Source organism: Salmo salar, chromosome 24 (genome assembly GCF_965601325.2).
Source record: "Salmo salar chromosome 24, fSalSal1, whole genome shotgun sequence".
In the NCBI taxonomy this organism is placed as follows: domain Eukaryota; kingdom Metazoa; phylum Chordata; class Actinopteri; order Salmoniformes; family Salmonidae; genus Salmo; species Salmo salar.
In genome coordinates this window covers 26,596,174-26,853,382 of record NC_138314.1, presented here as the reverse complement: position 1 = coordinate 26,853,382, position 257,209 = coordinate 26,596,174, and the positions used below count along the sequence as shown (strand labels likewise).

Genomic DNA, 257,209 nt, shown 5'->3' with positions numbered 1-257,209 from the left:
CCCCCCTACCTCCATAGGGGTAGGGGCGGGGGGTGCACGGGGGTGGAACGGGCAGGACCCTCTCCGAACGCCCGCGGGCAGCCAGCAAATTGTCCAGACGTATGGACATGTCTATCAGCTCGTCCAGGGACAGAGCTGTGTCCCGACAGGCCAGCTCCCTGCGGACGTCCGCCCGGAGACTGCAGCGGTAGTGGTCTATGAGGGCCCTGTTGTTCCACCCCACCCCAGCAGCCAAGGTCCTGAACTCCAGCGCGAAGTCCTGAGCACTCCTCGTCTCCTGCCTGAGGTGGAACAGCCGTTCACCCGCCGCTCTTCCTTCCGGAGGGTGGTCGAACACGGCCCGAAAGCGGCGGGTGAACTCTGGGTAGTGGTCCCTCGCCGAGTCTGGGCTGTTCCAGACCGCATTAGCCCACTCCAGAGCTCGGCCCGTCAGGCAGGAAACGAGGGCACTCACGCTCTCCTCTCCTGTGGGAGCTGGTCTGACGGTGGCCAGGTACAGCTCAAGTTGGAGCAAAAACCCCTGGCACCCAGCCGCCGCCCCATCGTACTCCCTCGGGAGCGCCAAACGAAGCGTGCCAGAGCCAGACGTAGTAGGAGGCGAAGGTGGCTGTATCGGAGGAGGTGGAGGTGGAGAGAGGATTCCACTTCTCTCCCATCGGTCCATCCTCTCCATCATCTGGTCCATCGCCGATCCGATGCGGTGTAGGACCGTAGTGTGGTGAAGCACACGTTCCTCCATCGAGGGAGGAGGAGTGCCCGCTGCTCCCGCTGATTCCATGCCTTTTCTTGTGGTGCGGGATTCTGTAATGGCTTCGGTAGTCGTGTAGGAGGAATGAGGTGCAGGAAGCAGCGAACACAGGGTAGCGGTGTTTTTAATAACACTGGAGATAAACAAAAGTTCCCAAACATAGGGAATAATTACAAATAATTACAAAATTAATCCCGCACAAACAACGGACGGGCCAGCTAAACTAAATACCCCCTCTAATAGCTAATTGGCCACAGGTGCCCAAAACCAAAAAAAGTGAAAAACAAAAAGGGGATCGGTGGCAGCTAATAGGCCGGTGACGACGACCACCGAGCGCCACCTGAGCAGGAGGGGGCGCCACCGTCGGTGGGAATCGTGACAATGGTGAAGTTATTAATTACACTTTGGATGGTGTATGAATACACCCAATCTCTACAAAGATAGACGTCCATCCTAACTCAGTTGCCGGAGAGGAAGGAAACCGCTCATGGATTTCGCCATGAGACCAATGGTGACTTTAAAATAGTTACAGCGTTTAATGGCTGTGACAGGAGAAAACTGAGGATGGATCAACAACATTGTATTTACTCCACATTACTAACCTAATTGACAGAGGGAAAAGAAGGAAGCCTGTACAGAATACAAAATATTCCAAAACATGCATCCTGTTTGGAACAAGGCACTAAAGTAATACTGCAAAAAAAATTGCAAAGAACTTCACTTTTTGTCCTGAATACAAAGTGTTATGTTTGATGCAAATCCAATACAACACATAACTGAGTACCACTCTATGTACTGAATACGAGGGGAGACAGAGAGCTGGTTTCAAGCCCAGGGCGCAGCAGGTGTTTATTGCAAAGGACCACAGGAGGAGGCAGGTAGCTGGGTCCAGAGGCAGGCAGAAGGTCATACACAGGGGGTCCAAAGGGGCAACAGTACAGGCAGGGAAAAGGCTAGTAATGTAGTCCGGGAGATCAGGCAATAGGTAGAGAACAGGAAATCCGATAGGCTAAAGAACAGGCAGGGAATAGACAAAAGGCGTCATTAGTGAGGCAGGCAAAAACTATCATACACAGGAGGAGTAAATCACGGGAAAAACAGAGCTCCGAAAGCCGTGTGTCACAAAACAAACAATACCTCACAGTGATGGGAGCAAAGAACTGAACTAAATAGTGTGTGATAATGACATACAGGTGTGTGATCAGGTGATTAGAATTCAGGTGATTGGGATCTGGAGAGTGAGCTGCTTTCAGGGGATCTACGTGTTTGAGGGTGTGAGTTGGAAGCAGACATTATACTCTCCACATTTTGAAGTATAGTGGTGGCTGCATCATGTTATGGGTATGCTTGTAATCGTTAAGGACTGGGGAGTTTTTCAGGATAAAAAATAAATGGAATGGAGCTAAGCACATGCAAAATTCTAGAGGAAAACCTGTTTCAGTCTGCTTTCCACCAGACACTGGGTGTAAGGCGTGTATATGGGAGGCGAAGTCAAGTGCAGGAGTGCGGAGTATAATAAACAGGCGCACTTTAATACCGGATAACAAATGACAGCACATAACACATACTAGTGCCAAAACACAGTCTAAAACAAAAGTGCAGCGCCTGACAAATATCCACATAACAATAAACAATCACTCACAAATACAACATGGGGAACAGAGGGTTAAATAATAAACAAGTAATTGGTTGAGTGAAGCCAGGTGTGATAAGACAAAGACAGAACAAATGGAAAATGAAAAGTGGATCGGCGGTGGCTAAAAAGCCGGTGACGTCGACCGTCGAATGCCGCCCGAACAAGGAGAGGGACCGACTTCGGCGGAAGTCGTGAAGAGTACCCCCCCTTGATGCGCGGCTCCAGCAGCGCGCCGACACCAACCTCGGGGACGACCCGGAGGACGAGGCGCAGGGCGATCCGGATGGAGACGGTGGAAATCCCGCAGCAACGAAGGGTCCAGGACGTCCTCCACCGGCACCCAGCATCTCTCCTCCGGACCGTACCCCTCCCACTCCACGAGGTACTGAAGGCCCCTCGCGCCGATGGCTCGAAGAACATACGCCGGGGCCCCCTCAATGTCCAGAGGGGGCGGAGGAACCTCCCTCACCTCAGCTTCCTGGAGTGGACCAGCCACCACCGGCCTGAGGAGAGACACATGGAACGAGGGATTAATGCAATAATCTGGGGGAAGCTGTAACCTGTAGCATACCTCATTCAGTCTCAAGGGCGGCGTCCCAGGTCTCCTCCAAGCGCTTGAACCATTCGTCCACCGCAGGAGCTTTGATCTGGCTCTGATGCCACAGTGCCAGAACCGGCCGGTCCTGGTAATATGACCGCAGAAACCTACCCATATCCTGATTTACTCTCTCCACCTGCTCGTTACTCTCGGGGTGAAAACCTGAGGTAAGGCTGACTGAGTGCCCCAGACGCTCCATGAACGCTCTCCAGACCCTGGACGTGAACTGGGGACCCCGATCAGAGACTATGTCCTCAGGCACCCCGTAGTGCCGGAAGACGTGAGTGAACAGGGCCTCCGTAGTCTGTAGGGCCATAGGGAGACCGGGCAAAGGGAGGAGACAGCAGGACTTAGAAAACCGAAAACCCATCCACGACGACCAGGATCGTGGTGTTGCCCTGTGAGTGAGGAAGATCCGTCAGGAAGTCCACCGACAGGTGCGACCACAGCCGTTGTGGAACAGGTAGGGGGTTGTAATTTCCCTCTGGGCAGGTGCCTGGGAGCCTTGCACTGGGCGCACACCGAGCAGGAAGAAACATAAACCCTCATGTCCTTGGCCAAGGTGGGTCACCATTACTTCCCACTAAGGCAACGCACCATCTGACCGATGCCAGGATGACCAGAGGAGGGAGACGTATGGGCCCAATAGATCAAACGGTCGCGGACAGCAGACGTAACGTACATTCGCCCAGCTGGACACTGGGGGGGAGTGGGCTCTGTGCGTAACGCCCGCTCGATGTCCGCGTCCAGCTCCCACACCACCGGTGCCACCAGGCAAGAGGCCGGATGTATGGGAGTGTGATCCATGGACCGCTCCTCTGTGTCATACATCCGGGACAGTGCGTCTGCCTTAGCGTTCTGGGAACCTGGTCTGTAGGATAGAGTGAAATCAAAACGGGTAAAGAACATAGCCCACCTTGCCTGGCGAGGGTTCAGTCTCCTCGCCGCCCGGATACACTCCAGATTGCGGGGGTCAGTCCAGATGAGAAAAGGGTGTTTAGCCCCTTCAAGCCAATGTCTCCACGCCTTCAGAACCTTGACAACAGCCAACAGCTCCCGGTCCCCCACATCATAGTTTCGCTCCGCCGGGCTGAGCTTCTTCGAAAAGAAAGCACAGGGGCGGAGCTTTGGTGGCGTGCCCGAGTGCTGAGAGAGCACGGCTCCTATCCCAGCCTCGGACACGTCCACCTCCACTATGAACGCCAAAGAGGGATCCGGATGAGCCAGCACGGGAGCCGAGGTAAACAGAGCCTTCAGTTGACCAAAAGCCCTGTCCGCCTCAGCCGACCACTGCAGCCGCACCGGTCCCCCCTTCAGCAGTGAGGTAATGGGAGCTGCTACCTGACCAAAACCTCGGATAAACCTCCGGTAGTAGTTGGCAAACCCAAGAAACTGCTGCACTTCCTTTACCGTGGTGGGAGTCGGCCAATTACGCACGGCGCTCGGGCACGCCACCAAAGCGAAACTATGATGCCTTAGCGGAGTATATCAGAATGTCATCAATATACACCACTACACCCTGCCCATGCAGGTCCCGGAAAATCTCGTCAACAAAGGCCTGGAAGAATGATGGAGCATTCATCAACCCGTACGGCATGACAAGGTACTCATAGTGCCCTGAGGAGGTACTAAATGCCGTCTTCCACTCGTCCCCCTCCCGGATACGCACCAGGTTGTAAGCGCCACTGAGATCCAATTTTGTGAAGAAGCGCGCCCCGTGCATTGACTTGATCGCACTGGCGATGAGAGGCAGCGGGTAGCTGTAACTCACAGTGATCTGATTGATCCCTTGATAGTCAATACATGGGCGCAGACCCCCATCCTTCTTCTTCACAAAAAGAAACTTGAAGAGGCAGGTGAAGTGGAGGGCCGAATGTATCCCTGCCCCAGGGATTCGGAGACATATGTTTCCATAGCTACCATCTCCTCCTGCAACAGAGGATACACGTGACTCCTGGGAAGTGCTGCCAGGAGATTTATCGCACAATCCCCCCATCGATGAGGTGGTAATTTAGTCGCCCTCTTCTTACAGAAGGCGAGAGCCAAATCGGCATATTCTGAGGGGATACGCACGGTGGAGACCTGGTCTAGACTTTCCAACGTAGTCGCACTGATGGAAACCCCCACACACCTCCCTGAGCACTCTCGTGACCATCACTTGAGAGCCCTCTGTTGCCACGAAATAGTGGGGTCATGACAGGGCAACCAGGGTAAGCCCAGCACCATGGGAAACGCAGGAGAATCAATAAGGAAGAGACTGATTCTTTCATGTCAAGTGGAGCGGTGGCCTCCCTAATCAGCCCTGACCCTAATGGTCAACTATCTAGTGCGTGCACAGGGAAGGGCATATCCACAGGAACAAGGGGAATCCCTAAACTATGAGCAAATGAACGGTCAATAAAATTCCCAGCTGCGCCTGAATCTACTAGCGCCATATGCTGGGAATGCAGGGAAAACTCAGGAAATGAAATAAACACATACATAAACACATACACATACAGCCTGGTGCCGACTCACCTGGAGTGACACGATAGTGCCCTGCCTGCTGCCTTGACTCCCTGAGGAACCCCCCCAGCACCGACCAGCAGTGTGCCCTCTGCGGCCACAGATGGTGCAGGGAATGGCCCCTGCTCCAGTCGCCCTAAGTGCAGCACCTCCCAGCTCCATGGGCGTCGGAGCGGAGGTGTTGGGGGATGGAAGTGACAGGTCCCGATCCGGACGTCCGCGGGCAGTCAGCAGGTTGTCCAGCCGGATGGACAGTGTGAGGTCCAATGTGAGGGTGGTGTCTCGGCAGGCCAACTCCCGACGGACGTCCTCGCGCAGATTGCACCTGTAGTGATCGATCAGGGCCCTGTCATTCCATCCCGCGCTGGCAGCCAGGGTCCGGAAATCCAAGGCGAAATCCTGCGAGCTCCTCGTCCCCTGCCTCAGGTGGAACAGACGTTCACCCGCCGCTCGACCCTCAGGCAGGTGGTCGAACACTGCCCGAAAGCGGCGGATGAACTCTGCGTAATGCTCCAACGCCCCGTTTCTCTCACTGCATACGGCGTTGGCCCACTCCAGGGCTGAGGAGACGTCTCCTGAGAGGCAGGAGACGAGGGCGGACACACTCTCACGCCCCGAAGGAGCCGGGTGGACGGTCGCCAGGTAGAGCTCCAGCTGTAGTAGAAACCCCTGGCATCCGGCAGCCGTCCCATCATACTCCCTCGGGAGCGAGAGTCAAATCCCGCTTGGACCAGGTGAAAGAGGGGTGGACAGTGGGACCTGTTGTAGTGGGGCTGGTGGAGGCGCTGAAAAACCTCCTCCTCTCTCCCAACGATCCATCGTCTGCAGCACGCGATCCATGATTCTGTAAGGCGTGTATATGGGAGGCGAAGTCAAGTGCAGGAGAGCGGAGTATAATAAACAGGCGCACTTTAATACCGGTCAACAACGACAACACATAAAACATACTAGTGCCAAAACACAGTCTAAAACAAAAGTACAGCGCCTGACAAATATCCACGTAACAATAAACAATCACTCACAAATACAACATGGGGAACAGAGGGTTAAATAATAAACAAGTAATTGGTTGAGTGAAGCCAGGTGTGATAAGACAAAGACAGAACAAAAAGTGGATCGGCGGTGGCTAGAAAGCCAATGACGTCGACCGCCGAACGCCGCCCGAACAAGGAGAGGGACCGACTTCGGCGGAAGTCTGCACACTGGGAGATCAATTTACTTTTCAGCAGGACATACCTATAACACAAGGCCTAAAACACAAGGCCAAATATACACTGGTGTTGCTTACCAAGAAGACATTGAATGTTCCTGACTGGATGAGTTACAGTTTTGACTTAAATCAGCTTGAAAATCTATGTCAAGACATGAAGATGGTTTTTCTAGCACTGATCAACAACCAATTTGACAGCGCTTGAAGAATTTTGAAAATAATAATGGGAAAATATTGTGCAGTCCAGGTGTGCAAAGCTCTTAGAGACTTACCCAGAAAGATTCACAGCTTTGATCACTGCTAAAGGTAATTCTAACATGTATTGACTCAGGGGTGTGAATACTTATGGAAATTAGATATTTCTGTATTTAAAAAAAATATTTGCGCTAAAATGTTTATAAACATGTTTTCACTTTGTCATTATGGGGTATTGTGTGTAGATGGGTGAGAAATGTAATCAATTTTTTATTTCAGGCTGTAACACAACAAAATGTGGAATAAGTCAAGGGGTATGAAAACTTTCTGAAGGAACTGTATGTGTAATTCTTGTATGGGTTTATTTTTTACATTGACACAGTTTAATGGTAAGAACAATATTCACTGCTCAAAAAATAAAGGGAACACATAAACAACACAATGTAACTCCAAGTCAATCACACTTCTGTGAAATCAAACTGTCCACTTAGGAAGCAACACTGATTGACAATAAATTTCTCATGCTGTTGTGCAAATGGAATAGACAACAGGTGGAAATTATAGGCAATTAGCAAGACACCCCCAATAAAGGAGTGGTTCTGCAGGTGGTGACCACAGACCACTTCTCAGTTCCTATGCTTCCTGGCTGATGTTTTGGTCACTTTTGAATGCTGGCGGTGCTTTCACTCTAGTGGTAGCATGAGACAGAGTCTACAACCCACACAAGTGGCTCAGGTAGTGCAGCTCATCCAGGATGGCACATCAATGCGAGCTGTGGCAAGAAGGTTTGCTGTGTCTGTCAGCGTAGTGTCCAGAGCATGGAGGCGCTAACAGGAGACAGGCCAGTACATCAGGAGACGTGGAGGAGGCCGTAGGAGGGCAACAACCCAGCAGCAGGACCGCTACCTCCGCCTTTGTGCAAGGAGGAGCGGGAGGAGCACTGCCAGAGCCCTGCAAAATGACCTCCAGCAGGCCACAAATGTGCATGTGTCTGCTCAAATGGTCAGAAACAGACTCCATGAGGGTGGTATGAGGGCCCGACGTCCACAGGTGGGGGTTGTGCTTACAGCCCAACACCGTGCAGGACGTTTGGCATTTGCCAGAGAACACCAAGATTGGCAAATTCGCCACTGGCGCCCTGTGCTCTTCACAGATGAAAGCAGGTTCACACTGAGCACATGTGACAGACGTGACAGAGTCTGGAGACGCCATGGAGAACGTTCTGCTGCCTCAACATCCTCCAGCATGACCGGTTTGGCGGTGGGTCAGTCATGGTGTGGGGTGGCATTTCTTTGGGGGGGCCGCACAGCCCTCCATGTGCTCGCCAGAGGTAGCCTGACTGCCATTAGGTACTGAGATGAGATCCTCAGACCCCTTGTGAGACCATATGATGGTGCGGTTGGCCCTGGGTTCCTCCTAATGCAAGACAATGCTAGACCTCATGTGGCTGGAGTGTGTCAGCAGTTCCTGCAAGAGGAAGGCATTGATGCTATGGACTGGCCCGCCCGTTCCCCAGACCTGAATCCAATTGAGCACATCTGGGACATCATGTCTCGCTCCATCCACCAACGCCACTTTGCACCACAGACTGTCCAGGAGTTGGCGGATGCTTTAGTCCAGGTCTGGGAGGAGATCCCTCAGGAGACCATCCGCCACCTCATCAGGAGCATGCCCAGGCGTTGTAGGGAGGTCATACAGGCACGTGGAGGCCACACACACTACTGAGCCTCATTTTGACTTGTTTTAAGGACATTACATCAAAGTTGGATCAGTCTGTAGTGTGTTTTTCCACTTTAATTTTGAGTGTGACTCCAAATCCAGACCTCCATGGGTTGATAAATTGGATTTCCATTAATGATTTTTGTGTGATTTTGTTGTCAGTACATTCAACTATGTAAAGAAAAAAGCATTTAATAAGATTATTTCATTCATTCAGATCTAGGATGTGTTATTTTAGTGTTCCCTTTATTTTTTGGAGCAGTGTATAATCTTTCTAAGGGAATTGAGGGAAGGGAATTGAGGGAATAGAGGGAATTGTCAGTTCAACAGCCAATGTATTAACATGGTTCACACACATCAACACAGTCGTCAAGAAGGCACGACAACGCCTCATCGCTCTCAGGAACCTGAAAAGACTTGGCATGGGCCCGCAAGGCGCTACAGAGGGTAGTGCGTACGGCCCAGTACATCACTGGGGCCTAGCTCCCTGACATCCAGGACCTCTATACCAAGAGGTGTTAGAGGAAGGCCGTAACAATTGTCAAAGACTCCAACCACTCAAGTCATAGACTGTTCCCTCTGGTACCGCATGGCAAGCAGTAGCGACACAAGTCTGGAACCTATAGGACCCTGAACAGCTTCTACCCCCAAGCTATAAGACTGCTAAATAATTAGTTAAATAGTTAACCAAATAGCGAACCTGACTATCTGCATGGACCCCCTTTTGCACTAACTCTTTTGACTCATCACATCACATGCTGCTACTGCTTATTATCTATACTGTTGCCTAGTCAATTTACCCCTACCTATATGTACATATCTACCCCAATTACCTTGTACCGCTGCACATCGACTCGGTACTGGTACCCTGTGTATATAGCGGAGTTATCGTTACTCATTGTGTAGTTATTCCTGGTGTTATTATTTTTCTATTTTTTTAAAAGCATATGACAAATAAAATGTGATTTGAATTGATTTGACAAAACTGTGCATGTAGAGTGGAAGTGACAAAAACATCTGAAACTTGGGCAATAGGGCTTTGTCAGGTGTTCTGAGACATTGCTGAACAAAAATGACAATATTCACATGCCGTCATCAGGGACACGCATGTACTCTCCAAGGCCGTTGAGCCCATTTATTAATTTGCTAAATATTACAGGAGTCTACTGCATTCCAAGTGGAGGTGAAAGAGTTTAAATGGACTGCCAGTTAACCAAAACCATTGCTAGACTAGGCCCTTGTCTCTGGGGGCTGAGAGCAGAGGCGTCATGCCCATAGCGGGCACAGGGGAACGTGACCCCTAAGATTTGTACTGTTTCAAATAATAATAATTTCACTTTATTTTTTGTTGTTGTTGTTTCTCTGTAATACCACTAGCCATCTAGGAATTTTATGAAGTAGGCTTTAGCGAGCCCAGATAGGTTCCCAATCTCCCAACCTCATAACTAACTACCAAGAAGCCATTTCAGGCTATCAAGTTAGAGTAGTTAGCTTGTCTAACTATCTTAGCTGGCATACCTGCTGGCAAGGTTGGTAGACTTGAGAAAAGCATGCAATAACTAAATGTACTGAATAAGACTCACATTCCTTTCAATCTTCTACCCAGATTTTAGCATTGATGCAGAAAAGCATATTTAGTTTCTTTAAAAAAATACAGACAGCTCAAGAGGTATGCTTAGCTATGCAGAACAATATACATATAAATATAAAATATAGAATTAAGCATAGCACTTATGGCTCTAGATTGTAGGAAAAAGCTGTTTCGGATTTGTATAAAATGCAAAAGGCCATCCTCATGTACTTTGTGACCCCTCAAATTTTTGGGGTGCGTGATGTCCCTGGGTAAGAGAGTCTCTGGACTTTATGCCTTCCTCCCAAATCTGTCTTAAAGGCCCATTATGTTAGTAAACAAAAAAACTTGACCTACTTATAACATGATCAATACCGTGGTGAAATTGATAACGCTAGCTACCAACTGCACTACTGGTTCAGCTGTACCACTGGTCATCAACTTTGGTAAAAAAAAAAAAAATGTAAATTGCACCTAGTGAATGCCCAAAAATGCGTTCATGAAATGATCCAGACTCGCAAACAATAACTGTCTGAGACATTGCTCATTATATGACATTATAATAAAACAGTCTATATGCAAATAATAACTGAATCATAGCATGGTCGATTGCACGGAGTCCCCTTATGGCTCAGTTATTCTGTCTGGATAATTTTATAAACATTTACAAAATGTTGCCAACGCCTGACCCCGACAATCAGAAGCAGACACTACATTGAACTGTCGGAACCTCTTATAATCATTTGACTATATGGGAGGGGCTCCATACCAACATAAAGGATAGCGGGTGCTGGGAAGAGATTCGGCACATAACATCTCTTCTACATCTGTGAAAATGCCGTTGGAATTGTATCTTGATCTGCACTCTCAGCCATGTCGCTCTGTGTTCATTTTTGCAAAGAAAACAAACATTCCGTTTGATTTCAAGTTTGTCGATCTGGCTACAGGTAGGCTACTGCGAGATATTTGGAATGTGATTTATAACGTTTATATTGAATATATAGTATGTATGTTGACGACTTCTACACAACAGAGTTTTGGTGTGTATAAAATATGTTCAAATATAGTGAAATTCTATTCGAGGTAAATCAAAAAATAGATTATTTTGAAGCAAGCATTTTAGTAAATATGGGCCTACTGCAAATACAGTTAGGAAATAGCCTAGCCTATTATGAAAATGAAAGTTAGATTTTATATGTAGGCCATAAACTTCTAGGTGAAAACAATCAATTGCAAACTTTGAACATGTTACATAATGACCTTGTTTGTTTATTCAGAAGGTAATATCTAACTGGACCCAATAACTAGATAGAAGTCATGAAACATGAAAGACATACTGTATATGGAAACGTTTTTTCACCATAGATAATCATCATGCTATATGTGTAAATTTATTATAACAACAAAAGAACTATATTTTCTTAAAAGTAATATTGGATAAATCAGTATCACAATTGTTTTGCTCCTCAGGCCAGCAGTATGGGGAAGACTTTGGTAAGATCAGTGTGGTGAGAAAGGTTCCAGTCATGAGAGATGGAGACTTCATTCTTACAGAGAGGTAAAGTAGCCTACAGTAATCTACACAGAGAGACTTCCCACTGGGCACACACTGGTTGAATAAACATTTCAATGAAATTACTTTGAACCAACGTGGAATAGACGTTGAATTGATGTCTGCCTACTGGGTTACATGTCGACTCTACTTAGGTTTCTAGGGAGTTCCTTAAATGAATTGTATATCTCTCCTTATTTTTAGTGTTGCCATCCTGAAGTATCTGGCTGAAAAATTTGGCACCTCAGATTCAGACCACTGGTACCCAGCAGACCTGCAAAAGCGAGCCCGGGTCAACGAGTACCTGTCCTGGCAACACGCAGCCATGCGAGCCCATGGCTCAAAGGTGTTCTGGTTCAGGGTAAGATATAAACATCCAATATGTCCTGTAAGTGGAACTGCACTAAAAGCCTAAAAGCCTAAAAGGGTTCTTAGGCTGTCCCCATAGGAGGACCCTTTGAAGAACCCTTTTTGGTTCCAGGTAGAACCCTTTTGGTTTCAGGTTTGGTTCCGTTCCACAGAGGGTTCTACCTAGAACCAAAAAGGGTTCTCCTATGAGGACAGCCCAAGAACCCTTTCGGAAGCTTTTTTTCTAAGTGTGGACCTTGGCTGGTTATTGAACCATTTGTACACAAATCATTTCTTGTGTAATAACTTAGTTAATGATTGAAGGAAATCATTAGCGTTGATCATTTAAGTCTATGGCATTGGTGAATAGACATTTTATCACTGGATTATTTTATTTAAATGTAGACTCAGCGACATGACTCAGGTGCATAAAGTAAACAGCATAGTGGGTCAATTTCCGGAATAGCTAAGAGCATTGAAGCGCGAGGCTCAACTTCTTCGTTGTTTTGGTGCCCTGGCTACCACACTGTGAACAGTGTTGCAACTTGCTAATTTCAATATCTCCGGTGCTGCTCGTGGCAACTTCATTTTGCTCAGTCTACCTTTAAACCATATTGAATAAGTATGGGTATAGACACAAGTGAAATGTAAAAAATATTTACATATTTTCAGGCAATAGTTCCCATCATAACTGGTTCAGACGTCCCTAAGGAGAAAATGGACTCCGCTATGGAGGACCTGACACTGTCTCTGAAGGTGTTTGAGGAGAAGTTCCTGGACAACAGACCCTTCATCATTGGGGAAAAGATCTCACTAGCAGACCTGGTGGCAATAGTAGAGATCATGCAGGTAACATTAAATTTGTAAAAAGTGAAAGGGTAGGGAAGAGTGAGTTGTGCATGATTTTGAAGCTATTGTGTGAGGGATTCTCTCACTAACTGTTGTAAATGTCCCTCCCAATGTCTTTGGTTGCAGATTTGCGCTGTACTTTCCCTGAAATGATATGGGTTTTCCTGTGTGTGCATGTTTTTCAGCCAGTTGGCACTGGTCTGGATTTGTTTGAGAACAGGCCCACTCTCAGTGCCTGGAAAGACAGGGTAAAAAAGGAGCTTGGCGAGGCTCTCTTTGACGAAGCTCACAAGACCATCATGGATGTGGCCAGCCTGCCTCAAACCTTTGAGAACAATGGAATGCTGGAATTTCTCAAGCCAAAGATACAGAAGATGTTCAACTAACTCATGATGAGAACATTTTGACCACCAAATATTGTGTGACAATGCTTTTAATTTTTGTCTTAATTTTTGTATATCTTTGCACCTTTTATTAGCAACCTGAACTCAAGTTTAGACATAACATACTAAACGCACATCTGATACTCCAATTAGTATGATATGTTATATTTCGTATTGTATGTATTAATTTGTGGAACTCCATCAACCATTTTGTGTGATATGTTACAAGTTACAATCCGTATGATATGTTACGGATTGCAATTCATACAATATGTTACAAACTTGCAAATCGTATGATATGTTACGAATTCCAATTTGTTGTGGCTAACGTTAGCTAGGTGGTTAACGTTAACTAGGCTAGGGGTTAGGGGTTAAGGTTAGTGTTAAGGGAAGGGTTAGCTAACATGCTAAGTAGTTGCAAAGTAGCTAAAAAGTAGTAAGTTGTTGCAAAGTTGCTAATTATCTAAAATGCTAAAGTTGTACATGATGAGATTCAGAACACACAACCTTTGGGTTGCTAGACGTTACCGTTATACGCCCATCCAGCCACCCTGACTAACCACCCTACTTTTTGCCTTAAGTAACCATCTGTCTTATGTTACCATACCAAATATAACATATCATACTAATTTGAGAGTCTCGGATTTACATTTACTATGTTACGTCTAGTCTATGAGACCAAGTTGTTATTAGAATAAACACTTAATTTCTTGATAATAAATAAAATAAAATCTAAATGTGTCTTTTTCCAATTTTTTCGAATGATTTTTAATTCTTAAAAGATATTAAACAATAGAATGTAAAGTACTATTTGGTGAGAGATGCAAAGGTTCTGCAGTCCAAAACCTGAAAGAAAATTCTTTAAACTCTTCCCATTTTTCCAAAAAGGTTTAGTTCTAAAAAGAAAATGCCCAATTAACAATAGAATGTAAAGTACTATTTTATGAGATATGCAAAAGTCCAAAACCTGAAAGAACATTCTTCAAACTCTTCCCATTTCATTTACAGTGCCTAGTGAAAGTCTACACATCCCTTGCACAGTTTTCACCTTTTGCTGCCTTAATAAAATGATGTAGATCTAAAAAAGGGGAAAAAAATGATTTTAGTGGATTTTTTCCCTGCTTATCTACCCAACTTGCTTCACATTAACAAAGTGACATTTATAGAAAATGTTCTTAGTTAATAAAAATATTAAAGAAAGATGTCTTGCATAAGATTGCATATGTCTTCACACTCCAGAGTTAATATCTGGTGCAAGCGCCTTTGGCAGAAATTACAGCTGTGAATCATTTTGAATAAGATTCTACCAAATCTGCACAACTCTGCACAATTCTATCCATTGTTTTTGTTAAAATTGCTCCAGCTCAGTAAATTTGGTTGGGAATCATTGATGGACAGCCATAATCAAACTTTGCCTCTGATTGTCAAGCAGATTCAAGTCAGGACTGCTACTGGTCAACTCAGGAACACTCAGCACCATGCTGGTGTGTCTTTGGCATTAACATTTGTGTAATTGTCCCTCTGAAAAATAAAACTGACATTGAAATAGTGTAGACTTTCACTTGGCAATGTACATAAAGCCACACTCCTTCATTTGTGCAAATCATCATTAAGAAAATACATAAAAAATATAACAAGACAAATAAAGCCAATACATGCACTGCTACTTAAAAGTAAAATACTATGAAACCCAGTACACCTAAGCATAAAAAGCCAACAACAGCAGTAGCAAAAAGGGATTTTACAACAAAATAATTAGCACTTGCTTGTAATATCTGGCAATGACAAACATTAAGTATATTGTGACATAATACACTGTCCTGAAGAACTGAAAAGGAGACAATGTATTAAAAGCATATCAAGCTGCCCCAGTTTCTCCACTCAGGCTTTTGCTTGATGGGTTTGATGCCTTGGTACTGCAGAAAAGAGCCAAGAGTTTCTCCCTCAGGTTCTTATTGGAGATAGTCAAGAGAACGCCTGATGCTATGCAATAGAAGGAGTAACCCAGCAGGAGTGAGTTAATGCTAATGTCAGAGCCATATAGTTTAGAGAGATAGAACAGGGAGATGGTGGTCAGAGTGGTTATGTAGACGCCCACCAGGGCCACAGTAAGCTTGCACACCAGCAGGTAGGAGTCAGCACTCTGAACATCGGTCTTGTTCTTTCTCATCTCCAGCGTGTGTTTGCAGAGATGGACCACCAGTCTGATGGAGGAGGGAACCATCACCATCACAGGTAACGGAGCCAGGTAGCAGATGAAGACTAGTACATAAAGGTTCATGTTGATCCAAGTGGGGAATAGAGGTGTCTTAATCACGCAGGTGGTGTTCTTTGTCACAGGTGTTATGTATGACTCGTTACGGTAATTAAGGGAGAAGAAGGGGGAAAACATCACACATGAGTTCAGGAAGGTCACTGCAAGAGCCACGTTGATGATCGGTGAGATGTTTGTCTTGATCTTAGCGAACAGCTCAGAGGTGAAGTTGACCACCTTCACACAATAGAGGACACTCAGCCAGGCGATGGACCAGAAGCTCAAACAGCTGCTGCTCAGCCACACATACAACATGGCACAGAAGAACATGGGTAGATCATCCCAACACAACACCCCACGCCATGTAGTGACTACGATGCCAAAGGTGGAGAGGTGCAGGAAAACATTGCCCAGGGAGATAGTGGAGATGATCAGTCCCACAGTCTGGACACCACCAGCCTTCCACTGCTGGAACATGGTTGTTATCAAGTTGAAGGTGTTCCATAGCACTCCAATAATGACCAGGACAGCTATACCATACAGCTGGACTTCATGTTGTCCAAAACCCATAGTTATAACCAGAGGAGAACGAATTCCTCTTTGTTATGAAGCAGAGTATTATCCACATAACATTTTATAGAGAAAATGAGTATTCCTATGCAAATCTGTTTCTGTGAGTAATGACTCTCTGAGATAATGTAAATGAGGGACAATGCTGATTGATGGTAGGGCATGGCCATTCCACAGCAGAATTTGAAAACACAAATTAGCCATGAGGAAGACAAGTCACGTTATTCATGACCATTTTGCTTTTATGAAAAGCATGCATGAAGTATACATTGACTAGAATGTAGACTATTACTGGATTTGCAATGCTATAACCAGACACAGATTAAATTGAAGATGGAGGGAGGGAGTAGCGATGCAAGATAGTGAATACATGTATCATCTCAACCACTCTCATTGTCCCTACTGAGGATAAACATGACATTTTACTTACTGTCTGCCTTGCCACTGTCCATCAAGCCATGGTTTTTGTTTACAGACCAGACAGTCATTTACTTACAAGCGTCTTCTGGGGCTGGTTTTACATTTTTAAACCATGGAAATTATATGTATTTTATTTTCCTTTGCCTGATGACGCTGGACGTATTTCCTTATTCAAATCCATTATGTATTTCATTTGTACAAATTAGCTTATTCAAAATGAAGTTTTGTGCTTTTCATCCTGTTTCAATGTCATGTAATTCACAATGCAAATGTTTTTGAGCCCATAGTCTCTTTTCTCCAGATTTTATATTTTTCTGAGGCATAATTGCACAAGCAATTTTAATGTCACACATTAACAAAAACGAAATATATTGAACTACAGTGAAACTAAAGCTAGTATGTGACACAATTATATAGTCCTCCTTTTCAAGCTCCTGTGGTGGCCAAATACATCCAATTCCTTTCCATACTAATTATTTACTGCACCAAATCAGGAAACTTGTTTGGCACAACTTTCCCCCAAAGAAACTGTCACTCATACTGCATAAAAAAACATCACGCCTACTGTAACCTATATCATATCTGGAGTAGGATGCAGTGCACATCTTCACAATCAAGTTAAGTGGTCAGGATACAGCCATGCCCAGATACAATGACTTCCTTCATAGGGATATGTGACCCTTTGATTTGCAAATACTGATAGTGACAGAAATCTTCATTTAATCTAATTTATCGGTATACCCCATGGCAGGCCAACTTCATATGTTAGTCTTTAATTCATATGAATGCATTCCTGTAATTTTCATGTAATACATTTCAAAGTAGCAAATAACATAAAACAATAGACAAACGCTACTTTGTTCCAGCTTTGGCTGCACAACAGGGATACATGCATAATGCCATACAACAACGATGACTGGACCAGTCTTGAATTTCACAGACGTAGAATATTGTTTGGTCAATGGAACTGAAACAGCTCCAAGCAGATGTACATGTGATCACTGACCCACACAGGAAGGAGAAGAACCAGTATGAGTCAGAAGAAAGAGATTCACTCTCTCAGACAATATCCAAAATGCCTTGTAAACTGCTAAATATATGTGAGTATGAAACACATAAACTGGTCCGAATACAAAGTGTAAGGCTGGGATCGCTGAAATGGGCATTTAACGGAGTCATACTGATGTTCATCTGGTGAGTATTCTGCAGAATGATTCAGTTTGCGGTAATAACGGTAGCAGACAAGGAACGCCCACGCATCTTGATCAAGAATGTGTGCATGAAAATAAAGTATGAATGTTACTATAGATAACGAATACATTCTGAAATAATGATTTATTACTTTTATCAATTGTATTAACAATTTATTTTTATGTGTTTACCATCCATCTTCTAGCCATACCAATAATATTTCAAAATTAATGTTATTATAGATAATGAATACATTCTAAAATAATGATGTATTACTTTTATCAATTGTATTTACTATTTAGATTTTTTTATTTACCATCCAACTTTTGTAGCCATACCAATAGTATTTAAAATCTATCAGGGACACATAAAAGTAATTTACTCCAATTTGCAACATTCTATAATAAAATACTGTTTTACATTGTAGCATTGTAATGTTCTGGAACAAGGAGTACCAAGAACACGACTATGTGGTCAGCTCTGTTACTGCTAAGGTCAAGGGAGTGGCCATGACCAGCTTGCCAGATGTTGGTGATATAGTATGGGATGTTGTAGATTACAGTGGGCCATCACAGGTGTGTGTGTGCGTTCATACGTGTGTGTTTTACGAATATTCTTGTTCTATTGTCGTATATTATACACATATTATATTTGTATTATACATGCATATATTTGTACATTGGTTCTGACTTTCTATACATTTGTTGGACTTTCTGTTTAAGGGAAAGAATTCATTTTTCGTGGTGACCAATGTCATTGTTACAAAAAATCAAAGGCAAGGAAAATGCCCTGAGGTAGAGTGCCAGTAGGACGTCCCTACCCAATTCCTGTAAATTATAATGTCTTATATCACTTCTATTAACCACACTATTTGATGACTAGAACCAACTCATCTCCCAGGAGTCTTTGTATTACAGGTCCCTCCTTACGGAAAAGTGTGTTGGACAGACAAGGACTGCGTGAAGGGGTTCTGGGATCAGAACAGCCACGGTACAACTACAGCTGTCTACAACTTTTCTCCTGATCATTCTCCTCTGTTTGTGTCATCTCTATCTGGTTAGACCATTAGTTCTTGCAAGGAGGGGAGGAATTTGTCCCTGATGTGTAGAGGTTTCAGATGGTCAGCTCTGTTCTCTATGTCTTTACTGTAGGCAGATACATTCTGGTTATGTAAGGGTTACACAGTAGTAGTAAACATGTAGACACATGATAATAGAAAATCTAAGACAATTTTTGTTATTATTTGTCATGTGAACCATATAATAGTTCAAATTGAACTCATTCTAAATTCCACATTTTGCTTTCCTTTCAGGGGTTCAGACAGGTGCATGTGTGAAGTTTGATGTAACACAGAAAACATGTGAGGTGTCTACATGGTGCCCCATAGAGACCAAGAAAAAGCCCCCCAAGTAAATAAGCTCACTATTATTTGTATTCTCATTATCAGTATGTGTGCCTGCCTTCCCCCTCTCATCATGTTCAGTGTGATTTGACTTGCAGTCTCTGCAGAGTTTAGTTACTCAGTAAATCAAGTCATCTTCACTTCTACATAGACCACTGCCTGACAGCTATATTTATACTTTAGTTCCTCTAATGTGGAGGAAGCTCACCACATTACTGCTGCATGAGTGTATAGTCAAATATGATGAGGAACATTGTTTCAAAGTAGTTTCACAACAACTTTGGAATGAAAATGAAGGGCTCTATTCAATTGTGGAAGTTCAGCTTTGCAGCGTGATTGAAATTTAAATGCAATGTTCCCGTTTTAGCAGAGACTGCGTTCACGGTAAACGCTGCATGTCGGCTCAACCTGAAATTACCTTTACATTTCTATCACGGAATCTGTAACACTTCAGCTTTAAAGACTGAATAGAGCCCTAAACCATCAGCTGTAAAAACATATTTTTTTCACAACTATGCTTCAATAGTGCAATTGATGACTGCTCTGACATCTAGGCCTGCTCTCTTGGCATCAGCTGAGAACTTCACAGTCCTCATCAAGAACAACATCAGATTCCCAAACTTTAACTTCATTAGGTGAGACTGCCCAATTGAATGTGAATAGATTTTTATTTTTAGCTTGCACACCACAGTTAAGTATATTATATATATTATATTCAGAGTAACCTTCACCACCCCACCTTTACATACTCAAAGGGTCACAAAAAACAGAATTACATGAATTCAGAAACAGATGGAAAACAAGCACCGTCTTTACATTCAGCTGATCTTACTAATGTGTGCTTGTCTCACAGAAGGAACATCCTCCCTGAGATGACGGACAGCTACCTGAAGCACTGCCAATTTAACAGGCGTACAGACCCCTGGTGCCCCATCTTCCGCCTCGGGGACATTGTGTTGGAGGCCAGAGAGAACTTCTCAGAGATGGCAGTTGAGGTGGGCTGCTCTGTTAGAGGGAATTTCTCAAATAACCACAAACTTACCCTATGACTCTCAATTATGTATGTATGTAACTGATGTCTGCATCTATTTGGCATTGCACATACTAGCAGTTCATAACGTTGGACATATTTGATTACTTAATGAATTACAGAATGAAATCCCCTTAATTACTTCAGATGTGAGAGGGTTTACATGATTGTCAGGTAAGGTTGATCTTAAACAAGTTGAGTAGATCATCTTCACCATGCTCTCTCACCAAAGGGTGGCGTCATTGGGATTCAAATTAACTGGGATTGTAATCTGGACGGGTTCTTGCGGAACTGTCTGCCCAAATACTCCTTCCGCCGGCTGGATGAGAAGGAGAGCAACAGAACTCTGTACCCTGGTCTCAACTTCAGGTAATTGTGACTGGTCTTGTTCTTTAGGCCGAATGTCATAGACCATACATGGCCAGTTGACCCATTTCAAATGAGATTATGGAAAGCTGTCAATCTATGCTGGAATAGGCATTTGTAATTGTAGATATCGGTGCATCCAGATATTACAGTGTAACATAGTTTTTTTTACAGTTTTATAACTACATGTGTTGGCAGGTTTGCCAGATATCAGACAGAGAAAGGTGTTGGGGAGAGAACCCTGTTTAAAGCGTTTGGGATCAGGTTTGATGTCATGGTGTTTGGAAAGGTTTGTATGACTCATTAAGTCTTATCATTCAAACCTGCAATAATGATGATGGTAATCTTATGAATGAGCATATATTATTCTAATGAAGCATGAATCAGAATAATACAAATGGTCATTTATCATGTGTGTTCTTTTAAAGGCAGGAAAATTCAGCATAATCCAACTGATCATCTATATTGGATCAACTCTATCCTATTATGCACTGGTGAGCTTTATTCAGATGTTTTTATTCAACTTTTTTTGAAATTCAACATTTAAACAGGCAAAGATGCCTACATTGACTGTGACTTTCCCCAGACCACTTTATTCATTGACTGGCTCATTGGGACCAGCTGCTTCTCTAAAGAAGCCAGACAGAACTACTCAGAGAAAAAGGTTGAATCTGTTCAGGACAGACAACAGGTAGGAGTGGGATGGCATTCCCCACTGGGGATTATACATGCCCTCAAATCCACAGCAACATTTGCATTCCCATTGACTGAATGTTGGATGTAAATGTGTGGTGAGACGCTGAACAATGGCACTATTCTTCTTCTGTGTTCCAGTGCATTCTCTGTGTCTCGTTTGTGGACGATAACCATATAAGAGTGGTGAAAAGATCACATAGAAAAAGTTTACAACAAGTGAAGCCCATGTCCGTTCACCCATTCAAGGTTAGCATAATTGTGTTTTCCCAAATGTAGTGCCATTCTCACCCCCAGATACAGTAGATACTCCCTTTTACAGTGAGGGAAAAAAGTATTTGATCCCCTGCTGATTTTGTACGTTTGCCCACTGACAAAGAAATGATCAGTCTATAATTTTAATGGTAGCTTTATTTGAACAGTGAGAGACAGAATAACAACAACAAAAAATCCAGAAAAAACGCATGTCAAAAATGTTATAAATTGATTTGCATTTTAATGAGGGAAATAAGTATTTGACCCCTCTGCAAAACATAACTTAGTGGCAAAGGGTGGCAAAACCCTTGTTGGCAATCAGAGGTCAGACGTTTCTTGTAGTTGACCACCAGGTTTGCAGATCTTCTCCAAGTCATTAAGGTTTCGAGGCTGACGTTTGGCAACTCGAACCTTTAGCTCCCTCCACAGATTTTCTATGGGATTAAGGTGTGGAGACTGGCTAGGCAACTCCAGGACCTTAATGTGCTTCTTCTTGAGCCACTCCTTTGTTGCCTTGGCCATGTGTTTTGGGTCATTGTCATGCTGGAATACCCATCCACGACCCATTTTCAATGCCCTGGCTGAGGGAAGGAGGTTCTCACCCAAGATTTGACGGTACATGGCCCCGTCCATCATCCCTTTGATGCGGTGAAGTTGTCCTGTCCCCTTAGCAGAAAAACACCCCCAAAGCATAATGTTTCCACCTCCATGTTTGACGGTGGGGATGGTGTTCTTGGGGTCATAGGCAGCATTCCTCCTCCTCCAAACACGGCGAGTTGAGTTGATGCCAAAGAGCTCCATTTTGGTCTCATCTGACCACAACACTTTCACCCAGTTGTCCTCTGAATCATTCAGATGTTCATTGGCAAACTTCAGACGGGCATGTATATGTGCTTTCTTGAGCAGGGAGACCTTGCGGGCGCTGCAGGATTTCTGTCCTTCACGGCGTAGTGTATTACCAATTGTTTTCTTGGTGACTATGGTCCCAGCTGCCTTGAGATCATTGACAAGATCCTCCCGTATAGTTCTGGGCTGATTCCTCACTGTTCTCATGATCATTGCAACTCCACGAGGTGAGATCTTGCATGGAGCCCCAGGCAGAGGGAGATTGACAGTTCTTTTGTGTTTCTTCCATTTGCGAATAATCGCACCAACTGTTGTCACCTTCTCACCAAGCTGCTTGGCGATGGTCTTGTAGCCCATTCCAGCCTTGTGTAGGTCTACAATCTTGTCCCTGACATCCTTGGAGAGCTCTTTAGTCTTGGCCATGGTGGAGAGTTTGGAATCTGATTGATTGATTGCTTCTGTGGACAGGTGTCTTTTATACAGGTAACAAGCTGAGATTAGGAGCACTCCCTTTAAGAGTGTGCTCCTAATCTCAGCTCGTTACCTGTGTAAAAGACACCTGGGAGCCAGAAATCTTTCTGATTGAGAGGGGGGTCAAATACTTATTTCCCTCATTAAAATGCAAATCAATTTATAACATTTTTGACATGCGTTTTTCAAGATTTTGTTGTTGTTATTCTGTCTCTCACTGTTCAAATAAACCTACCATTAAAATTTTAGACTGACCATTTCTGGGCAAACGTACAAAATCAGCAGGGGATCAAATACTTTTTTCCCTCACTGTAAGCTCACTTTATGTTACCCTTCTCTTGTCTTTTACACAGTTACTAAGCAAGGTAAACTATTGTATATAAGTACATATGACTACTGTAATATGTATGTATTGCACTCTTGTTGTCAGGACGACATAAGGCACCTGAGTGCCATGGCTGGTGTATTGCAGAAAGGGCACATCGTAGACAAGCAGCCCCAGGCTCTCTCTCGGCCCAGCCGTCCAGCCTGGTGTATGTGTGGCTGCTGCCTCCCCTCCACCCCTCCCCAGGAGCAGCTGTGCTGCAGGATGAGCAGAGGTCGCTGCATCACCACCTCTTCCCTGTTTGAACAGCTGGTGCTGAGTCGGCCCTTGCTGGAGGCAGTGTTGCTGTACAGAGAACCCCTTTGTGAGCTGACCGAGGGGGAGCAGTGGACCACCGCCCTGCGTCACTGCGCCTACATTCAGTATATCACCTGGAGAATTGGGGCCCCACCCAGAGAAAGCCTCCCTGTCATACCCAGTTGTAGTGTGTGGAGAATCAGAGAGGAATACTCCAGCCAAGATGGAGAGTACACTGGCATGAGACCCAGCAGAACTACTTCTCCCCAGTCCAGCCCTAACACAAAGCTTTAGGGAAGAGGGAGAGTCAGTGTTCTAGAAAGCAGTGTTCTACATAGAAGCTCCATCAGAGACTGGTCCTCATCATGTAGCAGCTGTATCATGCATTTGTACTGGTGTATTTATCTAATCTTCCATTCTGCATTAAGGTTAACATTTTCAACTTGATCATTATCCTCGCCTGTAGATATTGTGTTTATCCATCCCACTGTCTAGAGACCCTGAATGATGAAGAGGGCTCCCAAGTGGCGCAGCGGTCTAAGGCACTGCATCTCAGTGCTAGAGGCGTCACTACAGACCCTGGTTTTAATCCAGGCTGTATCACAATCGGCCGTGATTGGGAGTCCCATAGGGCGGCGCACAATTGGTCCAGCGTCTTCGGGTTTGGCCGGGGTAGGCCGTCATTGTGAATAATTTGTTCTTAACTGACTTGCCTAGTTAAATTAAAGGTACAATACATTTAAAAAAATGTATTTAAAATAAAAAATATTGCGGAAGATCCATTATCTTAGATGACAATGAACTGGAGCTAACTGGAGAAGGGAATTGTGTTATCATTTTGTTGACTGTCTGCAGACATGTAACCTATTTCAATTATTTTTTATATTGAACAGATCTTTTTTACCATGTGCAATAAATGTAATTTGGAAAATATTGTTGACTTGATGATAATGTAATTTCACATCTTCTCCAGTTCTTGTGTGCATAAAATAGTACATACGGTTTCTATGGATCCATTGTAGTCGATGTACAGTAGTTTTATTATGCCTCTAATCAGATGAGTTAGATTTGTGAAATGAGCCAGGGTCAGTTTCAGTAGAGATTTTAGCATGTAAATCTAGGTGTCACAAGCGTCAGAATGAGTAGACCAAGGTGCAGCGTGGAATATGTTCATCTTGTAGTTTAATGCGAAAGAATGAAGACTTTACAAATTAAACAAAAATGACAGCAGACAGTTCCGTCAGGTACTTACAACTAAACGGAAAAACAACTACCCACAAAAAACAAAGGAAAAACAGGCTGCCTAAGTATGGCTTCCAATCAGAGACAACGATAGACACGTGCCTCTGATTGGAAACCATACCCGGCCAAAACATAGAACACCAGACATAGAATGCCCACCCACCTATCACACCCTGGCCTAGCTAAACAGAGAAAACACAGCTCTCCTAGGTCAGAGCGTGACACTAGGTGGGGCAACAACCAAAAAATTATGTGGGATGCATGCCAGCAAAGCCACTACAAAACACTAAACAATACATTAATTGCACTATAACGGTGACAAACGGTGCCCACAAACTGGCCTACATACAGTGCCTTGCGAAAGTATTCGGCCCCCTTGAACTTTTCGACCTTTTGCCACATTTCAGGCTTCAAACATAAAGATATAAAACTGTATTTTTTTGTGAAGAATCAACAACAAGTGGGACACAATTATGAAGTGGAACGAAATTTATTGGATATTTCAAACTTTTTTAACAAATAAAAAACTGAAATATTGGCCGTGCAAAATTATTCAGCCCCTTTACTTTCAGTGCAGCAAACTCTCTCCAGAAGTTCAGTGAGGATCTCTGAATGATCCAATGTTGACCTAAATGACTAATGATGATAAATAGAATCCACCTGTGTGTAATCAAGTCTCCGTATAAATGCACCTGCTCTGTGATAGTCTCAGAGGTCCGTTTAAAGCGCAGAGAGCATCATGAAGAACAAGGAACACACCAGGCAGGTCCGAGATACTGTTGTGGAGAAGTTTAAAGCCGGATTTGGATACAAAAAGATTTCCCAAGCTTTAAACATCCCAAGGAGCACTGTGCAAACGATAATATTAAAATGGAAGGAGTATCAGACCACTGCAAATCTACAAAGACCTGGCCGTCCCTCTAAACTTTCAGCTCATACAAGGAGAAGACTGATCAGAGATGCAGCCAAGAGGCCCATGATCACTCTGGATGAACTGCAGAGATCTACAGCTGAGGTGGGAGACTCTGTCCATAGGACAACAATCAGTTGTATACTGCACAAATCTGGCCTTTATGGAAGAGTGGCAAGAAGAAAGCCATTTCTTAAAGATATCCATAAAAAGTGTCGTTTAAAGTTTGCCACTAGCCACCTGGGAGACACACCAAACATGTGGAAGAAGGTGCTCTGGTCAGATGAAACCAAAATCAAACTTTTTGGCAACAATGCAAAACGTTATGTTTGGCGTAAAAGCAACACAGCTCATCACCCTGAACACACCATCCCCACTGTCAAACATGGTGGTGGCAGCATCATGGTTTGGGCCTGCTTTTCTTCAGCAGGGGCAGGGAAGATGGTTAAAATTGATGGGAAGATGGATGGAGCCAAATACAGGACCATTCTGGAAGAAAACCTGATGGAGTCTGCAAAAGACCTGAGACTGGGACGGAGATTTGTCTTCCAACAAGACAATGATCCAAAACATAAAGCAAAATCTACAATGGAATGGTTCACAAATAAACATATCCAGGTGTTAGAATGGCCAAGTCAAAGTCCAGACCTGAATCCAATCGAGAATCTGTGGAAAGAACTGAAAACTGCTGTTCACAAACGCTCTCCATCCAACCTCACTGAGCTCGAGCTGTTTTGCAAGGAGGAATGGGCAAAAATGTCAGTCTCTCGATGTGCAAAACTGATAGAGACATACCCCAAGCGACTTACAGCTGTAATCGCAGCAAAAGGTGGCGCTACAAAGTATTAACTTAAGGGGGCTGAATAATTTTGCACGGCCAATTTTACAGTTTTTTATTTGTTAAAAAAGTTTGAAATATCCAATAAATTTCGTTCCACTTCATAATTGTGTCCCACTTGTTGTTGATTCTTCACAAAAAATTACAGTTTTATATCTTTATGTTTGAAGCCTGAAATGTGGCAAAAGGTCGAAAAGTTCAAGGGGGCCGAATACTTTCGCAAGGCACTGTAGAGCTGTCTCAACAGCAGAGTCCCAACAGCAGTCCCAACACCTTACCACTGCTACACCTGGCTATCAGGGGAGCCTAGTCCGGCAATGAAACAGTTCATTCAGCTTCATTTACTGCCTTTTTAAAAAACATAGCTGATATGGCTGACTTACTTAAACAAATGTGGTTTCTACTGACAATTGAGATGTACAAACTATGGCATAAGGGGACGACAATCGGATAAGAGGCAATCCGTAATTTCAATAAAGACATTGAGCGAGCTAGGACGGACGTTGTCAATATAATTATTTGCTCAGCACTTTTGAAAGGTACAGCGACAGAATTCAGAACATGGGCCGTTCTTACAGTATTTTCCCTGTACACCAAGTCAGAACCATAAGATAAATAACGGGGCATATAAGCTGACAATGAAAGCTCTTACAATATTTGATGATTACATTTCTCTAAAAACAGGCTATAGGCTAATTAAGAGGGGAAAAGGGAGCAAATTATTAGCGTGAGGCACATGGGCTACTAACAACTTACTAAACAACATATGCTTAGTAACGTTATTACTTTCTTAGCTACAGTATACATATCTCCCTGGCATATTACATCATTTATGCAGCAGAATACAATACATTTTTGGACTTCAAAACCACTCGTTGATATTTGCGATTTCTAACTTGTTGTGTAATGTTTATGTCCAATGGCCGATGAGCACCGATAAGTTTTATCTATAATTTCTCTTCATTATTTATCTTTATCTTTCAAGGATTAAAAAGGATTTGCCAGTAGATTGTCAACTTGACTCATGATGATGACTGCTAGCTAAGATTTTGAAAGTATGATGTTGACATGATCAGTCCAATCAAAGCTACTGCACAAATAATGCGATTTGACGTCATTTTATCTGTGGCCAATGACCTTGAGTCTTCTTGGATGGGCACTTCTAATGTCAGCAGCCAAAGGGCTAGAATGTTTGAGGACTCCCCTTACACTTCACGGTGACGTAGTTTCCCCACAAGTGACAGAACACTGAGCCAATCCCGGCGCAACACTCCGTATTTTCTGCTGGCTTGCCCCACCACCACAGAAAGCACTGAGCTAGGCTGAAACACCTACATTTTGGAGCTGCCTTACTCAAGAAAACAAAAAGAGACCATGTTTGTATGCAGCTTTCTTAACTCAATGATAAACTCAGCAAAACAAGAAATGTCCTCTCACTGTCAACTGCGTTTATCTTCAGCAAACTTAACATGTGTAAATATTTGTATGAACATAACAAGATTCAACAACTGAGACATAAACTGAATAAGTTCCACAGACATGTGACTAACAGAAATGGAATAATGTGTCCCTGAACAAAGGGGGAGGTCAAAATCAAAAGTAACAGTCAATATTTGGTGTGGCCACCAGCTGCATTAAATACTGCAGTGCATCTCCTCCTCATGGACTGCAACAGATTTGCCAGTTCTTGTTGTGAGATGTTACCCCACTCTTCCACCAAGGCACCTGCAAGTTCCCAGACATTTCTAGGGGGAATGGCCCAAGCCCTCACCCTCCGATCCAACAGGTCCCAGACGTGCTCAATGGGATTGAGATCCGGGCTCTTCGCTGGCCTTGGCAGAACACTGACATTCCTGTCTTGCAGGAAATCACGCACAGAATGAGCAGTATGGCTGGTAGTATTGTCATGCTGGAGAGTCATGTCAGGATGAGCCTGCAGGAAGGGTACCACATGAGGGAGGAGGATGTCTTCCCTGTAACGCTCAGCGTTGAGATTGCCTGCAATGACAACAAGCTCAGTCCGATGATGCTGTGACACACCGCCCCAGACCATGACGGACCCTCCACCTCCAAATCGATCCCGCTCCAGAGTACAGGCCTCGGTGTAACGCTCATTCCTTCAAAGATAAATGCGAATCCGACCATCACCCCTGGTGAGACAAAACCGCGACTCGTCAATGAAGAGCACTTTTTGCCAGTCCTGTCTGGTCTAGCGACGATGGGTTTGTGCCCATAGGCGACGTTGTTGCCGGTGATGTCTGGTGAGCACATGCCTTACAACAGGCCTACAAGCCCTCAGTCCAGCCTCTCTCAGCCTATTGCGGACAGTCTGAGCACCGATGGAGGGATTGTGCGTTCCTGGTGTAACTCGGGCAGTTGTTGTTGCCATCCTGTACCTGTCCCGCAGGTGTGATGTTCAGATGTACTGATCCTGCACAGGTGTTGTTACACGTGGTCTACCACTGCGAGGACGATCAGCTTTCCGTCCTGTCTCCCTGTAGCGCTGTCTTAGGCGTCTCACAGTACGGAAATTGCAATTTATTGCCCTGGCCACATCTGCAGTCCTCATGCCTCCTTGCAGCATGCCTAAGGCACATTCATGCAGATGAGCAGGGACCCTGGGCAACCTTCTTTTGGTGTTTTTCAGAGTCAGTAGAAAGGCCTCTTTAGTGTCCTAAGTTTTCATAACTGTGACCTTAATTGCCTACCACCTGTAAGCTGTTAGTGTCTTAACGACCGTTCCACAGGTACATCATTGTTTATGCTTTATTGAACAAGAATGGGAAACAGTGTTTAAACCCTTTACAATGAAGATCTGTGAAGTTATTTGGATTTTTATGAATTATCTTTGAAAGACAGGGTCATGAAAAAGGGACATTTTATTTTGCTGAGTTTATAGTATATATATATTTTTTACATTGTTTGCAAACTGGTGTATGAGACGTATTAATGCCAAAATAACTTGCAAAACAGTTAAGCCCCCAAAAGAAATGTATGACCACTGGTCAGTTGTAGTTTTCATACTAGCCATGAAGATGATTTTACTATTATCTCAGCAGGCTGTGAGTGTGAGGCCTGTTTACCTCTTGTATCACTCCCATTGCTAGTTTGCTACAGTATATCCATAACTCAGAAGACGGGCTGCTGTAGCTGTCAGAGCTGCTTGTCAGAGCTGCCTCTGCTGTTTGTTTGATTATGAAACATTAGGAATTATTGTGGCTAAGAGCAAAGTGGTGGGAGCTGTCTTTAGATTAATCCAGTTTCTGGTCATCTTTTATGTGTTCGGGTAAATTGGGGCTTCAATAATTCAGTTTCTATTACAAAGCCATCTATATTAAGTCATAGTGGATGATGTGTGATTGTATCACTCTACACTTGTTTCTTCTTGTGTCGTGTCTAACCTGTTATACTGCAGGTATGTCTGTACGGTGCAAAAGTCTTACCAGGAGACAGACTCAGTGATCAGCTCTGTCACCACCTAGGTGAAGGGCACTGCCTTCCCCAACATCGCTGATCTGGGTGCCCGTGTGTGGGATTTGTGTGATTACATCCCCGCTCAGGTAGCATCATATACTCAATACACCTCATCTACAGTGTATCACCTTTTGGTCAGTTTCAGTTCAAATTGTATTTAACTGTTTTTATATTTGCGTATAAGGGGATTTGTTTGAGGAAAATGTGATCTTTGTCTGGCAGACTAACATGATCGTCACCCCCAATCAAACTCAACTGAGCTGTTCAAAGGTACGTTTCTGATTTCTTGTAACGCCCTGGCCATAGAGAGGGGTTTTTTGTTCTTTATTTTGGTTAGGCCAGGGTGTTACATTGGGTGGGCGTTCTATGTTCATTTTTCTATGTTGGCTGGTTTCTTTGCTTTGGCTGTGTGTGGCTCCCAATCAGGCACAGCTGTAGTTCGTTGTTGCTGATTGGGAGTCACACATAAGTAGCCTGTTTTTCCTTTGGGTTTTGTGGGTGATTGTATTCTGTTAGTGTGTTTTCCTGACAGGACTGTTTTGCTGTCGTCTTTGGTTTATTTTTGTAAAGTGTTCTCTTTTTCAATTAAATTGCTAAGATGAACATATCCTCCGCTGCACCTTGGTCTAATTCTGACCACGGCCGTTACATTTCTTCTTTAAAATATACTGAAAAGTATAATAGGCTATATTGTGAAACGTTATGTTATTGTTTGAATTGAACACTACTAAAAATATATTGTAAAATGTATAATGAGACTGTAGTTACACATTAATACATTTACTTATACAACCTTTTTTTCAATTGTAGTCAAAAAGGTATTTGAATGTTAGTGAAATGTGATCCTGTATCTTCTTAAGCTCCCAAACCAATACACCATTTGCATGTCAGACAGTGACTGCACAGATGGATCCAGTGATGTCCGTGGCAACGGTAAACCTCCATGTCTTGCTGATGAATCCTTGTAGAATTGTTAACAAGGGCAGCAACCAGCAAAGAGATGGCTGAAATATTCATTCAGAGTGTCATAAGTAAATACATATCTACTGCTCCAGAGAAATGTGTCCTAAAATTCATTAACATTTTCTGAATCATCCTGCAATATATTTGAATAACTATATAGCAATGTCTCTAATCATATTACTCTCTTCAAAGGTATGCAGACAGGGCTATGCGTAAACTACTCAGACACTGTCAATACCTGTGAGATGCTATCTTGGGGTCCTCTTGAAATAGACACTAAACTACCTGAGTAAATAAGAATACATTACAGTGCATTCGGAAAGTATTCAGACCCATTGACTTTTTCCACATTTTGTTACGTTACAGCCTTATTCTAAAATGGATAAAATAGGTTTTTTTCCGTCATCAATCTACACACAATACCTCAAAATGACAATGAAAAACAACAGAGATATCACACTTTACTCAATTAGTTGATGCACGTTTGGCAGTGATTACAGCTTCTAGTCTTGGGTGACGCTATAAGCTTGGCACAACTGTATTTGGGGAGTTTCTCCCATTCTTCTCTAAAGATCCTCTCAAGCTCTGTCAGGTTGGATGGGGAGCGTTGCTGCACAGCTATTTTCAGGTCTCTCCAGAGATGTTCAATCAGGTTCAAGTCCGGGCTCTGGCTGGGCCACTCAAGGACATTCAGAGACTTGTCCCGAAGCCACTCCTGTGTTGTCTTGGCTGTGTGCTTAGGGTCGTTGTCCTGTTGGAAGGTGAACCTTCACCCCAGTCTGAGGTCCTGAACGCTCTGGCTCATGTTTTCATCAAGGATCTCTCTATACTTTGCTCTGTTCATCTTTCCCTTGATCCTGACTAGTCTCCCAGTCCCTGTCGCTGAAAAACATCCCCACAGCATGATGCTGCCACCACCATGCTTCACCGTAGTGATGGTGCCAGGTTTCCTCCAGACGTGATGCTTGACATTCAGGCCAAAGAGTTCAATCTTGTTCCTCAAGGTCTGACAGTCCTTTAGGTGCCTTTTGGAAAACTCCAAGCAGGCTGTCATGAGCCTTTTACTAAGGAGCGGCTTCCGTCTGGCCAGTCTACCATAAAGGCCTGATGGGTGGAGTGCTGCAGAGATGGTTGTCCTTCTGTAAGGTTCTCCCATCTCCACAGAGGAACTCTGGAGCTCTGTTAGAGTGACCATCGGGTTCTTGCTCACCTCCCTGACCAAGGCCCTTCTCCCCTGATTGCTCAGTTTGGCGGCTAGCTCTAGAGTCTTGGTGCTTCCAAACTTCTTCCATTTAAGAATGATGGAGGCCACTGTGTTCTTGGGGACCATCAGTGCTGCAGAAATGTTTTGGTACCTTTCCCCAGATCTGTACCTAGACACAATTCTGTCTCGGAGCTCTACGGAAAATTATTTCGACCTCGTGGCTTGGTTTTTGCTCTGACATGCACTGTCAACTGTGGGATTTTATATAGACAGGTGTGTGCCTTTCCAAATAATGTTCAATTGAATTTACCACAGGTGGACTCCAATCAAGTTGTAGAAACATCTCAAGGATGGCCAATGGAAACAGGATGCACTGGAGCTCAATTTCGAGGGTCTGAATACTTCTGTAAATAAGGTATTTCTGTTTTAATTCTAAAAACCTGTTTTTGCTTTGTCATTATGGGTTAGTGTGTGTAGATTGCTGAGAATTGTATTTATTTAATCCATTTTAGAATAAGGACGTAACGTAACAAAATGTGGAAAAAGTCAAGGGGTCTGAATACTTTCCAAAGGCACTGTATGTTTGTGTTGCACTCAAGTGAAACATGTAGGAATAAAGGCAGGGCACCTGCTTAAGAGTTCTATTTTATTCTGCAGAATACCCCATATTTTCTCCATTAGTCTCTTGCAGAATAAACATTTTGGCTGATGTTAACCCTTCATATCTGAAGCAATGTGATTTCAATCGCACATCAGACCCCAACTGTCCCATCTTCTGCTTCAAAGACATGGTCACTGAAACTGAGGAGGACATTCAGACCATGGCTATCAGGGTATAACATGTAGCCACTCACTTTCTTTTCTCAGGTCCCATTTAGATTTGACTCTGCATAAGCCCATACTAGATATTCCTGAAGTTATTCTCAGCAGTTATGACGTGTTTGGTTTGTGTCACAATTTAATAAGGGCTTCATCCATGCCCATCAGGCTATAGGCTATTTGGGCAATAGTGTAACTCTGTGGTGTATATACACTAAGTATCCCAAACATTAGGGACACCTTCCTAACATTGAGTTGCACCCCCACAACAGTCTCAATTCATCGGGGTATGGACTATCCAAAGTGTCAAAAGTGTTCCTCAGGGATGTAGGCCTATATTGACTCCAATGCTTCGTACAGTTGTGTCAAGTTGGCTGGATGTCCTTTGGGTGGTGGACCATCCTTCATACACACAAGAAACTGTTGCGCATGAAAAACCCAGCATTATTGCAGTTCTTCACACAAACCGATGCGCCTGGCCTGGCACCTACTACCATATCCCATTCAAAGGCACTTAAATATTTTGTCTTGCCTATTCACCCTCTGAATGACACACATACACAATCCTTCTTTAACCTGTCTCCTCCCATTCATCTATACTGATTGAAGTGGATTTAACAAGTGACATCAATAAGGGATCATAGCTTTCACCTGGTCAGTCTTTCATAGAAAGAGGTGTTCTTAATGTCTTGTATATTCTGTGTAAAATTCGCTAAATAGCTGAATTTTGAAATTAGACTATATCATGGTTATGTTGTTAAGGGTGGCATTCTTGGGATTGTGATTGACTGGAGCTGGGACCTGTGGCCCTAAGTACTCTTTCCGCAGGCTGGACATAAAAATTCTGAGAACAATGTACATTTGAAGTCAGAAGTTTACATACACCTTAGCCAAATACATTTAAACTCAGTTTTTCACAATTCCTGACATTTAATCCTAGTAAACATTCCCTGTCTTAGGTCAGTTAGAATCACCACATTATTTTAAGAATGTGAAATGTCAGAATAATAGTAGAGAGAATGATTTATTTCAGCTTTTATTTCTTTCATCACATTCCCAGTGGGTCAGAAGTTTCCATACACTCAATTAGTATTTGTAAGCATTGCCTTTAAATCGTTTAACTTAAGTCAAACGTTTCGGGTAGCCTTCCACAAGCTTCCCACAATAAGTTGGGTGAATTTTGGTCCATTCCTCCTGACACAGTTTGTGAAACTAAGTCAGGTTTGTAGGCCTCCTTGGTCGGACACGCTTTTTCAGTTCTGCACACAAATCTTCTATAGGATTGAGGTCAGGGCTTTGTGATGGCCACTCCAATACCATGACTTTGTTGTCCTTAAGCCATTTTGTCACAACTTTTGAAGTATGCTTGGGGTCATTGTCCATTTGGAAGACCCATTTGCGACCAAGCTTTAACTTCCTGACTGATGTCTTGAGATGTTGCTTCAATATATCCACATCATTTTCTTACCTCATGATGCGATCTATTTTGTGAAGTGCACCAGTCCCTCCTGCAGCAAAGTACCCCCACAACATGATGCTGCCACCCCTGTGCTTCACGATTGGGATGGTGTTCTTCGGCTTGCAAGCATCCCCCTTTTTCCTCCAAACATAACGATGGTCATTATGGCCAAACAGTTCTATTTTTGATTCATCAGACCAGAGGACATTTCTCCAAAAAGTACAATCATTGTCTCCATGTGTAGTTGCAAACCGTAGTCTGGCTTTTTAATGGCGGTTTTATAGCAGTGGCTTCTTCCTTGCTGAGTGGCTTTTCAGATCATGTCGATATAGGACTAGTTTTACTGTGGATATAGATACTTTTGTACCCGTTTCCTCCAGCATCTTCAAAAAATCCTTTGTTGTTGTTCTGGGATTGATTTGCAATCAAAGTACGTTCCAAAGTACGTTCATCTCTAGGAGGCAAAACACGTCTCCTTCCTGAGCAGTATGATGGCTGCGTGGTCCAATGGTGTTTATACTTGCATACAATTGTTTGTATAGATGAACGTGGTGCCTTCAGGCGTTTGGAAATTGCTCCCAAGGATGAACCAGACATGTGGAAGTCCACAATTTTTTTTCTGAGGTCTTGGCTGATTTATTTTGATTTTCCCATGATGTCAAGCAAAGAGGCACTGAGTTTGAAGGTAGGCCTTGAAATACATCCACAGGTACACCTCCAATTGACTCAAATTATGTCAATTAGCCTATTAGAAGCTTCTAAAGCCAAGACATCATTTTCTGGAATTTTCCAAGCTGTTTAAAGGTACAGTCAACTTAGTGTATGTAAACTTCTGACCCACTGGAATTGTGATACAGTGAATTGTAAGTGAAATAATCTTTCTGTAAATAATTGTTGGAAAAATTACTTGTGTCATGCACAAAGTAGATGTCCTAACCGACTTGCCAAAACTATAGTTTGTTAAGAAATTTGTGGAGTGGTTGAAAAACAAGTTAATGACTCCAACCTAAGTGTATGTAACTTCTGACTTCAACTGTAGCTCCTGAATACAACTTTAGGTGAGATCAATGAACATGTGGACACAATACTCTAAAGAGAATAAATGTAGCTTTTCAATAAGACTATGTTATTTCCACAGGTTTGCAAAGTACTACAGAACCGCTTATAATGTGTAAACAAGAACCTTGAAGCCATGCTCTTTTTGTCCAGACCTTTACCCACCTCCAATATCCAGCCCCTGCCACTAAACATCATGCATACACTCATATTTCCTTAACTTTTCAACTAAGCCTCTTCAGTGTACGACCTATCAAACTGCTCTGAAGTTTAGCCAGAATGCTTGCTTATATGTGCACTGCGGTCGACAGGCTTCCTGTTTAGATTAAGACATGAGATATGGCTCAGAAGACAAACCATAATCCAGGAATGAGAAATGCGTTGTACTCCGAATTGTCCCTTTACCTCAACTGTTATACCGATAAGATTGAACGACTGCTAGTTACAGAAAACTGCCCTTTTCGTCCTAATTCTAGGTAGCAGAAGCAAGAGCAGACATTTTGGAATGGTAGTGTCAGCCAATCAGCTCCTTTGTTGTTCAACGGAACATTCCATAACAACGCCAATGGCTACTGCTAGCTAGCATGAGAACAAAAACAGCAGTTTACTTAAACTAGCAGTCGTTCAATCTCCTCAATGTTACAGTTGGGATAATGGGACAATTCGGCGTACAACTAATTTCTCATCCCTACATTGAGGTATATTTCCCGAGCCATATCTTGCACCGGCTCCACTGTGTTTTAATCTAAACAGGAAACCTGTTCGACCCCAGTGCAGCTGTAAGCAAGCGTAGGGTCGGAATCTATTATGGCTACTCTAAAGTTATTTGCTACCTGATAACAAGGAACAGATAAATATTAAGAAAATCATTTTAATATGGAAATGGTATTTCGCATCATTTATCAACAAAATAACAACAAACAAGCGGTATTATAGAAAGTAGAAAATCATTTTTAAAATTATCGTCTTTTCGGGAACATATTTCCTCTTCCCATCCCTCCACGTCCTCGACCCCTAGCAGCCACTGGGAGAGGAGACAAAGCAAATTGTTCATCAATCAACATACATTATTACAATAATCTGCTTCCATAATTTATGTAGCAAATCCAATAGGATACTAGCCTGGGCCTAGATCTCTTTGTGCTCCTGCTAACGCCAACTCCATTGCTGTTATAGTCAAGCCAAACACGTTTGGCATCACAATGACTGACAAAGAGTTGGCATGATGGCGCACGCAGGCCAGTTGGATTCAAAGAAGATCTGATTAGGGCCAGAATGTAATCAAATCTATACCTTGTGCTTTGAGAATGGCAGCTTTGCCTCTCCCAGCTCCAGCTCCCTGGTTCTTGTTCTTCATACTCTTTAGCATTGGTGCGTTCTTCAGCATGTCTGGTAGAATAAGGAATCGGATCTTGCTGCCTCGGATGTACACCTGCTCCAGCTGGGCTACACGGCCATCTCTGTGAGTCACTGTGATGTTGGCCATCTGGAGGGGACAGAATGTTGAATAAGAAATACATCAAATTAGATTAGAAAGGGAGAGGTTGGCGGGTAGGTTGTGGAGGACTACTCTTTATGAGGGCTTCAGGGAAAAGAGATGCTGATTTGTACATTTTAGTCATTTAGCAGATGCTCTTATCCAGAGCGACTTACAGTAGTGAATGACATCCGACTGGTCCCCCGTGGGAATCGAACCCACAACCCTGGTATTGCAAACACCATGCTCTACCAACTGAGCCACACGGGACCATCATAATATTAAAATATAGACTAGTAAGGAACTTAGAACTTAAGAGAACTTGATGCAACATGTTCAGAATGATACATTATATAAAATTGTAATTCATGTTAGGCATGAAATCCACTTTAAAGTTTGAGACGCATGTTATTACCTGGCAGTTCATGTTGTCCTCAGCTTCAATGAGTTTCCCCCGGTACACCTCCCCGGTGTTGGTCTCGCAGGTAACGATGTGGCCCTCAGCTTCATGAAGGACTTTGATTGGCACTCCAATGGACATCTTTCTGAGCACCACCACAAATACAGTAATGGTTTTAGGGAAATATAAAACAGTTAGCTTCTGGTTGATGTTATTTGTCACTAAAATCAGTAGTTAAACGTTAGTAGCTAAAACAGGATGAATGGAATTGGCTAGCTGGATGTTAGCTAGCTATGCTTGGTAGCTAACGTTGGCTAACGATAACTATCTAACGTTAGCGCCGAATGATACGTACTGTAGCTAGCTCATTTCCGTGTGCACTGCTATAATGCTAATAGCTAGATAGATTATGATAACCGTAATGTCTTACCGTTTAAATCCTTGCTAACAAGTTCGTGGAAATTATTCAACTAGATTGCTAATATTTTTATTTAGGTCTAGTCTAGCTATGGGTGAATGGCAAAGATGTCCTGCTTGTTTGAAAGCTAGCCTCTCCAGACCCGTGTATTTCCTGTTTGTTTCACTCATAGACATGGCAAAGACGTTTTATAACTAATAGCTCATTGTTCTATCTGTGGCGATGCAGGGTGAAAACTAGAGCGAGAACTGTGTGTGCTGCCACCTACTGACGTCCTGCCAACGGTGCAGTTTAGTTCACTACTAAAGCTTTTTTCTTTTACAGACAACGCTCAATTCAATTTAATACGTTTTTTTTATATTCCATCTATAGTATGAACAACAATTAAGCGACTCTAATAATTTGGGATACACTCTGTGATAGATGTTGTTCTTGTTTGCGACCAGGGTTATTTTGGTGGCAGTGTAGTTTCTGGATCCACTTTTAAGTGTGTGCGTGTGTGTGTGTGCGCGCGCTATAAACAACATTTGGGTGTGCGGGCGCCACTAGCTACCGGAAGTGAGTTTGACTCGCAATCCTCGTTCGTATCAATTATTTGAAGAAACCCAGCTAGCTATCCGAACAGAACTAGCTTAGCTATCAGTACAAGAAAACATTAAACAATTCACATGAATCCACTTTCAATGATCTAACAGTTAGTGGGCGAATTGACTATTAAGTCGACCAACCAGATGTAAATAATGATATGTTCTAGAGTACACTAATTCGGTTGCTAGCGCCAGGCAGTGCTAGCCAACACCCTCATGAGGCAATCCAACTCCGAAGGATTAACTAGCTACCGACCGTAAGCAAGTCTAACTAGTTTGTGATTTGCATCTAGCAGCAAAGAACACACCAACAGAATGTCAGGTACGTGTGTTCTAGTTATCTAGAGAGTGTTTTGTGAATGGTAGTAGACCCCACCTAACTTAGCTAGCTAACCACCAATTTAATGTGAAGCAAAAGCATTTTTTTAATTTAACCTTTATTTAACTAGGCAAGGCAATTAAGAACAACTCATTATTTACAATGACGGCCTACCCCGGCCAAACCCCCAACTAACCCGGACGACGCTGAACCAATTGTGCGCCGCCCTAAGGGACTCCCGATCACGGCCGGTTGTGTTACAGCCCGGGATCGAACCAGGGCATCCCATCCATCTCATGACATTGTCACATGTAAATAACACTTGCTGTGTTTATCAGTGATGCTAAAGGAATGTCCAACCCATTAGAAAAACATTAGTTAGCTAGCTACAGTAGTTATTTACTTTTGTAAACATGATTTTAATTAATTTGGAGAAGCTTGCCACAACAGTAGGAAACTGACATATTATAGGCCAGGTGAGACCGGTAGCTAAAATTGTGTAATTCTTTCCATCAGCCTCATCACATCTTGTTTTTGACAGATGATGCTGTCCTGCTGAATGTACCTGTCATTCGGCAGCTGTACCATTGGGACTGTGGATTAGCCTGCTCCAGAATGGTTTTGAAGTAAGAGGACCTTTCATCATATACTGCATACAGACATGGGTCTGCATTTTAACTACAGTGCATTGTGTAGCTGAAGACTTCATCATATAAAATAATTTGGCAGGTACCTCCACCCTGTGAGTGATGAGGAGTTTCAGGGTGCTTGCTGGGAGTTGAAGCTGACGCAGAGCGTCTGGACAATTGACTTGGCTTACCTCATGTGCCAGCTGAGGGTCCGGCACCGCTTCTGCACTCAGACACTGGGTGTTGACAAGGGCTTCAGGAATCAGGTAATGAGTCAACACTTTGTAGGCCATCACAAGTACAATAGTTATAATGTAAGGTTAAGTACATTTAATTATCATGTAGCCCACCATAACAAATGTCCTTAACTAATACGTACCTGAGAGACTTACCATGTTTATGTTTCTTTCATCTGTTTCCAGTCCTTCTACAAGAAGCATTTTGACACTGAGGAAGACCGAGTCAACGAACTCTTCCTAAAGGCTGAAAGCAAGGGTGTGGTGGTGAATAAATGGTTAGTTAACTTTGTGAAAAACTTGCACGGATATAGAAAAAAGACAAATTGTTCCAAATCTACCAGCTTGTCTGGTTAGTAATAGTTTTTTTACAGACCTAGACAGAAAACAACTAAGAGATGCTAACTTTCTGCCTTTTTGAATGTCACCTGTAGCTCTGTGACAATTCAGGAAATCCAGGAACATATTGACCAGGGCCATGTGGCCATAGTGCTGGTCAACGCTGTGGTTCTGGTGTGTGAACTCTGCTCTTCGCCTGTCAAGTACTGCTGTTTCCTGCCTGTGGGCCAGAAGTGCTTCTGCAGGAAGCCAGAATACCAGGGTCATTTTGTGGTGGTGTGCGGCTTCAACCGGAGCACTGGCTGCATCTTCTACAACAACCCTGCCTACTCAGACCGTTAGTCCTCCCTCTACACATTTCCAACAGTAGACAGGGCCACTGACTTACTAGACCCATATATTCATTAAGTATAAGTGTGGAATAAATCACATTGTATTTTTTGGCATTCCAAGTTCTAAATCTAAGTGCTTCTTAATAAATTTCACAATAACATAACACCTGCACCTGACTCTGTGCCCTGCATGGTGCTTTGCATGAACATGTAACCAGAGGGTGAAAAGTTGACCATGTTCTTGTCAATAAGCACAGAGAGATTGAGTAAGAGTGAAAATATCACATTGACCGAAAGCCTTTGTGTGTTTTGCTTACAGGTGTGTGTTGCACCAGCATTAGTAACTTTGAAGAGGCTCGAATGAGCTACGGGACAGATGAGGATATTCTTTTCATCTTCAAGGAGAGCTGATGGCTTAGGGACAATGAAGATGCAGATGGTCTCCACATTGCTATGGCGCCCCATCCTCACTATGATGACACACCAGTGGGTCTACAGGTCCCTGAACTGGGACTGCTGGTTCCAGCTCTAGCCCAGTGTTGTAGATGGTCCCGGGCTGTCCTCTCCAGGGCTAACTGACTGCTCACCGAACACACAACACCACTCCAACGTCACCACACCCGCCTCACTTCACATAGCCCATGCTAGTTGTCAGTGTGTAAAGGAATAATCACTGAAGACATAAATAAAGTGTGGTTTGTAAGTTGGTTGGGGGACAAGCAGATAGATGATATAGAATAAATGAATTTTTCCTGTGTCCCATTTTGTTTAGTTTTACTTCAGTTAGTTGATTCTACCAATTGATGTGTGAAATGGTGAGCAGTGCAAGACTTGAAATCCTTTTCCTAATGTTGGGTGGAAAAAATAACATGACACTCAAGTTGATTCTAGACTTGGAGAGGACAAAACAATGCACATACAAGGGCTTATGGCAACATGATGCTTTCTTTGGTTTTACCTGGTGTCATGCAAGTCTGATGGGCCATGTATTGCTGCTTTCATCCCCTTAGACTAGCCTCGTCTTATTTTATTAATAGTTATTTTGATACTGTTTGTTAAACTTCATGTATTATTTAGTATTTTCTAATAACATGGAATAGAGGGAGAAATTGTTTTTAAAAGACTCAGGTAATTAATGTCCATAGAGTCTAATGTGTTGTACTACAATAACAAACCCATGTTACAAATGTATTTTCTTTAATGCAATACACCTTGACCCATAGCCTGTTTATGGAACCAAATCTGCCTGGCAGGCCACGGTGTCAGTCATCAGGACATCATGTTCAACCTCAGCCTGCTGCTTTGTACAGACTTTGCTTTTGTTGTGTGAACCAATGATTACAGTCCATGTCAGTGTCGTTCACATCAAGGAGATTATTACAGAGAATCAGTTATAGTTTCATCTGGAGGCAGTGGAGGCTGGTGAGAGGAGCTATAGGAGGACGGGCCCATTGTAATGGCTGGCATGGAATTAATGAAACTGTATCAAACATGGAAACCACATGTTCGAATCCGTCCCATTAATTCCATTCCAGCCATTACAATCAGCCTGATCCTCCTATAGCTCATCCCACCAGCCTCCACTGTCTGACGTTTTGTCCGTGTTGCACTACATGCCTCGATCTCCATGCTCTTTGAGTTTGGAAAAGGGAGAATGGAGACAGTGGAAAGTGTGAAATAGTCGGTACCCGGTAGATGGATGCCTTGCAGGTTTTGCTTCAGTATATGACATATTTAACACTACCTTCCAAGTTTTAAAGGAATTATTAGATCATAAGATATTTTCTGTTGAAAATAACAATCAAGTGGAGGCAACACACAGAATGACTTCTTTATTCTCTTTCAACATTTATTTTTATATTTTGGTATCATGGATGATGTTATTGCACTTTGGTTTTTGTACCAGCCATAATTATGTATTATTTAATTTTCATTTTACCATGATAACATATTTTCCCAATCTAAATGGGATGACAATGATTTATTCCTGCTTGTGTATTTTTGTTATGAACAAATGGAATGTGTTAAAATGGCTTTATTTTTATGAAATATACAATTCCATGTATGTACTGTACTCAATAAAATAATTTGAACACATTCTTTGCTTTAGCTTATGGTTGGCTTGTTTGGTCTGTTAATAATCTTGATAGCACTAATCATGTCTTCCTCAACATTGACCTCATGTCCTCTCATTGAGATAGCCTACTGTCTACAGTGCAGCACGTCTCTTTGTTTAGGGGTATCTTCAGGTCATATCGATCTTCTACTCCTTGATAATGTTCGGCTTGAAGTCATGCTTGGTTGCCCTGGTGAGCTCCTCTGAATACTCCCCACACCTCCCAGTCATCTGCAGATATAGTAGTGCAAACTACTTATGCAAATGTAATATACCAGGTTTATGTTATTGTGTAACTGAACATGATACAGGTTAGACCAGACAGTGATGTCTGTTAGAGTTTCACAGGTAGACAACCTGCAACATTATGCATGGGTCATGAGGTCTATGGATATGAATGTGCTGTGAGGCTAACGTTCAGCAACATGACACTTGTTAACATGGCACCTGGCCCCAGGCCTGTTCTGGATGCAGAATGTAAATGGCAGACAGACACACTGCACTGGGGTGTGGCTCATATATCAAACATGGGTCTATGCCATTGAGGCTCACTGTCAATGACGCTGGTATAGACCTGACCCATTTCTGGATATCCCTTTTGTATGCTTTACTTATTCAGAATTATCTCTATTCATGCAGACATCCATGTCAAATTCTTGACAGAAAGATGCAGTGTTAATTGAGTACTTAGTTGAAAAACAGATATGCAGTAATATGCATGATACTACACTGTCCTAAAAAAACAGTGAAAGATTCATACCTTTTTTTTCCATTCCCAGAGGTGAACTCATTCTTAAAGTGCTCCTACATAAAACAAGAGAGATGTCCTCTTCAGGAAACTGCATTATGATGGTTCATACATAATGTAGTTGTGTTCACCAGCTGTGAAGTCTTGCAGTGGCATACTATATGAGGCTACACACAAAAGAGAGGATACCAGTATATCATGGATAATTGGACTATCGAGGCAGTAGAGGGCAGAACGGAATAGATGTTTCAATGCCCCTAGGACTTGGCTCAGTAATAAGAGGTTGTAAAAGAGATAATGTGGAACAACATAAACCAGTCTTTGGTGGTATTTACTGTCCCAACAAGGTTGATTCCACAGGTGAAGCAGTGGTTTGCTATAGCTGCATTCCTAGCCTCAATTGACCACATGGGCTCACTGAGTTGAAGAGGATTTCTGCTTATATATCTGAGTCTAGAGGAAAGTCTTTGTCCTTCGGCCTGGAGGGAAGCCAAAGTCATTCCGCTACCCAAGAGCCTTTAGTGGTTCTAACAGCAGACATATCAGCTTGCTGCCAGCTATTAGCAATCTGTTTGAAAAAATGGTGTTTGACCAAATACAATGCTATTTCTCTGTAAACAAATTAACAACAGACTTTCAGCATGCTTATAGAGAAGGGCACTCACCATGTACTGCACTGACACAAATGTCTGATGATTGGTTGAAATAAATCAATAGGAAGAAGATTGTGGGAGCTGTACTGTTAGATTTCAGTGCAGCCTTCGACATTATTGACCATAACTTGTAGTTGAGAAAACATAAGTGTTATGGGTTTTCAACCTTTGCCATAATATTATTATGGATTCAGAGCTATCTATCTTATAGAACTCACAAGGTTTTCTTTAATGCAAGCTTCGCTAATGTCAAACATGTAATCATGGCCTCCAAACCCTCAAGCTGCATACTGGACCCTATTCCAACTAAACTACTGAAAGAGCTGCTTCCTGTGCTTGGCCCTCCTATGTTGAACATAATAAACGGCTCTCTATCCACCGGATGTGTACCAAGCTCACTAAAAGTGGCAGTAATAAAGCCTCTCTTGAAAAAGCCGAATCTTGACCCAGAAATTATAAAAAACTATCGGCCTATATCGAATCTTCCATTCCTCTCAAAAATTTTAGAAAAAGCTGTTGCACAGCAACTCACTGCCTTCCTGAAGACAAACAATGTATACGAAACGCTTCAGTCTGGTTTTAGACCCCATCATAGCACTGAGACTGCACTTGTGAAGGTGGTAAATGACCTTTTAATGACGTCAGACCGAGGCTCTGCATCTGTCCTCGTGCTCCTAGATCTTAGTGCTGCTTTTGATACCATCGATCACCACATTCTTTTGGAGAGATTGGAAACCCAAATTGGTCTACATGGACAAGTTCTGGCCTGGTTTAGATCTTATCTGTCGGAAAGATATCAGTTTGTCTCTGTGAATGGTTTGTCCTCTGACAAATCAATTGTAAATTTCGGTGTTCCTCAAGGTTCCATTTTAGGACCACTATTGTCTTCACTATATATTTTACCTCTTGGGGATGTCATTCGAAAATGTTAAATTTCACTGCTATGCGGACGACACACAGCTGTACATTTCAATGAAACATGGTGAAGCCCCAAAATTGCCCTCGCTAGAAGCCTGTGTTTCAGACATAAAGAAGTGGATGGCTGCAAACTTTCTACTTTTAAACTCGGACAAAACAGAGATGCTTGTTCTAGGTCCCAAGAAACAAAGAGATCTTCTGTTGAATCTGACAATTAATCTGGATGGTTGTACAGTCGTCTCAAATAAAACTGTGAAGGACCTCGGCGTTACTCTGGACCCTGATCTCTCTTTTGAAGAACATATCAAGACTGTTTCAAGGACAGATTTTTTTCCATCTACGTAACATTGCAAAAATCAGAAACTTTCTGTCCAAAAATGACGCAGAAAAATTAATCCATGCTTTTGTTACTTCTAGGCTGGACTACTGCAATGCTCTACTTTCCGGCTACCCGGATAAAGCACTAAACAAACTTCAGTTAGTGCTAAATACGGCTGCTAGAATCCTGACTAGAACCAAAAAATTTGATCATATTACTCCAGTGCTAGCCTCCCTACACTGGCTTCCTGTTAAGGCAAGTGCGGATTTCAAGGTTTTACTGCTAACCTACAAAGCATTACATGGGCTTGCTCCTACCTATCTTTCCGATTTGGTCCTGCCGTACATACCTACACGTACGCTACGGTCACAAGACGCAGGCCTCCTAATTGACCCTAGAATTTCTAAGCAAACGGCTGGAGGTAGGGCTTTCTCCTATAGAGCTCAATTTTTATGGAATGGTCTGCCTACCAATGTGAGAGACGCAGACTCAGTCTCAACCTTTAAGTCTTTACTGAAGACTTATCTCTTCAGTAGGTCCTATGATTAAGTATAGTCTGGCCCAGGAGTGTGAAGGTGAACGGAAAGGCTGGAGCAACGAACCGCCCTTGCTGTCTCTGCCTTGCCGGTTCCCCTCTTTCCACTGGGATTCTCTGCCTCTAACCCTATTACAGGGGCTGAGTCACTGGCTTACTGGTGTTCTTCCATGCCGTCCATGGGAGGGGTGCGTCACTTGAGTGGGTTGAGTCACTGACGTGGCCTTCCTGTCTGGGTTGGCGCCCCCCCCCCTTGGGTTGTGCCATGGCGGAGATCTTTGTGGGCTATACTCGGCCTTGTCTTAGGACGGTAAGTTGGTGGTTGGAGACATCCCTCTAGTGGTGTGGGGGCTGTGCTTTGGCAAAGTGGGTGGGGTTATATCCTGCCTGTTTGGCCCTGTCTGGGGGTATCATCGGATGGGGCCACAGTGTCTTCTGATCCCTCCTGTCTCAGCCTCCAGTATTTATGCTGCAGTAGTTTATGTGTCGGGGGGCTAGGGTCAGTCTGTTACATCTGGAGTATTTCTCTTGTCTTATCCGGTGTCCTGTGTGAATTTAAATATGCTCTCTCTAATTCTCTCTTTCTCTCTTTCTGTCTTTCTCTCGGAGGACCTGAGCCCTAGGACCATGCCTCAGGACTACCTGGCATGATGACTCCTTGCTGTCCCCAGTCCACCTGGCCGTGCTGCTGCTCCAGTTTCAACTGTTCTGCCTGTGGCTATGGAACCCTGACCTGTTCACCGGACGTGCTTGTTGCACCCTCGACAACTACTATGATTATTATTATTTGACCATGCTGGTCATTTATGAACATTTTAACATCTTGACCATGTTCTGTTATAATATCCACTCTGCACAGCCAGAAGAGGACTGGCCACCCCTCATAGCCTGGTTCCTCTCTAGGTTTCTTCCTAGGTTTTTGGTCTTTCTAGGGAGTTTTTCCTAGGGAGTTTTTCCTAGCCACCGTGCTTCTTTCACATGCATCGCTTGCTGTTTGGGGTTTTAGGCTGGGTTTCTGTACAGCACTTTGAGATATCAGCTGATATACGAAGGGCTATATAAATACATTTGATTTGATTTGATTTGGTGTACCGCACGAAGGTGAACACGGGCAGCTTCCCATGTCTCCTCTGCGCCTGGACCAGTCGTCCACCGCAGGAGCCTTGGTCTGACTCTGATGCCAAGGCGCCAGAACCGGCTGGTACCCCAGTACGCACTGGAAAGGAGAGAGGTTAGTGGAGAAGTGGCGAAGCGAGTTCTGTGCCATCTCGGCCCAGGGCACGAACGCCGCCCACTCCCCCGGCCGGTCCTGGCAATAAGACCGCAGAAACCTGCCCACATCCTGGTTACTCAATCCACCTGCCCATTACTCTCAGGGTGAAACCCCGAAGTAAGGCTGATCGAGACCCCCAGACGTTCTATGAACGCCTTCCAGACCTTAGACGTGAACTGGGGACCTCGATCAGACACTATATCCTCAGGCACACCGTAGAGCCGGATGACGTGCGTAAACAAGGCCTCCGCAGTCTGTAGGGCCGTAGGGAGAGACCGGGCAGAAGGAGGAGACGACAGGACTTAGAGAACCGATCCACAACGACCAGGATCGCGGTGTTACCCTGTGAGGGGGGAGATCGGTACAAAAATCCACCGACAGGTGCGACCAAGGCTGTTGTGGAATGGGTAAGGGGTGTAGCTTCCCTCTGGGCAGGTGCCTAGGAGCCTTACACTGGGCACACACCGAGCAGGAGGAAACATAAATCCTCACGTCCTTAGCCCAAAGTAGGCCACCAGTACCTCCCGCTCAAACAGCGCACTGTCCGACCGACCGAAGCCCAGCGGGACACTGGACGGGAGCGGGCTCTGTATGTAACGCCTGCTCAATGTCCGCGTCCAGCTCCCACACTACCGGCGCCACCAGGCAGGAGGCTGGGAGTATGGGAGTGGGATCTATTGGCCGCTCTTCTGTGTCATACAGCTGGGACAATGAGTCTGCCTTCATGTTCTGGGAGCCTGGTCTGTAGGAAAGTGTAAACACAAAAGAGGTGAAAAACATGGTCCACCTTGCCTGGCGAGGGTTCAGTCTCCTCGCTGCCCGGATGTACTCAAGATTGCGGTGGTCAGCCCAGATGAGAAAAGGGTGTTTAGCCCCCTCAAGCCAATATCTCCACGCCTTCAGAGCCTTTACGACAGCCAACAGCTCCCGGTCCCCCACGTCATAGTTTTGCTCCGCTGGGCTGAGCTTCTTCGAGAAGAAGGCACAGGGGCGGAGCTTCGGTGGCGTACCCGAGCGCTGAGAGAGCACAGCTCCTATCCCAGCCTCGGACGCATACACCTCCACTATGAATGCCAAAGAGGGATCCGGATGAGCCAGCACGGGAGCCGAGGTAAACAGAGCCCTCAGGTGACCAAAAGCCCTGTCCGCCTCAGCCGACCACTGCAAACTCACCGGCCCCCCCTTCAGCAGTGACGTAATGGGAGCCGCTACCTGATCAAGACCCCGGATAAACCTCCGGTAGTAATTGGCAAACCCAAGAAACCACTGCACCTCCTTTACCGTGGTGGGAGTCGGCCAATTACGCACGGCTGAAATGCGGTCACTCTCCATCTCCACCCCCGAGGTGGAAATGCGGTACCCTAGGAAGGAGACGGACTGCTGGAAGAACAGGCACTTCTCAGCCTTGACGTACAGGTCATGTTCCAACAATCGTCCAAGCACCCTGTGCACCAGGGACACATGCTCAGCGCGTGTAGCGGAGTATATCAGAATGTCATCAATATGCACCACTACACCCTGCCCGTGCAGGTCCCTGAAAATCTCGTCTACAAAGGCTTGGAAGACTGATGGAGAATTCATCAACCCGTACGGCATGATGAGGTACTCATGATGCCCTGAGGTGGTACTGAATGCCGTCATCCACTCGTCTCCCTTCCGGATACGTACCAGGTTGTAAGCACTCCTAAGATCTAGTTTGGTGAAGAAGCGCTCCCCGTGCATTGACTCAATGGCTGTGGCGATGAGCGGTAGCGGGTAACTGTACCCCACAGTGATCTGATTTAGACCTCCATAGTCAATACACGGGCGCAGACCTCCATCCTTCTTCTTCTTCACAAAAAATAAACTTGAGGAGGCGGGTGATGTGGAGGACTGAATGTACCCCTGACGCAGGGATTCGGAGACATATGTTTCCATAGCCACCGTCTCCGCTTGTGACAGAGGATACACGTGACTCCTGGGAAGTGCGGCGTCTACCAGGAGATTTATCGCACAATCCCCCTGTCGATGGGGTGGTAATTGAGTCGCCTTCTTCTTAGAGAAGGCGAGAGCCAAATTGGCAAATTCAGGGGGAATGCGCACGGTGGAGACCTGGTCTGGACTTTCCACCGTGGTAGCACCAACGGAAACCCCTAAACACCTCCCTGTGCACTCTCGCGACCACCCCGTGAGAGCCCTCCGTTGCCAAGAAACAGTGGGGTCATGACAAGCTAACCAGGGTAGGCCTAGCACCATGGGAAATGCAGGAGAGTCAATGAGGAAGAGACTAATTCTCTCCTTGTGACCCCCCTGCGTCACCATACCCAGAGGAGCAGTGGCCTCCATAATCAACCCTGACCCTAATGGTTGACTATCTAAGCCGTGAACGGGGAAGGGCACAGCCACGGGAACAATGGGGATCCCTAAACTACGGGCGAATGATCTATCTATAAAATTCCCAGACGCGCCTGAATCGACGAGAGCCTTATGCTGTGAATGCGGGGAAAACTCAGGAAAAGTGACATACAAAAACATATATGCAACAGAGGGCTCTGGATGAGAATGGTGCCGGCTCACCTGGGGTGACGCCAGAGCACCCTGCCTGCTGCCTCGATACCCAGAGGAACCAACCCGGCACCGACCGGCAGTGTGACCTCTGCGGCCACAGATGGTGTAAGAGCTGGAACCCCCTCCGGTCTCCCTGCGCACTGCCCCTCCCAGCTCCATGGGTATTGGAGAGGGGGTGCGGGGGATGGAACCAACATACCCTGATCTGAACGTCCGCGGGTAGCCAGCAGGTTATCCAGCCGGATGGACAGGTCCACCAGCTGGTCGAATGTGAGGGTGGTATCTCTGCAGGCCAACTCCCGATGGAGGTCCTCGCGCAGACTGCAGCGATAATGGTCGATCAGGGCCCTGTCGTTCCATCCCACGCCGGCAGCCAGGGTCCGAAACTCCAGGGCGAACTCCTGGGCGCTCCTCGTCCCCTGCCTCAGATGGAAGAGGCGTTCTCCCGCCGCTCTACCCTCGGGTGAACTCCTCAAACTGGTCCAATGCCGCATCTCCCTCTCTCCACACGGCGTTGGCCCACTCCAGGGGTGAGGCACGAGACGAGGGTGGACACCCTCTCACGGCCCGAAGGAGCCGGGTGGACGGTTGCTAGGTATAAGTCTAGCTGCAACAGGAACCCCTGGCAGTTTGCAGCCGTCCCATTGTATTCCTAGGGAAGGGAGAGACGAATCCCACTGGGACCAGGAGAAGGGGGGGTAGTGGAGGTGCGAGTAGTGGAGACCCCGGTTGTGCTAGTGGAGGTGCTGGTAGAACTCCCTGTCTCGCCCAGCGGTCCATTGTCTGGACAACGCGGTCCATGGTGGTGCCAAGATGGTGGAGCATTGCTGCGTGCTCCCGGACGCGCTCCTCCACCCCTATACCCGGGGTACCTGCTCCTGCTGACTCCATATAGCTGGTCCGGAATTCTGTAAGGGGTGCGTACTGGCGGCAGAGAAGTCAGGCGCAGGAGACCAAAAACTGTGTTTACAACGGAGCAGCTTAATAATAAAAACCACCGGAATCAGAACAAAACAATCAATGGGTACAAAACCCGTCGCACACCAGATAAACGTGCACATGCACTTACAAGAAACAATTCCGGACAAGGACATGGGGGGAACAGAGGGTTAAATACACAACATGTAATGATGGAATTGAAACCAGGTGTGTGGGAAGACAAGACAAAACAAATGGAAAATGAAAAGTGGGTCGATGATGGCTAGAAGACCGGCGACGCCGACCGCCGAACGCCGACCGCCGAACGCCGACCGCCGAACGCCGCACAAACAAGGAGAGGAACCAACTTTGGCGGAAGTCGTGACACGTGACCTACTTGTTGTGTGTATGTACTGATATGTATGTGTAACTGATAGATGCAGAAATTACACTACATGTTAATGTTTTTAAATGTTTTGTCTGTCTTTTGTCTGTAATGTATTTTTCGGGTATGTTTCAGACCACAGTAAGACTAGCTGTCGCCATCGCCATCAGCTAATGGGGATCCTAATAAATAAAAAAATCTAATCAAATCTCAATCCATTCATACTGTACATGAACCATTTGAGAGGGTGATGGTGCCCATAGTAGATGTTCACAGCAATCTTTCCAAACTGGGTTTGAAACACTCTGTGGCCAGTGTCGCCCTCCATGTAATATGTGGACTGAGTTAGGGAGGGGAAAAAAGTCAAAGCAAAAGTCTGTGCATATCTGCATCCAGTATAGTATATTTGCCATAAAAAATGTAAGAGGTCAGCTAAACAGGGTTACATGTAAGGAAATATAGAAGAAAAAGACAAAAGAAGAAGGTTCAAATAAATTCTCATAAGCTCTACAAATCTAAGTATTCTTAAGGAAATGGTTGATACTGTAGGTGTCAGTGTAGGACAATGAACATGAGCAATGCACATGTCATGCATGCCTTGTCATCTGCATGAACATGCAGAATCCGTTGACCTGTAATAATAGGTTTAGTGGATGACATGACATGATTATTAACTTCTTGAGAAATGAAACAACAGCCCGTTGTGTTCAGCAAGTAATGAGTATGTCTTCCTACTGTAGACACACCATTGTGGGATGGGAGCTTGAAGAGTATAGTGTGTGTGTGTGTGTGTGTGTGTGTGTGTGTGTGTGTGTGTGTGTGTGTGTGTGTGTGTGTGTGTGTGTGTGTGTGTGTGTGTGTGTGTGTGTGTGTGTGTGTGTGTGTGTGTGTGTGGGGGTGTGTGTGTGTGTGTGTGTGTGTGTGTGTGTGCGTGACAGACACAGAGTACAAAGAATACAGGCAGGCTGGAACAGTCCTCCTGACAGCCCTAATTACAAATGTCTGTTCCTCACTCTGAGTATGGACATGCATCTAATGAGACAAGCACACAGGTAGATAAAAGAGATGGGGTCGTAAGCAGGGAACCTTTGTTGTGTTCAGGCCGTACAATGCAGGGCTGCAGCAAGTGTAGAACATATATAGCAGAGTGAGGTTCTTAATAGGCCTTTTCCATGGATTCAAAGTGCACCCGCTCCAATTAACACTAATTTATTTTTGTCAGGGGCGAGCTACAGGCTCTAAATTCAGCTTCCTGTTGGTTTACAGATCGGAATGCCAGAAATATGAGGAATTATTGTTTGATGAACAAATGGGACACTATTCAATTAATATGTACACAATGATCTGCTCGGGACTTGATGTACACATACACGACGGTTCAAAAGTTTGGGGTCGCTTAGAAATGCCCTTGTTTCTGAAAGAAAAGCAAATTTTTTGTCCATTAAAATAACATCAAATTGATCAGAAATACAATGTAGACATTGTTAATGTTGTAAATGATAATTGTAGCTGGAAAAGGCAGATTATTTATGAAATATCTACATAGGCGTACAGATGCCCATTATCAGCAACCATCACTCCTGTGTTCCAATGGCACGTTGTGTTAGCTAATCCAAGTTTATCTTTTTAAAAGGCTAATTGATCATTAGAAAACCCTTTTGCAATTATGTTAGCGCAGCTGAAAACTGTTGTTCTGATTAAAGAAGCAATAAAACTGTCCTTCTTTAGACTAGTTGAGTATCTGGAGCATCAGCATTTGTGGGTTTGATTACAGGCTCAAAATGCCAGAAACAAAGACATTTCTTCTGAAACTCATCAGTCTATTCTTGTTCTGAGAGATGAAGGCTATTCCATGCGAGAAATTGCCAAGAAACTGAAGATCTCGTACAACGCTGTGTACTACTCCCTTCACAGAACAGTGCAAACTGGCTCTAACCAGAATAGAAAGAGGAGTGGGAGGCCCCGGTGCACAACTGAGCATGAAACTAGACACATAAGAGTGCCTAGTTTGAGAAACAGACGCCTCACAAATCCTCAACCGGCAGCTTCATTAAATAGTACCCACATAACACCAGTCTCAACGTCAACAGTGAAGAGGCGACTCCGAGATGCTGGCCACCCGGGGAATATGATTATTCCTGGTTTTACCCAGGACGCTGCCTGAGTTGGAGACCTCTACTGCTGTGTTCCAAAGTACGTTGTGTACCTTTTCTCGCTCCAAAATGGGCGATATCACTACGATGTTGTATTTATTTTCCAGCTGAAGACAAAACAAGAGTAGAGTTTAAGACATGAGTCATCATACAAAGACAAAAGGCTGGAATTGCCCATCTCCATCAGCACAAACACATGCACACACACACATGCAAACACAGAGATGTATGTGTGCAACAGCGCACAGCTACGTGCTGGAATGCTCATATCAGACTGGAGCTTTTTTTATGTTCTCGACCCCAAGCTGAGCATGAACTCCCACCACAAACATGTATTATTCACTATGCATGAATTAGATGACAGCATGCAAACTACCCCAGAGTACAATCACTCTTTGTTTCTCAACAGCTAGGCCTACATTATGTTGTAGAATGTGCCTTGTAGTTAAACATAATGGAACATTATTTCACATGCACTAAGGAGCAATACCAATCTCTAATCTATACAATGGCATTATTTGACTACAGTTTCATATCTGTTAACCTTTTACTGCAGTGGGCTAAATCAGGGTCACACAGAGTGTTTCTTGGTAGTCAAATAAATCTACTTTGAAACAAAAGTATACACCTCACACACATGGTTATGGGCTTACAAAAAGAAGACACCTGGACCATGTCAGATATAGAGTTGAATGTATAAAATCTTTAGTTTGCAACTCAATATTACACTTTATATACATCATAGAAGACTGAAATATAACACTGTTTGATATAGAAACACAGGATTTTCGCCACAATTGTTTTGTTTTATTAATTTTGAAATTATGAAAAATATTAATAACATTCCACCCATGAGGCCACTAGGTCATTTGACTGCAGGGAATTTGTAAAACTACAGTTAAATGATGCATACTTACTACTACCCATACTATTAAATGGCTACTACTATGACTGTTCTCAGAGTATGAGTCACTAGTAGTATTGCATTGGATGTGGTACATTCCTGTGCCATGGATGACCCTTGAACTCTAACCTCTTGGCAGAAGCGGGTGGTTTATCCACCTTATGCAGACTCTGTCCGCATTTCTTTCTCCCGGGTACGGAAGGCAAAGGGAATACCTGTGATGGGGAACAAAGCAGGATCGTCTCTAAAAACTCAGAGCCGTAAAATTGAGGTACACACTAGAGAGCACTTAAACATAACTGTTCATATAAGTATATCTCTCAGAGGACAGAAAATATGCATACTATGCTCCAAAAATGTATCACGTGATCTGTCTTCACACCATGTGAAGCATTTTGATGAAAACGTCTATGTATACTTATTACTGTTGCACATAGTTGTGGGGATGGGGGTCACCTCCCTGGTGGAGCGTTGGGGGTGAGTTTGGTGTATTTCTGCTATACTAGGACACTCTAAAGGGGCAAGAGGCCATAGGAATCCACTCCTCTTTCATCACATGTTCAACACATCATAATGTTGTTTAGGACCCCAAACAAATAGGATAACAGACTGTGTTTGGTGTGCTGCTGATGTCCCTATGACCAATTAAGGACAAATTAACCCTCTGCCGTATACCCAGGTCCTATCACCCTGGCTGATCCAGTTAAAGTACAGTAAAGTGAACAAGCACAATTTGTATCCTTATTCTCTGTAACAGATTGCACAAAGAAAATGTATGGAAAGCTCCAATAGGCTACCCCAGTAAAACAGATCTGTAATCTCACTCACTCCAGGCCTCCTGAAAGCAGACAATATTGACCCCACACATGGCCGCCACATCGACCATCTCACCAATCCTTTTGTGGAATGCTATTATCCGGGTAGAGGGATGAACACCAGTGGAGGCTGCTGTGGGCAGGACGGCTCATAATAATGGCTGGAATGGAGTGTAATGGCTGGAATGGAGTGAATGGAATGGTGTTTGATACCATTCCATTTACTCCATTCTGGCCTTCATTGATGAACACAGAGATCAGTCACCAAGCCCCATGGATCTTCTCAACACTGCTCATAGCAAGGACTTCAAATTGCAATTGGGTAAATCCATTTAAATTCAATAACTTTTTGACAGCACCCATTTTGATTTGAACAAAACGTTCCATACATATTTTCCAATTGTAGAAGGGCTCAGAAATGGACTTTTTGGACCTGAATGCCAAATCATTCAAGAGAAAAAGGTGCTCAAAGTTGACCCATTTTGCATACCCCACTATACCATGAAACATCCATGTCATCACTGGAAAAGATAAATGGTTGAGATTAATATAATTTAAAAGTTTACAAACAGGGTTGTCAAAAATGTTATAATATACAAATAGAAAATAGGTCATGTTTTAGCTTAGACCCTATTTTACATCATCTGAGGTTTTTGTGTTGTGCCCGCCATCAGTTGAGACACAACATGCGCTTGAATACAGGGTGGGTGTCATGTTTTGGCTGATAAATGTACTAAAATGGGAATATATTGAGATGTCAACTTTCAAATGGTACGACAAAGATGGTTAGAGGTCCACACATCAGAGGATGTTGACTTGAATGGGAATATCTGTTGTTTTAGATTATACTGTCCATCCTCCATAAGAAACATGGCCATTAAGTTGAATATTCAACGATGGTTGGACCCGTGGTCATCTTTGTGGTAGTAATTAGAAGTTAAAATTTCTATTCAATTTTTATGGTGTACCAGCTAAATTGCAATGGTCTGAAGGGATAGGGTCTGTTTTATGAATTCGTTTTCTATGGTTGAAATGACACTGTATTCAAGCAAGTACCCCTGAAGCTCAAAGTCCCTCTCCAATGCAGCCTCCACTGCACATGCTGGGAGGTCAAACTTCCTGCAAGAGATTGTCAAATGTGCTTTAAAGGTCAGCTAAACCTAATTATCCAGACAGAAGTGACTCACATCTGGTTTCACAGACCCTCAGCAACACCTATATGAAATGCTGGTAAACCCTACAAACAAGTGCATCTTTGTGTGATTGTATTAACAGTTGAGTAATTAACAAAATACTACACGATTTTGATTGAACCATCCCTTTGTTTGGCCATTGCTGCCAGGAGGCACCAGCCTGCCAGGCGGCACCAGCCTGCCAGGCAGATAGTGTGTGGATTGCTTAATGTCCATATATACTAAAGACTGAAGATGGCCCCCATGAACGGTTCAATCATAGACATTAAAACCAGGGTTCAATACTGCCCCCATTTACAGGCACTATGACAGGGGTTGGTTGAAAGGACACTGTTTGATCAAAGTCCACTTGATTGTAAATAATTTACTCACTCTGCTGAACATCAGACTCCAAAGGAATGTTTGAAAAGGAAAAATTAAGAGACATCAACATTTTCATATATTTTTCACTTCATAACAGCAGTGTCAAAATGTGGCTAAACCTCATGGATGAGTACATATTGTCCAAATAGTTATAAAATGCAATCTACTGTATTTTCTATGGTTGCATAGCAACCTGGTCTTATAGCATTTCGTATTATTCTGTACATGTATCTGAAAGACTCCATTTAGTATGATATGTTATGTTTCGCGTGGTATATATTTAGTCCCAGGATCCTTAGCTTAGCTCATCACTAAGCTGAGGATCCTGGGACTAAACACCTCCCTCTGCAACTGGATCCTGGATTTCCTGATGGGCCGCCTCCAGGTGGTAAGGGGTAGGTAACAACACATCTGCCACGCTGATCCTCAACACTGAAGCCCCTCAGGGGTGCGTGCTCAGTCCCCTCTTGTAGTCTCTGTTCACCCACGACTGCATGGCCAGGCACGACTCCAAAATGTCATTAAGTTTGCAGACGACACAACAGTGATAGGCCTGATCACTGACAACGACGAGACAACCTATAGGGAGGAAGTAAGAGACCTGGCCGGGTGGTGCCAGAATAACAACCTATCCCTCAACGTAATCAAGACAAAGGAGATGATTGTGGACTACAGGAAAAGGAGGCCCAAGCATGCCCCCATTCTCATCGACGGGGCTGCAGTTGAGCAGGTTGAGATCTTCAAGTTCCTTGGTGTCCACATCACCAACAAACTAACATGGTCCAAGCACACAAAGACAGTCATGAAGAGGGCACGACAAAGCCTATTCCCCCTCAAGAAACGAAAAAGATTTGGCATGGGTCCTCAGATTCTCAAAAGGTTCTACAGCTGCAACATCGAGAGCATCCTGACTGGTTGCATCACTGCCTGGTACGGCAACTGCTCAGCCTCCGACCGCAAGGCACTACAGAGGGCAGTGCGTTCGGCCCAGTACATCACTGGGGCTAAGCTGCCTGCTATCCATGACCTCTATACCAGGCGGTGTCAGAGGAAGGCCCTAAAAATTGTCAAAGACTCCAGTCACCCCAGCCATAGACTGTTCTCTCTGCTACCGCATGGCAAGCGGTACTGGAGCACCAAGACTAGGACCAAAAGGCTTCTTAACACCTTTTACCCCCAAGCCATAAGCTTCCTGAACATCTAATCAAATGGCTACCCGGACTATTCATCAAATGGCTACCCGGACTATTCCCAACCCCTCTTTTATGCTGCTGCTACTCTGTTTATCATTTATCACTTTAACTAATCCTACATGTACATATTTCCTCAAATAGCCCGACTAACCGGTGCAAACACACATTGACTCTGTACCGGTACCACCTGTATATAGCCTCGCTACTGTTATTTATATATATTTTTTCTTTATTTATCTATTGTTTACCTAATACCTATTTTTTACTTAAAAACTGCACTGTTGGTTAAGGGCTTGTAAGTAAGCATTTCACTGTAAGGTTGTATTCGGCGCATGTGACAAATAAACTTTGATTTAATTTGATTTGGATTTGTGATTACAATTCGTATGACATGTTACGAATTGCAAGTCGTACAATATGTTAGGAATTGCAATTTGTAACATATGTCATGAATTTTCAAAATGTACAATATGTTACGAATTTGCAACATGTATGATGTTACTAATTTGCAAAATGTATGATATGTTACAAATTCCAATTTGTTGTTGCTAACGTTAGTTAGGTGGCTAATGCTATAACGTTAGCTAGGGTCAAGATTAGGAGTTAGGTTAAAGGTTAGGGTTAGAGGAAGAGTTGTTAGCTAACATGCTAAGTAGTTGCAAAGTAACTAAAAAGTAGTACTGTAAGTAGTTGCAAATTAGCTAAAATGCTAAAGTTTTCCATGATGGGATTCAAACACACAACCATTGGGTTGTTAGACGTTCACATTATACACCCACCCAGTGCTTAATGGTAAATTGGGAGGTGCTGGAACAAAAAGTGAGCCTGAGAAACCTGGGCCTGAAAAAATATAGATATATCCTTTTGCATACTGGCATAGAGCAGTAGAGTAGAGGTCTTTGCAGAAGTTGCACAAATGAGGGAACACGTTTGTAGCCTTTTATAACCGCATTTCATGCAATTCTACATAATTTTAGATTACTGAAAGAAAAATTGGTTTGGGCTCATTGCGCATGCGCTTTTAGCGCCTTTTGGAGCGCATTCTTCTGTCAAAATTGTTGCGCCTAAGTGAAATTGACTGACAACACTGTCAGCAAATTCGATGTCTAGCCAGTCTCAACTAGTGAAAAGCCACTAAAGCCACCAATGGGAATGCGAGACATTCTCAACTAACGGTATCCAACCACCATCGCCCGTTTGTCGTGTGGGTGCAATCATGTTCGTACTTTGACTTTAGCCTCCGCCCAAACTCGAATTTTCAAAAACAAACGGCGGCCATGACGCTTTCCCCGCGTTGGATCATTGTTTACATCACACAGAGAGAGAGTTACATTGTTTTATAAAATGGCATGAAAACGATTGTAATGTTTTTGCTACATTTGTAAATTTTTAAGAATGGAAAGCGAATTGTAAACATTATTATACAGTGCAATCTCATTGTAAATAAGAATTTGTTCTTAACTGACTTGCCTAGTTAAATAAAGGTTAAATACAAATAAATAAAATACATCTCTGGTGTCATCAACCATCTACCACGTAGCATTTACCGGCATCGGTAAATCATATTTTTACAATCGTAGCTATTTTAATGCATACTTGCGCTTACATTTGTGGTTTTTTTTGTATGGAATAAGACGTCTGTTAAGTTGTGAGAAAGTAGCATGCTACAGTAGTTTATTTTTAGTTCCAGTGTATGGCACAGTTTTATGTAGTAGTATCAGTCATGTATTAGCTAATACATGTATTTTGTTAGCTAGTTTAATGGTGTAAAAATCGTGATATTTCCCTTGCATTTCAATCTACACATGCATATGGGTCTGCAATGTTAGGTAGGCTATTCAATTCCCTTGACATTCTGCAAGCATGAATACTTTACAATAATGGAAGATATGCATTGTGTTAATCTTACTATTGTCCATGTAGATTTTTTTATTAAAAAAATAAAAAATCGAACCTTTATTTAACTAGACAAGTCAGTTAAGAACAAATTCTTAGATCTGACATGTGTTACATTTTACACAACTTTACATGCATGCTTTCCATACATGCAATGTGTGCTTTGCACAGATGAAAACCCTTCCATGATGACACTCTTCCTGTATCTGTCATATAGGCCTATGGATTCTTTGTCCTATCGCTACATAACTAAATCTAGTAGCTGTCACTTACCATCCATGCTGCTGCTTGGGTATAGATTTGCTCTCATGGTGCTGAGAATGCTTAGTACTGTAGCTGTCACTTATGTATTCTCTGTATGTATTATGTATGAACCCTTGGACGTACAGGTACCTCCAGCATGCCCTCCTGCATCACGTTTGGCCCCTGTCCCTCGTGATCTACCTCAGGTCCTCTTGTATCCACCCCATTCTTCTATCTGTGCCTTGGTAGAGCAAAGTCCAGCAGAAGAGGGTGATGTCCTTTCTGCCTCGATGGCATGCCTCAGAAAGTGCTGTTCTATAATAAATTAGCTTAGAAATAGTAATTTAATATTTGCTAATGTTTGGATAACTATTAGTAGTTTAACTCTCTCTCCCTTAAATGCAGCTGGTGATTCCGGAGAGCTGGCAGGCAACTCTCAACAGGAAGCAGCAGCAGTGGATTGACCGGACGCTGTTTACCAATAGCCGCCTACGGAGCTCACAGTTCATCACTCTCCTTGCCCCTGTGGGCAAAAACCATAAGAGGGCGATGTCCTTCTTGCCTTCAAGGCCTGCCTCAGAAAGTTCTGGGATGAGTTTTTCTATAATAAATGAGAAGCTTAGAAATGGTAATTGTATAGTTGCTAATGTTGGGTCGACTATTAGTAGTATAACACCCTCCCTCTCTCTCTCAGCGCTTGCTGGCAACTCTCAACAAGCATCAGCAGCGGTGGATTGGCCGGACGCTGTTTACCAGGAGCAGCATGGGGAGTTCATAATTCATCACTGACTTGCTTGAAAGACACTAGACTAACGTCGGTCCAGTGTGAGCTGGCAGCCAGCAGTGGATTGGCCGGACGCTGTGTACCATCTCCCCGATCCCCTTCTTTGCATGTCCTCTGTTCTGGATGCCCGTTTGTATGTGGGCATTTAAGCTCACATGCCCCCAGCCTGGGTGAGGGCACAATTCATCACAGACTTGCTTGAGACACCAGACTAATGACAGTCCAGTGTTTGCTTGTCTAACTCATGCTGACAAGAGACATTTAAGTGTGACATTTTGTAACTAATCAGCATTTCACTCAAATGTGTGGCATGCATATTCAATGCTTAAAATTGTCTACTACAAAGGGACAGTTATACAGACACTCCTGTTATGTCTATGGCCTCCTCTAACTTCGAAATGTTAATTGTGAACTGAAAATAACTATGTTTTAAGTTCTGCTGAGGGGAAGATTGTAGAACAGTGGCTGGCGGAGATGAGAGACGCTAAGGGGGCGAGGTGCTGAAGGAAACTGAGCCACTCGTAGGGTGGTCGTGAAACAATCCTTTTGTATATACACTGAACAAAAAATATAAATGCAGCATGTAAATTGTTGGTCCCATGTTTCATGAGCTGAAATAAAAAATGTTCCATACACATAAAAACATATTTCTCTCACATTTTGTGCACAAATTTGTTTACATCCATTTTAGTGAGCATTTCTCCTTTGCCAAGATAATCCAGTCACCTGACTGGTGTGGCATATCAAGAAGTGGAGGAGTATTTCTGTCTGTAATAAAAGCCCCTTTGTGGGGTAAAAACTCATTATGATTGGCTGTGCCTGGCTCCCCAGTGGGTGGGTCTTTGCACTCCCAGGCCCACCCAAGGCTGCACCCCTGTCCAGTCATGAAATCTATAGATTAGGGCCTGATGAATTTATTTAATTGACTGATTTCCTGATATGAACTGTAACTCAGTAAAAGCTTTGAAATTGTTGTATGTTGCGTTTAGATTTTTGTTCAGTATAGTTCACAGTTCAACTTGTTCCCCTCTACCAAGACAGTGTAGAGGCTTGTGTGTTTGGAAGACCCTCTGAGCTATATTCTCTATAGCCTATGACTACAGGCAGGAACTCCCATGACAAACTAGTCTGAGGTGAGTCACCAGCCTGACATCAGTTCTTTTTTCAATGTAACAATTATTTATTCCAAAGGAACAGACATTTGGACATTGCTGAAATATGTTTTAAGTTTGACATTTGTTACTAATTTGTAGTTCACTCAAATGTGGGGTGTGAATATAAGCATTGCTTACAATTGCTTCTACAAAGGGACAGTTATACAGACTCTCCTGTCAGTTCTATGGTCCCCTCTTCAAAACTTCAAAATGTTAATGAATTGTTTTAAGTGCAAAATATATGAGCACAAGAGACACGGTAAAGGTTTATTTTACTTTATTATACATTCAAAATGGGAAAGGGATATGTTTAAAGAATATGTAAAAATACCCTCTAAATGAAAATAAATACATAGAAGAATTTGTGTGAGGCAGGGGCAATAGGGAAGGGGTGGGAAAGGGATATATTGACAATGTATGAAATTGAAATATGAACTGTAAAAAAAAGTCATGAGTTGAGTAGAATACAATGACATTTTATTTTTGTCTACTACAAAGGGACGGTTTCACCTTTAACTTGTATGTATTTGTCACGGCTGTCTGAAGAATGGGACCAAAGCGCAGCGTGTGTATCGTTCCACATTTTATTTAAACTGTGAAACTATGCAAGACACACAAATAAACAAAACAACAAACCGTGACGAAGAGGTGCGACATACACTTACTCAAAATAATCTCCCAATAAACCTCCCAATAAACCTAGTGGGAAAACCAACAACTTAAATATGATCCCCAATTAGAGACAACGATGACCAGCTGCCTCTAATTGGAGATCATCCCAAAAAAACAGAACATAGAAATACAGAAACTAGACAAAACCCCCTGTCACGCCCTGACCTACTCTACCATAGAAAATAAAAGCTTTCTATGGTCAGAACCTGACAGTACCCACCCCAAATGTGCGGACTCCGAACGCAGAACCCTAAACAACAACAACAAAAAACAGGGAGGGTTAAGGTGGGTGTCTAATGTCGGTGGCGGCTCTGGTGCAGGACGAAGAACCTTCTCATCCCGCGGATCCTCCTGCATTGGAGGCGGTTCTGGTGCGGGACGAAGAACCCTCTCATCCTGCTTATCCCCCAGCATAGGAGGTGGCTCCGGTTCGGACACTCTGGACAGCGGACCACGCTGGAGAATCCGGACCGGGGGACGTCGCTGAAGACTCCGGACCAGGGGGCCGTCATAGGAGAATCCAGACCGGGGGACGTCGCTGGAGAAACTGGACCGGGGACGTCGCTGGAGAATCCGGACCGGGGGACGTCGCTGGAGAATCCGGACCGGGGGCCATCGCTGAAGACTCCGGACCAGGGGGCCGTCATAGGAGGCTCCGGACCGGGGGCCGTCTCAGGAGGCTCCGGACCGGGGGCCGTCTCAGGAGGCTCCGGACCGGGGGCCGTCTCAGGAGGCTCCGGACCGTGGGCCGTCTCAGGAGGTTCCGGACTGGGAACTGTCGCCGGAAGCTCTGGACTGGGAACTGTCGCCGGAAGCTCTGGACTGGGAACTGTCGCCGGAAGCTCTGGACTGGGAATGCGCACTGGAGGCCTGATGCGTGGGGCTGGCACGGGTGGTGCCAGACGGACCGCCCCGGGCGGTGCGGGGAGCAGGCAGGCCCCCGGCGGGCAGGCGCCTGGGGCCGAGCGGGGGCGGCACGGTGGCCCGCGGCCGCACCCGGGCGAGGCGGGGAGCAGCAGGACACCCCGGACTGGGCAGGCGCACTGGAGGCCTGATGCGTGGGGCTGGCACAGGTGGCGGCAGACTGGTGACACGCACTTCAGGCCGAGTACGAGGAGCAGGCACAGGGTGTACTGGGCTGTGGAGGCGCACTGGAGGTCTGGAGCGTAGGGCTGGCACAATCCGTCCTGGCTGGAGGCTCACTTTAGCCCGGCAAGTGCGGGGCGCTGGCACAGGACGCACTGGGCTGTGAATGCGCACTGGAGACAATGTGCGTATCATCGCAAAACATGGTGCCTGACAGGTCACACGCTCCTTCAAGTGAGTGCGTGGAGGAAACACAGGACGTACCAGACTGGGGAGGCACACTGAAGGCCAGATGCGTGAAACTGGTGCATATGACACCGGACTGGTGTCACACTCCTCAGCATGTCCGCTCTGCAGCGCTCTCAATGCCAACACCTCTCTCCGGAATCTTGCGTCGAGCTCCTCACTCGTCTCCCTGACTGGCTCTGGTTCACCCCTCAGCTCTCCATGGTAAGCACGAGGAGTTGGCTCAGGTCCCAAACCTGACTCCACCAAACTCCCCGTGCCCCCCCCATTTTTCTTTTTGGAGCTGCCTCTCAGGCTTCCGTCGTTGCAGTGCTAGTTCCTTGTATTGTCGCAGTTCCTCTCTCGCTGTCTCCGCCTGCTTGCCTTGATGGTATAACGCCTCGTAATATCGACGTTCTGCTCTCGCTGCTTCAATCTCCTCCTTTGGACGGCGATACTCCCCGGGCCTTGTCCAGGGTCCTGCCCCATCCAGGATTTCCTCCCAGGTCCAGTCCTCCTGACCACGCTGCTTGGTCCATTGGTGGTGGGAGATTCTGTCACGGCTGTCTGAAGAATGGGACCAAAGCGCAGCGTGTGTATCGTTTCACATTTTATTTAAACTGTGAAATTATGCAAGACATACAAATAAACTAATAAACAAAACAACAAACCGTGACAAAGAGGTGGAACATACACTTACTCAAAATAATCTCCCACAAAACCTAGTGGGAAAACCAACAACTTAAATATGATCCCCAATTAGAGACAACGATGACCAGCTGTCTCTAATTGGAGATCATCCCAAAAAACAACAACATAGAAATACAGAAACTAGAACCCCACATAGATATACAGAAACTAGACAAAACCCCAACATAGAAAAAAAGAAAGTAGAACCAACATAGAAATAAATAAACTAGACAAAACACCCTGTCACGCCCTGACCTACTCTACCATAGAAAATAAAAGCTTTCTATGGTCAGAACGTGAGAGTATTGTAATTTAGCCCATCTTCTATCACCTTAACTTGCACAGTAGGTATACAGGGGACATACAGGGGACATACAGACAGTGGAGCAATTGTGCTGTGATGGTTTGGGGCACACGTTATCCTGTAATTTCTTTCACTGTGTTGTTTTCCACATTTTGTACAGGTGTGGCATCTGGTGTGAGCTAATGTTCAATGTCCCCTCCTGTGAAAATATGCAGTATTATTTATCTTTGCAGACTTTAATGAATTGTTTTTTAATGAATTACATTTGTATTCAGTTTTCAATCACACACCAACTGTTACTAATTTAGTCACCTATTGGACACCATAATGCAAAACTATTTAAAACAATATAGCTTCAAGCAGCCATGCACGGGGTTCAACCTGTTGGGGATAGGGGGCAGTATAAAATAAAAAACGTACCCGATTTAATCTGGTTACTACTCCTGCCCAGTAACTAGAATATGCATATAATTAGTAGATTTGGATAGAGAACACTCTAAAGTTTCTAAAACTGTTTGAATGGTGTCTGTGAGTATAACAGAACTCATATAGCAGGCAAAAACCTAAGAAGACTCCATGCAGGAAGTGGAAATCTGATTTGTGGAATCACCTTCAACACTTTGCCTATAAAACACACTGTGAGTTAGGATTCATTTAGCACTTCCTAAGGCTTCCACTAGATGTCAACAGTCTTTACAAAGTGGTTTGAGTCTTCTATGGTAGAAACTGACCGAAAGAGAGGCTTGGAAAGTTGGTCACAGGGGGAGGGCCATTAGTACTATGGGTACTCTCTCATTCCGAAACGTTTAGTAAGACAATGCAATCGTCCGCCTTGAATATTATTGAAGCTCTGGTTGAAAAAGGCCCTAAAGATTTATGTTATACAACGTTTGACATGTTGGAACGAACGTAAATATATATTTTTTGCTCTTTCGTGACAACAAGTCCCGCGCGCTACAGTACATTATGAGTAGCCTTCGGAACGCGCTAACAAGAAGGAGCTATTGGGACATAAATTATCAACTTTTTCAAACAAAACTATATTTGTTGTGGACCTGGGATTCCTGGAAATGCCTTCTGATGAAGATAATCAAAAGGTAAGGGAATATTTACAATAGTATATTTGATTTTAGATGGTTCCAAGATGGCGCTAATCTGTATCGCCTAGCCTATTTTTCTGAGCATACCACCTCGTTTATTGCAAAGTGTGATTTCCCAGTAAAGTTATTTTTAAATCTGGCAATGTGGTTGCATTCACGAGATGTTAATCTATAATTCTTTGAATGACAATATTACATTTTAACAATGTTTTCGAATAGTAATTTTGTAAATTGTAGCGCTGATCCACCGGAAGCATTTGAGGGAAAATATTTTCTGAACGTCACGCGCCGATGTAAAATGCTGTTTTTATATATAAATATGAACTTTATCGAACAAAAAAATGCATGTATTGTGTAACATGATGTCCTAGGAGTGTCATCTGATGAAGATTGTCAAAGGTTAGTGCCGCATTTAGCTGTGTTTTGGGTATTTGTGATGCATGCTAGTTGCTTTGAAAATGGCAGTGTGATTTTTTTGGCTGGGTACTCTCCTGACATAATCTAATGTTTTGCTTTTGCTGTAAAGCCTTTTTGAAATCGGACAACGTGGTTCGATTCAGGAGAGGTGTATCTATAAAATGGTGTAAAATAGTCATATGTTTGAGAAATTGAAGTTATAGCATTTATGAGGTATTTGTATTTCGCGCAACACGATTCCACTGGCTGTTGACTAGGGTGGGGTTCCCAGACAGGTTAATCTACATGTATTTTGTAATTGACAGCTTAATCTACATTTATTTTGTAATTAACAGTTCCTAGGACTGTGTAAGGACAACATAGCACATGGTTACTTAGTTATGCATTGTTCACATTTGGAGGGGTGTGTTTTTGCTTATTGCCCCCTGTCGTGTCTTTGGGGTACCATTAAACTGAAGACATGTTTATCAATTAACTCCCTGTAATTATTATCACGCGATTAAACTGATTAATCGTTTAATTGTAATTAACTAGGAGATCGGGGCACCAAGGAAAATATTCAGATTACAAAGTTATAATTTTCCTAATATAACTTTCCTACATTATAACATTATACATTATATTCTATTATAGTATAGGCCGATTATCTTCTGGTTTAAATGGTGTATTTTACCTCGCGTCCAGTCTCATTCCAAACGTCGTAAATTGTTGTATCTGCACGAACCCAGTCTTTACTAAGAGTCATCCATACATCAATTGTCTTAAAATCATTTATTTACTAAACGAATTAATTCACAGAAAGTATACAAACAGTAATTATCATCACAAAGAATTGGTAGAGTAATGTGCCCTAGTGGTCTAAACAGGCATGGCTGGTGTCTTGTCGAACAATGGGTCATAAAGGGCAGCTGAGAAGACCCTACAGAGTTCATTAATATTAACAATTGATATGCTAATCCTTTGCACATGAACGCTCACTCATTCGAGAACAATTGCAATCAATATATATTTACGCTCAGTGTGTCGTCGGGATCCTTGTTGGAGCGTCGTTCGGTTGGAGAGTTCTCTCTCTCTCGGTTAGAATGGATCTTTCAAAGCGACATTCATTAATGTCGTCATAGAATGGATGTTTCGTTGGTCTTCGCGTTCAATGATATAATTTACTTAGCTGCAGACTAATAATTAATATCAAAGACTTGTTCTTATTCTGTCAGTATCAATAGTCTAAAAGTTAACCACGTGGTATGGTTCACTTTCAGTAGATGGATTGGATGGTCAAACCTATTGGCCAACTTCTCGCAATGGAGTGGAGGCCTGGTCTGGAAAAATGTAAATCAGGGTATAGTTTTATAGTGACATAAAACAGCTTGTCACATGACGCCTGGTCCTGTCTGTGTCCCAGATTATTCTTCTCTTTTCAGCAGGAGCCATTTACTTTCCAATCTGTGTTTTCCGGTGATTGTATTTGAAATATTGGGAAAGGCCTGTTTTAGCTAGGTTCTGTTCACTGAACGATTTTCTGCATGCTCCCAGCTGTAGGCGATTGTGATTGGGCTACACACAATCCACAGCTAGGCAAAAAAATAAAATAAGCTATTGATCCTCTGTGGCTAAATTATAGGCCTACTCCTGGAGTAGTCTTCTGAATTATTTCACTTCTTTTTGAACAGGCAGCAGTAATTCTATAACTTTGGCAAAAGTGTTTAAATGTATCAGGGGTGCTGGTGCCATCCAGCACCCTTCCTGCGGCTATGATTCTATAAGGAAATAAATTATGAACTGTAATGCTGGAGAGATGAGAGTTGCAGGCTCATGTTCATCAGAGCAGAGAGAGGGACAGAGATCATAAAAAGTTCTGTGAGAGATACAGGCGTGCTTCTCTCTCTCACCACAGCAAAGGCCACACGTTGGTCTATAGGCTACATGTTTCGCAAACAATAAACCCGGGCTGGTAGAATATCAGGCACTTTTTTACATTACATTTTTAAGGGGAAGGAGAATTACGGAGGAGGCAACTTGAATGAACTCTGATTGCTTTTATTATAATTCTTACATTGCAAACAGTGACAATTATTTTTTAGGGCAATAGAGATACCAGATCTTGACAAATGGGTTTGCGGAATGAAACAGTCCAAATGGAGAGGTGCAGGATCCTGTTCTGGCAGGATCCGTCTCAAATTATGCACTGCGCTCACCCATCCACCCCGACCAACCACTCTCCTTTCGTTTTTGCCTTAAGTAACCTTCTGTCTCATGTAATCGTACCAAACTTTACATATCATACTAATTTACATGCCCCGGATTTACTTTTACTATGTTACGTCTAGTCTATGAGACCAGGCTCAGCATACAGACAAGGAGACTTCTGCAGCCTGATAGGGCCGAATGCAGAATTCAACAACAACTCACTTGGTTTCTTTTCCAAACAAGATTCGTTTCACTTCTTTCAATTCCTCATCTGGAATATGTGTCTCCAGTGTCTTCTCCAAAGATTCAAACTCAGACCCCGACATTGTGAGGCTCCTTCTGTACAAGTTCCACTGTCCAAGCCGTGTGCTTCTGTAATTGAACCCGATAGCCCAGTAAGCCCACCCCGTCGTCTATTGGGCAAAATTAACATAGTCATATTTTTACTTTTGCTGTGGTTATGCAACCTGTCCAATTCTATCACGTTTCTCTGTCGTATATCATCATGAAGATGACGAGTCACGCTTTACACTGACTACAGTTAGGAAGTCTATGACACTTCAGGTACAGTATAGACAAAGCTTGTATTGTATAGAAAACTATGTGGTATAGGACTAGGCACTGTATATACAAATATATATGCTACCTTTACTAGTTGTTCAACAATTGTTGTATTTTATTTTAACTTGATTAATTGTTGTGAATACATGGATAAGTAGATTTATGCATTTAATAAGTGGTCCATATAGCCTAATTCTTACAAATAGTCCTGTATGAGTACAAAACGTTTCTGGACCTATACCAGGCTCTAGTATGCACAGCAGACATGTAATATTCTTACATTACCAGTTGGGATATGTTGGAATGTTAATTTATCAACCTAAATGTACCTTTGTTAAAAAGAATCGGAGTGAAGAGAACCACAGCACCAACACATTTACTGTATCAGTATGTGGATCACATCGTTTTATTCATGCATGTCCATCACCATCATTTTCACCTTTCCTCCTCTCCTCTCATCATAGTCAAAGTTTTCCAGAATGGCTCTTCTTGTTTCCAGCGGTGGCCTTGCTCCAGGTCTGGTTAACAGAGCCTTTCCTTGACGGACCACCCTTTCTGTCCCGCTCCTTACAGGGGTTGGACAGCTTCTTTAGGACCTCTGAGGTAGAAAAATTGTACAAAAGTAACAAGGGTGCAGACAGTACATAGAAACGTACATATTAGCCACCCCTTTTCATAAAGTCTTAAATCAGAATTGATGTGGGTTTGCTCAAGGCAAGTGCGGCGCACATGTACAGTAACTAGGCAAGAGAGTCATATTACAGGTACAACTCCAGTCTGTACCATTAGGAGGCCGCAAAGAACCACTTCAGATCATGCGCAGCTCCAACTGAATAGACTCATGCAGTGGTTTCAGTGGTGCACATTTACCTGTGCTGTGGATGAACGTGTTTTTTGCATTACCTGCTAACTCAGGATGGCTCTTGTCCAGGTCATTTAAGAGTGGCACATACTTCTGCCCTTCAGTACCATCACCTTCTGGGGGCAAAATATGAAGTGAATTAAAGTTAATCAGTCTCATTACTGTAAAATAGCTTTAGTAATAATAACATTTATTGCAGCCATGTTAATAACCTATCTATAACATATTAGTAGGCATAGTAATAGTGTTGGGCAAGCAATGTGAGAAACCAGTCTTTGATCCCATGGGATTTTTAATATGGACATGTGAAGCCTAGTGCCTTCATCATATTTTGAGAGACTCACTGCAGATGCGTATGAGAACGTAGCTGTGCCTCTTCTTCATCAGACTGCTGGCCTGCTCCATGCTCTCCTCCTTGTCACTCAGGTGCACCAGCTCCCCTGTCCTGTCCATCAGGTCCACACAGTCTGCAGAGTACATCTTCAATGTGATCTTTACACTGGGCTCTCTCGGTCTATTACATATTCACTTATGACATTTACTCAGTCAGGAACCAATCTGGCAGAGTTACCATATAAACTCAGCAAAAAAAGAAAGGTCCTCTCACTGTCAACTGCGTTTTATTTTCAGCAAACTTAACATGTGTAAATATTTGCATGAACATAACAAGATTCAACAACTGAGACATAAACTGAACAAGTTCCACAGACATGTGACTAACAGAAATTTAATAATGTGTCCCTGAACAAAGGGGGGGGGGGGGTCAAAATCAAAAGTAGCAGTCAGTATCTGGTGTAACAGTAAGTACCAGCTGCATTAAGTACTGCAGTGCATCTCCTCCTCATGGGCTGCACCAGATTTGCCAGTTCTTGCTGTGAGATGTTACCCCACTCTTCCACCAAGGCACCTGCAAGTACCCGGACATTTCTGGGGGGAATGGCCCTAGCCCTCACCCTCCGATCCAACAGGTCCCAGACGTGCTCAATGGGATTGAGATCCAGGCTCTTTGCTGGCCATGGCAGAACACTGACATTCCTGTCTTGCAGGAAATCACGCACAGAACGAGCAGTATGGCTGGTACCACATGAGGGAGGAGGATGTCTTCCCTGTAACGCTCAGCGTTGAGATTGCCTGCAATGACAACAAGCTCAGTCCGATGATGCTGTGACACACCGCCCCAGACCATGACCACCTCCAAATCGACCCCGCTCCAGGGTACAGGCCTCGGTGTAATGCTCATTCCTTCGACGATAAACATGAATCCGACCATCACCCCTGTTGAGACAAAACCATGACTCGTCAGTAAAGAGCACTTTTTGCCAGTCCTGTCTGGTCCAGCGACGGTGGGTTTGTGCCCATAGGCAACGTTGTTGCCGGTGATGTCTGGTGAGGACCTGCCTTACAACAGGCCTACAAGCCCTTAGTCCAGCCTCTCTCAGCCTATTGTGGACAGTCTGAACACTGATGGAGGGATTGTGCGTTCCTGGTGTAACTCGGCAGTTGTTGTTGCCATCCTGTACCTGTCCCGCAGGTGTGATGTTCGGATGTACCGATCCTGTGAAGGTGTTGTTACACGTGGTCTCCCACTGCGAGGACGATCAGCTGTCCATTCTGTCTCCCTGTAAGCGCTGTTTTAGGCGTCTCACAGTACGGACATTGCAATTTATTGCCCTGGCCACATCTGCAGTCCTCATGCCTCCTTGAAGCATGCCTAAGGCACGTTCACGCAGATGAGCAGGGACCCTGGGCATCTTTCTTTTGGTGTTCTTCAGAGTCAGTAGAAAGGCCTCTTTAATGTCCTAAGTTTTCATAACTGTGACCTTAATTGCCTACCATCTGTAAGCTGTTAGTGTCTTAATGACCGTTCCACAGGTGCATGTTTGTTAATTGTTTATGGTTCATTGAACAAGCATGGGAAACAGTGTTTAAACCCTTTACAATGAAGATCTGTGAAGTTATTTGGATTTTTACGAATTATGTTTGAAAGACAGGTTCCTGAAAAAGGGACGTTTATTTTTTGGCTGAGTTTACATTAAACCTCACACTGCAATGTACTGTTTAATGTATATCCAGTACTGTTTGTATCACCCTTTCATACTGCAACCACACTATCAGGTTGAATTAGGAATGTGATATTTGATGAAACACACCAGAAGTTCAACTGTAAATTATTCTTCTCTATGGGAGAAGTACAGGACAGTACCTTGAGGATCCAGATCACACCTCTCCTTCAAACTGTGGATGAAGTTTATCATCCTGCAGTTCAGGTTAAACAATTCTGTTTGGGCCTCTTTCAAAGTAATAAAAGAGAAGTATTTTTGTACATATCCTCTATCTATAACCCCTTACTTCATTAAAGTAACCTGATTGTCACATCTAAATCCACACAATGATTTTCTTAAAGGTTTTATTCTCATATGATCCATTTATATCAACAAAGCTCTCCATTACCGTATGTCGTACATTTCATTATAGGTCAGCTGTTGACCTCCACAGAGATGATGGAATTATGCCCAATCAAATTATGATGATGATATAGCGCCATCTTTTACTTACCTCCAAACTGCACTGTGACAAACATTTCACCTTCTCTCTATACAAAATGCTTCAGACCAGACCTCTATAGACCCCTCCTGTAAGGTCGCTACAAGCAGCTGAAGCACTCGCCTCTTCCATAGAGCCAAAAGAAGTAATGAGTTTGGGCTAAGCACACAGTGCCACAATAGGGGGTGTTAAATCAATGTTGTTGACTACAATCACACTTAGTGACAAAGCTTTGGCATTGAGGGAGAGGCCATTGTGAATGGCTTCTGCAGTTGCTCTGAGCAAACCAACAGTTGACAGGGTAAATATTCTGTTTGGAATTTTAACCAGACATGTAAACAGTTTTGAACTGTTGCAGGGACATCACATTCCCCCATGGTCGATAACCCCTCTGACACCCACTCTTCTCTCTTCTCCTTTCAAAAGATGAGAAGACAGGAAGCCTTTTATGTGAAGGGACTGTTTTTGTTTGTATCCATGGAGTCAATACACAGACAAAGCTTTTACTGCTACTTGTTGAACACTGTGGTCTGACAGCTATACTGTGGGAGATGACTTATTGTCAGCCGACCACTAACTGGAATTGAAAGTAAGACTGTGTATGACCTATAGAGACAATGCTACACTACTATCTAGCGAATTACAATGGCAAGCCAGTTGTTACCACAAGCCTCATCACAACAAATCTAAGAGAGCAATAATCTGTCTTTATGCTTAGAGATGTTAGGGGCAGGAATCAGCTTTTCCTCTTACTTCACAAATACCACACAAGTTGTATTGAATACACTTCACACATTCTCTACTTACCACCATAACAATGACCAGTACAGTAGATCATCTGAGGACCTAAGTCCATTCATGGCATGGTCTGCTGACTTGTATATGCTACATCAAGCAGGGCTGGTGAGAGTTAAACCATCAACACTGAACTATGAATAAACTAGCATTTTCCCCTCTATGACCATGAAGAGAATTGCATTGGTACTGCTCAAATCACACTATCAATCAGATGAGCCAAGAATACCAGACCATCGAACACTTGATAGATTGTACAGTGAATGAGGCACTAGAACCACTCAGCGACAGAATTAGATTAGTCTTGTTCAGTGAGCACCATTACTCATGGCCAAATGTACAGTAAACCATGTACAGTATCAGGACCAATGGTCATCACTGAGTCATGACAGGAAGGTAACATAACCCCCCAGGTCACTTAGGACAGTCACAGGTATATCATTTTACATTAGATTTGAGTAATTTAGCCGACGGTCTCATCCAGAGCGATTTACAGTAGAGTGCATACATGTTCTTACGTTTTCTTATATCAACAGTAGAGGTTAGTACAGTAACACTGGAATAAACATACATGTGGGTGAGGATGACACTGTAAAACAGGTAAGTGGTGAGTGGTGAGTGAGAGATGTATTGGTCAGAATGGCCACAGCTAAAAGGGTGAGTTGTTGAAGTCTGATTTAGCAATGTCAGAAATGGGGGGAGAGACAATATGTTGTTGTGCAGAAAAAAACAGTAAACACCAGTGAACTAGTCTGGGAGCATCTTTTAAAAAACATTCAAATGTCATTTCAGGAAGCCCCTGAGAGAATATCAAAAAAGAGAATGCCCTGTAACCCTGTAACCTGGAATCATCAGGGAATTTGGATAAAAGCTGGGAAAGCTGGAGAAATCTGAGGATCTCACAGCTTGTGATAGGGGACATAAATCCCCATAGAGGGCCCGTCTGCTCTAGTCTGCCCCCTCCCCAGACTCACCAGCAAGCCTGCCTCCGAAGCTTCACTTCCCTTTGTCCAAAACTCCTCCCTGCTTGGAGCAAAGCCACAGTGAGCCCTAGAGCTTTCTCTGCACTTATTGATCAATAGTTGGTTAAGCTTATTGATGAATAGTTGGGAAAGCTTATTGATGAATAGTTGGGAAAGCTTATTGATCAATAGTTGGGAAAGCTGTACAGTAATTGTAATGCGTAAACAGTGCAACATGGAAACGCAAACAGATACACTTTAAGATGACAATTACATGCAAATATTTATTTTCAAACAGGAGGTATTGCATCCTGTATTGCATCTGAAAATGTGAAAATGCAGAGAATGCCATAGCTATGTAACACTTGAGAGTATATTCAGTGAAAAATGTAAGCTGTATGTGTCATTGATGAATTATTTGGGCCATTTAATTGTCTGTGTAATCTCAACGATCAGCTCAACAGTTTTGGTTTGTGTTACTGACAGACAAGTTGAGAAAGTGCACAGTAGTTTAGATATTCCTCAAAATAGTTTAAAACCATTATCATTTAAAAACACGCAGATCATTTTTTGAGCATTCATACATTTGCAAGATCATAAACCTGAACATCTAAAAGAGATTGTTCTTATCATGTCCATCTGTATGGTGCACAAACATTCTAAATCAATGCAGTAGTACTGTCCCCTTATCACGTACCTGGAATATCCCTGCCATCCCCAAACGCACAAGATTCATCATAAACGTGATTTATTAAAACCTCACCAGTTATCATACAACAAAAGTTAATTGTGAGGATTCAGATTTAAGCACCAGACACAAGTCACAGACCAAGAGAATAAACATCGTAAACAGAATCACATTTAACTATTCGAGTCACATTAACGTTTCTTCCATAAACTAAAACATTTTTGTTTGCAAATTTAAATAGAATTGTTCATGCCCCCAAAATAAGTTGTTCTCTTCCGCATGGTGAATGTACAGTAGGCTTTGCATGCCTGCCTTTGTGTAGGTCCTCGTTTCGTACTCATTCAGGACCACGGTTACAATCCCTGGCGATAGAATGCCTCCAAGTATGTGGAATTAGGCCATCTGGATAAGATGGGATACAACCAAACTCTGATCCTCAGATTGTGAGCCTGACTGCCCAGTAATCTACCTGAGCTGACTCCAAAAAATGTACACATCCGTAGTAATTTCACACCAAAGGCCAGGTGATAAGGATCCTTTCTGGCTGTCTAATGCCCATTCTGTGTCCATTAGGACACCTCAGTGAGCTCAGCGAAGCAGGTTTTATGTTTATAGAACAGTGTTTTGACCTGGACAGGGGAGAGATCCTGCCTGTCCTTTACCTCTTCCACCTCCGGACCTTTGTGAGACTGCTGCTGCTGGTCCCCATACTGCAGGGGATGACATAAAGGGGGTATATGTGTCTGTCTGAGAGGCTGTGGCACAGGGAGGCTTTCCCTGTGATTGTGGGAGCTAATCACGGTAAGAGGGTGGTTGTAAATGGGCGCTGGCTTCAGAACACCCCCTGCAGGTTTGATATGGCTATGACAGGGGTGGGAGCTCTCACAGCTACTGCTGCTGCTACTGTGCTTGGTAAAGAGGTCGAAGCGGAGGCCATTGGCCTTAACCCTTACTGAGCCGCTGATACTGTTGTGGGTGGAGGTGCGGCTGCTGCCACCACTGTCAAACAGCTCCCGGCAGACCAGGACATGGCGGCGGATGACCCTCTTGAAGGTGTGGCGGAACTCCTGGATGCGGTATGCGTAGATGAAGGGGTTGACCACTGAGTTGCCGTGAGAGAGGATGATGGCAACGTATATGATCCAGAGGGGCGGGCGGGCACACTGAGGGCAGAATAGGGTGAAGCAGTTGATGATGTGCAGCGGCAGCCAACAGATGGCAAACAGGCCCACGATGATGGCCAGCGACTTGGCCGCCTGGACCTCCTTCTGCAGGGTGGAGTGGGACTTCCCCCCGTGGACAGCCTTCAGTTCTATGAGCTTCAGCTGATGCCGAGCTGCCATGAAGATCCGCAGGTAGATGACCAGCATGAGCAGCAGAGGCATCAGCACACAGGCGAAGAAGTTAAAGTAGACCATATAGTCCATGACCACCACATCCTCAAACAGGCACTCCATCAGGCCTGGGGGGCAGGTGCTGTTGGGGCGCTCAGTGGACTTATTCCAGCCCAGCATCGGGGTCAGGCCGATGATAATGGACAGCACCCAGCAGACAGCAATTATCCCTTTGGCACGCTGGCCTGTCACCAGGCTATTGTATCTGTGGGAATAATAAAGCAATGGACTGTCAGTAAGACACACATGATGGGCTCTCTTGGCTGGAGGAGGATAAGTTAGACTCCTCCAGAGGTTAAGGGATAGAGAGTTAAATAATAAACACTATAATAGTATATCATCAGCTAGGTTTCCATCCAATTTGCGACCAATTTTTATGTGAATATTCTAAAATCTTTATTAAACAATATGCGCATTTTCCCACCAGAGATGTTTCCATCAAACAGACTTTTTGCAGATAAAAGGCTGTGCGTGATGACGTGGTGCACATGAAAATAACTTTTTCCCTTAAATTCCCATGTACCGAATGAAAAATACAAGTTAAATGGTTTTCCAGCGCATTTTGAAATCTACTCATGGTTTTGTCACAAAAACTGTTGTGTTATTTAGCAAATGTGCCCACTCCAGTCTTGACACATGCACTCTAGCCAACAGCTCACAGATACAGCAGGTAGGCTACCTACATTATGAGATTATTATGGATAAGAGCAATATTATTTGTATTTGTCAAATGGCAGCCAAGCATCGATTATCATGTCACCAGAATAAGACCCTTGATATTTATTGGAAAGGAGCATCAAGCTCATGACCTTTAACATTCACCACACTGCGAAGTTCATCATCATTTCTTTAATCTGTAGCCTAATAAACTGCATGCTTTCCCGAGTCATAGTGGGAGGACAACACAACATACACTACATGAACAAAAATGTGTGGACACCTGCTCATCTAATATCTCATGCCAAAATCATGGGCATTAATATGGAGTTGGTCCCCCTTTGCTGCTGTAACAGCATCCCCTCATCTGGGAAGGCTTTCCACTAGATGTTGAAACATTTCTGCGGGGACTTGCTTCCAATCAGCCACAATAGCATTAGTGAGGTCGGGCACTGATGTTGGGCAATTAGGCCTGGCTCTCAGTCGGCGTTCCAATTCATCCCAAAGGTGTTCAATGGGGTTGAGGTCAGGGCTCTGTGCAGGCCAGTCAAGTTCTTCCGCACCGATCTCGACAAACCATTTCTGTATGGACCTTGCTTTGTGCACGGGGGCATTGCCATGCTGAAACAGGAAAGGGCCTTCCCCAAACTGTTGCCACAAAGTTGGAAGCACAGAATTGTCTAGTATGTAATTGTATGCTGTAGCATTAAGATTTCCCTTCACTGGAACTAAGGGGCCTAGCCCGAACCATGAAAAACAGCCCTAGACCATTATTTCCCCCCCACCAAACTTTACAGTTGGCACTATGCATTCGGGCAAGTAGTGTTCTCCTGTCATCCGCCAAACCCAGATTCGTCCCTCGGACTGCCAGATGGTTAAGTGTCATTTATCACTCCGGAGTCCAATGGTGGAGAGCGTTACACCACTCCAGGCGACTCTTGGCATTGCGCATGGTGATCTTTGGCTTGTGTGTGGCAAGTCGGCCATGGAAACCCATTTCATGAAGCTCCCGACGAACAGTTCTTGTGCTGACCTTGCTTCCAGAGGCAGTTTGGAACTCTGTAGTGAGTGTTTCAACCGAAGACAGACGATTTTTACGTAATATGTGCTTCTGCACTCGGCGGTCCCAGTCTGTGAGCTTATGTAGCCTATCATTTCCAGCTGAGCCATTGTTGCTCCTAGACGTTTCCACTTCACAATAACAGCACTTACAGTTAACCGGGGCCGCTCTAGCAGGGCAGAAATTTGACGCTGACTTGTTGGAAAGGTGGCATCCTATGACGGTGCCACGTTGACAGTCACTGAGCTCTTCAGAAAGGCCATTCTACTGCCAATGTTTGTCTATGGCGATTGCATGGCTGTGTGCTCGATTTTATTCACCCGTCAGCAACAGGTGTGGCTGAAATAGCCGAATCCACTAATTTGAAGGTCTGTCCACATACTTTTGTATATATAGTGTATCATTGCGTGACTAAGTTTACTTCGACATGATGGTTATTATATCAATATTTGCGCATAAAGGCATTTCCACTGCTTTTTTTGCGTAATTAATTTTACAGACACAAAAAGATCCCACCATGTCGAACTAACAAATTGTCTGTCGGCATTTATAACATTGCCCGTTTGTGACTTGTTTCATGCGTCAGGTAATTCATCTGACGGATGGAAATGTGGTTAGACACACTCTTTTTATGGGAAAACCTCTCGTCTAAGTTATAAAAAGAGACTTAAAAACAAAACGTCAGTATTTAGAAGGGAAGTCTATTTCAAGTGTCTGTCGGTCAGTGTGGGAGAGCAGCTGAGCTTTTGGGCCTGTTTCTGTCACATTCTCTAGAAGTTGAGTTTCAAAGGTTAGCTGTGCGAAAACAGCAACCCCCCCTCCCCCGTGCAGCAACACAGACATGCACAAATGCCCTTAACACATCCCAGGGACACAACAGAACAGCAATCTTGGACGCAATAAAAAGGGAGTGAATGGCATGTTGTTTTTAGGTAATGCACACTATCAAATATGCCAGTAAGAGTGAGGTTGAAAAGAGTGTGTGAGCATCAATCTACACACACTATCCAGAAAGTGTATAAGTAATTACTGATTATTAATATATTTTAGGGAATAATGTAATTTATATTTGTTTATCTAGGAAAATAAATGGTCTGAACAGCATTTTTTTTTTTACATGCTTATAGTTCTGAATGGGGATCATGATCTGTATAAACTATTAGTAAGAGGAGATTACAGTTAACTGGTCTTGGGTGAGATGGCCTCCTGAGAGACTATAGCTGGTTCCACTGAGGAAATCAAAAGCTCATCTAGCCATTTGGTCCAAAAACCTAAAGTTCATTTAAAAATAGCACGGTCCTCTACTGCTCTATTCTGAAAATATCTCACACAGATTTTAAGATTAAGAAAAATGTAGCAATGTGCTACTGGCATAAAGCATGAACTACACAATGTACCTGCAACCTGGGTATGCAAATCAATCAATAACGCTATACAACCTCAGAGGGCAGATTTAAATCTTTGAAAAGCCTAACCCAGGGTTGGGAAACCTTTTGACTCGAGGGCCACATAGGGATTTCGAAATTCGTCCGCTCCAATTTTTTTTGTGGGCCATTTCCCCCCAAAAGTAGTTTGCTCACCCCTGGTCTAACCTCTTTCTCCGTATATGGGAGTGGAAAGCAGCGCGACAGCAGCAATATGTTTAAAATGGTTGGCACACTCTCTGTTATGTTCATACAATTTGGAACTGACCTGAGGGGTATCTTGATAGCGATGTAGCGGTCTATGGCAATGGCCAGCAGGCTGAAGATGGAGCTCTGGGTGAGCACCAGCACAAAGCAAGCAATGAAGAGGCAGCCATAGAAGTTGGAGCAGAAGCCCGTGCTGATGACGATGGCGAAGGGGATACCCAGCACTCCCACAGCAATGTCTGCCACCGCCAGGGACACCACAAAGAAGTTGGTGATGCTCTGCAGGTTGCTGTTGAGACAGACGGCCCAGCAGACCAGCACATTGCCCAACACAGACAGTACAGCTATCAGCAGCTCCAGCACAATGTAGATGACAGACGCAGCATCGTTCAGCATGGTGAGAAGAGCAGCGAGGTCACTGAGGAGGAGGGAGGACCACTCTCCTCAAGGTCCATAGCTGCAGCCTGGCAGCAGTGCGCTTACTCTGTAGGGTGTATCTCACTGCCTGGGACTATGGCTGAGCTCTCCACACAGAGAGCACTTCACCTTAAAGCCTCTTAGAAGTCCCACACAGTTGGTGGTCAGAGAAGCAGTCCAAAGGCTAAGGCATTCTCCTCACTTAACATATAAGGCATGACAGTCTCCTTTCTGTTATGGTATCTGCTGTCCTGTCTGGCCCTCGCCTCTCAAGTCCTTCCCCTCCACTGTTTGAAGATTCAGCCCTGTGAAACTCAGATGGGGCTCAGATTGAGCCAGGAAGTGATCACGAGCGTCATACTGCTGCTGATAAAGGGAAGAAAGAGTAAATAAAGTGGAAATACTGAATGCAGAAATGACTACACAAAATACCAGTGAATAAGAGGACTTTCCATCAAATATTAACCACATTTGAAGTCAAACAATAAATTACAATGTATTGTCTGCCATGATACTCTGGAATTTCCAATGTAGCAAGTCAAATAACAATTGTACTGTTTACTTTACATAGACAATGTACTGCATCCCCATACAACTGCCGGTCACTAACAGTCACGAAACTGTAAACCAGGGCTAGAGTAAATAATGTCATGATGACACGGTGGTGTTATGGAGCCACTATCCCAGTGACAGTTAAATGTCAGCTGTACCAGAGAGAGGAAGAAGTCAGATGCTTCAGGAACTGGAATTTTCTATGTCCCCTGAGATCACCCAACCCCTGCCTGATAAGGAGAAAGTAGTCTTGAGGACATCCAGACAGAATCACTAAATGAGGTTATCAGGACACCAAATGAAGCATTCAAATTTCGTTAGAGAAGGGTGTCGTCATGCTCAAGAATAAAAAGAAGAAAAAAAAGGAACGTAGTACAGTATGTGGTTTGGGATTACAGCAGGTATAATCTACACTTGAAATGACAATTGTTTTAAACAAGGTCTAATTTGTCAATCAACTGTGGTCACTGCGCCACGCTGAATTTCCCTGGAATTAAATATGAGCGTGAAGAGGTTTCCAAACTCCTTTCATACAGAACTCTGATCATGTTTATGGAGAATTCCCACTGTGAAGCCAAGGATGTTTTCTGAGGTTACTCATGGTTTCAGGAGATAACAGCTGTGATGGAACTGAAAGGCCTTTGCTCTCAGAAACATTTCCATTTAGGTGGGACTGAGGTTTCTTCCGACCAATCTCAGTTACTGTTTTAAGTTTATCACACACATACAGCATGAGGCACCGAGGCTGCTGTGGCAAATAGTGTCAGTCTTGGAGCACATGTAACCCAACAGTGACAGATCTGATAGCCATAGCCTAGAATACTGTAGGAAAAACCCTTTGCATTGCAAAAAGCCTATAATGCAGTTGTGAAAGGCGAAATTATGTTCACCATCACACAGACCTAGTCACAAAAAGACCAGGGAAGGTACAAAGTGGTACCTTCAATATAGAGGTTACAACTTGATTAGAAGTGACATCGCAATGTGACTGCATATGTGACCCTGTCTCAGTCACCTTACAACAGCAGTCAAAAACTAGGTAATAACAGGGTATTTCAGTTGTCCCCTTTGACAGCACTTGAGGGGTATGAATAGTCCAAGTATAGTCTATAAATTCATTTTTATTCCATTGTGAAATAGCTGTAGCAAACAAGAGCTCTGACTGTATTCTGCTGAACAGTGGACCCTGGTGGTTGGATTAAAACCAAGGGTAGTGCTTAGATACTGCATCTCAGGTAAAAAGTATTATTTTAAGTAACTGTCTAGTGTTTACAGATTTCTATGAAATATGAAGAGTCATTAATTACGTAAAATTGTTGGAATGGTGTAGACGTACCCCAACAACAGAAGGGTGTGGGTGTAAATGGGTCATAAAAAAATTATGTAAGTAGACCACTGATTGGCCAGCTTATCGATGACATAATCCTCTATGAGGAAATAGCAAGTATTTTTATAAATGGTCTGTTTGTGATATAAGTTTGAGGTTGGGTTAAAATACAAAATGTTATATCAAATTTATGCTTTGGCCACAAATACGAGCATAGGATGAAACAAAAACATTATTTGGGTATGAGTTAACAGAATATGAATTTATAAAAGTTTGATTTTCTCTGGACAGTTACTGTAAGCTTAACACAAAATATGTTCAAGCTTGACACAAAAGGCAAATGAAATCATTCCCATGAAGACAAACCAACTGAACATACTGGGCCTCAATAAGTGCACATAAACAGCTTCATGTAAGACTGTTTGCTGAGGAAACCAGAGAACATAAAGAATCTGACTCCCACTTTAATACACTTACCTGTAAAACCACTGTGGTAAAATGGAAACATAATATACCTGGCACACCCATCAACATTATCCTTACCAGTAAGTGACAGTATTAGTATCCCTAACTATCTACTCACCTCCATCCTGTAGTTCCCTATCAAAGAGGGAGTATTTGTTTATTTGGATCCCCATTAGCTCTTGCAGAAGCAGCAGCTACTCTTCCTGAGGTCCCAAAAAACACAAAACATGACAAGTAACAAAACACTGATACACTGCTAGACAAGGACAGTCACATTCATGTTTAAATACAATGATTTACAAACAATACAACATACAAGGGGATCTGTGTAAACATAATATCTAGAAATACATAGTGATTAAAAAACTTCCCAAAATGTATTGGGCACAATTATCCATAATATACAGTGCCTTCAGAACGTATGCATACCCCTTGACTTATTCCACATTTCTTGTGTTAGTCTGAAATCAAAATCCCCAAAAATACAACAAATCTCACCCATCTACACACAATACCCCATAATGACAAAGTGAAAACATGTTTTTAGAAGTTTTTCAAAATTGGATAGAATTCCAAGGATTTGGACTTCTAGTTCACCCTTCTAACTCCATTTTATTCATCTATTATCTATTAATTCATCCAAGTATGCAAGCGCTTTGCACACCTGGATTGTACAATATTTGCACATTATTCTGTTTAAAATTCTTCAAGCTCTGTCAAGTTGGTTGTTGATCATTGCTAGACAGCCATTTTCAAGTCTTGCCATAGATTGTCAAGACGATTTAATTAAAAACTGTAACTAGGCCACAGGAACATTCAACATCATCTTGGTAAGCAACTCCAGTGTATCCTGTATTTGGCCTTCTGTTTTAGGTTATTGTCCTGCTGAAAGGTGAATTTGTGTCCTAGCGTCTGTTGGAAAGCAGACTGAACCAGGCATACCCATAACATGATGCAGCCACCACAATTCTTGAAAATATGAAGAGTGGTACTCAGTGATGTGTTGTATTTGCCCCAAACATAACGGTTTGTATTCAGGACATAAAGTTAATTTCTTCGCCACATATTTAGCAGGCTTACTTTAGTGCCTTATTGCAAACAGGATGCATGTTTTGGAATATTTTTATTCTGTACGGTCTTCCTTCTTTTCACTCTGCCATTTACGTTAGTATTGGGGAATAACTACAATTCTCAGTTTTCTCCTATCACAGCCATTAAACTCTGTAACTGTTTAAAAGTCCTCTTTGGCCTCATGGTGAAATCCCAGAGCTGTTTCCTTCCTCTCTGGCAACTGAGTTAGGAAGGATGCCTGTATCTTTGTAGTGGCCGGGTTTATTGATACACCATCCAAAGTGTAATTAATAACTTCACCACACTCAAAAGGATATTAAATGTCCGCTTTAATTTTTTTTTACCCATCTACCAATAGGTGCCCTTGTTTGCGAGCCATTGGAAAACCTCCCTGGTCTTTGTGGTTGAATCTGTGTTTGAAATTCACTGCTCGACTGAGGGACCTTACAGATAATTGTATGTTTGGGGTACAGAAATTAGGTAGTCATTCAAAAATCATGTTAAACACTATTATTGCACACAGAGTGAGTCCATGCAACTTATTATGTGACTTTTTAAGCAAATCTTTACTCCTGAATTTATTTAGGCTTGCCATAATAAAGGGGTTGAATACTTATTGACTCAAGACATTTCAGCTTAGCATTTTTAATTAATTTGTAAACAAGTCAAATAGCATAATTCCACTTTGGCATTATGAGATATTGTGTGAAGGCCAGTACAACAAAATGTCAATTTAATCCATTTTAAATTCAGGCTGTAACAACAAAATGTGGAAGAAGTCAACGGGTGTGAATACTTTCTGAAGGCACTGTAAGCCTTGCATAGGCTAAGGTCCCGTGTCTGTATACCTGAACGAAAATCATTTTGATACCTGAACGAAAATCATTTTGATTGCACCAGCACTGTTGTATAAACTTACATTGTTTAACAAAATGTTTAATTAGGCAATTCATTAAAATAGTTAAAATACTCTAAATGCAAACCCTTTGACTTCTATCCAATTCCATGTTCAATAAAAAAACTTACCTTTTTAAATGTTTGCCTCGTCGTATTCGAAATGAATTACAATCTTTTTAGAAATGAGTTTGCACCATATTTATAATCATTACTTAATAAAATAACATAATTCCTCGAAAACCTGTTGTGAAGAATAAGATATGGGAAACTCAATTTGATAGGCTACTTGTGCGCTCCGCTCCCACCGTTTCACTGCCGATTCTCGGTTCAATACCTCAGGCTGACCAGATTTACACCACGTGATCCCATGGTCCGTGTTCGTGCGGATAATTACTTTTCTACACTAAACCGAGTAACACGGAATGAGAAAACGCACAGTTGTTTTGTTTTTAAGACACATTTTAAAACGGATTTCTTATTTTTTTACATTTTTAATCTCATTTTTCCTTATAAACCCAAACACAATTTGATATATTTTGATTTTACACATGTGGGTGGGGTTAAATGTGGAATGCCTGTCATTGGCCAAATAAACAGCCAACACTTCCTGTCCATTCAAAATAGAGGTTCACCCTTCAACTCCATTTTATTAATCTATTAATTAATCCATTAATAGCTTCCCATAACATGCCACAGTGCCAAGGCAATTTCTACTTCAGATTTAAGGTTAGCTATGTAAGCTAGCCACAAGAAAGATAGTGTTTATTGACTTAAATTCCTACTTCAGATTGAAGGTTATTCATGAACTTGTCACACCCTGATCTGTTTCACCTGTCCTTGTGATTGTCTCCACCCCCTCCAGGTGTCACCCATCTTCCCTATTATCCCCTGTGTATTTATACGGGTGTTCTCTGTCTGTCTGTTGCCTGTTCGTCTTGTTTGTCAAGTCAACCAGTGTTTTTGTTCTCAGGGCCTGCTTTTCCCAGTCTCTCGTATTCTCGTCCTCCTGGTTTTGACCCTTGCCTGTCCTGAGTCTGCCTGCCTGGCCACTCTGCCTGCCCCTGAGCCTGCCTGCCTGCATCTTTGCCCCACCTCTGGATTGTTGACCTCTGCCTACCCTGAGCCTGCCATCTGGTACCATTGCCCCACCTCTGGTTTACTGACCCCTGCCTGCTTTGACCTGTCTATTGCCTGCCCCTGTTGGAATATTAAACCATTGTCAAGTTGACGTGTCTGCATCTGGGTCTTAACTTGATTCCTGATAGTATGAACGGGCCATGACTGACCCAGCAGTCCTGGGCCAGCTGCGCAACACCGAGAGAACCCGAGGCCTCCCGACCTGCCCAGAGGGCTGCCGAAGATGACCGAGTCACCTTTTCCTGAGTCTATGCTAGTAGGCAGAGCTGGGCTGTCACCAGCGGAACGGCAATGCAGAATCGACACGAAGAGTTGTCTGTATTGTGGGACTCTTGGTAATTTCTTGTCCTTTAAAAAAAAAAAACAGGCTGGTAGGAGCGAATACTCTGGTGGGCCATATCGAGAACGTTCCTGCTTCCCTTGCTCGAACCCCTTTTCATGCCATTCTGCTGTGGGGAGACCAGTCCAAATCTCTCTGGATTCTCATTGACTCTGGGGCCGACGAGAGCTTTTTGGACGCTACCCTGGCGTCCGAGCTGATCATCCCCACTCAGCCCCTCTCCATTCCCATGGACGTTAGAGCGCTGGACGGGCACACTATAGGCCGAGTCACCCACAACACCACTCCCATCAACCTACGTGTGTCAGGGAACCACAGCGAAGCTATCCATTTCCTGCTCATCAAGTCCCCTCAGATTCCAGTGGTATTGAGATTCTCCTGGCTCCAGCGACACAATCCCCTCATTAACTGGTCTATTGATGCCATCATGGGCTGGAGCCTGTTCTTCCACACCAGTTGCTTGAAGTCAGCACAACCTGCCCTGGGACGTCTTCCTGGGGGCTCAGTAGGTGCCCTGGACCTCTTCGCCATTCCCGCGGAGTACCAGGACCTCTGGGAGGTGTTCAGCAAGGCCCGGGCCGCTTCGTTCCTGCCGCACCGACCTTATGACTGCGGGATTGACCTTCTCCCTAGCACGACTCCGCCCCGAGGACGACTGTACTCTCTGTCGGGACCTACATTGGGATGGAGACCTACATTGGACTCCCTTGCTGCAGGATTCATCCTTCTCCTGCCGGCGCAGGGTTCTTCATTGTGGAGAAGGACAAGACCCTGCGCCCGTGCATCGACTACCTGGGTCTCAACAACATAATGGTGAAGAACCGCTACCACTCATCTCCTCGGCCTTCGAGGCGCTCCAGGAGGCCACCGTGTTTTCCAACCTGGATCTACACAATGCCTATCACCTGGTGCGGATATGGGAAGGAGACGAGTGGAAGACCGCCTTCAACATGGCCAGAGGTCACTACGAGTATCTGGTCATGCCATTTGGCCTTACCAACGCCCCTGCTGTGTTCCAGGCTCTGGTCAATGATGTTCTCCGCGACATGTTGAACCGGTTTGTCTGTCTACCTAGATGACATCCTCATCTTCTCCTATTCCACCCAAAAACATGTGCTCCACGTCCGACAGGTTCTCCAACGCCTCCTGGAGAACCATCTGTTTGTAAAAGCAGAGAAGTGTGTGTGTTCCCTCGTTCCACCATCCCTTTTCTGGGTTTCATCCTCGCCGCAGGGAGTGTGCAAATGGATCCTGGGAATGTGAGAGCAGTGGTGGATTGGACCCAGCCTACTTCCAGGGTGCAGCTGCAACGTTTCCTGGGGTTCGTCAACTTCTATCGCCGCTTTATCCGGGGTTACAGCACCTTGGCTTCCCCCCAGTCCTCACTCAACTCGCCCAAGGTTCCGTTCATGTGGTCTCCAGCTTCTGACCAAGCGTTCCCGGACCTCAAAAAATCGTTTAACCACAGCTCCTATCTTGGTTCATCCGCACCCTTCCCGTCAGTTTGTGGTGGAGGCCGATGCTACTGATGTCGGCGTGGGGGCGGTCCTATCCTAGTGTTCTGCACTGGACCTCAAGCTACATCCTTGCGCCTTCTCCCATTGCCTCAACTCTACGGAAAAAAACTACGATGTGAGGAATCGTGAGCTTCTCGCGGTGACGATGGCGTTGAAGGAATGGAGGCACTGGCTGGAAGAGGCGGAACACCCATTCGTGTGAACCAACCACAAGAACCTGGAGCATCTCCGCACCGCCAAACGCCTCAACTCCAGGCAAGCCAGATTGGCCCTGCTGTTCACACGGTTCAACCGTACCGGTCGGAATCCAAGAATGTCATGCCGGTAATTGGATGTTTGAGTCTGATGCTGTCTGCACTGCGGTACTGGAGTGGGTCCATTCCTCCAGGCTTACCTGCCACCCGGGCTCCCGTCAGACCCTGGCCTTCGTGCAACAACGCTTTCGGTGGCCTACGATGGTTCCGGATGTCGCCGCATTTGTCTCCGCCTGCATGATCTGTGCTGCGAATAAGACTCCTCAGCAAGCTCCGGCTGGTCTGCTGCAACCACTGGCTGTCCGTCACCGCCCCTAGTCCCACATATCCCTGGATTTTGTCACGGGTCTCCCCCCGTCTGACGGCAACACTGCCATCCTGACTGTGGTCGACTGGTTTTCCAAGGCCACTCACTTCATTCCTCTCCCCCAACTACCCTCGGCCAAGGAGATGGCCCAAATCATGGTGTAGCACCTCTTCCGGATCCATGAACTGCCCGTGGACATGGTTTCCGACTGGGGGGGGGGGGTCGCCCATTATCCCCTGTATTTATACCTGTGTTCTCTGTATGTACATTGTCAGTTCGTCATGTTTGACAAGTCAACCAGCATTTTTGTACTCAGCTCCTGCTTTTTCCAGTCTCTTTTTTTCTCGCCTGAGCCTGCCTGCCATCCGGTACCGTTGCCCCACCTCTGGTTTACTGTCCCCTGCCTGCCTTGACCTGTCTATTTCCTGCCCCTGTTGGAATATTAAACGATTGTCAATTTGACATGTCTGGGTGTTACCTTGATTCCTGATAGCTAACCATTTACAATAACAGCAGTTCTAACTGATATATCCTAGCTAGTCATCTCCAAAATGATGGGCAAAAAATACTTTATAAAAATACTGAGCTATATTGTAGGCCTATGCAAAAAAAAAGTATATTTTATACAATTGCTCAAAGATATGTTTAAGTAATTAAAAAAAAGGTGTCAATTATTGCCACTCGTTTTGAATACTTTGTGTACCCTACCCTTGCGAGGATAACAGCATTTAGCCTTTTTCAAGGCCATTCCTCCATACAGAATCTTTCCAGAGACTTGATATCCTTCGGTCTGAGCTTATGGACTGGCCTCTTCAATTCAAACTACAGGTTCTCAATGAGGTTCAAGTCCAGAGACCGAGATGGTCATTGCAAAATGTAGATTTTGTGGTAAATTAACAATTTCTTTATGGATTTTAATGTGTGCTTGGGGGTCATTGTCTAGCTTGACGATCCACTTGAACCCAAGTTTCAGCCCAATGGCTTAGGCAACCAGGTTGGTGGCTAAAATGTCCTGGTACTTGGTAGAGTTTTTGATGCTGTTGACCCTAACAAGAGCCTCAGGTCTAGAGGAAGCAAAACATCCCTATAAAATCAAAGATCCACCACCATATTTTACAGTAGGGAGAAGGTTCTTGTCTGCATATGCATCCTTCTTTCGAAGCCAAAACCACCACTGGTGTGTGTGGACAAAGAGCTCTATTTTCATCTTATCTGACCATAGCGCCCAGTTCCAAACTCCAGGCGTTTACATTTGTTTGCTCTGAATAAAGGCTTTTTTATGGAAACTCTTCCAAATAGCCTATAAATCAAATCTTATTGGTGACATACACATATTTAGCAGATGTTATTGCGGGTGTAGCGAAATGCTTGTGTTCCTAGCTCTAACAGTGCATTAGTATCTAAAAACGATTCACAAGAATACACATCTAAAAGTAAAAGAATGGAATTAAGAAATATAAATATTAGAGCCATGTCGTCGTGGCATTAATTCAAATACAGTATATACATATGAGATCAGTAAAGCAGTTTGTAAACATTATTAAAGTGGCCAGTGATTCCAAGTCTGTCTATAGGGCAACAGCCTATAAGGTGCAGGGTTGCGTAACCGGGTGGAAGCAGGCTAGTGATGGCTATTAAAAAACAGTCAGCTTCTGTCTCTCGGTCCCAGCTTTGATGCACCTGTACTGACCTCACCTTCTGGATGATAGCGGGGTGAACAGGCCGTGGCTCAGGTGGTTGATGTTTTTGATGGTGTTTTTGGCCTTCCTGTGACATCAGGTAATCATTAGAATACGCCGCCTCAATATTTGCAGCCGTAGGCGGTAATATCTCTCTAGGAGCTTATCCGTTGTCAGTATTGTGAGATACTGAAATATTTCAATGGAGAAAGCTGATTCAAGAGCAGCACTCCTTTTCTTTTGATCCTATCAGTATCGACACATGCTCCAATGACGCACTTAACGACATTTATATTTGGGTGGTGTTTTGGGAAACGCATGTTACATCTTCGGACGTTGTAGGAAAGATGCATCATGAAAACAAATCATAAGCCTCAAAAGTTTAATCGCTATCAGGAAACCTGCCCAAGTCAAAACATTGTGTTGCAGTGTGTTAAAGCACTGCGGAGAAGAAAAAAACAACCGGGGTTGAAATCAATTAACGTTACGAAATTTAGTTAGTTTGTAGACTTATTTATTTTTATTTTTAAAAACTAGTCTGCGAAATGTATAGGCCTAGCCTACATTTCACATGAAATGTGGGCTATTAGTGGTGTTTGCATAAGACGCAAGCGGTGTTGATTTCAGCGCCAGGGAACTGGACAGCTCCCCCAACTGGATCATGTAAAAAACCGAACATGCCCCCAACAATGCTCTTAGCTGTGGGTCAGCATATGTGGGAACTCCTTCCAGATTGTTGAAAAAGCATTCCAGGTGAAGCTGCTTGAAAGAATGTCAAGAGAATGCAAAACTGTCATTAAGGAAAAGGGTGGCTGGTTTGAAAAATCTCAAATATATTTTGATTTGTTTAACACTTTGTTGGTTACTACATGATTCCATGTGTTATTTCATAGTGTTGATGTCTTCTATTATTCTACAATGTAGAAAATAGTAAAAATAAAAACCCTGGAATAAGTAGCTGTGTCCAAACTTTTGACTCGTACTGTATGCATGCATGCATGTATAAATAAATTACCAGAACAAGGCTGCTGGCTGTATTCCAAATCCCACTGGCTAGCTGACTGAATTAAACACTATTTCATCAACAATTAACGTCCCAATCTAATTTGATATAATCCCATGATCTAAATCACACACGTAGTTTAATATGCCCTCTTACAGAGAATCAGAGAGAGTATTACTGTTTCCTGTTTCATAAGAGAGGATGAGGAATTATGTTCGTCTTCACAAAACACATACCTGTTGCAGTGATCCTTTAATATTACTTTCTGCAAAATAAAATATAAATACATATATAAAACCTCTCTCTTTTTCCCCTTTTTATAAATGGTTGATTATCATAATACATGAGCATTTGGTCTACTCCCCTACACAACACCATACTCTATCAGTATCAAATCAACAGGACACGTTTTTCTTTCAAGATACACCTTCGGCAATTAAGTGGCAATCATGACTTATTCTGTTTATAAGAAGACGACATGGATCTCTTGGTCTCCTTATTACCAAGTAAAACTCTGGCAAGAATGACATTCATTTGAATGCAAAAAGCACCATGAATAAGAATGAAAAGGCTTAGAAACATTTAAAACCTTTCAAATTAACAAAAGAAATGTATAACATATAGACCCGTAAAACAAAATAAAACATGCTTTATGTTCTTTTCACATTTGTTGTGATGTAATGAAGAAATAAATCAGAAGAACACGCTGAGCAAAATACTAAAAGTCTAAAGAAGCCAAGGAAAATGTGCAACTTACTGAATGAACTCAAGCACTACGTACACAGTTGAAGTCGGAAGTTTACATAGACCTTTGCCCAATACATTTAAACTGTTTTTCACAATTCCTGACATTTAGTCCTAGTAAAAATTCCCTGTCTTAGGATCACCACTTTATTTTAAGAATGTGAAATGTCAGAATAATAGAGAGAATGATTTATTTCAGATTTTATTTCTTTCATCATATTCCCAGTGGGTCAGACGTTTACATACACTCAATTTGTATTTGTTAGTATTGCCTTTAAGTTGTTTAACTTGGGTCAAACGTTTCAGGTAGTCTTCCACAAGCTTCCCACAATAAGTTGGGTGAATTTAAACCCATTTCTCCTGACAGAGCTGGTGTACTTTTCTGCTCTTTTGCACACCAGTATTTCTACTTGCACATCATCTGCACATTACATTTACGTCACTATCACTCCAGTGTTAATTTGCTAAATTGTAATTATTTCGCTACTATGGCTTATTTATTGCCTTACCTTCCTAATCTTACTACATTTGCACACACTGTATATAGACTTCTCTATTGTGTTATTGACTGTACGCTTGTTTATTCCATGTGTAACTCTTGTGTTGTTTGTGTCGCACTGCGTTGCTTTATCTTGGCCAGGTCGCAGTTGTAAATGAGAACTTGTTCTCAACTAGGCTACCTGGTTAAATAAAAGGTGAAATAAATTTTATAAAAAAAACACTGAGTCAGGTTTGTAGGCCTCCTTGCTCGCACGCACCTTTTCAGTTCTGCACACAAATTTTCTATAGGATTGAGGTCAGTGCTTTGTGATGGTCACACCAATACCTTGACTTTGTTGTCCTTAAGCCATTTTGCCACAACTTTGGAAGTATGCTTGGGGTCAATATCCATTTGGAAGACCCATTTGCGACCAAGCTTTAACTTCCCGACTGATGTCTTGAGACGTTGCTTCAATATATCCACATAATTTTCCTGCCTCATGATGCCATCTATTTTGTGAAGTGCACCAGTCCCTCCTGCAGCAAAGCAATCCCACAACATAATGCTTCCACCCCCGTGCTTCACGGTTGGGATGGTGTTCTTCGGCTTGCAAGCCTCCCCCTTTTTCCTCCAAACATAACGATGGTCATTATGGCCAAACAGTTCCATTTTTGTTTCATCAGACCAGAGGACATTTCTCCAAAAAGTACAATCTTTGTCCCCATGTGCAGTTGCAAACCTTAGTCTGGCTTTATTATTGCAGTTTTTGAGCAGTGGCTTCTTCCTTGCTGAGCAGCCTTTCAGGTTATGTTGATATAGGACTCATTTTACTGTGGATATAGATACTTTTGTACCCGTTTCCTCCAGCATCTTCACAAGGTCCTTTTCTGTTGTTCTGAGATTGATTTGCACTTTTCGCACCAAAGTACGTTCATCTCTAGGAGACAGAACGCGTCTCCTTCCTGAGCGGTATGACGCCTGCATGGTCCCATGGTGTTTATACTTGCGTACCATTGTTTGTACAGATGAACGTGGTGCCTTCAGGCGTTTGGAAATTGCGCCCAAGGATGAACCAGACTTGTGGAGGTCTACACTTTTTTTTCTGAGGTCTTGGCTGATTTCTTTTCATTTTCCCATGATGTCAAGCAAACAAGCACTGAGTTTGAAGGTAGGCCTTGAAATACATCCACAGGTACACTTCCAATTGACTCAAATTATGTAAATTTGCCTATCAGAAGTTTCTAAAGCCATGACATAATTTTCTGGAATTTTCCAAGCTGTTTAAAGGCACAGTCAACTTAGTGTATGTAAACATCTGACCCACTGGAATTGTGATAGTGAATTATAAGTGAAATAATCTGTAAACAATTGTTGGAAAAATTACTTGTGTCATGCACAAAGTAAATGTCCTAACCGACTTGCCAAAACTATAGCTTAACAAGAAATCTTTGGAGTGGTTGAAAAACAAGTTTTAAATGACTCCAACCTAACTGTATGTAAACTTCCAACTTCAACTGTACGTTCTTCAGTGGTGATATGTCAAGATGATAGTCTGATATTTTGACATTGTATAATCTACTATACCACCTCCATTCTGTCCACACAGTACAGTTGAGTATGTTAGGGAAAGGTTTCAGTCCTCATAAATTGCAACATATACAGTGGCTTCAGAAAGTATTCACACCCCTTGACTTTCTCCACATTGCTGTTATAGCCTGCATTTAAAATTGATTAAATTGAGATGTGTCACTGGCCTACCAACAACACCGTAATGTCAAAGTGGAATCATGCATTTAGATTCTTTTACATAATAATAAAAAATGAAAAGCTGAAACGGTCAATAAGTAACCCGTTTGTTATGGCAAACCTAAATAAGTTCAGGAGTAAAAATGTGCTTAACAAGTCACATAATAAGCTGCATGGAGTTTATTGGCTGTGATAAGAGAAAACGGAGAATGGTTCAACATTGTAGTTACTACAAAATACTAACCTAATTGACAGAGTGAAAAGAAGGAAGCCTGTACAGAATGCAACATTCAAAAACAGGCACTAAAGTAATATTGCAAAAAAGTAACTTTTTTTCCTTGAAGAAAGTGTTACGTTTGAGGTAAATCCAATACAACAAATTACCGAGTACCACTTCATATTTTCAAGCATAGTAGTGGCTGCAACATGTTATGGGTATGCTTGTAATCGTTAGGGACTGGGGAGTTTTTCAGGGTAACAAAGAAACAGAATGGAGCTAAGCACAGGAAAAATCCTAGAGGAAAACCTGATTTCCACCTGATACTGTGAGATGAATTCACCTTTCAGCAGGACAACAACCTAAAACACAAGGCCAAATATACACTGGAGTTGCTTACCAAGAAGACAGTGAATGTTCCTGAGTGACCGAGTTAGTTGACTTAAATCTACGGCAATACCTGAAAAGGGTTCTCTAGCAATGATCAACAACCAATTTGACAGAGCTTGAAGAATTTAGAAAATAATAAAAATGGGCAAATGTTGCACAATCCAGGTGTGGAAAGCTATTTTTATTTTATTTGTACCTTTATTTAACTAGGCAAGTCAGTTAAGAACACATTTTCAATGACAGCCTAGGAACAGTGGGTTAACTGCCTTGTTCAGGGGCAGAACGACAGATTTTTACCTTGTCAGCTCGGGTATTCGATCTTGCAACCTTTCGGTTACTGGTCTAACGCTCTAACCACTAGTTAAGTCTATTAGAGACTTACCCAGAAAGACTCACAGCTGTAATCGCTAACAAAGGTGCTTCTACAAAGTAATGACTCAGGGGTGTGAATACTTAATGTTAATTAGATATTTCAGTCTTTACATTTTCAATACATTTGCAAAAATCTCTAAAAACTTGCAGTCACATTGTCATTATGGGGTATTGGGTGTAGTAGATGTGATCAAAATAAATGTTAATCCATTTGGAATTCAGGCTGTAACAACAAAATGTGGAATAAGTCAAGGGGTATGAATACTTTCTGATGGCACTGTACCACTTATCAATACCAATGTACATTGGAACATGATCAAGAGACATTCCAAGGGTATCTTAGGGATATGCAAAAAACATTTCAAATTCACATGCGTGAAATAGGACAAATGTAAGCACACCCACCCAATTATTATTACATTGTGTACTTGGCAAGAAGTAGCAGAGGAGCTTCACATAATAGAATCATAGCAAACCAACTGCTGTTTGGATCCAATGCAAATCAGATTTTAGCCACAGGTTTGCAGTATGGCAATGGGAAAGAAATACAGTGGGGGAAAAAGTATTTGATCCCCTGCTGATTTTGTACGTTTGCCCACTGACAAAGAAAGGATCAGTCTATAATTTTAATGGTAGGTTTATTTGAACAGTGAGAGACAGAATAACAACAAAAATATCCAGAAAAACGCATGTCAGAAATGTTATAAATTGATTTGCATTTTAATGAGGGAAATAAGTATTTGACCCCTCTCAATCAGAAGGATTTCTGGCTCCCAGGTGTCTTTTATACAGGTAACGAGCTGAGATTAGGAGCACACTCTTAAAGGGAGTGCTCCTAACCACAGCTTGTTACCTGTAAAAAAAAGACACCTGTCCACAGAAGCAATCAATCAATCAGATTCCAAACTCTCCACCATGGCCAAGACTAAAGAGCTCTCCAAGGATGTCAGGGACAAGATTGTAGACCTACACAAGGCTGGAATGGGCTACAAGACCATCGTCAAGCAGCTTGGTGAGAAGGTGACAACAGTTGGTGCGATTATTCGCAAATGGAAGAAACACAAAAGAACTGTCAATATCCCTCGGCCTGGGGCTCCATGCAAGATCTCAACTCGTGGAGTTGTAATGATCATGAGAACGGTGAGGAATCAGCCCAGAACTACACAGGAGGATCTTGTCAATGGTCTCAAGGCAGCTGGGACCATAGTCACCAAGAAAATAACTGGTAACACACTACGCCGTGAAGGACTGAAATCCTGCAGCGCCCGCAAGGTCCCCCTGCTCAAGAATACATATACATGCCCGTCTGAAGTTTGCCAATGAACATCTGAATGATTCAGAGGACAACTGGTGAAAGTGTTGTGGTCAGATGAGACCAAAATGGAGCCCTTTGACATCAACTCAACTCACCGTGTTTGGAGGAGGAGGAATGCTGCCTATGACCCAAAACACACGGCCAAGGCAACAAAGGAGTGGCTCAAGAAGAAGCACATTAAGGTCCTGGAGTGGCATAGCCAGTCTCCAGACCTTAATCCCATAGAAAATCTGTGGAGGGAGCTGAAGGTTCAAGTTGCCAAACGTCAGCCTCGAAACCTTAATGACTTGGAGAAGATCTGCAAAGAGGAGTGGGACAAAATCCCTCCTGAGATGTGTGCAAACCTTGTGGCCAACTACAAGAAAGGTCTGACCTCTGATTACCAACAAGGGTTTTGCCACCAAGTACTAAGTCATGTTTTGCAGAGGGGTCAATTACTTATTTCCCCTCATTAAAATGCAAATCATTTTATAACATTTTTGAAATGCGTTTTTTCTGGATTGTTTTGTTGTTATTCTGTCTCTCACTGTTCAAATAATCCTACTATTAAAATTATAGACTGATCATTTCTTTGTAAGTGGGCAAATGTACAAAATCAGCAGGGGATCAAATACTTTTTCCCCCCACTGTACATGAGATTTAGAGGTAACATACTATGCAATGTTCCAACAGTAAATACTGTACATGATAACAATCACAGCTCATGCTCTCTCACAAATTAGTGTTCATCCATACAATCCCTTCCTACAACTTTTAACCACAGTCTTACTCTCCAACCACACTGATCGAAAATAAAAATAAAAATAATTCCACTCATGCTCCTAGTTGTGCTTGGTCAGCGAGTGCCTCAATCACCATGCAGTGCTTGGCAAGCAGACAGGAGTCAATGTGCTTTCAAATATATATATTTTTTTAAGTCCCTCAAAAGTTTCATTGCCACATGCAAATGTGTCAGATCGTAGATGTATGGGGGTCTAAACTAAGGTTGTACAGCAACGAGGGAGTATCCACAGCTTCCTGTACCATTCTGAAATTATACAGTAGTGTGGTTGGAAACAAATGAAAGGCAACAAGCCAGCTTATGTTATGAGCTTATGAGAGATATCAGTGCAGCAGTGTGATGAAGTCATAGACTTGTGTCACATACACTACATAACCAAAAAGTATGTGGACACCTGCTTGTCGAACATCTCATTCCAAAATCATGGACAATAATATGGAGTTGGTCCCCCCTTGCTGCTATAACAGCCTCCACTCTTCCAGGAAGGCTTTCCACTAGATGTTGGAACATTGCTGCAGGAGCTTGCTTCCATTTAGCCACAAAAGCATTAGTGAGGTCGGGAACTGATGTTGGGCGATTGGGTCTGGCTCGCAGTCAGCGTTCCAATTCATCCCAAAGGTGTTTTATGAAGTTGAGGTCAGAGCTCTGTGCAAACCATTTCTATATGGACCTCGCTTTGTGCATGGGGGCATCGTCATGCCGAAACAGGAAACATCCTTCCCCAAACTGTTGCCACAAAGTTGGAAGCACAGAATTGTCTAGAATGTCAGTATGCTGTAGTGTTAAGATTTCCCTTCACTGGAAGTAGCCCAAACCATGAAAAACAGCCCCAGATATTTATTCTTCCTCCACCAAATTTACAGTTGCACTATGCATTCGGGCATCCGTCAAACCCACATTCGTCCGTTGGACTGCCAGATGGTGAAGTGTGATTCATCACTCCAGAGAACGCATTTCCACTGATCCAGAGTCCAATGGCGATGAGCTTTACACCACTCCAGCCAACGCTTGACATTGCGCATGATGATCTTAGGCTTGTGTGTGGCTGCTCGGCTTTGGAAACCCATTTCATGAAGCTCCCGATGAACAGTTTTTGTGCTGAAGTTGCTTCCAGAGGCAGATTGGAAGTCGGTAGTGAGTGTTGCAACTGAGGACAGACGATTGCTACTTGATACGAAGCTTCAGCACTCGGCGGTCCCGTTCTGTGAGCTTGTGTGGCCTACCACCTTGAGGCTGAGCTGTTGTTGCTCATAGACGTTTCCACTTCACAATAACAAAACTTAAAGTTGACCGGGGCAGTTATAGCAGGGCAGAAATTTGACGAATTGACTTGTTGGAAAGGTGGCATCCTATGATGGTGCCAGGTTGAAAGTCACTGAGCTCTTTCAGCAAGGCCATTCTCCTGCCAATGTTTGTCTATGGAGATTGCATGGCTGTGTGCTCGAGTCTATACACCTGTCAGCAACGGGAGTGGCCGAAATAGCCGAATCCACTCATTTGAAGGGGTATCCACATACTTTTGTGTGTGTGTGTATGTATGCATGTATGTATGCATGCATGCATGTATATAAAATAGTGTACTTTAACATTTATAATACTTGCCTCGCTATACTGGATGGTGGATTAAACCACACTAATAAATCCACAGAAACTGTAATAAGCAGGGGCACAATAACATGACAGTCATTCTTCATTCCAATATCTTTCTTGCCGACTATGTAAACTACATAGAATTGAGATCCACATTAATGTTAGTAAGGCTTTATATCAATGAAGTAAATTGGGTGAAGATAGCTCAGATATATAATTTACTTATGTGTTACTTAAGCATTTCTTGTAGTTATAATTTGCTGTGCAAATTTCTTTGTAGGCTAGGTAAATGTTACTGGCAAGATGGAATATCAACTTACAAAAAGTTTGTTCACACACACACACACACACACACACACACACACACACACACACACACACACACACACACACGATTAGTTAAAGCCATTGTGAGTTGAGCTCAGAGTATCTAATAACACATCAATCTTATAGTTCAAGAGCAATGGACTGTGAACAATCCTGGGAGTTCAACGTATGGAATGCAAATCAGTCTGCTGTTGGTGGAAGTAACGTGTTAACACTAACAACATGTTAATACAGTTGGTTCCAGCAGCAAAACCGATGCATTTTGTAGTTGAAAAACATTCCCAATCTTGATGACCACAACAAAAGTGACTATGAAGAATGTCCAACCTTGAGACTTGAGATCCAGGCCAAACAGTCCAATCAAATCACCAAGAAGCAGGGCTTTTGGCAAGTCTAACCCTGGATTTCACATAGAGAAAAAGCACATTCCTTTTTTGGTTCAGGATTAAGACAGTTCTATGTGAGAAAGCTGTCACGGAGAAACATTGTGTTGGTCCTGTATAGTTCATTGGTCTCTGTTACCAATACAAAATGCTACTGTAGCAATGTTCACGCTCCTAAAAACAGACCAAAAGCACATCAACATTGTAGCTTGAATCTAACAGGTGATCATGGGAGCACCTGACAGCTTTATCCCTTATGATGTAGCTAGTGTTTCTCATATAACTGCTGAATAACTAGTGTTTCTAAAAAGCTTCACTTCGATTGCTCCAAAGATGCTTTGAAAGCATGGCGCATTGAAACAGTTTCATTTAGAAATTTTTGCTACAACCTTCTTTCTTAGGAAGTCAGTGATGTGATTTAAACAGGCACTTAATCCATGATAAAAGATGAACCTGCGCCTGACAGTGTTCCATTTGTCTCTCTTATTTCCATAGAAAATAAGTGCCATGAACATACTACACACAATGGGTATGGTTTGGCTGAAACATTTTGGATAACCCCTTGGTTAGAAGAGTAAAGGCTGGGTGCAAGGCACAAAAGCTGGGATAGTCTGTAGCATGTTCCCCAACTGGTTTAACCAGACCATTTGGATTAAGGGTCATCTCAGCCGGGTTATTCAGTAATGGATCAGAGTAAAAATAGAATCCCCAACAGAGCAGGCCCTGAACAGGTGTTTGAAGTGCCCTTAAGCTGTGTGTCCATCACACTTAAGGTGTCAGTGAAAAGGGCAAGACTGTTCACAATAGCAATATTATGAATAGCTCGCAGTGAGCTTATTTGTATGTTTCTTATGGCGATTCAAAATTAGCAGGCCTCTAGACCAGAGACAGAGTGGCCGGCATGTGGCACGGCTGGGATGAAGGGTGGTTCAGTGAAGTGAGCTATAACACCGGAGTTGAATGTCGAGGTGAAGTGTTGGAGGTGCAGGGAGGTCAGAGGAGCTTCCGAGCAGGGCTGCAGGTTGTGCTTGCAGTGTTGGGTGGTGAGATCACATCAGGTCTCAAAGTACTTGTAGATGGCTGTGACGTAGGTCATCACACTCTGCCAGTCTGGTCTCTCAGTACTGGCCATCTCATTGAGGTCCTGCAGCACAGAGAATAAGACCACGGGGGTGACAGAAGCTTTGTCATTAAGACACATAATGCCTTGGAAAAAGTCCTTGCCATTTGTTCATCTTTGTATTATCTCTCTCTCTCTCTCTCAAGGTGAAGTTTGTAAAAAAAAATAAAAAATGAAATAACATGCTGTTGTTGTCTAGGTCAGAGTTCCACAATCTGACTAGAAATAACTGTGGAGGTCAGAAGAGTGCTTTTGTGGCATATATTCTGAAAATAAGAGCTTGCATTTTCAATTTATGGAACCAAGTGAACCCATAAAACAAATGTCAGGACAATTCACACAGGGCCTGCTTTATACCTAGCTATGGATAGTGATATACATTCATGTGAGGACTTATTTTGTGAAAAGGACTAAAATAGCTGTCCAGGTGATGCTATGAAACTGCAGTTTCATCTAAAAGATCCTCTGTACAGGAGTCTGCCTATAAGAGCCAGTGAGTACAGTCCACAATCTCAACACCTCACAGAAAACATACCATCCTCAACATGCAATAGAATAGTGACATTGTGGTGATTTTTAAAGGTGAAATGAGCCTGAAAGATTCTCTATTAAAAAATAGAATTTTTTTAAAGCATGTCAGATATACTTTTGAATATATTCAGTTCAGTTAATCTTTCACTTACCAGAGTGGACTTGATCCCCACACTCTCTGCAGCCTGGAAGGCTAGTGTGAAATTTCGCCTCTAAAGATGGAGACAAAAACACACCATAATGATCCCTGATGATAGATTAATGAGACAACTGTAAACAATAGCTAGGTTTTCATCCAATTGGTAACAGATTTATGAGAATATTCCAAAAACGACATAAAAACAATATGCACATTTTCCCGCTAGAGTTTCCATCAAACTGACTTGTTGCAGATAAAAAGTCTGTGCCTGCTGACATAACCACAAGTCATTTTCATGTGCACTATGTTCCCATGTACCGAATAAAAAAACTAAGTTAAAAATGGCCTTCAATCGCAACTTCAACTCTAACGATGATTTTGTCACAAAAATTGTTGCAATAAATAGCAAACTTGCACAACCTGGTTTTATCACACTCTCTCTAGACTTGGCTGAAAGTGGACAGGGGGTTGTATTTGATACAGAAAAGAGCAAGAATTGTATTTGATAATTGGCAGCCAAGCACCGATCATCATGTCATCAGCATTTACATAATATTCTACCTTTGATATTTAGCCTATTGTAAATTTGCATGATTACTGTACACTCAACCACAAATAAACTTTTGATGATTTTCCGCATTATGGTGGTAGGCCCATATTGTCTTGTGACTGAGTTTACTTCCATATGATGGTTATTATATCAATATTTGCGCATAAAGGCATTTCCACTGCATTCCTCAAATAATTAATTTTAGTCACAAAAAGATGTCGAACGAAACAAATTGTCTGTCGACATTTATGAATTTGCACCAACATTTCCTGTTTCCATAAGACCTGTTGTGACTTATTTTAGTCAGGTAATTCTTCCACATGTAATGGTTGGATGGAAATTTGTATATAGTTCTCTGACACATTGTTACTCATCATCACCACCATAGTAGGAGGTAGGCTTGCCTTGTCCTGGCTTGTGAGCTCCTGGTAGGGGATGTGAGCAGGCAGGTAGGTGTGGAGCACAGCACAGAACGCAAGGCCGTCGTTCCAGCTGCTGCTGAAGTTTGTTATGTCGATGTTCTGCCAGAAAAAGGGGCAAAAAGTTATTTTCATTGTAGTGCAAATGTACAGTGTAAAGACATGTGGGATGCAGGAGTTTGGTATTGATAATACAATATATAACTGGGTCAGGTCCCAGACATTGGTCCTAAAAGCACCATGCGGTTTCATCCTACTAGTGGCTATAATGTCTAAAGTAAACAAGCTTGTGTTCCTCATGAACAAACTGTTTTATGAGAATGACCTCGTTTCTCTGAAGGATGAGGTCATATACACTGAGTGTACAAAACATTAAGAACATATTGCAAATATTGAGTTGCACCCCTTTTTGCCCTCAGAACAGTCTCAATACATCAGGTCATGCACTCTACAAGGTGTTGAAAGTGTTCCACAGGGATGCTGGCTCATGTTGACTCCAATGCTTCCCACAGTTGTGTCAAGTTGGCTGGATGTCCTTTGGGTGGTGGACCATTCTTGATACACAAGGGAAACTTTTGAGCGTGAAAAACCCAGCAGCGTTGCAGTTCTTGACACATTACATTTACATAAGTATTCAGACCCTGTACTCAGAACTTTGTTGAAGCACCTTCAGCAGCGATTACAGCCTTGAGTCTTCTTGGGTATGACGTTACAACCTTGGCACACCTGTATTTGGGGAGTTTCTCCCACTCTTCTCTGCAGATCCTCTCAAGCTCTGTCAGGTTGGATGGTGAGCGTTGCTGCACAGCTATTTTCAGGTCCCTCCATAGATGTTCGATTGGGTTCAAGTCCAGGCTCTGGCTGGGCTACTCAAGGACATTCAGAGACTTGTCCGGAAGCTACTCCTGCATTGTCATAGCTGTGTGCTTAGGGTCATTGTCCTGTTGGAAGGTGAACCTTCGCCCCAGTCGGAGGTCCTGAGCGCTCTGGAACATGTTTCATCAAGGATCTCTCTGTACTTTGCTTTGTTCATCTTTCCCTCGATCCTGACTAGTCTCCCAGTCCCTGAAGAACATCCCCACAGCACGATGCTGCAACCTCCTTGCTTCACGGTAGTTTCCTCCAGACGTGATGCTTGGCATTCAGGCCAAAGAGTTCGGTCTTGGTTTCATCAGACCAGAGAATCGTGTTTCTCATGGTCAGTTTCCTTTAGGTGCCTTTTGGCAAACTCCAAGCGGGCTGTCATGTGGCTTTTACTGAGGACTGGCTTCAGTCTGGTGGAGTGCTGCAGAGATGGTTGTCCTTCTGGAAGGTTCTCCCAACTCCACAGAGGAACTCTGGAGCTCTGTCAGAGTGACTGTCGGGTTCTTGGTCACCTCCCTGACCAAGGTCCTTCTCCCCATATTGCTCACTTTGGCCGGGCGGCCAGCTCTAGGAAGTCTTGGTGGCTCCAAACTTCTTCCATTTAAGAATAATGTAGGCTACTGTGTTCTTGGAGACCTTCAATGCTGCAGAAATGTTTTGGTACCCTTCCCCAGATCTGTGTCTTGACACAATCCTGTCTCTGAGCTCAAGGACAATTCCTTCGACCTCATAGCTTGGTTTTTGCTCTGGAAGTGAAATAAACGGACACCTGTTTAGGCGAGGTGCTGGCTAGTGGAGTAGAAGACTTGAAAAAGAAAAGGAGAGCTCCACACTCTAGGAGCTCAGATGAAATAATTCAATAACCAACATTGACAGACAAGCTATCTTCATCATTGGTTTTTGCTCTGACATGCCCTGTCAACTGTGGGACCTTATATAGACAGGTGTGTGCCTTTCCAAATAATGTCCAATCAATTTAAAATTTACCACAGGTGGACTCCAGTCAAGTTGTAGAAACATCTCAAGGATGATCAATGGAAACAGGATGCACCTGAGCTCAATTTCAAGTCTCATAGCAAAGGGTCTGAATACTTATGTTAAGGTATTTCTGTTTTTGAAATGTTCCAAAATGTCTAAAAACCTGTTTTCGCTTTGTCATTATTGGATATTGTGTGTAGATTGAGAATTTTGTATTTATTGATCAACTTTAAAATAAGGCTGTAACATACCCAAATGTGGAAAAAGTCTAGGGGTCTCATTACTTTCCGAATGCACTGTAAATCTTTTGTCTTGCCCATTCACCTTCTGAATGGCACATACTGTACACAATCCATGTCTCAATTGTCTCAAGGCTTAAAAGTCCTTCTTTAACCCATCTCCTACCCTTCATACACTGATTGAAGTGGATTTAACAAGTGACATAAATAAGGGATCATAGCTTTCACCTGGTCAGTCTATGTCATGAAAGAGCTGGTGTTTTAAATATTTTGTATACTTAGCGTATGTTGATTGAGTATGATGTGTCTGCTCAAATTAATCTGACCGGATGATCAAATGCAACTATTAATCAAATGTATTTTATAAAGCCTTTTTACATCAGCAGATGTCACAAAGTGCTTATTTAGACACCCAGCCTAAAATCCCAAATAGCATGCAATGCAGATTTAGAAGCACGGTGGCTAGGAAAAACTCCCTAGAAAAGCAGGAACCTAGGAAGAAACCTAGAGAGGAACCAGGCTCTGAGGGGTGGCTAGTCCTCTTCTGGCTGTGCCGGTGGACATTATAAGCGTACATGACCATTAAGGCCAGATAGTTCTTCAAGATGTTCAAACATTCATAGATGACTAGCAGATAAGATGACTAGCAGATAAGATGACCAGCAGATAAGATGACCAGCAGATAAGATGACCAGCAGATAAGATGACCAGCAGATAAGATGACCAGCAGATAAGATGACCAGCAGATAAGATGACCAGCAGATAAGATGACCAGCAGATAAGATGACTAGCAGGGTCAAATAATAATCAGTGGTTATAGAGGGTGCAACAGGTCAGCACCTCAGGAGTAAATGTCAGTTGGCTTTTCATAGCCGAGCATTTAGTTGGTCGAGACAGCAAGTGCGGTAGAGAGAAAGTGTGATAGAAACTAGATTTCTGTTAGCACATTCTAATCCTGACAGGATTGTTTCCTCAGCTACAGCAACAACAAAATAATCCCCCCCAAAAAAACAAAGATGGTTAGTTTCCATCCCACTAGCGCAATGCATTACATCCCAATGCTCTCCTCCCAGCCAGGCAAACCACAGCTTTTCTGTCAGGCAGTTGAAAGGACATGTGTAATTTGGCGCACTTCCTGAAGAGGACCTCTGTAAAGGGGGAACCATGACGAGCATTCACTCTCTGCACCAGAACCAACAAGACCATTGAAAACAAAGCTGTTTCAATATGATAGAGTGAGTCTTAAAGACATGCCCTAGATAGCAAATTCAACAAATCAATATAGTTGATTTATAGTAGCTAAATGTTTATTCCCTCTCTGGATGACGTTTGAAGCCGTGCCCAGGCACTGTTGGTCCAATCCCATGCCTTAGAGTAGGAGAGGAACCATAAGGACAACACAATAAAACTGACACAAGTCCTCATGACATCTAGAATGGTTTAGGACTTGAAAAGGAGAGCATAAAGGATGCACTGATATAGGTGTCTGAGAGGGGCTTTTAAAACTCAATGAACTAGACCTCTGGACGAATAAAGGACATTCTGACAACGCTATTGAATTAGACTGTCATTAATGAACCTCACACCAGATATTTTAACTTCAAAAAAAAAAACATCCATTGGATCAGTCTCACTGTTGAGATATTTAACTAAATAAATTATTATCAACAGGCGAGGCAGTGACATGAGGTGAAACGACCCGAGATATCATTCTCATCCCAACCCTTCTGTTCTGACTGAACGACACATACCAGTGTGTTCCTGTTCTGACTGAACGACACATACCAGTGTGTTCCTGTTCTGACTGAACGACACATACCTGTGTGTTCCTGTTCTGACTGAACGACACATACCAGTGTGTTCCTGTTCTGACTGAACGACACATACCTGTGTGTCCCTGTTCTGACTGAACGCCACATACCTGGTACCCCTCAGTCTTCTTCTGGCACCACTTGAGCAGTGCGTTCCTCTTGGAGCCCCCATACTCCCGGGCCAGCGCTGAGAGGGGGTCCTTCCGCTCCTCTCTGAACACACATAGGAAAGGGCAGAGAGTCATTTGAATTAAATACATATCCAGATTCCATGTACCTGGCTAGTCCAAAGTCCATTGAAGCCTAAATGCGATAGTCAAAATCAGTGTTGTAGTACTGGAGATCGGTCTCCAGACCACACATTGAGTGTCTCGGTCTCGACTAGGTCTCGGACAATCAGGACTCGTCACCGAGACCATTAATAATTATCAGCTCCCATTCAGTCAGCGCATAAAACCACTTCATCAGGCCTACTATCCACACTTCATTTAGGACACATTATCTTTTCACCTACCTGGGCTTGCTACTTTGTAACATTACTGTCCTTTACTTCTGTAAAAAAAATATCCTCAAGCTTTGTTGCGCTCGTCAGAATTTCCTTGCTTCGCTAGCAGTCTCACTATTAGTAAGGGGAGACTGGGGAAGTTACAGAGTGGCTCCCTATTTGCCCTCAGCTTGCATTCTGAATGTCGAAATATAAACACAGAAACACTGGACATTTTGAACTCTTATTATGATGGCGATTTGACACAATTACAATCATGGTCTTGAATTTGACTTTTTGTGCATTTTTCTGGTCCGGTCTTGACTCGCTCTCATACCCCTTTGCCCCCCTCCCGGTCTTGGGTTTGACTCGATTGAATCAGTCTCGCTTTAACTGGTGTCGAACACAAAACGGATATAATGTTAACCATACAAAGGACTTAGTGGACTCATATGTATCGTATGAAAGGTATGGAGCTGATAAGGCTGTTACCGGAGGCGGCTGCGTGCGGTGGGGGTGACAGAGGCGGTGGGGGAGGAGGAGGACAGGGAGGAAGCAGAGCCCATGGCCATCAGAGAGGACGAGGTGCCACCCTCAGGGGCAGAGATGTCCCTCTTCATCTCCTCACTGCTCCTGCGGGACACTGGCCACCACACAAACAGACAATGATACAGTGTGGCTGACACGTCTTCACAGCAAGTGACAACTCAAAAGTCTGATCTGTGCTGTGTGTGGATGGTAGGAGAAGCATTTCGATAAAATATTTTCAAATGTCATTGATTTCTTTCTCAAAATGCACTTAATTTGACTGGCAACCATTTCGAAGAAAGGCGGATTTATTTCAAGGTCGATTCCTACTTCCATGACTTGTGATACCTGATATGGCCATGGCCTTAGAGGAGTCCATGTTTGAGACCCTCTGGAGAGCAGAGGCAGGGCGGCTGGCAGAGGAACCCCGAAGATGATGCTCTGGTGTGGAGGGAAGGACATCGGCAGGATTAACAACCAGTCAAGAAACAAATATGACTTTCAAGCGAGAGGGATGTGGGGTCAAAAGCAACATTCCAGGCCTGGAACTGTCAAGTACCATGGAAGGAAGTTTATTTTCCATGCAAGAAAACAGCCGGGACATTAAACTAAACATTGGAGACTATGACCACTATAGTACGTTCACATTTACAGGCCTTTGAACATGGAGTTAGCAGGGCTTGATGTTTACCCACCCATGGTGCTTTGTTACACCTCCCTGACCAAATTAAAGTCAACATGAAGCTCTGCTGACTGCACGCTGACCTCCTCAGGGGCTAATTACACCCCCTGCTAACGGCAAAGCACCACCACACTCGCTGAAATATAGCCACATAATATGAAGACTCACTGAGGTCTAATGTCCAAGATGAAATTGTATTATTTTCCTGTGACAGATTAAATGCCTCTCTCAATTTGTTCAAGAGAGACCGAATGATATCCAGACATGGAGCTTTGTTTGTGCTTCCGACTCACCTGGCATGCTGATGTCTGTGTAGCTGGGCCTTTTGTCATTCAGAGAGGAGAGGGGTTTGGCTGCTGAGATGGACCCAGTTATGGAGTGTCTCTGAAATAGACCAACAATCATTTGATTAAAAGTCTCACATACAAAATGTCTTCATCCTCCCAACAGAAGTAGCCTACTGTTTGCCATTTCTGGAAAAAGGCCCAGCTCGAGGAGAGGCCATTTTGACAGCAGCACTAGCAGCCAGCCACTGGCAATAATCTTGTGACTGCAGAGGAGGTAGAAAAAATGAAAACAACAAGACTGAAGACTTATGAAAGTTGTATATGAGGAAACAGAAAAACCCATCTCTCCATCTCCCCCTGAACTCTGACCCTTTTATATGAGAATACCAGATTCTCTACTAGAATAATGCATGTAAAATATCCAAGGCTCAGATTTCCCCCCTCTGTCCACAGTATTACATGGCCTGACTGAATGTGTCCGTCTACTGTATAGCACCGCAAAGTCCATGAAAAAGGTGGTAGTCTTTGAGCCATGAAGCTCATTATGTTCTGAAAAAATGTGAGAGTTTAAAACATGAGAAAAAAAAATGTATGGGGGAATTGAATGCATTGAGAAAGAATCTATGGATGATGTGGATGCACTGATAGTAAGTCACTCTGGATAAGAGAATCCACCAAATTACCAAAATGTAAGTGAAGGGAAAGTGAGGTAATGGAATTAGAGCGATGGGACAATATTCTCAATCAAAATCTCAATATCTGTTCCATCTCACAGTTTGTGTATGAGGCAAGCCCAGCTGTGACAAAGTGCCAGAAGAGGAAGTGCCACCTGTAGAGTATTGGAGGTCTATAAACACTGTGAATATAGGACAACTCTTGACCTGGTGGTCACAGTAACTCTTTAACTACTGCACCGCTCCCCATCCTAAACTGCTCTGGCGGGTTCTAAAAACACTCAATTTGATCTAGACCTTGATAAGTAGTGTGTGTGAATGACTGGTCTAGTGTAAGCCAGGGATTCTGTGTGTTTGACCAGATGCCTACATTTAGAGCTCGCCATGCAAATAAACACACTGAAATGGGTCAGTGGGTCAAATGTTCCAGGTGATATACCTGTATGGGTGTGATGGCGGCTGCAGGAGGGGTCTTCATGGGGCTGGGGCTCAGGGGAGTGCGTGGTAATGTGGCAGCAGGTGCTGTGGGAGCAGCAGGGGCAGCGGTCGGGGGGACTAGGCCTGTTGTGAACAGAAGAAGACACAAATCAGTCACATCAGGTAGAAATCCCACAGTAATAGAACTACACTGTATAAGGAGCAGTGATGCTGGTAGGCTCATTACTAGGAATGTACAGGTCAAATTAGAAGTCAGAAAAGGGGTCCATATCTTACACTCGCAGGTTGGGGTACCTTGTGAGGAGGCATTGTCGAAGCTCTTGATGAGGGTTTTGACGGTGGGAGAGGGCTCTGAGGAGGTAGAGGAGCGACGGCTCAGGCCCATACCCTGCCTCAGTGCAGCCAGATCCCTCTCCACTGCATTCATGTAGTTATACACCCTGCCCCTCTCCTCATCCTGCCTGAGGAGACAAACAAAAACACACTCAATACACACACATACAGACCAAGGCACATCAGGTGTCACATCACCCATTTCATGTGAATGAAAATACAGACCAGTACATCCAGCTTGATCAATGTGACTATTACTGTTAAACCCAAACCTGCACACATACATCTATCTCCCTTAATGATCACAAGACAGCTGGCGCCGGCTGACGAGACACTTGGAATCAAGCACAGTGTGTTCCTCAGTGTCTCTTACTTGCGGTTCTTGACTTCCTCCAGCTCCTTGCCCAGCTTCTCGTTCTTCTCCTGGGCCTCGCGGAGACGGTGACGCATATCCCCAATCTCCTCCTGTGCTTCCGACTTGATGTCATTAGCGATGACCACGGCCGTCTGCAGATCAGCCTGGAACTGACGCCACTCTGCCGACTCTTCCTGAACACACACACACACACACACACACACAAGCGCATCATGAGATACGGCCCTCTGAATGCTGAGGCTGAATGATCAATCCCATCTAATAAGACTTATTTTTGGAACCAAACGTCATTATATTGCTTTCCAGTGAATTCCAGTTGTAATGAACATGGCCCAAACCATAGTGCTGCTGTGTTTGACCATGTCAGTGGTACCCTGGTCCTCAGATGGCCCTGTCCACTCACCCTCAGCCTCCGGTGGAGAATCTTCATCTCCCGCTCCATGTCATGCTTCTGGTCCTGTAGCTTTTTCACAGAGTCTGAGGGAGGAAGCAGATACATGGCTGAGTTCATGTGAACAGGCCACAGGGTATATTCACACGCAGCACAGGAAGAGAATCTGCTTTTAAAAAATTCAAGAGCCGATAGAGGCCTTAGTAGCACCAACTTATGAAACTGGGAGTTAGACTGAATTACACAATAATTAACCCTATGAAGTAAACTGAACCCCATTGATGGCAATAGCAATATAGCTACACATCAAGGAGTCTCAAAGGCAAAACATTATTGACTTGTTAAATAACAACAGTTCATACGTGTGCCTTTTGTTAGTCTGAGTGACTTATAACCACATAAATCAACAAAGGTGCGAGTACAGAAATCTCTTATTCTAACAGAGGACTATTCACACTTTCCTCAGGCTGCAAGAAGCCTGACACAGCCCCCATGTGGCCAAAAGTGGAAAATGCATTGTGGGGCTCCAGTGTTATGATGACGTAGTTCTATGATGCTGTGCCCCCCCCCGGGCCCTAGCCCACTCACTCTCCAGGTCTGTGATGATGAGGTTGTCGTGGAGTTTGACGGCTCGGTGCTGCTCCACCTCATCCTCCAGCTCAAATATGGTCTCCTTCATGTCCCCGATCTCAGTCTCCTTCTCCAGCAGCTCACCGCGCTGTTTCTCCAGCCCACGCTTCTGCTCAGCCATCTGCTTCTGCACCTGCTCCTGGAAGTCCTGGTACTCCCCATCCAGCTGCACACACCACCCAGGACAGAAGAAATCAATCCTCTCATTCATTAACTAATGTCCCAAATGAATACTCATTCTTTTTTTACAGTGGTGAGGGAATACAGTGGTTTGTCCTTTAAAAGTTGCAGCGTACTGCAGCGCAGCTTGTACGGTGCCACAGAATTCTATGTCACGTTATTTAAGTGTGAACCACTGGTACCATTAATGCTTGTTAGTGCTAGTTTAACCACCAGAGGGCATCTTTGAGAAGCATTTGATAGCCTTCAATAGTGGCTGTATTAGAGAATTGAAAACCTTTTTTTGTAAGAACATAGTATATGGGACTGATTAAGAAATGTTGCTTAATTCATTTAATAAAAATGGTGTTTCTATTTCAAGAAAAACCCTCTGAATTTCCATTAGGATGGAACGGAAAATATGGTGCTGTACAATGTGACGGTCGGGAGTAGGCCACAGTACTGGGCTATTTAGCTAAAGAATCCCTCTGTCCTGCGGGCACATGGGAGACCGGGGTTCAATTCCCCAACGGGGAGGAAGGAGTAGGCTGTCCTTGTAAATAAGAATTTGTTCTTAACTGACTTGCCTAGTTAAATAAAGGTTACACTAAGAGCATAACATTTCTACACCCTAATTGAATAATTGTAGTCTAACCAATACCCAAATGGAAATTCAGTCAAAATAACAATCTCATCGATTTATCAAGACCAGTCCCCATGCTTGTCTCAGAGCAGCGCGAAACAGTGCTAAAAGAGTTGTAGGCTATTGCTTCAAATCCTATTGCTTCTAACTTCAATATGCTCTTTAAATAAATAAGACCTACACCACTTTTAACAGCACATTACTCAACACTAGTGAGACTCATGTTGCCTACGGTAAGCCGACAGTATATCGAAAAACATGACGTGACTCTCCGCCATTAATTACAGGAGGATATTTCTGTAATTCACTGATATTTATTCCCATAGTAATTCATTATGGATCCATAACTAAATAAACATTGGCATTTTGAAAGAGTATTTTTATCATTATTTTATTAACGAAAGCATAAAGATGCCATTATTAGTTACATTGTTTTAGTTTGAACGTGCAGACTGGCACTAAGAACAGTGGGAACATTTCCCTAGTCAGTGCCATTATTAGTGCAATGCCCATTAATAAAGTGTTGCTCTGTGCTACCCAGTGTGGCGGGGGCGGGGTAGTGGTCCCCCCCCCCCCCCCCCATGGGCTAGGTCGGTCTTCTGTGCACGGCTCTGCGACCCATCCCGTGCCCCCTGCCCTTGTGCTTTGAACCTTGCACGCTTTCAGTGGATACAACTGGAGAACTGCAAGGCAATCCCATTGGGCGCCACTCGGGAGCTATGAACAATATGACCAATATTTACTGTCCTGCTAATAACAGGGTTAATAATATATCTATGAGAATATCCAAGGGGCTTTTACATAATTCTAAATTAATAGTAAATCACTTTGTTTAAAACAATAATATTTTGGAGATTATTAAATTTTCAAATAATGTAAAATGAGCGAGAAAAAGGCCATTCTTGAACATGGGGTGAGACATCTCCTAATTTGTTATTAAAGAATGATTTATTTCTGTTTTTAGAGAGAGAGAGAAAACAAAATCCTAGTCATCTCATGGGTCTCCCAGTAGAGGGTGTTGAACCAGCATCTGTAGCAACACTGCTATGCAGTGTCTTATTTCGTTGCGCCACTCAGGCGCTGTACAGGACTACAGTAAGAGCAAAATAATCCTAACAAAATAATAAAAACATTAGTGTAACAACAGTTTTAGTAAGTAATACTTAGGTCGTGCACAATTATCAGTTTCATGTCACCCATTCATTGTCACAGTAGGACCCAAAAGCATAATCACTGCTTTAACTCCTCCTTGCGCTGCTCTGGAGCAATGAAGTGGTGACGCAAGGTACCCTACTAAACCACAAATTACCTCTAAGTCCCGCAGCATAACCACAAAACTGTATATACTCAGTTTATTAGGTACACCACCCAGTTCAAGAAAATGGATCGCTCCTACAGACAGTGAGTCACGATGCCGTGGCTTGCTATATAAAGCAGGCAGACAGGCATCCAGTTACTGTTCAATTGAATGTTAGAATGGGCAAAACGAGTGACCTAAGTAACTTTGAGAGTGGTATGATCATCTGTGCCAGGTGCACCGGTTCCAGTATCTCAGAAACAGCCACTCTCCTGGGCTTTTCACACATGACAGTGTCTAGGGTTTACAGAGAATGGTGCAACAAACAAAAACATCCAGTCAGCGGTAGCCCTGTGGGCGAAAACAGCTCGTTGATGAGAGAGGTCAAAGGAGAATGGCAAGAATCAGGCAAACTAACAGGCGGGCCACAAACAGACAAATAACGGCGCAGTACAACAGTCGTGTGCAGAATGGCATTTCGGAACGCACAACTCGTCGATCTTTGTCATGGATGGGCTTCTGCAGCAGATGACCACACCGGGTACCACTCCTATCAGCTAAAAACAAGATATAGTGGCTTCAGTGGGCACACGATCACCAACACTGATTTGAGGAGTGGAAAAACATTGCCTGGTTCCTGTTGAGTCATGCTGATGGCAGAGTCAGGATTTGGCGTAAATAGCATGAATCCAAAGACCAATCCTGCCTGGTGTCAACGGTATAGGTTGGTAGCAGTGGTCTACCGCCATCTGATCTGCAGCAACTATGTGATGCCATCACATCAGCATAGACCAACATTCCTGTGGATCGTTTCTGACTTGTAGAATCCATGCCCCGAATAATTTCTGCTGTTCCGGAGGAAAAGGTGGGTCTGTCCCGGTACTAGATGGGTGTACCTAAAACTGACCGGTGAGTGCATAAAGCAGACAGATGCATTTCTATGAAAGCTTTAAAGTAACTGTCCAGTGAAAATCTCACTTTTAAAAAGTTCATATTCTGTTAACTCATACCCAAATAATGTTGTTGACTCGTCCTATACTCGTATAAGCATAAATGAAAGAAAAGAATACTTCAAAAACCCCACCTCAAAAATGCTTTCTATTTCTTTATAACGTGATGTCACATTGGCCCATTTGCTGAGCTGGCCAATCAGCTGTTTACTTGAATATTCTTAATGACCAGTATACAGCCACACCATTCTGTTGTTGGGGTACAACCCACACCATTCAAACACAGAAAAGCTGCTTTTTAACATACTTAATAAAACAATTGAAGGAAAAATATTTCACTCATAATTCATTAAAAACACTGGACAGTTACTTTAAGGTGGTATAGAGGAAAGTGGACTTTTATGAACTTTTCACAAGTTGGATACAGGAGACAGAAGCAACCATCAAAAGGGTGGGATGAAGGAAAGTGTACTACCTCTGTAGGATAGTGTGTGCGTGGACTCACCTTATTGAGGGTGTCCTGCAGCCTGGTGACATCACTGCAGGCGTGGCCCAGGTCCTCCTGCAGTTTGGCAGCCCTGCCCTCTGCCTCCTCCTTGTCCAGCCGAACACCTTCCAGCAGCTGGCAGATGTCACTCTTGTCTCCAGAGTTGTGGATGGAGTAGAGCTCAGCCACCTTCTGCCTCTCCTGGTCCAGCTGGGCCCTGCAGCGGCTCAGCTCTACCTGGTCACTGCTCACCGCTGCCTTGTACTCCTCCAGTGCTGCCACCATGGCCCCCCGGTCCTGCCTCTCTGACTCCATGATGCGCTCCATGTGGTGGTTTCTCTCCTTCAGAGCGCCGATCACCTCCTGGGCCTCGGCGTTGTCCTGCTCAGCCATCTTCAGTGTGTTGCTGAGATGCTGCTGCACTCCCAGCAGCTGCTCCCTCTCGAAGCGGGCGTTGTCAGCCAGGTCCACGTAGCGCTGCTCCAGCTCCATGTAGCGGCCGCTCTTGATGTCCTCCTCCAGGCCGTAGGACACGTGGTGGTCGTCCAGCAGAGAGCGGAAGTACTCAATCTGCCGGCCGTAGTGCTCCAGCTTGTCGCTCTGCTGGCACAGGGAGTCCATGAGGATGACCTTCTCCTCCCCTAGCCTCTCGTTCTCTCCATTCAGCTCCTGGGTGATCTGCTGCAGGTCAGCCAGCTCCTGTAGTGTGGCCTGCAGCTCCTCGGCCGTGCTGTGCTGGTTCTCCTCCATTTGGTGGATTCGCTCTGTCAGGCAGGCCACAGACACCTCGCTGGCGTTGCCGCTGCTACCCCGGCGCGAGCGCTCTCGGCTGGGCAGGCTCTCAGACTCGGAGGAGGAGGAGGCTCCGGAGGGGGCGTCCAGGGCGTCGTCGCTGGATGTGACACCCTGGTAGACCTCGCTGGACTCACTGTCCAAGTTGTCCAATGAACCACCGTGCTGTTGGGCCGTCAGCAGGTCCTCCAGGGAGCCCGGGGCAGAGCCCTCCACAGAGGAAGTGAGGGTACCAGTGCACCTGCCATCGCTGTGTCCGCTGCTGGCTGCCAGGTCTGGGCTCAGGGAGGTGTAGTTAAAGAGCTTGTCAGAGCCATCCAGCCTCTGCTCCAGGGAGAAGCCAAGTGCATTGAGTCGGTCCTTTAGCATGCGGTTCTCACTCTTCAACAGGTTCAGTTCCTCACGGATGGCATGGTTCTGCTCCTGCAGGAGGAGCAGCGTGGACTCCACATCCGCTGCTGTGATGGCCGACACCTCCCTCTCCAGGGGCTTCTCCTCCCCCCTTCCGCCTTCTCCCTCCTCTGGGGGCACCTCTTCCCGTCCCAGGCCCAGCTGAGCCCTCATGTCTCTCAGCTCGCTGCGCAGGTGCAGGATCTCCACATCTTTGCTCTTGGCCAAACCCAGCAGGTCCTCCACCTTGGCCTCCAGGGCCACCTTGTCACTGATCTGGCTGTCTGATTTAGACTTGTTCATGCGGCCCTCTGACTCTGCTAGCTGCTGACTGCGAGAGCGCTTTCCCTGGGCCACATCTCCCTGCCCTGCCCCTGATGATGACTGCTTCTTACTAGGCGATGTTCTGGATGTCCGCAGACGATCCCTTGATGAGTTGGGCTCCTTGGAGGTCGAGGACGTCACACGTTTGGCTGAGGAACCTTGTAAAAAGAGAGAACAGAGCAAGCATGAAATGCAGAGTAATAATAAATATGATGAAAATAGACTAGGTCATTAGAAGCTAGTCAGCTAATATAAAAGATATAAACAGATAATACCTGTGCTAGTCTTTGGTTTACTGTCTGGGTTACCATTGCTGGTCCCCGTGGAGGCAGTCCTCTTATTCTTGGTCACAGTGCGGTTCGAAGCTGGAGCGCCCCCTGCCATTGCTGCTAGCAGATCATCATTGCTTTTAACCTGAAGAACAATCACATGAGAAAGATTACTTTAATACCCCTCCCACTGATCCAGCCAGCCACCAGAAGAATAACTTAGTAATGTTCGGTACCATGGTAAACATGTACAAATGGGTGTTGGCAAACTAGGCCATTGTATGTTTAAGCAATAAGGCATGATGGGGTGTGGTATATGGCCAAAAAAACACGGCAAAGGGCTGTTCTTAGGCACGACGCAACGTAATTAGAGCAGTAACAAGAAATGTTTTGTCATACCCGTGCTATACGGTCTGATATACCATGGCTAAATCAGCATTCAGAGCTCAAACCATCCAGTTTCTAATACATAATATGGTAGAAGTGTACCTGGCTTAGTTACAAAAAGTGTAGTGGGATAATAGAAGTGTACCTTTGACAGTGGTGCTGTTGTGGTCTTGGCTGCAGCCTTGCCGGTGGTTCCTGTAGCAGTGCCTTCAGTCTTCCCCCTCTCTCCACTCTGAGCCTTAGTCCCCACCGGCCTGCCTGTCTTCTTCATACTGGGCTCTCTGATGCCCATACATTTACACCTCAGTCTGGACACACAAAGGGGGTAAGGACAACACATCAGTGGAAAGATTACAATCAACTACATTTCATTGAAACAATTGCCATAAAAAGGAAAACACCTCATCTCCACAAGTCTGGAAAACAAGGCATTCTCCTTTGGAATTCATCTTGCTCAGTCTCAGATTTCCTGACTGTCATCAACTCCACTAGATGGCAGTCACTGGCTGGTTTGGGTCTACCTGGGGTTGTTCCGCGGTCAGAAGTTCTTACTGTCACAGATCAAGATTTAATACACAATCCATGTGTATTAGCTCACATCTCACCCAGGTGCATGGACAACTGGCCTTGCTGTCATGGTGACCAAGGTAGGGAAAGTATTTGGGGCTTTATCTATGACAGCAGAGCTTATAAAACAGTGTTAAAGGACAAATGAGGCAGTCTTTTTCATCCTGAAAAAACAAAAACCTTTCTTCTGTATGCTCTCCCCTAAGATTCCTACGATCGACCCAACCTGCTGCTTCTGGCTATACTATACCTCACTGCATAGCCTATGTGACCATTAAACCAAAACAGGCTTTCTGGGTGTCTTTGTGCCTGCTCTCAAGATGGGTGCAGATGGAAGTTCCAACTCCCTGCCTGGAAAGTCTCTCATTGTTTAATCAATTAAGACGACAAAAAAAGGTAGAGTAAATATTATACTTGCTTCATTTTAAAATAGAAATTATATAGGGAGCATTTCTGGTTAAAGACAATTATCTGTGCCTGTGACAAAGTTAACTTTTCCTAAACTCTTTTGTTTGGTGTATTAAGAAATTCCAAATTGAAGCCAAAACTCTTTCAATTCTCTTTCTTCTTTAGACTAACTGACATAATCCATCAAAGAGTTGCAAATAAAGGGAACACGCCGTCTGGTCCTTGTGCTGGAGTTATGAGATCTTTCCAGAGCTTTTCTAACAGCTCCCCGTTGTCCTCTCTCACCTCATTTATGGCAGAGCAGCAGAGGGCTTGTGCTCATGAGGAGTGGGCCTAAACTCTGCCTAATGTCTCTCAGCTGTGCGCAAGTGTGTGTGTGTGTTGCAACCCTGTGGTGGGGAGGTGCTTGTTTATTCAGACCCCCCCATTGAAATATATCTAGTGTACACATTCCTGAACAGCCAGAGGGCAAGAGACAGGCCAGACCGTGAATGTTGAAATATCTAAAGGGAAATACATTACAGTAACATAGTACATACACCCTTATTGGCAGTGGAATATTAATGTAAAAATTTGCATTGGAATATTCCTTTACAGTTGCCCCTATAATGCAAAACAAAAACACAGAAATAGGGACATCTTGCAACAATGAGTGTTCTACTGAAGCCTATGCGTTCCAGTCAGGTGTGCGTATGCCTGTTCTCACCCCCATCTAACCTCTGTTTGGATTGTGCAATGCGTGTTGCCAGCTGCTGACATGGGCTCTCAACACACATACTGGGTAGGCTATAGTTGTCTGTAGCTCAGATGTGGGTCAAACCAGATCACCCAAACACACAACCTGGACCTAGAGGGCTGCTCTTTTCTGTAGCTATGAATGAATGGAACTGGGTGACAGAGGCTGGGGAATAAACTGACCTTCAGTCTATGCTCACCCTTCATAGAGTAACATGATGGAATGTCTTCTGTAGACCATCAGGTTCAGGTGTGAAGTAATACTTCAATAGCTTTCTTATAGTCAACATACACTGAGTACACCAAACATTAGAAACACCTTCCTAATATTGCACCCCCCCAGCACTGGTCCTGATGAATGGGCTAGTGATGCTATTTGACTACAACAATGTCAGACTAATGAATGCATGGGACCCTTGGATTCAATCCAAGGCTGAACAGAAGGACAACTGTGCATAGTCAGTGTTCCTTATTGCTTATTTAACAATACCATTAAAAGTGGGGGGGGGGAGCAAGAGAGCAACAGACCATAAATAAATTGAAATTCACAAATTTACTCCTAACTGCCCCCTCCCTCTTCCTTATTCAGCATGCTTTGACTGTGGGAGTCACTTCCCTTTCCATAACATCAGCTTCCTGTGGTGTCGTCTCCTTTGAGTAAATCCTACAAGGATGAATGTGTGCGAGGACAAGTAGGCATCATTGCGTTTGAGACAAAGCAGACAGTGTAACCTACTAACCTCTGATCTCACAGTCTAAAACATCTTTCAAAGCCGAAGAGCCAGTCCTAACAGATCCAACCAAGACCTTTCTCCTTTAAGATTAAGATCACAAGATCCAACCGAAATGTGACTTCCACTTTATCTCAACCCCTCCAAAAGACACACATACCTATACAGGATAGGAGAGGTTGGAGGAGGGGGCTGCCACACTGGGCACCTGTGAAGCAGTTGTTTTGGGGGGTTAAGTGCCATACTCAAGGGCACAACAGCTGGCAATGGCATTTAGGATTTGATACCAGCAGCAACCCTCCGGTTGCCAACCAGAGATTTGAACTGGCAACCCTCTGGTGGACCCCGAAATGTGGTGCACTGTTCCCGGGGGTACACCAATACTGGGTAGATGCTGAACAAGGCAGTTAACCCACTGTTCCTAGGTCGTCATTGTAAATAAGAATTTGTTCTTAATAACTGACTTGCCTAGTTAAATAAAGGTAAAATAAAGAAAGAAATGCGTGGAGCAACTCCCATTTCCCACTCCCTATTTGAAAAATCTATTTAATAAGTAATCAATTTAATAAGTAATCCCCCGATGGGGGATGTATTAGATAATAAACTGATAAGAACAGATACTACACTTGATTAGGATTGCAAAATTCTGGCAACGTTCAATAAATTCCCTGGTTTTCCAGAAATCCTGGTTGGAGGATTCCACATTTTCTGCTTATTCCAGGATCCTCCAAATGGGATTTTGGGAAACCAGGGAATTTACTGAAAGTTCCCGAATTTTGCAACCCTACACTTGATCTCAGCCAAGTTAGGGTTAACTTAACATGTACCTATTATGCTGGATTGGGAAACACTGAGCTATACAATGCATACAACAGAAAACATGGCTAGGACAGTCTGTATCAGAGTTTAGGGGAACTTGGTTAACAACTCACAAAAGGAGGAGCCCACTCACAAAGGAGGACAATCACACATGCACAAACATATTCTGTTTAAAGGGGGAATTGGCTCTGGAAGCAAAAACAGCCAAATACTCCATCTAAATCGATTCTCAATTATGGTCCAGTTCTAGAAACATAAATCCCTCTATTTTCATATCACATCAAAATAATTTCACAAATCCAAAATACATCCCAACTGTAGACTGTTTTAACCCGCTTTAACACATTTGCAGCCGACAGTATTTTTCAGTGACAACTTTGTGGCATCGTTCTTCCGTTTACAGGTGTTCGGAGACACAGATAACTAATTAGCACAGATAGCCCACTCTGTCTTCCGTATGTTTTCCGTAAACAAGCGCTGTAACATGGAAATATGGCCGTGTGGGAACACTAACCCTATAAAAGGCGTGTATCAATGAAACCTTTTTATTATTTCTCGCGGATATGAAAGATAAGGTTCCAAAACCGTACCGCGAGCGATGGTGTGTATGTTCAGACCGAGCATTGCGGCTCTTAACAAAACTTACCCTACAGAAGCCTTCGTCCAATGACTTGTGTGTAATATAATGGAACTGAGAGTCATGACCAAGGGCTAGTGCTTAGGTAACCTCCAGCTTTAGGAATGTGCTTTGTTTGGCAGGGGTTTCCTTTCAAACTGCAAGAGGAACATTTCCAAGAACTGAAGATTTTTCACTTTGGGACATTTTTCCAAAAGGCAAGCTGCAGAGACAAGGAGGAGTAGGCTAGGCCTAATTCCTATTGCATAAGTCACATTCCTTGGACAGGACATTGAAGAGCAGACCATAAAAATATAGCTTAATGATGCACTATGCAGAAATTGGTGGGGCCTAAAATTCTAATAGTTCACTTAATTTCAGTTTGTGAGAGAATCATTGTACCATCTAAACCGCTGTGAAATATATTTTCCATAACCAAAAATATTGTATTTTCAGCTGGTGTACAAAACCAAAACTATACCGAACAAAAATATAAAATGCAACATGTAAAGTGTTGGCCCCATGTTTCATGAGCTGAAATAAAAGATCCCAGATATTTTCCATGCGCACAAAAAGCTTATTTCTCTCAAATGTATTTCTCTCAAATTTGTTTCTGTCGCTATTAGTGTGCATTTCTCTTTTGTCAAGATAATCCATCCACCTGACAGGTGTGGAAGCTGATTAAACAGCATGATCATTACACAGGTGCACCTTGTGCTGGGGACAATGAAAGGCCACTCTAAAATGTGCAGTTTTGTCACACAACACAATGTCACAGATATCTCAAGTTGAGGGAGCGTGCAATTGACTGCAGGAATGTCCACCAGAGCTGTTGGCAGAGAATTTAATGTTCATTTCTCTATCATAAGAAATTTTTTGTTTTAGAGACTTTGGCAGTACGTCCGACCGGCCTCACATCCGCAGACCACGTGTAACCACGCCAGCCCAGGACTTCCACATCCGGCTTCTTCAACTGTGGGAATCGTCTGAGACCAGCCACCTGGACAGCTGATGAAACTAAGTATTTCTGTCTGTAATAAAGCCCTTTTGTGGGGAGAAACTCTTTCAGATTGGTTGGACCTGGCTCCCAGATTGGCCTATGCCCTCCCAGGACCACCCATGGCTACACCCCTGCCCTCCCAGGCCCACCCATTGCCACACCCCTGCCCAGTCATGTGAAATCCATAGATTAGGGCCTAATTAAATGTATTTAATTTGACTGATTTCCTTATATAAACTGTAACTCAGTAAAATCGTTGTTTATATTTTTGTTCAGTATAAAATATGCAAAAACGAAACTTTAACAGCTGTTTAGCCTTGCTTTCAATGAGAATTACAGATTTATAACATTTATATGCGAGTTTGGTCGGGTTGCCCAAAAAGTATTATTCCATTAAGTCAAATTAAAGATGTCAGTTAAAAGAGACTCACAATTATTCTACTGTATATGAGAACAGTGTACGTTTTAACAAAAATAAGTATGGCCTTAAAATAAATCTCTAAATTGCATGCGGTAATGAGAGTGACATGCTTCAAGTTCAAGGAATCAAACATTTAATTACATGACAATTGGTTACTAATGTAATGACATTTGAAATAGAGCAGTTGACAGAATGTCACCCAACTTGCCTTACTTGTCAGCTATCAATCTAATAGCTTTCTGCCAACATTTTGTTACCTAGCCAAACGCTTGTTTTCCCAGTGCTTGTATATGACTAACTAGCAGACATAGTTATCATTATACGACAAGGAATACATTACTTGTAGCTCTATTTTCTAATCACGTTAGCTAGCCATCGTTTTAGCAAGCAAATCAATCAATACAGCCACTCATGAGTTGTCAGCTAACGTAGCTACCTACCGTCGCTAACTATTTAAGGTAGCTAACGTTAGCTGTGTCAAACTATTCAGCTATACTACCAACTAATTAGTTAGACAAAAATATACCCACCTAGCTAGTTGAATGTTCCAGGAGACGTGAACGCTGCAAGGTTTTCATTAGCTTAAAAGCTATCTAGCTGGCTAACAATCATACCTTGTCCTTGGCTTTTTCCATCTGATCCTTGAAGATTAAATATGACTTCCGGGGTGCGAGTACATCTGAAGACAGCTTTGTAGCCGAGACAGATAGCTACTGGAGATTATCCCAATATTTCCATTGCAGCTGCATTGGTCCATCTGACACGATGCTTTTCAGTTGTCAATGCAGCAGCTAACAGCAGCCTGATTCTTGATTGGTCAGTGCAATCCGGGATCCTTGGGACGTCCCTACCATATATTAAAACCCCTTCCCAGAGCCTTGCCTGGTCTGGAGAGCATCGTTCATAGATGCGCATTCTAGCCCTTCTATCTCCATCTTCTTTTTCTGTGGATTTTAAATGGCTATTGGCAACCAAACTATCTCCATCTAGAGCCAAACTCGAGTTGAGGGCAGGTTATACAGTATATATGAATGAGATGTTTTTATTTATTCTATTTCACCTTTATTTAACCAGGTAGGCTAGTTGAGAACAAGTTCTCATTTGCAACTGCGAACTGGCCAAGATAAAGCAAAGCAGTTCAACACATACAACAACAGAGTTACACATGGAATAAACAAACATACAATCAATAATACAGTACAAAAATCTATATACAGCATGTGCAAATGAGGTAGGATAAAGGAGGTAAGGGAATAAATAGGCCATGGTGGCAAAGTAATTACAATATAGCAATTAAACACTGGAATGGTTGGATTTGCAGAGGATGAATGTGCAAGTTGAGATACTGAGGTGCAAAGGAGCAAGATAAATAAATAAATACAGTATGGGGATGAGGTAGATTGGATGGGCTATTTACAGATGAGCTATGTACAGGTGCAGTGATCTGCTCTGACAGCTGGTGCTTAAAGCTAGTGAGAGAGGTAAGAGTCTCCAGCTTCAGAGATTTTTTGCAGTTCGTTCCAGTCATTGGCAGCAGAGAACTGGAAGGAGAGGCGGCCAAAGGAAGAATTGGCTTTTGGGGTGACCAGTGAGATATACCTGCTGGAGCGCGTGCTACGGGTGAGTGCTGCTATGGTGACCTGTGAGCTGAGATAAGGCGGGGCTTTACCTAGCAGAGACTTGTAGATGACCTGGAGCCAGTGGGTTTAGCGACGCGTTTGAAGCGAGGGCCAGCCAACGAGAGCATACAGGTCACAGTGGTGGGTAGTATATGGGGCTTTGGTGACAAAACGGATGGCACTGTGATAGACTGCATCCAATTTGTTGAGTAGAGTGTTGGAGGCTATTTTGTAAATGACATCGCCAAAGTCGAGGATCGGTAGGATGGTCAGTTTTACGAGGGTATGTTTGGCAGCATGAGTGAAGGATGCTTTGTTGCGAAATAGGAAGCCGATTCTAGATTTAATTTTGGATTGGAGATGTTTAATGTGAGTCTGGAAGGAGAGTTTACAGTCTAACCAGACACCTAGGTATTTGTAGTTGTCCACAGATTCTAAGTCAGAACCGTCCAGAGTAGTGATGCTGGATGGGCGGGCAGGTGCGGGAAGCGATCGGTTGAAGAGCATGCATTTAGTTTTACTTGCATTTAAGAGCAGTTGGAGGCCACGGAAGGAGAGTTGTATGGCATTGAAGCTCATCTGGAGGTTAGTTAACACAGTGTCCAACGAAGGGCCAGAGGTATACAGAATGGAGCAGCAAGAGCGACATCATTGATGTATACAGAGAAGAGAATCGGCCCGAGAATTGTAACCCTGTGGCACCTCCAGAGACTGCCAGAGGTCCGGACAACAGGCCCTCCGATTTGACATACTGAACTCTATTGGAGAAGTAGTTGGTGAACCAAGCGAGGCAATCATTTGAGATACCAAGGCTGTTGAGTCTGCCAATAAGAATGTTGTGATTGACAGAGTCGAAAGTCTTACCCAGGTCGATGAATACGGCTGCACAGTAATGTCTCTTATCGATGGCGGTTATGACATCGTGTAGGACCTTGAGCGTGGCTGAGGTGCACCCATGACCAGCTCTGAAACCAGATTGCATAGCGGAGAAGGTACGGTGAGATTCGAAATAGTCGGTAATCTGTTTGTTAACTTGCCATTCAAAGACCTTAGAAAGGCAGGGTAGAATAGATATAGGTCTGTAGCAGTTTGGGTCTAGAGTGTCTCCCCCTTTGAAGAGGGGGATGACCGCAGCAGCTTTCCAATCTATGGGAATCTCAGACGATACGAAAGAGAGTTTGAACAGGCTTGTAATTGGGGTTGCAACAATTTCGGCAGATAATTTTAGAAAGAGAGGGTCCAGATTGTCTAGCCCGGCTGATTTGTAGGGGTCCAGATTTTGCAGCTCTTTCAGAACAGATTGATGAAGAACATGTATTTAGTCTCTGTAGCTCATGCAGCTGTTTTGAAGAATATTTGTAGCTAAATACATTGTGAAGAAAAGAGAACAAACATCAACATACGGTGTAGTAGGCCTACATACAACACGTGAACAACACATATAGTTCAATTGTGTTCTCAGACGACAGAAAATCAAGAAAAAAATACAAAGCACATGGAAATGAACTCTTTATTGTACATGTACATAAATTATTGGGATAATGACTACAACGGTATCTGTAAGGAAAAAGAGATGTCAATTAAGTGATTGCTGATAGGCTAACTGACTGTTTGTATGTAGCCTAACAGTTTCATATGTGCTATAATTGTATCTTAACTTGCATAACATCTCAATTCAGATATCTGTAAACATTTGGAATGATTTTCACTTTGCCAGCACAGATACATTTTCCAAGAGCTTTCAAAGTTACAGCTCACCAGGCAGAGAACAGTAAACCGCATTATACATTCTACTAGAAACAAAATAACACAACAGAAGACAATGGTGCCCTTCACAATGCCCATATTTGTTTTCATACCCAGGAGATTTGGATATTAGTGGATCAATACCAGGGCAGGCTACCACTAAAATGTAATAAAGAGACAAAGCTTAGCTCAGTGCTATTTCTGTCTCAGTTCCATGTGACAGCACTGAACAGTCTGTGGTTGTAACCCTTCTGAAATAAAAACTAAATTCCTCCTGTGAAGGGATGGCGTTTTCAGATTAATGACCTCTAATTGAATCAGATCAAAAGATAGATTATCCTAAAGAGGAAATGCTTAAGGCCAATGTAGGACCTTTATAAGATAACAAAACTCTGATAGACGGTTGAGGTCCACTTTTATAACCTGGCAGAAATCTCTTAACTAAAACTATCACATAGACAGCAGTTGAAGAGAAAAATATTTAAAACATATTTAAATCAACATGCCTGCATGTTAAATATACCTACTTAAAAGTGTAATCAATCTCACATTCCTTACAAAATAAAGACAGCATTTGCATAAACATCTGGTGAATCCATTTTTCCTACAATGTGTTTCAACAGGGGGGAAAAAAATGGCACATGATTCCACAATGAAACAGGCCTAACGAATTAGCTCCATAATAAGGATTTGAACTACTGTATCTTTCTGTTTTGAGAATTATGCTCATTAGTGGATAACCAGTACCTCTAAAATGACTTGATTGTCAGATATAAGTAACATAAATACATTTTGACACACTATCTGTAAGTGCTCAGCACACCTAATATGTGGTAATGACAATGGAAGTATAAATATCTAAAGATCCCAAATTAATCAGAATATCAGTGTGCAATATACTGTAGGAGAGAATGTTTTTCTCTTTTGCAACAGCTGCATCATGGAGTTGACAATTTGCCTCACTTCCATCATCTGGTTAAACTATTATTTCCTTTTAAAATCAAATAAAGGAATGGCCTGTGCTTTGATCTGACCACATTCAATGGATTTCTTTGTGTTTGATGTAAGACAGTTTTAATGTCAACAACAAGATAAGGATGACATCAGGATCATCGATCATATTGGAATGGCTTTGGTCACGTAATGAAGTATTTGTTCTAGTATGGAATGTGCTGTTGACTCCATCTGGTGGCCATATAGAGGAGCTGCGCTGTAATCCAGCCATTGCCTCTCAGCACACCGTAAAAACAATTTTTTGGATTCAACTAATTATTACTAAGTAACTGGTTCCAGAACCTTTTTAGTTTACTCAACTTTTCAATCAGTGTTACCTGAACTTAACATTTTTAGTTGGCCCAAAATAATAATTTCTAGTTGAATAAACATATGAGACAAGTTAAGCAAAAACATAATTTTAATTTGACTGAATTTATGCCTAAACTTTCTCAAGTTGGAGCTAAGTTTGGACCAACTAAAAATGTTACGTTCAGGTAACACTTTGATCAGAAAGTTGTTAATTAGCTCCTGCCGCAGCCATTCTTGGTCACAGACAACAATTTATCACGGAAAGCAACATTTTGTCAAATTCTTCCTCAGATGGAAATGTCCATGCTCCCGCTATACTTCAGTGGAGAAGAGGATGCTTTGACGTTTGCTGTCTGGTGTTGGGATGCTCTCAAGCTGAAGGAAATACAGTAGGACCTGTACCTACAGAAGGGGAGAAGGGACAGAGCAGAGGAAAGGGATAATTAGAATCATATCACAGATTTATGGGCTCTTCAAATACACCACATGACCAGAAGTATGTGAACACCTGCTCGTCGAACATCTCATTACAAAATCATGGCCATTAATATGGAGTTGGTCCCCCCTTTGCTGCTATAATAGCCTCCACTCTTCTGGGAAGGCTTTCCACTAGATGTTGGAACATTGCTGCGGGGACTTGCTTCCATTCAGCTACAAGAGCATTAGTGAGGTAAGGCAATGATGTTGGGCGATTAGGCCTGGCTCACAGTAGGCGTTCCAATTCATCCCAAAGGTGTTTGATGGGCTTGAGGTCAGGGCTCTGTGTAGGCCAGTCAAGTTCTTCCACACCGATCTCGACAAACCATTTCTGTATGGACCTCGCTTTATGCACGGGGACATTATTATACTAAAACAAAAGTTGGAAGCGCAGATTTATCTATAATGTTATTGTATGCTGTAGCATTAAGATTTCCCTTCACTAGAACTAAGGGGCCTAGCCTGAACCATGAAAAACAGCCCCAGATCTTTATTCCTCCTCCACCAAACTTTACAGTTGGCACTAAGCATTCGGGCAGGTAGCGTTCTCCTTGCATCCGCCAAACCCACATTCGTCCGTCGGACTGCCAGATGGTGAAGCGTGATTCATCACTACAGAAAACGCGTTTCCACAGCTCCAGAGTCCAATGGCGACGAGCTTTACATTGCACTTTCGCATTGCGCATGGTGATCTTAGGCTTGTGTCCGGCTGCTAGGCCATGGAAATCCATTTCATGAAGCTCCCGACGAACAGTTCTTGTGCAGACGTTGCTTCGAGAGGCAGTTTGGAACTCAGTAGTGAGTGTTGCAACCAAGGACAGACGATTTCTACACACTTCAGCACTCGGCCGTCCCGTTCTGTGAGCCACTTCATGGCTGAGCCGTTGTTGGTCCTAGACGTTTCCACTTCAAAATAACAGCACTTACAGTTGATCTGGACAGCTCTAGCAGGGTATACATTTTACGAACTGACTTGATGGAAAGGTGGCATCCTATGACAGTGCCAAGTTGAAAGTCACTGCGCTCTTCGGTAAGGTCATTCTACTGCCAATGTTTGTCTATGGAGATTGCATGGCTGAGTGCTCGACGTTATACACCTGTCAGCAACGGGTGTGGCTGAAATAGAAGAACCTACTAATTTGAAGGGGTGTCCACATGTTTTTGAATATGTGGTGTACCCCAATCTACCTCAGCAACAAAAATCAACATCGAAGCTTACTTTCAATAGACACTATAGTACCTGTGACATAACCTCCAGTGACCAGCTGTCATTCATAGTGATGGGCTGTGTGGCATTGCTTGGGATCTTGCTGTCTTTCTCAGAGGGGCGGAGTAGGGTGGGGCCAAAGACCGTGGCCAGGTTGTGGAAAGACATCTTGTTAACACTCTCATTATCAGCAATCCTGTAAGAACACAGATGATATGAAGTGTCAGCTTGTGGGATGCAGAGAAAAAGGAAGGAGATATTAGCAAGAGGATTTGAATGACAGCTATCTGACTGTATTCATGTCACAGAATAGAACATGATGCCACTTTGGGGGACTATACCTCTTCAGGTGGTCCAGCAGGAAGAGGAAGGTGACCAGGTTGGGTTCTGGGAGTGATAGCAGCAGGTTCAGCATACAGCTCTCCTTAGCCACACTGTCTGACAGGGCTGAAAGAGGATACAATTAGTTAGCTTTTCTTGTGGTAACTGTACTACCCGATCTATGTTGAATGGTTTGTTAAATTTCACGCTTATGCTGTATTCACAATGACAATATGAAAAGCAATGGTAGGCTTTGAGGTTACAAGGAGAGACTGACCGATGCCTCCAGCGAAGTTGGGGTACAGGTCATCTGTGAAAAGAGGTTCCGGCAGCTCCCGGAAATACAGCTTCAGCGTTCCAGCAATGGCATTCACATCCATCTCACTCATCATCACCGACACATCCTTATTGTCTGTCAATCACAGGAAGGAAATGATAATCAGGGGGAACAGTAAGCTGCAAGACGGTATAAATAATAGTAATCCATTAATGACAATGTATACTCCCTGCTGTATTATTTGCAGGTTAGCGTTGTTCGTCACTGTTATGGAGGCAGCTCTGCAGAGTGCTCACTAGCTGTCACAGCCACAAAGTCATAAAATCTGATTCAAGTTATGTTGAGAACAAAAACCAAATGTTTATTGTCATAAATTCTTACAATATAGCCAATTTTGATTTTGCAGTTGGCCTATCTAAGGGAAAATCGCTCAGTTCTGCCTCCAGGACAAGACTCATGACAATAAATGTCAACCTGCGTATTATTTGCTATGGAGGAGACCCAAGGTCTGTGTACTCACTGGCATCAAATGCACCCTTCAGGGCCTGGATGTCTGTAGCCACCCCTGAGACCCGGTAGATTCCCACCTCCTCCATGCCCCGGCGCTCTATCTCCTCTACACACTGCTTCACGATGAGGGGCACCTTGGACCGCTCCCGTCTGTCAAGGACACAAACACACACACACCAGGATTAAAACAGGATCAATGCAGGAAACGAGAAGTCCAGTACTTTACACTACTGTTACCTGTGACTGCATAACTGGGTGTCTCATTTCTGACTACACAGCTGGTGTTTATGTATTGTGGTAGTGCATAAACTATATCCAGATAATTTTTCTGCTTTAATATGTAAAACCAGTTCCCCAGTATGTAATACCTGTTCCCCAGTATGTAATACCTGCTCCCCAGTATGTAAAACCGGTTCCCCAGTATGTAATACCTGCTCCCCAGTATGTAAAACCTGTTCCCCAGTATGTAATACCGGTTCCCCAGTATGTAATACCGGTTCCCCAGTATGTAATACCGGTTCCCCAGTATGTAAAACCTGTTCCCCAGTATGTAATACCGGTTCCCCAGTATGTAATACCGGTTCCCCAGTATGTAATACCTGTTCCCCAGTATGTAATACCGGTTCCCCAGTATGTAAAACCTGTTCCCCAGTATGTAAAACCGGTTCCCCAGTATGTAAAACCTGTTCCCCAGTATGTAATACCTGTTCCCCAGTATGTAATACCTGTTCCCCAGTATGTAAAACCTGTTCCCCAGTATGTAATACCTGTTCCCAGTATGTAATACCTGTTGCCCAGTATGTAAAACCTGTTCCCCAGTATGTAATACCTGTTCCCAGTATGTAAAACCTGTTCCCAGTATGTAAAACCTGTTCCCAGTATGTAAAACCTGTTCCCTGTTCCCAGTATGTAATACCTGTTCCCAGTATGTAAAACCTGTTCCCCAGTATGTAAAACCTGTTCCCCAGTATGTAAAACCTGTTCCCAGTATGTAAAACCTGTTCCCCAGTATGTAAAACCTGTTCCCCAGTATGTAAAACCTGTTCCCCAGTATGTAAAACCTGTTCCCAGTATGGAGGAATGGCCGCTGCCTTCTTTCTACTAGTAGAGTAAAGTGAACACTGAAAAAGACGTCCAGCAGTATTGCATCTTCAGCACTATAAAATTATGTTTTCTCAAATAAAACCTGACCATAAGGGGCTGAAGTTTAGAGTTACTTTACAAATTATCATGAGAGCCTTGGGCTCCCTATGAAAATAGAAAAACCCAAACAAGGCATGTCTTTGAGAGTTATTCCTGGCCTTACATTGAAAGTGAAGGAGGTTGGAGGAGGTATCCCATTCATTTGGCAATATTAGGTCTGATCTGTGTTGGTCACAGAAATGTGGTATGCATTACACTGAGGCTCTCATGACAGGCTTAACATGAGCTGATTTGGTTCAGGGTGCTGAGATTATACAGAGGCTAACAAAGACACATTATTCACTCACTTGGTTACAACACTTATTTTCACCCCAAACACGCCTGACTGTTTCCGCGAGGGCATTCTCTTTAGACTGAACTCTCTGCTGGTGAACTTCATTGACAGCTTCACCTCAATCTGTACCAAGAGAAGTTAAGAATTAGCCAGCAGTCAGAGAAATGAAGACCATTGCATGTAACATCATCAACACAGTAAATGTAAATACAGGGGGCACACTTAATATTGAAAAGTCTTTATACCACAGTAATCATCATTGGAAAAACCATTGTAATTACCATGTTATACAGGCCTAGATAACGTATTCAACAATGTTTACACTGGCCACTGGAGTATAAAGTGGTGCCAAAAACTGTCCCTTTGCAAAACAAAAAAAAGTAAGATGGTGTGGTTTCAGAAAGATTTGTGAAAAACAGTGATGATTTAACATTTCCTATGCTGGTAATACGTACTCCGTTCATGGTGATGACTGTTCTTTGCCAGTCTTTGCTTTGTAGGGTCTGGGGATCCAGCTAGAAAATATGGAGACATCTGTCAGTCAGAGCAATCATCTGACCCAGTAAAGACAAACTGATCAGACAAACGCTGTTCAGACACCATGATGGTGTGGGATTGATGCAGTCTTTATCTCAGTACAGACATGTTATAGTACTGTATTAATGACATCCATTTTATTATTAAGAACCACTGAGATATTTAAACCACTAGAATGTTTCGCACAGTTAGCCTCTTGATCCTTTCCAACTTATCAGAGACTAAAACAGAGTATAAAAAATAAAACAAGTTTGAAGGAAACTGTCCATATTAGAAGGAAATGATCATTTCACAGAAGAAAAGCTAAAACTGCACAAAAGGATTCATTTAATGATGAAGATGGTTATTTTGTATTTCTTTCCAATCAGTAAGCCTGGGTCTTACATACCAGTTACCCATCACTTTCCCTCGTCCTTACATAAGCTCCATATGGTTGAGTAGTGTCAACTCAAGTTACTGTGCTATTTTAATCATCTGACTAATACCAAGCTGCCAACAGTTCTTTCTAGTGGTCAGGCACAAGTGTGATAACATCATCTCATGGTATTCAGATGATCTACCATGACAGATGTCCTCTCAGCCAAGGAACCAACAGATACTCAATATAACTCTGGTAATCTTAATCTTTTTGTTCTGTGGACATCTTCTTACATAAGGCGGTGGACTTATCAAAAGAGAATAGAGTATTAAGTATGAGAATATAACACATTCAAGGATACTTAAAAGATGTACCAACTAAGGATGTATGTACATATTAATATATCTACCCTACCCTCTAGTAATGTTCCTAATCAAATACCATCCACGACAACAATAAAGACCATTCTCTCTCTTATGTGTGACATGTCTTTACCTTCTGTCTGAGCAGAGTGCTGCGGACCTTGCCCCACAGCCGTGCCCCTGTGCCTGGGGGCTTCCTGGGACCTGTGTCCCCCTCATCCTCCAGAGAACAGCTGCTAGTGTTCACCTCTCCAATCAGACTGCTGGTCTGATCCAGAATCAGCTCTTCAGTACAGGTCTCACCCATTCTTTTAGTTGAGACTCAGTCGTTCACTCTCTACTTTCACCACTAATGTACTGTACCAAACAATGGGACAAACAAAACGAGACAGCAGTCCAGAAAATAATCTTCCAAATCAGCCACTCTCTCCTAAACAATCCCCACCAAACAGCATGGGATTGGATCCCTCTGATCTGATATGGTTATTGTATTGTCTCAAAGAATCCTGAGGCCCGCATAGTCTTTTAGTGGTCCGGTAGAGTCCCCCACAAGTGTGTGTGTCCTGTCAACTCCTTAACCCTGTCATGCTATCAATCCTTCCACACCAGATAAAAAATAAGTTGAACAAAGGCAGCCTCTCAACCACGCTGCCTCCCTGTTGTTCCAGTTCCCAGATGGATATGTGGATTAACTCCTGAGAATCCCCTCCTCCTGTGATTATGGACACACGCTGGTGGCTGCTCAGAGGTTGTTATGAGAACTACAACCCCAAGCCTCCTACAGGATCCTCATCAGTCACCAGTTGGTAGATATTTTTTGGGTCTACTGGCTCCTCCTAACTGAGTGCCTTTGTCTGACCCTTTCTCCTTTCAACCAAACCCTCCCACATCTGATCTGTCTCTTTTTAATCCCCAAACATTTGGGCACACATGCACACACAATGTTCAGACTGCCTCTCCAATCAGCACTTATCTCAAATTCCACAAACAGATCAGATCAGACCCAGGCCAGAGGGTCATACACAATTGAATTGAAGTGTGGGACCACGTTGGCTGTGGATTGTCCAAAAAGACAATAGAAACAGTACATTGTCTATTCAAAAGACAAACATACAATGTTCTCTTTTGGATGTTTTCAGGGTTTTTCTGAGAGGGGTCCCGCTCTGTCTCACATCCACTGGATGGATCTGTGCCAGGGGCTACATTTGGTCAGCCTGTTTCCCTTCCCAACTGTAATCCCCCCCTCTGTCACAACACCCCATCACCAATCAGGCTGAGGTGACCCAGGAGCATCCCCCACAGCCCTTTTCCTCACCACAGAACCACACATGGTGGGATTATCCACAGACAGGGCAGCTATTGGGGCTGACATACTAGATAAGTCATTTTCACCACTGTGGCCTATTAGTTAATTCAGCTATGTCACTGTTGACACTGTAGACCAGCGTGACAGGCAACACAAAATGTGCTTCATACTCTCACTCCGTACCTGTATCTGTCCTTTGGCCATGATCCTGTCTGTGCTCTCTCCGTCCTCCTTGTTTTGCTTGGCTTTGTTGTAGCACTTCTCATAACACAGCAACCTCAGAGTCTGAGAGCCTTCCAGCTCAATCTCAAACTCCTGCAGGGAAACAGCAAAAAAAAAACACGTAAGAATCAATCCAGCAGATAAGGCAGAATAGACAGGACACTAACTGACAAGTGGCATCCTCACCTCGTTCCACTTGGGTTCTGTGGAGTCTCTGTACACTCGTGTCTTGGCTTTGTTCACAAAATAGCCAAAGGAGTCCACCTCCAGAGTGCAGTAGAGATCTGTGTGGAAGAAGAAACAGTTCATGGGAGTTAGCATGGTTCATAGGGATACACACTGAGTCACAGTAAGACCTGGATGGAGGAGTATACATGTACTTTGCCCTACACTGTTAAACCATACTTTATGACAACCCTCACAATACAACTTGCCGTGCCCTCTGAATCTGGTAAGTATTGAGGAAAATATTTCCTGTCCAGAGCATGTTTACATCTGGATTAACAGGTCAGATTTGTTATAAAATAAGAGATACTGTATGCATGTGAGCTGTACGCGTGACTGTATTTGGGACAAAGAGTGAGACGACAGGGGTTTTCCATCCAGACCAGCTGTGGCCGGACCACAGTGTTCCTTGTTAATCCTCAGAGTTCTGACTGTTCCCCAGCAGCTGTTCCACATGGGAATGTCCGCTGACTGCCAGGTGACAGCCGGACTGGAGGAGACTGACAGCGGAAGGGAAGGACAGCCTTGGCTATACTCCATTCAAGGTGATCAGTGTAGGACACCAAAAAATATGGAGAAAATACACAACTGAGCCACTTACTCAAGCTCTGTTGGAGGCCTGATGCAGAGTGAACAATGACATTCAGAAAACCGTAGAATCCAGACGATTCATCTTCTAAAGAGAGGGGAAAGTCATGAGAGTTGTTCAATCAAAAACAACACTAATAAACATCTCCCTCTCTTATTATTAATAAGTGTGACATTACTAACCAGCCTTCCATCCTTACCAATGCTGTATCAGTTGTGTCTATGGCCTACCTTCTTTATTCATGGTCATTGGTATAGTATGGACCGTCTGAAGCTTCACACATGAGTTGGTGAGCATCTGCAGCTCCAGAGAGGTCAAAGAGAAGCTTTTGAAACCTGCAGGAGGGAATGGAGTTCAGAGAGAGACTGACAGCCACCATCAGCTCAATCATGGGATTGTCACAAGCATAGCTTATGTTGCAGAGAACACTCACACTTCTTCTGTTGCTCGCGGATGATGTCCTTCCACTCCGCACGTTCGTAATCTGACGAGATGAGGAATGTGAAGCCCTGAAACACACAAAAGAACATGTAGCCCTCTGCTGTACAATACAACAGACATCTTAGCAATGCTGTACCACATTTCTACACCTGTAGGGGGCAGCAGACCCTGGACCAAAATATTTCAAAGTACAAACAATGAGCTGTGTAGTTGTTAGATATGACCTTGCAGAACCATAGGTGCAGAGAGAGAGTAATCAGTCAGTGGCTGGCTCACCTTGCCGTTCCTGTTGGCCACTCTAAAGGCCATGCTGGGGGACATGAGCAGCAGCAGAGAGTCCTGCTCCGACAGCTTCTTCCTCAAACGCTCCATCGCCTTCCCTCCTTTAGTGGTTCTCTGCACAGACGCATATAGAAGAAGAGCACTCAGACAGCTGCTGCCGTCTCAATGTATAGCACTGTCTCAGTCATTAATGGCTATTATGAAGCCATAATCTGGTCAAGTGTTTCAACATTATTATAATAAAGTGATCCGTTATAACACTACAGGGATTTCCCCTCTGTCTGACGTCTGTTGTCACCTTCTCTCTCTGGAGCTCGTTCTTGATCTGTGAGATTCTGATCTTCATGGCGTCAATCTCCTCTTCCTGGACCTGGGGTATGGGCGTGGCCTCTGAGTCCTCAATGGTCTGGAAGGTGAGGTCTGACAGTGGGATGTACCACTTACAGTCATACTGCTGGCCTTTCCTGGAGAGAGACAAACACACACACACACACACACACACACACACACACACACAGGAACCATCAAACAACACACACACACACACACACACACACACACACACGTAAGGAACACCACAGCCAGGATATTAAACAAACCATCTGGTCCATCAGTAAATCTACACTCACCCTGCAGTCTGTTTCTTCAACTTAGCACAGAGAAGTAAGTCTGTGAAGAGGAAGACATGGCGAAGCTTTCTGGATCCCTCCACCAGCTCCACCATGAAGCAGTCCCTCAACAGCTGACGGTTCTACAGGGGCAAAACAGGGAATCACACATTCATTGGATATTTTTTCTATTCATATTTGCTAGAATTTGCTTCCACACCACCAGAGTGGTGGTATGGAAACATTTTTCAGTAATGTCCTTGTCAAGTTACTTTCTGACCCCATCACATTCAGCAAATGAGAGCTGTACCTCAGGCAGCTGACCCTTAACCCCCTCATTCAATCAATTCACAGTTGACAGAACACAGATTATACCCAGAACACAGAATCAGTAGTTGTCGAGTGGGTTTCATAAACAATAAATGTACTCTGATGACTCACGTGACTAGGGTTGCAAAATTCCGGGATTTCGGGAAAATCAGGGAATTTATGGAAAGTTGCTGGAATTATGTATCCCTACATATGACACATGGTCAGAACATGTTATTATGGCCCTCAAGTGGAACCAGTATGTGTATGATATACCAGTATGATGTATGTGGCCTGACTGGTTCTAGACAGGAGGAGCATCTCCAAAAGGAATACTTGCACTGAATAGCAGAGGTGAGGACTCGAGTCATATGACATATTTGATGACTTGACACTCGACAGAAAATAAAATAACTTTACTTGGACTTGGAGCCTCAAGACTCGACTTTGACTTGAAATTATCTGGCCAGGTTTGGTAACGTTTTGTCACTCATTTTGTGGCACAGAGTCTCTACTGTCCAAGCAGCCAGAGACAGCTGCATGCCAGCATCACACTTGCAAAAAAACAAAAAACAGATTGGCTAGTTAAAACGCACACTTGGCCCTCTGATTGGACCAGCAAACTTTCAATCAACAGGTCGAGTGAGCTAGCACAGTGAGTTTTTTTTGCATCAAGCAACAATTACTACTACTGGCTACTGGTCTGATAATTAATCATTTACTTGCATTTGGAATTTGTTGTTAAAATGAATTACATAATCAAAATGTGTTGTAGACAAAAATAATTTTAAAAACCCTCTGGTAGTCTCAATAAATAGACACAGATTTGTATTTCAGCAAGTCATTGCATGTATAGATTATTTTTTTCTTGACTTGAAAAAAACTTGACTCAACTCGCTCTTAGAATTCACGACTTGGACTTGACTCGAAACTCAACCCGTTCTACTTTGGACTCGACTTGACACTCAGACCTTGTGACTTGCTTGTCACTCGAATAATAGTGAAACCTCTGCTGAATAGTAACATAATATTTTAACTAACTTCTAGAAGCTGCTGGGATAAAGATATTCTCTTCCCATAAATTAACATCTGTCCTCAAACAGATTTGAGACCTGGTTGTAAAAAGTGTAAATGAAAGATATCAAGTTAAATCAGTGTCTTGTTATCAAAGAAAATCAAAACAAACTTTATTTGTCACATGCGCCAAATACAACAGGTGCAGACCTTACCGTGAAATGCTTACTTACAAGCCCTTATCCAACAGTGCAGTTCAAATAATCTGGGTGGCCATTTGATTCATTGTTCAGCAGTCTTATGGCTACCCTCTGTAGCGGCTTACGGTCAGATGCCGAGCAGTTGTCATACCAGGCGGTGATTCAACCGGTCAAGATGCTCTCGATGGTGCAGCTGTAGAACTTAAGGATCTGGGGACCCATGCCAAATGCCAAATCTTTTCAGTCTCCTGAGGGGGGAAAGGTGTTGTTGTGTCCTCTTCACAACTGTCTTGGTGTGTTTGGACCATGATAGTTCATTGGTGAAGTGAACACCAAGGAACTTGAAACTCTCAACCCGCTCCACTACAGCCCCGTCGATGTTAATGGGGGCCTGTTCAGCCCGCCTTTTCCTGTAGTCCATGATCAGCTCCTTTGTCTAGCTCACATTGAGTGAGAGGTTGTTGTCCTAGCACCACACTGCCAGGTCTTTGACCTCCTCCCTATAGGCTGTCTCATCGTTGTTGTGTTGTCAGCAAACTTAATGATGGTGTTGGAGTCGTGTTTGGCCACACAGTTGTGGATGAACAAGGGAGTACAGGAGGGGACTAAGCACACAGCCCTGAGGGGCCCCAGTGTTGAGGATCGGCGTGGCAGACGTTTTGTTGCCTACCCTTACCAGCTGAGCTGTAGTCAATGAATAGCATTCTCACATAGGTGTTCCTTTTGTCCAGGTGGGAAAGGGCAGTGTGGAGTGTGATTGCGTCATCTGTGGATCTGTTGGGGCGGTGTGCGAATTGGAGTGAGTCTAGCTTATCTGGGATGATGCTGTTGATGTGAGCCATGACCAGCCTTTCAAACACTTCATGGCTACCGACGTGAGTGCTACAGGGCGGTAATCATTTCAGGCAGGTTACCTTCGCTTCCTTGGGCACAGGGACTATGGTGGTCTGCTTGAAACATGTAGGTATTACAGACTCGGTCAGGGAGAGGTTGAAAATGTCAGTGAAGACACTTGCCAGTTGGTCCGCGCACGTCGTCGATACACTTATTGATGAAGCCGATGACTGAGGTGGTATACTCAACGCCCTTGGATGCATCGCGGAGCATATTCCAGTCTGTGCTAGCAAAACAGTCCTGTAGCGTAGCATCCGCGGCATCTTACCACTTCCGTATTGAGCGAGTCACTGGTACTTCCTGCTTTAGTTTTTGCTTGTAAGCAGGAATCAGGAGGATAGAATTATGGTCGGATTTGCCAAATGGAGGGCGAGGGAGAGCTTTGTATGCATCTCTGTGTGTGGAGTAAAGGTGGTCTATATTGCGTGCACAATTATTAAGCAAGTGAGTATTCTGATCTTATCATTGTTTCTATTCACATTTTCGAACTCCAAACCATATAAACTTGAATGCTTATTGGATTTAATCATTTTCAGGTGATATGTATTTGTGTAATGAGGGAGGGTGTGGCGAAAGTGAATAACACCTTATATCAAGGTGTGCATAATTATTAGGCAGCCTCATTACCTCAGGTAAAATGGGCCAAAAAACAAATTTAACTGACACTGAAAAGCCAAAAATGTAAAATGCCTTTCAGACGGATGCGACACTCTTTAAATAGCTAAACTATTGAGGTGTGACCGCCGGACATTCAAACGTTTTGTTGCGAATTGTCAACTGGGGAGCAAAAAACGCATGGGGAAGAAAAGGCGCAAATTAACTGCAAAAGACTTGAGAAGAATTAAACGTCAAACTACCAGGAACCCATTATCCTCCAGTGCCACCGTATTCCAGAACTGCAACCTACCTGGAGTGTTCAGAAGTACAAGGTGTCAAGTGCTCAGAGACATGGCCAAGGTCAAGAAAACTGAAACAAGACCACCACTGAATAAGATTCACAAGTTGAAGCGTCAAGATTGGGCAAAGAAATACCTGAAGACAGATTTTTCAAAGGTTTTATGGACAGATGAAATGAAAGTGACTCTTGATAGACCAAATGGATGGGCCCGTGGCTGGATCAGTAATGGACACAGGGCACCACTTTGAGTCAGGTGCCAGCAAGGTGAAGGAGGGGTACTGGTATGGGCTGCTATCATTGAGGATGAGGTAGTTGGACCTTTTCGGGTTGAAGATGGACTGAAACTCAACTCCCAAACCTACTGCCAATTTCTGGAATATTCTTTCATCAAACAGTGGTACAGGAAGAAGTCCTCAGCATTCTAGAAGGCCATGATCTTTATGCAGGACAATGCTCCATCACATGCATCCAAGTACTCCACTGCTTGGCTAGCCAGCAAGGGCCTCAAAAATGCCTGAATAATGACCTGGCCCCCTTCCTCACCTGACTTAAATCCTATTGAGAACTTGTGGGCCCTTCTCAAAACGTGAGATTTACAGTGATGGAAGACAATACACCTTTTTGAACACCATTTGGGAGGCTGTGGTTGCTGCTTCATCGAAAATTGATCGTGAACAGATCAAGAAACTGACAGACTCCATGATGGAAGGCTCATGGCAGTTATTGAAAATAAGGGTGGCTATATTGGTCACTGTATATTTCTGAAAGGCCAAAAATGTTATATAATTGTCATTTTGTGTTACTTATCTGTTACACTTACTCTAAAAATTGAGAATAAACAAGTGAGTTGAGAGAATTTTTTATTTTTATTTAGTTGCCTAATAATTCTGCACACTAATAGTTGCCTAATAATAATGCACACTTATATATTTCCCTGAGAAAGGCAAAACTCACTTTTCCCTTGTTAAACATTCAGGTTTGAGGTTCAATAACATTTTGGATTGACTGAGAGCATTGTGTTTGTTCAACAATAAAATTAATCCAGAGGAATACAATTTGCCTAATAATTGTGCACGCAGTGTAGAGTTCTTTTTCCTCTGGTTGCACATGCTGTTAGAAAATAGGTAAAACGGATTTATGTTTGCCTGCATTAAAGTCCCCAGCTACTAGGAGCGCCGCTTCTGGATGAGAATTTTCTTGTTTGCTTATGGCCTCATACAGCTGGTTGAGTGCGGTCTTAGTGCCAGCACTCAACCAGGTGGTAAATAGACGGCTAAGAATAATATAGATGAGAAATATCTTGGTAGATAGTGTGGTCTACAGTTTATCATGGCCACCCGGCGAGCAATACCTCGAGACTTCTTTAATATTAGACATCGAGCATCAGCTGTTATTGACAAATAGACACACTTGGCTAATAGAACGGACGGCAGCGGGGGTTTAATCACTTGCCTATGAATTCTCAGAAGGCAGCCCGACCTCCGCCCCATTTTTCTCTGTCTTTTCTCCACGCAAATGACAGGGATTTGGGCAGTTCCCAAGAAAGCAGTATATCCTTCGCATCGGACTCGTTAAAAAAAAGAGCCAGTGTTTACAGGAATAGATCCTAATAATCCTGCCTGCCCGGCCAGTCCAGTGGGTAGTTGGTAACTGATGCAGTGACATCTGCTCTTCCTGTGGCTAGAGTGGGGCTGTGAATGCTTGGACTGTTAATACTGACCTTTGACCCTACGGGCTGAAAGCTGCTTATAAATTAAAAAAATAGCACCCATGTGGGACTCGACCAAACCATCCTAACCACATTTATGCAAAAACAAGGAAAACTCCACCAGGGAGATGCCCTCATGGATTTATAGTCACTGTATTGACATGGCCATCGGTTACTTTGACATATCTCAAAATGGAGGATGACTATCTGATGACAAAATTGGTAAGATGGGCCCAACTAGGGTTGCACATTTTGGGGAATATTCAGGTGGAAATTTTCCCTGGGAATATATAGGAATTAATGGGGATATATGCAAATTAATATGAATACTATTTAAATGTAGATGTTTTTTGCATTGGAAATATTTACCATATCATATAGAGCCAGAAACATAAACCTTTTACCTTATCATAAGTAGACATCATTTCAAATGATTAAATCCATCCAATAGAAATGTTATTATGAATTTTGGTTTAATTAAATGGGTTGACTTTTCACATGGGATGATTTCACTGAAAAACAAAAGGGAATATTGAATGATCCCCAATGATCCATCGCATCTCCCCCCAAAAATGTCAACGTACATCTGTAAAATGATTCTGATTCCAGGAGGACCATGAGTTGTTGCTATTGATAAGGTGTCTGATTCATCATTTTCACCTCGAATAGAAGTAGAGGGACTTTTGTCAGAGGTTGCTTGTTGTGAGTGCGGAGGGAACTTTATGCACTTGGCCAGGTGATTCTGCAACTTTGTTTCATTCTTCACATATGATTTGGCACAGTATTTGCAAATGTACCCAGCTTTTCCTTCTACATCAGCTGCAATGAAATGTCTCCACACATCAGATAGTGCCCGTGGCATTTTCCTGTAAAGATTAGAAGAAAAATATATACAATTCCATGTACAGATAAATAGTTAAGCAGTTAGATTAAACAATTCATTTGTAAGATGTTTTATTTTACTTAACATGTATGGATTAACACTCCTTAGTTAGCAGGCTCAATCAAGCTAAAACCCACATGGTAGCAACTAACCAGCAGAAAATGTTAACAAGTTAGAAATTATTTAAACACACTTTGCTGTAGACTACCATTTACCAGTTACATGATTTTTTGTTATGTCATAAAATATATTCACCCCACCCAGTATTGTAATCAAAACTTACCAGAAAGCATGTAGTCCTTGGCTCAGACAGTGTAGTGGGGTGGGCTCAATAGCATCTCATTAGTGTGCAAGATCTTGAGAATCAGCTGTACATGTGATGGAAGAATGCACTGTGCATGCAGAGGGTTGCAATTCCATTGAATTGGGGACAGTTTCACCAAAATATGCCACAAGACCTCGAATTGCCTTAAGTGTATCCCACAAAAAAAGGTTCACTGTTATAAGCTAAACATTTTTTATGAATTTAAGCAACATTCCCAAAATTCTGGGGCTTAACTTCAAGGGAAATTGACCCTTTGCAACCCTAGGCCCAACTAAATCGAACCCTGGATTTCAATCACCACAGTAAGTTTATCCAGTTAGCTACCAAACTCCAGTCACTTACAAGTACTACATTTATTTTGCCTTAAACAAATAGAGGCCTATGAATTGTGGAATACTACAATAGAGCCAACCCATACAGAAATGTAGTTTGTCTGAGTTTCATTCTCACGTTTACTTATTGTAAGAAGTCTGATGGACAAAGTGGGAAAGGTTTCCAGTAATAATAGATGAAATTCAGCAGGGGTGAGGGAGTGAGGGTAAGTAACTAGTACGTGCCGCCACAGGAAAGGGTGGACAAATACTTGATAAGACGTGCTACAGGTCATTTCTGGGAAGCAGACTTCAGAGTGGAACAGGAGGATGGGAGTGGGGGAGCCAGGACAAGGATGTAGGCAGTGCGATGGGCTTTCCTGGTCAGAACCATATTATTTTGTCATGAGCTTCCTCTACGCTCCACTTCCTCCACTAATAAACCAGACAGGCAGAGATGACTCAGCAGGAATCTGACTCACAACGCAGGTTTATTGGAGTTTACAGACACACCATTTCCCTGGCTTTTACAGGAACTGAGAAGCACTGATTGGTGTGTTTACGGACATATTCAATCAACCTTATCCCAGTCTGCTGTCCCCACATGCTTCAAGAGGGCCACCATTGTTCCTGTTCCCAAGGAAGCTAAGGTAACTGAGCTAAATGACTACCGGCCCGTAGCACTCACTTCCGTCATCATGAAGTGCTTTGAGAGACTAGTCAAGGACCATATCACCTCCACCCTACCTGACACCGTAGACCCACTCCAATTTGCTTACCGCCCCAATAGGTCCACAGACGACGCAATCGCTATCACACTGCACACTGCCCTAACCCATCTGGACAAGAGGCATACCTACAGTGGGGGGAAAAAGTATTTGATCCCCTGCTGATTTTGTACGTTTGCCCATTGACAAAGAAAGGATCAGTCTATAATTGTAATGGTAGGTTTATTTGAACAGTGAGAGACAGAAAAAACAGAAATATCCAGAAAAACACATGTCAAAAATGTTATAAATTGATTTGCATTTTAATGAGGGAAATAAGTATTTGACCCCCTCTCAATCAGAAAGATTTCTGGTTCCCAGGTGTCTTTTATACAGGTAACGAGCTGAGATTAGGAGCACACTCTTAAAGGGAGTGCTCCTAACCGCAGCTTGTTACCTGTAAAAAAAGACACCTGTCCACAGAAGCAATCAATCAATCAGATTCCAAACTCTCCACCATGGCCAAGACCAAAGAGCTCTCCAAGGATGTCAGGGACAAGACTGTAGACCTACACAAGGCTGAAATGGGCTACAAGACCATCGCCAAGCAGCTTGGTGAGAAGGTGACAACAGTTGGTGCGATTATTCGCAAATGGAAGAAACACAAAAGAACTGTCAATCTCCCTCGGCCTGGGGCTCCATGCAAGATCTCACCTCGTGGAGTTGTAATGATCATGAGAAAGGTGAGGAATCAGCCCAGAACTACACGGGAGGATCTTGTCAATGATCTCAAGGCAGCTGGGACCATAGTCACCAAGAAAACAATTGGTAACATACTACGCCGTGAAGGACTGAAATCCTGCAGCGCCCGCAAGGTCCCCCTGCTCAAGAATACATATACATGCCCGTCTGAAGTTTGCCAATGAACATCTGAATGACTCAGAGGACAACTGGTGAAAGTGTTGTGGTCAGATGAGACCAAAATGGAGCTCTTTGACATCAACTCAACTCGCCGTGTTTGGAGGAGGAGGAATGCTGCCTATGACCCCAAGAACACCATCTCCACCGTCAAACATGGAGGTGGAAACATTATGCTTTGGGGGTGTTTTTCTGCTAAGGGGACAGGACAACTTCACCGCATCAAAGGGACGATGGACGGGGCCATGTATCGTCAAATCTTGGGTGAGAACCTCCTTCCCTCAGCCAGGGCATTGAAAATGGGTCGTGGATGGGTATTCCAGCATGACAATGACCCAAAACACACGGCCAAGACAACAAAGGAGTGGCTCAAGAAGAAGCACATTAAGGTCCTGGAGTGGCCTAGCCAGTCTCCAGACCTTAATCCCATAGAAAATCTGTGGAGGGAGCTGAAGGTTCGAGTTGCCAAACGTCAGCCTCGAAACCTTAATGACTTGGAGAAGATCTGCAAAGAGGAGTGGGACAAAATCCCTCCTGTGATGTGTGCAAACCTGGTGGCCAACTACAAGAAACGTCTGACCTCTGTGATTGCCAACAAGGGTTTTGCCACCAAGTACTAAGTCATGTTTTGCAGAGGGGTCAAATACTTATGCAAAAAATGCAAATCATTTTATAACATTTTTGACATGCGTTTTCTGGATTTTTTTGTTGTTATTCTGTCTCTCACTGTTCAAATAAACCTACTATTAAAATTATAGACTGATAATTTCTTTGTAAGTGGGGAAACGTACAAAATCAGGAGGGGATCAAATACTTTTTCCCCCCACTTTATGTGAGAATGCTGTTCATCGACTACAGCTCAGCATTTAACACCATAGTGCCCTCCAAACTCGTCATCAAGCTCGAGACCCTGGGTCTCGGCCCCGCCCTGTGCAACTGGGTCCTGGACTTCCTGACGGGCCACCCCCAGGTGGTGAGGGTAGGTAACAACATCTCCACCCCGCTGATCCTCAACACTGGGGCCCCACAAGGGTGCGTTCTCAGCCCTCTCCTGTACTCCCTTGTTCACCCACGACTGCGTGGCCATGCACGCCTCCAACTCAATCATCAAGTTTGCAGACGACACTACAGTGGTAGGCTTGATTACCAACAATGACGAGACGGCCTACAGGGAGGAGGTGAGGGCCCTCGGAGTGTGGTGTCAGGAAAATAACCTCACACTCAACGTCAACAAAACAAAGGAGATGATCGTGGACTTCAGGAAACAGCAGAGGGAGCACCCCCCTATCCACATCGACGGGACAGTAGTGGAGAGGGTAGAACGTTTTAAGTTCCTCGGCATACACATCACAGACAAAGTGAAATGGTCCAACCACACAGACAGCGTGGTGAAGAAGGCACAGCAGCGCCTCTTCAACCTCAGGAGGCTGAAGAAATTCGGCTTGTCACCAAACACACACAAACTTTTACAGATGCACAATCGAGAGCATCCTGTCGGGCTGTATCACCGCCTGGTACGGCAGCTGCTCAGGCCCATAACTGGAAGGCTCTCCAGAGGGTAGTGAGGTCTGCACAACGCATCAGCGGGGGCAAACTACCTGCCCTCCAGGACACCTACACCACCCGATGTCACAGGAAGGCCAAAAAGATCATCAAGGACAACAACCACCCGAGCCACTGTCTGTTCACCTCGCTATCATCCAGAAGGCGAGGTCAGTACAGGTGCATCAAAGCAGGGACCGGGAGACTGAAAAACAGCTTCTATCTCAAGGCCATCAGACTGTTAAACAGCCATCACTAACATTGAGTGGCTGCTGCCAACATACTGACTCAACTCCAGCCACTTTAATAATGGAAAAATTGATGTAATAAATGTATCACTAGCCACTTTAAACAATGCCACTTCATATAATGTTTACATACCCTAGATTACTCATCTCATATGTATATACTGTACCCTGTACCATCTACTGCATCTTGCCATCTTGATATGTAATGTATCACTAGCCACTTTAAACAATGCCACTTTTATACGTTTACATAGCCTACATTACTCATCTCATATGTATATACTGTACTCTATACCATCCACTGCATCTTGCCAATGCCGTTCTATACCATCACTCATTCATATATTTTTTTATGTACATATTCTTATTCATTCCTTTACACTTGTGTGTATAAGGTAATTGTTGTGAAATTGTTAGGTTAGATTACTCGTTAGATATTACTGCATTGTCGGAACTAGAAGCACAAGCATTTCGCTACACTCGCATTAACATCTGCTAACCATGTGTATGTGACAAATAAAATTTGATTTGGCTAATTTACAGTAACCCTCAGATTCCTAATGTATAGCTCTGAACCTGTGCTGCTTGGGGGAATCTATCTTATTATGCAATCTACCCAACTAACTACTGTAACTGTCTGAATGGACAAGAGACTGGTGATTTCTCATTTTGACGCAAGCTGTGTAATCGGACACTATTTTGCTTATGGAATGGTGCAGTGTGACATCAAAGTGTCTGAAAAGAAGACAAGTATGAAAGCATTATAAGGGAGGTCCAGATAGCCACAGGGCCAGGTTGGGGTGTCTGTGTGCCTCTAAAGCCGTATTCACATTGGCAGTTTGAAGTGACTCATCCTATACATTTGCATATCCGATTAGAATCTGATATTTTTCCTGCAAAGATTTTTCCTACAAAAAAGCACACGGAATCTGATATTTCAAGCCACATATCAATTACAAATCTGATTCCTGGCTATGTGACTTGTGTCTGAACGGTCAAATCTGATTTATTTGCCCTCAAGTGGTTTTTTGACTTTTTTTCAGCATATATTGTTTCTTGCTAGCTACTCTGCTGACAGTTTGACAAGAGCATGTGGTAGCTAACTAGCTTGTTAATTAGTAACAAATACATTTGTGAATGTGCTAGCTAGCTAGTTGACTGCTGTGGCTAGCCAAAAAAGTATTGTTTGAAAGTTGGATCATCTTATCCTTTGAGGCTTTAAAAGTGTTCTTACCCTATGATTTTGAACATTCAAAGCAAACGTCCATGGCAAGCATTGTTGTCACCTTAGCTTGCTACATAACTTCTGAGTGACAGGAAGCACAAGCACCAGAACCAATCAGCCTACCCCACTGTACACACACACCCGTCGTTACTGTGACAACTAGTGGAGCCTTGTCAGCAAATTACTGCTGTCTGAACATACACACATTCGATTTGGTCACTTGAAACTTTCTGTTTGGACAGTCAGTTGTCCAAAATGCATGCCACCTCATGTCATAGCCTGCCACACTGACCTCTCCCTTCTTCACTGTCATAGACTGCCTGCGTGGGGTGATCTCCTCGTTAATGCTGGACAGGAAGTTCTGGGAGATTCTCAGGGCATCCTGCAGCAGTGGATAGTCTGGGTGGCTGGAGGGGGTGTGTTTCAACAGGTCCTGAGAGAGAAAGAGAGAGAAAAAGATAGAAAGAGGGTGAAAGACAGAGCGGGTGAAAGAAAGAAATAAAAAGAGGGGTGAGAAAGGTGAAAGAAAAAGAAAGAAAGGAGAGGAGAGAGAGAGAGGGTGAAAGAAAGTAAGAGAGAGATAGAAAAAGAGTGAAAGAGTAAGAAAAAAAGGAGAGAAAGATGGAAAAAAGAAAGAAAGAAAGCAGAGAGAAAGAAAGTAAGAAAGTAGGAGAAAGAAAGAAAAAGAAAGGAGAAAAAGAGGGTGAAATAAAGAAAGAGAGAGAAAGAGGAGAGTGAAACAAAGAAAGTGGAGAGAGTGAAAGAAAGACAGAATGAAGAAAGAAAGATAAACCGGGTGAAAGAAAGAGAGAAAGAAAGAAAGAAAGAAAGAAAGAGGAGACAGAGTGAAATAAAAAAATGTAAGAAAGGAGAGAAATAGTAAGAAAGAAAAAGAAAAAAGAAAGGAGGGTGAAAGAGAGAGGGTGAAAGAAAGAGAGAAAGAAAGAGAGAGAAAGAGAAAGGAAACAGAGCGAAAGAAAGAAAAACGTAAGGAGAGAAATAGTAAGAAAGGAAAAGAAAAAAGAAAGGAGAGAAAGAGAGAGAGGGTGAAAGAAAGAGTAAGAGAAAAAAGAAGAGGGTGAAAGAAAGAAATGAGAGAAACAAAGAATGAGAGAGAGAGAAAGAGTGAGAGAAACAAAGGAAAAGAAGAGAAAGAGGGTGAAAGATAGAGAGGAGAGAGAAAGAGGAGAGAATGACAAAGAAAGAGGAGAGTGAAAGAAAGAAAGACAGAATGAAGAGAGAGAATGGAGAGAGAGAAGAGACAGAAAGAAAGAGATGAGAGGGGGAATGAGGGAGAAAGAAAGAAAGAAAGAAAGAAAGAAAGAAAGAAAGAAAGAAAGAAAGAAAGAAAGAAAGAAAGAAAGAAAGAAAGAAAGAAAGAAAGGAGGGCAAAAGAGTAAGAGAGAAATAAAAAGGAGAGAGGGTGAAAGAAAAAAGAGTAAGAAAGAAGAGAAACAATGAATGAGAGAAAGAGAAAGAAAGAAAGACAGGAGAGAAATAGGAAGAAAGGAAGAAAAAGAGAGGAGAGAGTGAAAGAGGGTAAAAGAAAGGAGGAAAAAGAGAGTAAGACAGAGAAAGAAAGGGAGAAAGAAAGAAATAAAGAATTTAAAATTAAGAAAGGAGAGAGAGCGAAAGAGAAAGAAAAAGGAGAGAGCAAAAGAGAGAAAGAAAGAGATAGAAAGAGAAAGTGTGAAAGAGAGAAAGAAAGAAGATAAATTATGATCACTTCTCAAGATATGTGAAGCATTGTTTTCATAAAAGAAATTCAAGTCTGAAGGGGAAAAATCTTCAGTGTGTTGATTTGACTTACATGCAGAACCAGGGTGCTGCGGGTGACTCTGTCCACAGGTTTGTAGAGCAGAGCTGAGAGGGACAGGGTCATAAAGTAAATAAAGTCCAAGACAGGACAAGGCAACGCAGAACTAACAACATAACTAACAACATAGCATCCTATCAGTCACCTTGAGGTTGAGGGTCATATTCAATATGCTTTAACTTAAGCATGTACCACTCTTTCTGAATTCAAATAACTAGAGGGTTGAATGCTTCATAGTCTTGAACTATAGATATTTAAATAAATGTAAGGTTTAGTTCATTTTGAATGAATTGTTCAAAATAATGAAATTGCACTTACTTTCCAGTGAATTTTTTGCCTGGTCTTTGCATTCCTTGGTGCTTATGACCTTAAGATTCTGAGGGCACAACAGGAATTGAGAAAGGCATAATGATATGAGAACACCATTTCAACACAGCACAGTATCGCCGTAACATTTATTCTAATCTCGGTCCACCCAGCCGGTTCTGGCAATTGAGCCTGGGGATGAGGTATTCTAACCAAAACGTTGCCCTTGTAAAAGTAGACATATAAAATACAATACATACCTGACATATTTCAGCAAACTGTATGTTGGCCTGGCAGCACTTGTCTGCCGTCTCCACAGCAACCGTATAGTTATCCACAAAGGCCCTGTACACTCCTAGCTGGCTGGCCTATAATAGAGAGTAGATACGATGAAGTTAACCTGCTGTTGGATTCATGTACCCAGTTTTGGCTGCTCTCTACTCCGGCCATACTAGATGCTTTCCCTTCTCATGGTGCTGGGTATAGCCATCAGACGAGGTATGGCCTTTCAACACAAACAGCATTGAAAACATGCATCCTATCATCATAATTTGTCCTTTTTTTTATGACTGTGTGTGCATGCACACTCACTGCCGCACGTGTGTGTGTGTGTGTACGCGTGCACATGTGATTTTGTTTCATGCATCTTCCTTTCCTCCACTGTCATACTGAGGCAGCTCTTTGCAGTCAGGAGCCTCTTAGTGGTGTTTTGTCCTCCTTTACTGCCTGTTATGTGCTATAGCCAGGCTTTTATCTGTGTGGGAGATGTCTCCAGGCAGTCCAGCATCCACCGCACATTATAGCCAGTCTAACTCCCTCTTTCTACTCTTTAAATCTCTCGTCAGTATTATTAATGATCAAAGGAAGTCTACTAATATTGTCTTTAAAAGTGACTTATTGGATAAATATCTGCTTACTCACAGAAGAATGCAGTTTGTGGCTGGGGGAGTCTATTTCACGTTTTTTGTACTTATGAACAAAGGAACAAATACATCTGGAAGAACTAACACAAAATAACCATAACAGCATTTCCTATGTCTTTACACAACAATAATAATGCTCACCAGTTTCTGGAAGAGATCGCCCACACACTGGTTGTGGCACCACTCCTGAACTCTGGGTAGCAGGGCATTGTAGAAGTCCTTGTGGATCTCATGGAGCTCTGTCACCTTGAAGAAGATGGTCTCTATCTGCTGGGTGGTCAGCATCGGCTGGGAGGTAGTAGCTGCCGCCCTCAGAGGCTTCATGGGCTGGGACAATCAATGCAAGACAAGCATTACTGTGTGTGTATGTGTGTGTACGTGCATCCATCCATCCATCCAACATTTTCCTGTCCCAACGCCCTTAAATCACTGTTCATCACAGTGAGGTGTGGCATATTCAATTAGTGTCATATTCAATTAGCTCAAAGTCCTGTCTCTTACCAGTAAGATAGCCCCCAGGTGGCTGAGATATGTCTCCTCACTGGCCAGGATCCCTGACAAAACCCACTTCCGCATCTCCAACTCTTTCTCCTGATCCAGCTCTGTCTGTGTGTGAGAATGGGACTAACAGTGAATGGCAGAGAGCGAGAGAAAGAGAGAGACAGAGAGACAGTGAGAGTGACAGACCAGGTATTCACTTCTACCAGGCTTATTTGGTGATTGTAATTGTAACCAGAGCAGATCTTCCCTAATCTCCCTGGGTGTTGAATGAGACCTCTAAACAGCCAGGAGTTGAGACTGTCCTCTCAAGGGAACCCAATACATTTGATTAAATCCTGTTGGAGATGTAGAGGGCAGAGGCCAGGGTCAAAGATCCAATGTATTATAGAGGGAAACGATTGTTTTCCTAGCCTAGGATGGGACCTGTAGTTACTGATGGGTCAAAGGCATCAGTAGTGAGGTTTCTGACAGTCTGTCGCTCACGATTCCATTTATTCCGTTCCAGCCAATACTATGAGCCCGTACTCCCCCATTAAGGTGCCACCAGCCGCCTGTGGTCGGTCGATATGGAGCTCATGCACAGAGCAGAAATTAATAGCTCTGACATTCCACAGCCTGAATACTAAGGGGGGCACAAGAGGAGGCCTCCCCCTGGATTTAACCTTTGAAGATCAGAGAGCTGAGCACATCAGAGGAGGACCTAGGGGACACCGGAGATTGGCTAGGTACAGTACAATAGAGGTGGATGAGATTTATAGGGTGAGTGAAAGTGTGGTTGGAACGAGCAGAGCATCTATATTAAATACACTCAGAGAGCCCAGGGCAGACTTATAGAGGACGGGGGAATTAACAGACAGCTGCACTGGGTGGAAAAATCAGACACATGGGCTTTAAGAGTAGAAGATGGAGGTGTATGATAATAGGACTGGCAATAACCTTACCGACAGGGTGGACTCCAGGGAGCCAGAGGAGTGTGTGTGCTGGCTGCTGCAGCTCTTGGAGCGGAGGCGAGGTGAGGAGGAGGGTGAGGTGCTGAAAGGCAGGAGGTCATGGTGCTGCTGGTGCTCCTCCGCCTGCTCCAGGTCATAGCCATAGGAAGGAGGGGTCCCACTGTAGGGGACTTTTGGGACAATTACAGACAGATGGAGGGGATTAGGTGTGGTAGTGTAAAGTAGGTTCCAAGACAGTGGCACTGTGTGAATCTCTCGCTCTCTGACACTTCACATGCAAGACATCCTCTCTTCTCCTCTAAAAACACCATTAAAGCCACTGAACAGGCAGTGAAAGAAGATAGAAATGTGTGATCAATTGTCATGACCGGTTTGACTGGAAACATCACCTCCCTCAAAAAAACGAATCTGTATTCATATTTGTCTATATTCATCTGCTCTTTGAAATTGAAAAAAAAAAGAAAGTTAAACAATAATCCTTTGTTGAGGCGAGAATATGGTGCAGACTCAAAAAGAACCAAAATAGGTCTTACATCAAACACAAGGGCTTAAAAAAATTACAAAAACAAAATTAAGTTATTCATATCTGTATATCAATGGTATTATATAAAAGCTACTGTACATTCAAAATAACTAGAATGACCTGATGAAAACAGCTCTGTCACTCAAACTCTAAATGTGCTCTATTCCAATACATTCTGTGTCTCTGTGCTTCAAATCCCCTCTGATCTTCAGAGACTGTGCCAGACACACAGGGACCGTCCCACCGCAGAGGATAAGCCAGGAGAATCGCAGCGAAAACTCTGATTCACTTGTGTGGTGAGGAGAAGCATTAGTCAGTCCCTCTACTCTCTGTACGTAATATACTTCAACTGTACAGATGCAGCAGCAGTTCAAGGCAGCTATACTGGACAGGAGCTTAACCATAGTAATGCTTTATTTACATATCAACTCAATGATGACAAAAAAAAACTCTGTGCCCTCCCTAGAGTATGAGAGCAATCAAAGAGGAATTCCCTCTTAATGATCACTCAGTAGCCACAGGTGAACCAGTAACCTGAGGGACAGATATTTGGGTCAATGGGATTTCCGCCACTCGTTATCATATCTTCTCCTCTCCTTCCTTCTCAACCATGTCTGATTGTGGCTGTGCGGTTTTCAAGTTCATTCTGGGTGAATAAATCCAAGGTGTAGGGAAGTGGCCAAGGCTACATTAGACCTCCCCGTTACAGAGAGAGAGGACTAAGCGCAGCTCTTCCTGCTCCTGTATTCTCTCTGGTTTGTACTGCAGGTGTTAGACACAGACCAGAAAACACCACCTTTTATTCACAATCACAGCAAAAGCAGACAGACATTCTGGGTGGAAGTGTTTGCAGACACAATGCAACACAGGGGTCTATCTTGATGTGTTAGCTGCTGTTGTGTAGACTAGTTGTTTCCTCTATTATTCCTCTATATAGTATTGCATCAAGAACAGTTCGATCCCTTTTATTGTCACTTTGACTCACCAATAATATCTACCATTATTATCAGTATCTGTGTGGGAGAAGCACCAGCACCACCAGTATAATGATACAAGCTGTGGTGTTTGTCTGAGGCCTCAGTGTTAAAATAGCAGGACACTGAAATACTGTATGTTCAGAAGTGGACACAGAGATAACTATACTGAACCAAAATATAAACGCAACATGTAAAGTATTGGTCCCTTCATGAGCTGAAATAAAAGATCCTCAAAAATGTCCATACGCACAAAATGCTTATTTCTCTCAAATTCTGTGCACACATTTTTATCCTCGCCGTCAGTGAGCATTTCTCATTTGCCAAGATAATCCATCCAACTGACAGGTGTGGCATATCAAGAAGCTGATTAAACAGCATGATCATTACACAGGTGCTCCTTGTGCTGGGGACAATAAAAGGACACTCTAAAATGGGCAGTTTTGTCACACAACACAATGCCACAGATGTCTCAAGTTGAGGGAGCAATTGGCATGCTGACTGAAGGAATGCCCACCAGAGCTGTTGCCAGATAATTAAATTAAAATCAGGCCCTACACCCAAACAAGGGCACTGCGTTCATCCACCTCTGGCCTGCTGGCCCCCCTACCTCTGAGGAAGCACAGTTCCCGCTCAGCCCAGTCAACTGTTCGCTGCTCTGGCACCCCAATGGTGGAACAAGCTCCCTCACGACGCCAGGGCAGCGGAGTCAATCACCACCTTCCGGAGACACCTGAAACCCCACCTCTTTAAGTAATACCTAGGATAGGATAAAGTAATCCTTCTAACCCCCCCCCCCCCCTTAAAAGATTTAGATGCACTATTGTAAAGTGGTTGTTCCACTGGATATCATAAGGTGAATGCACGAATTTGTAAGTCGCTCTGGATAAGAGCGTCTGCTAAATGACTTAAATGTAAATGTAAATGTTAATTTCTCTACCATAAGCCGCCTCCAATGGCATTTTAGAGATTTTGGCAGTGCGTCTACCGGCCTCACAACCGCAGACCACGTGTAACCACGCCAGCCCAGGTCCTCCACATCCGGCTTCTTCACCTGCAGGATCATCTGAGAGCTGTCACCCGGACAGCTGATAAAACTGAGTTTGCACAACCAAAGAACTTCTGCACAAACTGTCTCAGGGAAGCTCATCTGCATGCTCGTCGTCTTCACCAGGGTCTTGACCTGACTGTAGTTCAGCATTGTAGCCAACTTCAGTGGGCAAATGCTCACCTTCAATGGTCACTGGCATGCTGGAGATGTGTGCTCTTCACGGATGAATCCCAGCATCAACTGTACTGGGTAGATGACAGACAGCGATGGCATCGTGTGGGCGAATGTTTTGCTGATGTCAACGTTGTGAACAGAGTGCCCCATGGTGGAGGTGGGGTTATGGTATAGGTAGGCATAAGCTACGGACAATGAAGACAACTGCATTTTGTCAATGGCAATTTGAATGCGCACAGAGATACTGTAACAAGATCCTGAGGCCCAGTGTCGTGCCATTCATCTGCCGCCATCACCTTACATTTCAGCATGATAATGCATGGCCCCATATCGAAAGGTTCTGTACACAATTCCTGGGAGTTGAAAATGGCCCAGTTCTTCCATGGCCTGCATACTCACCAGACATGTCACCCATTGAGCATGTTTGGGATGCTCTGGATCGCCGTGTACAACAGCGTGTTCCAGTTCCCGCCAATATCCAGCAACTTCGCACAGCCATTGAAGAGGAGTGGAACAACATTCCACAGGCCATAATCAACAGCCTGATCAACTCTATGTGAAGGAGATGTGTCGTGCTGCATGAGGCAAATGGTGTTCACACCAGGTACTGTATCTGTGACCAAGAGATACATATATGTATTCCCAGTCATGTGAAATCAATAGATTAGGGCCTAATGAATTTATATCAATTTACTGATTTCCTTACATGAACTGTAACTCAGTAAAATCTTTGAAATTGTTGCATGTTGCGTTTATATTTTTGCTCAGTATAGTTCACCTCTGCTAGAAAACAGGAAAGAGAGGATTCCGGAAGCAAGGAAGGCAGATGGAACCCAGCCATGTGGAGTGGCCGGGGGCTGGTTGAGTCAGGCTGACAGTGGGACACCCCCAGAGACCATGACAAAGAACCTGAACAAACACACTGGGCCGTACAGAGAGAAACCACTGTGTTTACTCTGGAGGAGCAGGCCTGGGGAATACAGGGGAAGTCAATGTGAAAGGCCACACTGTGTGTCCGTCAGATTATACAACAGCAGTGACACTGTGTGAATAACCACTCACACAGCCACAGAGGCCTGGAAATCACTGTCAATGGACACTGACCAATCATACAGACACAAATATATTTCAGTAAAATGGACATAAACTATAAAACATGTCTTAAAATGTTATTTCTTACATATGAATTGATATGAAATAAAAATAATGTTCACAGAGACAGTTATTTACATGGTTCTGGAATAACCATGCTTTTTTAAATGCAGAATAGTTATCCATGGTAGCATGAAAAAGCAGGCAAGCTTCCCAACATTGAGTGAAGAGGATTTCACAATAGACTAGTTTCTCAGTACAGCTTAGTTCTCGGCCTGTTGCTAAGGAAGTGTCCAGGCAGGTCTGTCCAGAACGTTCAGCAAATTCATCAACTTCAGAGCAGGAAACAGACATTCTGCACAAGGTCACCTTTTCACACAAACATCCCCCTCCTCCCACACGCACACATTTAGATGAATATTAAATATAATATATCAACTCTAGGATTGCTGTCCTTGAACCAACCCTGTGAGTTGTCTAATGCATTGACTTTTTCCTAAGTTAAATCATGATAAAACATTTAACAAAGAAGTCCAGCTACAGCTCTGTGGGATTAACAAAGAGCTAATACAGTTTCCCCTGTGCAGTATTAGTATGGAAAGCCGTTTTAACATAGTCAGTGGCCAGTTCACGAAAATGGTTCGCTCCTACAGACAGTGAGTCACAAGGCCATGGCTTGCTATATAAAGCAGGCAGACAGCCATTCAGTTACTTTTCTATTGAATGTTAGAATGGGCCAAACTAGTGACCTAAGTGACTTTCAGAGTAGTATGATCGTCGTTGCCAGGGGCGCGGGTTCAAGTATCTCAGAAACATCTGGCCTCCTGGGCTTTTCACGCACGACAGTGCCTAGGGATGACCAAGAATGGTGCAACAAACAAAAAACATCCAGTCAGCGGCAGTCCTGTGGGCGAAAACAGCTCGTTGATGAGAGAGTTCAAAGGAGAATGGCAAGAATCATGCAAGCAAACAGGCGGGCCACAAACAGACAAATAATAGCTCAGTACTACAGTGGTGTGCAGAACGGCATCTCGGAAAACTCAACTCGTCTGTCTGTGTCACGGATGGGCTATTGCAGCAGACGATCACACTGGGTTCCACTCCTATCAACTAAAAACAAGAAGTGGCTCCAGGAGTAGAAAAACATTGCCTGGCCCGACAAATCCTGGTTCCTGTTTGGTCATGCTGATAGCAGAGTCAGGATTTGTCCACGGCCCCATCCTGCCTGGCGACAACAGTACAGGCTGGTGGCGGTGGTGTAATGGTGTGGGGAATGTTTTCCTAGCACACGTTAGGTTCCTTGATACCAATTTCCATGCCCCGAAGAATTAAAGCTGTTCTGAAGGAAAAGGGGACTTTGAACCAGTACTAGATGGGTGTACCTAATAAACTGTGTGTATATTCATCACATTTTTTATATTAATAATGGAATTTATATCAATAATGGAATTTTCTATATCAATTATTTATTTATTTAAAATTAATAAGGAATATGAAATAATTTTTATTTTACTTTGAAAATGTGGACTAGGTTGTGTACATCAGTACGAAAAATATAAAATGTAATCCTTTTTTAGATAACATTTTAAGGCAGCAAAACGTGAAAACTGTGCAAGGGGTGTGTAGACTTTCACTAGCACTGTATGTAGGAGCATGCAAATGTGATCCCGCCCCCATGAAGTTCATTCTAATAAATAACAAAATATAAAAATGCTATTGTCGCTATCAAAAAATTTGAATTATTGCTATCAATAATTACATTTTTGATATCCAAAATGGTCATTTTTATATTGATGAATCATATATAAATAAAAATATATATCTTAATTACATTTTTACAACAATAACTATGTTAAAACAGCTTTCCCTAGTAATAGTCAAAGCAGATGGGTTTACTCTTAAACACTATGTGGTTGAATGGTGGTAGAGTGTATCTGACAGTCTCCCCTCAATTAACCTCAAAATGGTTACTAATGTGCAATAGAGCTGTAACAAATACATTCTAATAACATTGCATAACAGCGCTCAAACCAACAGCTGGGGCTGAGAGTGTTTTAGATGTAGCAGCAGAGGACAACGTTTCTCTGGACTTTTAGTAGACAATCCTGCAGAATTTAGAGGTTCTTTCAGCATTATTGAATTTGCCTGTGTTCTGATCTTTGGGTTTAGGAAGCCAAAGTTCATCAGGCTCAGAAAAGCTTTGGCTGGATCTGGAAGTTGTGTTGGTTTAGTGTACAAGTTAGTAGTTCCCGAGGGAGCCATTTTGCCACACTACTACAAATCCTCTTCTCTTTTATCTTTTACAATAGGACAGGGCTGACCTAGAAATAGCTGCCTGCTAGGATTCCAAACATAACAGGTTAACATGCTCTTAAATCCTAGTCCAGAGAATAACCTGTGCACTGTCAACACGCACTCTCCCTGTGGATGCAACAATTGTGGAGAGTGATGAGAGGTTTGACGCAACACACACAACAAAAGCATCAAGGACATATTCACAGACCTGTAATCCTAATCCACATGTATAGATAGATGAACCGACTATGATCCAGAGAGAAGGGGGAATGACAGATGTGTTAACAGGACAAATCCACAGAATCATAAACACAGAAATTCAACATCACAACTGTGATGTGACCTTGCTTAGAGTGCAGGGTTCACACAGTTTTGGTGGAATACAGGATATCCATATGAATGCTAAAAAATAAATGTAAAAAAAGACTTGTCTTGAAGATATAGTTCCCTTTTCTTTCTCCCTTGGATTAAGACTGAGCGCTTGATTGTGTTGAAGCTGAATGTTGCTGCTTTTAGAATCTCCATGTAATGCATGCATCAAAGCACTGTCACACTTCACTGCATTGGCTAAAGAACACTTTAAATATTTCTATGGAGAGAAGGATGAACTCTGCATTTGTTCTGGAAATAACTAAAAGGAGGAAATGGTCCAGACAGTGATCAGAGTGACAGCCTGTAGAGATCCTGTCAGTCCCATCTGGACACACATTAACCGGGATGGGATGCAATGAACAAAACAGAGTACACCAATTCCTCTCAATTGACAACCAAAAATCTGTTAAAATGAGACACAAATGTTAAAGGATTCTCCAAAGAAGGGGCTAATATTCCCTTTAAGACTGATTACTTGGGACATTATGGTCCAGGAATAATAACTTTAGTATTGTTAGGGTTGAACTGGCTATTTGTATGCATAACCTATATAATATACTGGGGAAGCTATGCTACAATATTAAGTATATAAACTACGGATAAATCAACTGCTGAAGACAAGAACTACACCCGGCGACAGGAAGTGCGTCATGAGGCTGGGACCAGCCTGCACGCCGACGATAGGATGAGCAAGTTTAAACCACGCTCCTCCTCCCTCTGACAGGCCAGCATTGAGCGGGAACTCTCTCTGTCAGAGTATATAAGAGAGAACAATAGGATGTGACGTTCTCTTCTCTGTCTGCCCTGCGTGGTGTCACAGCGAGACCGTATATATATATATATATATATATATATATATATACAAACATCATATTTTCCATTTGTACCATCATTCTATTTATGAATTAAATAATCATTGCAAAACTAAGTTGCATGGTTTGTTTATATCCTAATACCAGATTCGATTTGGCGCAACGTGACAGTATTGAGTGTAGCACAATGACAGTCTGTCTGTCACCTCTGACAGCATGTTTATAGATTAGAAGAGATATGGCACCTTCTAAAAAATGTTTTTTGAAATGATGCTGTTAAGAGGTTTGAACACTTTCTGCCTCCACTAAATGGATTCTCATCCTGATCGTGTGATCACTGGAGAGACAACCGTCAGCTAACAGAGAGGAAACAAGTGTTACAATGGCTTTTACCATCCAGCATGTATGGAATGTACAAATAGAAAGTTATACAGGTTTATCAATAACAAATCTGCTTTACTAATCCTCAGCCTACAAAGAGCTGCACTTGAATCCCACTACTACGAAGGGGTCTTTTCATCCCTCACAGCTAACGCAGGAAGGCATGGGTTGGGTGGAGTGGATCTTTCAGTACTGCATACACTTCATTTCAGCACATCTGGTTTCTCTCTGATTGAGCGTCACCCATCAGGTTGAAAAGAACCAGGTCTGAAAACGTGGCACCTGCAACGGGGCGGTGGCTCTGCAGCCCTGAAAGAAGCTGACTGGGTGTTTTGGCAGATCAGCAGAGTGCGAGCCAACCAACCATCAGCACATTCTGGCACATCTGAAGTGCCCTGTTGAAGTGGGAGGGAGCCCGACCACAGGCCCAGTTGGAGTAGTGAGGCCCACCAGGACTGCTCAGATCGGTTATGGGACAGTCTAAAATTAGCACCAGCCATTGAGCAGTGTAGGTCAGAACTCAGCTGCCCAGCCCACCACACTTACTAATCAGCGTGTTGAAATAGCTCAGGGTGGTCACAGTAATGCTCTGTATAACAGAATATCAAGGTTCAATAATTGCTCCAGTCTGTGACCTACAGGATAAACAGTACCAGTCAAAAGTTTGGACAAACCTACTCATTAAAGGGTTTTTCTTTATTTTTACATTGTAGAATAATAGAAGACATCAAAACTATTAAATAACACATATGGGATCATATAGTAACCAAAAAAATCAAAATATATTTTAGATTCTTTAACCTGTTAGGGCTAGGGGGCAGCATTTGCACGTCTGGATAAAAAAAATGTACCCGATTTAATCTGGTTACTAATCCTACCCAGTAACTAGAATATGCATATACTTATTATATATGGATAGAAAACACTCTAAAGTGTCTAAAACTGTTTGAATGGTGTCTGTGAGTATAACAGAACTCATTTGGCAGGCAAAACCCTGAGACATTTTCTGACAGGAAGCGGATACCTGATGTGTTGTATTACCTTTAAACCTATCCCATTGAAAAACACAGGGGCTGAGGAATATTTTGGCACTTCCTATTGCTTCCACTAGATGTCACCAGCCTTTACAAAGTGTTTTGAGTCTTCTGGAGGGAGATCTGACCGAACAAGAGCCATGGAACGATGATGTCCCATTAGACACCTGGCGCGCGAGTTCATGTTGGGTACCCTCGTTCCAATACGTTATAAAAGAGTATGCATTCGTCCACCTTGAATATTATTCATGTTCTGGTTAAAAAAGGCCCTAATGATTTATGCTATACAACGTTTGACATGTTTGAACGAACGTAAATATATTTTTTCCCCTCGTTCATGACGAGAAGTCCGGCTGGCTTAGATCATGTGCTAACAAGACGGAGATTTTTGGACATAAATGATGAGCTTTTTTGAACAAAACTACATTCGTTATGGACCTGTGATACCTGGAAGTGACATCTGATGAAGAGAATCAAAGGTAATGGATTATTTACATAGTATTTTCGATTTTAGATCTCCCCAACATGACGTCTAGTCTGTATCGCAACGCGTATTTTTCTGGGCGCAGTGCTCAGATTATTGCAAAGTGTGATTTCCCAGTAAGGTTATTTTTAAATCTGGCAAGTTGATTGCGTTCAAGAGATGTAAATCTATAATTCTTTAAATGACAATATAATATTTTACCAATGTTTTCTAATTTTAATTATTTAATTTGTGACGCTGACTTGACTGCCGGTTATTGGAGGGAAACGATTTCCTCAACATCAATGCCATAGTAAAACGCTGTTTTTGGATATAAATATGAACTTGATAGAACTAAAAATGCATGCATTGTCTAACATAATGTCCTAGGAGTGTCATCTGATGGAGATTGTAAAAGGTTAGTGCATCATTTTAGCTGGTTTTATGGTTTTGGTGACCCTGTCTTTGACTTGACAAAACATTACACACAACTCTTGTAAATGTACTGTCCTAACATACTATAAATTTATGCTTTCGCCGTAAAACCTTTTTGAAATCGTAAAACGTGGTTAGATTAAGGAGATGTTTATCTTTCAAAGGGTGTAAAATAGTTGTATGTTTGAAAAATTTGAATTTTGACATTTATTTGGATTCAAATTTGCCGCTCTTGAAATGCACCTGCTGTTGATGGAGTGCACCACGGGTGGCACGCTAGCGTCCCACCTAGCCCATAGAGGTTAAAGTAGCCATCCTTTACCTTGATGACAGCTTTGCACACTCTTGGCATTCTCTCAACCAACTTCATAAGGTAGTCACCTAGAATGCTTATCCAACAGTCTTGAAGGAGTTCCCACATATGCTGAGCACTTGTTGGCTGCTTTTCCTTCACTCTGCAGTCCAAATCATCCAAAACACAACTGATTGGCTCAAAAGCATTAAGGAAAGAAATTCCACAAATGTACTTTTAACAAGGCACACCTGTTAATTGAAATGTATTCCAGGTGACTACCTCATGAAGCTGGTTGAGAGAATGCCAAGAGTGTGCAAAGCTGTCAAGGCAAAAAGGGTTGCTACTTTGAAGAATATATTTTGATTTGTTTAACACTTTTTTGGTTACTACATGATTCCATATGTGTTATTTCATAGTTTTGATGTCTTCACTATTATTCTACAATGTAGAAAATAGTCAAAATAAAGAAAAACCCTTGAATGAGTAGGGCTGTCCAAACTTTTGACTGGTTCTGTACACGTGTATGTGTTTGTGTGCGGGTGCGCACACAAACTTGACTGATACAGTGAGGGTGTGATACTAGCTGAAAAAGAGGGAAAGAAAATGTGTTTTCCCCTCATATCATAAATTATTCAGATCTCAACACCCGTGTCTTATCTTCTCTTTTCCAATAAACCACAAGAAAAACAGATTGCAGACACACACACAAAATTCAACCCAAACAGATTGCAGACACACACACAAAATTCAACCCAAACAGATGCACTCACATGAGACAGTCTAAGAGTTGGACACACAGAAGGCCAGGTTTAGAGGCTTTTCCTCTCAGCACCGTGGACAACCAGGAAATGGGAGCAAAGACCAGCAACTAAACATGATTATTCCCTAAAATTGTGCTTTCAGAGCAATTTCAAGAAAAGCTGTTAGCTTCCAGGAGGAATCTTCTTAAGGACTCATGCTTGTGGATATGGGTATTTGTTCTACAGTACATCTTGTTAAAGTAAATACATGAAATAGTACTGTCTGCCAGAAGCGACATCCACAAAGTAATTATTGTCTAACATGGCCCAGGCTGTTTGTGCAGAGGTGAGCTCATCTCATATAGCACATTACCATCGCTGTGTTCCCCCACACCCCACAAGCAGCTGAGACATTCCAGAAACACGTGGCTTGCCAGCCAGCAGCACAGAGGGCCCTTTGAATAGGACCTGTAAAGGGAGCTAAGACCAGGGGACCAGAAGGGGACAGAGACAGAGCACGAGGGAGGATTAGAGAGAAGGAGGAGGCCTGGAGGGAGGGCCAAAAGATCAAACATTTCTCATGCATTTTTACCATTATCTGTAAGAAAATATATGGATATGGAAAACAGCCTGGGGTAGACACAAATACTTTCAGATGTTCTGCTCAACCTGAGAGTATTTCTCATGTTTCCGAGTTAAGGGTTGAAATAGCACCAAGTAGGCTCCTGCCCAACCGTTAACCCCTATGCTGGTTTAACTTGAACTGGATAGGGCCTGCTTATTTGAGAGATATTAATGGTGTGTTTGTCCCTTCGCTCCATCTGACTGCAGTTGGCAGGTCCCTGGCCTGCTGCTATGATCCCCTTTCAGCTCTCCAGGCACACTCCATTCTGTACCATTTTACCAAGTCACCCACCCGAGAGGACAGGTGACACTAAACACAGAGCTCACTCAGGGTGCACAAGAGCTCTTTCCCTTTTCTGTGCTGGCCCTACTTCATCTAAATTGTTGGACACGTATCTTGTATGTAAACTCAATGGGAGGGAGAGGTGAAATAATGTTTGCTTCCTTAACCACTAAAAGCTCAGAATGTTGTCATTCAGGTACAAAAAAGAAACAGTGTGAGCTTCATCAGGAGCTCTGAAATATTCACGATTGGATCGTAAACCTGGAGGGTGGGCCACCACCGCCTCTCTGACTTCTCCTGTGGTTGCAAATACAGCCCTGGACTGAGGCCAGACACGCAGACAGATAGGACCACTATCAGACCGCCTGAGTGAAAGCGTTTCATTAGTGTCAAATGAGACATACAGACCTGTCTAATTGATATTAAGTGGAAGCTGCTCTTGGCCTGGCACAGGTTCACTCAAAGTGCAGACATTCTAACAACACAATCCCCAGTAGACCTTCTTATAATGTACTCATGATTAGCCATGAGTCAGTTGTTTGGAAGCCCCAGACTGAGCCACACCCTAAGAAAAAGTCCTGGCCACTGGCATATGCCTATGTTATAGTGATAATTAACTATAGCAAAGCAGACAAACCATAGAAGTGGCTTCCTTTAAGCCACGCAGCTAATCAGCAGCTCTATTCACAGCTAATCAGCAGCTCTATTCACAGCCAATCAGCAGCTCTATTCACAGCTAATCAGCAGCTCTATTCACAGCCAATCAGCAGCTCTATTCACAGCTAATCAGCAGCTCTATTCACAGCCAATCAGCAGCTCTATTCACAGCCAATCAGCAGCTCTATTCACAGCCAGGAGTGACAATTGGCCTAGATCTCCACATATGAGGAGACTGGTGCTCATTCTCTAATTCCTAGGCTATTCTAGGAAAAAGAGACCTTAAGAGATTTGTACATTTTAGACTGGCTGTTTTCCGATGATTACAAGCGGGAGGTGTAGCAGGGTTTGTAGAGTCAGTATGGCAAGGACAGAGGCCCATGTATGCCATTCAGTACTGTACCCAATACTAGGGCTGTCCCTCCTCCTCCTCCTCCTCCTCCTCCTCCTCAGGCAGACCCAAAGTATGCCACAATGCCAGACAGTAAAACACTAGAGGTCTGCCGGGTAGTCAATGCCCCTCCATGTTTGACTGGCTGTTTGCTCATGCAGTCACAGGAAAAAAACGCATCGCTGAGTTGTTTTTTTCTTCAAATGTAGCAATGACATATTGCAACTTTAACTAATTCAAATGAAGGCAGCGCCATCTGAAAGGAACATACGAACCCTCCTAAAGCTACAGTAAATATTCACCAGAACGCTTACGTAACTAGAGCACAGTGGCCCTTTATAACATTGTCATTATAAAATAGCTTTAGCAGATTACATGGAATTTATTGAATGCTGCAAGGAGTTTTATGATAAAAACAAAAAATGACATTTCCCACACTCTCTAAAAGTCAGTGCCCACAACAGAGGACAGCAGTTTGTCATGCTCGCCTCAAAACTACTGCTTATCACAGCACTGAGCCAGCAATGTATGCAATAATGTTCCTACGACAGAAAATAAATCCAGATCTCTGTTAATCCACAAAGCACGGTTTGAATGAAGTGATCCTGCGGCAGGACCGTTACCTCAGCAGCATGGCCTTTAATTAAGACAACCACTCCAGGGACAGGCTCAGCAATGTTTTTGCTGGACATTTAATCAGAAAGCTGGAGCAATCGCAACTTTCTCTGTATCTGACAGACGGTTTCCCTATTTTCTACAGGTCAAGCTGCATTGGTAAATAGGTGTTATTGTGAAGAAACAATCAAATGGTAAGACAATGTGGAAAACCACACATTACAGTGTCATAAAGCTAAATATTTGACCACAAGTCTCATGGACTTGTGTACTTTGTCAGAAGAGCCACACACTGGTTTACTGTTCTCATGCTGATTATTTCCCAGATTATTTGCTTGTTCATTGCACCTTTGGTTTACAATCCTATGCTTTCCAGCCTATCCCCTTTCATAACAGCCTATTCTCAACAATTGCTACCAAAAAAAAGTGTTCTGCTCTTCTCATATGAATTATCATAACTTTTATTAGTTGAGCCTAGCATGTCGGAAATGGAAGACAACGAATGACCCTGACTGATTTACTACAACCAACAGTCTGCTTTTATGACTTCAGTGAAATCATGTGATATGAGGAAATATGTGGCATTGAGTCAGCCATTCACTTAGACATGTCTATACCTATTTGAGTCATCATAGACCTGAGCAACCAAAAATATCTCAATGACTGTTCGTTTAGAGACTAAGAACAACACAGGGAAGAAGACAGCACATCAAATCGTGACCTTTCCCTGTCAATCTGTGGCTAAGGAAATCAGTTCTAAAGACTAACGGAGAGGAAATCAACATTTGGCTTTTTTCATCTCCACCAAAATAATATTTTCAAGACCAGATCAAAGCAGTTAAGCATAGGCTTAATAAGAGAGGGAGAACATATGTTTATTTGTTTTTCCTCAGCGGTCTGGAACAAAGTGTTTTATAAAACATACACCCTGTCATGTATTGATGCTTTAATAAATATTTTGCATTGAACTCACTCTCTTCTCTCTGACCTTGCAGTACCTAGTACCACCCTATCCCACTTAAACATTGTTGCAGTGTCAATACCTTCTACATGAGTGACTCTCCTATTGTGTTCACACATCACAACAGGAAACACTGAGGACTGAAATGTTGATGGGAAGCCATGTGACGATGAGCCCTCCATCCTCTTTTTAGTGAGAGTTATCAGGCCTTTCCCTCCCCACCCCCAACAAAGAGCCTCCCTAAACGGATCACGCTACACAAACCCTTTTAAGTGAATTACTCCTAGACAAGGACAACAATGTTGATGTGTGCTGACACAAAAACACTCTAGGTGGACAGGGCCGAGCGTCTGGGCAGCCTGAGGGCACGTACTGTCTCAATCAGGGCATCTCTAGAAGAGCACTACACACTCAATGGTAGAGAACAGAAGGGGGGAAAGGGGGCAGGCATGCTTACAAAGTGAAAAGAAAACAGTCGTACAATCCACAACGAACCACACAAGCACTAGGGTGCTTTGCAATGGTGGGCTGTGCTAATGGTTTCATATAATCATATGTAAACAAATTTGGCAGAGCTATAGTACACTATAGCATCATGTTGCAGGTGCACATATAAGCACATCGCTGCCTGAGGAGAGATCAAGGTTAGAGCAAGTACAGGCATCTCTAATAAACACATGAAATGGCAGTGGCTATTGAGCCCTAAGGATGCATTAACAGTTCTTGTGCTTTTATACATAAAATATAAATAAAAGACTCTTGAGTACAAAAGGACAGTATAGAGACTATGGGCTTGTAGACCTACCCAGATCTCCATGGAGACTGTTGTCATGCGAGGTCCTACTGGACGTAGTGGAGTCCCCATCACCGGGCCAGATCTGGCCTATTTTACGGACACCCATGATGGAGGCCTCGGACACCAACACTTGCTGCTTCAGACGATTCTGAGACAGTGGGGAGGGCAGGCTGCTGCTGTCAAAGGACTGCTGGGAAATCTGGGAAGGCGAATGACTTTTCTGTCTGTACATGTGATTGGTGGTAGGACTTGGGGACACGTGACTTGACTGGCCGGAGGAGAAGTCTTCCTCGCTGGACGTTAGGTTCTCATTGGAGCTGCAGTCTGGGGTATAGCCGCCCCCAACATCGTAAAAACTGCCAGGTGAGTAGGAGCGCCTTGGCCAGTTTTGGCGTGAGTCCTCCTCCACACTGTGGTCCCTGATGTGAATGACCCTCCCCTCCCCCTCTGCCATCATCCCCCCGACATACACACTGGTGTAGGGTTGACAGTTTGCCGGCTGTCTCCCCCCATTGGAACGGATCACAGTGTCCTTGAGGAAATGTGGGTTAACCTCTGTATCATCATACAGCCCATTGTAGCCACAGCCACCCTCTGTGGACCTGCATCTGAGCACAGATTTGCGGATCTCCCCAGTCGCAGTGGACAGGTTCCCGGGCAGGGAGTGCATGGACCTGTTGCGCTCCATTTGCATGGCCTGACAGCCCAGGCTGCTGATCTTATCTGAGACCTCCCTATCATTGACCTTCACGAGGCCCCTCTCATGGTGGTACTCCATGTTCACATAGAAGGGTCTCTCTGTCCCTCCAACCCCTTTCCCATCTCCAGCTGTGTGAGAGTTGGCTATCTTGATGCGCTCAAAGGTGGACCTCAGTGCTGCTACTGAGCTCATGCCCACCCTGTCCCTGTCCAGATCTGTGTCTGGGGGACCCACAGTAGGCATGTGGGGGGACAACTCACCCCTCTGTTCGGAGGGAGCCACCCCATCTACCTCTCCCTCTGGAAACAGTTTATACCTCCCTGTGTCGACTGCCTCTCTCGGCTGCTCCTCCACTGTAGGCTCCTCATTTATGTGGGATGTCTGGGTGTCTGAAACACTGGATTGGTCTCCAATATTCATTAGGGACATCCTCTTGATGCCCCATCTCTGCCCATCATAAGCCTTCCTCTCCTTGGCCAGTAACGTCTGCAGGTAGATCATCTGAAAGCGCTCTTTGTTTTCCTCTAACTCCAGCTGCCTGATAGATGACTTGCATTTCTCCAGCTCCTGCTCAATATCACCCAATGATTTTAGCTCCATGCTTGGGGCATCTGACTCAGGGAACTGGGCTTTCCAAGCCTCCACAAAACCTACTGGTTCAACCATTGTTTTTTTTGTTTTACCTAGTCCACTGAGAATAGAGTAATAGAGTAGAAACTAAGTTTCTACTAAACTATATGATACGTTTCCAATCAAAATAATTTCTAAAGCATGACTTATAATGGCCATTAAAAGCTATTTCCACACTAGACTGACTGAATAGATTTTTCATAAGACTCATGCAAAAAAAATGTCTACTTAACATACAACAACATGATATTATAATCAGATCGAGTGTTTACGGGCACCAGTGAGAATGACATGAGGCCTGTTCTCAAAACGAGCCAGTTCAGATACCTGCAACAAGAGAATAACAAAGAATAAGTGTCCTTCCATATCTTCTGTAATGTCGGTAACAAACAATTATTCTTCCTTCATCGTAAAAGCAGAAGAACTGTCCTATCCAGAAGTTCCATTCAATGATTTAGTGAAAGTCCAAGAACAATTAAACATTTCCAGTGTAATAACTGTTTTTAATGTTACCGGTAATTCGTTATCCTGCACCCGATTGAAAGTTAGTTTGAATGTTCTCTCGTTAACCTTACACCCACTAGACATTAGATACACTTCGTCGGATCGCACACTAGCTACGGTTACTGTGTGTTTTGGTCATTTTCTTTATTGAGTTGGTGCTGAAAAGAGAGGGAGGGACTTTGATGTGTCCAGTTTTAAAGACGCAAGCACGTCGAGAACACAAAAGATAAAGCCAAGCTGCAAAACAACTCTGGAAAATATGATTATATGGTCTATCTATAATATGTAAGTAATAATGTAGACTAATCTTTTGCTATTTTGAAATATTAAAAACATAAATGTTGTATTGCGGTAAGTATGCTACAAACCGCCTGAAATAATGATATTTGTCTCCATCTACTGGTACAAAAGAGAATTCCAGACGGACAAGAACCCGCATGCAACTCTGCGTGTGCACTTGGCAGAATCTTGCGCAGCATGTTCCACAGGCTGAACCCACTGCAGGCTGACCCTCTTGAACAAGCCGAAATACTTCCTGTTAGCAACCAGCTCGAGGACGCTTGTGTCTGGTTTCCAAGACGGATTGCCTTGTGACTGTACACGTTGTCTTTGCGGTTTAAAACGAGTTTTTCTCAAAAGAAACAAGGGGACAAGCCAGCTGGCCACTTTGTGCATACGAACTGGCTTGTCAGCGTGTAGCTAGCTATGCTTCAAGCTATCCACCTCGGAAAGTAACGGTAGCTAGGCTAGTAAATAGCTAGCAAGCTAATGCTAAGGTTGATTCTGACTTTTTGCTAGCTAATCGTCTTGACCAGCTTGCAGCTAAAGTTCTTTACCTCGCAATAACATTAGCTGACCAGTTGATTTCAAGATGAGCGAGCAACTTAAATTTATTGTTGAGCACCTGAATAAAGACCCCTTCAAGAAAAACTTTAACCTGATCACGTTTGACTCACTGGAGCCAATGCAACTTCTGCAAATTCTCAACGATGTTCTGGCCGAAATAGACCCTAAGGTGAGACAAATTATGTTTTGCAATGAACACAACAACCTCATACTTGATCACGAGTTGTCCAGTGGTGTATACAGTTGTCCCAGTTGATATTATGCCTATAATGGTATTATCTTGATGATGACACCTGCCCCATTTGGAGCCCCACTACTATTGTGTTTACCAGTCACCTAAAGTGTGTGTAAAATGTGTGAATTACTTCATATTTTATTTATTTCAGCAAACTATTGATATACGTGAAGAAATGCCTGACCAGACAGCAAAGAGAATGTTCACTCTGCTGGGGATGTTGAAATACAAACCACTTGGGAATATGTCTGAGCCGTAAGTATTCTTCTGATCGAATCAAATCAAACTTTATTTGTCTACAACAAGTGTAGACTTTACCGTAAAATGCTTACTTACAAGCCCTTAACCAAAGTGCAGTCCAAGAAGAAGAAAATATTTACCAAGTAGGCTAAAATAAAAAGTAATAATAAAATGTAACACAATAACGAGGCTATGTACAGGGGGCACCAGTACCAAGTCAGTGTGCAGGGGTACAGGCTAGTTGAGGAAATCTGAACATGTAGGTGGGGGTGAAGGGACTATGCATAGGTAACAAACAAACAGCGAGTAGCAGCAGTGTACAAGAGGAGGGGTGTCAATGTAAATTGTCCGGTGGCGATTTTTATGAATTGTTCAGCAGTCTAATGGCTTGGGGGTAGAAGCTGTTGAGGAGCCTTTTGGTCCTAGACTTGGCGCTCCGGTACCGCTTGCTGTGCGGTTGCAGAGAAGTCTATAACTTGGGTGACTGGAGTCTCTGACAATTGTATGGGCTTTCCTCTGACACTGCCTTTTATATAGGTCCTGGATGGCAGGAAGCTTGGCCCCAGTAATGTACTGGGCCGTTCGCACTACCCTCTGTAGCGCCTTACGGTCAGATGCCGAGCAGTTGCCATACCAGGCGGTGATGCAGGTCAGGATGCTCTCGATGGTGCAGCTGTAGAACCTTTTGAGGATCTGGGGACCCATGCCAAATCTTGAAACTTGAAACTCTCGACCTGCTCCACTACAGCCCCGTCGATGTTAATGGGGGCCTGTTCGGCCCGCCTTTTCCTGTAGTGCACGATCAGCTCCTTTTTCTTGCTCACGTTGAGGGAGAGGTTATTGTCCTTGCACCACACTGCCAGTTCTCTGACCTCCTCCCTATAGGCCGTCTCATCGTTGTCGGTGATCAGGCCTACCACTGTTGTGTCGCGTTTGGCCACGCAATCGTGGGTGAACAGGGAATACAGGAGGGGACTAAGCACACACCCCTGAGGGGCCCCAGTGTTAAGGATCAGCGTGGCAGACGTGTTGTAGCCTACTCTTACCACCTGGGGTCGGCCCGTCAGGCAGATTTCAGCATTAGAACACAGAGTGTTTACTGTCTTCTCTTTTTAAATACAGGAGCAGTTTCAGACAGGGCCTGGTGACTGGCAGTAAGCCTGTGATACACCCTATCCTTCACTGGCTGCTGCAGAGGATCACAGAGCTGAAGAAGAGAGCTTACTTGGCTCGCTTCCTGGTTAAGCTGGAGGTGCCTGCTGAGTTCCTGCAGGATGATGTCATCACTGACACCTATCACCAGGTTTGTTTAACATTGGGCAAATTCGTTGGCCCGCCATGCAAAACTATTTGCCCACTGACTTCAAGGTGGAAGCATAATGCTGCATTTATAACCAAGTGGGAAGGTGATGCATTCACGTGTTTTGAACTCATTCAGAAACACATATTGACTCATGGCCAACAAGCTGCATCAACCATAAACTAAAAGTACAGCTATAATGCTTGCAACCAAATTATGGTGTTTAAAAAAAACATATTAATAGATTGCTTTTTATAAATAATGTTTTGCTGTTTCATTTAACTGTCGAAAATGCTGTTCTACCTTAGTAGGTGATGTCAGAGGTCAGCATGTGTGAGAAGTCCGAGCTCAGGGATGATTTATGAGTTTCCCACTAGAAATTACCATTTGGAGGGATGTTCAAGTAGATTTTTCCTAGTCATACGTGGTAAATACCACCTTCCCACTAGATTATGAATGCAGCATAACATTTAACATGGGGTCATGGCTCCTCCTCTTGCTAGACTAAAGAGATCACACAATGATGCCATGATTAAAACCATTATTTTATTATTTAAAGGTCACTGTGTGTCAGACAGATGCTATGTGAGGCATAACTGAGAAATGTGATTCGTAGTTTCATAGTGTTTGATCTGTTGTTTTTGTAGTATGAAGAATTAGTGGAAGGATTCAAGACCTACCACAAGGAGTGTGAGCAACTGAAAAGCTCTGGCTTTTCCACTGCAGAGATCAGAAAGGTAAAAACGGGAACAACATTTTATGTATTCCACTCATCACTTGGTATCATATGGAATTCTCTTAAGTTAAGCCACAGATGGGGATATGTGCACAGACACAGTGCTAAAACACAATCTTTTCCCTAACCTCAGGACATTGGTGCTATGGAGGAGGAGAAGGACCAGCTGATCAAGCGAGTGGAGAGGCTGAAGAAGAGGGTAAGGCATGCAGGCAGTCTGTTTGAGGAAGCCCACCCTGTCATTATGCCTGGAACTCACAGGGATTCACAGAGTAATGAAAGCATAACCTCTCATACACGCCAAGAGATTCCTCATGGTAATGAGACTAGACAGGCATCTGACAGGCTCAATGCTTCACCCTTTTACAGGGCAGATGAGTAATGGAGCGATCATTTAGTGGGTCATACTTTTAAGCCATGCCAGAAGGGGGAACTGAGTCAGTGGCAGTGGCTCCTGGCAGTCGTGTGAGGTGAAACACAGTTTATTATGTGTCCAACAGGTGGAGTCAGTGTCCAACCACCAGCGGATGCTGGAACTGGCCAGACAACTAAGGGTGGAAAAGGAGAGAGAAGAGTCTCTGGCTCAGCAGAAGCAAGAGCAGAAGAACCAAGTAATGAATTGACTTTTCTTAGACAAAACAGGACGTAAATTAGACTATCTTTCCAATTTACAGGCTTTGTTATCCATATGATCAACTTGACTGCATACAGAGTACAAATAAATGATACAGACTTTAGGGTAAAGGTCTACATGTTATCACAGATTGTTGTCAATTAGATTTTCCAAATTCACCTACAAGTAGATTTATAAGCATGATGTTGGTTAAAACTTGATGTTGTTTTTTTTAGATGCTGATAAGTATGTGTTGTCATTTGGACATGTTCAGCTTTTCCAGGCAGAACAGAGACTGCAGAGATCTCAGCAGCAGCTGAAGGACCTGCGACAGGCAGCAGCAGATGCCAAGCCAGAGAGTGAGTAGGCATGTTCTGCATCACCCTCAACGCCACAGCTGGTTGAAAGGTCAGGTACACATCAGATCAGGCTGAATCTCTGTTAATTGATTCACATGTATTAAGGCCCTGTAATCATGCTGATCTTTGATGTGCTCCATTGGAGCTCACCATATGTGGACTTGCCTCTTTTTTTGTTGTTGTCCTGATCTACTAGTAGCCTTTTTACAATCACACAGGAGATTTACACATTTACAGTTAAAAAAAATTCAAAAGCAAAGAAAGACAGACATGAGACCTTGGTGTGTGGCACACCAACAAAGAATTTGACAATCCAATGACTCAAAATTTCACATATCAAAACATTTCCTAATGTGACTATTTTGTAACGGTTTTCAGTCTCATATAGGCCTACTGTGCATCAGAGCTCAACAGCAGCATTTAAGAGCACAATCTATGTTGAGGTTACATGCCCTTGAGTTAGTTAATTTAGACAGTGTTTTGCATATACTCTTGATCTTGTCTAATTTAAATGATTATGATGAACGGGTGTCTCAAGTTTAAGATGTGCATATTACCCTCCTTCTATGAGCAGGTGTGCCTCATTGTTTTTCAAAGAATGAGGTATCCTGATCAAAGGTGTAAGAACGAGCTTTGTCTTTGTCACTGTCTCAGGCTTAATGAAGAGGCTTGAAGAGGAGATCAAGTTCAACTCCTACATGGTGTCTGACAAACTGCCCAAGGAGCTGGAGAGTAAGAGGCGGATGGTGCAGTACCTGCAGAAGGTGGTGTCTGAGCCGGCCATGGGCCAAGCTGAGCTTGGGGAACTAGAGGACAAGGTGAGATATCGCTACCTACCTGGGCAATTAAGCTATAGAGCTTTGCAAGTTTGGTAAATTTGGTTCACACATATTACAATAAGAATGACTGACAATAGCCAAAAAGTTTGTTTCTGACAAATTGAAAGTTTAAGACTGACTGTTCCCCACTTTGTCCAGATTCGAGAAATCAACATTGAAATAAACCTGCTGATTGAGAAAAGAATGATGCGAAACGACCCCATGGATGATAAACTGTCTCTTTTCAGGCAACAGGTGATTATTTAATTTTTTTCTTATTTTCTATTATCACATTCTTCAGAGATACAGTAGTGTTATTATTATATGACATAACACCAGCAATTACGTAGGATGAATTTTGTGTAATTTTCAGAATGCCATTCTCTGTCATTGATACTAAACTCAGCAAAAAAGAAACGTCCCCTTTTCAGGACCCTGTCTTTCAAAGATAATTTGTAAAAATCTAAATAACTTTACAGATCTTCATTGTAAAAGGTTTTAACATTGTCTCCCATGCAATTAATGAACATGCACCTGTGGAACAGTCATTAAGACACTAACAGCTTACAGATGGTAGGCAATTAAGGTCACAGTTATGAAAACTTAGGACACTAAAGGGGCCTTTCTACTGACTCTGAAAAACACCAAAAGAAAGATGCCCAGGGTCCCTGCTCATCTGCGTGAACGTGTCTTGGGCATGCTGCAAGGAGGCATGAGGACTGCGGATGTGGCCAGGGCAATAAATTGCCATGTCCGTACTGTGAGACGCCTAAAACAGCGCTACAGGGAGACAGGACGGACAGCTGATCGTCCTCGCAGTGAGAGACCACGTGTAACAACACCTTCACAGGATCGGTACATCCGAACATCACACCTGCGGGACAGGTACAGGATGGCAACAACAACTGCCCAAGTTACACCAGGAACGCACAATCCCTCCATCAGTGCTCAGACTAATAGTCTGAGAGAGGCTGGACTGAGGGCTTGTAGGCCTGTTGTAAGGCAGGTCCTCACCAGACATCACTGGCAACAACGTTGCCTATGGGCACAAACCCACCGTCGCTGGACCAGACAGGACTGGCAAAAAGTGCTCTTCACTGACGAGTCGCGGTTTTGTCTCACCAGGGGTGATGGTTGGATTTGCGTTTATCGACGAAGGAATAAGCATCACACCGAGGCCTGTACCCTGGAGCGGGATCGATTTGGATGTGGAGGGTCCGTCATGGTCTGGGGCGGTGTGTCACAGCATCATCGGACTGAGCTTGTTGTCATTGCAGGCAATCTCAAAGCTGTGCGTTACAGGGAAGACATCCTCCTCCCTCATCCTGAGATGACCCTCCAGCATGACAATGCTGGAGGGTCACTGCTCGTTCTGTGCATGATTTCCTACAAGACAGTAATGTCAGTGTTCTGCCATGGCCAGCGAAGAACCCGGATCTCAATCCCATTGCAGTGCCGCTCGGCAGGGTCGTGTTTCAGAAGACGCACGGCTCTCAACCTTCGCCTCTCCCGAGTCCGTACAGGAGTTGCAGCGATGGGACAAGACTGTAACTATCAATTTGATACGACGAAATTGGGGCGAAAAAAGGGGTTACATTTAAAAAAATATATAATTAATAAGAGATTTGCACACTCTTGGCATTCTCTCAACCAGCTTCTTGAGGTAGTCACCTGAAATGCATTTCAATTAACAGGTGTGCCTTGTTAAAAGTTAATTGCATTTGAGCCAATAACTTGTGTTGTGACAAGGTAGGGGTGGTATACAGAAGATAGCCCTATTTGGTAAAATACCAAGGCCATATTATGGCAAGAACAGCTCAAATAAGCAAAGAGAAATGACAGTCCATCATTACTTTAACACAAGGTCAGTCAACACTTTTTTGGTTACTACATGATTCCATATGTGTTATTTCATAGTGTTGATGTCTTCTATTATTCTACAATGTAGAAAATAGTAAAAATAAAGGAAAAACCCTGGAATGAGTAGGTGTGTCCAAACTTGACGTATTCAGACCCTATTACTTTTTCCACATTTTGTTACGTTACAGCCTTATTCTAAAATTGATTACATTAATTTCTTTCCTCATCAATCTACACAGAATACCCCATAATGACAAAGCAAAAACAGGTTTAGACATTTTGGCTAATTTATAAAAAACTGAAATGACACATTTACATAAGAATTCAGACCCTTTACTCATTACTTTGTTGAAGCAGCTTTGGCAGCGATTACTGTACAGCATCGAGTCATCTTGGGTATGACGCTACCAGCTTGGCGCTGTATTTGGGGAGTTTCTCCCATTTCTTCTCTGCAGATCCTCTCAAACTCTGTCAGGTTGGATGGGGAGCGTTGCTGCACAGCTATTTTCAGGTCTCTCCAGAGATGTTAGATCGGGTTCAATTCTGCGCTCTGGCTGGGCCACTCAAGGACATTGAGACCTGTCCTGAAGCCACTCCTGCGTTGTCTTCGCTGTGTGCTTAGAGTCATTGTCCTGTTGGAAGGTGAACCTTCGCCCCCAGTCTTAGGACCTGAGCGCTCTGGAGCAGGTTTTCATCAAGGATCTCTCTGTACATTGTTCTGTTCATCTTTGCCTCAATCCTGACTAGTCTCCCTGCCACTGAAAAACATCCCCACAGCATGATGCTGCCACCACCACCCTTCACTGTAGGAATGGAGCCAGGTTTCCTCCAGAGGTGACACATGGTATTCAGGCCAAAGAGTTCAATCTTGGGTTCATCAGACCAGAGAATCTTGTTTCTCATGGTCTGAGAGTCTTTAGGTGCCTTGTGGCAAACTCCAAGCGGGCTGTCATGTGCCTTTTACTGAGGAGTGGCTTTCGTCTGGCCACTCTACCATAAAGGCCCGATTGGTGGAGTGTTGCAGAGATGGTTGTCCTTCTTGAAGGTCCTCCCATCTCCACAGAGGAACTCCGGAGCTCTGTCAGAGTGACCATCGGGTTCTTGGTCACCTCCCTGACCAAGGCCCTTCTCCCCAGATTACTCAGTTTGGCCAGGCGGCCATCTCTAGGAAGAGTCTTGGTGGTTCCAAACTTCTTCCATTTAAGAATGATGGAGGCCACTGTGTTCTTGGGGACCTTCAATGCTGCAGAAATGTTTTGGTACCCTTTTCCAGATCTGTGCCTCAACACAATCCTGTCTCGGAGCTCTATGGACAATTTCTTCGACCTCATGGCTTGGTTTTTGCTCTGACATGCACTGTCAACTGTGGGACCTTATATAGACAGGTGTGTGCCTTTCCAAATCATGTCCAATCAATTGAATTTACCACAGGTGGACTCCAATCAAGTTGTAGAAGCATCTCAAGGATGATCAATGGAAAGCTCAATTTCAAAACTCATATAGCAAAGGGTCTGAATACTAATGTAAATAAGGTATTTCTGGTGTTTACTTTAAATAAATGTTCAAAAATGTCTAAAAACCTGTTTTCGCTTTATCATTTTGGTGTATTGTGTGTAGATTGCTGAGTTAAGAAAATGTTTTAAATCCTTTTTAGAGTAAGGCTGTAACGTAAACAAAATGTTGAAAAAGTCAAGGGGTCTGAATACTTTCGGAAGGCACCATATATATACTGGCTGTATCTGTATTGACTGTATCTGTAATAATATGACTGGTGTGGCTCTTCAGGCATCGATTATAACTCGTAAGAAGGAGGCGAAGGCGGAGGAGCTGCAGGAGGCCCGGGAGGAGCTAGCTGCACTAGACCGAGAGCTGAATCAGAAGAACAGCCAGGCACGAGACCAGGACGGAGATGAGGTCATCCGGGGAGATGAGGTAACATTACAGTAACTAACCGCCTTTCACAGCTCAATACTTTTGTCTGAACATCATCATCCACACCAATAGTAATCACCTTCCTCACCAGTCAATGTCTGTGGAATAGGGTCAGATACTTTTTTTGGGGTGATTCAAATATTGTCATTTTGCAGCAAAAAGACTGCTACCATTATATATAATCTGCTCAGTATTCACTAGCAACGTTGTACAATTGCCCAACGCTCAAAACTGAACATCACTGTCCAAAATTTCTCAGAAGATAGTAAAATGCATCAGAGATCATATATTTTCCATCTTTAGGGGTAGATTGATTAAACATTCTCCTGTTTGCTTACGTCTACTCCGATACATAAACTTTGTTGATAAGGGTGACGTGCGGTAGTTGTGGATCCCAGTGAACATGAGACGCTATTTCTGCTCTTATGTAAACATAGTGGAGCTCACAGGCTAATGCTACTTATCCCTGTTCCCCTCACTCTCCCACTTTCCCATGCAAGGTTAAAAATAGACCACAACAGGGACTACCCAGAACCAGGACAGTATTTAACAAACTGTCTGAAATGTATTTATTTTTATATCTCTTGTGTAAATATTCTTCATTAATTCAGCAAAACAAACTAGTTCAGTGTAAATCCTTCAACTAACTTTGACATCTATGGAGGATATTTTACCACAAAGAAAACAAACTGACATGAGGTTTTGTTTATATTTTTTACTTTTACCCCTTTTCCGTGATATCCAATTGGTAGTTAGTCTTGTCCCATCGCTCCAACTCCCCTACGGACTCGGGAGAGGCAAAGGTTGAGAGCCGTGCGTGCTTTGACGCCATGTTTGGTTAGATCACTTAGTATAAACCATTGGCAGAGAAAGGTCTCTCAAATTTGAGTGCCTTTTTGCCTCTGCAACATAGTGCCAGGAGCCATCACTCCTGTGTGTCAGCACACCCTGTGCCTGGCTCTATAAGATCAAGGATAAAGAGAACGACCACTCTTCACATCTCAGACTAAGCCTGTTCCTGTTTGCAGCGTGACCTTTGGCCATTAACAGGTCTATATAGTTGGTGGTAGCTGATGCATAGGGCATGTGCTGTACCCATATGTTGTCTGAGTGGTTTATGGGCAGGCGTTCCACACTCAGTGAAAACATTGCGCTGACAGCTGGACAGGCTGGCGAAGCACAGGAGCTGCATGTCTGAAATAGCATCCACTTTCTCCCTGCTCTCCTCCATGCCCTGTTCAATGTGTGTGGTTTCATCTGCTCCTCTGGATAATGAGTGAGTGTGTTTGATGTGAAAGGAAACTCTAAACCTGACTTTTTCTCAGTATGGTAACAGTAGGTGAGAACAGGATGGAAGGGGAGTCAGGGGATTTATGGTAAATGGAAAGGGTCTAGTCACACTGGGCTTATCAGTCTCTCCTGGGGTCCATGGGTCATCGTGGAAATGAGCACCTTATCAGAGGTATTTTCCATTATGCTGCTAACATGTCATCACATGTCACTCAGCAACTGCTCATCCTCAGTTAGCTTGCTTTTACACCCACTACAAACTAGTCCACCATGTTGCTAGTGTTCCATCATTACATACACTGAGTGTACAAAACATTAAGAACACCTTCCTAATATTGAGTTATTGGCCTTAGAACAGCCTCAATTTGTCGGGACATGGACTCTACAAGGTGTCGAAAGCGTTCCACAGGGATGCTGGCCCATGTTGACTCCAGTGCTTTCCACAGTTGTATCAAGTTGGCTGGATATCCTTTGAGTGGTGGACCATCCTTGATATACATGGGAAACTGTTGAGCATGAAAAACCCTGCACCATTGCAGTTCTTGACACAAACCTACTACCATACTCCGTTCAAAGGCACGTAAACCCTTTGTCTTGCCCATTCACCCTTTGAATGGCACACATACACAAACCATGTCTCAAGGCTTAAAAATCCTTCTTTAACCTGTCTCCTCCCCTTCATCGACAATGATTTGAAGTGGATTTAACAAGTGACATCAATAGGGGATCATAGCTTCCACCTGGATTCACTAGGTCAGTCTGTCATGGAAATAATAATGCTTTCTGTTCACTTGCACCCCAAATTCCTCCAATGTAAATAACAGATGTATTTGCTCAGTCTGGAAAAGCTATTCACCCTGACAAAATGGATTTCACATATAGTAGGTTACTGCTATTTATAAATATGCTCAGTGCATATACTGTATGGGCACAATGTTTCATTACCTATTATAAACTGGGTGGTTCGAACACTGAATGCTGATTTGGCTGAAAGCCGTGTTATATCTGACCGTATACCATGGGTATGGCAAAAAATAAAATTGTACTGTTCTAATTACGTTGGTAACTAGTTTATAATAACAATAAGGCACCTCTGAGGTTTGTGGAATATTGGCCATATACCACAGCCCCTCGGGCCTTACTGCTTAACTATCCCAATGTGCTGCATTTTCCAGAACTATCCGCCTGTCCTGAGTATGTGTGTGTCTGACACAGGGTCATGATAAATAGTTCAAACCCTTCAAAGTTGTGTTGGATAACTTAGCAGCTGTTTTGGGGACATATTGTATGTGACGAGGGAATGCTACGCAGCCTTATTCTGGCTGCTAATTCCCTCTCAATCTTATCTGCCCTTGATGTCCCAATATTAAACAAACCATACATTCTTGCGCACAAGCCATGCATGCCCCAAGTGACTTACAGGACATTTTCTGGGATTCTCCAGAAGGAATACATTTTGACATGCACAGGAGTCTGAGGCACCTCGACCCCCCCCCCAGTACTGCCTCACCCTCAGCATTTGTCTTCTCCAAGAACATTTTACATTGTTCCATCACTGCTGGATACTAAGCCACATTACAGTAACTCTCTCTCTCTTTTTCACACTCCCCAACTCACTCTCTCAGACATGGGTCATGTCTGTCTCAGTAGAAACTGAAGGGGATGACCTTGCTTCAAGATGTGGTTTCCCTTGTGTATTTACTTTTTCTTCACTGATGTTTGATCTGTGTGGGAAGAAAGTTAAAAAAAATATATATTTTTTTTATGTTGTCATTTCTGTCTCGTTCCATTTCTCTTAGCATATCTTTCATGACAATAGTCTCTCTTGATTCCTCTCAGTTTAAACGTTTTGTCGGGAAACTGCGCAGCAAGGGGACGGTGTTCAAGAAGAAGCGGCAGGAGATTACCGAGCTGAGAGCTGAGTATGGGGTCTTGCAGCGGACAGAGGAAATCCTAAAACAGAGGCACGAGGTCGCCCAACAGCAACTGGTAACTATGCACCACAGCAATCCCCTTCGCAGCAATCCACCCTACCACCCTACCTGCCCCCCTCCATACCTCATAGAAGCCCCTGTATGTGTATAGTGGGACACTTACCTTTCCATCCTGCCCTTGATCATGCAATGTACATTAACAGTAAAGTGACAAACCTTCCTGGAAATGACTTCACACCCCGTTCCCTCCCAGCTCCTGACTTGCTAATAGCCTGGCTGACACAGTAAGGGCTGGGCTGCTGCTATTTGCGATGGCTGCATTTGCTCTTCTCTCTGTGTCTGACGCTGGTATTTTTTTAAATCAGTGGATGTTAGGGTCTGAGCCCTCTCTCCTCTCACCACCTGCATTCCTGTTCCCATCACTCACCCACCCAGTCACCCCAGTCCAACTGTTACCCCTTCAACCTACAACTATGAACCATTTGCTGCAACAATGTTGGTTATAGCCTACTGTATAACCCAAAACTCACTAGAAGCCCTGCTTGAAACTGTGAACTATTCATATCAGAACCAAATATTACAATGTAATATATATATATATATATATATATATATATATATATATATATATATATATATATATATAATAGACCACACACACGTCCTGCTATCTCAACCGCATGTAATCTTCTCTTCTTGGAGAACAAAGTGGCCTCTACTCCCAGGTGTTGAGCTGACCCCTGCCTGTTTGTGTGGACACAACCCTTCACAGTGCTTAGAGCACAGGCGCCAGGGGTCATTTCAGGACGAGGCTCCATGCTGCTATATATCCTCCCAGACAGGGAGGGAGTAACTCAGTCACTGTTTCAAGTTGTATTAGTCGTATGTACAGGATGCACATGGTAAACACCGTCCAATGAAATACTTACTATCAGGTTCCTTCTCGACAATAGAACAACAATAATAAATAATAAAAGATAAAAACATAAAGTAAATTTCAGTAGAATAGAATAGTACATTTTAGCGTAAGCATAATATAGGAAGGCACAATTTATAGTCCAATATTTACACATGTATCAAGGAAGGGGGGATTGGGGCCAAGTGTTTAAATTGTGCAGTTGTGATGTGTGTGTAGCATGAATGTGTGGGTGGATGTCTGTGTGGGTGGGTGGATGTCTGTGTAGGTGGGTGTCTGGGTGGGTGTCAGTGTGGGTGGATGTGTGTCTGTGTGGGTGGGTGGGTGTCTGTGTGGGTGGGGTGGGGTGTCTGTGTGGGTGGGTGGGTGGGTGGTGCTGTGTGGGTGGGTGGATGTCTGTGTGGGTGGGTGGATGTCTGTGTGGGTGGGTGGGTGTCTGTGTGGGTGTCTGTCTGTGTGGGTGGGTGGGTGTCTGTGTGGGTGGGTGTCTGTGTGGGTGGGTGGGTGTCTGTGTGGGTGGGTGGGTGGGTGTCTGTGTGGGTGGGTGTCTGTGGGGTGGGTGGGTGGGTGGGTCTGTGTGGGTGGGTGGGTGTGTGCATGCGTGCTAAGGTGTGGAAAGTCAGTGCAGGTGGTCACTCTAGTTCAAGTGTTCAGCAGTCTGATGGCTTGTAGATAAAGTGTCTCTGAGCCTGTTGGTATCAGACCTCATGTTCTGACACCGTCTGCCCAACGGTAAGGGAGAGAACAGCCCGTGGCTGGGGTGTGTGGGGTCCTTGATAATGCTGCGGAACTTCCTCAACCACCGTTTCTGAGTCATAGCTATAGGCTTACATTTGTTGACATGGTGCAAGCGAATCATTAACAATTAAGTCAGATGAGCCACTGTATACATTACATGGAGGTTTACTCATTGCAAATTATTAACTTGAATTCACTGATTTCATCTTACTGCCTTGCAGCTCATGTGGGTGTAGACTACATTGCTCAAGTGCCATTTGCCTCAGGATTCTAACACTGGACACAATCGCATAATTTTATGCTGCTGCATTACAAGGCTGTCATATTTGGTGTAGTTACTGATGTGTCACCCCATATGCCCTCTCATGCTCTTATGGTGGTCCATTTAGCAATCCATGGAGGCACAGAAGGGGATCTCTGGGTACAGTGACACTCAGGAGGAACTGGAGAGAGTGTCAGCCATCAAGAGTGAACTGGACGAGATGAAGGGGCGCTCGCTGGACGACATGTCAGAAATGGTGACTATATCAGGGGATCGGAGCCACTGTCTGAGTAGCATGTCACTTTACCACAGTGACAGATCTTTCCCCACTCCAGACCACCCATACTCAGTCACAGGATCATGCTGATTGCTTTCAGATGCTCCTTCTAATGGGCTACACAAACACAGCACAATTTGTTTTACCAGAACTGTCCTAGTCCTGTTTTGTTTGTGTCATTGATTTATTTGCATTGACTTAGTGACTTGATACCTTTTGAAATACCACTTGTGCGTAATTAATCTGTCTTTTGTGGGGAAAGGAAGAGTAATTGCTGAGTTTTAAGCCAAGTTGGATCACCAAATCACTCTGTTTTATCAATCTGTCATCCCATTGCATTGAAGTCCAAATAGAACCAGTTGCAGCCGTTTAGGCCCCAGTCCAAGATGTTTTTGAAATTATTTAAAGGGTAGACAGGGCTTATGGTTAAAGCTGGCAGCTTGCACACTTGTGCTGCTGCCAATGATTCAAACATTCCTGGCTGTAACCATAAAGTAGATTTTGACTCACTTCACAATCTCCTGTTTGGCCTTAGATAGCTTTGCCTCTGAATGCACACCCTGTAAGGCCCCTGCTTGTGTACAACACAGGTGACATAAACTCAGCAAAAAAAGAAACATCCTCTCACTGTCAACTGCATTTATTTTCAGCAACTTAACATGTGTAAATATGTGTATGAACATAACAAGATTCAACAACTGAGACACAAACTGAACAAGTTCCACAGACATGTGACTAACAGAAATGGAATAATGTGTCCCTGAACAAAATCAAAAGTAACAGTCAAAATCAAAACAAAATCTGAACAAAAGTAACAGTCAGTATCTGGTGTGGCCACCAGCTGCATTAAGTACTGCATTGCATCTCCTCCTCATGGACTGCACCAGATTTGCCAGTTCTTGTTGTGAGATGTTACCCCACTCTTCCACCAAGGCACCTGCAAGATCCTGAACATTTCTGGGGGGAATGGCCCTAGCCCTCACCGTCTGATCCAACAGGTCCCAGATGTGCTCAATGGGATTGAGATCCGGGCTCTTTGCTGGCCATGGCAGAACACTGACATTCCTGTCTTGCAGGAAATCACACACAGAACGAGCAGTATGGCTGGTGGCATTGTCATGCTGGAGGGTCATGTCAGGATGAGCCTGCAGGAAGGGTGCCACATGAGGGAGGAGGATGTCTTCCCTGTAACGCACAGCTTTGAGATTGCCTGCAATGACAACAAGCTCAGTCCGATGATGCTGTGACACATCGCCCCAGACCATGACGGACCCTCCACCTCCAAATCGATCCCGCTCCAGAGTACAGGCCTCGGTGTGATGCTTATTACTTCGACGATAAACGCAAATCCAACCATCACCCCTGGTGAGACAAAACCGCGACTCGTCAGTGAAGAGCACTTTTTGCCAGTCCTGTCTGGTCCAGCGACGGTGGGTTTGTGCCCATAGGCAACGTTGTTGCCGGTGATGTCTGGTGAGGACCTGCCTTACAACAGGCCTACAAGCCCTCAGTCCAGCCTCTCTCAGTCTATTGCGGACAGTCTGAGCACTGATGGTTCAAGACAGGGTCCTGAAAAAGGGACGTTTCTTTTTTTGCTGAATTTATAATGATTATTATGGTCATAGTCATCTTTAACTGACATTTCTGTGGATTACTTTTCCCACCAAATCAGGATGTTGGCAGATGGGTAGAAATATGTGATGCTTTTTTTCAGGTGAAGAAACTGAACTCAACGATAGTGGAGAAAAAGTCTGCCCTTGCTCCAATCATAAAGGAACTGAGGCCTTTGAGACAGCAGTGTCAGGTGAACGTCACACGCTATAAAACTTTGTCTGCAGTTTCATCTTCAAATTGTGTCATTACACAGAGCTGTGTCTATAGAATAAGCTAAATGTACAGTACCAGTCAAAAGTTTAGACACACCTACTCATTAATGGTCTTTTCTTTATTTTTACTATTTTCTACATTGTAGAATAATAGTGAAGACATCAAAACTATAAAATGGCACATATGGAACACATGTGGTAACCAAAAAAGTGTTAAACAAATCAAAATAGTTTTTAGATTTTTCAAAGTAGCCACACTTTGCATTGATTTGCATAGCTTCGCACATTCTTGGCATTCTCTCAACCAGTTTCACCTGGAATGCTTTTCCAAGAGTCTTGAAGAAGTTCCCACATATGCTGAGCACAAAGAAATGCAATCGCCCAAATAAATGCTTCAGAGTTCAAGTAACAAACACATCTCAACATCAACTGTTCAGAGGAGACTGCGTGAATCAAGCCTTCGTGGTTGAATTGCTGCAAAGAAACCACTACTAAAGGACACCAATAAGAAGAGACTTTCTTGGGCCAAGAAACACTAGCAATGGAAAGCATTCCAGGTGAAGCTGGTTGAGAGAATGCCAAGAGTGTGCAAAGGCTGGTAACTCTAATGAACTTATCCTCTGCAGCAGAGGTAACTCTGGGTCTTCCTTTCCTGTGGCGGTCCTCATGAGAGCCAATTTCATCATAGAGCTTTATGATTTCTGCCACTGCACTTGAAGAAACTTTGAAAGTTCTTGAAATTTTCCGCATTGACTGACATTCATGTGTTAAAGTAATGATGGACTGTCGTTTCTCTTTGCTTATTGAGCTGTTCTTGCCATAATATGGACTTGGACTTTTACCAAATAGGGCTATCTTCTGTATACCACCCCTACCTTGTCACAACACAACTGATTGGCTCAAACACATTAAGAAGGAAAGAAATTCAACAAATGTACTTTTAACATGGCACACCTGTTAATTGAAATGCATTCCACTACCTCATGAAGCTGGTTGAGAGAATGCCAAGAGTGCAAAGCTGTCATCAAGGCAAAGGGTGACTACTTTGAAGAATCTCAAATATAAAATATATTTTGATTTGTTAACACTTTTGGTTACTACATGATTCCATATGTGTTATTTCATAGTTTTGATGTCTTCACTATTATTCTACAGTGTAGAAAATAGTCAAAATAAAGAAAAACCCTTGAATTAGTAGGTGTGTCAATTTTTGACTGGTACTGTACAACCACAGATTAAAAAGCATTAAACATCATGACATGAGGCCAAGAGATTTGACAAAAGAAAGGGGGGAAAACCCTGAGGCATCAGCCAGCTGCTGTTGACTTCATTCAGGATTTTTGTGGAGTCCATTAACGATAATTGAAACATAGTCTATGTGTATAGTGTACGACAGGGAAAGCACCTCACATCTCTCAGCTAAAGCTGGGGATCATATTTTCCAGATTGTGTTCCCTGAGTTGGTTGACCATCATACTGGCTAACATTTACTAATGATGAAAAGTTACGTCAGAAATGTATGAATATACTCAGCTAGAGCTTAGGCGTAAGTAAAACGGAGCAAATACATGGGCTTTGATCTGATAATGATATGAAAGGGGTTGGGAAAACTAGAACTTTTGCATACATAACATTTTATAATGGTGAAAAGTATTGTCATTGTACTATTGTCTTTTTAAATGCTATAGAATATATCCATTTATGTGTATTTCTTTGTGTTCATGTATCTGTGAATGTGTATTTCTTTGTGTTCATGTGAATGTGTATTTCTTTGGGTTCATGTATCTGTGAATGGGTATTTCTTTCATGACAGGAGCTAACTCAAGAGTATGAGGAAAAGAAGGCCCAGTATGACAGCTGTGCTGCAGGTCTGGAGAGTAACCGATCCAAACTGGAGCAGGTATAATATGAATGCTATGTGTAGACCCCTGGCCTATCTACTAACACACCCAACAGATCAGCATATCACCACATATCAAATCTTCTCTATTTACATCATTGGAATGTGCTCTGCGCGAGGACCAGTTCAGTACCGCCATAGCAACAAGCATCTGATGCTTCAGGCCTAATGCTTCAGTTTCTTACTGCCACATGTTTTCATTCACCACCTCCATTGCAGGAGGTGAGAGCTCTGAGGGAGGAGATGGCTCAGGAGGAAAACCGATACCACTATATCAACTGCATGAAAGAGGTAAGGGGTTCAGGTAGCAAACAACCCCTCCCCCAACACCTGTTCTGTGACCGTCAACCAGAGCTCTCTCTCTCTCTGCCCATCTCTCTCGCTCTTCACAGATCATTGAGATGCAAATGCAGCGAGCAGCAGAGGAAATGAAGGCCTACGTGTCTCCTGATCCGCAAGAGAGGAGGAAGACCATCAGGTGAGTCTGCCAGCTGCTTAGGATTTCTATTACCGCAGTCACCTCCATATGCTACGATTACAACACAATGGGTGCCTACTGTATGCTACTGTTGCCACCCACCTCCCCCTATACCTCCCTCAAAGGACACACTTACAGTAGTCTGTTAGTAGATTCACCCTCATAGGTCACCCTCATTTCCAAGTGTGTCCAGAAGTATTGCTTTGCTATAGAAAAATATGTAAATATATTTATATTACTGGTTTAATAAAATATGTTATGGATGTTTGCAATGTTGTTATTCAACTACCAGGTAGTATTTTCCTTGTAAAACTCACAGTAATGTCATAATAGCAGCATTGAGCTTGCGAAAGTTTTAAAGCTCACATGAACTCTGACCCTCTGGCTGTTTCACAGGGAGCAGTACATGAAGAACATTGCAGAACAGGAGTCCCTGGGCAAGGTGAGCAGAGAGGTGCTGTTTGTGCTTTGTCAGGGTGCAGGCACGGTGCCAATCCTGTGCTGCACTGGCATCTGAAATGGATCCCCTGCAAACACAGGCACCATACTTTGGGTTCCTTCCTTCTTCACCCTGATAAGAGGGATGCCAGAGAGGAGGAAGGGTATGGCAGAGGGGGCTCAGCTGCATTCCTGCTAAACCATTTGGCCCAGTAGACAAGCTGTAATGTAGACGTGCTGCTGCAGTAGACCAGCAGTGGAGGCTCCTCAGAGGAGGAAGGGGAGGACCAACCTCCTCAGTGAATTTCATAAAAATTGTGAAACATTAAAAGAGTAATCCTTTTTAAATAAAACTATACAAAATATATTCACGTCAAAAATAATTGCTTAAAACACACTGTTATTTATGAAGATCTACAGTAGCTTCAACAGCACTCTAGGGTTGCACCATGGTGTAGCCGAGAGGACAGCTAGCTTCCATCCTCTCGGTACATTAACTTCAATACAAAACCTAGGAGGCTTATGGTTCTCACCCCCTTCTATAGACTTACACAATATGCTGTAATAGAAATAAGGCCATGCTCAGTCAAACATTTTTACGGCACCGACCACCACTGCACACCAGTATAGGTGCAGCTTGTATAACACAATGTCCATCCTTATCACTGGAGCAGCTGGAGGGATGCATGCTGATTTCTCTCTACCCTAGCTCTGTCCTAGTCCTCATCTACATTTCCCCACCCCTGTCACATTCGTGACAAGCTACTTCTTTTTTAGGGTTATGAATAGGCTATATGCTAATTCCTCTAAGTAGTAAATATTTGGTTGGTCAAGCTTCCTGTTAATTTATAAAAGGATGGCTTGCCTTGCAACTTATAATGAAAAGGTACCGTAATTTCCGGACTATTAAGCACACATGAATATAAGCCGCACCCACTGAATTTAAAAAATATATATATATTTTGAACATAAATAAGCCGCGCATGTCTATAAGCCGCAGGTGCCTACCGGTACATTGAAACAAATTAACTTTACACAGGCTTTAACGAAACACGGCTTGTAACAAAAAATAAAAAATGTGCAGTAAGCTTTAGTTGTCTTTTTGCACTGAGTCAATTCCTCAAGCTGCTTCCTACTTACTCAACAGCCAGTGGAATCCCGTGGCGCGATATTCAAATACCTTAGAAATGCTATTACTTCAATTTCTCAAACATATGACTATTTTACACCATTTTAAAGACAAGACTCTCGTTAATCTAACCACACTGTCCGATTTCAAAAAGGCCTTACAACGAAAGCAAAACATTAGATTATGTCAGGAGAGTACCCAGCCAGAAATAATCACACACCCATTTTTCAAGCTAGCATATAATGTCACATAAACCCAAACCACAGCTAAATGCAGCACTAACCTTTGATGATCTTCATCAGATGACACTCCTAGGACATTATGTTATACAATACATGCATGTTTTGTTCAATCAAGTTCATATTTATATAAAAAAACAGCTTTTTACATTAGCATGTGACGTTCAGAACTAGCATACCCACCGCAAACTTCCGGTGAATTTACTAAATTACTCACGATAAACGTTCACAAAAAATATAACAATTATTTTAAGAATTATAGATACAGAACTCCTTTATGCAATCGCTATGTCCGATTTTAAAATAGCTTTTCGGCAAAAGCACATTTTGCAATATTCTGAGTAGATAGCTCGCCATCACGGGCTAGCTATTTTGACACCCACCAAGTTTGGCACTCACCAAACTCAGATTTACTATAAGAAAAATTGGATTACCTTTGCTGTTCTTCGTCAGAATGCACTCCCAGGACTTCTACTTCAATAACAAATGTTGGTTTGGTTCAAAATAATCCATAGTTATGTTCTAATATCCTCTGTTTTGTTCGTGCGTTCAAGACACTATCCGAAGGGTAACGAAGGGTGACGCTCCCGGCGCGTATCGTGACAAAAAAATTCAAAATATTCCATTACCGTACTTCGAGGCATGTCAACCGCTGTTTAAAATCAATTTTTATGTGATTTTTCTCGTAAAAAAGCGATAATATTCCGACGGGGAAACCCTGTTTTCGTTCAAAGACTAAAAATCTCAAATGGACTCTTCACGTGCATGCGCGCCCCCGTCTCATTGTTCTCTGATCGACCACTTACCAAATGCGCTACTGTTTTTCAGCCATGGCCTGCAAAGTCATCATTCAACGTTCTGGCGCCCTCTGAGAGCCTATGGGAGCTGTAGGAAGTGTCACGTTACAGCAGAGATCCTCAGTTTTCAATAAAGAGAGTGTAGAAGGCCAAGATATGGTCAGAGAGGGCACTTCCTGTTTGGAATCTTCTCAGGTTTCTGCCTGCCATATGAGTTCTGTTATACTCACAGACACCATTCAAACAGTTTTAGAAACGTTAGGGTGTTTTCTATCCAAATCAAACAATTATATGCATATTGTAGTTTCTGGGCAGTAGTAATAACCAGATTAAATCAGGTACGTTTTTTATCCGGCCGTGCAAATACTGCCCCCTACCCTAGAGAGGTTAACCCGTTCGGCAATTTCATTGGTCTAATGAAAGCTTCATGCCGCCAAAAAACTGAGCACGTCACAGAATGTGTTTTTTTGGAGAAAAAATTATTGAAAGCGGGAAAAATCCATATATTAGCCGCGTCATTGTTTAAGCCGCGAGGTTCAAAGCCTGGGAAAAAAGTTGCGGCTTATAGTCTGGAATTTACGGTATTCAACTGAAAAAGGCAATTTAACAATGCTGATCATACACTGTATGCATGTTGGGCTGACATTAATTCGCGGGTCTTTCCCTTTGGACAACAACAGAAGTTGCGTGAGCAGCAGAAGACTGTGAGGGAGAGCCATGGGCCGAACATGAAGCAGGTGAAGATGTGGCGTGACCTGGAACAGCTGATGGAGTGCAAGCGCCAGTGCTTCCTGAGGGCCCAGAGCCAAGCCTCCATTGGCCAGGTCATCCAGGAGGGTGGTGAGGATAGGCTGGTGCTGTGAGGACGAGGAGAATATTAAAGCAGGGCCAACTCTGGTACACTAAGCTCTACCACAATGACCAGGACTTCTCACTCGTCTAACTACTGTACTTAGTTAGCCAGTTATAGTTAATTAATCTGTTCTGTTTGTCTTGCATTATATCTATTTTTAGGTGAGATAATTACTCTTCATGTATCAAAACTACTCTGCTTTCATCGCCTACAGTTTAAAGGATTCCATTCATCCAATCTGTGTAAATCCTGGTTTAGTTAGTGATTTGTGTTTTTTGTAAATAATCCCAAAGTAGGATTCAGTTTAACTGATTTATCCCCTGTGAGGAACACCTTTCTGGTGACGATATTGTGAGAGTTGCCTGATGAATCCAGAACCAAAGGGACACATGTACCAGGAGGTTTCAGCCAGATAAGATGTTTAACCCTCTCTGGCCCTCTGACTTTAAACAAATCCACAGCCTCCATTTTAAGAATACAGCTTAAATCTATGTGTCTAAAGATAACAGCGTACAATGTGTTACACTTGGGATGCAACTGCACTCAGTTATTTTGGGAAACAACAGCCACGACCTTGGGTAAAGGAGCTTGCCAATTTTGGAATTCAACTGGGCCTCTGGTTCAGATGGGACAGTGCAGAGTGAACTAATCAAGCATCATTTTCTTGCATCTTTTACTTTGGTGAAGTCTATTTCTATGTAACACCTTTATTTGTTCCATAAATTATACTGAACAAAAATATAAATGCAACATGCAACAATTTCAAAGATTTTACTGAGTTACAATTCATATAAGGAAAACAGTCAATCGAAATCAATTCATTAGGCCCTAATCTATGGATTTCACATGACTGGGCAGGTGTACAGCCATGGGTGGGCCCATGGCTGTACACCTGCCCACTTGGCAGCCAGGCCCACCCACTGGGGAGCCAGGCTCAGCCAATTAGAATTAGTTTTTCTCCACAAAGGGCTTTATTACAGACAGAAATACTCCTCAGCACCACCACCCCCCCACTCAGACGATCCCGCAGGTGAAGAAGCCGGATGGGGAGGTCCTGGGCAGGCGTGGTCACACGTGGTCTGCGGTTGTGAGGCCAGTTGGACGTACTGCCAAATTCTCAATTTTTTGGGAGGGATCTTATGGTAGAGAAATGAACATTCAATTCTCTGGCAACAGCTCTGGTGGACATTCCTGCAGTCAGCATGCCAATTGCATGCTCCCTCAAAACTTGAGACATTTGTGGCATTGTGTTGTGTGACAAAATTGTACATTTTAGAGTGTCCTTTTATTGTCCCCAGCACAAGGTGCACCTGTGTAATGATCATGCTGTTTAATCAGCTTATTGATATGCCACACCTGTCAGGTGGATGGATTATATTGGCAAAGGAGAAATGCTCACTAATAGGGGTGCAAACAAATTTGTGCACAAAATTTAGAGAAATACACTTTTTGTGCATATGAAAAAAAAAAAAGGTTTTATTTTTCAGTTCATGAAACATGGGACCAACACTTTACATGTTGAGTTTATATTTTTGTTCAGTGTATATATTTTATGAGTTACATAATATCCTGTTGTACTTCTCATTTAACTTTGTTCATAAAAATATATTCTTATAGAGATTCTCTGGAACTTTTGTATACTTATTAGCGAGTAGTTCTGAAAGTAGGCCACATGAGCCAAAAGTGGTTCGTTAAAATTGCATACTACGTCACATATGTGCAGATATGTACACCACATCATTGCTCTCCCTCTGCTGTGCGCATCTTGCTAGCTGTCACTCAATTGGTGAGGTGCTGAAGCTCATCGGCTAGAACTCGAATTGCTAGGGTGTTGGACCATGTGGGGGGAAATGTAGAGAAAATGTCACATTTCAGAAAAACAGTCGCTTTCAAACTAGGGATTTCGTGGCTAATTGAGGTAAGATAGTAATTCTGCTCATAGAATATGCATTTATTAACTACACCTTGACACATCCAGCCCAAAGCGGGAGGTTTAAAAAATACTTAGTAGTCACCAAAGTTCCGGAGCATGTATTTAATACGATATTTGAAGTTTATTGATATTTGGTTGTATTTCTGTCTGACTAGTCACAGCCGTCTAAAGGGGATAGATAACAATCAATGATAAATCAAACTGACCGGTCATCCTTGGAATATATCTCCCATTCACAAATCAATCATTCTGAATACCTGTCTATAAATGCTGATGTGAGTAAGGGGACTTGTCACTTGCCGTACCCATGTCTTAGCTTTGACTATAGCGTGGGGACTTGAAGGGGGCATTCACGCATGGTAATTTCCACCCCCCTCCCCTCTCATTCCTTCCTCTGGGTATAGCATATACACTATATATAGAAAAGTATGTGGACACCCCTTCAAATGAGTGTATTCTGATATTTCAGTCACACCTGTTGCTGACCGGTGTATAAAATCGAGCACACAGCCATGCAATCTCCATAGACAAAAATTGCCAGTAGAATGGCCTTACTGAAGAGCTCAGTGACTTTCAATGCTGTTATTGTGAAGAACAACAACGGCTCAGCCACGAATTGGTAGGCCACACAAGCTCACAGAACGGAACTGCCTCTGGAAACAACGTCAGCACAAGAACTGTTCGTCCTGAGCTTCATGAAGTGGGTTTCCATGGCCGAGCAGCCACACAAAAGCCTAACATCACCATGTGCAATGCCAAGCATCGGCTGGAGTGGTGTACAGCTTGTCGCCATTGGACTCTGGAGCAGTGGAATAGCGTTCTCTGGAGTGATGAATCACGCTTCACCATCTGGCAGTCCGATGGACTAATCTGGGTTTGGCTACCCGCCCCAATGAATAGTGATAACTGTAAAGTTAAGTGGAGGAGTAATAATGGTCTGGGGCTGTTTTACATGCTTCGGGTTAGGCCCCTTTGTTCCAGTGAAGGGAAATAATAATGCTACAGCATTCAATGACATTCTAGATCATTTTGTGCTTCCAACTTTGTGGCAACAGTTTGAGGAAGGCCGTTTCCTGTTTCAGCATAACAATGCCCCCATGCACAAAGTGAGGTCCATACAGAAATGGTTTGCCGAGATCGGTGTGGAAGACAACATGTAGCCTAGTGGTTAGAGCATTGGGCCAGTAACCGAAAGGTTGCTAGATCGAATCCCTGAGCTGACAAGGTAAAAATCTGTCGTTCTGCTCCTGAACAAGGCAGTTAACCTACTATTCCTAGGCCGTCATTGTAAATAAGAATTTGTTCTTAACTGACTTGACTAGTTAAATAAATAAAAACCTTAACTAGCCTGCACAGAGCTCTGACCTCAACTCCATCAAACACCTTTGGGATGAATTGGAACGTTGACTGTGAGCCAGACCCAATTGCCCGACCTCACTAATGCTCTTGTGGCTTAATGGAAGAAAGTTTTTAACATCTAATGGAAAGCTTTCCCAGAATAGTGGAGGCTGTTGTAGCAGCAAAGAGGGGACCAACTCCATATTATTGCCCATGATTTTAGAATGAGATGTTCGACGAGCAGGTGTCCACATACTTTGTCATGTAGTGTAACTCAATATACTGCGGACTGTCCTGACAGCCACAGTTAGTGGTCCCTCCCTGTGCCAGATGGATCGCGTGTGAATTCTAGAAGGCAGCTTGGCTCGGAACTGGTTGGGATAGAATTATAACTGAACAACAGGATCGGCCTTGTCCCACTGGAGGCTTCATTTAGAAGTGTCAACAGATGAAACAAGCCAGTCCTGTTACAAGAATGCCCCCTAATAAACACAGTGGGGTGTCATCTTAACCTAGTGCCCTTCGCTGACATACTACACGCCATCATAGTAGTTTGCCTGTGATTGCTTTGCATCACTTGGTTTGACAAAGAAATGCTGCCTTTGTTCACATCAAATTATGATTTCAGGTGAGGTGAGTGCATTCAAATATGTGCATGCTGCTAGGGTCCAGTCACTCTCATTGTTGTTGGTCATACTAATGTACGTAAATAATGGCTGTGGCTAGGTATGCAAACTCAGTGTGGATCACAATCTAGACTGGTACATAGACTTTCCATAGACAATATCCAGCCTGGTCAGTATCCCATGTCAAAGTATATTGATATAGTTCACAGTAAATAGTTAATGGCTTTTTATTTAGCTAATTTAATAATTCAGAGCAAACTCTGGCACTGGAGAGCATGCAGGCTTATATTACAGCCCTATGACTCAGCTAATTATGGCCCAGACTAAATCCCATGCTACATTTTATTTTAACATGGTGTGTTAATGATGCACTGGAATAAAAGCTTGTAGGTCGACACCTCTGGACCCTGAGTTGGGGAACCCTGAGCTAGGGCCTACTGATCCTGGGAAAGGGAAATGCATCAACCAGATTTTCTGCATCATATTCAGATTACTTCAGAGTATTGTTGTTTGACCGTGTTTGTCACTGACTGCTAATATCAAACTCTTGGTAAATCCTTACTTTTGAGAACATTTCCGGACTACTTCCGTCCAATGAGAGTAGTCCACATACTGAACATGCAAGGGGCAGTGTTGAGGCACTTTTGAACAAAACAGATGAGCACTACAGTGTGTTACCACTGAAGCTGAGACGGTAGACCTAACGCAAACCGAGGGTAGCGCAAGGATTGGACTGGGTGAATGCAGCCCTCAACAGTGGCGATTGCGGCTTTCTTTTCCACCATTTTTGGGGAGATAAGAGGACACCCAAAGTAACGTCAACATTCGTCGAAGGGTCATGTTTCGTTCCAAATAGCTCGTTCATAAGGCTAACAATTTACTATTCGTATCATCAGGCAGTTATCTGAATGCATATTTCATAGTTGGCAAGCTGTATTTTTTTTTTTCTTCTGAAAGTGTTGACTTTTAAAGAGACGGAGGCGACTGAGTAACGTTAAACGAAATACAACTGACATAAGGAGCAGATAGTCCACCATGGATAACGCTCACACAAAGAGTGTTGAAGAAGTTTATAGCGATTTTTCTGTCAACGAAAGCACAGGACTTGGTTTGGACCAGGTGAAACGTCAGAAGGAGAAATGGGGCTCGAACGGTACGTGAACCTCTAGCTACACTTTTACCGGTATTTAAGCTAACTATATTTCACTGGCAAGGGAACGAGATCAGGGTTTCCCAAAGTCGGTCCTGGGCACTCCCCCGGTACACGTTTTGGTTTTTGCCCAAGCACTACACAGTTGATGATTCAAATAATGAAAGTTTGGGTGACCTTGGACTAGATAACGTACGGTCATTTGTGTCTGTTGTTATGGGGAGGGGGGGAGAGGTCAAATTATGACGTCAGTGATTTTCAGGTCTGAAAGTTGTCGCTCGAGAAAGAGGCCCGAGTTCCCGGGCTGGAATTCTGTTGGATAACCGTTCAACACGAATTTTCCCAGATGGAGCTCGTTCTTTTCCCGAGTTCCCAGTGGTCTTCAATGCACTGGTCTGAGATTTCCCAGTTCAGTTATTTTTAACGCTTCATTAGCTAAACGTCAGCACACACCCGGCTTGATCATTGGTTGACGTCATCGTAGACTACCTTGTGGGTTTCAATCTTACATTTACACAATTTACTGAACGAAGTAGTTACACGGGGGAATTGTCAAATTAGTTCATTTTCAAGGGTGTTTAAACCAGGCAGCAAGACTGCTGCGCTGACCTGTGCATTTGGGTCAGGATAGCCGCCCGCACAGGCCCATGTAGCTGGCTAACTAACGTTAGTTAAAACGAAAGCTGGTTCATAGGATCCTGTGGTCTGTCGTTTTTCTAGATGGTTATTTAGTAGTATTCTGCCGGCACCACAAATTATGACGTCGTGTGTATTGTAATGAAGAAACCTTCAGAATAAAAGCCCGTATTGCAATGTGGGTAACTCATTCAAAAGAATTAGCATTTTAGTCAATGGCAACTTTTATTGTGCCAACAAAAGAAAATAAATAATTTATTAAAGCAAATGTTTTAAACAATTTTTTTTATTTTTTTACACCAATAATGAAAAAATAATATGTTGACACTTTGGGCTATAGAGAACTTTTCTACCTGTCTCAGCTAAAGTGTATTGGAAAATGCTCAGTAGGATCTTAACTAACCAAATATATGTAGTTTTTGAGGGGAATGTGTCATACATATCCAGAAGCACTTCGTTCTCCACCCCATCCATAGCTGAGACGGGTTTTCTCTCTCCAGCCAATATGTACCCCATGTAAAGTCTATTACAGTGCATTGCGATGGAGGTGGAGAACAAAGTGCTGCTGGATATGTATGACACAGTCCCCCTCAAACTACACACACTTGGTTAGTAAAAACCCTACTGAGTATTTTCCATTCCAGTGTATCTGAGACGTGTAGTAACGTTTTTTTCTCTACATCCCAATAAGTATCCCATATAGTGTTTTGCATTGCAGTAAATGGAGTTGGAGTAAGGAGTCACTCTGTATTATACCTGTTGCCCAGCATGAGACCAATTAAAGTTTTGCAGACTCTATTGAGTAATTCCAATAACATGTCTTATTAAGTACATTTCTTAAAATGTAGCCTACACAATAGCTTTCAACGTAGTACACTTTTATTTGTTACATGCGCCGAATACAACGGGTATAGACTTTACCGTGAAATGCTTACTTACGAGCCCTTTCCCAACAATGCAGAGTTTTTGGAAAAGGAATTTTAACACAATAAAATAACGAGGCTATATACAAGGGGTACCGAGTCAATGTGCAGGGGTACGAGGTAATTGAGGTAATATGTACATGTAGGTAGGGGTAAAAGTGACTAAGCACTGAGGATGGATAATAAACAGCAGCGTATGTGAAAGTGTGTGTGGGGGTAGAAGCTGTTCAGGAGGCTTGGCGCTCTGGTATAGCATGCTGTGTGGTAGCCAGGAGAACAGTCTATGACTTGGGTGGCTGGAGTCTTTGACAATTTCTAGGGCCTTCCTCTGACATTGCCTGGTATAGAGGTCCTGGATAGCATGGAGCTCGGCCCCAGTGATGTACTGGGCCGTACGCATTAACCTCTATAACATCTTGCGGTCAGATGCCATGCAGTTGCCATACCAAGCAGTGATGCAGCCAGTCAAGATGCTCTCAGTGATGCAGCTGTAGAACTTTTTGATCTGCGGACCCATGACAAATCTTTTCAGTCCCCTGAGGTTAGAGTGGCGTTGTCGTGCCCTCTTCACAACTGTGTTGGTGTGTTTGGGCCATAATAGGTCCTTAGGGACGTGAACACAGAGGAACTCTAAGCTCTCGACCCACTCCACCACAGCCCTGTCAATGTGAATGGGGGCGTGCTCGGCCCTCGGTTTTCTGTAGTCCACATACCCGTATTTGTGTAAACTTTCAAAATAAAAGTGTATTTTATTTTTACGGCTCCTGACCAATTGTGCTATTTTGTATTTTTTTGTTGCTGATCTTAAAACATTTTTTTTAACATGAGCAAAAAGAGCTTCTGGACATCAGAACAGCGATCACTTTCCTCGATTTGGATGAGGATTTGTACTTCAATGAGTCGGCGGCGAAGGACATCTGCTCATCCCGGACCATGCCCAAATCACAGACACTCGTAAAAGGAAGAGGCAACATTCTAGAGGTTGACGTGCGGGATACCTGACGAGACTACGTCGGCGAACGTGCAGTCACTGGAGAATAAACTGGACAAGCTCCATCAAGACTATCCTATCAATGTGAGCTGAAGAACTGTAATATCATATGTTCTCAGGACATGGTTGGACATGGAAAATATAAATCGAGTTGTTTTTTTCCACAGACGACGCAATCTCTACTGCACTCCGCACTGCCCTTTCCCACCTGAACTTCCTGACCCCAGGTGGTGAGGGTAGGCGGCAACAACATCCGCCACGCTGACCCTCAATGCAGGGGCCACTCAGGGATGCGTGCTTAGTCCCTTACTGTATTCCCTGGCCGGGCACGACTGATGACATGACGGTGGTAGGCCTGATCACTGACGATAATGAGACAGCCTATAGGGAGGAGGTCAGAGATACACACAAGATTATATATTGGATGTCTGACAACTTTCAAGGTGACCTCTGAGAAGATGGGTTAAATAGAATCCCTACACCACCATGAATTCAAACATTGAGTGGGCAATGTTCTTACCCTCTACGCTTTTGCTACCGTTAATGACTCAGCCAAACTCAAGGCTGTGGTTTCACGCAGTGAAAGCAATTAAATTAAGTCCCTGTTTTTAAAATTCCTGGTGGCAAAGTTTTAGCTTTGCACAATCTAAACCAGGACATGGGGGGTTAGTGGGAGTCATTGGGGTCGGTGGTAGTCAAAGCCGAGGTGGAGATCAACAAATTGCAATGCCATGTCATGCTATGTCAAAATGTAAGAACGTTACTAAACCATTTTCCCTAATGGTGTGTTCTCTTTTCCCTGATGCATTTTGGATTGGAACGTCTCCAGAGCTACCAGCTGAAGAAGGTAACACTTGTTGAAAATAGTCTATTGTAAAAATTAAACCTAATTCTGATATTTTCTCCAATTATTTGCAAAAGAGCTGATCTGATTGGTCAAAAGACCAATTTAGTGAAAAAGTATCCGGAATGGGCTGCCTGTGTAAACGCAGCCTATGTGATGCAGCATTATTTTCTTGATTTCATGTCATTTAACACCTTTCATTCTACAGGGAAGTCTCTATGGGAGCTTGTTGTTGAACAGTTTGAAGATTTACTTGTACGAATTCTTCTGCTGGCAGCTTGTATATCTTTTGTAAGTATATCACCTGGACAATTTTTTTTCTTCCTGAGATGGTGTTTAGGGCACACAAAATGTGGTACTGCTGCTGCTTGCCATGGGCCAGTTTTCCCCCTTTTAATAGGCTAGCCCTTGATATCAATCAGCCAAAATTTTACATTAGACAAGTATAGATTGATGTCTGTATTAGAAGCATGTCACTGTGGGGAATTTAGTCACAGTATTCTTGCTGTCACCGTAAAGGTTTAGATTAATATATTTTTTAATGCATTTGATTGCTTTGGTTTATTATGTAGATGTGTCAATCCCCTTATAAGCAAACCCCTAAATCATCTGATCATATGCTTGCTGTCTGGAGTTACTGAAAAAAGCTAATGAGAAGGAGTGGGCTGTCTAATGGAAAGGGAAAGTTTGTTTGGCCTCGTGGCATGAGGTGTGGACAGCAAGTGCAAATGTCTTCTGTTTTTATGCCTCTGCTGAGGTTACATTCATAGATCAGGTGGCTAAACAGCTGAGAAGGCTAGCTACACATCTGAGGAATGGTGACAACAGCAGTTGCTTGAATCGAGTTGCTATCACCATGTGTCTAACAAGACATTTGAGTCGTCTTGTACTCTTTCAGCGTAATCACTTCTATCAGGGTTCTCACTGGTAGTGTGCCTTTCGCCTCGTGTTTAGACATTTAACGTTACATCGTTATTGGTAGTAAGTTGCCTATACACAAGCTAAATGGTTTGGTGGAAATGTAACTGACAGCATGCAGTGATCTAGCCTAAATTCCATAGTCCTACAGTATTATCAGTGTACTGCTGCATCTGTGTTTACTATTCATGTTCTTAGGTAGTGGACAGACGGATGTTTTTGCATTGGAAAATCTAGTGTCCGATACCATGCGCATTGATTTGAGGAGATGGGGTCCTTTTGAGGCCAATATGGAGGATTCAAGAGCTGGAATCTATAATCCCTTGTGTGTGTGTGTTTTTTTTTTTTAGAGGAGCTGGTATGTAGTGTGCACAGCCGTGCGATATGAAGGTGTCAGTGGCTGCTGTCCGGGGGACAGGGCACCACTGAAGACCAAATTTGGGCTCTTACCTTCAGTGGGAGGGCACACGCCAGACGAATGCACCATGCCCGTCACTCCCATACTTTTGGCCGGTGGTCAGTTATGAAGTCAGATCTGACTGTGGGAGTAATAAACGGGTGCAGCAGGTTGTTCATGATGGTGTCTGTGTTATGCAGCTTTGTCTCGTTGAAGTGAATTCGTGTGCTCTTATTCTCAGCAGTTAAGAGGGACATTATTCAAATGAGTCCCACTCCCAGAAGAGTGTTTTTATCTCCTGTTTGTGAGAGAGGAGGAGTGCTGAGTTGGAGAAGAGCTTTACTAAATGCACAATGTGTGGGTTGTGATTGATTACAGAAGCAGTGGTCCTCCTGGTAACTGGTTTAATGTTTGTGGGGGGTTTGTTTGAGTTGGTAAGGTGGTTGTCTGTTGGTTTCAACTGCTCATATTTGATATGCATACTGTGTATGATACTGATTAATTTAGCCAAACGTACTGTTATGTGATGTGCTGACACTGATGCAGCATTACAAATCCAGTCCATCTTTTATAAGCTTTGTAGCCTTACTCTATTTTCTGTGTTTGATTGACAGTTTTCTAGTGCAAATGCAATTTATGTGCAAAATTTACCATAAACCTCAATTAAATCTGGCAGCATGATTTAATTAAATTCTGATTCAATAATCACCTCCTTATAATACACATTGTTGAAGAAAAGTTTCAAATTAAATCATGTTGCCAGATTAAAATGAGTTTAATGGTTAATTTTGCACTTATTAGCTCAAAGCTTTTAATTTAAAAAAATAAATAAATGTGACTGCCACTGCTAAGTTAATTAGTCATTTCAGATTGTATATTCTACCATGTTTGGGTCCATTGGCAGGCATGGATGAAGTTTGTTTTTTAACAGCTATGCTTTCTCCATGACATTTAGTACAACCTTATTTCACAACATACTTCAATCATAGCTTTCTTAACATGATTATGATCATTTAAATTCATAGTTGTAAGCGCGTAGTAAGTATCCAGGGGGAATAATGTTGGTACGTGCTCCTGTACTATGTGCAATAATGGATCATCTCGTTGTCTTGTTTACCGTTAGGTCTTGGCCTTATTCGAGGATGGAGAAGAAACAATCACAGCCTTTGTGGAGCCTTTTGTAATCTTACTCATTCTTATAGCCAATGCCATAGTGGGTGTGTGGCAGGTGAGCAACTTACATTACATCATTTAGACCTCTTTTACAGTATCTTGAATGTCTGTGTGGAGCTGCAATGACAAGTATTCAGAAACTCTTGTTTTGCTTGTATACTGCTAGCTAGTGACTATAGGCAAAACAGGCCACCATTAAAAAGTTACAGGTAGGAGTATCCACAAATCTCATACATTCTGCTTGCTGGTCACATGTCTGCTTTACGCTTTCCTCTTATTAATGTCATGCTTTTCAATAGAAAGTAAATGGGCAGAGGAAGGAAGTGGGTCATTGACTACATTTGAGACATGTTGATGTTTACACACAATGGTCTCTTAGCCATTCTCTAATCCATATTTGCAGTTTTTGCAAAGAAAAATCAGCCTGTAGCAACATAAAAAGGCTATATGCTCCCTTAGGATTTATTCATTCAGTTTAAACTCATGCATATTTCTGGCCTGCATGATTTTTGTCCAGAAGAACTAGGCTACATTTCCTCAGCTGTCTGTCAACATAGATGGCATGTTTGTGAGCAAATGACCTTGAACATTTGAATCCAATCCATTAAGCATTTATGCGCAGCCAAAGAATGAGCATAAAATATTGTCAATCACTCTGTTTCAAACAACAAGTTGATAGTTGTCTTTTTTACTCAGTTTTGATGCCCAATTTCTAGTGTCGGTTAGAATGTCTGTCGCACTGGTTGACTTTGCTTACGCTGCCTGGCAGCTCCTAGGAGGGATATCCAAACCACTGTGTGCCATGGAGGGATATCCAAACCACTGTGTGCCATGGAGTAGACTTTAACCTCTGTCCCCATAGCCCTAAATTACCATGCTCAACAGACAATTATAGGCTCTTTATTAACTTATATCAATCAATAAAATGTCATTCATAAATCTTTTTTCACATAAACTGTTTTCACAAAGTGCTATACAGATACCCAGCCTAAAACCCCAAAGAGCATGCAATATAGATGCAAAAGCACTTATATGTTGAAGCTGGCCAGGAAATGTGGACTTTAGAACCAAGCATTCTATTCCTCCAAGTTATTGAGTAAACACAAACGTGGATTTTCTTATTTAGCTGCTGTTCTCATAAATGTGACATTCCCAATGACGCAGTGTTAAGAACTTACACTTCTGTTTTCTTAAGCATAATCAGTACAGAAATTGACTATTTTCAGAATGTAAAATATGCAAAGGGAATCCCCTGGTCCTTGTCATGCACAATCTCTAAAATAGTTCCTGCTGTCTATGACTTTGGTTACATTTTTACAGGCACAACCATCAGAGTTAATGAAAGAAAGTGGCATGGTTAGGCTGTTGAAGTGACAGATTGTGCCTTTTAAAGAAGTCACATATCTGCAGTTTGTGGGATGGTGAAAAGTCAAATTGGCTTATTTGATTTGAATTGGCTTCTAAAATGTCATCAGATCATCTATTTCAGTATGTAATATGTAACCGAACAGTCAACATTTCTAATCTACACAGGAACGCAATGCTGAGGATGCCATTGAAGCCCTTAAAGAGTACGAGCCTGAGATGGGTAAGGTCTACCGCCAGGACAGGAAGACCGTTCAGAGGATCAAGGCCAAAGAAATCGTGCCTGGAGACATCGTGGAGGTTGCTGGTAAGTTGGGCCTGTCTTTCTCGGTGCTGTAGGATGCATTAAACCCACATCATTTTTGGTGATTCAGTAATTTGGCTTATGAATAACCATTATTTAAGATTGAAGCAAAAACAGTTCTTAGTTTTCGTTAGGAAAAAAAGGACACTCCTTCTAATCTATTTTCACTCAAACCAGCATAGTTTGACACCTCAGTTAGGTACATTTTATTTTTAATCGGACTCATGAATCCAGGCATGGTTAGGCTTACATTTTAACAACAAAATCTCATTTAAATTCCCCTCTCCCCCAGTCCCACTGCAGAGGTGACACCCTACATGAGAGGTGTATTTTGGGATGTTTATATTAACCCATTGTCCCAGAGGACTAGGCACTAGTGGTGCTAAGGACCTCTCGAATCACGTGTGCATGTTTCCTGGGGTGCTAAACTCACGAAGGTGCACTGCACACGGCACACCACCTTAACGAGGCTCCCATTGCGTTCAACCATAGCACCATGCTAGCACATTCCCATTGGAGCCGGTAAACTGAACCTCGGAGTGGCTCATCTCTCACGTTTCCTCAATGCAGCTCATGAAAAAGTCTGGTATGACTTACCCAAAGACGGTGACTTTAGCAGAGAGAGAGAGACGTTTCTGATTGATTTTCAGAGGAATTGTGTCCTGAAAAGCATGTGGCTGCAGTGCAGCAGGGGATGGACATGGATGTAGTCAACTGATGTGCAGTAAAATACTGGAGTCCTTGAAGAGCTAATGTTATCATGATACTTGGTTTAACCCTAAGCCACTGAGGTGATACTGTGTTTTTCTGTGCATAGTGGTGGGTTTTATTTTTAGCCTGAATAGCCTGTCTAGATTATGGAATCATGGTGTATTTATAGCAGGCAGTGACGGTAGTTCCTTTCTGGGGAAAAGTGTTGCCGTGTATGACGTGGGACTCCAAGCAGGACTCCAAACTCACCTTGAGAAGGGCACCGGCAGCACAGTGCATTTGCTGCTCGCTCGTTTCTATTAAACCCATTGTTTTAGAGTGACGGAACATTTGGTTTGGGGGTTAAAGTTTAACAATACCTTCATGATGGTATGGTTACAAAGTGGATCCTGGATGTATTAGTGGGTGTTCTGTATATTTGCCTTTATTTGTTGCACAGGAATCCTTGACTGGTCCTTGCTGTGTAAAACTATGATCGAGTATAGGCGTGATTGGTTGTGTAGAGTGAAGGTCGCTTATGGTTTTGCTGTATGTTTACTCAGGAAAATGGATAACGGCCTTGCTCGGAAACCAGACTCTCTTCAAGGGAACAGTCGGTAAAGCAGATATTGTCAGAGTGATGCATTGTGGATGCTGTCAGGTGGAGATTGAGAATGTCATTGGGGAAATCCTGCAGAGCCTTTTCAGATTGGTTTCTGTGAGGCTCCTTTCTGAATGTTTGCCCAAATCCCCAGTGTGACCCCCTGCCATGCAGGAAGGCTGGTCATGACGCAGATGCCAGCTTACTGCTGAGGCAGAGGACGCAGGCTGCGCTGACTGGCTGAACTGTGAGCAGAATACTAAACGGGCCAATCTCTGGCCTTGCCTGTCAGGGTACCACTGTGGGCCCTGACACAGCCAGCCTCCCGCTCCACTCGTCAATGTGTTTATTGCACATAGCTAGTAGTCATCAACTAGTAGTCATCAACGTAATGTGTCTGTAGCCAGGGCTGTTGCAGTTCCACAGGACTGAGGAGAGTCTGGTCTGGTCCCTGGCTGGTGCATGTTCAGTACAGTAGGGGCCCAGATACTGATGGGGCCAGTCGGTGTGGGGTGGAATGAGGGGGAGGATCTCTCAGCTGCTTCTATTGTTTGGACAGCATGATGACCTTGTAGGGAAGTCTGTGTCAGTGGTGGATCGCGATCTCCCCCCCCCCCCCCCCCACCTCCAAGCCCAACACACAGAGACCCTACCCATCACCACTCTCCATGGCCTGGGATTCCAGACACTCAGCGTGGCATTTTGTGTGGCCTGCTGTGGGGTCTTTTGGCAAGTGTCTGTTCCAGCCAGGTGTTTGCTGTCCCCAGCTTGTCAGCAGGAGGCACAATGGCTGTCTGGGACTTAGATGAATAAGGTGGAGGGATCTGTATGTTACTGCATCAGCATCCCCTTTTCAAGTTCAATCTGCTGATAGTCCTGGGCCCGGTTTCCTGATAACGATGGAACTTAGGGAGGGATTTAACAATGCATCTTTCCTGCAAGGGCTGAAGATGTAACATGCATTTCCCTAAGCACCCCGTAGAGAGAATGTTTAATAAGTGAGTCATTGGAGCATGTAGCTACTGATAGGATCGAAAGATCAGATCAGCTTTCTCCATTCAAATCTTACCTTAGCATTAGAATTGTTCCACAATACTGATGACGAGTCAGCTCCTAGAGATATTGTTATCACCTATGGCTTCAAATATTGAGGCGGCTTATTCTAATGCTTAGCCTATAATAATGCACTAAATCAATATTTGGCACAATTTTGCGCGCATGTTACGCATCATGAAATATATTGAGCCAATTTTTATACAGTAGCCTACAATTAGCAAAATAGAGCTTAATTGATTGAACATGAAATGTATTTCAATATTATTTAAATATATAGTGTCTTCAAAGTAATAGATTTTCTCACCAATCTACACACAATACCCCATAATGACAAAGTGAAAACATGTTTTTTGAATTTTTTTGGGTGCAAATTTATTGAATAATATCAAATTTACATAAGTGTTCACAGCCCTGAGTCAATACATGTTAGAATCCCCTTCAGCAGCGATTACAGCTATGAGTCTTTCTGGGTAAGTCTCTAAGAGCTTTGCACACCTGGATTGTACAATATTTGCACATAAATAATTATTCAAGCTGTCAAGTTGGTTGTTGGTCATTGCTAGACAGATTTTCAAGCAGATTTTAGTCAAAACTGTAACTCGGCCACTCAGGAACACGTTGAGGCTTCACTGTCTTCTTGGAAAGCAACTCCAATGTAGATTTGGCCTTGTGTTTTAGGTTTTTGTCCAGCTAAAAGGTGAATTTGGTCTGTTTTGAAAGCAGACTGAACCAGGTTTTTCTCTAGGATTTTGCCTATGCTTAGCTCTATGCCATTTCTTTTTATCTTAAACTCCCTAGTCCTTGCCGATGATGAGCATACTCATAACATGATGCAGCGACCACTTTGCTTGAAAATATGAAGAGTGGTACTCAGTGATGTGTTGTGTTGTGTTGGATTTGCCCTAACATAACGGTTTGTATTCAGGACATAGTTAATTTCTTTGCCACATTTTTTGCAGTTTTACTTTAGTGCCTTATTGCAAACAGGATGCATGTTTTGGAATATTTTTATTCTGTACAGGCTTCCTTTTCACTCTGTCATTTAGGTTAGTATTGTGGAGTAACTACAATGTTGGTCCATTCTCAGTTTTCTCCTATCACAGCCATTAAACTCTGTAACTGTTTTAAAGTCACCATTGGCCTCTGAGCGATTTCCTTCCTCTCTGGCAACTGAGTTAGGAAGGACGCCTGTATCTTTGTAGTGACTGGGTGTATTCATACACCATCCAAAGTGTAATTAATAACTTCACCATGCTCAAAGGGATATTCAATGTCTTATTTTATTTTTACCCATCTACCAATAGCTGCCCATTGTGAGTCATTAAAACCTCCCTGGACTTTGTGGTTGAATCCGTTTGAAATTCACTGCTTGACTGAGGGACCTTACAGATAATTATGAGTGGGATACAGAGAGAGTCTACCAAATTGTATTTATGGTTTTTACAAACCATTCAAATAAAAGTACTTGTTTTGGACTCTGTATTAAAAAAAACACAAATTATTTTAGATACTCAAATACACATGTATTTGAACCCAGGTTTGGTATCAACCAACAGTTATTAAGCCACTGCAATTTTCTGAATGTTGTTTTACATTGTCCTCGTGTTCCAGTGTCAGCTAATCCTGAGGCATGTCCTGCATTGACTGCTGGGAATCTGTGCTATGCTGTCTGGTTCTAGAATTGGTGGTAAAAGGGAAGACATGCTGGTCTGACCCTGGAGAGACTGTTAAGAGGAGCCACTAACGAGGAAGAGGTTGACCACAAGACAACAGGGGAAACATTAGTACCCTTCAGAGCTTCTTCTTTCAGAATACATTACTGTGGTCAGACTGTAGCATTGTACACAGCTGCTCATGACCACATGTGGAACAGTGCATTAGAGTATTAAGAAGACTGCTGTGTGGAGAGGGAAGGCAGGACGAGTCATCAACGCTCCCCTTTCATTAAGCTAAGTAGAGGGATTAACAGAGGGTTTAATTACAACCTTTTCATGGTGTTAATGGCAACAGAACGCACTGGGACAGGACATCCAGAGAGGTGTTTAGCGATCCATTTCAATGTCTGAGTGTATGATGTGTCCCAGCATATAGAGGCCATAGATGGTTTGAAGGCATGTTGACCCCTGACCTCTGCTCTTCCTTCCTATCTCCCAGCAGAACGCTGTTAGTCGGGCAGCACTGGTCTACATTTCACACAGCATAGGCTGCGGGTCTTAATCTAGGTGTCATGTGGCTCCGTCGCAGTGTCCTGTTGCCACAGCAACCAAACCTGGCCCAGGACAGGACATCTGTCTGTAGTGTACTGTACAGTCCTACACACAGCCCTGTTCTGTTGGTTATGAGAGGAGACTGGAGATCTCAGTTCACCCACTGAAAACAGGAAGCAAAGATTAAAGCCAGACACATGGTTGTTACTCCAACTAGCTTTAGGCTAGTGTTCATGGTCTCACATGCTCTTTTTTTCCTTTTGTAATTTTCTCTGATTCAACAAGTTCTTTTGCCTTTTGAATTGTTAGTGTACTGTACACTTGGTTAGTGGTGAATGCTTTCTAGACAAGAACAGCTGGTTAAGAGCACTTGAAGAGTTCTAGGACGTAGTTACCCGTCAAGTGCTTCTAAAATAGCCTCCTCAGAATGAGCTTTTCAGCCTTTTGTTGGAGCTGCCATAAGCACCTGCACTCTCAGGATCGTCCACAGAGAAACCTGCTGTGTCATGCAGTCATACACAGCAGGGCCTGTGTCAGTCTGTCAGCAAAAGCAGTTTTTCTGTCTTCCTGGTGTGGCAGCCTTGCTTGGACCTACTCCACAGTTGTAAAGAAGGACACCCCTGGAAGTCATGTCTGGCACTGGTTCACGGACTCTTGTGTCTGTGCCTCTTGTTGCTACGCGGCCTGTCTCACTCTCCTGGGTGTGGAGAATCACTTGTTGGCAAGCCTTGGGGTGAAAAGGTGTTCATGTTTGAGGAGACTTTTGGCCTGGTACCAAATAGGATGTTGACTTAAAGGGATAGATGATATATTCACACACACTTCATCCAGAGCAGACGTGCGGGCCAGGCTAACTGCACCAGGACAGTCTTACGTGTTTTGTACCCCCATAAGGACATCAAGTGTTTATTGTAATTGGCTTTACGCCCTGTAGTCACCAGCGTTTCTTAAAACATTTAATATGTCTTGGCACAGGAAGTGTTGCACAACCCTGAGGATGTGGCCGTTATGGGGGGGAAACGTTTGACTGTGGTCATGTTTTCTTTCAGTTCAGCTTGGCGTCAAATTGTATTTTGAAACTCCTCCCAAATGTGGTATCTTTCTTTGGCCTGTAGATAATATTCTGTAACTGTTTGCCTTTGTCTGAATAGCTTTCAAGTGAGCCTGATGATAATTTGATGTTGCGGCCCATCAAAGGCCAATCCATTGCATACTTCCCTCGGTGAGTTAGGTCTCCTGACCTTTTCAGAAGTGAAACGCATTGTTCCACATTTAAACAGTTGAAAGATGCCATTGAGCTCTACACAATTATTTCTGAGAAAAGCGGTCTGTCTCTCTCTCTGAGCCAAGGCCTTGTTGGTGTTGAGGCTTATGTGTCTAGCTTTAATATGTGACACCTTAGAGACACCCGCTTGTTAATTTGAAGGTTTAAAAACAAGGAGTTTGAGGTTAAAGCGTGTACTGTGTGCTAAGCGCCACTCCTGTTGCGTCAATGAGCTTTGGAAAGCGGGGCTCCATGTCTGAGTGACAGCAGCTGGTGTTATCTCCTCCACCTCTTCCTGTGCAGTGGGGAGGACAGGAAATCAGCTGGCATTTAAACCAATCAATCAAATGTATTTTATGAATCCCTTTTTACATCGGCAGTTGTCACAAAGTGCTTATACAGATACCCAGCTTAAAACCCCAAGAAGCAAGTAGTGCAGAAGCACAGTGGCTTGGAAAAACTCCCTAGAAAGGCAGGAACCTCAAGGAACCAGGCTCCGATGGGTGGCCAGTCCTCTTCTGGCTGTGCCAGGTGGGGATTAGAACAATATATGGCCATTAAGGCCAGATCGTTTGGACAGCTCATTGGGGGAACATATTTAAATAGTTTTCCCATTTTTGGCTGTGTGTATTGTTCATCCCATGCTATTTTCCTCTCCTCTCAAGGGCACAGGGGGATCGGATTAGTTTAATGTCTGTTCAGTCCTGAAAAAGGAATACTGACATTCATGTCAAAATGTGCAATGCATCATTGTCCATCTATTATGTTTTTTTAATCTGTGTACCTCTAATTCTGTCTGTATGTCTGGTTTCCCCCTCGCTAGTTGGAGACAAGGTTCCCGCAGACATCCGTCTTACTTCCATCAAATCTACAACCCTGAGAGTAGACCAGTCCATCCTGACCGGTAAGACACATGGCTGTTTGCTGCACTGTGTTTTTCTATACGGAACAAACTTAGGCTACTCTACATCTCTAGTATAAATAGACAAACTGTCTTACTCCAAAAGCATAACAAAACTCTCTCTTCCTGTGTAAAGACATTGTGTGCTAATTTCAGGTGTTCTACAGCTGTCTTTACTGATCGTATGAGCTCCTCAGAGCCTGCAAGCATACTGTATGACTCACTTTTAATTGTCGTCTGCCACAGGTTTATTTGCCTTCATTCCACATAGGCAAACTTGAACTGTTTATTCCTCCTCCAGAACCAAGTTATTCCAAACTTTATTTGATAGGAGAGTGTCCCTAACAAATCACCTCCATAGACTGGTAAGATTGTAATACGTGAGGAATGTAGAAGTCAGTTCAAACCCAACTGCTCACCCCCACCTCACAACAAACGTTTGTTTTACTTTAGCTTATCAAAATAAGACTTATTAATAATAATTGAATATCATGACACTGTTTAATTAACTGAGTTCACGTCCTCTGAGTCTAGAGCCAGGGTTTCCACATGATCCACATTATGATAAGAGGCCTTGCCCTGGACCAGGCACACCAAGAGCCATGAATGTTACACATTGATTGTGGAGTGGGAGTCTATGATTTGAAGTTGATACAGTTTTTCCCCGAGGCTTTAGACACAGCCAAAGGGATATCTGTGTAATATGTGACCTGCGCTGCTCTCTGCTGGGATTCTAGGCGAGTCGGTCTCTGTCATCAAGCACACGGACCCAGTGCCTGACCCTCGAGCTGTCAACCAGGACAAGAAGAACATGCTCTTCTCCGTAAGCAACACTCTTCTCTCTTCACTCCTTACTGCTCCTTGTAGCGGCTGTGTGATGATTGAACTCTCCACCATCAGCTCGTAGTTTGAGATTCTCCTTCAGTTACTTGTTTACAGTCAAGCTCAATGGAGTTGAAGAACATGCTTGATGCAGGTATCCCTTAACTTTCCTAAACGTCATTAACAAATTATGCCAGCATCACTCAATATCAAAAATGTACTTAAAAATACAGACCCTGCTATTTTATTTTGGTTTGTAAATATAGAATATTTAACTATCTAGTCTGCTCTCCTCAAGCGTGTGTGATTGTGTGGCCATAACATTCTACCTGTGTGTTTTCAGGGCACCAACATCTCGTCTGGCAAGGCTATTGGTGTGGTGGTGGCCACGGGCGTGAACACTGAGATTGGTAAGATCCGTGATGAGATGGCAGCCACTGAGCAGGAGAAGACCCCCCTGCAGCAGAAGCTGGATGAGTTCGGGGAGCAGCTGTCCAAGGTCATCTCCCTCATCTGCATCGCTGTGTGGATGATCAACATCGGCCACTTCAACGACCCCGTCCACGGAGGCTCCTGGATCCGCGGCGCCGTCTACTACTTCAAGATCGCCGTGGCCCTGGCCGTGGCCGCCATCCCCGAGGGTCTGCCTGCTGTCATCACCACCTGCCTGGCGCTGGGCACCCGCCGCATGGCCAAGAAGAACGCCATCGTCCGCAGCCTGCCCTCTGTGGAGACCCTGGGCTGCACCTCGGTCATCTGCTCCGACAAGACCGGCACCCTCACCACCAACCAGATGTCTGTCTGCAGGGTGAGTCTGGCTGGTTGTTTTACACGCTGACTGGACAGTGAAGTCTGCCTCTGAATTGGCTCTGTTGTGTTACCTTGCTGTGATTACTGTTTCAGAGTATGTGTTTGTGTGCAGAAGGCTCTTTTGTAGTGGAGAATCAAGAGTGAGATGTGTTACAAAGAGGTGGTGAGGCAGCGGCGCGCTGCGGCTTTGATAGACAGTCAGCCATTAGGTGTTCATCCGCGGTGCTCTTGCATAACTGACCTTGCGTCACCGCTCTGCGGAGCATCCAGTCCCTCCCACTTTCTGAGTGGCACCCCAACACACCTACAGCTCTTTCCCAGAGCAGAGAGACATTTCATTATTCATGAGCATGTTTATTCTCTTTTTGGTGAATATGCACAGGTCTTTGGAACTGCTGACTCCACTCCTTTAAACTTTGACCTGTTGCATTATTTAGTAGGCCTATGTCTATCAACCGTTTCTGGATGAGAGGCTCTTTATTTGGTAGCGGCCATTTTTTTCCCAGAATACATTTAGTTTGAACTAGCATTCCATGGGTCTCTGGTCTGTTTTAATGTATGTCCCTCTGTAGTCACTTCCTTTCACCTCTGGTGCAGACTGAAATTATTAGGGGAAAGGGGATGTCTAGTTAGTTGCACAACTAAATGCATTCAACTGAAATGTATTTTCTGATTTTTAACCCAACCCTTCTGAATCAGAGAGGTGTGGGGGGCTGCCTTGAAGAGAAACTTCAGGATTTTGACAATGAGGCTTTTTTTATGTACTTCCCTAGAGTCTGAACTCGTGGATCCCATTTTTATGTCTCCATGTCCAGTATGAAGTTAGAGTTAGTGCGTAATGGCTGGAAGTTTATGGGTATCTGCTATCACAGGACTCTCTAACCCTGGTTCTAGAGAGCTTCCATCCTGTAGGTTTTCACTCCAACCCTAATCTATCACACCTGACTCTAGTAATTAGCTGGTTGATAAACTGAATCAGGTTAGTTACCACTGGGGTTGGACCTACAGGATGATAGCGCTCCAGGAGCAGGGTTGGAGAGCCCTGTGCTAGCCGATACCCATAGACGTCCAGCCATTGCGCTAACGTACGTTAGCATTGGATCACGAAACTAAATCCAACTTGCTTCATACTGGATACATAACATAAAAATGGTATCATGAGCTCATCTGACTCTGGGGAAGACGATAAGCGGCCTCATTACCAAAATCCCGAAGTATCGCTTTAATCGGTGTCCACGTCATCGGCGCCCAGAGAGCAGTTGTTGTTAGGATGCATGATGCAATTTTTGCCATAATACACCTGGTAAATTAGTAACTACTTGTCATCATATCCTACTGTACCCATCTCATTGTTTCCATGAAGTGATGATGACATTTGTTTAAGTAACACATGTTTTCGGCTGTGACGAGTTCTCCACATTGCTTTCACCTATCCCAGTAGTTTGAGAATGGGATCTCTGGTGTAGAGGCTAGGAGCTGAAAGAGAACCATGCCTTTTTCAGGTCACTACCCAGTGTCCACCAACCAACCCCCATCTCCCATTTCATCTGTCAGTGATGCTTGGAAAATCTTCCACAAAATAGTTTGTGTTGAATTCACGACTTAAGCCTAATGTATTCAGCGAGAGGATGTAATGTTATTTTCTTCTAATCATCTGACGTCAGCAGGGCTCTCTGAAGTGTGGCCTCCAGCTGGAAAAGGACATGAATGATTACCATCACTCTTCCTTCATCCTATCTCTCTGAGTGGGACTGCAGGCGTGTCCCAGCTGACTGGCTGTTGTGACGTGGTGTTAGTTTGCACGTGCCTACTACTAGGCTTGGACCAGTCCAGTTCTTCCTGTGGGAAAAGGCCCAGCCCTCCAGGCTTCAGCGCACTCTTATCTTTATGCTGGCTCCCTGACAGATGGCCTCCACTATTTACTTATGGACTAAACCAAACAAGCACTGCTCACTGCTAGACTCCTGCCTTAGCCCCCACACAGCCATAGGGCATCTAAATCCCTCCAGCCCAGAGAGTATGACACACACACACACACAGTATAAGGTGGTCTACAGCAGTGTTTCCTAACTCCAGTCCTCCAGTACCCCCAACAGCACACGTTGTTGTAGCCCAGGACAAACCCGCCTGATTCAACTCATCCAGGGCTTGATTAGTTGACAAGTTTGTCTGGGGCTACAACAAAAATGTGTGCTGTTGGGGGTTCTGGAGAACTGGAGTACAGTTGTGAGAGCAGATCTACAGCTCTCACAGGCTCTGTGGTGCTGACTTGCTGTTGTCCACTGTGCTATTATGGGGTGTTTGCTGCCATCTACAGTGTAAGTTAATAAATGGCCTCTAATGTAATGTCGTAACCATACATCTCTTATGACCAAAAATAACTTCTAGACATCAGGACTGCGATTACTCACCACAGACTAGCAGAATCCTCTTTTTCCTTTCACGACTCTGACAAGCCCGACGCGAAGGATATGTTGCTTCCTCGGGAACAGGCCCTGATCCCTGTGATCTGCGTGGAGGCTGAGAAAGAGGGGTCGAAGGTCCGGCTGCCTTCTGAGAATTTGCAGGCGATCAAATAAACCCCCACTTCCCTCCATTCTGCTAGCAAACGTGCAATCTTTGGACAATAAAATCGACGAGTTACACAGAAGATTGAACTACCAATTAAAAACTAACATCTTATGCTTCACGGAGTCGTGGCTGAACGATGACGACAACATACAGCTGGCTGGTTATATGATGTACCAGCAGGATAGAACAGCGGCGTCTGGTAAGACAAGGGGCGGTGGTCTATGTATTTCTGTAAACAACAGCTGGTGCACGATATCTAAGGAAACTCAAGCTATTGCTCGCCTGAGGTAGAGTATCTCATGATAAGCTGTAGACCACACTACCTATCGAGAGAGTTCTCATCTATATTCTTTGTAGCTGTTTACATACCACCATAGTCAGAGGCTGGTACCAAGACAGCATTGAATGAGCTGTATTCCGTCATAAGCAAACAAGAACTCACCCAAAGGCGGCGCTCCTAGTAGCCGGGGACTTTAATGCAGGGAAACTTAAATCCGTTTTACCAAATTTCTATCAGCCTGTTAAATGTGCAACCAGAGGAAAAATAACTCTGGACCACCTATATTCCACACACAGAGACGCATACAAGGCTCTCCCTCGCCATCCATTTGGCAAATCTGACCATAATTCCATCCTCCTGATTCCTGCTGACAAGCAAAAATTAAAGCAGGAAGCACCAGTAACTAGATCAATAAAAAAGTGGTCAGATGAGGCAGATGCTAAGCTACAGTACTGTTTTGCTAGCACAGACTGGAATATGTTCCGGGATTCCTCCGATGGCATTGAGGAGTACACCACATCAGTCATTGACTTCATCAATAAGTGCATCGATGACGTTGTCCCCACAGTGGCCGTACGTACATACCCCAACCAGAAACCATGTATTACAGGCAACATCTGCACTGAGCTAAAGGCTAGAGCTGCCGCTTTCATGGAGCGGGACTCTAACCCGGAAACTTATAAGAAATCCCGGCTATGCCCTCCAACGAACCATCAAACAGGCAAAGCGTCAATACAGGACTAAGATCAAATCGTACTACACCGGCTCTGACGCTCGTCGGATGTGGCAGGGCTTGCAAACCATTACATACTACAAAGGGAAGCACAGCCGAGAGCTGCCCAGTGACACGAGCCTACCAGATGAGCTAAACCACTTATATGCTCACTTCGAGGCAAATAACACTGAAACATGCATGAGAGCACCAGCTGTTCCGGAAGACTGTGTGATCACGCTCTCCGCAGCTGACGTGAATAAGAACTTTAAACTGGTCAACATTCACAAGGCCACAGGGCCAGACAGATTACCAGGACGTGTACTGCGAGCATGCGCTGCCCAACTGGCAAGTCTCTTCACTCACATTTTCAACCTCTCCCTGTCCGAGTCTGTAATACCAACATGTTTTAAGCAGACCACCATAGTCCCTGTGCCCAAGAACACTAAGGTAATCTGCCTAAATGACTACCTACCCGTAGCACTCATGTCTGTAGCCATGAAGTGCTTTGAAACGCTGGTCATGGCTCACATCAACACCATCATCCCAGAAATCTTAGACCCTCTCCAATTTGCATACAGCCCCAACAGATCCACAGATGATGCAATCTCCATTGCACTCCACACTGCCCTTTCCCACCTAGACAAAAGGAACACCTATATGAGAATGCTATTCATTGACTACAGCTCAGTGTTCAACACCATAGTGCCCTCAAAGCTCATCAATAAGCTAAGGACCCTGGGACTAGACACCTCCCTCTGCAACTGGATCCTGGACTTCCTGATGGGCTGCCCCCAGGTGGTAAGGGTAGGTAACAACACATCTGCCACGGTGATCCTCAGCACGGGGGCCCCTCAGGGGTGTGCGTGCTCAGTCCCCTCCTGTACTCCCTGTTCACTCATGACTGCACGGCCAGGCACAACTCCAACACAATCATTACATTTGCTGATGACACAACAGTGGTAGGCCTGATCAACGACGAGACAGCCTATAGGGAGGAGATCAGAGACCTGGCCGTGTGGTGCCAGGACAACACCCTCTCCCTCAACGTGATCAAGACAAAGGAGATGATTGTGGTCTACAGGAAAAGGAGGACCGAGCACGCCCCCATTTTCATCGATGGGGCTGCAGTGGAGCAGGTTGAGAGCTTCAAGTTCCTTGGGGTCCACATCACCAACAAACTAACACGGTCTAAGCACACCAAGACAGTCATGAAGAGGGCACGACAAAACCTATTCCCAATCTGAAGGTTCTACAGCTGCACCATCGAGAGCATCCTGACTGGTTGCATCACTGCCTGGTATGGCAACTGCTTAGCCTCCGACTGCAAGGCACTACGTGGCGTAGTGTGAACGCTCCAGTACATCACTGGGACCAAGCTTCCTGCCATCCAGGACCTCTATACCAGGCAGTGTCAGAGGAAGGCCCTAAGAATTTTCAGACTCCACCCTAGTCATAGACTGTTCTACCGGAGTGCCAAGTCTAGGTCCAAGAGGCTTCTACCCCCAAGCAATAAGACTCCTGAACATCTAGTCAAATGGCTACCCAGAATATTTGCAGTGCCCCCCACCCCCTCTTTACACCACTGCTACTCTCTGTTGTCGTCTATGCACAGTCACTTTAATAACTCTACCTACATGTACATACTACCTCAACTAACCGGTGCCCCCGCACATTGACTCTGTATCGGTAGCCCCCTGTATATAGTCTCGCTATTATTATTTCACTGCTGCTTTTTAATTACTTGTTACTTTTATCTTTTATTCTTATCTGTATTTTCTTAAACTGCATTGTCGGTTAGGGGCTTGTAAGTAAGCATTTCACTGTAAGGTCTACACCTGTTGTATTCGGCGCATGTGACTAATAACATTTGGTGTGAGATGATTAGTTTGTGTGTGTGTGTGTTAGTCAGCCCTAACTTTCCTTGTCTGTGTTGTGGTCTCCAGATGTTCATCATTGACCAGGCCGAAGGGAACAGCTGCTCTCTGAATGAGTTCACCATCACTGGCTCTACTTACGCCCCTGAAGGAGAAGTGTAAGTACCAAATACTCTCTTAACGCCAGTCCGTTTAAGATACAATTATTTATTTACTTCCAATTACATAAAACGTTGGAGGGAGTTAATTATTCATCTTGTCTCCTGGCCTGTGTGTCTCCCTCCAGGTACCAGGATGGCAGACTAGTGAAGTCCTCTGCGTTTGATGGTCTGGTGGAGATTGCCACCATCTGTGCCCTGTGCAATGACTCCTCTCTGGACTTCAACGAGGTCTGTGTGTCTACCTGACTGCCTATCTCCTCCTTCATATGGATCATTAAGGGATGTTGAGTAGCGGTGACTGATTGGCTAATGTTTGTGTTGTCAGGCCAAAGGTGTGTATGAGAAGGTTGGCGAGGCTACAGAGACGGCTCTCACCTGCCTGGTGGAGAAGATGAATGCGTTTGACACCGATGTCAAAGGCCTGACCAAGATCGACAGGGCCAATGCCTGCAACTCTGTATGTACACTAACTTCAACCATTGAAGAATGAAATGGTGTGTTACTCCACAGCTGGTTGTTAGCAGGTTTTCTGAGTGGTGTGTTGTCTGTCAGGTGATCATGCAACTGATGAAGAAGGAATTCACCCTGGAGTTCTCCAGAGACAGGAAGTCGATGTCTGTGTACTGCACCCCCAACAAGGCCCGCTCCTCGCTTGGAAAGATGTTTGTCAAGGTATCACCACATTTTTAGAAACTCTGCTATGTTTGACTCACATTGAACCAAGTGTTAGTGTTTTTAAGTCAACCATATTTGAATTGTGTGTCAACCTTTAAAACACTTTAATCCCCACAGGGTGCCCCCGAGGGAGTTATTGACAGATGTACTCATGTCAGAGTGGGCACCTGCAAGGTTGCCATGACCCCGGGCATCAAAGAGAGGATCATGTCAACGATCCGTGGGTACGGGACGGGGCGTGACACCCTGCGCTGCCTGGCTCTGGCCACCCGGGACACCCCACCCAGGAAGGAGGACATGGTGCTGGTTGATTGTGCCCGCTTCGTTGATTACGAGGTGAGCACTACTCATCACCACTGCATAGAGTAGGAGTTGACAGGCATTTTGCGAAAAGGCATTTGTTATGTGTAGATACCATATCTGACTTATACTGCTGGATCCTATTAATATCATATGAAGACAAATATAAATGCAACATGTAAAGTGGTCCCATGTTTCTTGAGCAGAAATAAGAGGCCAGAAGTTTCCCATACGCCTAAAAAGCTTAATTCTTTCAAATTTTGTGCACACATTTGTTTACCTCCCTGTTGGTGAGCATTTCACCTTTGCCAAGATAATCCATCCACCTGACAGGTGTGGCTTATCAAGAAGCTGATTAAACAGCACGATCATTACACAGGTGCACCTTGTGCTGGGGACAATAAAAGGCCACTTTAAAATGTGCAGTTTTGGCACACAACACAATGCCACAGAAATCTCAAGTTTTGAGGGAGTGTGAAATTGGCATGCTGACTGCAGGAATGTCCGCCAGAGCTGTTCCCAGAGAATTTTATGTTAATTTCACTACCATAAGCTGCCTCCAACGTCATTTTAGAGAATTTGGCAGTACGTCCAACCGGCCTCACAACCGAAGACCATATGTAACCACGCCAGCCCAGGACCTCGCCAGCCCAGGACCTCCACATCCGGCTTCTTCACCAGCGGTGTCGTCTGAGACCAGCCACCCGGACAGCTGATGAAACTGTGGGTTTGCACAACCAAAGTATTTCTGTTAGAAACCGTCTCAGGGAAGCTCATCTGCATGCTCGTCGTCCTCACCAGGTTCTTAAACCGACTGCAGTTCGGCGTCACAACCGACCTCAGTGGCCAAATGCTCACTTTCGATGGCCACTGGCACACTGGAGAAGTGTGCTCTTCAAATATTAATCCCAGTTTCAACTGTACCAGGCAGATAGCAGACAGCATGTATGGCGTCGTGTGGGCAAGCCGTTTGCTGATGTCAACGTTGTGAACAGAGGGCCCCGTAGTGGCGGTGGGGTTATGGTATGGGCAGGCATAAGCTACGGACACCAAACACAATTGCATTTCATCGATGGTAATTTCAATGCACAGAGACACCATGATGAGATCCTAAGGCCCATTGTCGTGCCATTCATCCGCCACCATTTCAGCATGATAACGCACAGTTCAATGCCGCAAGGTTCTGTACTGAAAATGTCCCAGTTCTTCCATGGCCTGCATACTCACCATTGAGCATGTTTGGAATGCTCTGGTTCGACATGTTCGACAGCGTATTCCAGTTCTCGCCAATATCCAGCAATTTCGCACAGCCATTTCATAGGCCACAATCAACTGTATTCGAAGGAGATGTGTTGTGCTGCATGAGGCAAATGGTCACACCAGATACTGACTGATTTTCTGATCTGGGCCCTTATTTTTTTTCAAAAGGATCTGTGACCAACAGATGCATATCTGTCTTCCCAGTCATGTAAAATCCATAGATTAGAGCCTAAATAATTTATTTCAATTGACTGATTTCCTTAAATGAACTGTAACTCAATAAATCTTGTGGCATGTTTCCGTTTTTATATTTTTGTTCAGTGTAGCATAACCTTTGGATGTATTGTGCAATTCTAGTAGGAACCCTGATGGTGACTCTGTTTTTGTGTTTCTCTGCCCAGTCTGATCTGACCTTCGTGGGCTGCGTTGGCATGCTGGACCCTCCCAGGACCGAGGTGGCTGCCTCCATCAAGCTGTGCCGCCTAGCCGGCATCCGCGTCATCATGATCACCGGCGACAACAAGGGCACTGCCGTGGCCATCTGCCGCCGTATCGGCATCCTGGGTGAGGAAGACGACGTGGACAAAATGGCGTTCACTGGCCGCGAGTTTGACGACCTGTCCCCTCAGGCCCAACGTGATGCTGTTATCAACGCCCGCTGCTTCGCCCGTGTCGAGCCCTCCCACAAGTCCAAGATCGTTGAGTTCCTGCAGGCCATGGATGAGATCACAGCCATGGTACGCTGAACCCCTCCCCCCACTCGCATCCTTACTGTACATGCAAAGCTGTTTCATCTATTACTGTTGTCTTGTAGCCTCCTATCCACCCTTAAGTATCTGTGTTTTCTCCCACAGACTGGTGATGGAGTGAACGATGCTCCTGCCTTGAAGAAGGCAGAGATTGGCATCGCCATGGGCTCTGGCACTGCCGTGGCCAAGTCAGCCTCTGAGATGGTCCTGGCCGATGACAACTTTTCTTCCATCGTGGCGGCTGTGGAGGAGGGCAGGGCCATCTACAACAACATGAAACAGTTCATCCGCTACCTCATCTCCTCCAACGTGGGAGAGGTCGTCTGGTGAGTCTGTCATTTACGTACCTCCTCCTGCCAAAGTGATGTCTCTGTAGTGGTGTCATGGTGCTCCTGTGGAGGTTAATGATGTGTCTCTACGGGGGCAGTATCTTCCTGACGGCTGCTCTGGGCTTCCCTGAGGCTCTGATCCCCGTTCAGCTGCTGTGGGTCAACCTGGTGACAGATGGTCTCCCTGCCACCGCACTGGGCTTCAACCCCCCTGACCTGGACATCATGAACAAGCCCCCCCGCAGTGCCAAGGAGCCCCTCATCTCTGGATGGCTCTTCTTCAGATACCTGGCCATCGGATGTGAGTTAATGGGACTGTTGTGCTTTGTTTCCAATTCTATATCATAGCTCAATCTTAACATTTTCTCAAGCTCACTGCTACTGGCATACCCTGCCACATACTGTTATTGTGCACCTCTCTGCCTGTCCATTGTCTTCCTAGTTATAGAACTAGTCTGTCCCACAGTCAGTCAGCTGTGTCTCTGTCCTCAGGCTATGTGGGAGCTGCCACAGTGGGAGCCGCTACCTGGTGGTTCGTGGCTGCTGAGGATGGCCCTATGATCTCTCTGTACCAGCTGGTGAGACTAACGTCTTGATGTCAGCTTTACTGTCCAAATGGTGTTTTACCTCCCAGCCTTTCTTATCTCTCATGTCTGACTCCTCCCCCCACAGAGCCACTTCCTGCAGTGTTCCCCGGACAACCCTGACTTCTCAGACCTGGAGTGTCATGTGTTTGAGTCCCCCTACCCCATGACCATGGCCCTGTCTGTGCTTGTCACCATTGAGATGTGCAATGCCCTTAACAGGTGAGTCTCCTGCAGTGACATGAGCTTTCTTTCATCCTCAAAAATCATTTGCATTCAGTGGAGGACAGCTCCAACTTTTATAAGTCCAAGAATAGAATATAGAGTTTTGACTAATCTGATCCACAATGTGACCTTCTCCCAGCCTGTCAGAGAACCAGTCCCTGCTGCGTATGCCTCCCTGGGAGAACATCTGGCTGCTGGGGGCCATCTGCCTCTCCATGTCCCTCCACTTCCTCATCCTCTATGTGGAGCCACTGCCCGTAAGTCAGCTTTACTTATAGCAGCCAGGTCAATCTAAAGGTTCCCCATGTTCACTCTCTCTCCATCCCTCATTCTCCTCTATCCTTCCAGGTCATCTTCCAGATCACCCCTCTGGACCTGACCCAGTGGCTGGTGGTGCTGAAGATCTCCCTGCCCGTCATCCTGCTGGATGAGCTGCTAAAGTTCGTGGCCAGGAACTACCTGGAACCCGGTAACCAGCCAGAGTCTAAGTCAGCCAGCAAAGGCTGGTCCCTCTCTGCATGCACAGAGGGCATCTCCTGGCCCTTTGTGGGCATCACCCTCCCCCTGGTGCTGTGGCTCTACAGCATCGACACTAACGTGTCTGCCCTGTTCTGGTCCTGACTACACCACACAACCCTCCCAGTGCACCAGTGTGAGTGGAGATTAATACACGTCTAACAAAATCCCCCATTAACCAGGATCAACCACATCAACTGCAGTGAGCGCTCAAGTCAACATTTGTACCTGTGTTGATGACAGATGTAATCTGTGAGCCCTCTGCTGGTTCGTCTCCAGGACATTTTCATCATTCCGCTTTTTTATTCATATTTTTAATGCTTTTGGTTTGTCATTTGTCCATGTCTTTAATTTAATAACAAGGTTTTGGTTATTTTTTTGCTCCCCTTTTCTTTTCTTTTTTAACAGGCATAAAAAAAATCAGCTATTTAGGAGCTGTCTGTGTATAGAGAATTAACACTATTTTATTAAAATTAAGATTTTTGTAGCTTTGGGAAGGCGTGTGGGGGGAGGGGGGGCAGCCAGGTGGTATAAGGGGAGTGCACAGAACTCAAACGTTTCTCTTGTTTTCAGTGTGAACTTTGACCTCTAAAGAACTTGTAGATAAGTATGCTGTGCCATAACTGTAAGGACCATCATTTGCACTGAATCAGAAGTCTGTACCAAAACTGCATGTGTTCTGCCCAGGCATGAATAACGGGAATTTCTTCACCAAATGAATGATTGTTCGTTCCCCTGTTTGAACTCCTCCATTTGCTTTTTTTGTGTTTATTTTCTGCTCTAGTCAGAGCACAGCTACCTCAATGCTATTGATATCACAATTGATTACTACCTGTGTTCCTCAGTAAGCTTTTCATAAACATTGTCATATTGCGTGTTGAGGTATGTGCCATTTGGCTTGTGAATAAGGAAATCTAGAGCCCTCATTTGCCTTTTTATGTTGCTTTTTTAAAGTTTAATATGTTCTTTTGATGTTCCTTGAGGGAGGTTAGGGTTAGGAAAAATATGTAAATGTTACCTTAGTTCAATTCAAAGCAGTTTTTTGTAATATAGACAAGCCTGTCGTTAAACACGTTTACTTGAACACAACATATTCTGTCTTTTCATTAAGGTTCACTTTTTTATGTTTGGTCTTCATTTATGGACACTGTAGTGTCTTTATTACAATAATAATATATATTAAGTATTGTGCATATACTGTACTTGAATATGTATAAACACACCAAGTGGTAGATTTTCATATCAGTTGAGCACAAGATGGATGCTTTGATGGGACTGTTGTGGTCAGCACTCCCTATTGGGGTGGATCACCAAGCAGAGACTGCTTTGGCCATAGTATATAGGCCCAATGCTAAAATGACTGGCTTGTAGAAGAGTCTGTACATATAACACAAATAGTATCTATGTGTATAGAGTTTTAATGATGCTCCATACCTTTACACTAGTTTTACTTGAGTGTGTTTTAGAAACACCGTAGGTAATAGGTATTCCTAGAAAGCAGGCTTTCCCCAATACCATGCCAGTAAACGCTTGAGTGTAATTAAACCTAACTGCTATTTCTTCCAATCAGTGGTGGAAAAAGTACCCAATTGTCATACATGAGTAAAAGTAAAGATTCGTTAATAGAAAAGTGAAAGCCACCCAGTAAAATACTACTAAAGTATTTGGTTTTAAATATACTTACATATCAAAAGTAAAAGTATGAATCGTTTAAAATTGCTTATTAAGCAAACCAGATGGCACAATCATTTTTATTTACAGATAGCCAGGGTCACACTCCAACAGTCAGACATCATTTACAAATGAAGTGTTTGTGTTTTAGTGAGTCTGCCAGATCAGAGGAAGTAGGGTGTGTCAACTGGACCATTTTCTGTCCTACTAAGCTATCAAAATATAACGAGTATTTTGGGGTGTCAGGGAAAATGTATGGAGTAAAAAGTACACCATTTGCTTTAGGAATGAAGTGAAGTAAAAGTTGTCAAATATAAATAGTAAAGTACAGATATACACACACACAAAAATGACTTTAGTACTTTAAAGTAATTTTAAGTACTTTACACCGCTGAATGTCTTACTGCATTTATTTCCATCTTTCTGTTTGCACTTGGCATGAAGCAGTAGATGACTTAATGGCTTTCTGTTCACCATGCCTTTTTAAATTCCCAGTGAGAGCCATGTCTCTGTTTGCGTCTTTGCTTTTTTGACCTATGCCTTGTTTCTGTCTGTCCTATGATTGATTTGGTTTCTCCCTGTCTTTCTCTCTCCTCTCTCTGCAGCTAGTGCCGTGTAAGCCCGCTCCTCCTATAAATCCCTTGTAGGAACTGCTTTAGTGTTGTGCATGTGTTTTGAGCAGCACCACATCTTCCAAGACCTGCATGTCAATAAAGAAGAGCTATCAAGACATGAATGATACATTTCATAAGCAATTACATGACAAAAAAAGTAATCAAATGGTATATTTTTTTTACCCGAATAGATATAAATGTTTTTGGAATCAAATGAACCAATCCCAGGCCCCTCCATCCTTACATGAAGAGCCATAGGCTGCATTTACACGACAGCCCATTTCTGGTCTTTTGCCCAATTATTGGCAAAAGACCAAGTAGTGAAGAAATATCAGAATTGGGTTGCCTGTGTAAATGCAGCCTTCAAACTAGACACGAGTTCCTATGTTATCTTAATATACCTATTATAGTTTTCTATTAATGTACACTATTCCATGATGCATGTTCTCTGAAGCAGCCATTTTATCAGATGTGTAATTAATGTATTGATAAATTAAATGGACAATAGTACAAATGATCTTTTCCTAAGGAACTCTTTTTTTGGGGGGGGGATGTGTAAAATAACCAAATAGACTTTTCTTTGCGCTGTAATGTGCAACATGTTTGAAGCAGATTTTGCGGTATCTGGGACAGCGGAGGTGTGGCGATAGCTGCAGATCCATTACCCTGAAAGTCAGTCCCTTCAGTGGCACACGTGTGCCAAACTAATTTCAGAGCTGACGATTGTATTGTCACATGACTTGTGGTTTCAGGTAAATAAAGCAATTCTACATTAATATGTTGCCTATCTATATGCCAGACAGGCGATGTGTATTCATTTGAAGCTACCTTGTTTATAGCCTAAATACAAGGATGTTTTAGAGCAGTGTTTCCCAACTCCAGTCCTTGTACCCTCAACGGCACACATTTGTTTTAGCCCCAGACAAGCACACCTGATTCAACTAATCATCAAGCCCTCAATTAGTTGAATCACATGCATTTGTCTGGGGCTACAGCAAAAATGTGCTGTTGGGGGGTACTCGGAGGAGGAGTTGACAAACACTGTTTTAGAACTGTTACTCAAGAATAAGTCATTAATACTAATTTACCACAAACTTCAATAGAATGTCAGGGCATGAGACCAGACGTCATGATTTTATATCTTCAAAACACACACCACATGGTTAAACATCTGCATTGGAAAACTAACATTACTTTCTTTGCAAAGAATGTGTCAAATTAAATGACCCCGTGATTGACACACAACATTGAGAGACGGGCCTTAAGTTATCTGATTATTCAGAAGGAAAAGTATGTCACCAGTTTCACATCAATATGTGTTAATACATGCAAATATTACAAACAGAAAAAACTAAGCAGCAGAAATAGAATAATTTCAATGATTACTGGTTTCAGATTATCTTGTGTTAACCCAACAAACAAGGAAACTCTTGGGCCACGGCCCAACAATCCTAAAATAGCCTCTTCACCTCATCTCATTTACTCCTGATGGGTATGAAATAGGTTAGTAATGTTCATTTTCACCTACCAACTAATCAGTGATCGCAAAGGGAAGGAGACGTGGAATGGCAGGTTATAATTTTGGGGTGCTGGGTTGTAAAATGCATCCTCCCCAAACCTCAGTGGCTGCTATGATGACCTCTATAACCCTGAGATGGGGCTTTATACACCCGTATCTTATATACACCCATATCTTATATACACCCATATAGAGTCCACCAGAGCATTACATCAAGAACCCATGATGCCCATGTGTGGCGTATTCCCCCAGCCCCCCGCTGTGCCCCTGGCGCCTCTGCAGTGGGCCTGGGTCACTGCATGCCAAACCACTGCTCCTGGTCTGCCCACTGGGCTGCCTCACTGTCACTGCCTTCCAGCTCTCCATCCTCCCCACTGCCCTCCATGTCATCTCCATCCAGCTCCACAGTGGCATCAGCAGGGCTCTCCTCCTTCTCCATCTTCTGCATTCCTTCCAGAGACTTCTGGTCATTCGGGTCCAGGCTAAAAGACAGATGGAGTCAGATTCGGATGATAGAGAATCATGTGCAGTCTCAAGATCGAAGTGCACCCTACATATTTGAGAAAAGGTAGGCCTAAGAGCGACACTGCATTAACATTTCATGAGTTGTGTAAAACCCTGGACTTTGGCGTAACATTACCTAAGCGCTATGCTGTATTGGTCCATAGCCTCTTGATAATCATTGACCGCCACCAAGAAATCCCCCAGCATCCTGTGCAGCACACAGTCGCTCTGATTGGCCAAGGCATTCCGGAGAAGAGCAATCCCTTCCTCGTATTTCTGTTCCCGACCTTAAATGGGAAAACAAACACAATATCAAATCTCGTCCCTAACATCTTCGGTAAAACAAAAATGACAAAGATACAATGGTTCTAAATCTCTACAGCAAAACAACTAATAGAACTTCAGGGTTTGCTACCAAGCCACATACTTAGCAGCTCTGCCTTCTTGACCACAGCCTTGGTGTAGTCAGGCCTCTGGGCTAGTGCCTTATCCAGCAGGGTTTTGGCCTTCTCCTGGGTCACAGGGTCCTCCAGGCAGACTGTAGCCAGGATGGTCAGAGTCTGGGCATTCGCTCCCAGGGTCTTATAGATGTTATTGGCCATCCCCATTGCCTCTCGGATCCCATTGGATGCCAGGTAACAGTCAATCAGACCTGGGGACAGAGAAGGCTCATGACTACTTCAATACTAGTAACAAAAAAAACATCTGATGTTGCAGCTTTATGTGGGGGCAGTTCAAGATGAAAACACATGTTCATTACAATGATGCGATCATAACAAGTAGGTCCCCTTGCCTTCATAGCAGTCCAGACGGCAGGGCGCCAGGCGCATGGCCTCTCTGAAGTGGATGATGGCCTCCTGCACTCGGCCCATGTTCCTCAGTGCTGCCCCCTTCAGGAGGAGGGCTTGCACACTGTTGCTGTTCAGCTGGATGGCCTTGGCACCCAGGTAGAGGGCCCGGGAGTAGCGCTTACTGTAGAAGCTGTGACATCTGAGCCACCAAAAAACAGATTGGTAGGAACATGTATTTAGCCACTGTGTTCTTGGGGACCTTCAATGCAGAAATATTTTGGTACCCTTCCCCAGATCTGTGCCTCGGCACAATCCTGTCTCGTAGCTCTACAAACAATTCCTTCGACCTCATGGCTTGGTTTTTGCTCTGACATGCACTGTCAACTGTGGGACCTTATATAGACAGGTTTGTGCCTTTCCAAATCATGTCCAATCAATTGAATTGACCACAGGTGGAGTTGTTGAAACATCTCAAGGATGAGCAATGGAAACAGGATGCACTCGAGATCAATTTTGAGTCTCATAGCAAAGGGTCTGAATCCTTATATAAATAAGGTATCTGTTTTTTTTATTTTTAATACATTTGCAACAATTTCTAAAAACCTGTTTTCGCTTGGTCATTATTGGGGTATTGTGAATAGATTGATGAGGTAAACATTTTTTTTTAAATCCATTTTAGAATAAGGCTGTAACCTAACAACATTTTGAAAAAGTCAAGGGGTCTGAATACTTTCCGAATGCACTGTATAGTGAGCAATATGTTTGGAATATCGAATTGCAATACATATAGAATCATGAGAATCGCAATACATATCGTATCAGCACCTAAGTATCGTGATTATCTTGGCAATTCCCAGCCGTATTACCCAGATATGACCCAGGGCTCTGCATGCTGGTCTGAGATGTTGAACAGCCTTCCTCCCAGGACCTCAACATCCTCCAGGTGCCCCTCACGTGCCATAAGGTAGCCATATACATCCATGCCTGACAGTAAGTAAAGACAACATAACTGAATTAGTTCAACTATACATAAAAACCTAATAGTTAAGGTCTTAGATAAGAATCGCTAGCCTGGCTTAGTGAGTCCTAGGAAACTGATTTATTTAGTCAGTGATGGTTTTCTGATGTCTGCTGTCCAGTACCTTTGATCAGATAAGGGTCCAGCATCTGGGCCTGCTCAAACTTCAGGATGGAGTTCTTTGTGTCGCCTGCCCTGAAGTACACATCTGCCAGGCTCACCAGCAGGTCCACATTGTCACGCATTAGAGACTTCTTCTCCAGGGAGCTGAGAAGGAGAAAAACACAACACCCAGAATGAGAGCCACAGTTTAACAATACCGGAGATTATGATTCATGAAATGAATAACACTCCCATGGTGGGATGAGGAACTGGTCTGATCACCGGATGGAGTTGATTGCTCTGTGGTTGTCCCCTGCATGTATGAAGGCATAGGATTTGATCCACACAGAGAGCCACTCCAGGTTGGGAAGACTCTGGATCACATCCATCGTCATGGACGCCACCTCAGCTCCCTTCACTGACAGAGACAGGAGACCTACAACAGACACGAGTTAAAATAACCCTTCAAAATGAAGAGCACAACAACATGGGATTTTGGCATGTCTGTGTGACGCACTACAGAAACATCCCAATAACTAGTCCATACCAATGATGGCATCCAGTGCCAAGGGACACTGTCTCAGGACCTCTTTGTAGCTTGTGACAGCAGAGCGTTCGTGTCCAGCCTTCCTGTACAGATTAGCCAGCATCATGTTGATCTGAGGAAGGATAAACAAATATGCAATTCGGAAATTCCTCACAAGAATCTGGGCTGCTTTACTTTATTGAAATAATCATAAAACGGCACTGCAAGCTTGGGTGTCATTGAGAGAGGATGGGGCTTTCAGAAGGGGACCTCAAAACAGCAGCCTACCTTTGGGGTTCTCTGTCTAGATGGAATCCCATCAAGCACTGCAATTGCATCCTTATCCAGCTTCAGAATGGTGTAGCACTCTGCAATCTTATACTTGACCTCAATCTCTGAGGGAAAACTCTGAAATAAAGAAAAATGGCATTTGGTCAATTCAGAAGGCAATGCACATTGTACACAATTACATATAGTCTGTAGAGCAGCTCAGTCAAATGTGCATTATTTTTAATGAATGACATGGATGCCTGTTGCTACAGCCAGATATGTTGTAATTGACAGAGTTGGGAGCCTTCCACACCTGTGACTGCAAGGAGGATGCAGTTCCCCCGGTAGATGGCCGCACTTTAGAAGTTTTGCTGAGCACTTTCTTCTGCTGCAGTGCCATGTTGTACTTGCAAGCAGCATTACGGTACTCCTTGTCATGGAAGATGGCATCTGCATGATAAACCAGCAGCTGGTACTTCTGGGATGGTGAGAACAGTTCTCTGAAAGAACAGATGTGGTACGTGCATCAGCCTCTGGCACAGTATTTGACTGACAATAACTATACGAAGTGGTCAAGGAAATTAGCAATCAACATACAACATATTTTCACAAATAGTCACATTATTAATCCAGATTCAACTACACTGAACAAAAATATAAATGCAACATCTAAAGTGCTGGTCCTATGTTTCATGAGCTGATCCCAGAAATGTTCCATATGCACAAAAAGCTTAGTTCCCTCAAATTTTGTGCACAAATTTGTTTAAATCCCAAATGGTGAGCATTTTACCCGTTGTCAAGATAATCCATTCACCTGACAGGTGTGGTGTACACAAAAAAACAGAAGAAAAAAAAAACAGCACGATCATTACACAGGTGCACCTTGTGCTGGGCACAATAAAAGGCCTGTGCTCTTTTGTCACGCAACAATGCCACAGATGTCTCAAGTTGAGGGAGCATGGAATTGGCATGCTGACTGCAGGAATGTCCACCAGAGCTGTTTCCAGATAATTGAATGTTAATTCCTCCACCATAAGCAACCTCCAACGTTGTAATAGAAAATTTGGCAGTACATCCAACCGGCCTCACAACCACAGACCATGTGTAACCACACCAGCCCAGGACCTCCACCTTCAGCCTCTTCACCCCAGGATCCTCAGTGAGTTGACCTGGCTCCCAAGTGGGTGGGCTATGCCCTCCCACGCCCACTCATGGCTGCGCCCCTGCCCAGTCATGTGAAATCCATAGATTAGGGCCTAATGCATTTTTTTCAATTTACTTCCTTATATGAACTGTAACTCAGCAAAATCTTTGAAATTGTTGGGTTTATATTCTTGTTCAGTGTACATTTACACTCATCTTAAGTTAGTTGGCTTGCTAACTAAATATAAATATTGCCAACTGCGTCAATGTCAGCTTGGCTCTTGACGATAAGCATGCACTGATTAGGACATGTGTTATCAATTGTACAGAATGATATGCTTATAAGGATGATCGAACGGAGTGAACAACTAGTTAGGTAGCGAATACCACAGAGGGATGTTCAGTAGCTAGCTAATATATTGTTACTTACGGATTATTATTGCTCATTGTCAGCAGTAAGCTACTAATTATCCGAACGTTTGAGTGAAGTCCCGCGGCGGCCATATCCCTCACATGATCTATGACGTTCATTTCGATGTATTTTGATGGCTTGCTTTAAGATCAAAATCTAAAGTTTACGATTGCAGACAGGTAGCTTACTTGCAAGCTATCATCACAAACTGCGATGTATTAAATATGGCGCCGCAAGTTGAAGGACCCATCAATTATGTTTTGCTTTTATAAAAACATATCCTTGCTACGTGTCATAAATATGGTAGTTTTTTTTCTCCTCGGTATAAATGACAAAAATGTAAGTAATACGTTTTAAAACCTTAAACGGACACAACATTGTCCTGTTCAGGCGAATAGACAACCACAGTATGAGTCGCAATACCCTAGCGGTCAAACAGGGAAATTGTTAGGGTTGCCAGGTCCAACTAAAATGTCTAGCCCAATGAAATCTTCAAACCTACGCAGGTTTTAATGACGTAGCAAGGAAAATTCGGTTTTCTATCAAAATAATAATTCTTGCGAGTTTAAGAATGTCGCAAGAGAAAAGATAAATCGCCCTTATTAAACTCTCCAGATCATTTTCCATCAATGGATGTCGATGTAACTTGTTCTGACTGCCATGATTAAGCAATAAGGCCCGAGGAGGTGTGATATATAGCTTATATACCACAGCTAAGGGCTGTGACCAACTGGCAAGTGTCTTCACTGACATTTTCAACCTGTCCCTGGCCAGGTCTGTAATACCAGCATGTTTCAAGCTGACCATCATAGTCCCTGTTCCCAAGAACACCAAGGTAACCTGCCTAAATGACTATCGACCCGTAGCACTCACGTCTGTAGCCATGAAGTGCTTTGAAAGTCTGGTCATGGCTCACATCAACACTATTATCCCAGAAACCCTAGACCCACTCCAATTTGCATTCCGCCCCAACAGATCCACACATGATGCAATCTCTATTGCACTCCACACTGCCCTTTCCCACCTGGACAAAAGGAATAGTTACATGAGAATGCTATTCATTGACTACAGCTCAGTGTTAAACACTGAAGTGCCCTCAAAGCTCATCACTAAGCTAAGGACCCTGGGACTGAACACTTCCCTCTGCAACTGGATCCTGGACTTCCTGATGGGCCGCCCCTAGGTGGTAAGGGTAGGTAACAACACATCTGCCATGCTGCCTCAACACGGGGGCCCTCAGGGGTGCGTGTTCTGTCCCCTCCTGTACTCCCTGTTCACCCATGACTGCATGGCCGAGCACGACTCCCAACACCATCATTAAGTTTGCCGACGACACAACAGTGGTAGGCCTGATCACTGACAACGATGAAACAGCCTATAGGTAGGTCAGAGACCTGGCAGTGTGATGCCAGGATAACACCCTCTCCCTCAACGTGATCAAGAGGAAGGAGATGATTGTGGACTACAGGAAAAGGAGGACGGAGCACGCCCCCATTCTCATTGACGGGGCTGTAGTGGAGCAGGTTGAGAGCTTCAAGTTCCTTGGTGTCCACATCACCAAAGAACTGTCATGGTCCAAACACACCAAGACAGTCGTAAGAGGGCACGACAACGCCTATTCCCCCTCAGGAGACTGAAAAGATTTGGCATGGGTCCTCAGATTCTCAAAAAGTTATACAGCTGCACCATCAAGAGCATCCCAACTGGTTGCATCTCCGCCTGTTATGGCAACTGCTCAGCCATTTAACCGCAAAGCACTACAGTGGGTATTGCGTATGGCCCAATACATCACTGGGGCCAAGCTTCCTGCCATCCAGGACCTCTTTACCACCAGAGGAAGGACCTAAAAATTGACTCCAGCCGCCCTAGTCATAGACTGTTCTCTCTGCTACCGCACGGCAAGCGGTACTGGAGCGCCAAGTCTAGGTCCTTAACAGCTTCTACCCTCAAGCCATAAGTTTACTGAACATCTAAATGGCTACCCAGACTATTTGCCTTGCCCCCTCCCTCTTTTATGCTGCTGCTACACTCTGTTATTATATATGCATAAGTCACTTTAATAACTCTACCCACATGTATATATTACCTCAATTACCTCGACTAACCGGTGCCCCCGCACATTGACTCTGAACCGGTACCCTCTGTATATAGCCTCGCTATTGTTATTTTACTGCTGCTTTTGAATAATTTTTTTAGGTATTTTTCTTAAAACTGCATTGTTTGTTAAGGGCTTGTAAGTAAGCATTTTACTGTAAGGTCTACCCCTGCTGTGACAAATACAATTTGATTTGATTTGTTGGAAGGTGAACCTTCACCCCAGTCTGAGGTCCTGAGTGCTCTGGAGCAGGTTTTCATCAAGGATCTCTCTGTACTTTGTTCTGTTCATCTTTCCCCTCGATCCTGAGTAGTCTACCAGTCCCTGCCACTGAACAACATCTCCACAGCATGATGCTGCCACCACCATGCTTCACAGTAGGGATGGTGCCAGATTTCCTCCAGACGTGACACTTAGCATTCAGGCCAATCTTGTTTCATCAGACCAGTGAATCTTGTTTCTCATGGTGTGAGTCCTTTACGTGCCTTTTGGCAAACTCTAAGCAGGCTGTCATGTGCCTTTCACTGAGGAGTGGCTTCAGTCTGGCCACTCTACCATAAAGGCCTGATTGGTGGAGTGCTGCAGAAATGTTTGTCCTTCTGGAAGGTTGTCCCATCTCCACAGAGGAACTCCGGAGCTCTGTCAGAGTGACCATTGGGTTCTTGGTCACCTCCTCGACCAAGGCCCTTCTTCCCCAATTGCTCAGTTCGGGCTATACAGTTCAGCTATACATTACAGCTCTAAAATCAATCAAGGATAGAGTCTTGTTGGTTCCAAACTTCTCCCATTTAAGAATGATGAAGGCCACTGTGTTCTTGGGGACCTTTAATGCTGCAGACATGTTTTGGTACCCTTCCCCAGATCTGTCCCTCGACACAATCCTGTCTCGGAGCTCTAAGGACAATTCCTTTGACCTCATGGCTTAGTTTTTGCTCTGACATGCACTGTCAACTGTGGGACCTTACATAGACAGGTGTGTGCTTTTCCAAAGCATGTCCAATCAGTTGAATTTACTACAGGTGGACTCCAATCAAGTTGTAGAAACAACTCAAGGATGATCAATGGAAACAGGATGCACCTGAGCTCAATTTCGAGTCTCATAGCAAAGGGTCTGAATAGTTATGTAAATAAGTAAATTTGCAAACATTTCTAAAAACGTGTGTTCACTTTAATGGGTATTGTGTAGATTGAAGAGGAAAATGTTAAATTGAATACATTTTAGAATAAGGCTGTAACGTAACAAAATGTGGAAAAGGGGAAGGGGTCTGAATACTTTCCGAATACACCGTATGTCAATACTTTTTACTTTCACTGTTCACCATGGACTGGTGAACATCAAGGCTTTAGAGACACTTTTGTAACCCTTTCCAGCTTTATGCAAGTCAACAATTCTTAATCTTAGTCTTAATTTTCTGAGATCTCATTTGTTCAAGGCATGATTCACATCAGGCAACGCTTCATGTGAATAGCAAACTCACATTTTGTGAGTGTTTTTTTTATATTGCAGGGCAGCTCTAACCAACATCTCCAATCTCGTCTCATTGATTGGACTCCAGGTTAGCTGACTCCTGACTCCAATTAGCTTTTAGAGAAGTCATTAGCCTAGGGGTTCACATACTTTTTCCTACCTGCACGGTGAATGTTTAAATTATGTATTCAATATAGACAAGAAAAATACAATGATTTGTGTGTTATTAGTTTAAGGACACTGTGTTTGTTTAGTGTTGTGACTTTGAGGAAGATCAGATTTTTTTTTTTTTACCAATTTATGTAGAAATTCTGGTAATTCCAAAGGGTTTTTTCTTGCAACTGTACATAAAGCTGACCCAAGGGCAGAGCTTTCTCTTCAACACCATGGAGTGAATCCTTACCACCGCTACACCTGGCCATCAGCAGAGCCTTGTCTTGCAGCAAAACAGTTAAAGCAGCCTCATTTACTGACTTATTAAAAAACATAGCTGATATAGCTGACTTGCTTAAACAAATGTGGTTTCTACTGACAATTGAGATGTACAAACTATGGCATAAGGGAACAACGAGTGGTTAAAAGGCAATCCGTAATTTCGATTGAGACTAATGAGTGAGCTAAGACTGATGTAGTCAATACAACTATTTGTTCAGCACTTTTTAAATTTACAGAGACAGAATTCAGAACATGGGCCGTTCTTACAGTATTCTCCCTGTACACCAAGTCAGAACCGTAGGATAAATAAAGGGGGCATATAAGCAGACAATGAAAGCTCTTACAATATTCGATGATTACATTTCTCTTAAACAGGCTATAGGCTACATGTGCACCACCAAGTCAGAACAGTAGGCTAAATAGTGAGGGGGAAAGGGACCAAATTATTCGGGTGAGGCACATGGGCTACAAACAGCTTACTACACAACATACACTTAGTATTACTTTCTTAGCTATAGTATAAATATATCCCTGGTATATTACATCATTTATGCAGTAGCATACAATACATTTTTGTGGACAAGTTTTGTCATCAAACTTTGTCATCAAAATCTGACATTCTCTGGATTTATGGTGCTTTCAAGACAACTGGGAACTCTTGAAAAAACAAGGTTGAATCATGACGTCAGTGATCTTCAGGTCGGAGCTCTAAAAAGAGGCCCGAGTTCACAATTTTGGAATTCCGAGTTGGGTGACTGTTCAAAACGTATTTTCCCGGTCTGAGCTAGTTTTTTTCTGAGTTCCCAGTTTTCCTGAACTCACTGAAGTTTGAGATTTCCCAGTTCCGAGTTTCCAGTTGTTTTGAACACGGCATAGGTCATGCTTGTTTGACAGCATGGCCAATGAATTCAACGTTTTCTGGCCCATGGCATGTGAATGTTAATCCTTTAAGCTTGGGAAAGAGGCCCTTAAAGCCAGATTTGGACCAAATCAAATCAAATGTATTTATATAGCCCTTCTTACATCAGCTGATATCTCAAAGTGCTGTACAGAAACCCAGCCTAAAACCCCAAACAGCAAGCAATGCAGGTGTAGAAGCACGGTGGCTAGGAAAAACTCCCTAGAAAGGCCAAAACCTAGGAAGAAACCTAGAGAGGAAGCAGGCTATGAGGGGTGGCCAGTCCTCTTCTGGCTGTGCCGGGGTGGAGATTATAACAGAACATGGTCAAGATGTTCAAATGTTCATAAATGACCAGCATGGTCAAATAATAATAATCATAGTAGTTATCGAGGGTGCAACAAGTCAGCAACTCAAGAGTAAGTGTCAGTTGGCTTTTTCATAGCCGATCTTTGAGAGTATCTCTACCGCTCCTGCTGTCTCTAGAGAGTTGAAAACAGCAGGTCTGGGACAGGTAACACGTCCGGGGGACAGGTAGCACGTCCGGTGAACAGGTCAGGGTTCCATAGCCGCAGGCAGAACAGTTGAAACTGGAGCAGCAGCACGGCCAGGTGGTCTGGGGACAGCAAGGAGTCATCATACCAGGTAGTCCTGAGGCATGGTCCTAGGGCTCAGGTCCTCTGAGAGAGAGAAAGAAAGAAAGAGAGAAAGAGAGAATTAGAGAGAGCATATTTAAATTCACACAGGACACCGGATAAGACAAGAGAAATACTCCAGATGTAACAGACTGACCCTAGCCCCCCGACACATAAACTACTGCAGCATAAAGACTGGAGGCTGAGACAGGAGGGGTCAGGAGACACTGTGGCCCCATCCGATGATACCCCCGGACAGGGCCAAACAGGCAGGATATAACCCCACCCACCTTGCCAAAGCACAGCCCCCACACCACTAGAGGGATATCTCCAACCACCAACTTACCATCCTGAGACAAGGCCGAGTATAGCCCACAAAGATCTCCGCCACGGCACAACCCAAGGGGGGGCGCCAACCCAGACAGGAAGACCACGTCAGTGACTCAACCCACTCAAGTGACGCACCCCTCCTAGGGACGGCATGGAAGAACACCAGTAAGCCAGTGACTCAGCCCCTGTAATAGGGTTAGAGGCAGAGAATCCCAGTGGAGAGAGGGGAACCGACCACACACCCACTCTACTGAATAGCAGGCTAGTGGTTGCTTTGCAATGTTTGCAATTAGCCACTGATTCCTTCCAAGCCACTCGTTGTTGAATTTGCGATTTGCAACTTGTTTTGTAATGTTTATGGCCAATGAGCACCGATACGTTTTATTTATAATTTATCTTCATATGACAAGGTTTGAAAAGGATTTGCTAGTAGATCGTCGACTTGATTCATGTAGATGACTGCTTGTCTAGCTTGCTAGCTAAGATTTTGAAAGTATGATGTTGACTTGATCAGTCCAATCAAAGCTACAGTAGATATAACGTGATTTGACATCCTTTGATCTGTAGCCAATGACATTGAGCCTTCTTGATGAGCACTTCTAATGTAAATATATAGCAGCACCCAATGGGCTTGAATTTTCGAGCTCTCCCCATAGATTTTGCAGTGAAGTAGTGTCCCCATGAGTGAGAGAACACTGAGCCAATCACGGTGCAACTAGAGAACATTACCAACCCCTACGCTCTGTATTTTCCACTGGCCGCCCCACCACCACAGAAAGCACTGAGCTAGGTTGAAGCCCCTGCATTTTGGAGCTACCTTACTCAAGAAAGCAAAAAAAGAGACAATGTTTGTATGCGACTCTATTAACTCAATGTATATATATTTTTTTTTATTAAAAAAATTGCAAACTGATATATGACACGTATTAATGACAAAATAACATGCAAAACAGTTAACAACATGCTGGTTAAGTGTGCCTTGAATTCTAAATAAATCACTGACAGTGCCACCAGCAAAGCACCCCCTCACCATCACATCTCCTCTTCCATGCTTCACGGTGGGAACCACACATGCGGAGATCATCCATTCACCTACTCTGCGTCTCACAAAGACATGGTGGTTAAAACCTAAAATCTCAAATTTGCTCTTATCAGACCAAAGGACAGATTTCCACCTGTCTAATGTCCATTGCTCGTGTTTCTTGGCCCAAGCAAGTCTCTGCTTCTTATTGGTGTGCTTTAGTAGTGGTGTCTTTGCAGGAATTTGACCATGAAGGCCTGATTCATGCAGTTTCCTCTGAACAGTTGATGTTGAGATGTGTCTGTTACTTGAACTCTCTGAAGCATTTGTACTGCTCAAAAAAATAAAGGGAACATTTAAACAACACAATGTAACTCCAAGTCAATCACACTTCTGTGAAATCAAACTGTTTCACTTAGGAAGCAACACTGATTGACAATACATTTCACATGCTGTTGTGCAAATGGAATAGACAACAGATGGAAATTATAGGCAATTAGCAAGACACCCCCAATAAAGGAGTGGTTGTGCAGGTGGTGACCACAGACCACTTCTCAGTTCCTAAGCTTCCTGGGTAATGTTTTGGTCACTTTTGAATGCTGGCAGTGCTTTCACTCTAGTGGTAGCATGAGACGGAGTCTACAACCCACAGAAGTGGCTCAGGTAGTGCAGCTCATCCAGGATGGCACATCAATGCGAGCTGTGGCAAGAAGGTTTGCTGCGTCTGTCAGCGTAGTGTCCAGAGCATGGAGGCGCTACCAGGAGACAGTCCAGTACATCAGGAGACGTGGAGGAGGCCGTAGGAGGGCAACAACCCAGCAGCAGGACCGCTACCTCCGCCTTTGTGCAAGGAGGAGCAGGAGGAGCACTGCCAGAGCCCTGCAAAATGACCTCCAGCAGGCCACAAATGTGCATGTATCTGCTCAAACGGTCAGAAACAGACTCCATGAGGGTGGTATGAGGGCCCGACGTCCACAGGTGGGGGTTGTGCTTACAGCCCAACACCGTGCAGGACGTTTGGCATTTGCCAGAGAACACCAAGATTGGCAAATTCGCCACTGGCGCCCTGTGCTCTTCACAGATGAAAGCAGGTTCACACTGAGCACATGTGACAGACGTGACAGAGTCTGGAGACGCCGTGGAGAACGTTCTGCTGCCTGCAACATCCTCCAGCATGACCGGTTTGGCGGTGGGTCAGTCATGGTGTGGGGTGGCATTTCTTTGGGGGGCCGCACAGCCCTCCATGTGCTCGCCAGAGGTAGCCTGACTGCCATTAGGTACCGAGATGAGATCCTCAGACCCCTTGTGAGACCATATGCTGGTGCGGTTGGCCCTGGGTTCCTCCTAATGCAAGACAATGCTAGACCTCATGTGGCTGGAGTGTGTCAGCAGTTCCTGCAAGAGGAAGGCATTGATGCTATGGACTGGCCCGCCCGTTCCCCAGACCTGAATCCAATTGAGCACATCTGGGACACATCTGGGAATCCAATCTGAGCACATCATGTCTCGCTCCATCCACCAACGCCACGGTGCACCACAGACTGTCCAGGAGTTGGCGGATGCTTTAGACCAGGTCTGGGAGGAGATCCCTCAGGAGACCATCCCCCACTTCATCAGGAGCATGCCCAGGCATTGTAGGGAGGTCATAAAGGCACGTGGAGGCCACACACTACTGAGCCTCATTTTGACTTGTTTTAAGGACATTACATCAAAGTTGGATCAGCCTGTAGTGTGGTTTTCCACTTTAATTTTGAGTGTGACTCCAAATCCAGACCTCCATGGGTTGATAAATTGGATTTCCATTGATTATTTTTGTGTGATTTTGTTGTCAGCACATTCAACTATGTAAAGAAAAAAGTATTTAATAAGATAATTTCATTCATTCAGATCTAGGATGTGTTATTTTAGTGTTCCCTTTATTTTTTTGAGCAGTGTATTTGAGCTGCTGGTAAGTCTATTGAACTTATCCTCTGCAGCAGAGGTAACTCTGGGTCTTCCTTTCCTGTGGCGGTCCTCATGAGAGCCAGTGTCATCATAGCGCTTGGTGGTTTTTGCGACTGCACTCGAAGAAACTTTCAAAGTTCTTGAAATGTTCTGCGTTGACTGACCTTCATGTCTTAAAGTAATGATGGGCTGTCATTTCTCTTTGCTTATTTGAGCTGTTCTTGCCATAAGATGGACTTGGACTTTTTTGTTTTCCTTATTTCTTAAGGAACAGTGTTTAAACACTTTACAATGAAGATCTGTGAAGTTATTTGTTTTTTTTACGAATTCTCTTTGAAAGACAGGGTCCTTAAAAAGGGACTTTTCTTTTTTTGCTGAGCTTATTATTGTTCATTGCTATTTTGTGTAAATGTTGCACAAAGACCAACATTTTATTCTAGTTGCGGTGAATATGTTTTGTATTATGAACCAATTTTTATAGTTAGTTTGTGAATACGTTTCTTGTACAAAGGATTGTGTTCCAACATTATCATAAATATGGCTTTGATATAATTAAAGTAAACCTCAGAGTAATCTTCTCTATGAGTTGTTTCGATGTTATCTTTATGAATAAGATGCATGCAATTCAAATGTGCTCGAACACTCCTTTGACTTCATTTAATTAAACCTCAATGTAAAGAAATCTATTTTTTTTGTCTTTATTTGCATACTTAATGGCAAAGGCAACGTCCCCCAAATGCAAGACGTCCTCCAGCGATGTCTGAACTTTTACTTTTGAAAAGCTATATTCCAATTATAAATACAGTAAAGTACACACACTAAAGGGTAAAAAAACACATTTTAGACAACTTTTTAGGCATTCAAGGTGTTGGTCTGATGGGAATCCATGATGTTATCTTGCTTGAGGAACAATCGAGGAACAACGGAGAACAAAAGAGGAAAGCCCCCACTTGTGCTATGTCATGACTTACCTGGATGTGCCTCTTGTTAAGTAAATCAGGTGTTACATGAGGTGAAAAGACACCAAATCAAATTTTATCGGTCACATACACGTGTTTAGCAGATGTTATTGCAGGTGTAGCGAAATGCTTGTGCTTCTAGCTCCGACAGTACAGTAATATCTAACAAGTAATATTTAACAATTACACAACATCAAATCAAATTTTATTGGTCACATACACATGGTTAGCAGATGTTAACGCGAGTGTAGCGAAATGCTTGTGCTTCTAGTCCGACAGTGCAGTAATATCTAACAAGTAAACTAACAATTCCCAACAACTACCTAATACAAACAAATCTAAAGGGATGGAATAAGAATATGTACATATAAATATATGGATGAGCGATGCTGAGCGGCATAGGCAAGGTGCAATAGATGGTATAAGGCACAGTATATACATATGAGTAATGTAAGATATGTTAACATTATTAAAGTGGCATTGTTTAAAGTGACAAGTGATCCATTTATTAAAGTGGCCAGTGATATGAGTCTCTGTGTAGGCAGCAGCCTCTCTGAGTTAGTGATTGCTGTTTAGCAGTCTGATGACCTTGAGATAGAAGCTGTTTTTCAGTGTCTCAGTCCAAGCTTTGATGCACCTGTACTGACCTCGCCTTCTGGATGGTAGCGGGGTGAACAGACAGTGGCTTGGGTGGTTGTTGTCATCCTTGATGATCTTTTTGGCCTTCCTGTGACATCGGGTGCTGTAGTTGTCTTGGAGGACAGGTAGTTTGCCCCCGGTGATGCGTTGTGCAGACAGCACCACCCTCTGGAAGAGCCTTGCGGTTGAGGGCGGTGCAGTTGCTCTACCAGGCTGTGATACAGCCCAACAGGATGTTCTCGATTGTGCATCTGTAAAAGTTTGTGAGGGTTTTGGGTGACAAGTCAAATTTCTTCAGCCACCTGAGGTTGAGGAGGCGCTGTTGCACCTTCACCACACTGTCTGTGTGAGTGGACCATTTCAGTTTGTCAGTGATGTGTACGCAAAGAAACTTGAAGCTTTCCACCGTCTCCACTGAGGTCCCGTCGATGTGGATAGGGGGGTGCACCCTCTGCTGTTTCCTGAAGTCCACGATCATCTCCTTTTGTTTTGTTGCCATTGAATGAGAGGTTATTTTCCTGTAACCAGACTCCCAGAGCCCTCACCACCTCCCTGTAGGCTGTCTCATCATTGTTGGTAATCAAGCCTACTACTGTTGTGTCATCTGCAAACTTGATGATTGAGTTGGAGGCGTGCTTAGCCACGCAGTCATGGGTAAACAGCATGCGCCCCTGAGGGGCCCCCGTGTTGAGGATCAGTGAAGTGGGGATGTTGTTTCCTACCTTCACCACCTGGGGGCAGCCCATCAGGAAGTCCAGGACCCAGTTGCACAGGGAGGGGTTCAGTCCCAGGGTCTCAAGCTTAATGATGAGCTTGAAGGGTACTATGGTGTTGAATGCTGAGCTAACCACATTCTTACATATGTATTCCTCTTGTCTAGATGGGATAGGGCAGTGTGCAGTGTGATGGCGATTGCATCATCTGTGGATCTATTGGGCAGGTAAGCAAATTGAAATGGGTCTAGGGTGACAGGTAAGGAAGAGGTGATATGATCCTTGATTAGTCTCTCAAAGCACTTCATGATGACAGAAGTGAGTGCCACGAGGCGATAGTCATTTAGTTCAGTAACTTTTTTGCCTTAGGTACAGGAACAACGCCATCAATGTGGTCTGCGGTTGTGAAGCCGGTTGGACGTACTGCCAAATTCTCTAAAACGACGTTGGAGGCTTATGGTGGAGAAATGAACATTCAATTCTCTGGCAACAGCTCTGGTGGACATTCCTGCAGTCAGCATGCCAAATATATACTCCCTCAAAACTTAAGACATCTGTGGCATTGTGTTGTGTGACAAAACTGCACATTTTAAGCTTTTTGTGCATATGGAACATTTCTGGGATCTTTTATTTCAGCTCATGAAACATGGAACCAACACTTTACATTTTGCCTTTATATTTTTGTTCATAATAATATATATTTTTTGCTCTTCCAAAAGCAACACAGGCCTAATACCTGTAAAGTCATGAGTGACCATTTTTTGAAAATCATGGGACATATAGTCTTGGTTGCATGCTATTTTGGCCAGGTAGGTAGGTCTGGCCGGCCAAGCAGCTAGGTCTGGCTGGCCAGGTAGGTAGGTAGGTCTGGCTGGCCAGATGGGAGAAAAATAATCTTCTGAAATGTAATTCGTAGTCTTATTCTGCTATCTATTGGAATTATTTAGCAATTGCAGTTCATAATTTTTTTGGAACAATGTGTTGATCAGATCAAAAAGTTTCCGTACCTAAGGTCACTGAATAAAGTGTATACTCTACTGAAGTAGTAATTGCTAAATATAAAATATTTGCTAGTTAATTTGATCACTTACAACCATAAAATAACAATTTATAGCATAATGGCTTTTATAGCATAACGGCTTCGGTGAAGGAAGTTATGGTGGTTCACACAACGAAGAAGCAAGTGTCCCTTCCAGTAATGTGGAGTTGACATTGGACTTGATGCCAGTAAGGATGGTCTTTACGGAGACTGTAATACACTCCCTCCTTGATATAGAAATCCTTAGACTTCACTGCCTCTTCAATGATAAGGTCCCTTGCACCATAGGGACACTTAACCTCCACTGCTGTGGTGCCCATCCGACACTCCGGTGATGCAACCAGGATCCCAGAATCTGTGACCCAAAGCCCTGACATCCATTCCTGTAGCCATTTCGAATGCCTTGATGCCCTCCTCTTTGTTATCTGTGCCCCACTTTACAGACAACGTCCCATCCAACGACAGTGAACACCTTGAAATTCATTTGTTGTAAGAAATGTGCTATATAAATCAAGTTTGATTTGATTGATGACATTACAGCTGTAGAATATTTAATAAACTGTAATTTTCAAGAGGACAATTGCAGTTTTTCCATCAACCTAATTGATAACTTGGCATTTTATCACTTGACATATCAATCATACAGTGGGAAGGATCCTATAAATCAAGACTGTGTGAATGCATGTACCACTCAGGATAAATAAATACTGTGCCTTTGAAGATTTGTCTCTGGTCATGAAACTACAATACAGGCTGGATGTCTAAACAAAGTCCATTTTGAATGTCACATTTTTTTATTAATTCTCATCAATAACAACATTCTAGTACTGAGTTATCACTCGTTAGTCTGGTATCTGGGGTAATCTGGTTAATGATTATATAATTGATTAAGTGGCTCTTTCCTTGTAGAATGTTGACCGCTGTATAGAAAACATTATTGCTATGATGCTCAAACTTAACAGCTAGACTCACTGACACACAATATACTTTATCCCTCATGCTGGCCCTGACCAAACGCAAACTGGTAAATTGCCCCTCTCCACATGGCCAGACTTTTAGTGGTCTTCTCCCCTTTTAATGTTCTTATGCTCATCCATGAAAAATGCCATGAGGTCTGAAAGACACCAACGTCACATACTGTGCAAACAATTATGTAGGCTAAGTAAAACAACCATTTTTTGATATACTGCTCAGCTAACTAGCTAGCTAAAGTGTAGTCAGTGGCTAGCTAAACAGAGAAAGTGGATGCAAATGCATGGCTTGGGCTAGAGATGACATGCAGTAGCTTTCTGCAGGAATGTGTAGTCTTGCTGAGATCTTCTCTGTTGCTAATTGGCGTTTAGACTTTTTGGGGAGTAAATTCAGGCCAATCTATTGAGAATATTCTACTTGTCCGAGAGAGAATTACATGGCATTCAAAACGTCCACCAGGGTAAGTCTACACGAAACACAGACCTTATATAAAGTAGTTCTAAAATTCCAGATGCAAAAATGAATGGGGAAAAAACGATTGGAACCATTACCGGGTTTTACCGCTAGGTTTTATGGGTATTATGACGCATCCACTGTGCCGGTCTATTTGGCGAAACATTTATTTTGTTGCAGCCCACATACCATGACTGAACAATCAGCACTACTTCTTCGAAAGCAATTGGCAGGTAAGCCAAAGATTCAAAGAACGAAAGAGCCCCCAAGTTAGCCTAGCTAACTTTCCATGTCCGGGCTTCCTCGACGGCAGTCATGATTGTTTGTTTACTTTACATTAGCGCGATCCAATTATCTCGGTTGTGAAACACATTCTAGATAATATTTTTTCCTCTAATTTATCAAATTTGTTAAGATGACTGAATTCAACTTCACTAGCCGTATCTAACATTATGCATTGAACAAGTCTAAACTGACGAACTAAGGTTAGCAATCATTAGCATTTTGACTGTCAGTGAGAACGTCACCAGGCAGCGTCAGCTGGCTAACTTAGCTAGAAAAATCAACATTTTGTTACTGATTCGAGCAATGGTCGAAATAACAAGCGTTATCTAGCCGTAATCAAATTTTACACCAACCTCTGTCTGCTATAAATCACAACCCTAGGTAGCGATTTACATGATCTGGCTTGCTATAAGCTACTACCTAGCTGACAAGATAACAAAGGAATAATCAGCCCCATCCCATCTGTCAGTGGTGGGAACATCACATCATTATTAGCCAGTTCACTGGTTCTGACAATGGCATCACTGTAGCAAACTCCATTAGCTGTTAACAGCTAGCATATACACCAGGGATCATCAACTAGATTCAGCAGCGGGACGATTTTTTTCTTGAGCTGCTGGTCGTGCAGGCTGGGAACATTGTGTGTATATATAGTGTATGTGGACACCCCTTCAAATGAGTGGATTCGGCTATTTCAGTCACACCCTTTGCTGACAGGTGTATAAAATTGAGCACACCGCCATGCAATCTCCATAGACAAACATTGGCAGTAGAATGGCCTTACTGAAGAGCTCAGTGACTGTCACCGTGGCACCTAGAGCAGCACAGGTCAACTGTAAGTGCTGTTATTGTGAAGTGGAAAGTCTAGGAGCAACAACGGCTCAGCCGCGAAGTGGTAGGTCACACAAGCTCACAGAACGGGACCGCTGAAGCGCGTAAAAATCATCTGTCCTCGGTTGCAACACTCACTCCCGAGTTCCAAATTGCCTCTGGAAGCAACGTCAGCACAAGAACTGATCGTTGGGAGCTTCATGAAATGGGTTTCCATTGCTGAGCAACTGCACACATCCTAAGTTCACCATGCGCAATGTCAACAGCTCCCCGCCATTGGTCTCTGGAGCAGTGGAAACGTGTTCTCTGGAGTGATGAATCACACTTCACCATCTGGCAGTCCAACAGACAAATCTGGATTTGGCAGATGCCAGGAGAACGCTACTTACCCCAATGCATAGTGCCAACTGTAAAGTTTGGTGGCGGAGTAATAATGGTCTGGGGCTGTTTTTCATGGTTTGGGTTAGGCCCCTTAGTTCCAGTGAAGGGCAATCTTAATGCTACAGCATACATTGATATTCTAGACGATTCTGTGCTTCCAACTTTGTGGCAACAGTTTGGGGAAGGCCCTTTCCTGTTTCAGCATGACAATGCCCCCGTGCACAAAGCGAGGTCCATATAGAAATGGTTTGTTGAGATCGGTGTGGAAGAACTTGACTGGCTTGCACAGAGCCCTGACCTCAACCCCATCGAACACCTTTGGGATGAATTGGAACGCCGACTGCGAGCCATGCCAAATCGCCCAACATCAATGCCTTACCTCACTAATGCTCTTGTGGCTGAATGGAAGCAAGTCCCCGCAGCAATGTTCCAACATCTAGTGGAAAGCCTTCCCAGAAGAGTGGAGACTGTTATATCAGCAAAGGGGGGACCAACTCCATATTAATGCCCATGATTTTGGAATGAGATTTTCAACAAGCAGATGTCCACATACTTTTACATTTACATTTACATTTAAGTCATTTAGCAGACGCTCTTATCCAGAGCGACTTACAAAATGGTGCATTCACCTTATGATATCCAGTGGAACAACAACTTTACAATAGTGCATCTAAATCTTTTAAGGGGGGGGGTTAGAAGGATTACTTTATCCTATCCTAGGTATTCCTTAAAGAGGTGGGGTTTCAGGTGTCTCCGGAAGGTGGTGATTGACTCCGCTGTCCTGGCGTCGTGAGGGAGCTTGTTCCACCATTGGGGTGCCAGAGCAGCGAACAGTTTTGACTGGGCTGAGCGGGAACTGTGCTTCCTCAGAGGTAGGGGGGCCAGCAGGCCAGTGGTGGATGAACGCAGTGCCCTTGTTTGGGTGTAGGGCCTGATCAGAGCCTGAAGGTATGGAGGTGCCGTTCCCTTCACAGCTCCGTAGGCAATCACCATGGTCTTGTAGCGGATGCGAGCTTCAACTGGAAGCCAGTGGAGAGAGCGGAGGAGCGGGGTGACGTGAGAGAACTTGGGAAGGTTGAACACCAGACGGGCTGCGGCGTTCTGGATGAGTTGTAGGGGTTTAATGGCACAGGCAGGGAGCCCAGCCAACAGCGAGTTGCAGTAATCCAGACGGGAGATGACAAGTGCCTGGATTAGGACCTGCGCCGCTTCCTGTGTGAGGCAGGGTCGTACTCTGCGAATGTTGTAGAGCATGAACCTACAGGATCGGGTCACCGCCTTGATGTTAGTGGAGAACGACAGGGTGTTGTCCAGGATCACGCCAAGGTTCTTAGCACTCTGGGAGGAGGACACAAGGGAGTTGTCAACCGTGATGGCGAGATCATGGAACGGGCAGTCCTTCCCCGGGAGGAAGGTACTTTTGGTCATGTAGTGTAATTACAAATTATTTGTAGACTGCAAATTGACAGCAAGTAGCCCAAATAGATATATTTGACAAAAACGTGATAATTTCAAACCCTGCTTACATTTCTATACGATCACACATGTCTCTCTATTATGTGTGGAAATCTTGGAACTGATTTCCTGGTGTGTTTATTTTTTTGGGGGGGGGCTCAAATAAAACCCACTCAGGGGGCACCAGTTGGGGAACCCTGATATACACGTTTTTAATTCAATTGTACACTAACCCCCTCCCTTTCTGTATTTTAGAAAATAAGTTAAACCTATCTTTTCTTCATATCGGCGGTTGTCAGACATCATGCACATTATTTCAGCCAATGGATAGTTATGTGCACCTGATGTGGGCAACATACAGGCCACCTTTTCAATTGGCACCACTGACAATAGGTACCTGTTACTCATTGTCTACACAGCATTCCACTGTTCTGTGTTTTTTGTTAGTTTATTGCATTTTGTTACCTTGTGTCTTTCTATTTCAGAACTCAACAAGAACCCAGTGGAGGGCTTTTCAGCTGGCCTAATAGACGATGTCGATATATACAAATGGGAGGTTGTCATCATAGGGCCACAAGACACCCTCTTGTAAGTTAAGACATAGGTTGGTATTCTGAAAGAAGAGGAGTACATATTTTAAAAGTACTCTCAGATGGGGATGATGACTGCTTTGCTTTCTCTGTTCTCTCTATTACAGCGAAGGAGGTTTTTTTAAAGCATACCTGACCTTTCCCTATGATTATCCTCTACGGCCTCCCAAGTTGAAGTTCATCACTGAAATCTGGCATCCTAATGGTAAACACACTGTTAACACTTTGAGCCCTACTAAACCTAGCACTATAATATTTTATAATCATTAGTGGGATTTATGTGTCTCCTACCATGTTTGCTAATGTATATCATTACTTTTCATCTCTTTCTTAGTGGCAAAGAATGGTGATGTATGTATCTCAATTCTGCATGAGCCAGGAGAGGACAAGTTTGGCTATGAGAAGCCAGAGGAACGTTGGCTTCCTATCCACACTGTAGAGACGATTATGATCAGTGTAATCTCCATGCTGGCCGACCCAAACAGTGAATCGCCTGCTAATGTGGATGCTGCGGTGAGTTGTAATAATACATGTATTTAACACAGACTTTGTGTGTTACAGTAGCCAAGTACGTCCAGAACCTGTGTCAAAGTGACAAGGACAACTGTGCTGTTGAGATTTTGAAATGGAGTTTGCGCTGGTCCCACAGAAAGAGTGGAGGGAGGATCCAAATGGTGAATTCAAGAGGAAGGTGGCTTGCTGTGTACGGAAAAGCCAGGAGATGGCATTTGACTAGAACCCAAACTCAATGGGTGAGTAAGCAACATACACCTAGAATCTGGGTTTCACCCAGTCTTGTTGCTATTGGAAGAAATGCAGTCAGTATTTTGTAATGTTCTGTTTTTCCTTCCATCCAGCTAAAGGACATGGGTTCAGAAGGAAAATAGGCAGTTCAGCAAAAGGCTTTAGCACCCCTTCTTTTGCCATTCAAGGGATTTGGTTGGTCAGACACTTTTCTTTTTTTTTCCTGAGAGGTCGTTGTTTTTTGTAAGAGGAATTAATGTGAGAAACCTACCAGTGAAAATTTCCCTCCATTTCCCTAACTGGAATTCTATAGAATTCTAAATGTAATTATATTTATTTTGGAAAAATATAGATTAGATTTAAAGTTTAATAGTCACATGTACAGGGTTGCAATGATGTAAGATGTCACTACTGTAAATTAACTAGCTTTTTTTATCTGCTGCTGAACAGTTTTTCTACTTCGTATCAGGTTTCTTATGCAATTTGTTTGTTGTGCTTGAAGAATTTAAAACACGTGAAAGTTCTTCTCATTATTAGGTTCTCACCAAGTGTCCCATCCTCACAATCACCTTGTCAAACATGTTTTTGTCGTTCCACAATCATTTGATCCCTCTTTCCTGATGTTAGTTCTACTCTCTCGTGGTTTTTCTCACCTGCTTGTTGACTGGGTCCTTTACCCAGACAATCACAATGTCTGCTACCAATCATGTCACAGTCAAGTCTCTGAGGTCCTACTCACTCTGTTTTAATGAAACGTTCCGAACCAACCAAAAAGTTATGTTAAGACTTAAGCTATGATTATTCAGTGGATATACCGGTTTGATGGCATATGAATTTACCTCAATTTAAAAGGATTACATTTTTGTTTTCAGGTTTTATGGATGTTTTATTTGTTCTTAGTCTAGTGTTACATGGGAGCTGTAAGTGACATTGACATAGAACTTGACCCTCTGAGGTTGTTTCTGGGTGATGGGTGGCACATTTGGCTTCTTGGTGCATGTGTATGATCAGATCTTGTACAATTCACAATTACCCCAAGATTTATATTCTGATTTGTGTATTCAGATGATATGATTACAAAAGCCTCAAACTAAGGCAGTCTAATTTTTAGTTATGGGTGCAGCCTCTTGTGGACAACATGTTTTTCTTTGCTCTATCAAGTCTCATGATAATAACTGCCATATACCATCTGTTTATTCTTGGTGTAACCAGGTGGTACATCACTGGGAGGCATGCAATTACACCATTAGTTAAAACAGTTCACAATATGCAGAAGGCATCTAGAGTTGCTTTGTCTTTATTATATGGGATTTTGCTGTTGGCTTGTTGATCAAATCAAATTTTGTCACATGCGCCGAATACAACAGGTATAGACCCTACAGTGAAATGCTTACTTACAAACCCTTAACCAACAATGCAGTTAAGAAAAAGTGTTAAAGTATTTACTAAAATAAACTGAAGTAAACTATAAATAAAAATAACAAATAATTAAAGAGCAACAATAAAATAACAGTAGCGAGGCTATATACAGGAGGTACCGGTACAGAGTCAATGTGAGGGGGCACAGGTTAGTCAAGGTAATTGAGGTAATATGTAGGTAGAGGTAAAGTGACTATGCATAGATAATAAGCAGGGAGTAGCAGCAGCGTAAAAATGGGGGGGGGTTAGCTGTCCAGGAGTCTTATGGCTTGGGGTAGAAGCTGTTAAGAAGCCTTTTGGACCTAGACTTGGTGCTCCGGTACCGCTTGCCGTGTGGTAGCGAGAGAACAGTGTATGGCTAGGGTGGCTGAAGTCTTTGGCAATTTTTAGGGCCTTCGTCTGACACCATGCCAAATCTTTTCAGTCTCCTGAGGGGGAATAGGCATTGTTGTGCCCTTTTCACGACTGTCTTGGTGTGTTTGGACCATGACAGTTCATTGGTGATGTAGACACCAAAGAAGTGTCAACCTGCTCCATTACAGCCCTGTCGATGAGAATGGGGGCGTGCTCGGTCCTCCTTTTCCTGTAGTCCACGATCATCTCCTTTGTCTTGATCACGTTGAGGGAGAGGTTGTTGTCCTGGCACCACACAGCCAGGTCTCTGATCTCCTCCCTATAGGCTGTCTCATTGTTGTCGGTGATCAGGCCTACCACTATTGTGTCGTCGGCAAACTTAATGATGGTGTTGGAGTCGTGCTTAGTCATGCAGTCATGAGTGAACAGGGAGTACAGGAGGGACTGAGCATGCACACCCCTGAGGGGCCCCCGTGTTGAAGATCACTGTGGCGGATGTATTGTTACCTCCCCTTACCACCTAGGGGCTGCCTGTCAGGAAGTCCAGGATCCAGTTGCAGAGGGAGGTGTTTAGTCCCAGGGTCCTTAGCTTAGTGATGAGCTTTAAGGGCACTATGGTCTTGAACGCTGAGCTGTAGTCAATGAATAGCATTCTCACATAGAATTTTGTCCAGGTGGGAAAGGGCAGTGTGGAGTGCAATAGTGTGTCATCTGGGAGTTTTTCCTAGCCACGTGCTTCTACAACTGCATTGCTTGCTGTTTGGGGTTTTAGGCTGGGTTTCTGTACAGCACTTTGTGACATCAACTGATGTAAGAAGGGCTTTATAAATACATTTGATTGATCTGTTGGGGCGGTATGCAAATTTGAGTGGGTCTAGGGTTTCTGGAATAATGTTGTTGATGTGAGCCACGACCAGCCTTTCAAAGCACTTCATGACTACAGACGTGAGTGCTACAGGTCGGTAGTAATTTAGGCAGGTTACCTTGGTGTTCTTGGGCACACGGACTATGATGGTCTGCTTGAAACATGTAGGTATTACAAACTTGGTCAGGGAGAGGTTGAAAATGTCAGTAAAGATACTTGCCAGGTGGTCAGCGCATGCTCGGAGTACACGTCCTCGTAATCTGTCTGGCCCTGCGGCCTTGTCAATGCTGACCTGTTTCAAGGTCTTACGCACATCAGCTACGAAGAGTGTGATTACACAGTCATCCAGAACAGCTGGTACTCTCATGCTTCAGCGTTGCTTGCCTCGAAGTGTGCAAAGAAGTTATTTAGCTTGTCTGGTAGGCTTGTGTCACTGCTGTGCTTCCCTTTTGTAGTCCATAGTAGTTTGCAAGCCCTGCCACGAGCATCGGAGCCGGTGTAGTACGATTTGATCTTAGTCCTGTATTGACACTTTGCCTGTTTGATGGTTCGTCGGAGGGCATAGCGGCATTTCTTACAAGCGTCCGGGTTAGAGTCCCGCTCCTTGAATGCAGCAGCTCTACCCTTTAGCTCAGTGTGGATGTTGCCTGTAATCCATGGCTTCTGATTGGGGTATGTACGTACGGTCGTCGTGGGGACGACATCATCGATGCATTTATGGATTTAGCCAGTGACTGATGTGGTGTACTCCTCACGCCACCGGAAGAATCCTGGAACTGGTCAGATTTGCTAAATGGAGGGCGAGTCAGAGCTTTGTGCGCGTCTCTGTGTGTGGAGTAAAGGTGGTCCAAAGTTTTTTTTTTTCCCCTCTGGTTGCACATTTGATATGCTGGTAGAAATGAGGTAAAACGGATTTAAGTTTCCCTGCATTAAAGTCCGCGGCCACTAGGAGCGCCACCACTGGATGAGCATTTTCTTGTTTGCTTATGGCCTAATACAGCTCGTTGAGTGCCGTCTTAGTGCCAGCATCGGTTTGTGGCGGTAAATAGACCTCTATGAAAAATATTGATTAAAATTCTCTTGGTAAATAGTGTGGTCTACAGCTTATCATGAGATACTCTACCTCAGGGGAGCAAAACCTTAAGACTTCGTTAATATTACATCTCATGCACCAGCTGTTATTGACAAATAGACACAGACCGCCACACCTTCTCTAACCCGGAGGCAGCTATTCTATCTTGCCAATGCACGGAAAACCCAGACAGCTGTATGTTTTCCATGTCCTCGTTGATATGTGAAAAGGAATGAAAATTCAAAGTAATCTGGAATCAAGTGTTATTGTGAATTAATATGGACAATTATGGTGCATGTTGATTTTAATTTAAGATTATGCACAACAATCAATGTTTAAATTGTGGTGGGGGGCTTTGCCATAGGCTTGATAATCCTACTTTGCTTTGATAGTGTTATTTTCATTAAAGCCACCATAAAGCCTACACCAAATCATCAATGTCATAGCCTTGACCAATACTTAAACTAACAACTAATGACACATGCAATCATGTTTGCAGGTTTACTTGCTAACAAATTAGCTATGCTGGGATTGCATACAAATGCAGGTATTCATATGATTGGATGTGACAAATGATGTAAAATGTATGGTACTGTGTAGGACTCATAAATGACCCTTTTCCTCTAGATTTGCTAACATGACCACCTCAGACTGTTAATCACTGTATTTACAGAAGAGACTCAGTGCATTTTTAAAACATTGAAACAAAACACTCAGATAATCTCAATGGTGTTTATCCAAGTAATCCTGATATCTCACTTTATCCCTCTTGTTTGTTGTTTTTACCACTTTGTTTATCCAATGTGTATTTGACATGAGCTCAATAAAATGTGTTAACTGTCATATACTTTCGGTCTTTTTGTATTTTTGTTTGACCTATTTAGTTGTATTTATCTAGTGATAGTCTAATAGGATGGCAAGATTACTTTATATAACCTCTTGTCTAGGCGCTGAATCTGCCCAAAGGATTGACATTCTCTGCGACCATGGCTCTGTAAGCTTGATACTTGTAACCACTCATATTAAAATTGACCTCAATTTGTTAGAGTGACCAGGAGAGAATGTCAGTACAAAGTCATGAAAAACAGGTTACATTTGTCGAGGAAAAAAAAGGGATTTGTCTGATTTAAAACACAGAGGTAGCTGCATTTTAGCAACAAGGTAGGCTTAAAAAAATAGCTAATTGTATGCTTCTGTAATGAATGGTAATTAATTTATATGTGTAGACCTGTTTTTTAATGACTTATTCGAACTTTTGTAATATTGCCTTCAATGTAAACATCTCAGGTCAAGTATCTATTATTTCATTGTTATAGGTCTGCAGAGTCCAATAACATGCAGAATCATAGATATGGGTATGTATAGCCTACTGGTTGTTCAACTCATGCATTGCATGTTTGCATTGTCAAATAGTGTGTCAAATAGTGTGAAACCGAGACCTGAAATGCAATAGCCTGCATGTGGTGTATTAGACTCCACAGAAGCCAGGAGGTAGGCCTATAGGAGGCCATATATTTTCAAATTGTTGTTTGTGGCATATCTAAATGTTAATTTGGTGAATAAATCTATTTAACACTTGATGATTGAGTTAATAGCCTACCCATTAACATGTTACTCAATCAAAAATGAAAACAAACATTGTGTGATTCATTCAGATCAAGGCTTCATTAACACACCCATCTACAGTGCATTCAGAAAGTATTCAGATCCCTTGATTTTTTTTCCAAATTTTGTAACCTTACAGGCTTATTCTAAAATTGATTAAATTGTTTTCCCCCCTCGTCTACACACAATACCCCATAATGACAAATCCAAAACAGGCTTTTAGACATTTTTGCAAGTTAGTAAAAAATAATTCTACACTGCTCAAAAAAATAAAGGGAACACTTAAACAACACATCCTAGATCTGAATGAATGAAATTATCTTATTAAATACTTTTTTCTTTACATAGTTGAATGTGCTGACAACAAAATCACACAAAAATAATCAATGGAAATCCAATTTATCAACCCATGGAGGTCTGGATTTGGAGTCACACTCAAAATTAAAGTGGAAAACCATACTACAGGCTGATCCAACTTTGATGTAATGTCCTTAAAACAAGTCAAAATGAGGCTCAGTAGTGTGTGTGGCCTCCACGTGCCTGTATGACCTCCCTACAACGCCTGGGCATGCTCCTGATGAAGTGGCGGATGGTCTCTTGAGGGATCTCCTCCCAGACCTGGACTAAAGCATCAGCCAACTCCTGGACAGTCTGTGGTGAAACGTGGCGTTGGTGGATGGAGCGAGACATGATGACCCAGATGTGCTCAATTGGATTCAGGTCTGGGGAATGGGCGGGCCAGTCCATAGCATCAATGCCTTCCTCTTGCAGGAACTGCTGACACACTCCAGCCACATGAGGTCTAGCATTGTCTTGCATTAGGAGGAACCCAGGGCCAACCGCACCAGCATATGGTCTCACAAGGGGTCTGAGGATCTCCTCTCAGTACCTAATGGCAGTCAGGCTACCTCTGGCGAGCACATGGAGGGCTGTGCGGCCCCCCAAAGAAATGCCACCCTACACCATGACTGACCCACCACCAAACCGGTCATGCTGGAGGATGTTGCAGGCAGCAGAACGTTCTCCACGGCGTCTCCAGACTGTCACGTCTGTCACATGTGCTCAGTGTGAACCTGCTTTCATCTGTGAAGAGCACAGGGCGCCAGTGGCGAATTTGCCAATCTTGGTGTTCTCTGGCAAATGCCAAACGTCCTGCACGGTGTTGGGCTGTAAGCACAACCCCCACCTGTGGATGTCGTCCCCTCATACCACCCTCATGGAGTCTGTTTCTGACCGTTTGAGCAGACACATGCACATTTGTGGCCTGCTGGAGGTAATTTTGCAGGGCTCTGGTAGTGCTCCTCCTGCTCCTCTTTGCACAAAGGCGGAGGTAGCGGTCCTGCTACTGGGTTGTTGCCCTCCTACGGCCTCCTCCACGTCTCCTGATGTACTGGCCTGTCTCCTGGTAGCGCCTCCATGCTCTGGACACTACGCTGACAGACACAGCAAACCTTCTTGCCACAGCTCGCATTGATGTGCCATCCTGGATGAGCTGCACTACCTGAGCCACTTGTGTGGGTTGTAGACTCCGTCTCATGCTACCACTAGAGTGAAAGCATCGCCAGCATTCAAAAGTGACCAAAACATCAGCCAGGAAGCATAGGAACTGAGAAGTGGTCTGTGGTTACTACCTGCAGAACCACTCCTTTATTGGGGGTGTCTTGCTTGTTGCCTATAATTTCCACCTGTTGTCTATTCCATTTGCACAACAGCATGTGAAATGTATTGTCAATCAGTGTTGCTTCCTAAGTGGACAGTTTGATTTCACAGAAGTGTGATTGACTTGGAGTTACATTGTGTTGTTTAAGTGTTCCCTTTATTTTTTTGAGCAGTATATATTCACACACACACAGTTGAAGTCGGAAGTTTACATACACTTAGGTTGGAGTCATTAACTCGTTTTTCAACCACTCCACAAATTTCTTGTTAACAAACTATAGTTTTGGCAAGTCTGTTAGGACATCTACTTTGTGCATGACACAAGTCATTTTTCCAACTATTGTTTACAGACAGATTATTTCACTGTATCACAATTCCGGTGGGTCAGAAGTTTACATACACTAAATTGACTGTGCCTTTAAACAGATTGTAAAATTCCATAAAATTATGTTATGGCTGTAGAAGCTTCTGATAGGCTAATTAACATCATTTGAGTCAATTGGAGGTGTACCTGTGGATGTATTTCAAGGCCTACCTTCAAACTCAGTGCCTCTTTGCTTGACATCATGGGAAAATCAAAATAAATCAGCCAAGACCTCAGAGAAAAAAAAGTGTAGACCTCCACAAGTCTGGTTCATCCTTGGGAGCAATTTCCAAACGCCTGAAGGCACCACGTTCATCTGTACAAACAATAGTATGCAAGTATAAACACCATGGGACCACGCTGCCGTCATACCGCTCAGGAAGGAGACACGTTCTGTCTCCTAGAGATGAACGTACTTTAGTGTCGAAAAGTGCAAATCAATCCCAGAACAACAGCAAAGGACCTTGTGAAGATGCTGTAGGAAACAAAAGTATCTATATCCACAGTAAAACGAGTCCTATATCGACATAACCTGAAAGGCCGCACAGCAAGGAAAAAGCCACTGCTCCAAAACCGCCATAAAAAAAAGCCAGACTACAGTTTGCAACTGCACATGGGGACAAAGATCGTACTTTTTGGAGAAATGTCCTCTGGTCTGATGAAATGTTTGGAGGAAAAAGGGGGAGGCTTGCAAGCCGAAGTATACCATCCCAACCGTGAAGCACGGGGGTGGCAGCATCATGTTGTGGGGGTGCTTTGCTGCAGGAGGGACTGGTGCACTTCACAAAATAGATGGCCTCATGAGGAAGGAAAAGTATGTGGATATATTGAAGCAACATCTCAAGACAACAGTCAGGAAGTTACAGCTTGGTCGCAAATGGGTCTTCCAAATGGACAATGACCCAAAGCATACTTCCAAAGTTGTGGCAAAATGGCTTAAGGACAACAAAGTCAAGGTATTGGAGTGGCTATCACAAAGCCCTGACCTCAATCCTATAGAACATTTGTGTGCAGAACTGAAAAAGCGTGTGCGAGCAAGGAGGCCTACAAGCCTGACTCAGTTGCACAAGCTCTGTCAGGAGGAATGGGCCAAAATTCACCCAACTTATTGTGGGAAGCTTGTGGAAGGCTACACGACATGTTTGACCCAAGTTAAACAATGTAAAGGCAATGCTACCAAATACTAATTGAGTGTATGTAAACTTCTGACCCACTGGGAATGTGATTAAAGAAATAAAAGCTGAAATAAATCATTCTCTCTACTATTATTCTGACATTTTACATTCTTAAAATAAAGTGGTGATCCTAACTGGCCTAAGACAAGGAATTTTCACTCTGATTAAATGTCAGGAATTGTGAAAAACTGAGTTTAAATGTATTTGGCTTAGGTGTATGTAAACTTCTGACTTGAACTGTATATATAAAATGTATTCAGTATTCAGCCCCTTTACTCAGTACTTTGTTGGAACACCTTTGGCAGCGATTACAGCCTCGCTTCTTCTTGGGTAGGACGCTACAAGCTTGGCACACCTGTATTTGGGGAGTTTCTCCCATTCTCTGCAGATCCTCTCAAGCTCTGTCAGTTTGGATGGGGAGCGTCGTTGAATAGCTATTTTCAGGTCTCTCCAAAGATGTTTGATTGGGTTCTTGTCCGGGCTCTAGCTGGGCCACTCAATGACATTCAGAGACTTGTCCCGAAGGCTCTCCTGCATTGTCTTGGCTGTGTGCTTAGGGTTGTTGTCCTGTTGAAAGGTGAACCTTCGCCCCAGTCTGAGGTCCTGAGTGCTCTGGAGCAGGTTTTCGTCAAGGATCTCTCTGTACTTTGCTCCATTCATCTTTCCCTCATTCCTGACTAGTCTCTCAGTCCCTGCCTCTGAAAAACATCCCCACAGCATGATGCTGCCACCACCATGCATAATCGTAGGGATGGTGCCAGGTTTCCTCCAGACTTGAGGCTTGGCATTCGGGCCAAAGAGTTCAATCTTGGTTTCATCAGACCAAAGAATCTCATTTCTCATGATCTGAGAGTCTTTTAGGTACCTTTTGGCAAACTCCAAGCGGGCTGTCGTGCCTTTTACTGAGGAGTGCTGCAGAGATGGTTGTCCTTCTGGAATGTTCTCCCATCTCCACAGAGGAAATCTGGAGCTTGGGTTCTTGGTCACTTCCCTGACCAAGGCCCTTCTCCCTTTTTGCTCAGTTTGGCTGGGTAGCCAGCTCTAGGAATAGTCTTGGTGGTTCCAAACTTATTCCATTAAAGAATGATGGAGGCCACTGTGTTCTTGGGGACCTTCAATGCTCCACATTTTTTGGTACCCTTCCCCAGATCTGTGCCTCGACACAATCCTGTGGCCAAGCTCTACAGACAATTCCTTTGACTTATGGCTTGGTTTTTGCTCTAACATGCACTGTCAACTGTGGGACCTTTTATAGACAGGTGTGTGCCTTTCCAAATCATGTCCTTTCTATTGAATTGACCACAGGTGGACTCCAATCAAGTTGCAGAAACATCTCAAGGATGATCAATGGAAACAGGATGCACCTGAGCTCAATTTCGTAGTCTCATAGCAAAGGGTCTGAATACTTATGTAAATAAGCTATTTCTGTTTTTAATTTAAAATTTGCAACAATTTCTAAAAACCTGTTTTCAACCTTTGTCATTATGGAGTATTGTGTGTAGATTGATGAGGAATTGTTTTATTTAATCAATTTTAGAATAAGGCTATAATGTAACAAAATGTAGAAAAAGAGAAGGGTTCAGAATACTTTCCGAATGCACTGTATATGACAGACACTGAGCATGTGTATAAGGAACTAAGCGCCAGGGTGGAGACGCACAGGACAGCACATTTCAAGGTCTCTGACAACCAGCAGGTGAATATCCACACTAAGTCCATGATGACTGCATAATTTCTACAGGTAAGATGTCTGCAAGTTATTTACCATATACCATAATTAATATATTTCTCAATTTAAATGTAGTGTTATACTAAATATTGTAAT

At 43.5% G+C, this 257,209-nt stretch overlaps 12 protein-coding genes and 1 pseudogene across 22 annotated transcripts; 6 read left to right on the top strand and 7 right to left on the bottom strand.

The window, feature by feature from the left end:
- The first annotated feature begins 10,823 nt into the window (after window positions 1-10,823).
- On the top strand, window positions 10,824-14,050 carry gstt1a (glutathione S-transferase theta 1a). Its single transcript, XM_014171685.3, has 5 exons — window positions 10,824-11,128; window positions 11,652-11,739; window positions 11,938-12,094; window positions 12,754-12,930; window positions 13,116-14,050. Exons 1-5 carry the CDS (start codon window positions 11,017-11,019, stop codon window positions 13,314-13,316), a joined length of 735 nt encoding a protein of 244 aa, XP_014027160.2. The 5' UTR covers window positions 10,824-11,016; the 3' UTR covers window positions 13,317-14,050.
- A 1,121-nt stretch (window positions 14,051-15,171) lies between these two features.
- On the bottom strand, window positions 15,172-16,137 carry LOC106585307 (taste receptor type 2 member 4-like). The gene has a single exon (XM_014171404.2). It carries the CDS (start codon window positions 16,135-16,137, stop codon window positions 15,172-15,174), a length of 966 nt encoding a protein of 321 aa, XP_014026879.2.
- A 1,425-nt stretch (window positions 16,138-17,562) lies between these two features.
- On the top strand, window positions 17,563-24,366 carry LOC106585461 (P2X purinoceptor 4). Its single transcript, XM_014171686.3, has 13 exons — window positions 17,563-17,751; window positions 18,176-18,323; window positions 18,471-18,542; window positions 18,666-18,738; window positions 19,061-19,157; window positions 19,705-19,785; window positions 20,004-20,145; window positions 20,413-20,549; window positions 20,745-20,835; window positions 20,975-21,040; window positions 21,133-21,237; window positions 21,381-21,488; window positions 23,242-24,366. Exons 1-13 carry the CDS (start codon window positions 17,633-17,635, stop codon window positions 23,725-23,727), a joined length of 1,725 nt encoding a protein of 574 aa, XP_014027161.3. The 5' UTR covers window positions 17,563-17,632; the 3' UTR covers window positions 23,728-24,366.
- An 11,887-nt stretch (window positions 24,367-36,253) lies between these two features.
- On the bottom strand, window positions 36,254-37,892 carry LOC106585463 (small nuclear ribonucleoprotein Sm D3). 2 transcript variants are annotated; one of them, XM_014171688.3, is made up of 4 exons: window positions 37,706-37,892; window positions 37,291-37,420; window positions 36,692-36,884; window positions 36,254-36,422 (listed from the first exon to the last, which is right to left on the bottom strand). In XM_014171688.3, exons 2-4 carry the CDS (start codon window positions 37,414-37,416, stop codon window positions 36,358-36,360), a joined length of 384 nt encoding a protein of 127 aa, XP_014027163.1. In that variant the 5' UTR covers window positions 37,417-37,420; window positions 37,706-37,892; the 3' UTR covers window positions 36,254-36,357. The 2 variants fall into 2 exon arrangements, with proteins under 2 accessions (XP_014027163.1, XP_014027164.1); XM_014171689.3 differs by having other exon boundaries at window positions 37,291-37,416; window positions 37,706-37,885.
- Window positions 37,893-38,232: 340 nt separating this feature from the next.
- LOC106585462 (protein GUCD1) lies at window positions 38,233-42,232 on the top strand. 2 transcript variants are annotated; one of them, XM_045706727.2, is made up of 7 exons: window positions 38,233-38,602; window positions 38,730-38,910; window positions 39,141-39,225; window positions 39,329-39,494; window positions 39,651-39,742; window positions 39,899-40,140; window positions 40,455-42,232. In XM_045706727.2, exons 3-7 carry the CDS (start codon window positions 39,215-39,217, stop codon window positions 40,544-40,546), a joined length of 603 nt encoding a protein of 200 aa, XP_045562683.1. In that variant the 5' UTR covers window positions 38,233-38,602; window positions 38,730-38,910; window positions 39,141-39,214; the 3' UTR covers window positions 40,547-42,232. The 2 variants fall into 2 exon arrangements, with proteins under 2 accessions (XP_045562683.1, XP_014027162.1); XM_014171687.3 differs by lacking the exon at window positions 38,730-38,910.
- Window positions 42,233-73,914: 31,682 nt separating this feature from the next.
- On the bottom strand, window positions 73,915-86,205 carry LOC106585464 (adenosine receptor A2b). Its single transcript, XM_014171690.3, has 4 exons — window positions 83,939-86,205; window positions 81,960-82,044; window positions 79,142-79,863; window positions 73,915-75,937 (listed from the first exon to the last, which is right to left on the bottom strand). Exons 3-4 carry the CDS (start codon window positions 79,474-79,476, stop codon window positions 74,908-74,910), a joined length of 1,365 nt encoding a protein of 454 aa, XP_014027165.1. The 5' UTR covers window positions 79,477-79,863; window positions 81,960-82,044; window positions 83,939-86,205; the 3' UTR covers window positions 73,915-74,907.
- Window positions 86,206-90,279: 4,074 nt separating this feature from the next.
- On the bottom strand, window positions 90,280-121,675 carry LOC106585466 (cytospin-A). 3 transcript variants are annotated; one of them, XM_014171692.3, is made up of 16 exons: window positions 121,392-121,675; window positions 115,710-115,872; window positions 115,184-115,322; window positions 113,421-115,066; window positions 109,825-110,032; window positions 109,249-109,322; window positions 108,843-109,018; window positions 108,413-108,597; window positions 108,138-108,259; window positions 107,031-107,121; window positions 106,404-106,496; window positions 106,020-106,170; window positions 105,154-105,256; window positions 101,137-101,253; window positions 100,196-100,255; window positions 90,280-99,536 (listed from the first exon to the last, which is right to left on the bottom strand). In XM_014171692.3, exons 2-16 carry the CDS (start codon window positions 115,854-115,856, stop codon window positions 99,447-99,449), a joined length of 3,402 nt encoding a protein of 1,133 aa, XP_014027167.2. In that variant the 5' UTR covers window positions 115,857-115,872; window positions 121,392-121,675; the 3' UTR covers window positions 90,280-99,446. The 3 variants fall into 3 exon arrangements, with proteins under 3 accessions (XP_014027167.2, XP_014027169.2, XP_014027168.2); XM_014171694.3 differs by having other exon boundaries at window positions 108,431-108,597; XM_014171693.3 differs by having other exon boundaries at window positions 121,476-121,675.
- LOC123730450 (uncharacterized) lies at window positions 118,493-118,653 on the bottom strand (annotated as a pseudogene).
- A 2,297-nt stretch (window positions 121,676-123,972) lies between the features above and the next one.
- LOC106585467 (breakpoint cluster region protein) lies at window positions 123,973-167,491 on the bottom strand. 4 transcript variants are annotated; one of them, XM_014171696.3, is made up of 24 exons: window positions 167,220-167,383; window positions 165,386-167,033; window positions 150,400-150,578; window positions 149,459-149,581; window positions 149,099-149,284; window positions 148,295-148,402; window positions 148,047-148,104; window positions 147,723-147,775; window positions 146,205-146,345; window positions 134,752-134,873; window positions 134,421-134,586; window positions 134,117-134,236; window positions 133,833-133,908; window positions 133,630-133,734; window positions 133,412-133,486; window positions 132,772-132,869; window positions 132,547-132,678; window positions 130,256-130,315; window positions 129,814-129,923; window positions 128,334-128,473; window positions 127,814-127,948; window positions 127,557-127,662; window positions 127,249-127,411; window positions 123,973-125,933 (listed from the first exon to the last, which is right to left on the bottom strand). In XM_014171696.3, the coding sequence occupies exons 2-24, from the start codon at window positions 166,740-166,742 to the stop codon at window positions 125,844-125,846; spliced, it is 3,903 nt and encodes a 1,300-aa protein (XP_014027171.1). In that variant the 5' UTR covers window positions 166,743-167,033; window positions 167,220-167,383; the 3' UTR covers window positions 123,973-125,843. The 4 variants fall into 4 exon arrangements, with proteins under 4 accessions (XP_014027171.1, XP_014027173.1, XP_045563141.1 ...); XM_014171698.3 differs by having other exon boundaries at window positions 149,459-149,563; window positions 165,386-167,383; XM_014171699.3 differs by lacking the exons at window positions 123,973-125,933; window positions 127,249-127,411; window positions 127,557-127,662 and having other exon boundaries at window positions 127,876-128,112; window positions 165,386-167,491.
- A 176-nt stretch (window positions 167,492-167,667) lies between these two features.
- On the top strand, window positions 167,668-190,842 carry LOC106585468 (intraflagellar transport protein 81 homolog). Its single transcript, XM_014171700.3, has 18 exons — window positions 167,668-168,225; window positions 168,443-168,546; window positions 169,654-169,834; window positions 170,479-170,568; window positions 170,701-170,766; window positions 171,068-171,178; window positions 171,455-171,539; window positions 172,194-172,357; window positions 172,517-172,612; window positions 176,003-176,149; window positions 179,279-179,428; window positions 181,417-181,545; window positions 183,281-183,370; window positions 185,206-185,292; window positions 185,512-185,583; window positions 185,685-185,770; window positions 186,167-186,212; window positions 189,054-190,842. Exons 1-18 carry the CDS (start codon window positions 168,082-168,084, stop codon window positions 189,234-189,236), a joined length of 2,031 nt encoding a protein of 676 aa, XP_014027175.1. The 5' UTR covers window positions 167,668-168,081; the 3' UTR covers window positions 189,237-190,842.
- A 2,917-nt stretch (window positions 190,843-193,759) lies between these two features.
- On the top strand, window positions 193,760-223,214 carry LOC106585469 (sarcoplasmic/endoplasmic reticulum calcium ATPase 2a). 4 transcript variants are annotated; one of them, XM_014171704.3, is made up of 21 exons: window positions 193,760-194,276; window positions 197,653-197,670; window positions 197,876-197,958; window positions 200,106-200,210; window positions 201,689-201,827; window positions 208,466-208,546; window positions 209,281-209,366; window positions 209,709-210,173; window positions 215,685-215,773; window positions 215,902-216,004; window positions 216,102-216,233; window positions 216,329-216,448; window positions 216,569-216,787; window positions 218,413-218,748; window positions 218,866-219,086; window positions 219,188-219,390; window positions 219,582-219,667; window positions 219,762-219,895; window positions 220,038-220,155; window positions 220,247-220,367; window positions 222,691-223,214. In XM_014171704.3, exons 1-21 carry the CDS (start codon window positions 194,159-194,161, stop codon window positions 222,702-222,704), a joined length of 2,991 nt encoding a protein of 996 aa, XP_014027179.1. In that variant the 5' UTR covers window positions 193,760-194,158; the 3' UTR covers window positions 222,705-223,214. The 4 variants fall into 4 exon arrangements, with proteins under 4 accessions (XP_014027179.1, XP_014027178.1, XP_014027177.1 ...); XM_014171703.3 differs by having other exon boundaries at window positions 220,247-220,550; XM_045706885.2 differs by lacking the exon at window positions 193,760-194,276 and adding exons at window positions 195,300-196,907; window positions 196,991-197,172 and having other exon boundaries at window positions 220,247-223,214.
- A 592-nt stretch (window positions 223,215-223,806) lies between these two features.
- LOC106585471 (anaphase-promoting complex subunit 7) lies at window positions 223,807-229,400 on the bottom strand. The gene is made up of 11 exons (XM_014171705.3): window positions 229,003-229,400; window positions 227,743-227,929; window positions 227,448-227,567; window positions 227,181-227,292; window positions 226,916-227,069; window positions 226,656-226,798; window positions 226,380-226,497; window positions 225,516-225,712; window positions 225,150-225,374; window positions 224,859-225,009; window positions 223,807-224,700 (listed from the first exon to the last, which is right to left on the bottom strand). Exons 1-11 carry the CDS (start codon window positions 229,101-229,103, stop codon window positions 224,511-224,513), a joined length of 1,698 nt encoding a protein of 565 aa, XP_014027180.1. The 5' UTR covers window positions 229,104-229,400; the 3' UTR covers window positions 223,807-224,510.
- A 13,276-nt stretch (window positions 229,401-242,676) lies between these two features.
- LOC106585472 (ubiquitin-conjugating enzyme E2 G1) lies at window positions 242,677-251,428 on the top strand. Its single transcript, XM_014171706.3, has 6 exons — window positions 242,677-242,818; window positions 246,023-246,125; window positions 246,235-246,332; window positions 246,462-246,640; window positions 246,777-246,879; window positions 246,985-251,428. The coding sequence occupies exons 1-5, from the start codon at window positions 242,776-242,778 to the stop codon at window positions 246,861-246,863; spliced, it is 510 nt and encodes a 169-aa protein (XP_014027181.3). The 5' UTR covers window positions 242,677-242,775; the 3' UTR covers window positions 246,864-246,879; window positions 246,985-251,428.
- Window positions 251,429-257,209: the final 5,781 nt, after the last annotated feature.

Coding starts and splice junctions, on each gene's coding strand:
- gstt1a (XM_014171685.3), top strand. CDS start 11,017: ATGCCGTTGGAATTGTATCTTGATCTGCACTCTCAGCCATGTCGCTCT. Junction 11,129..11,651: donor GTTTGTCGATCTGGCTACAG/GTAGGCTACTGC, acceptor TTTGCTCCTCAG/GCCAGCAGTATGGGGAAGAC. Junction 12,931..13,115: donor CAATAGTAGAGATCATGCAG/GTAACATTAAAT, acceptor CATGTTTTTCAG/CCAGTTGGCACTGGTCTGGA.
- LOC106585307 (XM_014171404.2), bottom strand. CDS start 16,137: ATGGGTTTTGGACAACATGAAGTCCAGCTGTATGGTATAGCTGTCCTG.
- LOC106585461 (XM_014171686.3), top strand. CDS start 17,633: ATGCCTTGTAAACTGCTAAATATATGTGAGTATGAAACACATAAACTG. Junction 19,786..20,003: donor CCAAACTTTAACTTCATTAG/GTGAGACTGCCC, acceptor CTTGTCTCACAG/AAGGAACATCCTCCCTGAGA. Junction 20,836..20,974: donor ATGTCATGGTGTTTGGAAAG/GTTTGTATGACT, acceptor GTTCTTTTAAAG/GCAGGAAAATTCAGCATAAT.
- LOC106585463 (XM_014171688.3), bottom strand. CDS start 37,416: ATGTCCATTGGAGTGCCAATCAAAGTCCTTCATGAAGCTGAGGGCCAC. Junction 36,885..37,290: donor AGGACAACATGAACTGCCAG/GTAATAACATGC, acceptor TGTCCCCTCCAG/ATGGCCAACATCACAGTGAC. Junction 36,423..36,691: donor TGCCATTCTCAAAGCACAAG/GTATAGATTTGA, acceptor CTCCTCTCCCAG/TGGCTGCTAGGGGTCGAGGA.
- LOC106585462 (XM_014171687.3), top strand. Junction 39,743..39,898: donor GGTGTGGTGGTGAATAAATG/GTTAGTTAACTT, acceptor TGTCACCTGTAG/CTCTGTGACAATTCAGGAAA. Junction 40,141..40,454: donor CAACCCTGCCTACTCAGACC/GTTAGTCCTCCC, acceptor TTTTGCTTACAG/GTGTGTGTTGCACCAGCATT.
- LOC106585464 (XM_014171690.3), bottom strand. CDS start 79,476: ATGCTGAACGATGCTGCGTCTGTCATCTACATTGTGCTGGAGCTGCTG. Junction 75,938..79,141: donor GCTATCAAGATACCCCTCAG/GTCAGTTCCAAA, acceptor TTATTCCCACAG/ATACAATAGCCTGGTGACAG.
- LOC106585466 (XM_014171692.3), bottom strand. CDS start 115,856: ATGGGCATCAGAGAGCCCAGTATGAAGAAGACAGGCAGGCCGGTGGGG. Junction 109,323..109,824: donor CATCATCACAGACCTGGAGA/GTGAGTGGGCTA, acceptor TTCCTCCCTCAG/ACTCTGTGAAAAAGCTACAG. Junction 106,497..107,030: donor CACAGACATCAGCATGCCAG/GTGAGTCGGAAG, acceptor CCTCCACACCAG/AGCATCATCTTCGGGGTTCC.
- LOC106585467 (XM_014171696.3), bottom strand. CDS start 166,742: ATGGTTGAACCAGTAGGTTTTGTGGAGGCTTGGAAAGCCCAGTTCCCT. Junction 147,776..148,046: donor GGCAAAAAATTCACTGGAAA/GTAAGTGCAATT, acceptor TGTCCCTCTCAG/CTCTGCTCTACAAACCTGTG. Junction 146,346..147,722: donor GCAGCACCCTGGTTCTGCAT/GTAAGTCAAATC, acceptor TTTCTCTCTCAG/GACCTGTTGAAACACACCCC.
- LOC106585468 (XM_014171700.3), top strand. CDS start 168,082: ATGAGCGAGCAACTTAAATTTATTGTTGAGCACCTGAATAAAGACCCC. Junction 181,546..183,280: donor TGGACGACATGTCAGAAATG/GTGACTATATCA, acceptor GCTTTTTTTCAG/GTGAAGAAACTGAACTCAAC. Junction 185,771..186,166: donor GAGAGGAGGAAGACCATCAG/GTGAGTCTGCCA, acceptor GCTGTTTCACAG/GGAGCAGTACATGAAGAACA.
- LOC106585469 (XM_014171703.3), top strand. CDS start 194,159: ATGGATAACGCTCACACAAAGAGTGTTGAAGAAGTTTATAGCGATTTT. Junction 209,367..209,708: donor AGAAGAACATGCTCTTCTCC/GTAAGCAACACT, acceptor GTGTGTTTTCAG/GGCACCAACATCTCGTCTGG. Junction 219,896..220,037: donor ATGTGCAATGCCCTTAACAG/GTGAGTCTCCTG, acceptor ACCTTCTCCCAG/CCTGTCAGAGAACCAGTCCC.
- LOC106585471 (XM_014171705.3), bottom strand. CDS start 229,103: ATGAACGTCATAGATCATGTGAGGGATATGGCCGCCGCGGGACTTCAC. Junction 227,070..227,180: donor GGCACTGGATGCCATCATTG/GTATGGACTAGT, acceptor TGTCTGTTGTAG/GTCTCCTGTCTCTGTCAGTG. Junction 224,701..224,858: donor CAATACAGCATAGCGCTTAG/GTAATGTTACGC, acceptor TCTGTCTTTTAG/CCTGGACCCGAATGACCAGA.
- LOC106585472 (XM_014171706.3), top strand. CDS start 242,776: ATGACTGAACAATCAGCACTACTTCTTCGAAAGCAATTGGCAG. Junction 246,333..246,461: donor TGAAATCTGGCATCCTAATG/GTAAACACACTG, acceptor TCTCTTTCTTAG/TGGCAAAGAATGGTGATGTA. Junction 246,641..246,776: donor CTGCTAATGTGGATGCTGCG/GTGAGTTGTAAT, acceptor CTGGTCCCACAG/AAAGAGTGGAGGGAGGATCC.